Source organism: Mycena indigotica (genome assembly GCF_014461135.1).
Source record: "Mycena indigotica strain 171206Taipei chromosome Unknown Mind.scaff0004, whole genome shotgun sequence".
Classification (NCBI taxonomy): domain Eukaryota; kingdom Fungi; phylum Basidiomycota; class Agaricomycetes; order Agaricales; family Mycenaceae; genus Mycena; species Mycena indigotica.
This window is the reverse complement of record NW_023503003.1, coordinates 1,275,202-1,545,371: the sequence shown is the minus strand read 5'-3', so window position 1 is coordinate 1,545,371 and position 270,170 is coordinate 1,275,202. Positions and strand designations below refer to the sequence as shown.

At 52.2% G+C, this 270,170-nt stretch overlaps 66 protein-coding genes across 66 annotated transcripts; 32 read left to right on the top strand and 34 right to left on the bottom strand.

Annotated features, from left to right (window-relative positions):
• Positions 1-2,578: 2,578 nt before the first annotated feature.
• Positions 2,579-5,278, top strand: MIND_00428100 (uncharacterized protein; the record flags this gene model as incomplete). The annotated part of the gene is made up of 7 exons (XM_037361096.1): positions 2,579-2,741; positions 2,792-2,983; positions 3,028-3,060; positions 3,103-3,433; positions 3,479-3,918; positions 3,969-4,116; positions 4,717-5,278. Exons 1-7 carry the CDS (start codon positions 2,603-2,605, stop codon positions 5,276-5,278), a joined length of 1,845 nt encoding a protein of 614 aa, XP_037221388.1. The 5' UTR covers positions 2,579-2,602.
• A 350-nt stretch (positions 5,279-5,628) lies between these two features.
• Positions 5,629-6,596, top strand: MIND_00428000 (3-oxoacyl-(Acyl-carrier-protein) reductase; the record flags this gene model as incomplete). The annotated part of the gene is made up of 3 exons (XM_037361095.1): positions 5,629-5,980; positions 6,029-6,350; positions 6,404-6,596. 3 exons carry the CDS (start codon positions 5,629-5,631, stop codon positions 6,594-6,596), a joined length of 867 nt encoding a protein of 288 aa, XP_037221387.1.
• A 1,546-nt stretch (positions 6,597-8,142) lies between these two features.
• On the top strand, positions 8,143-9,367 carry MIND_00427900 (SWIM-type domain-containing protein; the record flags this gene model as incomplete). The annotated part of the gene is made up of 2 exons (XM_037361094.1): positions 8,143-9,135; positions 9,188-9,367. 2 exons carry the CDS (start codon positions 8,143-8,145, stop codon positions 9,365-9,367), a joined length of 1,173 nt encoding a protein of 390 aa, XP_037221386.1.
• Positions 9,368-10,504: 1,137 nt separating this feature from the next.
• MIND_00427800 (Dna methyltransferase) lies at positions 10,505-11,766 on the top strand (the record flags this gene model as incomplete). Its single annotated transcript, XM_037361093.1, has 5 exons — positions 10,505-10,535; positions 10,583-10,704; positions 10,754-10,981; positions 11,027-11,443; positions 11,491-11,766. The coding sequence occupies 5 exons, from the start codon at positions 10,505-10,507 to the stop codon at positions 11,764-11,766; spliced, it is 1,074 nt and encodes a 357-aa protein (XP_037221385.1).
• A 1,063-nt stretch (positions 11,767-12,829) lies between these two features.
• On the top strand, positions 12,830-13,410 carry MIND_00427700 (SHSP domain-containing protein; the record flags this gene model as incomplete). The annotated part of the gene is made up of 3 exons (XM_037361092.1): positions 12,830-12,990; positions 13,040-13,259; positions 13,312-13,410. Exons 1-3 carry the CDS (start codon positions 12,848-12,850, stop codon positions 13,408-13,410), a joined length of 462 nt encoding a protein of 153 aa, XP_037221384.1. The 5' UTR covers positions 12,830-12,847.
• Positions 13,411-14,555: 1,145 nt separating this feature from the next.
• On the bottom strand, positions 14,556-15,159 carry MIND_00427600 (uncharacterized protein; the record flags this gene model as incomplete). Its single annotated transcript, XM_037361091.1, has 3 exons — positions 15,059-15,159; positions 14,937-15,007; positions 14,556-14,875 (listed from the first exon to the last, which is right to left on the bottom strand). The coding sequence occupies exons 1-3, from the start codon at positions 15,130-15,132 to the stop codon at positions 14,556-14,558; spliced, it is 465 nt and encodes a 154-aa protein (XP_037221383.1). The 5' UTR covers positions 15,133-15,159.
• Positions 15,160-15,588: 429 nt separating this feature from the next.
• Positions 15,589-17,375, top strand: MIND_00427500 (uncharacterized protein; the record flags this gene model as incomplete). Its single annotated transcript, XM_037361090.1, has 7 exons — positions 15,589-15,698; positions 15,746-15,793; positions 15,841-15,948; positions 15,993-16,171; positions 16,218-16,379; positions 16,633-16,880; positions 16,944-17,375. The coding sequence occupies 7 exons, from the start codon at positions 15,589-15,591 to the stop codon at positions 17,373-17,375; spliced, it is 1,287 nt and encodes a 428-aa protein (XP_037221382.1).
• A 12,589-nt stretch (positions 17,376-29,964) lies between these two features.
• MIND_00427400 (2-methylcitrate dehydratase) lies at positions 29,965-31,305 on the bottom strand (the record flags this gene model as incomplete). The annotated part of the gene is made up of 1 exon (XM_037361089.1): positions 29,965-31,305. One exon carries the CDS (start codon positions 31,303-31,305, stop codon positions 29,965-29,967), a length of 1,341 nt encoding a protein of 446 aa, XP_037221381.1.
• Positions 31,306-31,811: 506 nt separating this feature from the next.
• On the top strand, positions 31,812-34,291 carry MIND_00427300 (MFS sugar transporter; the record flags this gene model as incomplete). Its single annotated transcript, XM_037361088.1, has 5 exons — positions 31,812-32,224; positions 32,279-32,483; positions 33,257-33,588; positions 33,633-34,024; positions 34,071-34,291. 5 exons carry the CDS (start codon positions 31,812-31,814, stop codon positions 34,289-34,291), a joined length of 1,563 nt encoding a protein of 520 aa, XP_037221380.1.
• Positions 34,292-38,001: 3,710 nt separating this feature from the next.
• MIND_00427200 (Dna methyltransferase) lies at positions 38,002-39,452 on the bottom strand (the record flags this gene model as incomplete). The annotated part of the gene is made up of 5 exons (XM_037361087.1): positions 38,002-38,283; positions 38,339-38,758; positions 38,804-39,031; positions 39,081-39,187; positions 39,422-39,452. The coding sequence occupies 5 exons, from the start codon at positions 39,450-39,452 to the stop codon at positions 38,002-38,004; spliced, it is 1,068 nt and encodes a 355-aa protein (XP_037221379.1).
• A 71-nt stretch (positions 39,453-39,523) lies between these two features.
• Positions 39,524-40,947, top strand: MIND_00427100 (uncharacterized protein; the record flags this gene model as incomplete). Its single annotated transcript, XM_037361086.1, has 5 exons — positions 39,524-39,542; positions 39,604-39,648; positions 39,696-39,836; positions 39,881-40,021; positions 40,070-40,947. The coding sequence occupies 5 exons, from the start codon at positions 39,524-39,526 to the stop codon at positions 40,945-40,947; spliced, it is 1,224 nt and encodes a 407-aa protein (XP_037221378.1).
• Positions 40,948-51,064: 10,117 nt separating this feature from the next.
• Positions 51,065-51,991, top strand: MIND_00427000 (ULP-PROTEASE domain-containing protein; the record flags this gene model as incomplete). Its single annotated transcript, XM_037361085.1, has 1 exon — positions 51,065-51,991. One exon carries the CDS (start codon positions 51,065-51,067, stop codon positions 51,989-51,991), a length of 927 nt encoding a protein of 308 aa, XP_037221377.1.
• A 7,150-nt stretch (positions 51,992-59,141) lies between these two features.
• On the bottom strand, positions 59,142-61,114 carry MIND_00426900 (uncharacterized protein; the record flags this gene model as incomplete). The annotated part of the gene is made up of 4 exons (XM_037361084.1): positions 60,304-61,114; positions 59,859-60,252; positions 59,261-59,799; positions 59,142-59,203 (listed from the first exon to the last, which is right to left on the bottom strand). Exons 1-4 carry the CDS (start codon positions 61,082-61,084, stop codon positions 59,142-59,144), a joined length of 1,776 nt encoding a protein of 591 aa, XP_037221376.1. The 5' UTR covers positions 61,085-61,114.
• A 10,800-nt stretch (positions 61,115-71,914) lies between these two features.
• MIND_00426800 (uncharacterized protein) lies at positions 71,915-73,341 on the bottom strand (the record flags this gene model as incomplete). Its single annotated transcript, XM_037361083.1, has 5 exons — positions 71,915-72,792; positions 72,841-72,984; positions 73,029-73,169; positions 73,217-73,262; positions 73,306-73,341. 5 exons carry the CDS (start codon positions 73,339-73,341, stop codon positions 71,915-71,917), a joined length of 1,245 nt encoding a protein of 414 aa, XP_037221375.1.
• Positions 73,342-74,919: 1,578 nt separating this feature from the next.
• Positions 74,920-76,190, top strand: MIND_00426700 (Dna methyltransferase; the record flags this gene model as incomplete). Its single annotated transcript, XM_037361082.1, has 5 exons — positions 74,920-74,959; positions 75,007-75,128; positions 75,178-75,405; positions 75,451-75,867; positions 75,915-76,190. The coding sequence occupies exons 1-5, from the start codon at positions 74,929-74,931 to the stop codon at positions 76,188-76,190; spliced, it is 1,074 nt and encodes a 357-aa protein (XP_037221374.1). The 5' UTR covers positions 74,920-74,928.
• A 739-nt stretch (positions 76,191-76,929) lies between these two features.
• Positions 76,930-77,520, bottom strand: MIND_00426600 (Triacylglycerol lipase; the record flags this gene model as incomplete). Its single annotated transcript, XM_037361081.1, has 1 exon — positions 76,930-77,520. One exon carries the CDS (start codon positions 77,518-77,520, stop codon positions 76,930-76,932), a length of 591 nt encoding a protein of 196 aa, XP_037221373.1.
• Positions 77,521-77,949: 429 nt separating this feature from the next.
• Positions 77,950-82,709, bottom strand: MIND_00426500 (uncharacterized protein; the record flags this gene model as incomplete). Its single annotated transcript, XM_037361080.1, has 21 exons — positions 77,950-78,103; positions 78,151-78,280; positions 78,329-78,418; positions 78,467-78,735; positions 78,784-79,097; positions 79,146-79,308; positions 79,357-79,504; positions 79,552-79,707; positions 79,763-79,973; positions 80,021-80,082; positions 80,129-80,260; positions 80,312-80,384; positions 80,432-80,589; positions 80,638-80,841; positions 80,912-81,269; positions 81,316-81,345; positions 81,395-81,888; positions 81,938-82,063; positions 82,120-82,291; positions 82,337-82,509; positions 82,562-82,709. 21 exons carry the CDS (start codon positions 82,707-82,709, stop codon positions 77,950-77,952), a joined length of 3,765 nt encoding a protein of 1,254 aa, XP_037221372.1.
• Positions 82,708-85,247, top strand: MIND_00426400 (uncharacterized protein; the record flags this gene model as incomplete). Its single annotated transcript, XM_037361079.1, has 9 exons — positions 82,708-83,025; positions 83,068-83,176; positions 83,228-83,817; positions 83,871-84,032; positions 84,084-84,272; positions 84,320-84,467; positions 84,512-84,561; positions 84,605-84,940; positions 84,993-85,247. 9 exons carry the CDS (start codon positions 82,708-82,710, stop codon positions 85,245-85,247), a joined length of 2,157 nt encoding a protein of 718 aa, XP_037221371.1.
• Positions 85,248-85,515: 268 nt separating this feature from the next.
• Positions 85,516-93,474, top strand: MIND_00426300 (UvrD-like helicase ATP-binding domain-containing protein; the record flags this gene model as incomplete). Its single annotated transcript, XM_037361078.1, has 29 exons — positions 85,516-85,702; positions 85,752-86,218; positions 86,270-86,457; positions 86,507-86,641; positions 86,693-86,801; positions 86,848-86,883; positions 86,933-86,945; positions 86,992-87,097; positions 87,146-87,475; positions 87,531-87,933; positions 87,989-88,133; positions 88,180-88,209; positions 88,262-88,445; positions 88,492-88,598; positions 88,646-88,767; positions 88,817-89,088; positions 89,140-89,241; positions 89,293-89,470; positions 89,519-89,602; positions 89,656-89,734; positions 89,788-90,265; positions 90,319-90,664; positions 90,712-91,373; positions 91,425-92,056; positions 92,104-92,176; positions 92,227-92,246; positions 92,290-92,395; positions 92,446-93,159; positions 93,213-93,474. The coding sequence occupies 29 exons, from the start codon at positions 85,516-85,518 to the stop codon at positions 93,472-93,474; spliced, it is 6,570 nt and encodes a 2,189-aa protein (XP_037221370.1).
• A 185-nt stretch (positions 93,475-93,659) lies between these two features.
• Positions 93,660-95,030, bottom strand: MIND_00426200 (Kinase-like protein; the record flags this gene model as incomplete). Its single annotated transcript, XM_037361077.1, has 6 exons — positions 93,660-93,755; positions 93,806-93,885; positions 93,929-94,107; positions 94,151-94,559; positions 94,607-94,668; positions 94,711-95,030. The coding sequence occupies 6 exons, from the start codon at positions 95,028-95,030 to the stop codon at positions 93,660-93,662; spliced, it is 1,146 nt and encodes a 381-aa protein (XP_037221369.1).
• A 286-nt stretch (positions 95,031-95,316) lies between these two features.
• Positions 95,317-97,194, bottom strand: MIND_00426100 (uncharacterized protein; the record flags this gene model as incomplete). Its single annotated transcript, XM_037361076.1, has 3 exons — positions 95,317-96,251; positions 96,299-96,936; positions 96,989-97,194. 3 exons carry the CDS (start codon positions 97,192-97,194, stop codon positions 95,317-95,319), a joined length of 1,779 nt encoding a protein of 592 aa, XP_037221368.1.
• Positions 97,195-99,576: 2,382 nt separating this feature from the next.
• On the bottom strand, positions 99,577-101,035 carry MIND_00426000 (Serine/threonine-protein phosphatase 2A activator; the record flags this gene model as incomplete). The annotated part of the gene is made up of 6 exons (XM_037361075.1): positions 99,577-99,915; positions 99,961-100,061; positions 100,112-100,308; positions 100,515-100,654; positions 100,704-100,832; positions 100,880-101,035. The coding sequence occupies 6 exons, from the start codon at positions 101,033-101,035 to the stop codon at positions 99,577-99,579; spliced, it is 1,062 nt and encodes a 353-aa protein (XP_037221367.1).
• A 151-nt stretch (positions 101,036-101,186) lies between these two features.
• MIND_00425900 (Kinase-like protein) lies at positions 101,187-102,339 on the top strand (the record flags this gene model as incomplete). The annotated part of the gene is made up of 6 exons (XM_037361074.1): positions 101,187-101,263; positions 101,311-101,378; positions 101,426-101,819; positions 101,876-102,048; positions 102,103-102,182; positions 102,238-102,339. 6 exons carry the CDS (start codon positions 101,187-101,189, stop codon positions 102,337-102,339), a joined length of 894 nt encoding a protein of 297 aa, XP_037221366.1.
• Positions 102,340-103,713: 1,374 nt separating this feature from the next.
• Positions 103,714-105,399, top strand: MIND_00425800 (uncharacterized protein; the record flags this gene model as incomplete). Its single annotated transcript, XM_037361073.1, has 10 exons — positions 103,714-103,748; positions 103,796-104,039; positions 104,093-104,364; positions 104,418-104,566; positions 104,617-104,649; positions 104,698-104,829; positions 104,875-104,979; positions 105,024-105,199; positions 105,258-105,290; positions 105,337-105,399. The coding sequence occupies 10 exons, from the start codon at positions 103,714-103,716 to the stop codon at positions 105,397-105,399; spliced, it is 1,242 nt and encodes a 413-aa protein (XP_037221365.1).
• Positions 105,400-107,181: 1,782 nt separating this feature from the next.
• On the bottom strand, positions 107,182-108,520 carry MIND_00425700 (Protein kinase domain-containing protein; the record flags this gene model as incomplete). Its single annotated transcript, XM_037361072.1, has 6 exons — positions 108,453-108,520; positions 108,237-108,405; positions 107,907-108,185; positions 107,824-107,861; positions 107,454-107,772; positions 107,182-107,403 (listed from the first exon to the last, which is right to left on the bottom strand). The coding sequence occupies exons 1-6, from the start codon at positions 108,500-108,502 to the stop codon at positions 107,182-107,184; spliced, it is 1,077 nt and encodes a 358-aa protein (XP_037221364.1). The 5' UTR covers positions 108,503-108,520.
• Positions 108,521-108,784: 264 nt separating this feature from the next.
• Positions 108,785-110,730, bottom strand: MIND_00425600 (uncharacterized protein; the record flags this gene model as incomplete). The annotated part of the gene is made up of 6 exons (XM_037361071.1): positions 110,427-110,730; positions 110,059-110,372; positions 109,658-110,014; positions 109,479-109,604; positions 109,202-109,431; positions 108,785-109,148 (listed from the first exon to the last, which is right to left on the bottom strand). Exons 1-6 carry the CDS (start codon positions 110,677-110,679, stop codon positions 108,785-108,787), a joined length of 1,644 nt encoding a protein of 547 aa, XP_037221363.1. The 5' UTR covers positions 110,680-110,730.
• Positions 110,731-111,407: 677 nt separating this feature from the next.
• Positions 111,408-112,362, bottom strand: MIND_00425500 (uncharacterized protein; the record flags this gene model as incomplete). Its single annotated transcript, XM_037361070.1, has 5 exons — positions 111,408-111,737; positions 111,783-111,954; positions 112,007-112,162; positions 112,213-112,273; positions 112,329-112,362. The coding sequence occupies 5 exons, from the start codon at positions 112,360-112,362 to the stop codon at positions 111,408-111,410; spliced, it is 753 nt and encodes a 250-aa protein (XP_037221362.1).
• Positions 112,363-112,761: 399 nt separating this feature from the next.
• MIND_00425400 (uncharacterized protein) lies at positions 112,762-113,337 on the bottom strand (the record flags this gene model as incomplete). Its single annotated transcript, XM_037361069.1, has 4 exons — positions 112,762-113,073; positions 113,120-113,170; positions 113,228-113,280; positions 113,325-113,337. The coding sequence occupies 4 exons, from the start codon at positions 113,335-113,337 to the stop codon at positions 112,762-112,764; spliced, it is 429 nt and encodes a 142-aa protein (XP_037221361.1).
• A 336-nt stretch (positions 113,338-113,673) lies between these two features.
• On the top strand, positions 113,674-117,112 carry MIND_00425300 (uncharacterized protein; the record flags this gene model as incomplete). The annotated part of the gene is made up of 12 exons (XM_037361068.1): positions 113,674-113,902; positions 113,951-114,105; positions 114,141-114,319; positions 114,385-114,457; positions 114,667-114,792; positions 114,840-115,069; positions 115,123-115,569; positions 115,627-115,803; positions 115,847-116,009; positions 116,061-116,339; positions 116,385-116,792; positions 116,843-117,112. 12 exons carry the CDS (start codon positions 113,674-113,676, stop codon positions 117,110-117,112), a joined length of 2,736 nt encoding a protein of 911 aa, XP_037221360.1.
• A 4,719-nt stretch (positions 117,113-121,831) lies between these two features.
• MIND_00425200 (Protein kinase domain-containing protein) lies at positions 121,832-123,159 on the top strand (the record flags this gene model as incomplete). Its single annotated transcript, XM_037361067.1, has 5 exons — positions 121,832-122,098; positions 122,157-122,435; positions 122,482-122,519; positions 122,566-122,884; positions 122,938-123,159. The coding sequence occupies exons 1-5, from the start codon at positions 122,066-122,068 to the stop codon at positions 123,157-123,159; spliced, it is 891 nt and encodes a 296-aa protein (XP_037221359.1). The 5' UTR covers positions 121,832-122,065.
• Positions 123,160-123,585: 426 nt separating this feature from the next.
• On the bottom strand, positions 123,586-124,943 carry MIND_00425100 (Protein kinase domain-containing protein; the record flags this gene model as incomplete). The annotated part of the gene is made up of 7 exons (XM_037361066.1): positions 124,903-124,943; positions 124,672-124,852; positions 124,562-124,621; positions 124,342-124,509; positions 124,252-124,289; positions 123,886-124,204; positions 123,586-123,825 (listed from the first exon to the last, which is right to left on the bottom strand). Exons 1-7 carry the CDS (start codon positions 124,917-124,919, stop codon positions 123,586-123,588), a joined length of 1,023 nt encoding a protein of 340 aa, XP_037221358.1. The 5' UTR covers positions 124,920-124,943.
• Positions 124,944-125,182: 239 nt separating this feature from the next.
• MIND_00425000 (uncharacterized protein) lies at positions 125,183-126,242 on the bottom strand (the record flags this gene model as incomplete). Its single annotated transcript, XM_037361065.1, has 4 exons — positions 125,183-125,816; positions 125,871-125,908; positions 125,956-126,064; positions 126,124-126,242. 4 exons carry the CDS (start codon positions 126,240-126,242, stop codon positions 125,183-125,185), a joined length of 900 nt encoding a protein of 299 aa, XP_037221357.1.
• Positions 126,243-131,339: 5,097 nt separating this feature from the next.
• Positions 131,340-132,861, bottom strand: MIND_00424900 (uncharacterized protein; the record flags this gene model as incomplete). Its single annotated transcript, XM_037361064.1, has 8 exons — positions 131,340-131,414; positions 131,462-131,536; positions 131,585-131,781; positions 131,835-131,894; positions 132,092-132,108; positions 132,161-132,438; positions 132,485-132,767; positions 132,821-132,861. 8 exons carry the CDS (start codon positions 132,859-132,861, stop codon positions 131,340-131,342), a joined length of 1,026 nt encoding a protein of 341 aa, XP_037221356.1.
• Positions 132,862-133,684: 823 nt separating this feature from the next.
• On the bottom strand, positions 133,685-135,463 carry MIND_00424800 (Amidase signature enzyme; the record flags this gene model as incomplete). Its single annotated transcript, XM_037361063.1, has 4 exons — positions 133,685-134,097; positions 134,142-134,325; positions 134,372-135,386; positions 135,435-135,463. 4 exons carry the CDS (start codon positions 135,461-135,463, stop codon positions 133,685-133,687), a joined length of 1,641 nt encoding a protein of 546 aa, XP_037221355.1.
• A 266-nt stretch (positions 135,464-135,729) lies between these two features.
• Positions 135,730-137,713, bottom strand: MIND_00424700 (uncharacterized protein; the record flags this gene model as incomplete). Its single annotated transcript, XM_037361062.1, has 4 exons — positions 137,600-137,713; positions 137,209-137,547; positions 137,035-137,150; positions 135,730-136,981 (listed from the first exon to the last, which is right to left on the bottom strand). Exons 1-4 carry the CDS (start codon positions 137,621-137,623, stop codon positions 135,730-135,732), a joined length of 1,731 nt encoding a protein of 576 aa, XP_037221354.1. The 5' UTR covers positions 137,624-137,713.
• A 47-nt stretch (positions 137,714-137,760) lies between these two features.
• On the top strand, positions 137,761-138,623 carry MIND_00424600 (uncharacterized protein; the record flags this gene model as incomplete). The annotated part of the gene is made up of 2 exons (XM_037361061.1): positions 137,761-138,049; positions 138,103-138,623. The coding sequence occupies exons 1-2, from the start codon at positions 137,800-137,802 to the stop codon at positions 138,621-138,623; spliced, it is 771 nt and encodes a 256-aa protein (XP_037221353.1). The 5' UTR covers positions 137,761-137,799.
• A 402-nt stretch (positions 138,624-139,025) lies between these two features.
• On the bottom strand, positions 139,026-140,999 carry MIND_00424500 (C3H1-type domain-containing protein; the record flags this gene model as incomplete). The annotated part of the gene is made up of 6 exons (XM_037361060.1): positions 139,026-140,408; positions 140,457-140,504; positions 140,552-140,726; positions 140,773-140,821; positions 140,866-140,950; positions 140,997-140,999. 6 exons carry the CDS (start codon positions 140,997-140,999, stop codon positions 139,026-139,028), a joined length of 1,743 nt encoding a protein of 580 aa, XP_037221352.1.
• A 95-nt stretch (positions 141,000-141,094) lies between these two features.
• On the top strand, positions 141,095-142,709 carry MIND_00424400 (uncharacterized protein; the record flags this gene model as incomplete). The annotated part of the gene is made up of 2 exons (XM_037361059.1): positions 141,095-142,603; positions 142,650-142,709. Exons 1-2 carry the CDS (start codon positions 141,104-141,106, stop codon positions 142,707-142,709), a joined length of 1,560 nt encoding a protein of 519 aa, XP_037221351.1. The 5' UTR covers positions 141,095-141,103.
• Positions 142,710-142,798: 89 nt separating this feature from the next.
• On the bottom strand, positions 142,799-143,574 carry MIND_00424300 (uncharacterized protein; the record flags this gene model as incomplete). The annotated part of the gene is made up of 6 exons (XM_037361058.1): positions 142,799-143,104; positions 143,155-143,188; positions 143,236-143,323; positions 143,369-143,416; positions 143,467-143,533; positions 143,571-143,574. 6 exons carry the CDS (start codon positions 143,572-143,574, stop codon positions 143,031-143,033), a joined length of 315 nt encoding a protein of 104 aa, XP_037221350.1. The 3' UTR covers positions 142,799-143,030.
• On the top strand, positions 143,469-146,499 carry MIND_00424200 (uncharacterized protein; the record flags this gene model as incomplete). Its single annotated transcript, XM_037361057.1, has 4 exons — positions 143,469-143,497; positions 143,545-144,031; positions 144,079-144,194; positions 144,243-146,499. 4 exons carry the CDS (start codon positions 143,469-143,471, stop codon positions 146,497-146,499), a joined length of 2,889 nt encoding a protein of 962 aa, XP_037221349.1.
• Positions 146,500-146,614: 115 nt separating this feature from the next.
• MIND_00424100 (Protein kinase domain-containing protein) lies at positions 146,615-147,953 on the bottom strand (the record flags this gene model as incomplete). Its single annotated transcript, XM_037361056.1, has 6 exons — positions 146,615-146,869; positions 146,921-147,239; positions 147,288-147,325; positions 147,369-147,647; positions 147,698-147,860; positions 147,910-147,953. The coding sequence occupies 6 exons, from the start codon at positions 147,951-147,953 to the stop codon at positions 146,615-146,617; spliced, it is 1,098 nt and encodes a 365-aa protein (XP_037221348.1).
• A 519-nt stretch (positions 147,954-148,472) lies between these two features.
• Positions 148,473-150,488, bottom strand: MIND_00424000 (uncharacterized protein; the record flags this gene model as incomplete). Its single annotated transcript, XM_037361055.1, has 13 exons — positions 148,473-148,677; positions 148,726-148,767; positions 148,837-148,878; positions 148,932-148,964; positions 149,013-149,087; positions 149,135-149,176; positions 149,224-149,262; positions 149,317-149,376; positions 149,429-149,524; positions 149,570-150,034; positions 150,086-150,112; positions 150,149-150,283; positions 150,334-150,488. The coding sequence occupies 13 exons, from the start codon at positions 150,486-150,488 to the stop codon at positions 148,473-148,475; spliced, it is 1,416 nt and encodes a 471-aa protein (XP_037221347.1).
• A 5,455-nt stretch (positions 150,489-155,943) lies between these two features.
• Positions 155,944-157,735, top strand: MIND_00423900 (Amidase signature enzyme; the record flags this gene model as incomplete). Its single annotated transcript, XM_037361054.1, has 4 exons — positions 155,944-155,972; positions 156,022-157,036; positions 157,087-157,270; positions 157,323-157,735. The coding sequence occupies 4 exons, from the start codon at positions 155,944-155,946 to the stop codon at positions 157,733-157,735; spliced, it is 1,641 nt and encodes a 546-aa protein (XP_037221346.1).
• Positions 157,736-157,767: 32 nt separating this feature from the next.
• MIND_00423800 (uncharacterized protein) lies at positions 157,768-159,539 on the top strand (the record flags this gene model as incomplete). Its single annotated transcript, XM_037361053.1, has 12 exons — positions 157,768-157,857; positions 157,904-158,125; positions 158,176-158,238; positions 158,285-158,310; positions 158,354-158,579; positions 158,623-158,664; positions 158,710-158,786; positions 158,837-158,952; positions 158,998-159,130; positions 159,179-159,322; positions 159,381-159,479; positions 159,527-159,539. The coding sequence occupies exons 1-12, from the start codon at positions 157,786-157,788 to the stop codon at positions 159,537-159,539; spliced, it is 1,233 nt and encodes a 410-aa protein (XP_037221345.1). The 5' UTR covers positions 157,768-157,785.
• Positions 159,540-160,304: 765 nt separating this feature from the next.
• On the top strand, positions 160,305-161,668 carry MIND_00423700 (uncharacterized protein; the record flags this gene model as incomplete). The annotated part of the gene is made up of 7 exons (XM_037361052.1): positions 160,305-160,390; positions 160,442-160,700; positions 160,751-161,028; positions 161,081-161,235; positions 161,287-161,331; positions 161,384-161,562; positions 161,615-161,668. The coding sequence occupies 7 exons, from the start codon at positions 160,305-160,307 to the stop codon at positions 161,666-161,668; spliced, it is 1,056 nt and encodes a 351-aa protein (XP_037221344.1).
• A 2,115-nt stretch (positions 161,669-163,783) lies between these two features.
• MIND_00423600 (FAD-binding protein) lies at positions 163,784-165,261 on the top strand (the record flags this gene model as incomplete). The annotated part of the gene is made up of 2 exons (XM_037361051.1): positions 163,784-163,804; positions 163,858-165,261. 2 exons carry the CDS (start codon positions 163,784-163,786, stop codon positions 165,259-165,261), a joined length of 1,425 nt encoding a protein of 474 aa, XP_037221343.1.
• Positions 165,262-165,553: 292 nt separating this feature from the next.
• MIND_00423500 (Prefoldin subunit 3) lies at positions 165,554-166,437 on the bottom strand (the record flags this gene model as incomplete). Its single annotated transcript, XM_037361050.1, has 5 exons — positions 165,554-165,799; positions 165,848-166,006; positions 166,058-166,169; positions 166,218-166,294; positions 166,345-166,437. The coding sequence occupies 5 exons, from the start codon at positions 166,435-166,437 to the stop codon at positions 165,554-165,556; spliced, it is 687 nt and encodes a 228-aa protein (XP_037221342.1).
• Positions 166,438-166,450: 13 nt separating this feature from the next.
• On the top strand, positions 166,451-166,858 carry MIND_00423400 (Dolichol-phosphate mannosyltransferase subunit 3; the record flags this gene model as incomplete). Its single annotated transcript, XM_037361049.1, has 3 exons — positions 166,451-166,597; positions 166,649-166,756; positions 166,805-166,858. Exons 1-3 carry the CDS (start codon positions 166,472-166,474, stop codon positions 166,856-166,858), a joined length of 288 nt encoding a protein of 95 aa, XP_037221341.1. The 5' UTR covers positions 166,451-166,471.
• Positions 166,859-168,581: 1,723 nt separating this feature from the next.
• MIND_00423300 (UvrD-like helicase ATP-binding domain-containing protein) lies at positions 168,582-178,600 on the bottom strand (the record flags this gene model as incomplete). The annotated part of the gene is made up of 41 exons (XM_037361048.1): positions 178,501-178,600; positions 178,207-178,451; positions 177,298-178,162; positions 176,838-176,946; positions 176,706-176,795; positions 176,485-176,654; positions 176,000-176,436; positions 175,769-175,953; positions 175,582-175,716; positions 175,430-175,532; positions 175,347-175,379; positions 175,286-175,298; positions 175,134-175,239; positions 174,956-175,079; positions 174,890-174,906; positions 174,822-174,843; positions 174,717-174,772; positions 174,606-174,671; positions 174,254-174,560; positions 174,070-174,205; positions 173,991-174,020; positions 173,759-173,939; positions 173,649-173,711; positions 173,559-173,602; positions 173,387-173,508; positions 173,065-173,330; positions 172,988-173,019; positions 172,872-172,941; positions 172,780-172,816; positions 172,602-172,730; positions 172,470-172,553; positions 172,338-172,416; positions 171,818-172,289; positions 171,435-171,771; positions 170,732-171,384; positions 170,301-170,684; positions 169,989-170,254; positions 169,840-169,938; positions 169,686-169,788; positions 168,923-169,639; positions 168,582-168,870 (listed from the first exon to the last, which is right to left on the bottom strand). The coding sequence occupies exons 1-41, from the start codon at positions 178,583-178,585 to the stop codon at positions 168,582-168,584; spliced, it is 7,761 nt and encodes a 2,586-aa protein (XP_037221340.1). The 5' UTR covers positions 178,586-178,600.
• Positions 178,601-178,683: 83 nt separating this feature from the next.
• MIND_00423200 (ABC transporter related protein) lies at positions 178,684-181,233 on the top strand (the record flags this gene model as incomplete). Its single annotated transcript, XM_037361047.1, has 9 exons — positions 178,684-178,946; positions 178,995-179,070; positions 179,117-179,693; positions 179,739-180,214; positions 180,262-180,608; positions 180,656-180,802; positions 180,852-180,937; positions 180,982-181,078; positions 181,125-181,233. The coding sequence occupies 9 exons, from the start codon at positions 178,684-178,686 to the stop codon at positions 181,231-181,233; spliced, it is 2,178 nt and encodes a 725-aa protein (XP_037221339.1).
• Positions 181,234-181,352: 119 nt separating this feature from the next.
• MIND_00423100 (uncharacterized protein) lies at positions 181,353-183,817 on the bottom strand (the record flags this gene model as incomplete). The annotated part of the gene is made up of 7 exons (XM_037361046.1): positions 183,698-183,817; positions 183,168-183,638; positions 182,908-183,114; positions 182,408-182,852; positions 182,200-182,366; positions 182,016-182,156; positions 181,353-181,970 (listed from the first exon to the last, which is right to left on the bottom strand). Exons 1-7 carry the CDS (start codon positions 183,749-183,751, stop codon positions 181,353-181,355), a joined length of 2,103 nt encoding a protein of 700 aa, XP_037221338.1. The 5' UTR covers positions 183,752-183,817.
• Positions 183,818-183,960: 143 nt separating this feature from the next.
• Positions 183,961-186,041, bottom strand: MIND_00423000 (uncharacterized protein; the record flags this gene model as incomplete). Its single annotated transcript, XM_037361045.1, has 4 exons — positions 185,985-186,041; positions 185,519-185,938; positions 184,743-185,462; positions 183,961-184,686 (listed from the first exon to the last, which is right to left on the bottom strand). Exons 1-4 carry the CDS (start codon positions 186,030-186,032, stop codon positions 183,961-183,963), a joined length of 1,914 nt encoding a protein of 637 aa, XP_037221337.1. The 5' UTR covers positions 186,033-186,041.
• Positions 186,042-186,599: 558 nt separating this feature from the next.
• MIND_00422900 (WD-REPEATS-REGION domain-containing protein) lies at positions 186,600-187,924 on the bottom strand (the record flags this gene model as incomplete). The annotated part of the gene is made up of 3 exons (XM_037361044.1): positions 186,600-186,674; positions 186,723-187,823; positions 187,871-187,924. The coding sequence occupies 3 exons, from the start codon at positions 187,922-187,924 to the stop codon at positions 186,600-186,602; spliced, it is 1,230 nt and encodes a 409-aa protein (XP_037221336.1).
• A 54-nt stretch (positions 187,925-187,978) lies between these two features.
• MIND_00422800 (uncharacterized protein) lies at positions 187,979-194,278 on the top strand (the record flags this gene model as incomplete). Its single annotated transcript, XM_037361043.1, has 9 exons — positions 187,979-188,065; positions 188,118-188,253; positions 188,312-188,704; positions 188,757-190,868; positions 190,917-191,962; positions 192,008-192,224; positions 192,274-192,407; positions 192,456-192,547; positions 192,595-193,252. The coding sequence occupies 9 exons, from the start codon at positions 187,979-187,981 to the stop codon at positions 193,250-193,252; spliced, it is 4,875 nt and encodes a 1,624-aa protein (XP_037221335.1).
• A 2,017-nt stretch (positions 194,279-196,295) lies between these two features.
• Positions 196,296-197,474, bottom strand: MIND_00422700 (uncharacterized protein; the record flags this gene model as incomplete). Its single annotated transcript, XM_037361042.1, has 6 exons — positions 196,296-196,450; positions 196,506-196,550; positions 196,604-196,770; positions 196,816-197,048; positions 197,094-197,352; positions 197,404-197,474. 6 exons carry the CDS (start codon positions 197,472-197,474, stop codon positions 196,296-196,298), a joined length of 930 nt encoding a protein of 309 aa, XP_037221334.1.
• A 473-nt stretch (positions 197,475-197,947) lies between these two features.
• MIND_00422600 (Vacuolar protein sorting-associated protein 27) lies at positions 197,948-200,352 on the bottom strand (the record flags this gene model as incomplete). Its single annotated transcript, XM_037361041.1, has 5 exons — positions 197,948-198,834; positions 198,884-199,756; positions 199,814-200,033; positions 200,082-200,248; positions 200,298-200,352. 5 exons carry the CDS (start codon positions 200,350-200,352, stop codon positions 197,948-197,950), a joined length of 2,202 nt encoding a protein of 733 aa, XP_037221333.1.
• A 160-nt stretch (positions 200,353-200,512) lies between these two features.
• Positions 200,513-202,125, top strand: MIND_00422500 (PDCD2-C domain-containing protein; the record flags this gene model as incomplete). The annotated part of the gene is made up of 5 exons (XM_037361040.1): positions 200,513-200,550; positions 200,665-200,818; positions 200,868-201,037; positions 201,088-201,636; positions 201,687-202,125. 5 exons carry the CDS (start codon positions 200,513-200,515, stop codon positions 202,123-202,125), a joined length of 1,350 nt encoding a protein of 449 aa, XP_037221332.1.
• A 6,352-nt stretch (positions 202,126-208,477) lies between these two features.
• Positions 208,478-210,133, top strand: MIND_00422300 (Alpha-amylase; the record flags this gene model as incomplete). Its single annotated transcript, XM_037361039.1, has 5 exons — positions 208,478-208,778; positions 208,826-209,064; positions 209,117-209,337; positions 209,382-209,523; positions 209,570-210,133. 5 exons carry the CDS (start codon positions 208,478-208,480, stop codon positions 210,131-210,133), a joined length of 1,467 nt encoding a protein of 488 aa, XP_037221331.1.
• A 418-nt stretch (positions 210,134-210,551) lies between these two features.
• MIND_00422200 (uncharacterized protein) lies at positions 210,552-212,597 on the bottom strand (the record flags this gene model as incomplete). The annotated part of the gene is made up of 9 exons (XM_037361038.1): positions 210,552-210,665; positions 210,718-210,838; positions 210,889-211,026; positions 211,079-211,181; positions 211,228-211,653; positions 211,710-212,069; positions 212,118-212,233; positions 212,287-212,523; positions 212,572-212,597. 9 exons carry the CDS (start codon positions 212,595-212,597, stop codon positions 210,552-210,554), a joined length of 1,641 nt encoding a protein of 546 aa, XP_037221330.1.
• A 1,712-nt stretch (positions 212,598-214,309) lies between these two features.
• MIND_00422100 (UBIQUITIN-CONJUGAT-2 domain-containing protein) lies at positions 214,310-215,013 on the top strand (the record flags this gene model as incomplete). The annotated part of the gene is made up of 6 exons (XM_037361037.1): positions 214,310-214,324; positions 214,379-214,390; positions 214,442-214,556; positions 214,601-214,696; positions 214,750-214,785; positions 214,838-215,013. The coding sequence occupies 6 exons, from the start codon at positions 214,310-214,312 to the stop codon at positions 215,011-215,013; spliced, it is 450 nt and encodes a 149-aa protein (XP_037221329.1).
• A 133-nt stretch (positions 215,014-215,146) lies between these two features.
• MIND_00422000 (Carbohydrate esterase family 16 protein) lies at positions 215,147-216,296 on the bottom strand (the record flags this gene model as incomplete). Its single annotated transcript, XM_037361036.1, has 5 exons — positions 215,147-215,252; positions 215,302-215,476; positions 215,524-215,704; positions 215,750-216,078; positions 216,131-216,296. 5 exons carry the CDS (start codon positions 216,294-216,296, stop codon positions 215,147-215,149), a joined length of 957 nt encoding a protein of 318 aa, XP_037221328.1.
• Positions 216,297-216,700: 404 nt separating this feature from the next.
• Positions 216,701-218,184, bottom strand: MIND_00421900 (uncharacterized protein; the record flags this gene model as incomplete). Its single annotated transcript, XM_037361035.1, has 6 exons — positions 216,701-216,916; positions 216,969-217,247; positions 217,296-217,468; positions 217,538-217,686; positions 217,739-217,940; positions 218,007-218,184. The coding sequence occupies 6 exons, from the start codon at positions 218,182-218,184 to the stop codon at positions 216,701-216,703; spliced, it is 1,197 nt and encodes a 398-aa protein (XP_037221327.1).
• Positions 218,185-218,655: 471 nt separating this feature from the next.
• Positions 218,656-220,939, bottom strand: MIND_00421800 (uncharacterized protein; the record flags this gene model as incomplete). The annotated part of the gene is made up of 3 exons (XM_037361034.1): positions 218,656-220,298; positions 220,348-220,878; positions 220,933-220,939. The coding sequence occupies 3 exons, from the start codon at positions 220,937-220,939 to the stop codon at positions 218,656-218,658; spliced, it is 2,181 nt and encodes a 726-aa protein (XP_037221326.1).
• Positions 220,940-221,721: 782 nt separating this feature from the next.
• Positions 221,722-222,581, top strand: MIND_00421700 (Ribosomal protein L19; the record flags this gene model as incomplete). The annotated part of the gene is made up of 5 exons (XM_037361033.1): positions 221,722-221,790; positions 221,840-221,852; positions 221,899-222,250; positions 222,309-222,453; positions 222,498-222,581. The coding sequence occupies 5 exons, from the start codon at positions 221,722-221,724 to the stop codon at positions 222,579-222,581; spliced, it is 663 nt and encodes a 220-aa protein (XP_037221325.1).
• A 17,810-nt stretch (positions 222,582-240,391) lies between these two features.
• Positions 240,392-244,134, top strand: MIND_00421600 (CxC2 domain-containing protein; the record flags this gene model as incomplete). Its single annotated transcript, XM_037361032.1, has 11 exons — positions 240,392-240,631; positions 240,681-240,899; positions 240,954-241,120; positions 241,162-241,515; positions 241,563-241,725; positions 241,778-241,926; positions 241,980-242,377; positions 242,431-242,604; positions 242,649-242,781; positions 242,829-243,676; positions 243,731-244,134. The coding sequence occupies 11 exons, from the start codon at positions 240,392-240,394 to the stop codon at positions 244,132-244,134; spliced, it is 3,249 nt and encodes a 1,082-aa protein (XP_037221324.1).
• A 4,915-nt stretch (positions 244,135-249,049) lies between these two features.
• MIND_00421500 (uncharacterized protein) lies at positions 249,050-249,759 on the top strand (the record flags this gene model as incomplete). The annotated part of the gene is made up of 4 exons (XM_037361031.1): positions 249,050-249,299; positions 249,353-249,400; positions 249,448-249,480; positions 249,530-249,759. The coding sequence occupies 4 exons, from the start codon at positions 249,050-249,052 to the stop codon at positions 249,757-249,759; spliced, it is 561 nt and encodes a 186-aa protein (XP_037221323.1).
• Positions 249,760-270,170: the final 20,411 nt, after the last annotated feature.

Here is a 270,170-nt window from a genome sequence, read left to right as displayed (position 1 = left end):
ATCTGGTGTAAAGCATGTACCCAACATTGATGGATGCTCTATCGACTTCCAATTTGAGCCCGGATATTCCAGCTTGAAAGAGGAGGTGAGTCTAAAAGTCTTCTCCCCCTCTTCTTCATGTGTGAACTCGGTACCTCAAGATGACGAATGTCTGTAACCGCCTTTTGGCCATCTACACTCAGGCTGACACCCTCGGCCTGAGTCATAACTTGGAAGCGGCGGAAAACTCGAAATCAAAGAGAATTGAAGAATCTGATCATGGAGTACTACAGTCACCCGGGCCGGAGCCTATGTCGGAGGCGGATTGGCCTGCCAGTGACTGGGAGCTCCAGTCTGTAACCAGTCAAAATGAGTCTACAGTCAGCACACCACCTCCAACCCCAGGACACGAAGCCAACATTACTGTTTACCGACATTCTGATCAGCCAACAAGTTCCAATCCGCCAACGAGAGATCAATATACTAAGGCGCCGAGTCACCCAGACCTTCAGGAAGTAGTAGGCTACTTGGACATCCCACCCACTTATTCCGGAACTGTCCCGGTCTATGGTCCTGAGGTGCCAGCGAGAGCCCGTATACCCATGAACAGGGAAAGAGCAGAAGGAGTTGCTGGTGTCCAACTTAGTGATAATGAAATTTATGGACCAGCTGGTACGTGTGATTTTGCAATGACAGTGATCTAAAAAACTGATAAATTTCTACTATAGTGGAGGATCCAATTGTGGAGCTCCCAGAAACGGGAAATTATTCCGATCATTTTTGGCCTGGCACATGACATTTCTCCGGGTTTCCTGCAGCAACTTCCTGCTGCAGGCATCCTGCCATTAGGTCGTCGGTGAGCTGAAAAAAATTATATGCCACTTTATCTTGAATTCAATCCTCAACTAGTTTGGTCTATGACAGCCAGGAAGGAGAGGCAAGTAGATCATTTTATATTAGAAAAGATAGTCTGATCTTAAGATCTGGCAGTCATTTCTTGGTCAACTTGAGAAATATCTGGTCATTACAGCCTTCCTTCTGCAATATAGGACCCATGAGCTGACCATTAGTAACAGAGCAGTCCTGAAATGACATTTTATCTTGCCCAATACTACAGTGACACATGGAAGTGGTACAAAATGTCCCCTGCTTCTTGGATTTCATACTCACCATCTTAACAGTGCTGGATCAATTATATTTGGGCCACGAGTCGGATGGTTTAGCCCGGGGCCAGAAGATCCCGGCTTTGGGCAATGGCACCTTCATATTCCACCGATTCATCCTAAATTTTGGAGTGTTGCAAGTCGTGTTAAAAAGGTGGGCAACGAGGAATACCGTGCTAAGCATCCCGAGAATGGAATTGCATTTGATTCTGGTCCGTCTACACTTTATTGAACCACAAAGGTCCCAAAGAACTATGTTTCTGACATGTCTACCCAGGCTCCCCCTGGACTTATCTTGAAGATGACTTTTTCCATCTGGTATACAAAGATGCCAAGGCCCTAATGGAAGTCGACTCTGAAACAAATATGTGGATAATTGATCTACACGCTGAGAGACTTTTTGACTTGAAGTCAAAGCGAGTGTTACTCAACTTAGGCGATGAAGGTCCACCTTTTCAGTTTCGGAGACTTGTCATCCGGAAATTCCGTTACAAATTGAAAGAGGGTTATGGGATCTGTGCTATCCAGCCACTTTCACAACTCTCGACGGATCCAAAGATGCCGGAGATTTTTGGTCGGGTACGCAATTTTGACTGGCAGTGTTAAACTTGAAAGCTGAATGGTTCACAGTCGGGATTGGTCGACATTGAGCTCAACTTGCAGTTTCCCTTGAACGGAGTTCATCGGGTGTCGTGGCGAACCAAGCCTAGCGGGCACATTGGCACCGAGGACACAATTCTTACGAAGTCAACACACGCGCCGCAGTAGAGGCTAGCATTTACGAACTTGTGTGATTTTTGAAGCTTGGTTTCAAGCAAATATACGTTGATGATGATCCACCAAACTTGAACACACCAGTGGGGCCGAGCCAAAGGTAAGTACTATATTTGGTGGGTCGTACTAGTAATGCTGCTAGCAAAGGTTGCGAGAAGCACGATGGAGATGCGTGGCACAATCCGCACGGCCAGCCAGTGAGCTCGAGTGAGACTAGCACAAGTACGAGGGCAAACACAAGACGAGAGTGTCGACTCACCCGTCGCACATGTGCCACTGAGGTTTAAGAAGTCGATGAGTTCAAGTTGGCGGTGGTCTCAGGCTATCGAATCCAAATCGGGTCGAGGACGAGCAGGGCGGGCTGAAAAATCTCCAGTGGTCATTGTCGGAATGCGTACTGCTTCGGCTTTGGCAGCTGCAGACGCTCGCGAGGCGGAGTTGTGACAATGCCGCGATTCCTGCTGAGAACTTGAAGTGCAGTTACTTATGTAGTGCTGGAGAGCAGCGTGCGCTTGCCGTTGTAGCTTCTGAGCGCCAGCCCAAGACTTCCTCTAGACTTTTGAAGACGTACATGAAGTTCGAGTCGAAGAAAAGGATGTCACATCTAGAAAGGCCGACGAATCCGGCGATCAGCCTCCCGGAAAATTTTCTCCCTTGCCTCTTGCGATCATCCTCGCGCGACAAAGATGACCGTCGACGCCGCCCCTGCCGCGAAGAAGGCCAAGAAGGCGAAGGACAAGGACAAGGCCGTGGCGGATATGCAGCCCGTCGAGGTTAGCGCTGACGAGGGCAAGAGCAAGAAGCGGCGCGCGGAGGAGGGCGACGGTATGTCATTTTGCTTTGGGCTATATTTGCAAGGTGCTGAACTTGGGCAGACAGCGAGCGAAAAAAGAAGAAGAAGCGGAAAGATAAGGAGGAAAAGGAGGAGCAAGCGGATGTGCCGATGGAGGTGGACGGGACGAACGATGCTGAATCTGAGGCTGAGTGGAAGAGACGGAAAAAGGAGAAGAAGGAGAGGAAACGCAAGGAAAAGGAAGAGAAGGAGGCGAACAAAGAAGAAACTCTAGGTGAGTTGTGCTGCATTTCCCGAAAGTGTGCTCACTTAGAATAGAGCCCGCCCTTCCTACAGTAAAACTGGACGCTGGTACGTTTGCTTATACCGATCTTCCCTTCTGATGATTCACAGACTCAGGCAAGAAAGAGAAGAAGAAAAAGGACAAGAAGCACAAAACTGTCGCCAACCAACCCGAAAAAGCCCAAGCCTCGTCTTCCACCTCTGCAGCACCACCACCTACTTCCGAGGCCGCCGCCGCCTTTCTCAAAAAGCACTCGATAACTATAACCACGCCCCCAGTCCACACGGCTCTCCCGCCGGTTACTGCATTCCCACAACTGGCCATCCCCGATGCGCTTCGAACATCATTTGAAGGCTTTAAGGAGCCGACGCCGATCCAGGCGTGCGCGTGGCCTCACGCGCTGCTAGGGAGGGATGTGGTGGGGATTGCTGAGACGGGGAGGTATGTGATTTTATCTTGCTTTTTACCAAGTCTAATGTCTACTAGCGGCAAAACACTTGCATTCGGCATCCCTGCGCTTGCCCGTCTTCTCTCCTCCCCTCCCCCACCCAAAACCGGGGGCACGAGTACAGTTAGCGTGCTCGTCGTTGCCCCCACCCGCGAGCTTGCCTTGCAAACACAAGAAACACTCGCTGCTCTCGGAGCCCCGCTCGGCATTGGGAGCGTCGCTGTCTTTGGCGGGGTGCCCAAGGAGGGCCAGATAAAACAGCTTCGAAACCTGCATAAAGCAGCGACGACAACTCGAGTTATTGTCGGCACGCCGGGCCGCATACTGGACTTGGTGCAGGAGGGCGTGTGCGATTTGAGCGGAGTAAATTATCTGGTTCTGGACGAGGCGGACCGGATGCTTGACAAGGGCTTCGAGAACGACATTCGGAATATCATTGAGAGGACGCGGCAGGGGAGCGAGCGGCAGACCATGATGTGTGCGTGTAGTTTCTTCTTTCCTTTTACAATTCACTAATGTGACGGTTAGTCAGTGCAACATGGCCCGATGCTGTCCGCCGGCTCGCGGCGTCGTTCCAGCGCGACCCCGTGCGAGTCACGGTTGGCAGCGACGATCTTACTGCGAATAGTCGTGTGGCGCAGTCGGTCGAGGTGTTTGATGACGCGCGGTCGAAGGAGTGAGTCTCTCTTTTTCTTCTTCTTCTTCTTTCTTTTCTTTTCTATCCCCTTTCTCGGTCTTTCTTTCCTTCTATTTTCCCCCTTTTTCTTGGACACCCGGCCCAGGGTTGGGGTTTTCCCTCTCAAAGGGAGGGCTTAACCCGCGGTCCAGGCCGTCTCGGCCGGCGCCGGTACCCAAGTTTTGCCCGTTGACTGGGTGGATTTCTCGCCGGTGCACGGCCAACGGCGTGTCGCAATACGCAGCGGCTGCCAACGACACAAAAGTCCGGCTGGTCGGCCCGCTTATTCGGGCGCGTTAGCTAGGGTTGAAATCCCGGAGCCCGAGCACCGGAAAGCGCAATGAGACGCTTGGGTTAAAGAGAGAATTTTGTTACGACTGAGATTTTCACTTGGGGCCACACGGGCAAAACCTGCCGCGAACCGGAGCTGTTCAGGTTTGCTACGCGCTGACCCAGCGCTCGAGTTCGGGGTTACGGAAGCTCTTTTATTTTTGAAACCCTCCTTGGACAGTGGACTTTTTCACTTGTTCCTGCCTCAATCGGGGAGAGCTGTTCAGCAGTTATACCTAAGACGATGATAGTGCTGACCATTATTAACAGTTCCCGTCTACTAAACCACCTCCGCCAACTTGGCCACAAAAAAGGCGCGGGACGAACTGATGCGCGTGTGCTCGTGTTCGCGCTGTACAAAAAGGAAGCCTCACGGGTAGAAAATCGGCTCAGACAAGAAGGCTACAGCGTCGGCGCGCTGCACGGGGACATGTCGCAAACTGCGCGACTGGACGCATTAGAAAAATTCAAGACTGGGACCACGGGCCTGCTTGTCGCGACCGATGTTGCTGCGCGGGGGCTGGATATACCCGATGTTGCGGCGGTGATCAACTACACGTTCCCGCTGACGATCGAGGACTACATCCACCGGATCGGGCGGACGGGCCGCGGGGGCAAAACGGGCAAGTCGATCACGTTCTTCACGGGGGAGAACCATGAGCGGGCGCTGGCGGGGGAGCTCGCGCGGGTGCTGAGGGAGAGCGGGTTCGAGTGCGAGGGCCTGAAGAAGTTCCCGATGACGATCAAGAAGAAGGAGCACAGCGCGTATGGCGCGTTTTTCAGGGACGATATACCGATGCCGGCCGCACCAACGAAGATCGTGTTCGATTAAATGGTACTAGGTATTATTGCCTCTAGTACTGTGTGTTATGGTCTGCTCTCATGTGGAGTTTCCAGCTATATTGATCCATTGATGAAAACTGTATGTCAGAATAAGGAAACTACTAGTGTGTGTGGGACCCACTTACTTACTGACAGAACGGCGCTCAAGGTAATTGTCGCGGAGCCTCGCGGCAGGTGGGCGTCGAAATCTATCTATAGCGATGTGCCCTACGTGTAGGCACTTACTACTCGCTCTCGGAAGCCATCCGACTCGGAAGGCCCCAGCATGCGCGGCTCGGCAGGCGCCAGATATAAAAAGGCAACATTCGCATCCAACTCGCTCAGTCGAAGAACTTGAAAATGGACGCTAACGCAGAGCCCAAGACGGTGTTTATCACGGGGTGCTCCTCCGGGATTGGTCTCGCCGCCGCCCAGCTCTTTTTTGCACGCGGGTGGAACGTTGTCGCGACGATGCGCGAGCCTCAGGCCTCCGAGCTGCCCGCCCTCAACACTCCCGACTTGCGCCACCGGCTGCTTGTCCTGCCGCTTGACGTCACGGATTTCGCGTCCATCGGCACCGCCATCGCCGCGGCGATCAGCGCGTTCGGACGAGTGGACGTGCTTGTGAACAACGCTGGGTACGGCCAGGCCGGGCTGTTCGAGGCGCTCCCTCGGGAAAGCGCGCAAAAGCAGTTTGACGTCAACGTCTTCGGTGCGCCATTCCTTCTCTCAAGTTCTATCTGCTTACTGAGGCCGACAGGCGTGATGGACGTCACGCGCGCGCTCCTCTCGCACCTGCGCGCCAATCCCGCGGGCGGGGCGGTGGTAAACGTGTCCTCGGGCGCAGGTCTCTGGGGCCTGCCGATGACATCCCTCTACAGCGCAAGCAAGTTCGCGCTGGAGGGCTTCACCGAGGCGCTCTCCTACGAGCTCGCGTCGCAGCACGTGCGCGTCAAGTCGGTGATCCCGCACGGCGGCGTGACCGCGACGCAGTTCGGCGCGCGCTTCGTCGCCGGGGCCGGCGCACAGGAGCCGGCTGTGGCAAAAGTGTATGCCGATATCGTGCAGAAGACCCGGGAGAGGTGCGGCCCTTAACCCTGGACTATTTCCCGAGTCCACAGCTAACCTGTGGCAGCTTCGCCAAGATGCAAGCCGGCCCTATGATCTCATCGGCCGATGTCGCCGACACGATCTACGCCGCGGCGACGGACGGCAGCGATCGGCTGCGGTACCTCGTCGGGCACGACGCCCGCGGGTTCCTCGCGGCCCGCTACGGCGCGCGTGACGACGCGGAGTACATGGCGGCCATGCGTGTGCATTTTGCGTAGTCCAGCCTGCCCCCGATAATAACTAAGTAGTTCACGTTCTACATAGATCAAAGCCGTAGAGCTTCAAGTTGTTGCATACTACATTTGCACCGTCAGAAGTGTTTGACTAGATTGATGGCATGCGTTGGATTCAGACTGAGCGAAATTAAGTAACCGACTACATGTGCTGGGCACACAAACCTGAGCGACACATGTTGTGCACTTCTTGGCCACAAACCACGATGGTTGGGCAGCGAAAGTTTCACCCATGGCCGTGGGCCCATCCGAGCGTCCTCCAGCAAGACGCGCCGTTTGTGCCGCGGCCCGTGTCGTGGCTCGACGAGGACCTGGAGCAGGAGGACGACGCAGCGGACAAGACGGCGCGCAACGTCCCGCCCCGTGACGACAGCGACTCGGGAGACGACGATGAGGAAGAAGCACGTGAGCTGGCGGTGGACGTGGCAGCGACGCTGGCGGATCACGCGGCGTTCGAGGCGTACCGCAGCCTGCTCCCCGAGATGTACCCGGACGAGCTCCTTGTTGAGGAGGAGCGCGACGACCTGCCCCGCAAGATCACATATCTGGAAGAGGTGGAAAAAAGGGCGGCGGCGGAATACGACCCCGATGCGGTGGCGCGGATGGTCACGCAGTTCTATGAGCTGATGGCGGACATGGGCCACTGGGAGCCAGAAGACATCCAGCACCCACCACACACCCTCGACACGCAGCTCGCCGCAGAGCTCGGGTACGATGCCGGCGCCATCACGCTGATGGAGAAGCTGCCGTACATCCGCGTCGCGGTCACGCGCGACCCGCGCCGGCGGCTCCTCCCGGACACGTGCTTCGCGAACTACACCGACGCGGCGGACCTGCATGCCAGCGCGGGGCTCGATGGCTGGCTGGTCCCGCTAACGCTGCGCATACCCGCATCCACGCGCGGGTACAGCGTGCTCCTCGACACGCGGGCCGGCGCCGTGCGCACGCTGACGGCGGCCCTCCGCCGCCCGGACCGGGACGCCGAGTGGCTCCGGCACGGCCCGCCCGGCGCGGCCGACACGTCGCAGTTCCCCACGCGGCGCCTCGCGCTCGTACCCGCCGCGCGCTACTTCGCCGAGCTCATCTATGCCTACCGCTCGCTTGCGCGTCTGCCCATCATCCGCCCCGAGTGGAGTGACACGTCCATCCGCGTCCGTGACAGCGGGGCGCGGCAGCTGGGCGAGCGGCGTCTGCTAATGCGGCTGTATCGCCAGTATGGCTGGCCGGATAAGGACAAGTGGCGCCGTGCAGAGTTCCTCGAGAGCTGGCGCGCCGAACATGGGGACTTTCATCTGATGTCGGGGATCGCCAAGCGCATGCGGCGTCGATATGCGTAATTCTGGCATGTCAATCGGGATGAGTAGTAGTAGTATAGCGCAACTGCACAGACATGGGTTTTGAATGGATAATGCCTCAGGCCTCCAGGCATCAGAACTTGCACGTGGAGCTTACTAACCATTGATCATTGCCGTACTTACTTAATTGTGACGCCCACGTGTGGGGCACACAAACCCCTTGACCACGAACCACGATGCACGGGCGGCGGAAGTATTACCCCTGGCCATGGGCGTACCCCAGCGTCGTTGAACAGGACGAGCCGTTCGCGCCGCGGCCCGAGTCATGGCTGGACGAAGACCTCCCCGATGAGCCCGACGACGAGGCCACATTTCCGCGCGGGCGCGACGTCATCCCCCCCGGAGACAGCGATGACAGCGATTATGAGGCGGAGGCACGTGCGCTGACGGAGGCGGTGGCGGACGAGGCAGCGTTCAAGGCATATGTTGACCTGCATTCGGAGTACTGGCCGATAATCCCGCTCTCCGAGGAGGAACGCGACGATTTACCGCGTCGCGTCGCGTATCTGGAAGAGGTTGAGAAGAAGGCAGCGGAGGTGTATGACCCTGACGAAGTGGTGGCACTCATCGCAGAATTCTACCAGCTGATTGTGGAGATGGGGCACTGGGAGCCGGAGGACATCCAATATGCCCCGCATTCCCAACCGGTGGACACACAGCTCGCCAGAGACCTCGGGTACGACGCAGGGGTCATCGCGTTGATGGAGAAGCTGCCGTATGTCCGCGTGACCGTCGCGCGAGACTCAAAAAAGTACCTCCTAACCAACACCGCCTTTGCCAACTACACCGACGAGGCCGATATGCGCGCCGGAAGACAGCCACCGTCAACAGATGATCCAGAGGATCCAGAGCCACCCTTCGACTCGTGGCTGCTCCCGCTGACAGTTCCCGGCGTCGATCCCCGTGGCTGGACGATTCTTCTCGACACCCGCGTCGGGCTCGTGCGCGCGCACGGCCCGGGCCTCGCAGTCGCTTCGGACAACACCGCCGAGTGGCTCCGGCACGGCCCGGTCCCTCAATCCGGCCCGATCGTCCCGCCACAGCGCGTCCCAGGCGTCCCCGCCGCGCGCTACTTTGCCGAACTCATCTTCGCGTACAGGTCACTCGCGTGCCTCCCGCTCACGCGTCCTGAGTGGAGCTTCACGTCGTATGAGCTCCGCTCTACACAGGTGAGTGCTTCTGTGCTGCTCAGTGGTGGTCAGCGGCTGACAGCGACGGCAGGGGCTCCGAGAGAGGCATGTGCTGATGCGGCTGTACCGCGAGTGCGGATGGCCCGATAAGAATAAGTGGCATCGCGCGGAGCTTCTTGAGAAATGGCGAGACATCAAGGCAAAAATCGAGGAGCTAGCAGCGGCGTCAAAGGCGAAGAAGGCGGCCCTCGCGGCACAAGTTCAAGCGTAAATTCAGAGAGACTGGAAAATATCGTGTCTAGAATGCAGATGGTATCGAAAGATGTGATGTGAAAGAGCTTTGGAACAATTGGAGTACGGAAGGACAGAGGTCTGCGGGAATGGATTCGGCTGGCGTCAAGGGGAAGAGGTAGGACAGAAAACGATCCCATAGTGGGATGAAAGATTGGAGTATTGGTGTAAATATTGACGATATCAAAGAGTCAAGCAACTTATTCATCAGAGTGGAGAAGGTCGTCAGTTTACTGATGAGAATAGGAAGGGTCATCGACAACATTTGAGCAGCGAAACGATGAAGCGTTGTGGATTGGGAGGCGACAGTGAAAGTTGTGCTTGTAAGAATCGGCTGGAGGAAGCTGACTATGCCGGACAGGACAAGTTGGGTCGTACGGAGAAGCAGAGATCGTTGAGCCGGAGTAGTTCCGTCGATATTCAAAGAAGTGGTCAGCTGCTGGAACGAGGATAATCTTGACAACAACGATGCTGAACCCGGTATTGTAGCCACTTCTGCCTCTGAAACCGTAATAAACGTATCCTAGTTATTATAGCAAGAGAACGCTCTCACGAATGCTTTCAAGCTTCGGCCGCGGTGAATTTGTCTGGTCGCAAGATTTCTTTTTCGGCTTTTTTCTTGCTAGTGGTTTGACGGGTTGCTGCTTGGTAGCTCTGTTAAAGAGGATTTTGAGACAGTATAACAGCCTGAAAAGGATTGAGCAAGCTTCCAATCTACTCACTGATTCTGTCCGCGTCTACCTCTATTTCAAGTCGACCATCTCTTTCGCCAACGGCAAGGCATGTGTTCTCCACGACCCATTCGATGTCCCGAGGAGCATTTTGGGACGCCGGGAAGACTGTTCGCAGTCGCGGAATGTAAGCTATGGCCCAAGTTAGAAACCGAGGCAGCTTGTCGGTGGCCCATTACAGTAACACGGCGCGCAAGACACGTCTTTCGTTTGTATTTCAAGGCGGCGAGAGCCTGGGAGATGTCAGTATTATTACTCCACAACGAGTAGGAGTCTCACAATTGCGACGCGTAGATGGTCAGCATCGGAGACCATCGTGGGGGAAGAGCAAAAGAAATATTGATGTCACGTTGCCGACAAACTTAGACTGATACCACCATGTTCTCATGAGAGCACTCGAATTTTACAGTGGAATAGGTCGGATATATCTTCTTCTTCCCAGAATAGACGCTCAATCCTCTTAGGTGGACTTCACCTAGCGCTGGAGCGGAGCAAAGTTGACGCGAATGTTGTTCATGCATTCGATTGGGATAGGACTGCTTGCGAGGTGTACTCAGCAAACTTCGGGCCTGGGATCGCCTGCAAGGTGGGTGATTCTATGGAATCATGCCTTGGGCTCATTAGAATCGATACAGACTGACATATCGATTATGACTGCCGACTACCTTGCGTCGCTGAATGCCTTTTTATGGCTTCTTTCTCCCGCATGCCAACCGTATACTGTCCTCAACCCACAAGCAAAGGGGGAGCTCGACCCACGAGCACAGTCGTTCTTGCATCTTGTGAGAAACATTCTTCCGGAACTGGCCACCCGGAACGCTCATCCGACACATTTTTTGGTGGAAAACGTTGCTGGATTCGAGGTGAGAGTCCCTCACCATTCTGTCTACATGCCTGACGAATTACAGACCTCCACGACGCGTCAGGTGCTCGTTTCCACCTTTCAGCAATTGGGCTATACTACAGCGGAATTCCTTCTGACCCCCTTACAATTCGGCATTCCCAACTCCCGTCTGAGATACTATCTCCTGGCCAAACGATCCCCATACGCTTTTCGCCACTCGAGTCAACTTAAATCAGGGCCATTGCACTTCATCCCTGGTCGGGGCCAGGCAGAGCCTCGGGCCGATGTGGGCGAAATTCGAGAGTATTTGGACGAAGAGATTGATGAGAAGTGTGTCATTCCCGACAAGGTCTTACTCAAGTGGGGAAGGCTATTCGACATTGTCCTCCCCTCTTCTCAGCGGACGTGCTGCTTTACTCGGGGCTACACACAACTTGTCGAAAGGGCTGGCTCTATATTACAATTGAACGAAGAACTCGACGTATGCGGCTCTTTTGGTGTCCTGATTCGTTCTGATTTTCATTACAGACAACGACCGTATTCGACGCATTCCTCGCACAAAAGTCTGCCCACAACGAAACCGTTCGAATGCTTGATCCACTTCGATTGAGATACTTTTCTCCCAACGAATTACTCCGTCTCTTTGCGTTCTCTCCTCTTCATACTCCGCCCAAGTTTGTTTGGCCGTCAACGATCTCGCGCAAGACCAAGTATCGCCTGATCGGCAACAGCGTCAATGTTCGTGTGGTTCAAGAGCTCATCAGCTATCTCCTCGACGAATCGGATGCTGATCCCACACGATGAGACATAGGGGTCCTGTCTTAAACCTCCGCGGGTGTGGGGCGAGTGTGGGGTGCCATGGCAATGCTGAGACACAAGCCGCAATGTATCCGCAAGACAGACCTCTTCTGCTATAAAATCCACCCACCTCTTCGACACCCTTTCTCACACAAACCACCATCATCCACGCATAAACCCAAACCACCCAAGTTTAGCCATGCCTACTTACCGCGGTCTCAACGACGACAACCTCATCTACTATAACACCAGAGTCGTTACCTACCCCGCTATGCCCGAACGCGATGAATGCATGACCCACCTCCCCACCTTCGCCGCCCTGTTGTCGCAGTTAGCGCTTGACGTGAAGGTCGAAAACTCGTACATCCCGCTTCGTCGTAAACGTACACCAATACCTCCTCCGATTGCTCGTTGCCATGCTGTGATGCGGGAAGGGCCGTTACCGCTTCGCTCATGCCTCAAACGTCGGTGAAGAGATGTTCTGCAGTTAAATAGGAAGGAAGGAGTTGGGCCCAGGTTTGTGTTCCAATGTCGTTCTGTAAGTCATCATACTAATATTGCGACAGCGTCACTTGCAACGCTCGCAACCTCTCCTATTATAACCCGTCCGAACTTCAAGTTGGATGTCGCAACCATCGGGGTGCTGGTTATTGTGTCGAAACAGAGCACAGGAGAAAACTAGCATCTAAATTAATCACATATATCCATGAATATCCATGTTTCGTGCCGCTGTTGACATTGACTCAGATTTGTGCTCAAAAATTTTCTGTGACTGCGTGACAGCCTGAGGGGTCTTTTCTTCTCTTTCACTTCTCTTTCCTGTTCTTCATGTCCAGTTTGGAACTTCAACGTCAACACCATCCCTGCTGATGGACTAACTGTGTCGGCTGCTCATAGCTGCAGACTCTCCACGAACTCCCTCGTACCTGGTGTATCCATCTAGAATGTTCTGCAAGCTCCGACTTCCCTCAAATCGACACGAAAGTGCTCGCCAGTCTCAGAAGCTTCCAGAAAAACCTTCCGTATGCTATAAAAGCCATCGTCGTCGCTCGCCTCCACCAGAACACAAACAACTACCACTGTCGCAATGTCCGTCTTCTACTACGATCCCTTCGCCCACTTCGAGCGCCTCTTCGACGACGCCTTCCGTTCACGCAACACCACCCAGCAACTTAGCCTCCCCACCTTCAAGTTTGAGGGGAACGAGACTGTGCAGGCGTTCAGACCCAAGTATGTCTCCATTTTTTGCTCCGAAATCCATTGGTTTACCCTTCCCCAGAATGGATCTCCACGAGAACACCGAATCTAACACCGTAACCGCAACCTTCGAGCTGCCAGGCGTCAAGAAAGAGGACGTGCACATCGACACGCTCCCCGGCCGCCTCCGCACCTCCGCCGAATCCAAAATCTCGGAGGAGCACGAAAGGGACGGGTACGCGATCCGTGAGCGCCGCTTTGGCAGGTTTTCGCGCACGCTGCAGCTGCCCAATGGCGTCAAGGTTTGTGCTTCCGCTCGTTGTCGCTGAATTCAGGGCTGACGAGTCGTTTTAGGAAGAGGACATCAAGGCGAGCATGGAGAACGGCGTCTTGACAGTCACGTTCCCCAAGACCTCTTCCGAGCAGACCCCAAAGAAAATCACGGTTGCTTGAATATGGTCGTCTGGCCACACTGTATTGCTAAAACTAAACTGGAAATATGTAGCAACGACTCGGAATAAATATTGGCTTTTCTCCTATTTCAAGCGAGTGATTTGATTGTACACAACAGTCATTTTGAGGTAAGTATTAATTAATTATATCTTGGCTGCCCCGCTTTGCCGACTGTAATCAGTCATCTCCAGTTGCCATTGTGAAGTATACTCGTGCTGTCCGCCGTATACGCGCGCGGGGTAGATCAAGGCTGCGTCCGAACCAGAGGCGTGTGTAACCCTGTCCGAGTCGGCTTCGACTTCGGCTTTGGCAGCACAGCGGCGGCGCACGCGGCCGACGGCAAAGACGATCACGCCGAAGGAGAGGAGGCATACTGTTCGATGCAGCCTGTTCAGCCCAGGCGCTCTCGTCTGGATTTGGAGGGAGAACGCACCGACGCCGACAACGATCCCAATTATCGCCGCCAGCGGGAGGGCTCGAGGGGAGTCGTGTCGGTGGTCGCAGACCCCGCTGAGGGAAAAGGAGTCGTTAGTCAGCATAAGAGGTCTGAGTCGTTGGCTTCTCGTACTTGACGCAGGAAGTTGATTGCGCCGCCGCAACAGCCTGGAGCACCACGGCAAAGAACGCGGCCAGGAACGCCGGAGCCGTCTGTACAAACAAGCCCATGGTCATGGGAGGAAGGAAAAACGAGATGCATAGGTGTTGCGAGTGTGAAAGCTCATGAGGGCCCGGCGACGGGTGGTCGAAACTTGGCAACGACTCCACAAGCGCCACTTCTTGCCAGGCTGTCGGACCCTTATGTTTGAGCGTTGAGTGGTCAAAGACCGTTGGTGCACTTGACTCGATTGTGCTCAAGCTTTTGGGATTGTCCTCCGAAAACAAACGTCACCGGGAGCCGGAGAACATCAAGAATCGATACTCGCGGCTTTGCTAACGGCTAAATTGCTGCAGCAACAAACGTAATTCCGAGTTCGGAGACTGTTTCATCGTTAACCAGTGTGTATCGCATACCAAGACCAAGTGGTTGCACTCACTAGCTTACGGCCCACATCGCCCATCCTGCCAGTCCCACGAGGAACTAATCGCACCGCCATACCAAACACCCTCCACATCCAAGTCCGAACAGTTCGCAGCTGTTAAAGGCTTCATGTACCAGTACTGCCAAGAGATTTAAAGGTGGGTGCAAGCTTAGGTTTCGCCGGCGAAACCGAATCTAGGGCACTCAACGGTGCCTGATTCCCATATCTGCGAGCATGCTGCGTTGTCGCACTGGCGGGGTGTGTCGGGGCGGGCCGCCGTGGCGCTGGCGTGATCGCCGCGACTTGCTGACGGTGGTATTCCGCATAGTCGTATCTTTCGGTGCCACCCGCCTGTTGGGGGTCGGCATACGGCTCTTCTGATGAGCGGCGGCGGCGGCGCCAGCGTGGAAGGAGCATAAACACGACGGCGACGAATATCGCGACCACTGAATGAATGAATGAGTATGGTTTTTCGGCGAGCGAGAAAAATGGAACGGGACAACACACTGATGGCAGCAAAGACACCAGCAAACGCTTTTATAGAGAATCCGGCGTGGCTCTTCTTGTCGCACAACCCGCTGCAGGAGGCTCGTCAGTCTCTGCACGAAAGAGTTGGCACCAACACGCACTGGACACAAGATTGTGCGTGCACATGCGGGAGCAGCAGGAAGTACACAGAGAGCAGCATTAGTGGTCGGGACATCTTCAACTTTGCGGGGGCAGCGCTCAGCCCATCGAGGTGGAAGGAAGACGTGAGATGTTAGCGGCATGATCATGATGCTTGATCGGGTCAAACCTCTTATCTCTCAGTAGCTTGCACGGTTTCTCTGTTTATGCTTATAACGGGCATAAAAAAAACAGATTCGGCTGCTTATAGTTTCTGTTTTCCGTCGGTAAATGTCGACGTTTTTTGTTGCAGAGAGTTGTTGTAACAAATTAGATGAAAAAATGGCCAGTGCCGACTGAGAACATATTTGCCCAAGCACTTACTGTAAGATTGACCAACCTTCTGGCAGTGAATTTCTCTGAAAAGACACTCGGACTCTTCCTCGAAAAAATGTGGCGTCACGAGTGATGAGACCACAGCACAGCCTTGGCAGGATCAGATCATCTCACCTCGTAACTCCTCTGACGCACTCCTTCTTTCCTCCAGACCGCAATGATGGGTCTCTTCAGCCAGGCGGGCGCGACGCTACGGGGGACGGCGAAGCCGCGGGCCGACGAGGACAAGGCGCCAGAGGACACGGAGCCAGATGACACATCGATACTGTGCGTTGCCTCGTGTGGAGAAGAAGGCTGTGGACTGACGACGGCAGCGATGAGGACGAGGGGTCCATCATCCTTTCCCTCATCTCCCAGCTCAGGTGCGTGGCCGGGTAACAGCTCGAAGAGGGGTGCTGATGCAAGGCAGGGTGGGCATGGACCTCTCCCGGGTAACATTCCCGACTTTCGTGCTGGAGCCGCGCAGTATGCTGGAACGCATTACCGACTTCATGTCCCACCCCGAGCTTGTCTTTGGGTGCGTCCTTCACCCCCTTTCCGCTGCTGCAACTCATTCGGTAGAGCTGAAACATGCCCCGATCCGGAGGAGCGATTCATTCGCGTTTTGCAGTATTATCTTGCGGGGTGGCATCTGAAGCCAAAGGGCGTCAAGAAGCCATACAACCCCATCCTCGGCGAGTTTTTCCGCTGCCGCTACGACTATCCCGACGGATCCCAGGGGTTCTACGTTGCTGAGCAAGGTACTGACTCAAGCTATTTGACTGACTCTGACTCTATCCGTGGCAGTCTCGCACCACCCGCCCATCTCCGCATTCTTCTACCTCTCCCCCGCCAACCGCGTCCACATCGTCGGCGAGCTCCGCCCAAAGAGCAAGTTCCTCGGGAACAGCGTGTCCACCACGATGGAGGGCGAGAACCGCGTAACGCTGCTCGGCACCGGCGACGGCGGTGCGTCTACTTACATGCACACCGCCAGCATTCTGTTGCCTCCCGGAAATCCGGGAGGCTACGGGCACCCTAAGCCACCTTGCCAGGCTACCAGGCTCCCCAACAAAGGATTAACAAAGGGCCTTCGTTGGGGAGCCACCCCGTAGCCTGTGTAACTAGCTGGTGGTGCCCGCAGCCTCCCGAGAAACCGGGAGCCTACAGAATGCCGGCAGTGTGTACAAGTGTCCTTCTTTACCTTGCTGACGCGCGACAGAGTACGTGATCACGATGCCGAACATGTACGCCCGGGGCATCCTCTTCGGGAAGATGGTGCTCGAGCTTGGCGAGCAGTGCACCGCGCGGAACGAGACGACCAAGATGGCCGCGGATATCGAGTTCAAGACCAAGGGCTTCTTCTCCGGGACTTACAACGCGATCGCGGGCAAGGTGCGGCATAATGCGGCGGAGGTAGGCGATGTGTCTGGGAGATGGAGTCATACGATGGAGTTCAAGACTGCGAAGGTGTGTGGTCATCTCATAATAATACTTACTCATAAGTTACAATAACACTTTCGTTGGCAACAGACCGGGAAGAAGCGGGTATTGTTCGACGCAGTCAAAGACGGGAGCAAGATCGCGACAAAGCAAGTCGCAGCGGAGGAGGATCAGGAGGCCAATGAGTCGCGGCGGCTATGGGCGGCACTGACACGTGCAATTGCGGCCAAGGACATGGAGGCTGCCACTGACGCGAAGAGCAACGTCGAGAACGCGCAGCGCGAGGCCAGGAAGAAGCTCGAGGAGAGCGGCGCCAAGCACGTGCCGCGGTTCTTCCGGCTGAAAGACGGTCGCTGGGAACCAACATTCGTTGTTGACGTCGCACAGCTCGACAACGCGCCTGCCAAAGTGCAGGAGTGGATATGGGGGACGTCGCCGCTTCCCCCGCCGCCCAGAACACAGACGCAAGCGCAGACACCGCCGCGGAAGTCGGCAGACCAGGCCCCGTTGATCTCGCTCTAACCTAAACAAGTTGTTTTCTTCTTCTCACTTACCATACATCCGCGTAGAACTGATCACGTGTAACGTTTCGATATACTTAAATTCCCTGCTCGCTGGTGTTGTTGTAACCTCTTTGGTTCTGATTCAGACTGGTGCAATTTCCATAGAAATTTAAGGAGAGGAGAGTTGCTGGAGACTGACTTCCCCAGTTGTGAGAGAGTGAAATGAGGGTTATCTACAGTATGACTCATACTGTATCTGTATGAGATGTCAAGTGCTGTGCAGAACAGGGGGGAGTTTCCACTACTACAGTAAACTGGGAAGAGAGACACTCTGCAGGGACAGCCACTATGAGCTCAATCAGAGCTTCCCGCATTTGAGACCTGGAGAACCAGCACAGATTAGGATGAAGGATATATCTGTAGATTATGAGATATTTTGGTCCAAGATTCCCTTAGATATGAATGCTTACTTTCAGTTACCATATTAGGTATGTACTGACAAGCAAGACAAGTGAGATTTATATGCACTATGCTGCACTTGTTGCACAAACGAAAGCCTAGATACCATCTAGCATCCTCTATTCAAGTTCTAGAAAAGTTTCAGCTCAAACTATCAACTGGCTGACATGCAATGGGCCAAACCTTTGGAGCAGTCTGAAATGTGACAAAATGCCCAATTCCTTTATTTCACGGCTTGTGCTGAGTAAAATCCTCTAATTTTCTTTCTGTGTCCTCTCCATCATGATATCTACGGGCCCTTCAAATTTCTTGTGTCTCGCTTCTCAGTACGTCTCTCTTCCCAGTTCGCTGTGGTATAGCTAACAAGCCAGTAGCTGCCTGACATGAATGAACACAAGACCAACCAGACCGGAGCGGAGCCGGAGCAGACAAGGTCTACGAGCGGAGTCCGGTTGAAGGATAAGAGAAGAGAAGAGTTATCAGAGTTGTTCTGCACAGAGGAGGAGTGCAAGTAATGTTCATAATCAAGCTAAATGTCACGGATAAGACCCGGCCCGTCCGCTCCGGGCGCTGGTGTCGGGCCATTGCGGGCCCGCAACACGCAGCACGTGACGACGGGGAACATGCGCCCCAGTAGGAGGAACGCACACGTGGGAAGCACGTGACCGAGAACGACGCGTCGAGCCGTCGCCGAGCCCAACTCGACACCAGGGGAATGGGGAGGAGTGCTAGGAGGTCAGGAGTAGCGCCTGGCCCGCAAGGGATGTGCGATCGTCCCCTCGCGGCCAGGAACGGGAGCGAGGAGGAGGAGGAGAGGCCAGGGTGTCCGATCACCCCCCTTTGCGGGCCAGCGTATATAATGCGCGATAGTGTACCCTGTACTCTATCGCTTAGATCGTCTGAAGAACTACCTTACTCCGTGCGAGGAGACGCTATCGACTCATCGGGCCCGACACGACCCGATTCGAACCTTCGACCACCGACTACGGCAAGGGACCGAGTTCACGGGCCCTTTCGGTTTCGATCTACCCCGCCCGCCATACTTGCGGGCCCGACTATTCGTCTGTTCTGTTCCGGGCGCGCGTTCTTAGGAGAAGTCCTTGCACGGCCCGACCCGCAGTCTGACAGAATCTAAGCGATCCCCTTACGCCCGCACAACAGAACACACGAGAAGGCGACACGGTGCATTGCAAAAGTCCAAAAAACAAAAGTACAAAAATAATAAAATACAAAAAAACCCCCCGACTACGCCCGGCCTTTTCCCTTTCGACCCGACGAAGGACCCGACGAAGGACCAGTGGGAGGTGAACGTCGCGACCCCGACCCAGGCCGAGTACCCCCAGGAACGGGGCTCGAGCGACCGGCCTGGCGATGGTCCGCGGCGGCCCGTTGCTCCCACAAATCCAGCCGAGTCGACCCCGAGTCGTCGACGGCCCCAAAAACGCCCCGCACCCGAGTGTACAACTCCACCATTTGAGCCGCAGAGAACCGATGCCCCAGGTAATCCATCAGCTCGAAGTCGGCCGGCTGCATCAACATGCGAAGTTTCGGACCGGAGTGAACGCAAGACACCGGTGGACAGAGGGTTGTCCTGGGGCCGGGTCAGCAACTGGTGCAGGAGCGTCACCCCCACGGCGGAAAATCGGCACGATTGGGCCACATCCGGATCATCCAACAACCGGTGCGCCTCGGCGGTGGCCCGAGTCGGCGACGGCTCGCCGAACCAAAGCGTCACGTCCGGGTAACCCTCCGGGCGGAAAGACATATCCCCCATCACCGAGGGGCCCGCACGGCCGGAGCTGGTTCCAGCCGGGACGGCCCGCGTCCCCCGGGCCCGGTGGGTGGAGGACGGATCGGGGGTGACAGGTGCGGAACGAGGGGGGCGGGGAGATCGCGCGGGAGGGGGCGCTGGCCGACGAACCGGAGAGGCCGATCGTCGAGGAGGAGGAGAGCGGGAGCGCCGACGCGACGGCCCAGTCCGGGGACCCCGCGACCGAGCCCGGGGGCGTCGCGGAGACGGTTGACGGCCCGCGTGCCGGTTCAGAACGTTGGGACGAGAAGAGTGCCCCTTGTCCTCCGAACGACGCCGATGTTGCGCCCGCAAGGTATTCGAACGGGGCAGAAAACGGAAGCAGAAGCGCCGGTAGAGGAAATTCTCCGACACCGCTTGAAGGTCCGCGAACCGCGAATCCATCTCCAATAGAGCGTACACGCCCTCCTCGTCGGTGCACTCCCAGAATTCGAACCGCCACGGAGACTCGCGCAAGTCCTTGGCCTCGTAAGCGGCCGCAAACGGGCCCCACGAATTGCAACGACGGTGCGAGAGACTGCACCAGTCGCAAAGCACGCCCGAACGTTGGCCGGGAGTTTGGACGCGGGGCCGGGTTGGCCCCAGACGGTGCAAAGTCGCCCCATCTGCGCGCAAAAAGAGCAACGCGGGCGTAATGGTCCGAACCACTTCGCCGAGGCGGCGCAACGGTTCACCCGGGAAACGCTCTGTCGCGCCCGTACGACTCAAGGCCGGGGCTGAGGGCACGTAACCGTCGGTGTCTTCCACGGTTAGCCGCGATACCCGGTTCGACGGGGAGGTGCGGGGGGCGGCGTGGCGACGGGGGATCACGGGGATAGGCGGGGGGTCGTCGTCCGAGATCTCGATCACTGATGCGGCGCGGATCGGAGGAGGGGGGCCGGGCAACACTTCCAAACCCGGCGAGGAGGCGCGCGAAGGTCCCATCGACACATCGTCGGAGTCATCGACGTCGAGCATAATGACGTCGGGCGCCAGGGGCAAGGGACGGGGACGGAAGGAGAGGGTCGGGGCCCAGACGCCGTCCTCCGGCAAACCGACCGGGGCCCGATGTCGGATCACCCCCGGCCCGGGTGGCAGTAGTCCGGCACCAACCACAGACTCCAACTCCTCAACGACTGACGGATCCGGGAAAACCATTTCGGGAACGTCCCGACGAATGACCAGAGGCGGGGAAGGCTCCGTGCCAGGATCCAACCACTCCGCCCAACGCTCCGCCACACCTAGGAAAGAGAAAGTAGTCCCCAGTTCCGCCTCTTGAAGATTACGGGCGCCCACAAACGTCGCCGCATCGCGAGGATCGGGACCTTCCCAGAATCGCACCCCGAACTCCAGTACCGGGTCCCAAGCGAAGTAGTGAGGAACGAGCAAGGGGCGGGGCTGTTGCAAATAATGAAGGAGTGGATCGGGACCGGCGCGGGGCGATGGAGGAAAAACGCGACCCACGCAGTCGAGGGCCAGATTCCAGAGGCCGCGGGACAAGAAGACGGGGAGGCCCGCCAAAGACAACGAGAGAATAAAACGAATGACCTCGCGCTGCCGAAGGATTTAGTGAACACAAAAGGAGAGCGGCGGCCGATTACACGCACGAGGATGGGCCACAGATCCTCGAACGCCTCTCGGTCCGCCCCGTCCTCCTCACACGGCGCCAAGGCAACGACAAGCTGACGAGCGAGGCCGCCCAAGTACTCGCGCAGGTCGGAAGGACCGCCAGACCCGCTACCCGGGTAGTTCCAATGGCAAGACGAGTCGTAAGCATCGAACAGAACGCCGAAGAAACGGTCCCGAGGACCGAACACGGACGGGCGCCAGAGGGCAGCCGCCATGGCTGCGTCAAACGACGCCTGTAGCCAATCCCAGAGGCTGGTACTGGGAGGACGGACGAGGGGAGGGCGATGCAGACGGGAAAATCGGTATGCAGGATCCCGAAAGTACCCACGAGAGAAGCGGGGGGCACGAGAATAGTGGAGACGAGGACGACGCGTGAAGTGAGTTCGGATAAAAACACGCGACAGGTCGATCCCATGCACGGGGAGGCGGATGACCTGACGAGCGGGGAGGTCGGCCAAATCGGCCAGACCCGACTGTTGGACGGGGAACGAAGAATGGTTCGGGTCGCTGGTCGGGGCGAACGGCGGGAAGACGACGGCCGCGGGGGCGCTGCGGGGGGAACTGGGAGAGCGGGAGCTCGATGTGAACGGACTACGGGGGCCAGCAGAGGGAGTAGCTTGGAGGAATAGTCGACGGCTTGAGACGGGGGCAAGTCCTCCAACAGGCGCAGGGGCTCGAACGACTCCCGGTACGACGGGTCTCGCCCTTGCGCGATGGGCCAGGAAGCAGGAAACTCGACGAGGGACATAGAGGCGAAACGGACGAACAGACGACCCGGCTCTGAGGATGGGGGAACCATCTGAGAACTGAGAGGGGGCAATAACCCGGAGCGGTACAAGTTGGGGGACGACATAAAGAGGATTAGAAGGGGAAGCTCCGGCTTATATGGGGGAACGAACGCGTTCTATATCGAACTCGACCGAGGCGCGCAGCACAGCCTACTCGCAAGCAATACGAACAAAGGACGCCGCAACTGAATTGAAAAGGACCTACGCTATACCGCACGTGACCGCGGTGAAACACTTGATGGACAGGAAGAATCGATCTGCGGACCCACGAGGCGTCAGAAGCCGGGGAGATTAAAATGCGCAGCCAAGCTTAGCTTAAGCTTATGGGCTGGATGGAATTTGCGATTGGAAGGACGAGCTAGAGTCAAAATTAAACCCGAGAAACCGGGCGACCGAGCCACGCCGACTCGAGACGAGTCGTTCCTAGGGAGGGGGTGATGTCACGGATAAGACCCGGCCCGTCCGCTCCGGCGCTGGTGTCGGGCCATTGCGGGCCCCGCAACACGCAGCACGTGACGACGGGGAACATGCGCCCCAGTAGGAGGAACGCACACGTGGGAAGCACGTGACCGAGAACGACGCGTCGAGCCGTCGCCGAGCCCAACTCGACACCAGGGGAATGGGGAGGAGTGCTAGGAGGTCAGGAGTAGCGCCTGGCCCGCAAGGGATGTGCGATCGTCCCCTCTGCGGCCAGGAACGGGAGCGAGGAGGAGGAGGAGAGGCCAGGGTGTCCGATCACCCCCTTTGCGGGCCAGCGTATATAATGCGCGATAGTGTACCCCTGTACTCTATCGCTTAGATCGTCTGAAGAACTACCTTACTCCGTGCGAGGAGACGCTATCGACTCATCGGGCCCGACACGACCCGATTCGAACCTTCGACCACCGACTACGGCAAGGGACCGAGTTCACGGGCCCTTTCGGTTTCGATCTACCCCGCCCGCCATACTTGCGGGCCCGACTATTCGTCTGTTCTGTTCCGGGCGCGCGTTCTTAGGAGAAGTCCTTGCACGGCCCGACCCGCAGTCTGACACTAAAGTACTGTAGGTACTTTAGCTGCCAGTGTTTAAATACTAATTGTAAGTAGAAAGGGAAGACCATAAGTAAGTACAAGGTATGGAGTGCATATGGAAAGTAACAAGCATAAAGACATATAGAGATATAAGTAACAAGGCAAAAGACATACAGAGTACAAGGTCGCCGGAGCGACCAGATTGGATTGGGCCAGAGCCCAGCAGGCCATGGCGCTTGACAGATGCACGGATATGACATGAGACCACTGTCAGGGGAACCTCCCTTTCAGCCCCCCAGAGACAATTCCATTTCTGGTCCAACCCCCCTCTCGCCTGCACCATCATGGATCCAGCAACGACCTCTTGACAGTTGCCCTTGGACCTTGCCTGCAACACTGCCCAGGCCTTCTGTGCTATAGTCAGCTCCCTAGCAGGCAGACTCTTAGAGTTTCTTCTCTTTGGATCCTCCCCTGCTAGGACCTTGATCTCAGGCCTCCAGGGTTTGCATGGATTGCCCTTGCAGCGGAAGAGATTCTCTAAGGGATTAACTGGTCAAGATTGCCAGGTTCAGTGCTGACTCAGGCTACTGCCACTTGTCCCTCTCCTCCTCCATAGACCTGCACCCGTCATACCTTCTGGAGCCACTCCTGGCACAGATGCTCAGCTGGACTCAGTCGAGGACAGTGATCAGAAACGCAGCCACGTGTTCCCCTACACAGTCAAAACTTATACTTGCCTCATGTTAGAGGCCTTTTTGGTCAACAGAGAGGCCAGCGAGGAAAAGGCTGTCCTGTAGATATACTAGTCAAGGTGACCAAAGTCTGCCACAGACTGGATCCCTTGATCCACAACAGTATCACATTGTCAAACAACCACCCCAGACCTCTGGGATGTCAGGCTTTGGACTGGGCCATGCAAGGCTCTTCCTAAGGAACATCTGCCTGGAACAGAACAGACGAATAGTTGTGGAGCAGGGTCAAATCAAACCAGAAGGGCCCATTAAAGTGGTCCCTTATTGAAGTTAGTGTCAGGGTCAAATTGGGTCATTAGGACCTGATAAGTCGGTGATGTCTCCTTGCACGGAGAGAAGCGGTACAATAGATGATCTAAGCAATAGAGTACAGTGTATACTATCACAAGATGATAGTATGTCTTTTTGTGGGCCAGGTGCTACTCCTAACCTCCTAGCACTTGTCAGGGGAACCTCCCTTTTGGCCCCTCGGAGACGATTCCGATTCTGGTTCCGACTCTGGTCCGGCCCTCCATCTTGCATGCATAATCACCAATCCGTCAATGCCCTCCCAATGGTTGTCCTGGGACCTTGCCTGTGACGCTGCCCAGGCCTTCTGTGTCCGACAGCGGCAGCTACGGACAAGCAGTATATAGTTAGCTCCCTAGCAGGACCCTTAGAGTTTCTTCTCTTTGGATCCTCCCCTACTAGACTTTAATCTCAGGCCCCCAGGGCTGCCCTTACAGTACTCCTCTTCCCTTGTGTTGTAAGTTGGGCTTGGCAACAGCCCGACACATCATTCTCGGTCATGTGCTTCCCATATGTGTGAAGTTCAGTTCAGTTCGGCCTGTTTTTTGGCAAACACTGAACCTGAACCTTGCATTCAGGTTTACTGCAGTTTGGTTTACATTCAGAACATATTCAAAAACCTTGAACCTGGAGGCAATAAGGAAACTGATCAGGATATACACCTACTTTTACTAGCAAAAACGTGGCTACTGTTGAAGAGTGTTACTCATAAAACTGGGCAAGGGCCCATTCCAGCCAAAACCAGGTATTGTGACAAGAAATATGACATTGAATCAATCATTAATATCTCAATGAGTTTGATAGCTATGACTAAGCTATTACTATATATGGAAAGGCAAATCACTATTTCTTCAGGCTGAAGACCCAGATAAACATCTAGGTGGGCTTATAAGCTAGAGCAAAGATATATATATCTCAATTGGGCTAAAATTGATGTATCTTGACATAGCCATCAAAAGCACTGATGTCAATCAAAAATTGTTCTATACTGATCACTTTATCTTAATATAATCAATTCCATCATCAATACTATGATCTAACACCTAAATATGAATAAAATGATTTTTTAAAAAGTGTGACATTTGTGACCCTTGGCCCATTGCCCAGTTTTTTTTTGAGTAAGGCTCTTCACCAGTAGCCACATTTTTTGCTAGCAATTCTGAGTGAATGAGCTGAACTGATTATTCCTATAAGTTTCATGTATTGTTTTACAGTAGGAGTGGATAGTACATGCCGTCTGCCTCTATTACTCACAAAACGAGGACTTAAAGGCTTGCTAGCAGCGCCCTGGCTGCTACTTAGTAAGGTCCCGGTCTGGTCCAGGGAGTCCTGGCATAGGCATGATCCGCCCTCGCGACACATGGCACCAGCATGATAGGCGGTGACAGTGCAATAACAGTGTGAATTTTATACACCATGTCATATCACGTGCCAGCTGCATCCAAATTGAGTTGATACTGGATTGGCAACGCCAGCCCAGTGTATCTGGCGTTCAGCATTTAAATGTGTTCGAAGCAGGTTCAGAGAAAAGAGCTCAGTACTGAACAGCAAACCAAACTTCAAGTTCAGGTTCAGCCCCAGGCCGGACTTTAAATCGAAACTTGTGTTCGGTTCAGTCCGGTTCGGGTTTGAACCAGAATCCCAAACATGATGCCGCTATCACTAGTCACATTCCACGTGTTGCAGGCCCTTGGTGGCCTAATACCAGCGCTGGAGTGGATGGGCCGGGTCTTATCCATGACAGACCTGTACACCCCCTGTTGAAATAAGCAATGATCTAGAGAGCGATGGGATCAAAAGTGTTAAAGTATCGGGTAGCAAACCCGAGTCTCACTGGCCAGATGACGTTAGTCACCAGACCATCACCGACACAGAGCGTCGGGATCCTTCTCCAATATTCCATTAACTCATTTATCTAGAATTTACTAGAAAGACTAGAGTAGTACAAATACTCTGTATTGCTCTGCAATAAGACATTGGTCCTTCCCTTCTCTCTTCAATAGAAAGAAGTACAGGTTTTGTTGCAATCACAAACTGGTTAGAGTTAGATGTATTGTAAACCCGCTGGTTTATCTGTGTGACACTCACTCATAGTGTCACTCATTGTGTGACCATCAGTAGTCATTCTTGTCCTGTACCTCGTCGTCCTTGGAATCCACAGCCCGGTCCTGTTGACTTGCTGCGTGTCTCCCTCAGTGTTTCCTGTTGGCAGCAGGCTTTCACTTTTTTTTCAACTACCACTGGTGCTTTTTTGCTTCTCAGACACATTTCCTCGTCGCTCTTTGGCTTCTATCTCCACATCTACTGCATCTATTGCCTCCGAACTTGGTACACTGGCTCGCTTATGTCATCCGACCATCTCGCCGTTCCCACGCTCTCCACGTTCCCACGCTGTCGTCTGCAACATCAGTCGCTATCTTGCTTGGCAAGGACGAGTCATTCCTCGGGTTCCTGTGCACGAAATCGCCCCATATTTCGGCAGTCGGCTCCCCCCCACATGAAGAACTCCTCCTTCGAAAAGCGTGGGAATCGCCCAGGCCGTTGTCGAGAACGAGCTCTTGTTGTCTGTGTCTATCTGTCACTCCCTTACTTGTCTCCTGGCGGACACTCCTGTCTCCTGTCAACATCTCCCTGTTTGGAAGTTGACCCTGAACTGGCTGAATGCTGCAACCGCTGATCTCTTCCCCTGCGTTGTAGACTCATACCTGGTCTTTCTGGCTTGCTACTCCTCCTCCTGGTTCAGATGCGCTTAAGCCGTTGTTGAGAAGTCCAACGCAGAAGATCGCTGTCAGGGGAAACCCTGATGCCGTCACTTGATCCCATCAAGCGCCGCGTCTCCGCTCGCGTCTCCACGTCTCCGCTCGCGTCTCCACGTCTCCGCTCGTGTTTCCGTGTCTCCACACCCTGACGCTCTCCCTCCACTGCCCGCACCACATCCCACATCCAGTAATCCCTAGTCTTCGACTTCCCTGGCCACCCCTTTCCGGGAGCCTCTCCGGAGTCACCAGCAGGGATCACTAATGCCATCGGAGACCTCTCCGGATGTGGATGCACCACTTCCCTCTAGACCTTGAGCCTATGGCCTGCCAGCCTCTCTGGGCTGTCACTTATCAAGGTCTCCCTACGATCTCTACCTGCTGGACCTCTTAGGTGTCTCCAACCTATGTCAGCGTTCGGGCTTACGTTCGGATGGCTGAGCCTCGCCATGGCTCCGCTTCCCACTCCGCCACCACGGCCCCTGTCATCGGGTCTCCCTTTGGGTGAGGCCTACTGCCGTTAAGGCTCGTGCCTACCGCAGCGCCCCAGGCTGCACGCCCTCACACCCACCTCTCTGGAGACGTCCGGGGACGTCTCCGAGTGACCCTCCTGTCGCTACCCTCCAGTGGTCATGGCTGGCCGCCATTCCCATTGGTCCTCTCCGACACTCCCCGGCCCTTGGGCTAGACCAGACTCCTTCCCTTTCCGCTCCACGCCTTCCCTCTCCGTTTCCGGCTGTCACGTCACGGTCACACACCCGGAGTCGATTCCGATTCCGGTTCCGATTCCGGTTGTCACGGTCACGGTCACAAGCGGAGACGCTCAGAGGCAGCCTGGACCTCCCGAAGCCCTTCTTAGGCCTTCTAAGGATGCCTGGGCTCCTCCCTTGGCATCACGGTCCCAAACCTGCCTCTCCGGAGCTTCGAGGGCTACTCGACACTCACCTAGGGTCCATTAGCGACACCTGACTTCTCCCATGCGTCGTTCGTCGCTATGCAGTCACTCTATCATTACTCCGGTCACTAGTATATAGTAGTGCACCTGAGCAGAGGGCTCCTTGGCTTGTTCTCTAAGGATTCCCCCTCTGCTCAGGTGAGTCTGTAGCGTCCCTTCCTGTTGTAGTAGTTCACTAAGGATTCCCCCTCTGCTCAGGACTCTGATTTCGAGCCTCGCGAGGTGTGACGGAAGCTGACTAAGGTGCCGCCACACGGATCACAAGGGCGCAAGAACAGGCGTAAAGGTATTTCTCCCCGAAACTCTTAACTACTACAAGCTTTATATACTACAAAAAAGATGACATCATAGTGGAGTGCAAAGATCAGCGGCAGCGCGCTGAATATCACAGGTAAGACATTTATCAGATTGTTATACTGGAGCGGGCGGCGGAGATCCGCTCCGGCCCGCTACACGAGGTTGCCCTTACAATCGCTTTGGTAACCCAAACTGTCTTTCTCCTCTATGTTATGACAGAACTTTAATCATCTTCTTCATTCTCGCCATCTGGATTCCTTCCTGTTGATGCGCTTCTGTGCTGCCGCCTGATACCTGGCCCTCGTTGGACTTGTGTGCCTTGCTGTCCTGGTGTCCTGTCTGGTTTCATCTGGTGTCTGGCCCTCTTTGGACTTATGCGCCTTGCTGTCCTGACATCCTATTGGGCACAGAAATTCATCTACCTGTTGGTTTCACTACCCTGGTTCTTCGTCTTCTGGCCACCCCGTGCAACTCCCCTTTTGCTTGCTCCACCTGTCCCTGGTATTATATCCTCAGCTTTAATCGCCTTCTTCTTTCTGGCCACCCCAGGTCTGTTGTTCTGGCTCGAGTTGTGTGATGCTGTTCCATGCACTGGTGTCTGATTCAGCAACCACTATCTGGTTCTTCATAACTGTCTTGCCAACACCCCTGTCTTTCCTTTGGCTGCCTCCCTGCATCCTGCTCTTGGTACGACCCACATGATGTGTTTCCATGTGTATTGTGGCAATATGCAAGTTGCGAATCTGGTTTGGTTCTCTGGTGTTGGGTTTATTTTAGTTGTCTTCAGGGTTTATGTGCTGGATTGCTTTGGAGGGTGCTCTGTGTTCTGAAGAGGGGAGGGTGTAAACCCGCTGGTTTATCTGTGTGACACTCACTCATAGTGTCACTCATTGTGTGACCATCAGTAGTCATTCTTGTCCTGTAGCTCGTCGTCCTTGGAATCCACAGCCCAGTCCTGTTGACTTGCTGCGTGTCTCCCTCAGTGTTTCCTGTTGGCAGCAGGCTTTCATGTATTAGGGCAAATGATGCTCTTCTGCTGAGATTATATACCAAGTACATTTATAACTAGAATACTATAATATTCATCTACTTTCTAAATTTGGTCCTATTGCCCCTAAAGAATGGATATCAAGCAATGTTCTTAAGCTATGTCCAACACGTTTTGTAAATCATCGCACAGATCGTCATGTATTTGCAACATTATTTTAATTTTATAATTTTAATATATATTATATATATATATATATAATGATAGCATAATTTGACAACTTCACTATAATTACCATTCCTAGCAGATTTTTACCCCTTAATTACCCTAGTTTTACCACTTGTCACCCTCAAATATCTGAAATAACTTGGTTTTACCTTCCCAGGATGGTAAAGCACGGTAAAGTGGAAAAGTAGGTTTTTCCTGATGTATTCTACTTGTTTCTTAATCAGTTAGCAATGAATGGTGCTGGAATATTTGCGGCGAGTCACACATGTGACCATCATACCATTGTGACCATCATATTTTCAACATACCCGTGGGTAAAACCTGCCTACTTGTTTCCGAGGTGTGCAAATCTCAGGCACATCGCATTGTCAGAGAGGACAGCACTTGAAGATGGGGAAAGAACTGAAATGAGGCCAGCCGCCACGCAAGCATAGAAATTTGAAAGCATAATACTTATGCCAGAAACAAATGAACCAGATGTCAATGTTTGAAATTCACAAGCTTGGATCGAACCAAGGGGCTTGGCAAGGGCAAAAGGTCGAAAGTTCTCGATGTATGTGATACCTAAAGCTCACAGCCTGCCGCGGCCCACGGGCTCGGCTTGCATAAGAATTTGGATTCCAAGTCAACAAAATAGTAGGAGACATCTGTTCAACTCCACCCAATATTCACTCCGACAAACCTGCTGCCCACTGCGCGACATCTGTGCTCTCGAGAGCGCCCCACGCCATAGCACTGGCACGCGCAGCAGCAGCAGCTCCAAGCACAGGCGTCACCTGGCCAAGGAACTTTGCCTCGAGCGCGGCAGCGTCCATCGGGACCGCGGTGCTGCCAATCGCGTGCTCGACGAACACACGCCGTTCAGCGCCGTCCGCGAGGGTGAGCACGACCTCCGCGGCGTCAGCGGCCAGCCCAGCATCCGCTGTGGCGGTGACCTTCCCGCGCAGCGCGACGACGTCCGGGCGGACGACAAAGGCGTCGGCGAACTGCGCCGGGCCGGCCGCGCCGGAGCGCAGCGCCGCCGCCGCCGCGTGGAAGACGCTGAACTTGGCCTGCAGCCCGTCCGCGGGCGCGGTCTTGCCCGTGAGCTCGAGCACGAGCGGGTGCACGCGCACGTGCACGGCGGTGATGGCCGCGGCGGAATCATGGAGGCGCAGACACGCGTCGAGCGTCGGGTGCACGACGATCCCGCAGGGAAACGGCTTGAACGCGTTGGCCGTGATCTCCCAGGTGTGGCCGAGCGTGTGGATTTGGGCGGCGATGTTCTGTGGCGCGGCGGGCGTGATGGCGTCGACGACGGCGGCCCACCCACGTGACGCCTCCAGCGCCCCGGGTGCTGCAGTAAAGCCTTTTTGTGCGAGCAATGCGGCCAACAGTCCGTTCTGCGCAGCGCGGCCCACGTGGAACGCCTTCGTGTCCGAACCGAACATCACGCGCAGCCCCGTGACCTGGCTCGCCGCGATCCCGAGTGCATGCTCCATCTGCACAGGAGAGAGGTCCAGGAGACGGCCGACAGCGGCGGCAGCGCCGATAGCGCCGACTGTACCGGTGATGTGCCAGCCGACGTCGTAATGCGCGGGCCACACGCCGAGGGCAAGCTTGCATTCGACCTCGATCCCCGCGACAAGTGCAACGAGGAGACGCTCGCCGGAGATGCCCGGGCCGAGTGCTTCTGCCTGGGCCAGCAATGCACTCGCGACAGGCGCGGTCGGGTGCACGATCGTCGCGAGGTGGGTGTCGTCGTAGTCGTGCACGTGAGCAGCAATCCCGTTGAGCAGCGCCGCGTGTGCTGCGTCAGCTTTGGCGTCTTGTCCGAGGAGGGTGGATGTCGATGCCCCGAAGAGCGGGGCCAGTGCGCTCCGGGCGGCGGCGGTGGTCGGGTGGGACGCGCCCCCGATAGCACACCCGATGTAGTTGTACAGACTCTCCATGGCCGCGCGGACGACGGCGGGCGGGAGCTGCGACATCGTCAGCGAGGCGGCCCAGCTCGCAGCGTGGGCGGTGGCCATGGTGGTGGGGAGCAGCTTTCTAGCTCATGGGAGTTCCGGCAGAAGGGTGCGCCGTCCGGGTCACTCGGTCACATCACCGCCAGCGCGAATCAAAACGTTCTTTCCATTTGACCACGACGACGAACGTCGGATATGCTGTTCCTGGAGGTGATTGGTCCAGCCCGGCCTGGATCGCGTTCGACGTCGCCTCCGCGGTGGGATTCGGACCGGCATGCGCAATCGAACTTCCTGCGATAACATTTCTCCCATGCGTCAACTGGCGGCTATTCGTGGTGGATCCGAGTCTGGTGAGGGAAATGAGGGCGGTACATGTGAGTGGTCGCACTGTGGAGGTCTCATTGGCCATACTGGCGCCGACGCTGACAACCCAGGGCTAGTGACCATGCTCTCTTTTTCGTCCTCCATGTTCCGCGTGGCTTAGCCGGTGTTACAGCACTCGATCACGGACAGTTCTTCTTCGCGAATCCTTATAAATCGCCCGAGCCCTCTCCTCTCCCCTCTTCCCCATGCCTCCCTACTTCGGCTTCCGGGGCCAGTCCCTCAACAACATGCTCGTGGTGAGCGTGGTGATGCCGGCCTACCTGCTCTTCGGGTTCAACAACGGCGTCGCGGGCGGGCTGCTCGACCTCCCCGCCTGGGCCGCGCGCTTCCCCACGCTCGCCTCGCCCGCCTCGGGCACACGCGCCCACGTGCAGGGCACCGTCGTCGCGGCTTACACCCTCGGCGCGCTCTTCGGCGCGCTCGCGTGCGGCTTCCTCGGCGATGTCCTCGGGCGACGGAGGACGATCATGCTCGGGGCTGCGGTCGGCGCGGCGGGCAGCGCGCTCGAGGCGTCTGCGTTCTCACTGGCCCAGCTCGTCGTTGGCCGTGTCGTATGTGGAGTCGGGCTCGGGTTGATCAGCGCGACGGCCCCGAATTGGTCCAACAAGTTCCCCTTTTTTGAACAAATAGAATGCTGACTATTTTGAGGCAGGCAGACCGAGTGCAGCCGCGCGGGCCACCGCGGGTTCATGGTGATGCTCGAGGGGCTGTTCATCTCGGCGGGCCTCGCGCTGCAGGCCTTCCTCAACTTTGGCATCTCCCATGCAAAAGGCGACGTCACATGGCGCTTCTCCCTCGCGTTCTCGTGTTTTCTGGACCTGGTGGTGTTTGTGTCCACGCCGTGCTGGCCGGAGTCGGTGAGTCTTCACATTCCTTACAGTATTTCTTTCTCGCTTCCCCTCTGTTCCTGCTGCTCGGAGGGCTGGGACGCAGACGCGTGCAATTTGCGAGTGGGTACTTTGCGAGTCTGGACCCCAAATGGTTGCCTCATTTGACTGGGTGTTCAGTGGGATTGAACAGTAGGCCCGGGGATGGTGCGGGGTGTACCCACCGATTCCTCGGCTCCGGATTCCTTCTCTCTTATCATTCATTGAACTCTGAGTACCGCGAGGCAAAGGTCTCTCCGAGTCGAGGAAGAGAACTTTGCCACCACGTGGACTTGGAGCTGGTTCGGACATCTTGCCCTTGCCCAGTCCACGCTGCTACTCGCGCCGCGTCTCTGATTTCATGGGTTTTTTTTTCTCCAAAGTTTTCCTACACTGGCACTGGATATGGTCACCAAATGGTCGCAGCTGGGGTGTTTTCTGCGGCGAGGTCTCCGAGGCTAGCTCATGCGGGGGCAGCTCGAAAATAGATCAAGTCCAACGAGCAAGCTTGCATGTTTCGGCCGGCGGGGGGAAACATGCAACGTGCCATTGGCTCATTTTCGCTGGGTCATACCAAGTGAAAAGCCCCATCCATGGCCTGGGCCAATCCTGGGGACGCGTGCCAGTTCTACTGCCTTCTTCTCGTCTAAAACGAGCGGCCACATCTCTTTGTCTGCTTATCGCCTTCTCGGCTCCGAGTTCAAGCTCTCGACTTCCCTTCTCTTCTTGTTTTCATATCTCATGATATTAACTTTTTACGACAGCCACGTTGGCTAGTGAAGCAAGGCCGCCTCACCGAAGCCCGCGCCGTTCTCGCCGCGCTGGACGACACCGCGCCGGATGACGCCCACGTGGACGCCGAGCTGCGCGCAATCGAGGCGTCCCTCGCCGCGACGGGCACCGGCAACTTCCGGGACGTGTTCACGAACGGGCCCGCGCGGATCGCGAACCGCGCGTTCGTTGCCGCGGCCGCGCAGTTCGCGCAGCAGATGTGCGGGATCAACGTGCTGGGGTACTACCAGACGACGATATTCAGGACGTACCTTGGGCTTGACGCGCAGACGGCGCGGATATTGTCCGCGACGGTGTTTACTTGGTAAGCCTCCATCTGATCTTTGATGACTTTCTAATTAAACGCAGGCAAACACTTTGCGCTCCCCTTGGCGCATTCACGATCGACCACGTGGGCCGACGGCCGCTGATGATGCTCGGCGCTGGCGGGATGGGGTTGTGCATGGCGCTCATCGCGGGACTGACGGCGCGGCCCGCGGACACCGCCGCGGTGCACGCGGCCATCGCGTTCGTGTACCTCTTTAGCACCGCCTTCGTGACGGGCTTCCTTGGGCTCGCGTTCCTCTACAGCGCGGAGATCGCCCCGCTCGCGGCGCGCACGCGCGTGACGGCGCTCAGCACGACGGCCACGTGGCTGTTCAACTTTGTCGTCGTGGAGGCGACCCCGACGGGCGTGGCGAAGATTGGCTGGCGCTACTTTCTGGTGTATGCGGTGATCAACTGGTGTGTGATATTGCCAAGTGAGTGCCCGCGTTTCGGCTGAGTGCGCGCTGATGATCCGGCAAGTGGTGTACTTTCTGTTCCCGGAGACGCAGGGCCTGCACCTCGAGAGCGTCGACACGATCTTCCTCGAGAGCAGGAGCGTGCTCGACCCTGTGCGTGTCGCGAAGCGGCTCCGGGCAGAGGCGCGCGTGGATAGGCGCGGGGCAATGGTGCTTGGCCGCGCGGCGGAGGGCGAGAAGGACAGTGTTGAGCATGATGGACATGCGAAGGAGGAGGAGGCGTAGCGTCAAGGTTTTTTTTCTGTTTTTGAATATATGTAGTGTAGCTATAGATCGCTGTGTCTGGATGGGCTCACTGAGGTTCAACTTGAATATGTGAAACAAAATTGACTCTGTCTGTGAAGAAGTGGGTTGGGGAGCGTCTCATCAATTGATCCAATGAACTACTGACCCCGGTCATATGGCCACGGGAAAGCCTGACTGTCGGTCTATATCGATTAGTGGTTAAATCACCTCGTTGTGGTTGGACTTGGCAGTCAATCCCGAGGAGCCGCCTGTTCGATCCAGGCTATGGACATCAGGGCTATGAGTACCTCTTTTTGGTTCTTAATTCCCCCGCGGCCCCGCCCTTCTGGCTCCATCGCCTGTTCAATCCCCATCACTATATTATGCTTTTTCAACCAAACCTTGTTTATCGGATCGGTAGTCCTCCGGATCAATATTCCATTTCCTAGAACCTCATTGTGTGTTGTATTGGCGGTACCATCCATCTTTACCTCAGTCACCAGTGTGGTTGATATAGGGAGATGATCGGGTCGTAGAACACGGCTGACAAGGTGTGGGGAATCGGGGTATGCATCGCGCCATTGTCTTTGTCTTTGCTGTCGACCACCATGACGTCTCTGGCTCAGCCAGAGCAGGCTGCTCAACTGCGCGCGAAGATTACCGCTCTCGACGAGACGATCGCGTCCCTGCTCGCAGAAAAGGCAAAGCTTCAAGAATCGCTTGCGGCTATCTCATTCCCCGCGATGTCCCTGCCTGCCGACGTTGCGCGGCTGATATTCACTCTCGTTATCCACGACTCGGATCCGGGGCACCACCACCAGGAGTCTGTCCTGCAGGCGCTCAACCTTGGCGCGGTCTGCTCAGCATGGCGTGAAATTGTCGTTGCCGCGCCAGAATTATGGACGAAGGTCGCGATGTTTTGCCGCGGCCGCGCCACTGAATTACAGGCGCTCGAAACATGGCTCTCCCGTTCGAACGGGACGCCCATCGAGCTCACACTCACCTTCCCTCCTGACCAGAAGGTAGCCACAATGTTCTGGTCGGTGGCAGCCAAATACGCCACACAATGGCAGACTCTGTGCCTGAAGGGTCCAAACCGTGACCTGCACGCGCTGGCGTTTCCCCTGCCAAAATCTCTGCCTTTGCTGGAGCGGCTTGTCATCCAGGGCGAAATTGCACTGGAATGCGCCGACGGAGCCACCGCCGACGCGCCATGCTTCTCGCGCCTGACGCTCGACACGCCGATTGTGATGTTCCAGCTGGGCCTGCCGCTCGAGCACGTGGCTACGCTGTACCTCCGAGGTGAATCCCACTTCGGGCTCATCCCGATCCTTGCTCAGACCCCAAGGGTCCGTGACCTCACCATCAACATCACGGAGAGCCTCCCGCTCGACGCCATACATCCCGGGCCCGGTCCACCGCTCGTGCTCCCCCGCCTGCACACACTCTCCTATACCCGGCTCCCCGCGCCGATCGCCGCCGCGCTCGTCCTTCCCGCGCTGCACACCCTCCGCTTCCCGCAGGAGCCCCCCGGCGACTTCGCCCACCCGGCGACGGCGCTGCTGTTGCTGATCCCCGGCACCGCGGAGCACCGGGCCCTGCGCGGGCTGGAAATCGGCCGGTCGCGCGGCATGTCGGCCGCGGCGGTGATGGCGTGGCTTGCCGGGCTGCCGACGCTCACGCGGCTGATCATATCACTGGACGGCTTCGGCGCGGTGGAGACGGCGGCGCTCTGCGACAGCATTGCGGGCGGCCATCTCCTTCCCGAGCTTGAGACACTGGTGATCCGGAACATGACCCGCGCGGTCCCGGCGCAGGTGCTGGCGGACATCATTGAGCGCAGGTGGTGCGGGATCCGCGGGGCGTCGCGCATTGTAAAGCTCGAGGTAGAAGTGGCTGGCGAAGATGTGGTGGGATATGTCGGGAAGAGATTCAAGGGATTGCAAAGTAGAGAGATGAAGGAGCTCGAGTACAGAATCTCGCAGGCACCGAAAGTCCGTAGTATCTTCGATTGAAACAGGTCCTGTTTATTCGTTGCCACTACATGTTTCCGGTTCTAGACAATACAGTGTGAGCTCTGGGAAGTGGCGTTTGCGATAAGTCGAGTCAAGCGACCATGATTTTCCTCAAGTTTGATTTCCTCTTCCTAAAACCACTCGTCAGCCTTAAGCTTGAATTCAGCGACAACAAGCGGAACTTAACCTTGACGCCATTGGGAAGCTGCAGGCCCAGTGCAGGGTGGGCGAAAACTTGCCAAAGCGGCGCTCGCGGATCGCGTACCCGTCTTTCTCGTGCTCCGCCGAGATTTTGGACTCGGCGAAGATGCGCAGGCGTCTAGGGAGCGTGTCGATGTGCACGTCCTCTTTTTGGACGCCCGGAAGTTCGAAGATGGCAGTTCAAGTTACGGTACGGTTGGATTCGGTGTTCTTGTGGAAATCCATTCTGCGAGAAGGCCGATGGATTTCGGAACAAAAAAAATGGGGGTATACTTGGGTCTAAACGCCTCCACAGTCTCGTTACTCCCAAAGAGGCTGCTAGGTGTGGTGTTGCGTGAACGGAAGGCGTCGTCGAATCGGAGGCGCTCGAAGCGGGCAAACTTGAAGGGGTCGTAGTAGAAGTAAAGTAGAAGACGGACATGGTGGTAGTGGTAGTTGGTTGTGCTTTTGATGCAAGCAGAGACGAAGGCTTTATAGCATACAGAAAGTCTTTCTGGAACTCAAGTCTCTGAAACCGGCAAGCGCTTTCGTGTCGATTTGGGGAAACTTGAAAGTCGGAGCTTGAAGAACATTCGAGGTGGATACACCAAGTCCGGGGGAGGTGCACGTGGAGAGTCAGAGACTATGAGCAGCCGGGGAGCGGTTAGTTTGTCAGCGGGGTCCAAGCTAGACAGGAAGAAGAGAAAAGAGAAGAGAAGTCACCCGTCACGCATGTGGAGTCACGGAAAAATTTCAGCGCAAATATGAGTCAATGTCAATTGCACGAAACATGTTGGTACAAATGGATATTCATGCATATACTATGTGATAGATTTAGATGCTAGTTTCTCCTCAACTGTGTTTCGACACAATAACCAGCGCTTCAGCAGACCCCACAAGCAAAATGGTTGCGAGATCCGGACGGGTTATAGGAGAGGTCAACGCGAGCGTTAAAAATGACGCTGTCGCAATATTAGTACGATGACTTGAAGAACGACATTGATATACAAACCTGGACCCAACTTCTTCCTTCCTATTTAAACATAGCTTCACCGACGTTTAAGGCACGAGCGGAGCGGCAATGGCCCCTCCCGCATCACAGCATGGCAACGAGCAATAGGAGGAGGTATTGGTGTGCGTTTACGACGGAGCGGGATGTACGAGTTTTCGACCTTCACGTCAAGCGCCAACTGCGACAACAGGGCGGCGAAGGTGGGGAGGTGGGTCATGCATTCATCGCGTTCGGGCATAGCGGGGTAGGTAACGACTCTGGTGTTATAGTAGATGAGGTTGTCGTCGTTGAGACCGCGGTAAGTGGGCATGGCTAAATTTGGGTGGTTTGGGTTTATGCGTGGATGATGGTGGTTTGTGTGAGAAAGGGTGTCGAAGAGGTGGGTGGATTTTATAGCAGAAGAGGTCTGTCTTGCGGATGCATTGCGGCTCGTGTCTCAGCATTGCCATCGCACCCCACGCTCGCCCCACTCCCGTGGAGGTTTGAGACCGGACCCCTATGTCTCATCTTGTCCGTGCAGGATCAGCATCCGATTCGTCGAGGAGATAGCTGATCAGCTCCTGAACCACACGAACATTGACGCTGTTGCCGATCAGACGATACTTGGTCTTGCGTGAGATCGTTGTTGGCCAGATAAACTGGGGTGGAGTATCGAGGGGAGAGAACGCAAAGAGGCGGAGTAATTCGTTGGGGGAAAAGTATCTCAATCGAAGTGGATCAAGTGTTCGAACGGTTTCGTTATGGGTAGACTTTTGTGCGAGGAATGCGTCGAATACGGTCGTTGTCTGCAATGAAAAATTGAAAATCAGAACGAATCAGGACACCAAAAGAGCCGCATACGTCGAGTTCTTCGTTCAATTGTAATATAGAGCCAGCCCTTTCGACAAGTTGTGTGTAGCCACGAGTGAAACAGCAAGTCCGCTGAGAAGAGGGGAGGACAATGTCGAAAAGCCTTCCCCACTTGAGTAAGACCTTGTCGGGAATATCACGGTCCTCATCGATTTCTCGGTCCAAATACTCTCGAATTTCGCCCACATCCGCCCAAGGCTCCTCTTGCCCTCGACCAGGGATGAAGCGCAATGGCTTTGAAACAAATTGATTCGAATGGCTAAAAGCGTATGGTGATCGTCTGGCTAGTAGATAGTATCTGAGACGGGAGTTGGGAATGCCGAATTGTAAGGGGGTCAAAAGGAATTCCGCTGTTGTATCTGAGCCCAGTTGCTCGAGAGTGGAGACGAGCACCTGACGCGTAGTGGAGGTCTGCAATCTGTCAGGTATGTACAGAGAATAGAGAGGGATTCTCACCTCGAACCCAGCAACGTTTTCTACTAGGAAATGTGTCGGATGCGCGTTCCGAGTGGCCAATTCTGGGAGAACGTTTCTCACAAGATGCAAGAACGACTGTGCTCGTGGATCGAGTTCTCCTTTTGCTTGTGGGTTGAGGACAGTATACGGTTGGCATGCGGGAGAAAGAAGCCATAAAGAGGCATTCAACGAAGCAAGGTAGTCCGCAGACAGAGTCGATATGTCTGTCTGCATCGTTTTAAGTGAGCTCAAGATGCCATGCTATAAGATCACTCACCTTGCGGGCAATTCCAAGCCCGAAGTTGGCTGAGTACACCTCGCAGGCAGTCCTATCCCAATCGAATGCATGAACAACATTCGCGTCGACTTTACTCCGCTCCAGCGCTAGGTGAAGTCTGTTGAGCGCAGCAAGCGAGGCGGCGTCGGCGCGAAAGGAAAAGGGCGCGGTGAGGCAAACGCGAAGAGCGGCGAGGTCTCGGTAGAGGGCAAAAGCAAGAATCGATGATCTATGTAAGCATACACGTGTATAGAATGACGCGCGTGAGCTATATACTTCAACAAAGTCCACCTGAAAAGACTGAGTATATTATATGCAGAGGAAAAGAGAGGATAGCCGACCGATTCCACTGTAAAATTCGAGTGCTCTCATGAGAACATGGTGGTATCAGTCCAAGTTTGTCGGCACCGTGACATCAATATTTCTTTTTACTCTCCCCCACGATGGTCTCCGATGCTGACCGTCTGCGCATTGCAATTGTGAGGCTCCCACTCGTTGTGGAGTAATGATTACATCTCCTAAGCTCTCGCCGCTTTGAAATACAAGCCAAACGACGTGTCTTGCGCGTGTAATGGGCCACCGACAAGCTGCCTCGTTTTCTGACTTCGGCTATAGCTTACGTTCTGCAACTGCGAACGGTCTTCCCGGCGTCCCAACCTGCTCCTCCAACATCGGATGGGTCGTGGCGGACACATGCATTGTCGCTGGAGAAAGAGATGGTCGACTTGAAGCAGAAGTATGACGCGGAGCGAATCAGTGAGTGGCACATCGAGATAGAAAGCTTGCTCAATCCATTTCAGAGAGTGCTGGTATACTGTCTCAACCGTCCTCTTCAACAGAGCCACCAAGTAGCAATCCGTCAACGACCACTACCAAGAAAAAGCCGAAAAAGAAATCTTCCGACAAGACGAATTCAGCACGGCCGAAGCTTGAAAGCATTCGTCAGTACTATCATTCTGGTAACTGGGACGCGTTTAATACGGTTTCAGAGGTAGAAATAGCTACAATACCGGGTTCAGCATCGTTGTTCTCGAGCCTTTCCTCCTTCCAGCAGCTAACCACTTCTCTAAACATCGACGAAACTACTCCGGCCCAACGGTCTCTGCTCTTGCGTACGACCCAACTTGTCATCTCCGGCATGGCCGATTTCCTCCAGCCGATTCTTACAAGCGCGACTTCGACTGTCGCCTCCCAATCCACAACGCTCCTTCGTTTCTCTGATCTTATGTCCCAGTTGTTGTCGACTACCCTTCCTATTCTCATCCGTAAACCGACTACCGTCTCCACTCTGATGAACAAGCTGCTTGACTGTATGATATCGTCAATATTTACGCCAATAACCCAATCTTTCATTCCTCTCTGCGATCATTTTCTGTCCGACCTCTTCCCCTTGAGGCCAACTGAGTCCATTCCAGCAGATCTCCGTCCCGCCGTGCTTCAACTCTTCCAAAGCTCTTTCACATCACTTGTTTCGATACCATCTGCATTCCAGCATAACCTTCGCAATTCCCTTGCGCTTACAACAGTGACCCAGCTGCAAACACTCTTTCCTGCCCCCGCTTCCGCCAAAACCCACGTTAGTCGCGTCAGGAGTCTGGCGCGCAAAGACGCGGTCTCCTATCTCTGCACAACGCTACATCTTCTTTTCGCTTCCCCCGCTTGCTTCCCCGTGCCTGTAACAACTCCGGAGGAGGCACCAAACTCGTTTGAGCAGCGGATTACGGACGGTCTAACCAAGATCGTCCGCCAGTGTCGTGTGCCGGCGAATGAGGCGAATTCAGGCGCCGAAATTGTTGACGAAGTCGAGCATGGGATGGTCCTCGGCGTTCTGGAGCAGTATTGGAAGTACTCGTCGACTGTGCAATAACTCTTCCGTCTCTAGTATGCTCTTCAAACACGTTGTGATGAGGAATCGTGTTCCTGGCGACGGCCGCCTGCTTCAAAACAGCAAATTGCGCAATTTCTCTGATTGGGCCTCCCATATCCACGGCAACTCTGACGACGCTGACCTCACTGACAGCGAAGCGCGCCAGTCGTGCGCCTACACGTAAAACGCAAATTCCCAAAATCGTTGCCGGTCTCCCCGATGGGGCCAGGGACCACACGTCGACGATGCTTGACTGACTCAGAAGCTTCTCCCCGAGAATACCGTCGTCAGGAACTCACTAGCGAATCGGACTTGCTTCTCGACAAGTCCTTTGAGCTAGCTTCCAGGTGCCCGAAAGCGCTTGTGCCACCCAAGTTACAGCCTGATCTTCTCCATTGTATAATTCTAGCGCAGTGAAGCTCCATCCGGGGAAGCGCAGTAAGTGGATTAGTTCGCCTCTGGCTTCGCGATGACAAGCCATTCACAGGTTGTCCGACGAGCTTGAATCGACTTTCAGCACATGCGGCATCACGATAGGCTGTGGCGATGACTGACCAGAAGCCACCAGTAACCGGGTTCTACGAAGTGCCTCGCTACTACTCAACATACCGGCACCATTGGACACGGGTGTATGCGCTCCTCTCAGGCGCTGCGACCTCGGCGGCGGCCCGGCGACATCCGCTCAATGCTACTTATCTGAGCTCAGCGCACCTGCCAGTTAACAGTTGTAACGGCAACTTCAAGTTGAACTCAATCGACTCTCAAGCTTCCACTGGCTCTGCTCAGGCCTTCCCTTCTAGCTAGCTTCTCGGGCATCCGACCCGATTCCGACGACTTTTCTTATCCTTTCTATGCGCCAACGTAGGTGCGCCGCCAGACGTGTCCGCTCCAATCGATTAGCCGCCGCCGCCACCCTCGCCTTTTGTGGATCCGCCGGCGCGCGCGATTGCACCAAACTTTCTGTCAAAAGTTCTGACCATGAAGCGCTCATCTTGCGCTCAACCGCAATTGCTGGCGAGTGAAACAGACGGCCGCCGACTGACCGCGTCGTTCAACAACACAAAAAGGATTACGCTCAGCAAGCAACTTGACCTAGGGCGCCGTGGTGTTCAAGTTGCTTTCGTTGCAGTCCTTGCAGACTATCTGTTTAGCAAGGTTAACGTTATGCGCCGCTCCGAATGGTGGCGGCATCCACCTGCCTGGCATCCAACGTACTTGCGGGCCGCCACATACCGTCACGGTCTCCCCGCCGCTATGAGCGCCCTCGACCGTTGCTATGAGCTCAAGTATGACTCTGCCCGTGTCGTCCTCCCTGTGGACGACTTGCTGCTTGGGCGACATCTGTGCCATCTTCCCTCCACCGCTGAAAAATCTCCTAATAATGCCGTAGCGACAGACAGTGAACAACCGCAGATCGGGGGTGCTTCTCCAACACTCTAAATTCGACATCGGGCAACTTCAAGCTTAGAATTGCAGCCGTGCCGTCCGTAAGAAGTAGCTAATTCTTACACTCAGGAGACAGTCCGACAAACGATCGCGACGAACCAAGTACTTACTCCAATGCGGGTACACCGTCCCAGCCACCCCGCAAGCCGAACTTCAGCACGTGCCGGTGCCCACTGCCCGCCGGGCTGGCATCGGAATATCGTCGGTCAGTGCCGGTAACCGTTCGGCCGAGTCGGGGGCCGTAAGCGCGTGAGCGCCGTCGGCACGGCATGTGCGCGATGCGTACCGCGACGTCGGCTAAGTAATCTACACGAAACGCCCACGGGTGATGGTGATGCGGTGATGGCTCCCAAGGCCGCCAGCCCTGCACGCGAATCGGGGCGCGCGGATTGGCTGCGCGGACGGCGAGGTTGGAGGGAAGGAGATGAGGATCCGCGACAGCTGAAACGAGCAGGCTTAGGGCAGGCTCAGCGGAGCCAAACGGTACGTACTTGCAGGTATTGGCCATGGTCAAATACTTAGGTATTGCGGCTGGCCGCCGGGCCGCTCATTGGATGGACAGGTAGGTGCACTCTGGCGAAGTCCTGGAGCATGACGCCAGCCTGCCCGCCTTATCCGCCTTTCGAGCCCTGTATTCGTTTGTGTAGCCCGGCCGAAGCACTTCTTACCCTCAGCCAAGGAGAACTCAACCAGCTTCTAGTTCTTCGGCCGTGGTTCCCACGCGCGGCTAGCGGCTCGCGGGCATCAACCGCTCGACGACGTGACACTGCGCTAAGCCACCATCGCTGTCGCCGTCGACTCCCTGGTCGTCCTCCCTGCACCAGCCCATATCAGGAACGCGGTGATTCGTACTGTATTGGGGCGCATGTGTTACTGTTATGCGGTCAGTGGCGCTCGCGTGGCCATGCATATGGCAGTCTGGTTTCGGCGTTCGTTCGCAGAGTGGTTTCGCGGCCTGAAGTCCGGAGAAATCGCGAGCCAGGGCGGGAAGACGCGCGCGGTGGAGCAGCGCTTGAGCAAGGGCCTGGGGTCAGCTCCGTCCGGGGGCGATCACCAGCAAGCCAGCAATCGCCAGTCGGCCGGAGGAAGACGTGCATACCAGCCGTCGGCCGAACGTCCGAGTGGAGCCGACCCGTTGCGAGTGCCCACGCGTGCGCCACCCGCGGGCTCGGCGCGGAAGGACGGAGGCAGCGTCGACGATCGATACGTATCGGCGGAGGTCGCCTCTTCAAGCCTGTGATTCCTCCAATCCGCTTTTCTCAGTTGCTGCCTCACAGCCTGTTACCGTTACCTAGATTTGTTCTTTCACGGACGCATCATACTTGCCCAGTTGATTCCCTCCGTCGCTTTGCACCCGCGGCCGCAGCACACCGCGACTGAGACTCACGATGGCGATGCAACTCTTGTGCCATGGATACGGCGTCGGCCGACTCGGCCGCGGCGGCGCATCACGGCCCGACGCGTATCCACATCATATCTTGCCGCTCGCCAGGCAGATAATAAATTCCGCGGAGACGATAGCGACGCTCAAAGCAAAGCGTCAAGAGTCAGAGAACGCAGGAAGATCAGGTCTTATTCTGGAGGTTGGACAGACTGCATTCAGGCCCGCCGTTCCTCCCGCGGACGCTGGCCAGGTCGACTGAATTGGAGAGATAAAGTTCGACTGACGCTTGCGCAATTAAACTTTCAACTTCAACTTCGACTTCATCTCTGACGGGCACTGTACTGTATGACATGGGTCCGCGGAGACCTCAGGCTGTCGCTGCTGTCTTACACGTCCATCAGCATCGACAAATGCGCGCTAAACCGCGTCGGGCGGGCGGGACACGCAGCCGCATTCAATGGTGCATCAATTGCTTAATACGTTGGACACTGCTGATCGTGATACGCCGTGTGCAGCCTGAGGCGGGACTAGTCCCAGTCGGGGCGGCTCAGGCGGGCGTCGGCGCCGCGGACCCCGATCGAGGGCGTTCTCCGCCGACCCGTATCGTTCAATTACAAGCTCGCTCGGGGAGCGTGACGAGGCGGCCGATGCCAGTGCGCGCTAGGCCGACTGGGGCAGCTGCAGCGCCCACAAGCGACATTGCGCTCACCAAGAGCTCGCCGCGGCGGCAGGTTCCCGCGGTGCGTCTTTCCGCTCATGACTTACCCTATGGCAGGTCGATCATGCGCGGAACCAGATTGCTATTAAGTATTGCGCGTTCTGCCTAGGATTCGCCGTGCTCCCAACCCCACTCTTCAAGTGGAGGCGGAGCGCTATAGCCCCCGGACGCCTGCGGCGCTTCGCCGCATCCCCGCAGAGCAGTGTCACTAGCAGTGCCAGTGGAGTGGAAATGAATTCCAATTCGAACATCGAACATCGAAAGGTGGAAATAGAGCACGCACCTACTGCATACGGCGCGGGGCACCCACGACAAAATAGCGGCCCGGGCCACCGGATCGCCACCCGCGCACTGTCGCCCGACTGGGTGCCTGCTTGCCCACGCCCCGGGTCAAGTGTGCATCTATTTCGAGGACAATCGTCGGAGGCAGAGGCGCGTCAGGAAATGGGGGGTCGCACGGTTAATTGCCTGCGCCGCTCGCTCGCTCGCTTTAGGCCTGCTTTAGACGCTGCTTCCATGGCCACTTCGCGGATCGGGAAGCGTGCCCGCGCCGGCCTCCGGAAGCTTCCGCGGCCGGCAACGCGATCCGAAGCCGCGACGATTATCCGCGATCGCGCGTGCGCGGCACTTGACCCCATTTCCTGAGAGCGGCGTGCATGCATTTGTGGGGGGGCGAGCCCTGGGCTGCTTCGTACGCTTCTTCCCCCAGGCACCGCAGAAAATAGAATAGCCTGCGATACCAGCGCGCTGGCACTGCTAAGCTCCGGGTGGCCATCGATGCCTCGTTTCGACTAGACGCGCGCTTCTCCTTCTCCAGCCCCGACGATCCCATCCCAATCGATGCAGGGGCAAAGAACCATCGTGTGGCTGATCCTCAACTGATTCTCCTGCGCGCCCGGCGACCCGGGCCCAGGTACCCGGCCAGCATTTCCCGCACGCGAGGCTAAAACACGAACACGACAGCTGTCGATCGCGACAGCGCAACATCTCCGGGGTTTTCAGCAGCCATCAGCGCATTCGTCCCCGGCGGCGGACCGTTGCCCCGCAACCGCAACAACTATCGCGCCGGGGCTGGCCTGGGAGGACTACCGCGCATATGACGGGTGCGCCGCATCGATGGGGGTGGCGCGCCGAAAGCGGTAAAGCGCGCCCTGGGCTGGAGAGTTGCGGTGGCCATGGACGGTTCGCCGGGAGGGGTATATATTGTGTACTGGTCACGCCGGGCGAAGATTAGATTGGCGTTTTCTGGGCTGCTTATGTAGCCCAGCGCACCTTGGTTGTGTGCCCAGGAGGCGCCACCCGGCTCGTGCTTCTGCTCTCCTGGAGTTCAGTTCTCCACTCTGCCTTGACTCCGTCTCCCTCGGCCGTCCCGTGACCGCTGCGCCCTCCGCGTTCGCATTCGCGTCGCCATGCGCCATCCCAACATCGCGCGCGCTTCGCATTTCACTGATCGGGGCTACGCGCCTATCAGCTTCCCCGTTCCCGCAGATGCGGCCGTGGGAAGCGCAAGCGCACCGTCGTCACGGTGTCACGATCGGCGTGGGAGTGCGCTGCGTGATGCCGTGGATAGTGATTGCAAATTTGCAGTAAATTGATTCCTAATACAATCGGCGTTGGCGATGGCGATGGCGTTGGGCGGCCCGGTGGCGTGGGCGCGTGCGGTGCAGCGCTGTTCGCCATCGCGGAGCGGGGAGTCGCGTCGGGTGCCGAGTGGTGGCGGATTGCCGCGATGGACTAGGGACATGCGCGAGATGCGCGTCACGGCGGAGTGCGAAGCGGAAAGGACCCACGGTCGAGCTCCCGCTGGCACGTTCGGTGTCTTTCGATCCCGCGGGGGCTGGTGCACGGTCGCTGCTCGTGTCAATGTCGCGTGGAGCAGCGTCGTCGCGTGACCAGCTCCACCCCCGTGCCAGTGGGGCCGCATGGAGCGCTCGCTGCAACGGTATTGAAGTATCCAGTCGAGTTCGCATCGCCGGGGACTCGAATTGGACTCCACGCCTGAGGCCGCGAAGCAGCGTCACGGTCACGGTGTAGCAGGCCCCCTGCGTATGCGCCTAAGGGTCCGATATTTATGCGGATAGAAATGGCCCCAAAAAGGCCTTTGTGTCCGATAATTGTGCGGTTAGAAGTGGTCCTTTCCTGAGTTGTGTCCGATATCACATGATGGCTAAACTGGGCAGTCAGAGCGAATGTCCGATTCACAAGTCGGCATCTGGTCCGGCATTTTGGCGTGACGAAAACGTCACACCCTGTTTACTCGAACAAGCATTCGCCTTGGCTCTCGCTCGAACCAGCTCACGCGCTCACGGAAATCGGGCGGCGGCTGGATCGCCCCGAACTTGTAGCGGATAGCGTGGAATGTGCTGGGTATAGAATATGAACTCAGCGTCACGGCCTTGTCTCGACTATTGCTTGTTGGCCATCCAAGTTCCCTCTTCCGCTCAAATATCTCTCCGATATCGACTTTTCGACCTCTTTACATCTTTATATCATGCAACTCAAACCTCAAAAACCATTTGATTTACGCTATTCTCTCACGACCTCGAACACGAAAGAGTAAACCTCTCGGCTCTCAAAGTAAGACCCTGTTCTCTTGTCCAGAAGTCGAGATAATCAACTTAGCCCAAAGAGGATACTTGAGTACGCGAGAAATGGCCGGCCGATATATAGTTTCGCGACACACAACAGCACACAACACAACCGCTTTCTCTCCTTCCAGCACTACCATACCACGAACACCTCTCCTCAAGCTAAGCATGCGCAAGAAAGGTGCTGTATTTCATGGTTCTCTCAGCTTGCCATTGACTGTCACTACAGACCGACACATGCATAAACCACTTTCACCGACTTTCCTTCGACCACCTTCACGACATTCCTTTGCCCGGTCATATGAACGACCACTCCTTGTTTTTACGGCCATAATCATTTCCATAACCGCTCTCTTCTCCCAGGAGAGCACTGTATCTACTCTGAAATGCCTGGCGAGGGAGACACAAGTCCAGCCGTCTACAATTGCCGCTGCAGCGAGTATCCTCTGTGCCGAAATCCTCACCGTCGTCTGGACTATTTGTAAGCTTCTTTTGCGGCCCTTTTTTATGGCACATTCTTATATCGTTCTCAGCTTACTACTCTGCACTGTCCAATTATGGGTTGTCGGTGCGCTACAGCCGCACACATATAGTACATCTTCGACGAGACCGAATGCACCAATACGGTATCTATAATCCTCAAGAGCGACTGGTTCTATGCCAGCTCCTTACTTCTCGGCACTACACCCAGTCAATACCACAACAAGTCTTCACGTTGTACGTTCATCAGCTATCTTAAACATCGTTGCTTACTTACTTTATTCACCCAGCTCATGGTCTTCAAACACTGTCCCCTTTTCTTTCGACGCAGCCTACAAATGCACACGCCTCGAGTCCTTTGCAAAACTGACTTCGACACATATTCCATGGTCCGGAATACTTCAGACACCCCGAAATATCCCTCTTGGTCACTCTCGTTGTGCAGGTGGTGGCCCCGAGGCCCCCAACCCACATTCCCCTCACTACTCGGATGCTGGCGTAATTGATGTGAATTCGGACGATGGCGAAGATCTCGCATCTTTTTTGCCCGCTGAATGGATTGGTTTGGGCAAGATATGGAACGAGAAAATGCCAATGGAGGTCCGAAAGGCACGGGACAGTGCTCGCAACGTCCCAAGTCGTATCATCACTTCAATTGTGCCCCCACCATCGACTCCGGCTGCGCAAATAATCGCAATGCCTTGCTCGCCACGACACTATTCCTCATCAGACCGCTTTGCTACATTCACTACCCATCCTCCTACTGCTGAACCGACTCGTGATGTACTTGCTGCCTCACTGGATTTACTGCCGGAATTACGTGCCAAGTTCAATAATGCATGGTTGTCTGGCGCACTTTCCATATCTCTTCCCGACTTTCCTCGTCAGTCATTCCCACTGTGGACCGAGAACCTTCTTGCAGTATACGACAGCTTTGTGACTAAGCATCGCCGTCTGCAAGCCGCAAAAGCATTTCTCGAAGCTGCCCCAACAAATTGTCGTGACCTTGTCCAATCCTGTGAGGATATCTTGGAATTCATGCCGTGGGATGGTCCAGTGCCCGATCTCAGTCGTACCGGGAATTTCACAACACAAGATCTCATTGGGTTCTTGAGCAGTGAATGGCTTGATGATGAAATGATCAATGCCGGTGCTGCGTATATCGATGGTTGCCTACCTCAGCCAAAAAACTGTCTATCTGCAAAACTGTTTATTCCTCCAAATGCTACGTGTCGCACATCGCAATGCACCTTTTTATACTCCCCAACGGCTTTCACTTGTCGACAAAGCTCTTATGGATGGGACTGCAAGCATAGTGTTCCTTCCGCTTCATGTTCGTGACTCGCATTGGTCTCTTCTCAAAATTGACCTTCGGACGTGTACACTCTCTGTTGCGGACTCACTTCCGAATGCTGCTATACCAACCAACGAACTGAATACAGTCCGGTGGTGGTTGACGTCACTCATTCCCAATTGTCCGCCCTTCTCAGTCGTCAAGCCTAACTTCCCATCACCCAAGCAGAATGATAGTCACTCTTGCGGTGTTGTCGTTCTATCACTTCTTGCCCATATACTTCTCAATGAAGATAATTGGTCTGCTGAACATGCGGTCCGGCATCGTTTACTATGGTTTGTCCGACTGGCGGATCGTTTTTCCGACCATGAAGAAATTGAGGTACGGGTACTTACATTCTTATATACTCAACTAACGCATCTCATTAGGAAAATTATGTTGAAATTAGCCATAGCGATTTGAAGCTCGTCTCCACTTCAACCATCAACTCCAGCTGAATCTATCACTTCATGCTCGTGGCCATCCTCACGCCCCCACTACGCCAAACCAATCATCTGATTCATCGTTCAATATCATCGATGCTGCCTCTGAAGACCATTCCTCTCCCCTTCTTACTATTGATGATAGTAACGACGCTTTCTTTGATGTTGGTGTTTCGATACAGTATGACAACAATGATGATGCTCCGGCCCACGAATTTGAGCCATATCGACGCTCTGCTCCTCGTGTTGGATCCTCATGGGAGAAACAGAAACGTCTCAAAGCCCACTCGGACCATTCAGAATTTGTCGCCAATGCAGCCCGTCTTGCCAACTTTCGAGCGGAAATTCAAGCAGATGATTCGACCGCAGAGTTCAAGGATGACGATCTGTGTAGTGTTCGCTGTTCACAGTGTGCTCGATGGATTCAGATGCGAGCTCTATACGATGTGCGACAATGGCGACAACATCGAGCATCAGCTATCTGCCAGAAAAACCAGAGAAGTCAGCTCAAGACCAAGTCTCTTCTGTCGTTTGGCTTTACGGCCAAGCAACGGCAGCCTCTGCATACTGCACCACCATCACTGCCGCTGCGACCCCGACCTTGTCCAGGTCTAACCCGCGAGTCTAATGAGAAGATTGCGCGTTATCTCCTGCGCACCTCTGTTCCTGGTGGTGGTGCCCCATCTCGCCAACGAATTTCCCTTGATTTGTTTGAAGACCGTTGGATTGCGCTTAACAAAGAGCAGCAGCGCATGGTCTTGCGACGTGAAATAATGCTTCAACAATGGAAGAATGTCCACTCACTCGGTGCTGTGTTCTCTGCGGCTTGCTTACGGGATGTCCCAGTGCGAGACGATGATATCCCATTACCATGTAGCGAGTGCCAAAAGCTGTGGAAGCTTCGGTCGTTCCAGGTTGGGATTAACCGACCAATGCCGAAGGAGGAGGCAATGAAACATGTGCCAAAAGCATATCGCAATCTAGAACTTGGCGAGTTATATCTGAAGTATCATGGGCTTCGGGAGCTTATGGAACACGTGAGTTCCTTCGCTTGAAAGATTTCCAGCTTACTGATTTGGCTGTGCAGAAAGATGGCCGTTCCTATTTTTTGAAGTTTGCTCAAGGTTGTCTTGATGGCTCGTATAGTTCGAATGTCCTTCCAGGGATGATCAAAGCTATGGTGGTAAAACAGAACCGAATACATGCCGGGAAATCACTCAAGAACATGAAATATCCACCCGAGTTTGACCAATTCTGTGATTTACTCGCGTCAATGTCGCCCCAATCATATGAGACCTTCCGAAGAACATTTGGTGGCCGCGGGATGCGAAGTATCCGGTATTACTGCATTATTTCACTCTCACTAGTACTGACATTCCTATAGGGATGTCCGTTCTAAACTTCCTCAATTTGCGCCTGGCATTGTTGGCGCCAACATCTGGCGTATTGTTGACATTCTCTTCAAGCTTGGTTATGCTGGTCCGTTGGCTCTATCGTGCGACGATACTGCACTTGAGCCAGCCATCTCCATCTACCAAGAGACGATCGATACTTGTTTAATTCTTGGATCAACCGAGGGGCCTATCCGTGTTGGAGAGAAAGACGACCTAGATGCTGTTATGCGGTCTGCCCAACTCCATAAAGCTGACAAGGCGGGTTCATTCTGATATTTTACCCACCATACCTGACTTTTGGTAGCTTCGTCTCTGGCTCTTGAGCATTCCTATGCCAAAGGTCCCACCAATTGTCGTTGCTGCAGTTGCTCGTGGCTCCTCAGTAACATCCGAGAGATTGGCCGCTATGCACCAAGAGGTCCTTGACCTTCTTCATCAACACGATGTTCATCCCATGTCGCTCTCTGCTGATGGTGCGGACACTGAACGGTCTGTCCAACGGATTATCGCCAACTCTACTTCCGATCATCTATTCTTCTGTATTCCCAACAACGCACCAAACTGCAGTATCGAGTACAAGCTGCCAATCGCCTATGGTTCTCATCCTCTTGTTATTACCCAAGACTCAAAGCATGCAGCAAAAACTGCTCGGAATCAACTTCATACCGGAGCACGAATGCCAACTCTTGGTCACTATACAGCACATTATGCCATGATTCGAGAAGTTGCCGAAAATCCCGCCTCGCCACTGCAATCACGAGACGCCAAGGGTTTAGATAAGCAGGACGATCGTGCAGCCGCTCGACTTTTCAGTGCTCAAACCCTCGAATTTCTCACAACCCACTACAATGGTCGCCATGGTCTTGCGATATATCTCTTTGTTTTAGGCGAACTTGTAGATGCCTGGCAAAACCGGAGTATTTCCCATCGTGAGCGCGTCAAGATGGTATTACGAGCCCGTTTCTTTCTCATGGCCTGGCGCACCCATATACTTGCTCATCCTGACCATTCCCTTGACACCCATTTCATTTCTCGGCAATCCTATGATATCTTCATAACTCTTTCTGACAGTCTTATCATGCTTATCGTGGTTCATCGAAAATTCTTTCCTTTATTTCCATTACTCCCATGGTTCCACTCAACCGAGCCTTGCGAGCACTACTTTGGGCTTCTTCGACAACTCAAGATTGACTTTGCATACATCGATGTGTTGCATCTTGAACGCAAAGCTTCGATCCCTTCAAATGGGCGCTATTGACGGCTTAACCGCCGAGCAGAAATCAAATCTATCTTCGTCCGGTTATCTCCATTCTTACCTCGACACCGATGGTCTCGACTTGACATGCCTGATGTCGTGGCCAACTGACGTTGAAATGCAACTCGATTCACATAATGGATTGTTGGAAGCTATGCAACTACTCAAGCTGCTCGGGATTGATGGACATTCTATGTTGACACGCTATGTTGCCCCAACCACTCCGACACGACCTACCTTTGTTTCACGACCCCCTCAGACATTGGTAGCGTTGTCCTACCTGTATGACTCCCCCAACCCGGTTGGTATGACGGCTGAAAGCCGAGCAAGCTGCAAACACGTTCAAACTTGCGTTGGTTGCAGAATCCATTGACAAAACTCATGCTATGTATGTTTTGCCCTGTCATCATATCGCTATGCTCTTTCTCATTGTTCCAGTGCTGCTCTCCCCGATTCCCCAGAAGAGACCTTAGATCAACTACGTGCCGAAATAGAGGCAACTCTAGAAGCTATCACCCAGAACAGCATCTCAGAAACACGCTCCGAGTCATCACCAGTCTTGTCAATTGACGAGCCGCACAATTTTATTATCCATACAACCCCTAATTATCCAGCTTTGGTCGTAGAGAGACTCCGCCACCAGACTACATTTGCAGCCAAATCTGTTCGCCAACATGGTCGAATATCAACCGTACTTTCAGGTACAGATGCACCAACCGACAAAGCCCCATCATTAAGAGAACGTCTCATTGAGAAACTCGCCGTGTTCGTTCCTAATGCCGGTGTTGTACGCCAGACAACAGGTGCTGGACGACAACTGCGGCATTCTGGTACCGTCGATATAAAGGACGGCGGACGCCGGGCAGCAAACAAGGCAACAGTCAAGAATGTTGCTGCCGCGGTATGCCTATATGATTGGCAGTGCAAAATTCTAACTTTCACACAGAATTACCTGCGAATCCGGACAGAAGCACTCCGCAACCACCAGCACCTTCACGAGAATATGCACAATGCAAATATCACATCGTACAACCCTCTCACCGCTGGCCATTTCATCATCGCATTCCATCCTCATTGTCGGGGGATCATTATCGGGGAAGGTCAGATTTATCGGTTTGTTGCTGACTTGGCCTGATATCTTGCCCCTAGTTCTGACAATGTACGAGAAGACAACATTTCATGAATGGATCAGGAGAGTCGACAGCGTCGGCGAGCCATCTTACATCTACGTCAAGACGTATAAGGCTCTCGGCAACTTTAACTTGTTGACATCAATTACATGCTCGGCACTTGCTTCACCGACCATCCTCCAGATTCCCCGCACTCACATAGTGTTTTCCCTTGCCTCGCATGCGCCAAACATAATTCATCAAAACTGGTTAGATGCAAACGGTTATCCAAGTGCCATTGTATCCTTTTCGGACGAGTTGGCATCGTTCGTGCAGTCGTTTCTTCGTTGAAACAACATCACTTGCCCGCGCATTGGAGACAACAAAGGAGTTGGTGTGGAAGAAGCGGCCTGTCGTGGTGAAAACAGTCATGAATGCTGTTGAGGTGAACTCGGAGAGCGATGAAGAGATGGAGGATCTCTTGGTTGAACCAATTCTTGAGTCTTGACGAGAGTACCGGGGCAGCTGAACAACATATGTTAGCTCCCCCAATCATAGCTGTAGCCTAGTACGATACATAATGCGGATATATCTTGCTGTTCTTGGACCCCGATAACTTTATGCGGATACCTTCAATGTATCCGGAAGTTCGATGCACTATGCGGACAGATTTGGGCGAAAAAGAGGGTACCCGATACTTATGCGGACAGATCTGGGCAAAATCAGTGATGCGTAAAATGGCCAAAATTCGTGATTCTGTATCGGACATCTTAGCGTATACGCAGGGGGCCTGGTGTAGCTTGACAGTGGAGTGTTGGAGCGGTCACGGTCGCTGCATACTTGGAGTTTTTGGAGAATCGAAGAGTGGGCCATGCTGGCCACGCAATTCTTATCCATCCGCCGGCGGGGCCCGCGCCATGTTCACGTCGGCGCCGGAAAACGCGAGGCATACATCGGCGTCAGTGGGGCTGGAGTCGGCGTTGGTGCTGGCGGTACTACGCAGGTCGTGGAGCGGAAGCAAGAGTTGAATTCAAACGTGACGTCGACGTCGACGAGAATAAGTTGGAGAATCAAAATCACTGATCTCGGCGGATGGGATCTATCCGGGTCCGGCGACGCGCGACTGCCAGCGGCGGAGGGGATTATCATGCGCGGTGGCGCCTGCCGCTTTCGTCCAGCTCGCATGGGCTCAAGGGTGGATACTGGTCACCATGACGTATGCGCATGACTCCAAGCCTCGGTCGCATCGGCGACGCCGGGCCCGGGCCGGGCCGCGTCACGGTCGGGCCCAGGCGTTCGCCGAGCCGCGGGTAGGTGTCAGCCCATATCCGGCGGGTGCAGTGCGACTGGTGCTCAGAGGGCGTTAGGAAGCCTGAAGGACAGGGAGGAGCATGCATACATTTTGAACCTTATCAGTGGCCTCCGGTGAACCGTGAACAAGATCTAGCCGCTGAAGTCCAGGGAGGTGGCGAATGAGATTGATTTGTGGTGCCAGTGGCCGGTGGACGTAGTGATGCCTGTGTGCACTCGACTGCATTGATTGACAACAAAAGACAAGTATATTTAAGTAAGAACGGCTATGCACTTGTTCTTGAGAACTATTTCGTCGAGGCTAGCAAGACACTGGCAGATCGGAATAAATTTCAACTTGAAATTCGGTTCGAGCTGCAATACAGAGGCGTCCTCCTCGATAGGCCACATGGAGGCCCTAGTAGAGAAGAATGTCGGCAGAAAAGAGGGCCCGGGAATGAACGATAGCGGCAGATTGCGTCGAGAATAACACAGTTCAAGCCCAAAGCTCAATTTTGACTTCCAGCAGGGATGGCAAGTGACAGGCCCCGGCGGCAGATTCGAACCTTCGAAGCAGATTCGTACTGGTGTGGCGGGACACGGCGAACTTTTCAAGTTGGCATTAAGTGGTGTCGTAGGTTGAATGCCTGATTGTAATTGGGTCCCAGTCGGAAGAGGTTGAGAGGCAGGCTACCCGCGTGCGCAATGACTTAACGCGCATCGTCGGTCTGCAGCGGGTCAGATATAGAGACTAGGCTGTCGATAATTCTCACCTGCAAGCCCAGCAGATTTTTTCGCGAGACCTACTATGTATCGGAGACGCATCTCGTCCCACGACTGGTTCGGGGGTTGGGGGAAGAGTTCCATAAGGTCTAAGAGAGGCTGCGCCGCTTGTGCTGGCGAGTCAAGCATCCCTTTCTGTCCAGCGACTCGGAGCATGAGAATGTCATGAGTTGACCAGTGCGCAGAGTTCGGGCGGGCAAAACAGCCACATGCAGAGGCTCCGAGTCTCCAAGGCGAACCAGCACTCGCCGATCCGAAGCGGGGCAGCACCAAGCCCCACCGTGACCGCACAAGGCGAGCGTTTTCCTGCGACCATGGCGGTATCGATCCAAGCCCGCGATCACGTCATGGCGATTAGTCATCGCTGTCAAAGTTTTCCTCCGCCCCACGATGGGCCCGTTTGCGCGTGGCCCGTTCTGCTCGTCGCCATCCTCTGCTGGCGTACTAGTGCTCTCCCGACTGCAAGGCTTGATTGCCAGACTGTCGACCGAACTCCGCCGCACCGAGTTTTGCGTGTGCACTCTGCCGACTGCGGTCCACTGGTGGCCTGAGTGGGACCGGCGCTACGATAGACGCTTCGGGACTCTGCCCTTGTCTTTCCACGTCTGCCGCGCGGACATGCAATGGTCGCGGTCCGTATGGGTCGTCGTCAGAGAAGGATAAAGCCCGGCTTCATGGAACGAATGCGGTTGACAGTCAGTGACGCTGTTGTCTGCGAAAGCCCGATCCATCACTCGCCACAAGGGGCCCCAGGTATCTCGTCCCGACCGTCCCGTGGCGGATTCTCAGGCTGCCGAATAGCAGTCAATGCATGGCCATGGGCTTTCTGAAGACTGTCAGCTGGCAATGGAAACAGAAACGCTGGAACAAGACTCGGACCGCACTACTCATCTCGGAAAGTGCTAGCTTGATCAGAGGCGGCGGGCTACGGAACGCTGCCGAGCATGTTCGCTTCTCTCGGTATTCCTAGCAGCTAGTTCAAGTTCCAGCAACTCGACCTCAGGCGGCAGCGCCAGCCGACAACTTGGAGATGGACAGTCTCCCGTATCGACAAATCCAAAGTTGCCGACTCAGGGTAAGTAATGCATGATGCGCTGCCGAAGAATTAATTTTTCAATTCTGCCGCGCGACGCGTTCCAAAGACCTTACTAGCAGCGACGTTCCCGCTCCAATCACCAACGATGCCCTCTGCTTTGCTGGATATAGCCTGACAGCGAACCCTGCGCCCACACGTAAAACCGCTTCCCATGTTCGCGTCTTTCGATCGAGTTAGGAACGCTGATGGGGTTCCTGGCCTCTTCTGACGCTGCCATTACCCTTCGCGCACACAACGACAGCCCAGCAACGTCATCAACTGCCAGCCCTCTATAGCTAGCAGGAAATCAAAAGACCCGATCAGCCATGACCGCTTCCATCCGGCCAAACACCGTCCGCCGCGGCGAGCGCACTTCCCGTTCTGACTGGCGTTGCCAGAAGCCAAAGCTGCTTCCCTTCCGAGGACGCGCATGCCCGATTCGGACACCCGCCTGTCTGCCCCACGACGACGTTTTCAGAATTCCATGCATCCGCTCCATCGGGAGGACGCCTGGCCTCCCAACTAGCTGCCGCGGGATGAATGCTCGCTGCCTCAATTACGCACGGTCTAAATATAAATAGCGCGATCGCTACCGGGCGGGCGGGCGCCGGGCTCCGCGGGCTCGAAGAACACGAATTGCCTTATACGGCGCCGGGCGTTGGCCACCTCCAATCGCGCGTGTCACTGTCACTGACGCTGTGGCGCCACGCATACGGTGCGTCACAAAGCTGTTGCCGTGCATCGCGGCTGACTGGCTCTTTGTCTGCACATATAAGGTTCAGCGATGGGCCGGCCGCGCCTGGGAGCGCCGTTTCCCGATTCGGCAAGCCGACTGAAGGGCTGCCAACCGGAGACGAAACACGTCCGTGGCGAATCGCCGCGCGCATAATTGCGTCACGCGCTGCCAGTGTTCGCCGCGTCTCCGCATCTGCCACGGGCCCGCCTCGAGGCAACGCCGTCCGCGTGATTGGCAGGCACAGCCTGCGGGCTCGCGGCGTGCGGGCTGAGGGGGCCCAGCGGGGAAGGGCAGGGGCAGATGAGTGGTCCGGGCACGATCGTGATTCGGATGGATGGATAGATCCACGCTCTAGGCTGTAAGTGGTGCTGTCCCCGCATCCGTCGCACTCGCGGCAGGCTGTCAACCGTCCTGCCTCGCCCGCGATTGGCTTTCAATGGCCTGGGGAGCGCTGGATATGTATGTCGTGTGGCGCGTTTCTGTTCTCTCATTCCCATAGCAGGCTGCATCGATATCAGAATCACGGTGGCGACGGCCACAGCAGCGCCCTTCTCCCGCCATTCAGTCGCGCTAAAACAGCACCGGCAGCGGGGGTGAAACACAGAAGCCGCCCGCGTCCTCGGTCGTCGTGGAAGCCCTTCAAGTTCCCAAGCTGACGCCTGCCCTGCCCCACTGGCACTGACATTGTCATTGAAGTTGGCTGCATCAGAATCAGCATCATCTCGGGTAGATAACGGGCGCATCCGCAACGCCATTACAATCGCAGCGCTAACTCAACTCGCCGCCTCTCCACCACCTCCCATTCCAATTCCATTCAGAGCCAGCAATCAAGCGTCATCCCATTCATCTCCACATACCCGCCCGCGGACGCATCTTATCGGTGCTGTGCCCCCGTGCTTCCTGCACTTTCCTCCCGTCCCAGTGCTTCCCCACCCCCCCACCCGCCGCTCCCGCGCTCCCGATCCGGCCATGCTTATCGGACGCCGGGTGCAGACCCTGTCGAAGATTAGACACTTAATGTCCCGCAGGGTCCGTGCGCAGCGCGGTAATGCATTAATTACCGCCCGTCATGGCCACGGCTGTATGCACGGCCCCCTGTGCTCCGGGCGGGCATGGACTCGCCATCGCCTCAGTCGCACCACTAGCCCCCAAGTCTCTTTTCGCAGCATCCGCCGCTCGCCGTGGCCAGCCCCGGGCCCGGACCGGCGCACCCCACGCCACGAGCAGGCGCGGCGTGCCCCCCCAGCCGGCCGCGTTCGTCGCTTTCTTCTCACATATGCGTGTGTTGTATGTATGTGCATCTGTAATTGTAATCAATGAAATCGGGCGCGGCCCCCCCTCTGCAGGGCCGCCGCTTCCCCATGCGCGCTAGCGCGGGTGGGCCGAGAGCGCCAAGCGGGTTTAGAGTTGCTGTTAGGCGCGTCGCGTCGCGGTGGTGGCGCGGCGGCCGGGGGACCGGGACAACGACAACGACAACGACGCAGACCGTGACAAACGACGAGCACCGCGGACAACTTGACGGCGGCGCGAGGCGAGGTAATTAGCGCTCGGGGATGGTGGCCTGCAGGGACCCGAGAGACAAGACAAAGACAAAGACCTGCGTGACATTAATTATAATGACCGGCCATCGATGAGCTAGTGTGTAGTTACTAGTAATTAATTAATTAACTCATTGATGAAGGGTCCAAACTTAAGCTTAAGCTCGCCGGCCGGCCTCCCACGCCCGACAGAGAACAAGAGACGGAGAAGACGTCTATACACGGACACGGACACGGAGCGGGGCACCGTCTAACGCCACTGCGACTCGCCGCTTCGACGTCGACTTTGCTGCGCGCGGCATCTGCAGTTCACGGGGAAGACAGGACACGCACAATAACAAGACAAGACAGGCCGAGTGCGCTCAGGCTGTCCGCCGTGAGGTGGGTGCTTCCATTCAAGGCCCGCCGCCACTCGCTGTCCCGGGCCAACGCCGGCGCCGGCCGCGGTGCGAGCGAGCTGCCTCTCCCCGGGCCGCCGGGCCCACCGCTGCGCCCAACTAGAATATTAATATACACCGGCAGCATCGGGCGGGCTGGGCATTAGACGAACATGCATTGTAAAAACGAGAAAACGAAACGAGAAAACGACGCAAAAATAAAAATTTCGGCTCCAACACCCCGTCTACGCCTTCATCCCCTCCTCTTCCTTCACGTTCGCCCGTCCATACCGCGGCTGCGGCTCGTCTGCAAAAAAAAAAACCATCAGCTCCCTTTTCTCCTCACAAAAAAAAAACCACTCACGCAGCTTATACCGATACACCGCGCCCACTTGGCTATCCCACACCCCGCGGAACATATGCGCCCCGCCGCCAAAGCCCCGCACGCCATCGCCCAGCCCCCACCGTTTCACGAACGCGCGCACGTCGAAGCGCAGCCGCTCGGCGTCGCGCACGACCGGGATCTCCAGCCGCGCCGACAGCGTCGCGTGCTCCCGCTCCGCCTCCGGCGCCGCGTTCGGGTGCGTCGGGCGCGTCGTCCGGCCCCTTCCGCCGCCGCCCGCCGGGCCGAGCGCCGACGCCGCCTCCGCGACCGCCGCCTCAACTTGCCGCGCGCGCTCCTTCGCCGCCGCGCCCCGCTGCTCGAGCGCGGCCTGCTGCGCGGCCATGGCCGCCTCGCTCGCCCGGTCGTAGCGCGCGCCGGGCCGCGGCGGCTGCGGGAGGAGCAGCGTGACGTAGCGGTGGTACGGCGTGCCGCGCTGCGGGTGCGGGGGGATATACGCCGTGTGGCTGTTCAGGTGCGCGAGCCGCCCCGCGTGCGTCGCCGACAGCGGGATGTTCGGTCTTCCATAAAATAAAAAAATATAATTAGTAATTAAATAAGCTGAGGAGAGGAGGCGCACTTGAGCCAGTGGAGGAACGTGGTGTACGTCCGGTGCTGCGGGTCGGGCACGTCCGCGTCGAGCATGAGCAGCGTGTACAGGCGCACGTCCGTGTGGAACGCGTTCGCGTACACGCGCGGCGGCGCCATCGTCTGCTTCGGCGTGAGGTAGTTGCCCGGCACGACCTCCTTGTACGTGTTCACGCCGCGGCCGGCGCGGTTGCGCCGCATCAGCGCGGCGAAGTGCGCCGGCATGAGCCGCGCGGTGAGGCGCAGGTCGACGGTCGGGTGCAGCGCGGGGAGCACGTCCGGGAGCACGTGCATCTGGTGCAGGCGCTCCATCAGCAGGTCGAGGTCGCCCTCCTTCCGCCAGCGCTGCTCGACGAGGTGGCGGTGCGACGGGATGCGCATGTCCGCTGTTTTTTTCTCTTAGCAGATGCGATGATGAGGAGAGGGAAACGACACACCCATCCCGTTCGCGACGCTCCAGCGCACCTCGGGCAGGTTCACCTCGCTCTGCACGTCCAGCACGTGCAGCCGCTCCCGCATCCCCTCCACCTCCGCCGCCCGCGCCCCTCCCTTCTCCGCCACCCTGAGCTCCGCGCGCAGCGCCTGCGCCTCCCTCCGCACCGCGCCCGCGTCCGCGCGGATGAGCCGCACCGCCTCGTCGTACGCGGGCAGCACCCCCGCGCGCACCGGCGCGTTCCACCGCCGCGGCGCGTCCATCCCGACCCGCGCCCTTCCCGTCCTCTTCCGATTCCGGCGGCTCTCCAACAAGCCCCGCGCCTCCAGCCTCTTCCTTGCCTCCCGCCCCAGCCGCCCGCGCCGCCCTCTTCTGAGCGGCATCGCGTGTCGTACGACGTGGAAGCCCACCCTAAACCGCGGCACCCTTGCGCTCTGCGGGGCCGCGAACGCGCGCGCGAGCCGCGCCCGGCGGCGCGCGGCGCGGGCGAGCGCGTGCGGCGTGGGCTGGGCACGCGGGGCGGGCGGCGTCCACGCGAGCGACGGGCGGGAAGACGCCTTGCGCGTGCGCCGGCCGTGCTTGGGCGGCGCGGGCACGTGGGCGGGGCGCGGCGTTAACGCCGTCTTGCTTTTCGTCGTCGTCGTCGTCGTCGTGGGCGGCGGCGGAGGTGCCCCTGCCGCTGCTCCTGGGGTGGGCACCGCCGTCGTCGTCGCCCGTCGTACGCCCACACGGGCAGGCCCAGGGCGCACCACGCGCAGCGCGAGTCGCAGCATCCGCATCCGCATGTGGGTGGTGTGGTATGGTGCGGTGATGAAAAATTTTCTCGTGTGACCCGTGACACGTCACCATCACGATCACCGTCACCGTCACCCTGGTTGATCCCCGCGCAGACCCGATCGCTGGCGCGTGGCGCGTGCTGGTGGTGATCTCAAACGCGCCCTCAAACGCGAGCGCGAGGGGCGGCCCCTGGCCATGGCCATGGCCATGGCGCGCATGGCGGGCGGGGCCCGGTGGGTGCGGGTGCGGGTGGCGCCATCTGTCGGCCGGTCGGCAGGAAACGCAACGTGTTTTAGCGCGCACTAGCCTAGCCCGCCGGAATCGAATCGAATCGGGCTGCGGTTAAGGCGAGACAGGGGCTTGTCGACGGCGACGGTCGGCGAGGCGACGGGGCGACGGGGCGACGGGCGTCACGGTCGCGCTGGCGACTTAAGGGGAGGATTGGCTCCACGGGACTATTCCCGATTCATAAAATAAAATACAAAGTTACAGTCTGTCGTCGTCGCTGCTCCTAATGCTCATGGCCAAACCACAGTGCAGTGATTTTTTGCCCTGCGACGCGGGCGGTTGTGTAGATACATCTTTTGTGTTTGTTTCCACTTTGTGTCCCCACCCCCGTGGCACGCCCACACCGGCGCCCGTGCACGGGCACGGGCCCATCGATCCTCCACAGCACGGAGCACCGGAGCGCATATCGCGATACCGATAATCGCGACCACCCGTTGCCCTGCCCGCAGTGCCAGTGGAGGGGCTGACAGCGGCGCCCGGCCCGGGCCCGGTGCCCACGACACCACAAAGCACGGCGCCGGCTTCTGTTCTGTGTCAACCGCAGCGCGGGCTTCTCGCGCTGCATCCCCAAAATCGAGGTGCCGATGCGCTGTCTGTCGAGCCTTGGCCCGGGGTGCTGCTTACTGCCCTCTTCTCCGCTCTACACTCTACACTCCGGATTATCGATCCACGTGCTACTCCCACACACGCCGCCGCGCCCGGGGGCGGGTGCACACAGTGCGCATGCCCCTGCCCGGCGTACCCAATAGTATACTGTACAACACAATATACACACGACAACCACCGGCTCCGCGTCCCTCGCTAAAAATACATTACCACCCAGACGACGCGGTGATGCGCACGCACGCCTCCAGTGACACTGCGCAGATGCTCGTCCCACCAGCGATGCGCGACGGCTGCGCTGATCCCGGCAGGGGTGATGCCCACGCCTGATGCCTGATGCGTGATGCGTGATTCGCGAGCACCAGCCACCCACCCACCCCCCGATCGCGGACGCGCAGGCGGACGCGAAACGCGAAACGCGGACGCGCACCTCCGCATACGCGCGCGAGGCGAGGCAAGCAAGCAAGCCCGGGCCCGCGGCGTACGCACACTCGCGGCGCTGGTCGCAGCGATCCCGGAGGGTCCCGTCGCTTCGCTTCCCAAGATGCTCCCGCTCTGACTCGACTCGACGCTCGATCGTGGGCAGACCGACAGAGCCCACCCGAGTCATTCTCGCCGATCGCACTATATAAGTAGGGCACACACTTCCACTGTCGTTTCACTATACGCATTCCTCTCTATATACAACTCTACACTCTACACAACATATCGCGGGGGCAGGGGTAGCGCAAGGGTAGCCAAAAAAAAGCAGAAAGAATATGCATGCAACAGGCACGGTATGTATGTACTAGGCGGGGGATATGGTACGGGGGTGGTGGTACAGTGGCAAGCAGCGCACATCGAGCAACAGCGAATATACAGCAAATAACGATATCTCCCCCGCCCCACGCCTAAAACGTCGCGAGCGGCAGCGGCACGCGCTCCAGCACGACCTCCCGCGGCGCGCGCATCCCCACGCGGTACTGGAAGTCGCCGTGCCTTACCACGGGGCACTCCCGCCGCCGCCGCTCCTCCGCCTCCTCGCGCTCCATCTCGAGCTCGTACGGCGCGCGCCCCCCGATCACCGGCACGCGCGCGCCGGGGTCCTCGGGCGCGTCCGCCGGCGCCCACCGCCCGCCGCCCGCCGCCTTGCACAGCGCGCTCGCGCGCCGCAGCGGGTACGCGTCGAGCTCGCCGTAGCTCGGCTCGGGTGCCGCGGGCGGCGGGGGGGCGGCGGGGTACGGCAGGCTCGCGGTGCGCACGAGGGGCGCGCGGCGCGGGTGCGGGTGCGGGCGGGGGAGGGAGGAGGCGGAGCGGGAGAGGGACGGGCCGAGGTCGGCGGAGGGCGCGGGGGACGCGCTGCGGGGGACGATGGAGGGCGAGGACGGCGCGGACGGCGCGGGGGACGTGAAGAACGCGATGGGGGACGCGAGGAGGGACGCGGGGCGGCGCGGGGGGCGGCCGGCAGGCGGCGGCGGCGGCGGGCGGGGGCGCCCGGAGGCCGTGGATCTGCGCGAAGCAGTCGGAGCAGACGCGCGCGGGGCGCAGCGGGGCGGTGGGCGACGCGAGCTGCTCGAGGGGCACGCCGGGCGGCGGGTGGAAGAAGTCGAGGCGCGACGTGTCGAGGAGGGGCGTCTTCTGCGCGGAGCACGCGCCGCAGAAGACGCCGCCGCACTTGCGGCAGTGGTGCCGCCGGTCGACGAGCGTGAACGCCATCCGGCACGAGAAGTTGTCGCAGTGCGTGGTATCACTATCGGGCTGGGGCGAATATATTAGTCAACAGGAGGGGGGGTGGGTGGCAAGAACGCGTACCTTCCAGCGGACCTTGGGGAGCAGCACAGCGAGGTGCTCGTTCGCGCGGAGCACACTCGCACTCGAGCTCGAGCTGGCCGACGCGAGGCTGCTCTCGTCCGACGCCGTGCTCCGCGAGCTGCACAGGCTCGCACACGACGCGGACGACGACAGCAGCGACGCCGCGGGCGAGGACGGCAGCGACATCGTATACGGTTGCGGTTGCGCCATATCTCTCAACGGAACGGGGGAGGCAGGCAGGGGATGGGTAGGGGGGGCGAGCAATCAACCGACGCTGGTTCCCACCCGCATTTTTATCCCCACCCGCGCCTGCGTGGCATGTGGCTGCCGTCACGCGTCACCTGTGTGACGATCAGGATCGCAGATCCACCCTAGATCGCCCGGGGCCCGTCCCGATATGGACGCCCCCGATGCGGTTGGATGCGACAGGCACGCGCACGCGGCTTCCCTGGGCTAGGCGTCCTGGCGCGGTGTGGTGTGCGTCGCGTGCACCAGCAACAGCAACAGCACCAGCGCCGACGACGACGGGGAGGAGAGGGAGAGGGAGGCGGCGACCCGCACCGTCGCCGTCGCCGTCGCCACGCCCCCAATTGCAGCTGCCCACGGTGACGCTTAGACATGCGCTCGCTTGCGCTTACGGCTGGCCAAGCGAGCCCCGGATGCATATGGCTGAATCCCCGTCGCCGCCTCGGGCGCGGATAATCTGTTTATGTGTGTGCACACGCACGCACGCTGGGTGCTGTTTATCCGCGCTATCCCCGCTGTGTGCAGAGGGCGGGGGGGTGCTGTAAGATAGAGGGAAGGCAGCAGCTTCGCTCCGCGCACGTCGCCCACAGCGCACCGACAACGGCACCGGCAGCTGCTCTCCCTATCCTCTCCCAGCCTGCGCTGCGCTGTTCCGCCCAGCTCTACTCTCCACGCATCCCCGGCCTGCCACCCATTACAAACCCCGAACACCGTGCTGCATACAAATATTCCGCATACATACATTGCGTTGCGCATACGATACGGTATACATTGCGTTCGCTGGCAGGCGTGCGACCCCGCGGCCTCGGTCGCCGCTGCGAACACCAGGCCGCTGCAAGTGGCAAGGGGGGCACGTGCACGCCCGGCCGGCGCCGGCGCCGGGGCCGGGGCCGGCCAGTGATGAGGGGTAGGCCCGCCACTGCGGCGGCGCCTCCGCCGCCGCCACCCTTCCCCCATGGGCATCGTCTTCCGAGTCCAATCCTCTACATACGCAGAACGCCAGAACCCGAACCCGAACCCGGCGCCAGACAAGGTCGCCGGCGCACGCCAAGGCGCTCCCTCGCCCGGGCCCTCGCCTGCCCGCGACGCGAAGCTGCACTGCCCCGCGGCGCCTCCGCGTGCAGACAGATCCGCGCGACGGACTCTATCGCGGAAGCTGGGAGTGTCTCGCCGAGCGCCAGGCAAGCAGGCAGGTCGCCGGCCGTCCAGTCGCGCGGCGCTAGCGCGTTATCGCCGCACGCGAATCAGGACCTCTGGGAGGGGAGGGGGGAGGGCCAAGCGCGATGGCGAAGACGGAGACGGCGCCGCTTACTGGGGCCGGAGGGACAGCTTCGGTGCAGAGGGCGAGGGTGATCTAATCGCATCGCCTCCGAGCCCGGAGCTGGCGGGCCGGGCCGGGCGCACCACACAGCCCGCGTCCGTCTTGTGTCCCGCGCTCACGGCCACGGCCACGGTGGCGGTGGGTGCGGTGCGGTGTCCACTGCCCGCCGTCCGCCCCGACGTTTCCCCGTCCCCCGTCCCCCGTCCCCCGTCCCCCGTCTGCACCCGCCGCGCCCGCTCGAGACCCCGTCTGCCCCGGGCCCGGCGTCGTTGCAGGATCAGTCAGCAAGTGACGGGCGACGGGCGACGGGCCGACAGTTGGAGGTCAATGCAAGGCAGGCTTCGACGCAGCCGCGCTCCCGCATATAATAGCTCGATGCCCACGCACACGCAGACGCTCCTGTCCTCCGTCGTGCACGGCTTCATCCTCGTCGGAATCTAAATTTGGCACTGGCAGCTGGGGGGCGGATCCGGACACGGCACGCCTGCGATTGGCCCGCGCCGCCGCCCGCTGCCAGTGCCAGTGCCAGTGCCAGTGCCCACTGCCCAGTCCTTCTGTTGCCCCGCGGGCATCCTGAACGCTCTCGCCGCCCGCTCTATTATCCCCTGCCTCTTCGCTGCTCTGTTTTTAGGTTTAAATAACTTGATAATATCGATCACACCCGCGCTTCTCCCTCTGTCCTCGTTCCGTTCTCGGGCCAGCGCCAGCACCAGCACCAGCGTTGGCCCCGCCATATCCAACCGGGGCATGCCTGGGCCCGGGCCCGACGCCGGCGGGCCCAGCGCGGCCGGCGTCCGCGACCCGGCCCGGCCCGGCCCCGGGGACGGTGGGCGTCTACCTGCGATGGACGACGTCATCGTGTGCGTCTGTGTGGCTGCCCCAAAGAAGAAAGAGGGAAGCGCCCGCGGAGCCCGGGCCCCACCGCGACCGCGTCGCCAGCCCGGATAGATCCTCTGGCTCGTGGTGCTTCGTGATTCTCCAGCCCGTTGCTGACGCGTCACGCCATGCATTTGCCAGAATGCGCATACAGTGCTTACTTATATATTACTTATTATTTCGACGGCCCCACCGCTGGGTACGACCGTGACCGCGCTCCAACTGCGTGCGCGGAGAGTGAGAGTTCTATCCCGAAGCGTGCGGCACAGCCAGGAATTGAGAGCATGATAAGGAGCGGCCGCTCCAGCTCCACGCTCCACGGTTACTATGCAGGCCAGTCCACCGGCCCTTTTCGGGCAGCTCCAGCTCCAGCCGCGCTGGCTGATCTCCGCGTCGATATCAGTGTGGGTGCCCCACTGGCACACCGGCTGGAGCCGGCGTTGCCATCGTCCACGCGACCCGCGACACGCGACCCCCGTTGAAGCCGCCCGCGGAACCAAAAGCCACCGCGCCCGAGCCCGCCATTGCCGATCCCTCCCTATCTCGTCCGACTCTGCACGCATCACTGACTCACTGACTAATCCATCGCTTGCTGGCTAGCGCTCTTACTAAGTCGCCGCCCCCACACTGCCGCTGCCCTGATCCGATTCTGCACCGACGTCGACGCCAGCCAGCCAGCCGCCAGCTAGCCTCTGCTCTGTAGCCGACGCCCGCCCACTGCGCTAAACGCTGCCGCTGCCACCGCCACCGCCACCCGGCGCGCCCGCCAGCCCCGGCGCCGGACGACTCCTGCGCACGCACGCATCGCCGCTGCTCCGGGGGCCGTAGCGGTGCCCGTGGCGGTGGCGGTGGCCGCACGATCGCGGGCTCCCACGCCGCCGCGACCGCGGCTGCGGGCTGGTGGCGATCGGCTCGATGCGCTGATGTGATGGCTGATGCGCGATGCGTGATGGGCGATGCCCGATCAGTGAAATTCCGAGGCGAGCTGCGCTGCGCTGCGCTGCTGGGATGGTGCGTGGCCATGGGAGTGGGCGTGGGCGTGGGCGGGCGACGGCGACACAGGTTGCAGCGCAGACAGCACACACATTGCACGAGCAGCCCAAGACGTCGACGCGCCTTACCGCTTTCGTCGCCCCGCCCGCATCGATGGCCGATGCCCCGGCCCCGGCGTTCGCCCGGCGCGACAGTTGTTGCGGCCGCGGTCGCCGGTCCGCCGCCGGGGAGCGTCGCACGTGCAGCGCTGCCTGCCTGCCTGCCCTGATGGCGCCTGATTGTCCCGGAGATGCTGCGACGCGACGTGTTTTAGACCCGCGTGCGGGAACGGGAGCGGGAACGGATTTGCCGGCGACCTACCGCGCCCGGGCCGGCGCAGGAGCTTGATCTGCGCAATCTGGCATCGATGGCGATGTCGATGCGATTATCTATCTATCTATCTGTCGTCGGAGGATGGGCCCGGGAGGAGAAGAAGAAATCGAAACGAGGCATCGATGGCCACCCGGAGCTTGCCAGCGCCAGCGCGCTGGTATCGCAGGCTATTCTATTTTCTGCGGTGCGTGCCTGGCACGAAGCAGCGTCTCCCCAGCGCCCCCCACGAAGGAAGAGGCTGAGGGCCAAGTGCGCCGGATAATCGTCGCGGGTTCGGATCGCCGGGGCCCGGAGCCCGGCGCGGGCACGCTTCCCCGCAGCCCCGATCCGCGAAGTGGAAGCAGCTGCAGCGCCTAAAGCAGGCCTAAAAGCGAGCGAGCGATCGCGAGCGGGGAATTGACCGTGCGACCGCTATTTCCTGGTCCCGCCGCGCCTCTGCCTCTGCCTCCGACGAATGCCCTCGAAATAGATGCGCACTTGACCCGGGGCGTGGGCCGTGGGCACGCAGGCACCGAGTCGGGCAGCGATCCGGGCTCCGGGCGATCGCGCTATTTTCTGTGGTGGGGCGCCCCGCCCCGGATGCGGCAGGTGTGTGCTCTATTTCCACCTCTCGATGTTCGAAATTTGAATTCATTTCCACTCCACTGGGCACTGCTAGTGACACTGCTCTGCGGGGATGCGGGGAAGCGGGGGCTATAGCCCTTTGCGCTCCACTCTGCGTCGTCGACGCGAAGCCGCGTCGGGGAATCCTAGGCAGAACGCGCAATTGCAAGCAATCTGGTTCCGCGCATGCCAGTGATCGACCTGCCAGAGGTGATGAACGCAATAAGTAAGCAACAACCGCGGGAACCTGCCGCCGCGGCGAGCTCTTGAGCGCAATGTCGCGTGTGGGCGCTGCAGCTGCCCCAGTCGGCCTAGCGCATCGGGATTCGGCCGCCCCGTCACGCTCCCCGAGTGAACGAACGATAAAATTCGTCGGCGGGTCGGCGGAGAACGCCCTCGATCGGGGTCCGCGGCGCCGACGCCTGCCAGGGAGCCGCCCCGACTGGGACTAGTCCCGCCCCAGGCTGCACACGGCGTATCACGATCAGCAGTGTGTACCATTGAATGCGGCTGAATGTCCCCGCCCGCCCGACGCGGTTTAGCGCGCAGTTGCTGATGGACGTGTGCGGCAGCAGCGACAGCCTGAGGTCTCCGCGGACCCATGTCATAGAGTACAGTGTCCGTCAGAGATGGAGTTGAAGTTGAAAGTTTAATTGCGTACGCGTCAGTCGAACTCTATCTCTCCCATTTAATTCTCTGTATTCGTCCTGGCCGCCCCAGTGTCCGCGGGCCTGAATGTCGTCTGTCCGAGTGCAGTCAAGTTGGCAGGCCGCCAAAATAAGACCTGATCTACCTGTGTTCTCTGACTCTTTGCTGCAGGCGTCGTTATCGCCTCCGCGGAATTATCTGCCTGACGACGACGACCGGCAAGATATGATATGGCTCCGTCGGGCCGTGATGCGCCGCCGCGGCCGCGTCGGCCGACGCCGTATCCATGGCACAGGAGTAGCATCGCCATCGCGAGTCGCAGTCGCGATGTGCTGCGGCCGCGGGTGCAAAGCGACGGAGGGAATCAACGGTCCAAGCGTGATGAGTCCGTGAAAGAACAAATCTAGGGAACAGGCTGTGAGGCAGCAACTGAGAGCGAAGGAATCACAGGCTTGAAGAGGCGACCTCCGCCGATACGTATCGATCCCTGCTCGTCCTCCCTGCGCCAGTCCATATCAGAAACGCGGTGATCTGGAGGCGCGCATGTGTTATGCGGTCAGTGGCGCTCGCGTGGCCATGGCCATGCATATGTATGGCAGTTTGGTTTTGGCGTTCGCAGGGAGAGTTTCGCAAGTCGTTTCGCGGCCTGAAGTCCGGAGAAATCGCGAGCCAGGGCGGGAAGACGCGGTGGAGTGGAGCAGCGCTTGGGCAAGGGCCTGGGGTCAGCTCCGTCCGGGGGCGATCACCAGCAAGCCAGCAATCGCCAGTCGGCCGGAGGAAGACGTGCATACCAGCCGTCGGCCGAACGTCCGAGTGGAGCCGACCCGTTGCGAGTGCCCACGCGTGCGCCACCCGCGGACTCGGGCTCGGCGCGGAAGGACGGAGGCAGCGTCGACGGCGACGGCGACAGCGATGGTGGCTTAGCGCTTAGCGCAGTGTCACGTCGTCGAACGGTTGATGCCCGCGAGCCGCTAGCCGCGCGTGGGAACAACCGCTGGAGAGTTCGCCTTGGCTGAGGGCAAGAAGTGCTTCGGCCGGGCTACACAAACGAACGAACACACCGCTCGAAAGGCTGATAATGCGGTCAGGCTGGCGTCATGCTCCAGGACTTCGCCGAATGCACCTATCCATCCGATGAGCGGCCCGGCGGCCAGCCGCAATACCTGTAAAGTACGTGTAAGTACGTACTTACCTTTTGGCTCCGCTGAGCCTGATTCAGCCTTGCTGTTCGTTTCAGCCCCTCAGCTGCCGTCACCTCCCTCCAACATCGCCGTCCGCGCAGCCAATCCGCGCGCCCCGATTCGCGTGCCGGGCTGGCGGCCTTGGGAGCCATCACCGCATCACCATCACCCATGGGCGTTTCGTGTAGATTACTTAGCCGACGTCGCGGTACGCATCGCGCACATGCCGGGCCGACGGCGTGCGCTTACTTACGGCCGAACGGCGACCGGCACTGAATTGCGCGCGTCCGACGAAAATCCGATGCCAGCCCGGCGGGCAGTGCACGTGCTGAAGTTCGGCTTGCGGGGTGGCTGGGACGGTGTACCCGGATTGGAGTACTTGATTCATCGTTTCTCCTGAGTGTAAGAATTAGCTACTTCTTACGACGGCACGGCTGCAATTCTAAGCTTGAAGTTGCCCGATGTCGAATTTAGAGTGTTGGAGAAGCACCCCCGATCTGCGGTTGTTCACTGTGTGTCGCTACGGCATTCCGAGGAGATTTTCCCAAGAGGGTACAGATGACACCCAAGCGGCAAGTAATCCGCAGAAAGGACAGTGCAATCATGGCACGGGCAAAGTCATACTTCAACTTGAGCTCGTAGCACCCGTCGTGTGGCTGGTAGGGCGCTCATAGCCGCGGGAAACCCGTGGCGTGCGGCGGCCCGCAAGTACGTAGGATGCCGCCACCATTCGGAGCGGCGCATAACGTTAACCTTGCTAAACAGATGGTCTGCAAGGACTGCAATGAAAGCAACTTAAACATCCCTAGTTTAGCTTGCTTGCTGAGTGTAATCCTTGTTGTGTTACTTATTGAACGACGAGGTCAGTCGGCGGCCGTATATTTGACTAGCCAGCAATTGCGCTTGAGCGCAAGATGAGCGCTTCATGGCCAGAACTTTGGACAGAAAGCTTTGTGCAATCGGGGCGCGCCGGCGGATTCACAAAAGGCGAGGGTGGCGGCGGCGGCGGCGGCGAATCGATTGGAGCGGACATGTCTGGCGGCGCACCTCCGTTAGCGCAAGGAAAGGGGAGCATAGTGGTCGGATACCCGAGAAGGTAGCTAGAAGGGAAGGCCCGAGCAGTGGAATTGAGTTGCCGTTACAACTGCTAACTGGCAGGTGCGCCGAGCTCAGATAGCATTGAGCGGATGTCGCCGCCGGCGGGCCGCTGAGGTCGCAGCGCCAGGGGAAGAGCGTACACCCGTGTCCAACGGTGCTGGCATGTTGAGTACTTATGTTAGTAGCGAGGCACTTCGTAGACCCGGTTAGCTTCTGGTCTCATCGCCACAGCCTATCGTGATGCGCTGAAGTCGACTCCATCAAGCGCGTCGACGCGGACAACCTGTGAATGCGCTGGTCATCGCGAAGCCAGAGGCAAACTAATCCACTTACTGCGCTTCCCCGGATGTGAGCTTCACTGACAACGATTGCGCTAGAATTGTACGATGGAGAAAGAAGATCGGGCTGTAACTTGAGTGGCACGAGCGCTTTCGGGCACCTGGAAGCTAGCGCAAAGGGCTTGTCGAGAAGCAAGTCCGATTCGCTAGTGAGTTCCTGACGACGGTATTCTCGGGGAGAAGCTTCCAAGTCAGTTAAGCATGGTCCCTGGTCACGATCAGGGAGAACAGCAACGATTTTGGGAAGATGTGTTTTACGTGTAGGCGCACGACTGGCGCGCTTCGCTGTCAGCGAGGTCAGGGGAAGCAGAGCGTGGTTAGAATTGCCGTGGACTTAGAACGCTCAATCAGGGAAATTGCGCAAGTTGAAGCAAGTGTCGTCATGACTCTATCACAGCGTTGAGGCAGGAGTCGTCTCCAGGAACACGATTCCACGTCACGGCGTGTTTTTTAGCAGACTACTGTAAGCGCCGAGAAAGGTCATTGCACAGTAGAAGAATACTTCCAATACTCCTCCAGAACGCCGAGGACCATCCCATGCTCGACTTCGTCAACAATTTCGGCGCCTGAATTCGCCTCATTCGCCGGCACACGACACTGGCGGACGATCTTGGTTAGACCGTCCGTAATCCGCTGCTCAAACGAGTTTGGTGCCTCCTCCGGAGTTGTTACAGGCACGGGGAAGCAAGCGGGGGAAGCGAAAAGAAGATGTAGCGTTGTGCAGAGATAGGAGACCGCGTCTTTGCGCGCCAGACTCCTGACGCGACTAATGTGGGTTTTGGCGGAAGCGGGGGCAGGAAAGAGTGTTTGCAGCTGGGTCACTGTTGTAAGCGCAAGGGAATTGCGAAGGTTATGCTGGAATGCAGATGGTGTCGAAACAAGTGATGTGAACGAGCTTTGGAAGAGTTGAAGCACGGCGGGACGGAGGTCTGCTGGAATGGACTCGGTTGGCCTCAAGGGGAAGAGGTCGGACAGAAAACGATCGCAGAGAGGAATGAAAGATTGGATTATTGGCGTAAATATTGACGATATCATACAGTCAAGCAGCTTGTTCATTAGAGTGGAGACGGTAGTCGGTCTACGGATGAGAATAGGAAGGGTAGTCGACAACAACTGGGACATGAGATCAGAGAAACGATGGAGCGTTGTGGATTGGGAGGCGACAGTCAAAGTTGAGCTTGTAAGAATCGGCTGGAGAAAGTCGGCCATGCCTGAGATGACAAGTTGGGTCGTACGCAAGAGCAGAGACCGTTGGGCCGGAGTAGTTTCGTCGACGTTTAGAGAAGTGGTTAGCTGCTGGAACGAGGAAAGGCTCGAGAACAACGATGCTGAACCCGGTATTGTAGCTATTTCTACCTCTGAAATCGTATTAAACGCGTCCCAGTTACCAGAATGATAGTACTCACGAATGCTTTCAAGCTTCGGTCTAACTGAATTCATCTTGTCGGACTGAGATTTCTTTTTCGGCCTTTTCTTGGTAGTGGTTGTTAACGGATTGCTACTTGGTGGCTCTGTTGAAGAGGACGGTTGAGACAGTATACCAGCACTCTCTGAAATGGATTGAGCAAGCTTTCTATCTCGATTTGCCACTCACTGATTCGCTCCGCGTCATACTTTTGCTTCAAGTCGACCATCTCTTTCTCCAGCGACAATGCATGTGTCCGCCACGACCCATCCGATGTTGGAGGAGCAGGTTGGGACGCCGGGAAGACCGTTCGCAGTTGCAGAACGTAAGCTATAGCCGAAGTCAGAAAACGAGGCAGCTTGTCGGTGGCCCATTACACGCGCAAGACACGTCTTTTGGTTTGTATTTCAATGCAGTGAGAGCCTAGGATATGTAAGCATTATTCCACAACGAGTGGTAGCCTCACTATCGCGATGCGTAGACGGTCAGCATCGGAGACCATCGTGGGGGACAGCAAAAAATATTGATGTGACGATACTAGTAGTAAGCTGAACCATCGTGTTCGAATTTGCCATGAGCACCTGAATTCTGCTAGTACAGCGTAATCGGTGGGCAATGAGTACTCTCCTCATCTTCGAGAGTGGGGAGTTATCATAGCTTTCTCAGGTGGACTTCACCCAGCGAACTTAAAGCCTATTATTATTATTATTATTATTATGCAACTGTTCTGGTTCAAGTTCCGGGTCATTCAAATTTCAATTTGGCGTCAACTGGGACCGAGGCGTACTTTTGGCCCAGTACTCAACTGTTGCTGTAGTTCATTTGGTCTTATCCTACAAACTGGAAATACACGAAGAAGTTGATGTGAGAAACTCTTCGTGTTGCTTCAATTTCTTGTGAACTTCATTAAAAACAACGACCGTATAAAACTAGTAACTACAGCCGCGTTCTTTTGCTGGTATGGCGGTTGATGACGCCCCGAACGGTGGTCATGGACGGCAAGCGGGTGTGGGTCCGCATTGTCCACGTTACTGCCCCACCCACAACGCGAAAGACGACCACCGGAAGAAGTACCATTGTGACGCATGCCTTGAGGATAATGCTTTTGCCATGGCACTTGGAGAGGTCGGTCAATGAGATATTCAATATGCCCCACTGACAACGGCGACAAATGTTTCATGCAGCTCGGTGATTACATCCACGGGAAAGAGTCTACATGGCGGCCTTGTTTTGGTATACTCCAGAGTAACCCTCGACCTTCAAATTATCAAAAGTTGGTCTCTGCTAAAGCTTAGAAAGGAGAGCGCACCTTCTCCTTCATCTGGTGAAATACAAACTGCGCAAGCTTTGCGTCTTTGAAGAGCGTAATACCGTGCGGGTTTGCGACTTGTAACATCCCGCCTAAAGCAACGTCATCAGGACACCAAGAAACTATCTCCAAACTCGTGAACTCGCCGATAGCTCCCTTGTACCCAGAATCCATGACCCCCGCAGTGACCAGTGCCCCGGACCGGAACAGTGAGCTGCGGACAAAGAGCGAGCCCATCACATCCAACGGCACGTCGATGGTTTCGTTGAACTCGACGAGATATGCACCGGGGACAAGGTGGACGCGCAACTCCGATGAGTCGAGGGCTTGCTCAAACGGAATCTCCCTCGTAATCGCAGTCTTTCGGTGCTTGTTGTCAAAATCGACGACACCAGCGGATGTCCACGCCAGGACGCGTTTCAGCGAGAGGTCTATACCGCACGGCTGGACCTGGTTTTTTGCTGAAAGAAGTCCTTGAACTATTTGACGCTTGAAGACGGCGCGGCCCGGCAGAATCATGGAAAACAGGGCAATAGAGATGAGAGTAGGAGGTCAAGGGAGTATGAATTTCTCATGCCATATTTCGCGACGGATTATAGCAGCAACACATGTCTTCGCGTTTGAGTTGCAAGGTAGCGAGAGCCTGAGCATTGTAAGAATCCCCCCCACGAGAGCTTCACAACTGCGCAAATAGGAAACCATGACAGTTTTGAGCAACTTGAGTCTCGGAAATGTTGATGTGACGACAATCATATCATGAACTGATACCACTATGTTCTCATGAGAGGACTCGAATTTTACAGTGGAATAGGTCGGGTATATCCGCTTCTTCCCAGAATACACACTCAATCTTCTCAGGTGGGCTTCACCTAGCGCTGGAGCGGAGTAAAGTCGACGCGAATGTTGTTCATGCATTCGATTGGGATAGGACTGCCTGCGAGGTGTACTCAGCCAACTTCGGGCTTGGAATTGCCCGCAAGGTGAGTGATCTTATAGCATGGCATCTTGAGCTCACTTAAAACGATGCAGACAGACATATCGACTCTGTCTGCGGACTACCTTGCTTCACTGAATGCCTCTTTATGGCTTCTTTCTCCCGCATGCCAACCGTATACTGTCCTCAACCCACAAGCAAAGGGGGAGCTCGACCCACGAGCGCAGTCGTTCTTGCATCTTGTGAGAAACATTCTTCCGGAACTGGCCACTCGGAACGCGCATCCGACACATTTCCTGGTCGAAAACGTTGCTGGGTTCGAGGTGAGAATCCCTCACCATTCTGTCTACATGCCTGACAGATTACAGACCTCCACTACGCGTCAGGTGCTCGTCTCCACCCTGCAGCAACTGGGCTATACAACAGCCGAATTCCTTTTGACCCCCTTACAATTCGGCATTCCCAACTCCCGTCTCAGATACTATCTACTAGCCAAACGATCACCATACGCTTTTAGCCATTCGAATCAATTTGGATCAAAGCCATTGCGCTTCATCCCTGGTCGAGGGCAAGAGGAGCCTTGGGTGGATGTGGGCGAAATTCGAGAGTATCTGGACGGAGAAATCGATGAGGACTGTGCTATTCCCGACAAGGTCTTACTCAAGTGGGGGAGGCTATTTGACATTGTCCTCCCCTCTTCTCAGCGGACGTGCTGCTTTACTCGGGGCTACACACAACTTGTCGAAAGGGCTGGCTCTATATTACAATTGAACGAAGAACTCGATGTATGCGGCTCTTTTGGTGTCCTGATTCGTTCTGATTTTCATTGCAGACAACGACCGTATTCGACGCATTCCTCGCACAAAAGTCTACCCATAACGAAACTGTTCGAACACTTGATCCACTTCGACTGAGATACTTTTCCCCCAACGAATTACTCCGTCTCTTTGCGTTCTCTCCTCTTCATACTCCGCCCAAGTTTGTTTGGCCGTCAACGATCTCGCGCAAGACCAAGTATCGCCTGATCGGCAACAGCGTCAATGTTCGTGTGGTTCAAGAACTCATCAGCTATCTCCTCGACGAATCGGATGCTGATCCCGCGCGATGAGACATAGGGGTGTCTTAAACCTCCGCGGCTGTGGGGGCAAGTCTGGGGTGTGATGGCAATGCTGAGATACAAGCCGCAATGCATCCGCGAGACATACCTATTCGTCTATAAAATCCACCCACCTCTTGGACACCCTTTCTCACCCAAACCACCATCATCCACACATACAAACCACTCAAATCATCAGTCATGCCTACTTACCGCGGTCTCAACGACGACAACCTCATCTACTATAACACGAGAGTCGTTACCTACCCCGCTATGCCCGAACGCGATGAATGCATGACCCACCTCCCCACCTTCGCCGCCCTGTTGTCGCAGTTAGCGCTTGACGTGAAGGTCGAAAACTCGTACATCCCGCTCCGTCGTAAACGCACACCAATACCTCCTCCGGTGGCTCGTTGCCATGCTGTGATGCGGGAGGGGCCGTTGCCGCTGCGCTCGTGCCTCAAACGTCGGTGAGCGGTCACAGACATGGAGCAGTTGGTCAAGGTTAGTATTCAGGGTCAATGTTAGTGTTCTCGAAATACTGAACCCCAATAGTGTTTCCATAAATGCCATCCGTCTTCTCCTTTAGCCAGCCGCGTCCCGTAAACGTTTGAACTGGATCCCTCAGATCATGCTCAGATGATCATGCAGTTGAAGGAAACAGCGAGAAGTTGACATAGCATTGTCTTGAACCCACTATTTATTGTGTTCAAATAAAAGACTTATTTGCAACATCCAACTTGAAGGCGGATTACAATGTCTTCCTATAAGTTTTATATTCACATTCGCCCCTCAACTGCGCCGCCAGAGCTGGGTAACTCTTTGTGAGGGACTCCGCCCTCACTACCCGGTAGCCTAATCGCAGATACCACTCGTGTAAGCGTTTCTTGAAGGGATGCCCACCCTCGCCAAACCACAGCGGGACCAGCAGCGCTAGTTGCATCTCCTGCATTCCCTTGCGCCGACAGTGCCCTTCTACGAAGGTAACAAGCACCTTGCCGATTCCTGCGCCTCTCATCGATGGGTCGGCCGACAAGTAACCCAGCTCGTATGCGTCGATGTCGCTTTCCGAGACCTTGGGCACGTGCGATAGGCGGATACAGCCAACAGGCAGAGAATTCTCCCCGTACGCAACGATGAGCTCCCCCGCGCGAATAATCTGGCGTACACCCTCCTCGTCGACGCGGCGGTAGCCTTCGATGAATAAGTCTGCTTCCGTTGCGTATGCTGCGTTGATAATTTCGGTTACACGTGTTACTAATGCGGGGTCGGAGTCTGCGGTGGAGGGAGGAACGAAGTTGATGGTTATGGAGATTTTACTAGATGTCGTCGAGTCTGTCATGGTCGTAAGTAGGAGGGTCAAGTTCTAGAGGTAACGACAAGTGCCAGTGACCGTTCCAGCCAGCCAGAATGTACTTGTCGTGATGTGCTCGATAAGCAGGCTTGGTGCAATGCCGAGAGGATGACAGCATGCCCACGGCACACGCCAACAGCGGAGATGCGACACCAACAAGAATGGATCAGGCAATTTGATGGGGAGGGTAATTGCACGTGGTTAGCAACAGATTGACGCGCCTCGCCTTTGAACGCGTTCAAGCGCGTTCGGACAAGTCAAAGGCCTTCCCATGCCATGCTCCATCGCTGTGACATATTTCCCTTGTCAATCCTCCGTATATAAGCTCGCCGCGAGTGCAAAAACATGGTTTGTTTCAAGGAAAAAAAGGCACGTAATAGGTTTCTATTTTGTGTGCCTTGGTTATATAAAGGTGCTTCAGAATCCACCCAGTTTCCTTCGCGGCGTTTGCGTCACGCGTTGTCCAGCGCCGATGCCGGTATGTCTTGGTGTCCCGGGGACGATGATCTGCGAGCGGCTGCTGCTTGCTTGGACAGCTGCCTCAATAGCTTCCGCCTCCTTGCGAGCATTCCTGGAAACTATAAGCAACGAATCACGAAAGCAAGAGCAGGTGCGCACTCTTGCCGCTGCCGCGCCATTTCAGTTTCGAGCTCGGCTCTGCGCGAGAACTCGCGGTCTGCATGACGCCGGTTTCCCCGCTCGTCGAAGTTCTTCTCTTTGACGGAGTAGAATACAGAGCCAAGTTCAGCTGGAGCACATCAGTAAAAAGGCAAGGGACGGTATCAGTCAAACGAACCTAGCCAGTATGGGTCAATCGAGGTTACCTGCGTCATGTACTCCTTTGATGTTAGGATGAGCTCGTGGTATACGACATATGGTGGTGTGTCTAGATTATATTAGCACATCGACAGACAACGAGACGCCCCAAACTTACAACCAAGCCCATACAGCGCGCTTGTAGGATGGAGATGACACGGTAATCCAGACCGGATGTTGACAAACTCGCCAATGCCTTTCGCCCGTGCCGCTTGATGGAAATAGCCAGCCGCAATCGCCTTGCGCAGGACATCAAAATCCGTCCCAGCCGAGATCAACGCCATCTTTTGGAAGTTCATAATGTCCTCCAGCTGGGTCCGGACTTCCCGCGCCTTGCGCAAAAGCTTTGGGTGCAGGAAGTGGCGCATAGACCACTCGTCTCGGTACCTATATCAACTAAATAAGCAGGTCCTCTCAGTATGACAAACAACGCACCCATGGCTCTTCCACTGATTGAACACGTTCAACAAGGTGAGATGATCGCTCTCGGGAACATTGAACTTCTCGCGCGCAGCATCGGCCTCCTCCATTCGCTCCTTAGGTCGATAGAACACACTGGGAACAGACAGCATCGAGACGATGGTCAGCATTTCCGCAGAGCATTGGTACTCCACAGAAGCAATGAGCATCTTGGCCATGGAAGGGTCCATCGGAAAGTCGTTCATCTTCCGGCCCACAGGTGTCAGGTCGCCAACATTGTCGAGGGCGCCGAGTACCCATAGTTGGTACATGGAGTTCAAGATATTGGACTACCAAAACTGCGTCAGTAATCGTGGCAAGCCGATGAAACAGCTTACCTGGGGTGGCGGGTCCATGAAGTCAAACTCTAATAAGTTCTTGACACCAAGGCCTTTGAGAAGGAGTACAGTATTGGCCAAGTTCGTCCGCTGAATCTCGGGAATCGTGCTCTCAAACAGCTCATGCATGAAAGCCATCTCGGTGTATAACCGATAACAATATCTAAAGCTACCATCAACGTCCATCTGAAAAAATGAAAACCATACGAACCCCGGACCCGTCCGCCCTGCACGTCCTTTGCGCTGATTGGCATTGGCCTGGCTAATGGGTGTGATCTGCAGGGCATCCATACCCACTTTCGGGTTGTACACCTTGAGTTTTGAATAACCCGCATCGACGACATAGAGGATACCGTCGACTAAAAGTAAATATGAGAAACTGAAAGTAAGTGGATGTGCTCCATGCCTGTTAACGAAGTCTCGGCAATGTTGGTTGCGACGATAACTTTTCTTCGTCCATCCGGTGTCGGGTCAAAAATCTTGGCTTGAAGATCTGCCGGCATCTGAGAGTAGATGGGCAGGACCGCCAGCGGAATAGGTTCCTTCATTTGCGACAGACGTTCTGCAACCGGAGTCAGTATAATATCCAGGTCCAAAAGGGAGGGGAAGGTGGTTACCGTTCACGACTTGACACGTGATCTCGATATCCTCTTGTCCGGTCATGAACACGAGAATATCGCCTGGGGGATTGGACAGGTGGATTTGGAGAACTTGTTTGACGGCACTGTCGACATAGTCCTCGCAAGGCGACTTAGAATGGAACAACTCCACGGGGAATGTTCGTCCGGGAATTGTAAAACAAGGCGCCTTCCCATAAAAGTCAGAGAACTGCATTTGTTTCAGCGACGAGAAAATGGATGGTTCAGCGAGATGACCTTTTCTGCATTCATCGTAGCAGATGTGACAATGAGTTTGAGATCTCGTCGTCGGGACAGAACTTGAGAGCAAGTTAGAGCGACAAGATTGGGCATGTGATACCGCACTTTTACGAAGCAAGCCCATTAAAACATCTGTGTTCAAGGATCGCTCGTGTGCCTCGTCGAGGATGATGACGCTGTATCGGTCGAGGTCGCCTTCATTGAGAGACTCGCGAAGAAGTACACCATCGGTCATGTCTGCGATCAGAATCATCAGATCAGATGGCACAACACGAAAAATCAACCAACATTTGATCTTCGTCTCTGCTGTTGTGCAGTCTTCGAAACGAATTGCGTAACCCACAGTAGTACCCAATTTGCACTAGCCAGAGTTAGCAACCAAATTAGATAGTCGTATGATGGACATACCTCCATCTCTTCACTCACCCGCTTCGCAACAGACATAGCTGCAACACGTCTAGGTTGAGTGCATCCAACTAAACCGTATTGGCAATATCCGTCCTCGTATAAGAACTGGGATAACTGGGTCGTTTTACCCGAGCCAGTCTCGCCGATGACAACAACCACTGTTGACTCATTAGACCCTATTTTTCTGGAGGACAAAACAGACACACCTTGGTTTTCCCGGATGCATTTCAGTAGCTCCTCGCGACTGGCAAATGCGGGAAGATACTCCCGTTGTTCCTTCAAAGTACGAGTTTTGGCGAAGGAGCTAATGCCGGAAGACGCCTTCAAATGACTGGCGAACTTTGATTCGCCACGGTAGCTGACGCTCTCGCCATTTGCTTTTGCCTCTTGCTCCTTCCGTTCCTCTTCCGCTGAAGGTAAAAAACAAAGAAAACTTCGTGAATGTCCAGACTCCGAAAGATCTGGTAAGGATTGACTCACCAACAGCCTCCGCCTCCTCGTCCTTAACACCCATAATATTTCCCAGTGCTGTCCCACCAATCGCAGCAATTTTGGCGGCCGCCTTTGCTCGTTCGGCTTGTTCCCGCTTTTCTTTGACCAGCGCACTGCCTTTGCGAGAAAAGACAGCTAGATCACTGGTCGGGTCGCGGATAGGGTTAATTGGCGCAAGTTGCTTGGTGTAAACGGTACGGCCATCGAGGAATGGTGGCTTGATGTCGTGTACCATCACATGCACAGTAGATTCAGATTCGTCCTCAAAATCTTCGTCGACACCCTTCCGGGTGGCAATGCCAGAGGTAACCATACGATTGGCCTCCCAAAGGTCGTTGTCCGCATTCTAACGATTGGTGAGATTATTGGTAAATACAATGAGGGGGACCAACATATTGCGCTTGTTTTGCAGATATTCGTTTCTGGAGAAGGGTTAAGCTTGCATGAACCAATCGTGCTATTTAAGCTCACCACTTGTTTGGTGGCAATCTCTGCATTCTTCAACGCACTCAGATCCTCATATTGGGCCAAAGGATTGTGCTCCTCGTCTCCAGCAATCCCACCCTCCTCAGCACCAGAATACCAGTCGCGGTCCAGTCGGATTTGCTCCTCCTCCCATTCGCGTGCATCTAGCCCAATAGCATTGTCGGGACTTCCTTCGCGAACATTTCGCGGTGTTGCATCCCAACGTCGATTGGCTGCACTACCCCAGCCTGACCCATCATCCCCTGAACGACGTGGTGTGGAATCCCAGCCAACATTTGGAACGCGAACACTTGGTGCATCACCATTTCCCCGCACAGAACGAGGTGTGGAGTCCCATCCACGATTTTGTGGTTGTTGTTGCCAATTTTCAGACTGTCGTCGACCCCAGCCTCGATCTCGGTCACGATTTGACCGTCTCTGGAAGTCTCCAAGTCCTTTCTGGGCGTCTTCTCTGCGTTCGTTGGCAGCAGTTATACCCTCTACATTGATGAACTATTAGGTTACTTTTGATTTTAACATTTACCGTACCTCGCTGTTTCTCTCGCCTGTGTTCATTCAGTCGTTTTCGTGCCGTGTCTGATAAGCCTCCAGAATGAGAAGGTGTTTCTGGTCCTCGTTGACGCTGATTATCGTTGCGAATCGGCAGATTGGGAACTATATAACCCATGAGACTAAATTTGTTAAATTGGAACAGTGCTTGCTTGACGCACTTTTGAAAACAGGCTCCGGGCCATTATCGAGACGGGGCCGCTTGCGGCTCCCTTCCGAGTTACCATCAGCTGCAGCTGCACGTTTTTCTTGAGCAAGTCGGTCGAGACCAAGGATAGACGCGCGAGGAGTTGGTGGCTCGAGTGGTTTTGCAGGTTGCTTGAAGGTGTGCCGCTGAATAAAGTTAGAGCAAATATCACTTTGGGACGATGCACGCACTGTATCTGGCCTCATAAGTCCACCTGGTCGAGCTGGAGGTGGCTCAAGAACATCCGAGTCATGCACGGTTATTCCCTCGACGGGTTTGGGGGCGATACCCTTTTCATGCAGGATAATTTCTCCGTGGAGTTCACTAAGAAAGGAATCCTCGAATTTCCCAAAGCTGCGAGCGGCTATGATAAGGTGAGTGAGCTACCTGCCAGGTCGTGGTTCAGAACTGCCCACCTGTAATAAAGTCAGCAACAGAATTGCTCTTTGCAATGTCCGCTACTCTTTGAGCAAGCAAGTCGTTGGGATTTAGTGTGTTGAGGGCTCGGGAAAGCTTTATGGCGACCTGGTGGTTGAAGTCATCCATGTCACGCTGTGACGACATGGACGTCGACTCTGAGCCATTCATTACACGCGTCCCTTCACCCTCACCGCCAACTCTACCTGCTCCTGACTCCTACGACGACTACCGCGATGCACAGACCCCGATAGCCATTGACAATGGCGCGACAACGCTGCGATATGGCTTCTGTACCTCGCCAAACCCTCGCTCAACCCTGAATGTAATAGCAAAATATAAAGAACGTCGAACGAACAAGCCTCTTTTACTCTTTGGAGACGGAGTAGATGTTGAGGGTGGGGCAAAGATTCAGGCAAGGACACCATGGGAGGGTGACATACTGCTCAATTCTGATGCTTTGGTGGGTCGTTATGTTCTCCTGCATATGGTCTAAACGACGCAGGAAAACGCATTAGACTGTGTCTTCATTCAACTCGGCGTTAATACGGCCACAGTGGACCACCCGATTATAATGTCTGAGCGTCTCTGCTCCCCCATACATTCTCGGTCATGTAAGTTAACTCCTCGCGTTATATTTCTCATCGGGGTTAATACGCCCTCAGTAACCTCAGAACTGCTTTTTGAGCAATACCGAGCGCAGTCTGTTACCTACTGTGTTGATGCGGTCATGTCCTTCTACCACAACAACGGGCTCAATCAAGACGGCCTGGTCCTTTCATTCAACAACGCGTCTACGTCGGTCATTCCCGTTCTTGGAGGCAAAGGAATCTTAAGCCACGCCAAACGTATCCCATGGGGCGCGTCTCAGTCCGCAGACTACCTCCTCAAACTGATACAACTGAAATACAACAACTTTCCAACCCGAGTAACTCCCTCGCAATCCCAGTGGATGTTACACACCTTCTGCGAGTTCGCGCCGGATTACCCTGCGTTGATCCGCTCGCTCAATTCCATCACAGCCCTCCAACGGGCAGACCGAATTATTCAGTTCCCTTTCGCCCTACATCTGACCGAAGAAAAGTCGCCGGAAGAGTTGGAGAAAGCCGCAGAGCGGAGGCGAGAGCAAGGGAAAAAGTTGCAGGAGATGGCTGCGAAGATGCGCACGGAGAAGTTGGCGCAGAAGGAGAACGACCTTGAGTATCTTGTGAATCTGCGTGAGGGTAAGGCAGACGATACCAAAAGGGAATGGGCGGTATGATTTTTTTCTCTTTTTTCTTTCAATGCCCGTAAATGATATTTCAACAGTACAAATTACAAACAGAGGGCTTCGATGACGATGCGGCCCTGGACGAAGCAATCAAGAAACTCGAGAACGATGTGAAGAAAGCTCGCAGAAAGGAAGCAGTCGGGGAAGTAGAAGAGATTGAAGAGCCCACGTATCCTCTACTAGACGTTCCAGATGATCAGGTGAGGTTGCCTTATGAGCGTGTTGTCAATTTTATAATGTTCTTTTTTCAGCTGGACGAAGAGGGTCTGAAAGAAAAAAAGAAGCAAAAACTCTTGAAGGCTGGATCGGAAGCTCGAGCTCGAGCCAGAAAGGAGAAGGAAAAGGAGCGCGAAGAACGTGAGCGGGTTGATAGAATGGAGGAGGAGGAGCGACAAGACGATCTGGACAGATGGGTACGCAAAATGCGCACAGAGCAAGAAGTTCGTTACTACCTCATATCCGAAACAGCCATTAACCTTTGGTCTAGAACTTGATGACGAAAATCAAAGATAGAGAGCGCAGAAAAGCGGCTCTCAGTGACAGGAAAAGTGCCGCTGCTCAAGCACGCATGAAAAATATCGCTAGTCTAGCGGCTGATGAGCGGATGCCAAAGAAGAAACGGAAAGCTGGAGGAGGTTAATGTCCAATTACGTTAATCCATGACACTAACCGACTACAGAGGACACCTTCGGAGCAAACGATGCAGACTGGGCCATTTATCGGAAGATCGTACGTTGAACCTGCTAATTTGAATGATACTAATTCCATGCAGAACATAGCTGCTCCTTCGGACGACGAAGAAGAGGATATGTTACAATTACAAATGGTCGAATCGAAACTCCTCACTCATGACCCCACATTCACGCTCCACCACACACATGCGTCAATTACCTCAAAGCGTTCCGAACTCATCTCCACCCTCCGGCCAGTCTACGAGGAAGGCGATGTTCCGGGCTCCTGTAGAGTTCATCTGAACACGGAGCGCTGGCGAGTTTGCGAGACCTACTTTTCCCCAGGTATGGCTGGTGTCGACTCCGCTGGACTGGGAGAAGTCATCCAGAATATCCTTGCTCGATTTAGCGACGAAGAGAAAGGAAAGCTTGTCAAGGTACAATTTTATAACCCTCACCACACACCATCCTGACTGTTCATGGAACTAGAATGTCTTCCTGACTGGTGGGCCAGCACAATTCACTGGTCTTGTGCCTCGGTTGCAAACTGCCTTGCGACCAATTCTACCTCCAGAGATGCCGATTCAAATATTTAGCGCCAAAGATGTTAGTTCTGACGCATGGCGAGGGATGGCCAGGTTTTCCCAGCAGCCGGACTTTTCACAAAGCGCCATAAGCCTGGCGGAATACGAGGAGTTTGGAGGCGAAAGGATAAAACGGTGGTGGGGCGGCAACTGGAACTAGGATTTCAGCGGACTGTTATTGCTTTGATTTCTTGCTTTTGTATCGCTTTCATATATGTACTTGGACTGTACCACTATTGAGTAGGGAGGAAGTGAAGGTTAGATTCGAATATCTTTTGACTGTCTTCAATGTCTTTGATGACTTGTCACATCCGAAACATGGTCTCCTCATAAGTCGTCCCTTCTTACAAGCCTCTTTGTCTGCGCCGCAGGCTGGCCAATATTTATGCTTCCGTGGCGCACACGAGGCCACATCCTCTTTATCTCCCATGTTCTCACCTCAGCGCTACTATCCTGAACAACTCTTTGAGCCGTTGGCCTCTTCGGACTGCGATGTTGACCGCATCTTGCACGATTTCCACGAGATTCTCTTCGCTAAGCCCTCGGCTGCGCTTGACGCTATACGAGCGGTGGTGCTCATTGAACGTCCCCCAGTTGCACGACTAGTTCTGTCCCGTGTGTGGCTTTTTTATATTTGACCATCATTTACCAACGCAGTTCACAGGCGTTGACAAAGCGTGGATCGTGAACGCAGTCGATTTTCCAGTGACTCCAGATGCCTTTGCAGAATCGTGTCCCCGGCTCATCCTATCCACCCTTGCGACCTACTTCCAGTTCACACCAAGTGCAGTGTTGGACCTCCCTGACGGAGAGTGGGTTGTCGGCGAGCGGCGTGACCAATTACGCTTAGAGTACAGACAGCTGGTTCAAGATGCTCCGGCGCTGCTCATGGCATTAAAGAACAAGATGTCGTCGATTTCGCTCAGGAACTCGGAAGAAGAATCATTTGGCACCATGCCAATCAGGCAGAGTCAAAAGCAGATGAAGAGGGCTAGGCAGGCGGCGGCAAAGGCAAGCGTGGTCATTGACCTTTCGCCACTCGATCGACTTGGAGTTGCTTCACCCTCGACGACGGAAGAGGTCTATGTGGCTATTAGGGCGGTTTTGGACTGCCAAAAGAATATCTTGAATGCAAGTATCTGAAGTTGAACCATGCACTCGCCACTGACCACCCTGCTGCAGACTTACTTGACCGCACTTCAGAGTCCGGAACTGTCTCAATCATTGGTCGCTGCTTGCTTGCTCGATCGACCAGTTGATGTAGTCCCATCACTGACACAAAACATGGAGCCAGTCGTGGTAGTGGAAGAAATCGTGGTCGATGTCAAGCCATTGGAGGAGTCGTATCCCGTTGCTCAGCCCATGAAGCTGTGAGTACCTGTCTCTGGCAACTCTTCATTCATACTCAGCGACACGAAGGACCACTTTCTACAACAACAACGCTAAAGGCCTCGGAGAGTGGACTATGAACCTCTCTCCCCGAGCAGAACGCGACCTTCGTGACCACAGAAGACGCGACCATAAAATATTTAAAATCATTCTCAAGAAGATCAAGTTCGTCTTCTCTCGATTCCGAAAACATGCATTCCTAACGGTAACCTGCAGAGAACTTTCAAACGGGCACTTTTCTCCGGACAACCAGAAGCGTCTCAACCACAAACAAGTTGACGTACCTGTTTACGAGGCAAAGATGACTGGTGACTTGAGGCTTGTGGTGAGTGTTGTCTTCCGGTTTATATCTGTACTGTAACTTTTACCAGTATCAAATCGACTGCATCCCGGCTTATGAATCCTCGGTATGCAACGTGTTTTCATATACATAGAATTACTCTGATATTCCTTTAGAGTGAAAGGCAGGGTAAAACGATATTTCCTTCTCTACAACGGCCTCTAATTGTTTGCAGCTATCAAAATCTTCGGCATATATACCCACGCTCAAATTGGCCGTGTAACCTTCTGGGACACGATGGGACGTGAACTAGCCAAGAAGGGAAGGGAATATCGGGAGCGGTAGGTTGGCACACAGCTTTCAAAGGATTCGAACTTATTTGAAGGAAGATGCGCTTTTCGACAGCGACCTTTCCACGCTGGAGACCACGTCTTTGCCCCGGGGATATTTCCTGCTCCAGAAGAAGCTCGGACCGTGTCCACAGGCTGTGCTCCTGACCTTCCTCCCGACGATTTGGAGCAGGTATTGCCCATCAATTTCTATTTGTACTTAATTCACCTTGTCCATTGTATAGATACAAGCACTCCTATTGCGAGTTTATCGCTTGGCGAACGGCCTATCATTGACAATTTTTTTCATAGGAAATCTGTCCACTTCTCTCAGCCACTTCTTGACTCAATTCTCAAGAACCGTGACGCGGCTTTTATCCTTCAAGTATCGTGCGTGTCATGATCGTTTTACCTCCTGTTATCACTTCACTAATCATTCTCTCAGACCAACGGAGCAGGATATCATTGAACATCCCCACTCCTGTTACGTTCTCGGGCGCAGTGGGACTGGTAAAACGACAACGATGCTTTACAAGATGGTGCTTGTCGAGGCAAATTATGAGAGATCCAACGAAGAGCTCAATACCCTAGACGAGCCTGCTCCGACATCTAAACCACGACAACTGTTTGTTACCCAATCTCGCATCCTTGCGGAAAAGGTGGAGGAACATTACAGGAAGTTGTCTGTGGGGTATCAGGTTCTGCCGTCTTCCAAAGGCAGCGATAGCGGCAATCATATCGGAGACCTCATGGATGCCGATGACGATCCCAGTTGGCGCAACGATTTGCCTGATCGTTTCAGTGAATTGAAGGACGAACATTTCCCGCTATTCTTGACCTATGAAAAGGTCTGTTAAAGGTTTCTCCCCGATTCGCAAAAGGGTGGCGCTGATACTATTTCAGCTTTCCTCGATGGTCGAGAATGACATGGACAATAAACCTGATTCCGCCGTCTCAGTCGCATCTCCGCTGGGAAATCGGCTCACCTTCGACCGATTTTTGCAGCGTTACTGGCCTCATTTTACTCAATCTTTGACCAAGGGAATCGGTAAGCACCTGAAGCTATAACATATATCCTTCTTACCCGTTCTAAGACCCGGCGATGGTCTACAGTGAATTTTTAGGTAACAATTTTTCTTCCTCTCTTGGCCATCGCAAGACTCAATCAGTGGGTAGGTGTCATTATGGGCTCGGAGGAAACGCTGTCAGGTGAATCAATGGCTTTAACACGCGAAGCATACCTTGCCTTGAGCGAACGTGCTCAATCAACTTTCGCCGATCAACGAGAGCTAATTTACACTCTCTTCGAATCCTATCGCACCTTGAAAAAGTCCACCGGCGACCTCGATGCAGCGGATCGGTAGGTCGAATTCAAAGAGTCCGGACTTGAGCTCATGAAATCGTAGCACTCATACCATCCTTCGATACCTTGATAAATGTGGTGTTCCGGGAAAGAAGATTGACTACCTATACGTGGACGAGAGTCAAGACAATCTCCTCATCGACACACTCTGTACGTCCATTTGACAGGCTCGAGCTCATGTTTTTACTCCAAAACAGTTTTGCGCTCTATCTGTCATAACCCAAACGGGTTATTCTGGGCTGGAGATACTGCTCAGACGATCTCGGTCGGCAGTTCCTTCCGTTTCAACGAGCTGAAAGCCTTCCTCTTTCGCATTGAGGTAAGCTGCTCCTTTTAGCGATCCTAAGCTTCCACTCATCACATATCAGAAACGACGCCGGAAGACACAAAATAAGCTGGAACAATTCAACCAGCCGGAGCTCCAACCGCGTACATTCCAGCTTACTGTCAACTATCGGTCGCACGCAGGGATCGTCAATTGTGCACATAGCGTCATCGAAATCATGACCATGTTTTGGCCATATGCTATCGATATTCTTGATAGAGAGCGTGGTACTGTTGATGGTCTTCGACCTGTCTTTTTCACAGGCTTTGACTCATCCAATGTCGAGTATGAGCAGTTCTTATTTGGTGATAAAGAGTTGGTCCAAAATCAGACTTCTGCGTGACTTCTCTGCTCACCTGGTTACAGGGGGAGCTACATCGAGTTTGGGGCCCAACAATGCATTCTAGTGCGAGACGAAGCCGCGAGGGAAAGACTCCGGGAGCAGGTTGGCGATATCGGGCTTATTATGTCAGTCATGTGACCAGCTTTGTCATCAAACTTTCTCATCCACAACCACAGGACACTCTACGAAAGCAAGGGCTTGGAGTTTAATGATGTCCTTCTTTACAACTTCTTTGAGGATTCTACTGTCGGAGAAGCCCAATGGCGAGTGGTCCTCAACGCCATTGACGAGGAACAACGTGCCGAGGCTGCCCCAACCTTCGATCAAGCCAAGCATGCTGGTGTTTGCGTAGAGGTTACAACATTACTATCTATTTATGCGTCTTCTGAGCGGATTTTATAGCTCAAATTCCTCTACGTTGCGATCACGCGAGCGCGCAATAATGTTTGGATTGCCGATACCTCAGACAAAGGCGAGCCGATGCGGGTGAGTTTCATTAATTTCGAACTTGTCAAGCAGTGGTCTCAACCAAGTATTAGACCGTATGGTCAAGTCGAGATCAAGTACAGACCCTCCAGCCTGGCCAAGACACTCCTAGATTGGCCATGTCTTCAACGCGTATGTCTATCGGGTGTTTCGTTCATTTCGATGAGCCTCTTATTTTCATGTAGCGGAGGAGTGGGAAGACCAAGGAAGAAAACTATTTGCCAACAAACGGTATCGCCAATCAAAACATTGCTTCGAACGCGCACAAATGCCTCGTCTTGCGGCAATGGCTGGAGCATATTATGCACGACAGGAAGCCAGAAAGCTTCCCGACGGTCCTAATCGTCGTGCTTTAGAGGCCCGCAAGGCGGAATTTCGTCGCGTTGCCGACGCATTTATGGATTGTGCACGGGAAGATGGGAACGTTGGTTATTTTCGGATTGCCGCTCAATGCTTGGAGGAGGCGGGTGATGAATTGGCCGCCGCACAAGTTTATCGTCAAGCCAAGGATTTCACCAGATCAACTGAGCTATATCGCAAACTCGGAAACTTCGACGAAGCTGTCTACAACATCAAAAACTACAAGAGCGACATCAAGTCTGAAGTGCTCACCAGCGTTACCAACGTCGCGAGGTTGTACTATTTCAAAGAGCAAAAGCCAGAGTGAGAACCCTTTACCAAGTCTCTGCAAATGTCTATTGATACTTGTGGTGCAGAAAGGCTCAAGACCTTTTCGAGTCTTTTGAAGAGCAACTAGAGTACCTCGAAGATCGTGGTTTGGACGTTGCCCGAGCCACCTTACTCGAATCTTTGGGTCGATACTCGGACGCAGCGGAAGTTCATCTCGAGGAGGGCAGGTCTTTTGAAGCCATTAAGCTTTTCCTCCGCGATCGCACAAATCCGACGTCTACTCGTCGAGGCATTGAATGTGTTCTTCTAGCCTTGTGGAAACTCACATCGTTCAACGTCATTCCTTCGGAGGACAACCATGAGATGGAAACTTTGCTTGGCTTCGCATCCCAAGCAGACATTGCTCAATTGTCTGAAAGGCACCGCAATGAAGTTTGTTTTGCTCTACTGCTATTTTCATCAACTCATGTCATACGCAGCTGTCTATGTTCAAGGCACTCCATCAGCGCAAGATTGATTTGAATGCACTTGCATCCCTTTCGGAATATTTCGACTCCAACGATCCAGCCGCCGCCCTTCTTTGCGTTGGTCACTACTTCAAGCGTATTCCCCGAATGCAGGTGCTTGATGTGGAATCCATCGCCCAACAGCTCAAATTATTCTATCGATACGTCAAGCTGCTGAATGCGTTCGTCTGGGTGGATCCGTGCTCTCAATCCTTGGCAGTGAGGCTTTTTGGATTAATTCGTCTCGGCGACAACGAGTTCGTTCTCCGAGAAGGGACCTTCCTTCATTCATCCCTGCGCTCTCGAAACAATCCAGTATCTGCATCTGCGCAAGGCGACTTCGTTCTCAATAGCTTCGAGCTGCGGGAATTCTATCACGTGACTTTGAAAACTTATCTTCGAACTCAAGTGCAACAAGAAAACGAGTTGTGTAAACAAACCAAGGCGTTCTCGCCCTGTCTAATGTACACCGTATTCGGAGGCAACTGCAATCGTCCGCAATGTCTCCATGAACATGTCCATTCCGGCAAAATCGATTCTCGTCACTACAACACTCGTGTCCGCATCCATCTACTCCAAATTCTGATCTTGGACAATGTACAGTATATCGACACCGACTTCCTCGAAAAGAGAAAGTAAGCATCGCCAGTCATGCCATGACTTCCTCCCCACTAAACGAACCACAGATACTGGATATCTCGACTATATTCTGTTTTATACCCCCCGTACTACCGGTTGGGATCTGCGGCAGCCCTTGACTTGGGCTCGATTCCAGAAGCCGAGGCGGGGCTTCAAGTAGCCCGACAATGGGTCCGCAGTCTCGTCTACGACTGCGAATTCTTACCGATGCCCATGTTCTTATCCAACCTTGCCCAAATCACGAAACTCAGTTTCCAGTTTGATCGCCGCGATGCCATGTCATTCCTCAAGCAAGGGCCATATATGTTGCTGCAACCTCCGATATATATGCGCTCGAGCGAATCCTACATCGTCGGAGAGTTCCTTCAGTCTCTCGAGGCCAAAACCCCTACGTGCATCTGTGCGGGAGTCTTGTTTGTCCGTCACGTCGTGACGGAAAGGCTCGATATCAATGCAAGCATGATGTGCGATATTGTCGAGCATCTTTGCGCCTGCATGCTCGTTGCTGTTCGGCAGGAAAAACATCTTTCATTCCATGGATTGACTATGCCATTGAGCTGGTTGACGAACTGGAGCAGCGTCGTCGGCGAAGGAGAAAGATTCACGTCCCCTGTCTTCCAGCTATTTTTGCAGGCACTTGAAAAACTTATCGAAAGGCTATACTCTGGAGTCGACGCAGGTACGAGGTACCATCCTCCTCTTATCGATTTCTCATGAGTCTTGTAGGGCACCTCCTTTTCCAAGACTCCAATTTACATCAGCTACCGGGGATGATTCGTGACGTGTTCCTTGTCCGAGTGTAAGTCTTGTAACTCTGGCTGCTGAAGTAGTGCTGATCATGCTTACTAGTTGTCGGTGTATCGCTCTCAGTGTGTCATTTTGATTGTTATTGATGAAGCTTATGGTTTTCAGTGGGTTACAACTCGTCAATGCGCGACATGAATTTGCGTAACAGAATCCATCGTATGATCACGGCACCGCACCGTTCCAGCCCCCATAAAGTTTCTCTGTCTTACCAGTCAGTTCATCCATCTCGATCCCCCCCCATTCTAACTGCGTTCCCGTCAGATTTGTGACTGCTCGACGCTGGTCTGAAATTGTGCCTGCGCTGTGCAAATCTACGCAAGGGTCAGCCATGGATGAGCTTGTTCAGCTTATCCATCCAGAAAGACCACCCATTCGTGGGAGGTCCAATGTGCGGCAAATCGTTTACAGCTCACTCGAAGCCATCCCTCACTTGTTGGGTTCTGCTTCACGTGCGATCATGGAGAATCTGGCCTCGACCGACATCGAGGCTGAACAGGACACCACAGATAGTGTGCCAATTATAACCGAAGAGGAAGATGTCGCAGACTTCGTTGATATTGGCGAAGCTGAAGCTGAGGCCCCGCCAGTCATCGAGTCTGGACCAATCGAAATGCCCCCAGCCCTCGAGGCTGTTGAGCGGACGGACGAAGAAGTCAATGCCGCTATTACAATCCAACGAATCTGGCGGCACGTCTGTTGGCGTGTCGAATGTCGAAAAGAACAGTCCGCCTCCTTTGCGGGCATTGCTGAGCTTTACATTTCTTGCCAGGCTGAAGAACACAAGTGGCCCCCAACGGTGGATGCGAGTGCGAGATTATATCGCCTTCGTTTCCTGGGGCCTCTGCCGCATCTGCTGTTCTGCCTCGGTACGATGCAGCAGGTGACGCAACAGCACAAGATCCAAGCAAAGAAGGATTTGCTTGATGCCAAACATGAAAAGCTGGACGCGGTTGACAAACAGCTGACAGATCTCAGGTGTGCAGCCATTGCCTTTTTCTTTGCGCTCTTTTGTGACATTTTCGCTGTAGCAAAATTTTGAAGCAGCTTATTCAACTGCAGAAGACACTCGCGCCGTCCGCGTCAACGCATCGCGCCCGAGATTTGGGTGCACTGAAACGCCACGTTTCTCAAGCTGCAACTCTGCTCAGTAACTTGCCGTTCAAGATGCCAGATGAGCCGGCAGACCAGCTCAAGTGTGCGTATCGCGGCATAGTCCAACCCAAGACATTTGTGCAAGCAGCGGCAAAGCCTAAGCCGACTTTAAACATTGAGGATCTCGACGGTTTTTGATTTGCCTCATAATCCTTACTAATTCGTGCCTATCTTTTGCATAAATCCCTTACCGCCTATTTTCTGATTTACTTTACTCACTTTCAAGTAAATAATTTGCTTCTCTTATGCTCAAATTCTGATACAATACTTGTTGTTACAATGATGTGTAGCATGCAAAAATTAAGTGTGCGATGATGGAGTTTTTAAGCAGCTTCCGCTTCAGATTTGAACTTGAGAATCCATGGATGTCGACGGACGTTTGCAAGCGGTAATCGGTCGTTGGGATTGTACCTGAGAAGCTGGAAACTCGAGTGAGGAATGCGCATCGGACAGAACAAACGACCCGAACTTTGGCAATCAAGTCGCGTGCGTCCGCTGGGATTGTGGGAGGGAAACGCAGGTCGACTTTGGCGATTCGTCGGTACGTATCTGTAGAGAAGTTATAAAAAAGCTGACCTGGTCGAGAACATACTTTTCACGCTGGCGCGGTCCTCAAACGGAGGTGACCCGTTCAAGAATTCGTACATGAGCACGCCCAATGCCCAGTAGTCGACCTTTTCGTTGTGCTCTTTCCCTTCCACCATTTCGGGGGGAAGGTAGTCGAGAGTCCCGCATAGTGTCATGCGACGGAGGCCGGGAGCATGGACGGACCTGGGAAAAGGTTATTTTGGCAGCAACGAAGGTAGGTACATACCATCCAAAGTCTCCGATCTTCAGTTCACCGTTGATCCCTAGTAGCAGATTTTCCGGCTTTATGTCTCTGTGTATGACATGCTTGCCATGAAGATACCCTAATGCGTCAGCCATCTGGTCAATGTAGCGCGCGCTGCGCCGCTCCGAAAAGCAACCGACTTTGCTGAGCTGCTTGTAAAGCTCGCCCTTGCCGGCGAACTCGAGCATCAGGAATATGCGCTTCTCGTCGTGGAAGTAGCCGTACAAACGGAGGATGTTGGGGTGCCGCAGATTCTGCTGGATCTCGATCTCGCGGCGGGTCTGCTTTTCGACCTTGTTCTGCACGAGCTCCGACTTGTACAGAGTCTTGAGCGCCAGAATATATTGGGGCGGGGCCTTCGTTCGGACCATATAGACCCGCCCGAATTTTCCTTACCCCAGGTCAGCTGCATTGTGAAAGAGTGGAGGTGACACGCACCCTTCCCCAGCGGGCGACCCATGTCAAAGGAATGGAGAGACCATTCCAGCGTCGGATTGAGTCTGCTGGAATGAGAGAACCCCCCAAAAAAGACAATTACTCACCTAGATTGACTCGAGTCCAGCGCCAAGTCCGCCGCTGCTGGCCCGCTTACCGTCGACCCTCGACGTTCATTCTCGATTTCGAGCCCCCCATCATAGCTCCCGATATCCACACTTGGCCCCGGACGAGGCAAGACAGGTTTTTTCACAGCCGCCGACGGGTTCGGCGCTGCCCATTTCGTCAATAACTTCGCGACGTTCGGCTGACTTGGTTGTTTGAGGTGTTGCGGCCGTTTGGGGCCGGAGGGTTGGGATGACTGTGGGCCCTTGGAAGAGATTTCCAATGCAGCAATTTGACGCGTCACTGAGCCTACGGACGCCATGAAATGAGGGGGTGGAGGTGGCTAGGCACCAAGTGGCAATGATCATGTGACCGATTTCCAAACGGGCAGCTAGTGTAGTAGCTTTTTTTTGCAGAAATGCTGTACGTTAGTTGTATTCGTAGAGAGAGTGTGAAAGGGAATATAGTAAACAGCCTACCGTGCTCCGGGGGACATTTTGGGTTACTCTGCAACTCCATTCCATCTTCACCGTAAAAATGAGCTTTCGAGGAAGGAGTGGAGGTGGTTATAAAGTACAGTTCAACACATTGAAGTGGTGGTCGAGAGTCTACTTGTACCCCTCCAATTCCGCTTCATCCATATCGTCAAAGAGCCAGTTCGCGTCAATCGCAGCGGATTCCTCCTCACTTTCAGTGAATTCGAAACTCTTCTGTTTCACTTCCTGGGCTCTCGTCCTGGCCGCCTCGTAGTCAGCAGCGGGGACCCATGTGTCGTCATTGTAGCCAATGTAAGTTCTAAGCAACCGGTCATCCTCCTCAGCCTCTTGTAAACCCTGCATGAGATTGACGGCTTCCTCGATTTCCGTCGCCGTGAATGCAACTGGACAACGTTCATCGCTCGCAGACTCTGCCCAGTCAAGCACACAATTTATCAGTGCAAATCGCAACCCAATAGTCTCGCCCTTCCATGGAGCAGTCGCGTGAATGTAAATTCGACGGCAAGCAGCGTTGTGCGAATAGGCTAAGCCTTTCTGGTGAAGCTTGTTGTAGGTAAGCGTGCTGATGACGTAGTAGTAATAGACAAGACGGCGACGAAGCACCTCTTGTTCTTCTTCCGACAGCTCGTCGAGGTTGTCTGGCACAACGGGTTTCTTCATGCTCCGCGAAAATTCGTCTGCTTGGTTTTGCACGAAGTCGGGCATGCCAGCGTTGAGGAAGAGAGGTAGGACAGCCGTGTGCTGCCAGTCCAGCACACCCACAATCTGTAAATCACCAGAAGCACTTGTGGATATTCTGATGTTATTCTCGGTGAGGTCAGGATGTCGGAGTCGGAAAGTGGTAAGGAGATCGTCCTTTGGTACGAGTGAAGGTGCAAGGAGAAGATAGTGCTGGAGATTTTGAGCGTGATCAGACGGTAGCTGGGGCTTGAAGTAGTAGTAATTTCTTCGAGAACGATCGTATGGCTGCTTTGGCGAGCCAAATTGCTCAAGATAGGCAAGTTCTTTCTTGGCTCCTGCAACTAGCACCGACTCCGCATCCTCATCTGGTGTGATCGTTCATCAACTCGAGGAAACGGAGAGGAAAGCTTACATGGTCCTCGGAAGACGTCTAGTTGTTCTCTTCGCCCGTACCACAGCGCTACCGATACATCGGGCCCCACACAGAACCTTCCTTTGCCATCGTTGACTTGCTCCTGCTCCTCGATAGTAATTCCCTCCTTCCCACATAACTTCTTGAGATCTTCCGCGTAGTAGATACTGCCGCCAGCGGGGAAAGAGGTGGCCATCATAGCGGACTCAATCTTCACTAGCTGGTTCATGAGGGAGATAATCTCGTTCTTCTTCAAATAAAACCAAACCTCCCTCAAATCCCTCCCTTCGATGTATTCCATGAGAACGTACTCGGTCTGGGCTTCGTTGTCCGGCGTAAACGAATATGCGTAGACTTTCGGAGTAGGAACCCCTTTGGAGCGGAGGTAATCCATGGTGGCAACTTCGCTGGCGACGGCGTATGCTTTGGGGACAAGGAGTGGATACGGGATGCGTGCGACGAGTTTTAAGTTGGTGTCCAGAGTGACGAGAAAGACGCGATTGAGACCACCTTCTGCGAGCCTTCGAAAATCTGTGATCTGCTCCACCTTGCAGTTCATTGCGTTGGCGACAATATTGAAGAGCCCTGGCATGTCGAAGATTCGCTGACGCTCTCTGAGGCGGTACGCATCGTTGGCACTGGGTAGTTTGACTCATCGTCAGAAAACATGAGAAGTGGTAGAAGACGCACAGGAAACGCCCAGTCGTGTAGTTAAAGAGGTCACTCTTCAAGTCCATCATGAGAGACTTCGGGTCCACCGTGCTGGAGAGACGACGCCATTGCTTCGGATTGTTCACGGAACGGCGACAACGTAGACAACGAGGATATATCGGAGAGGAAGCGTTAAATTTCGAGAGCCGGAGGGAGAGGGTTGACGAGCTCCAAAGGCGAAACATACTGAATGAAGTGCAACTTGTAGCTGCGGCGCCAGGGGGCCACTTTTGTCAGACTAAATCATGACAATTCGCGGCAGAGAGTGTTTTGGGAAGATGAGCTCGTTGAAGTGCTAGTAATGCACGGTGACGGACGTAAGAACAATTTTTTCCCTAGGCCTTTTCTTCCTCTACCAGCCTCTAACGACGGTCACGATAGGTCACCAGGTGGACCAGCTTGGATATTCATGCCCAAGTTGACGGAAAGACTTTCTCAGTGTATTTGCTCATGGTTCCGTTCGGGACATCTGACATAAGCGACCTCGATGAAAAAGACCATCCCCGACTCTGTGTAAGCAGAGAGGGTTTGGCAACATCGGATGTGCAATCCGTACGCCAACAGTCGTAGCTATTTTGATCCGGAATTTGAATGGAGATCGGAATTGAGTTTTTCGGGTCACTCCATGTCACATCACACTTTGTCACAACCCTGATTGAAACATCCGAGCGCTTTCTCCTCCTGCAACCACTTGCATGGTATGTTGATTCTCATACTGATGAAGCACAGTTGCTATTTACAAATCGGCGCGCGTGCGTACCGTTCGACATAGTGGGGTACTGGAAGCTCCCCATTTATGTCGGTGGCGAAATACTGGCTGAAACTGTGGTTGTGGTAATTTTCATGCTAAATCGGTGGGGGAAGATTAACCTCTTGTTCAATCTCAACGAGTTGGTGGTTCTTTCGGATCCCGACTCCGATCGTCCATCTGGAGACTTATCATTACTCGGCTCTGAATCCTGTGCGCGAGAGTCGAGCGTGGTAGTGGAGAGCAGTTTGTGTATTACTTGTATTTGTATCCTTTCTTGTGCTTCAAATCATTCAAATATCTCTTGTTCTTTTCTTTATCAGAGAGTCGGGGACCACCGCTTGCCGGCGCTAACGATAATAATAGGAGCGGTCAAAGATGGCATTCTGACGCGATTCGACACACACTGATCTTCGAGCGATTCTGGGTGATGAATCGGGCCAGAATCGAGGGCTCAACTTTGACCAGCCAAAAATTTAGTCTAGCATTTTCTCTCTTGTTAGTGTAGTAAATAAATTATCACGTCTGTCCACAAAGTCACGTTCTTGCCTCTTCCCTCCATGCCTGTCAAAGTGCGTCGCAGGCGACGCGCCAACCAACTCCTCCGGGCCTACACGCGGCTCGTCCGGGGTCGAAAGCAACGCGAGCTGAAGCACCGGCAGCGTTAAATATAGCTCTCAGAGTGTAAAATTTTAATTGTTTTTGAAGACTGACTTAAGCAGGGGATCTCGGCCACCTGCTTCCATAGACTGTGGTCAGTGTCAGGCCAAGACCCTCGTCAATTATTTGCTGCAGATCCGCTCTGGTTTGAACGTCCGGGAAAAAGCGCTCTTTGCCTCTGATAGAGGGCCAGGAGAAACCGTCCTGTTGTATATCCAGATGGAAACGCTCCAGACGAGCGATTTGTTGTGACCCTTGATACCGCCCTTGGAGGCGGAGGGCTTCGAGGACCGGCATCAGTACAGCGATCGTCTCTGGCACGACGTTGGTGCGGATGTCGAGGCTCCTGAGACGAGGAACGATGTCGCTTGTGAGGAAAACTGCAATGACAGGCCCGCGCGGACGATCTTGGCGCGGAAAGAATGTACCCACAGTCCTTTCATCGCGTTCGATCAGGTGGAGAGATGTGATAGACGGCAACGATCGCAACAACGAGATAAGCCAAAGGTTGGGCCCGCTCCTGCAACTTATGTTGACGACCAGAGTGGCCAGGGAAGAACTTGAGTGCGAAGTGATGCGCAGGCGGGAGAGCAATAAGTCGGTCTTGGCTCAGTAAGAGTTAAGCGTCGTAGGTTGGGGAGGACGATCCACCCCCGGACGCACGCACTCTTAGGACAGAGTGTCAGGGTATGCAGATTGGAAAGCACCAAAGCAGCGTCGGTAGTGAGTTAGGAAGGGCGGTGATGTATCGGAGGGTGAGGCGGGAGATGTTTTTGAAGGTGTAGAGAATTAACAATAGCACAGAAAGGGGGAACCCAGTCACGGTCAAGGAGATAGACCGCCCGCGAGCACGCTTCAACCACAGAATTATGAGTGGCAAGTTGAACGGCAGCCATTTTGGACTGCGTATCTCTGTGGATTACCACATGTACAGGCCAAACCGCCCATTACTCAGCGAACTCCACAGTGCGGAAGTATTTATCGCAGCATCTCTCCAATGTCGACAGATTTGTGTGAGCAGCAAAGGTGTATCGTGATGAGCGGGATTTATATCACAGTCAGTAGGGATGGTAGACATGAAGATCTCACTGACGAGTTCAGGCGGCAAGGTAAGGATGTCGGGCATGATCAAGAGTCGCTTTCCTTTTTCGCGACTGCATCAATCGAATGGGACTCTTCGAATTCCTTCGCCTACTATCCGCGGGCCCTCCTTTCTCTCCTGATTCGCCGCCGCAAACACACTAGGCACCGGAATTCCGCAACAGTCGCCCCATCCTTCATGTTTATGGCCCGTATGACCATCATCGGCACCGACAGGGGCTGCCGGTCCACCGTATTTGAGAAGAGAGCCAAATAAAAAGTGTTGTATAACAGGAAGCTTGCCGAGGACTTCGGCCGTGTACATCTTTACCATGCCGGAGTTGACCTTGTCCCAGGTCTTGACAGCGGAGATGTCGTCTAGCATGGGCGAGTGCCAGCGTAAGGAGGCGGATTTAATCTGGATTTCGGGTCAGACTGAAGAACAAGGAGCTAAACCACATACCGAGTTGATGAACTGAATGCAGGCAAAATAAATGTACTCTTTTGAGTACTCTTCCACCACCTCTGCGTCGTGAATTGCTTTTGGCCGAATATACTTGTGCCCTGGTAGCCGGTTAAGAAGAGTTGGAGGAGATGAACAGAGAAGAAGATACCCCGAAGTTGAGCCGATCCAAATAAAAACGGGAGGAAATGGTAGTCGTCCAGTCCCCAAACACCATGCGACCCGGCAGGCTCTAGCCAGTAGGTCGACTGGAGTTTACGCATGATGCGAAGATAACGCCAGAAGACACGGATGACAAGTGCAGTATGGTCGCTTTCTTGAAGAGCACCAAGCCGTTCAAGACACATTCTGAGTCGGTATATGAGAAAGCTTTACAGGCATAACACCAGGTGCAAACCCAATGGCAGCCTGTAGATGGGGGGGGTCTAAGGGCAGCCTTGGTGCAAACAAAGGATTTTTTCTTTGCAACAAAGGGGAAAAAATCCTTTCAAGCCGCCGTTGCCCCCCATTGCCAACTGCCATTGGCATTGCCACTAGTGTAAGGTATAACTCACAGCCAGCAGAGAAAGTTAAGCTCCATCCCACTTCCGTAGTCGATTCGTGTGCGATTGCCCCAGGACTCCATGAGATACGCTCCGACTTCTTCATGAGCCTCTGCGGGAATCGAGAGAGTGGCGTGAAGGGAAGGCGACAGCTGGGGAATTACAATTAGAAGATTGAAGAGTAAATCCAGAGCTGGATACCTCAACTACACGATCGTAAAATGTCCGAAAGGCGGGGTTGCCGAATCGCGAGGCAGCATTATCGACAGGTGGGATCGCATCCGCTGTAGACTCGATTTTGTTCAACACGTCGAGTACGGCACGTACGCCCTATGTGGCTTGAGAACGGAGACGACTGCGTGGCCTAGAAAACACACATCGGATTCGGAGCACTCGCTGCTGAGTTTCACGCCAACTACCGCTTCGTTTAAAACGCTGATGTAGGCAAGGACATCGTTATGTGTTGTTGAGGTCTGGAAGTACTCAAGTTGGGCAGGGGTGACGATTGCTTTCGAAGGCACTTGGAAGAACATGATGGGGAGGGTTTGTGCCACGTGATGTCTGATCTGTCTCTTGCTTTCCTTCATGACCCAAGCAAACCGCACTTCTCGAGAGGTCATCTAGAACGATAACTTCTTCTTTTCGTCACTCAAATTACTCTTTCGTTTCTTGAGCCGCACTGTGATGGAGCCACCAGCCGACATGGATATTGGAAGCAGCGACGCAGAGCTTGACCTCCATGCTGGGTCTTCTACTATGCAGTCAGTCTTCAGGCAAAAATGGCAAATTTGAGTCGATCCCAATGCAGCCATCATCAACTTCAAGGGTTGGAGTTGTCTCTGGCCTCGTTTGAAGTTGGACTTCTCGTTGGCAAAGGTGCGTACACCGGCCTAGTTCTCCTCCTCCTCCAACTCTACCGGCAGGCAAATTCTCCCGCATCTACCTCGTCCGGTTGAAGCAGCCTCGAAAAATCTTAGCCTTGAAGGTGATCTCCAAGTCGTGGGGAATACCAGAGGACCAGCAACGCGAAATCGAGATCCACCAGCAGCTCAGACATCCGCATATTCTGCGCATGTTTACCGCCTTCCACAACGCGCAGCATATTTTCGCCGTGCTCGAGTTCGCCGGAAAGGGAGATATTTACCAGATCCTCTCCAAAGAAGGCAACTTCAGCGAAAAGAAGAGTGCCAGCTACGTTGAGCAACTCACCAGCGCGCTGATGTATCTCCACGGAAAGAACATCATGCATCGCGACATTAAACCCGAAAACCTTCTCCTCGGCGCAAATGGGGAGCTTAAACTGTGTGATTTTGGGTGGTAAGTGTACATCGATTCACTGACATGTAAATTCGGACTTGAATGACTTGACCCAGGTGTATCCATTCATTTGGGACAATCAAAACGCTGTGCGGCACTTTAGACTACCTGTCACCGGAAATGGTAGAGGGGAGGGAATACGACGAGCGAGTTGATGTCTGGGGTCTGGGTGTTCTCCTCTACGAGTTTCTAGTCGGCTCTCCTCCCTTCAATGACACCGGAACTGTTGGTCAGTTTTTTCCTCACTTTCCCATCTTCACATTTTCCTACATCTCCCCGACAGCTGTTTATAACCGCATCAAACGCGTGGATATCAGGTTTCCCTCACAGATCAGTGTCATTGCGCAAGACCTTATCAGTCAGGTTGGTGCAGCAACAGTGTTATTGTTGGCTCACTCTAAGTCTCTAACTTGTTCAGCTTTTGCGGCGGGACCCTCAAGAACGTCTTGCGCTTGCGCTCGTTCAGCGGCATCCTTGGATCATCAATTCTCGAGCTTCCGGTGCCAATGACTCGGACTGATGTACTGACGTCTTGGTTTACTTCGAGTTCTCCTTTCGGATCGACCTCACGAATGTCATTGCTACCTCGGTATACACTCTAAAGTGAGCATAAGGGTATAGCAGCACCCAATACTGACAACTTCAAACACTATGATCAATCGTCTCCTCAAAATGTTTACCCGTGTTACGCTCCTCTAAACCAGCACCGTTCTTGTTTGGGCATGCCAGATGTTCGAATGTTCGTATATGGGGAGCTGCGTGGAGCAAGACGATTTCGTGTGCGTGCTAACGGTGTGGTCGGACCGTCGTCTAGGAATGTTTGGCGCCTGACCTCAAACCATCCAGAATTGCAGGGTGCGAAGTTCAAATTGGATCCGACAAGGCATCTCCGAACCGGCCTTGCGAGGGCAAAATCCGGTCCGACCGTCTATTCATGACGCTCAACTTGCCCGAAAGCTGGCGCATTGGTGATTCAGAAATGTTTGAAAAAGCGCAGCCGCCCAGCGATCACGGTCTCTTTACTCTGATATTCTCCAGCCGCTTTTGTCCAATATACCTACCCTGGCTTAGCTAACAAAGCTGACAATTCAATCTTTCGTCCAAACTACTTCATACCTAAGTACGAGGCCGTCATAAAAGACCATCATCTGGTGGTTATCTTCTCCTGCCCGATCCCAAACTATATTTTCCACCTGTCGGACAGTGTGGGCGACAAGATGGGGAAAGAGACTAGCATTCAAAGGGCTGTGTTGGTCTTCAAAAAGGCCTTCAACTGGCGCTGAGGCATTATGTACTTGAATAAACTTCGCAGATTCTTATCGATATCATCACATCATCATCACACGTCATCACGGTCATGCATTTTGCTTTTGACCACGGACCACTATAACCTTGACCAATCACTCAAGCGCGAACAAAACCGAGAGGGCCATTATCACCGTGGCTATGTGGGACGCGGATCTCGAGTTCAATGTCGACGGCGTATTTGGGAAGCAAGAGGAAGATTCTCTGTGACTTACTTGCGAGGCCGTTTGCACAAAGTTCTCAAGAATGCCATGGCTTGCGCTCCGGGCGGAAAGGGCCACTGAGGTCTAAGGCGCGATCTTTCCATACTAACACCATTGAACGATTTCAGCGCGGATGTAACATAGTCACGCACACGGTGGAGGGTCAAGACATCGCAAGTTGGTGCTGACCGCCATCTTGTCTGGTTTGTCGCTTCTCATATATTACACACTCGCTGATATTGCCTTTACAGCCGTTCCTTTCTTTTCCGTGTACTTGCCCAGCTCTGGCAATTACCATCACCTTCATTTTTGTCCTCGCTCTTGTGCGTGCCATCGCCATCTCGCCCAGTCATCTGATTCTTGTTCTAGTACGACACGCCCAACAGATGAACGACGACCTCTTCGCCGATACCGATGTCCAGTATGTCCCCTTCTCACCAATGGCTTTTGATATTCACTCCGTCTAAGCGAGTTTTATGTCCGTAAAATCACCGACACCTTCCTCGCTACCATAACCAACAAAGCCCATGTCCTCGCTCGTCGACGCATCACTCCAATACTTTGGTACCAATGGTGCCGTTCTCTCGGTCTCTTCGATCATCGCGCCAACGAAGAAAATATTGTCAGACGTGGTCGACAAGCCCTTGCTCAAATCGCCAGAGACACCCTTGCTAAAGTACATATCAACACATTCACAGACGATGAAGTCACCGTGAGTAAAATTATTTGTCGTTGCTGCATCTACATGGCTCATTGTAATTCTAGATCTTAGTAGACGCCTTCATCTCCGCTGAAGTCACCGCCAAATTATTTGCGACCATCGGAAGGGGATCGAGTGTACCCCAGTTCATCTCTCAAAGTGGACTATGGCCGCCTCGATCTGCTGCCCCGACAACACTGTCCGCGTATCTCCCTGCTTTTGCGAGTCTTGCGTTCGATCCCTTGACCGAGGCATGGAAGAGGGAGCAGGCGTTGAACGAATTGTCTCGAATTCTTCTGGCTCTACTTCCGACTGCCATTCCCCTCCTTGTCCCTGAGTTTGTAATTTCCTCGGGTTGATGACTCTTGCAACTCAACCACTGTATGACAGCAAAGAACTTGTGCAGCGTGAAGTCAACTTCACGTTCGGCCAGTTGGAAGAGGAACACCGGAAGGAGGCGCAGCAAGAAGCCGAAGAAGAGGCCTTCCAGGCAGATTTGCACTTGTGCATTCGGACCATCAAATGGGAAGGCCGTAGCAGTAAGCAACTATCTCTTTATGAGTCAATGTGTGTTAATCGCTCCCTACAGACGTCCATTGGTTCAATTTCGACGACGGTGGAGGTTAGCCTACTTCTCATCAACTATGGCGTTTCACTCATTCAGTGATAGGTATTACTATGGTGGAGCCAGTTACGACTGTTCCTGTGGTTGAGGAGAGTGAGTTTTGCTCGGACGACTCTAGTGGCTCGCAAACAGAGGAACATGGGGTCAACAATGATGATGTGCGTGTCGGAGTAACTGGTATGTTTTGGGGAACTATTATTGATCAATGCTGACAAATATTAGCAGCAGCTTTCGATACCTTTCCTCCGATTCCTCCTTCGATTCCTCCTCCGGTAATAGGCACCATTGATTTATCCAATCTCAACGACGGTGAAAGCGATGGTCGTGGTGAGCCTAGTTCTAATCAGCTGTGGCATATCATTCATTCCTAGACATGAATATGGTGCAACGTCCTCAGGACGGCCAGCTGGCAATCGCTATGCCTGAGGATGACGATCTTAGCTTGGACTCTGATGACTCGGTGTTTACAAACGAGGAAATGCCGCTCATTCAATCCCACCCCTCTATCGCGACGGTTTTGAACCCACCCACAACATCCACAAGCAAGGTTAGCACACATCACACCGCTGAATAAATTTCGGACCGTATACTGACCTGTCTTGCAGGGCAATGCCTTCGTCACACCCTCGAGCAACAAGGTATTCGATCTTATGAATTCCGAAACAACTGATCAGTGTTCCATAGGAAAACAAAGCTCCAGTTCGTTCATGGCAGCCATTGCATGGCAGTGGAGGTACTTCCTTCTGATACGTGTAGTATTACATTTAGACTGGTATCATACTGTAATGACCGCTATGGATTTGAAGCTGCGCCAGATTACCGCCACTGGTGGTGGATCCGTAAGAGCACAATGCCGCACCCTACGCCGTTGCCAGGGATTAAACTTGCATTACGGGAAGCCAAACAATGAACGAAGAACAGGCCTTCGTCCATCCGCGTCATAGGCACAGCCTCAGCGTCGAGCACAATGGAAGAAGACGTGAGGGCGCATTGGACGATCAAGCCAGAGAGCATATACCGAGAATGCTACCCGCAGTTCCAGATTGCTATATTGCTCGAGATGGAGCCGAACGCACAAAAGGTCGGTGGGGCTGGGGTTGCGACGGGCTGCTGTACTTCACCAAAATGTGAACGATCGATGAATCATGGCGCAACAGGAACTATCGAGAATGTCAGAAATAATTCACGATTATTGAAGCGCTTTTTACAGAAAGAGGTTGAATGGCTGGTGTTTAGAACGGTAAAAGGTTTGAAGTCCGCACAGCCGCCAGTGCTAATCATGGAGTCGTCCGTCTACGAGAAAACGAAGATTGAAACCGGGAGTCTGAGGAGCAAGATGGGCTTGTCGCAAGCATATCATCTGAGAGAAGAGTTACACGAACAACATCGACATAATCGATGAAGAACCACTGCGCCCAGCGCCGTAAACGATGAGCAGGTGACGACGCTAACAATGCATTAATTTTATCCTTCTCCAAGACTTGAAGAAGGAAGAGAAACTTACTAGGCAAAAGATAGATAGGTGGTGGTGAAAAGGGAAGAGGAAGCGGGTGTGACTTGCGACTCAGATTGAGTGGCTGAGCGCCGGATGTTTGGATCCTCGACTGAGATCGAGCGTCTGAATCTTGACTGTGAGGACTACTTAGCCCCCCGAAATGTGAAAGCAGAATAGGTAAGGAGTCAGGACAGTTGAAGTCCGAGTCGGTCAATGAGAGTTAGACACTGGCACTGCAACCACTGGCTTGTGAGGCTGCCTGCCAGTGCCTGGGGCTGAATAATAATAATATCAAGCTTAAGGCCAGCGTTCAAACTATAGAAGACTCAGACGACTTGAGAATAAGCTACCTGTAGAAGACAACTGTGAGTGGGTATCGAGTGAATACATCGATAGTAAGTCACATAAGCTCCGAGTCCCACACCCTCCCTGACGCCTTCCAAAAAAGGCAATTTGATCCTAGTCACATACGTCGATGCCGAAAGACGCTTGCCAGTTTGCCTTCCGCCACTCGATACAGAACGGTTCCTCCGCTCGAATGTGCGCCCACTACGAGCAACCTGAAAACAATACGAAGGAGTTCAACCGGGCGTATACTGCCTCAACAAACTCAGAAGAAGACAACTTCAAGCCCCTTCAACAGAAGGCTACATAGTGCGGGGCGGCGCCGTGCGGGGCGTGAGGGGGCGTGCGTGCAACCGTGACCATGATTACTTCGTTGCGACGAGGCTTGCGGCCATACTTACCATAGCTGTTGGCGCAGGAGGAGAGGCCTAGCCCGAATATAATGCGTGCCGTCTGAACCCACCATATTTCGTCTACTATTTCCGAGTCAGTCAAACTGTTGCATTACGCGTAAGATTTACGCTCTATTCCCTTCGCAGAAAGTATGGCAACTTGTCTGCGACCAGATATAAATGTCATGAAATTACGCGTCTATCCTAGCCCTGGGAATCCGCGTCTGTTCAAGTCTGGATTCCTCTATCAACGCCCCCAATCGCTGAGTCCGCCGCAGCGACATCGTGTTCATCTTCTCAAGTTATCTCGTGGTACAAATCCTCCTCTTCCGTGTCTGGCGAGTCATAATCTCGTTCGTATTCCATGGATTTGACGAGTTCGGGTTCGGGTTCGGGGATATGCTCACCCAGCGCCTCTAATTCTGTTAACGCTTCCAGCGCGGTGGGCCGTGCATTTGGGTCGTTTGCTGTCATTGTGCGCAACAAGGGCAGCAGATATTCGCGGTTTTCGGGAAAGCGCTGGGTAGTTCAAGTTCAAGTGGATGTGGGCCACAAAAGTAGACACTTACAGCGAGGACCCTGAGGAAGGTGTTGCCCAATTGATAAATGTCCACTTTGAACGGATTGTGGGGCACCTCCCATTTGAATTCTGGAACGGTGCGGTCCTGCCCGTACCTACCAAAGTTAAATGCAGTTTCCACGCCACCTGGGAAATAGCGAGAAAGCCCGAAGTCAATGAAATAATAGGCAATCGGTTCAACAGAACATCGGTCTCTCCAGCAAAATCGAAGACTGAGATTGCTCTCTTGGGTGCTAGGATCGTCGAAATGGCTGCCGCCGGGCACTACCTTGGATGCGTCCATCATCAGGTTCGTCCGACAAACATCGCTTTCAGAGTAGATGAGTAAAGCACTACTTCAGAGCTTGGAGAAGCCGTACCGGTGGGCTATAAAGTGAGAATGCATGAATGCCAGTCCCTAAGGAGGGTTAACATGTAGATATAACATGAAATGAGCTCACACCTGCAAAAATTGACGCAGAGCTTCGATGACCTCTTGTAAATGGCGAAAAATAGGAGAGTTGAACACTCTGAGGAACGGCATGACAATCAATATAGTGTTGTCATCGTCAGGTATCGGAATGGTATCCAAAAGCAGCGCCGTTCTGTTGTGAGCGTGGTGTCGGACATTCGGAGAGTTGAGGTATTGGACAACGGACAATTCGACATCACGCGTGTCTACGCGCTTGAGGACAACCTTAGTACCATCCGCTATCCGTATAGCGTCCAAGACCAACGAGTTCTATGGGCAGTTGAGCGTCGACTCATTTCGGAAAATGGCATAGGAACAAACCAATCCGTGTACCGAGTCCTCAGAGTGCTCCTTGGACACGGTAGCTCCGGGAAGCCGCCAGGAAGGGATCCAATCTGCATGATAACGTCGACGAAGCTGGTAGCCTATCGACAATAGGAACGGTTGGTGATTGATCCACCACTGGCATTGTTCAGTTGGGACGCGAGTACTGTCCAAAATTGAAGTGAAGCAGCGTGGAAATTGATGCGCACATACGACCAGTAATCCCTGTGCTCATTGGGCACCCCTGTTGTAGGCTTTTCCATGAGATGAAGTTTAGATGTTGAAGACGAAGCGTGTGTGTACGTAAGCAAATGTCAGATTCAAGTTCAGAGCCAAGTGATGGGAGTTCCAAATCTTCACTCTCTCCTCTCCCCTTTAGATTCACAAAGCTACAGCGTCTCAGAAATATTGGCACTCAGCTCGACGACACTTAGGCGGTCTTTTGCGGTGCCCTATGTGCATTACAAAAGTACAGAAACATTGTATTCTACAGGTCAAGGAACTTGAAAGTGAAGAAGATAACAGAATTCTAGTGTGTAATTGTATCAAAATATCGTCGCAAGTGCCCCATCGTCTCCACCACCACCCCCAAGCCCCACCATCCCCCGCGAATTAAGCCCAGGCCCGTTCTTCCCGAACGTGAAACCAACCCAGACGCCCCGTCCGAACGTATCGTCCTTCTCCTTTACCGCATCTACGTTCCGTTGCTTCTCCTTCACTTCTGCGTACTTGGCCATGTCCTCTAAGCTTGTAAAGTCGTCGTAGTAGCCAGTGTCGATTTCCGAGTCAAGCGCTGGAACGAAAGGCGCTTCTACTCCGCGCAAGTCATCCCATTGCACACCATCAAAGAAAGGGTGTACACGTATTTGTTCGAGTGAAGTAAGTCGGGAGGAGGAATGGGCAATAAGGCTGGTGGTTAGACGTCAGCCCAGGAGCTATAACGACTCGAAACGGGCACGAACCAAGTAACAGCGTCCCAAGCAACGTCCGTAAGGTTGAAAATAAGGTCTTCTGGCTTGTCGTACTCCGGGCGGCGTAAAACTGTCTGCCAGTTCTTGAGATTGGTCCACGTTTCGTCCGCAGTGCTGCCGCTAAATGGCGGGAAGCCTGCGAGGAACTCGAACAAGATGCACCCTAGAGACCAGTAGTCGACGGAGAGATTATATGGTTTGCCGCGGAGAACCTCAGGCGCCTTGATGAAGACTTTAAGCACGAATCAACTGCCTTGGTACCACCAACCATGTAATCAGGTGATCCAACGATGGAGTCTGCATAGCGCGCGTCTTCGTTGCGAATCGAGCGATATATGGACCGACGTTCGATAGTCGATCGGTGCACAATCTGATTATCTTTGACCTTGTCGAGCTGTCAAGCGACGCATAAATAACTCGAATGTGGATATGACGGGATAAACTGACTTTGAGCTTGAGTGATTCTATAAGTTTAGGATTCAATGCGCCAGTGGCAAGTCCAAAGTCCGTAAGCTTGACATGGCCTGTCCCATCCACAAGGAAATTCTCGGGTTTGAGGTCGCGATGGATATAGCCTAGCTTATGGAGCTCGTTCACAGCAGCAAACATCTCGCTGATGTAGAAGCGTGCATGCTCTTCTTTCAGGACGCCAGAATTGTTGAGAAGGGTACGGAAGTCGCCACCGGGCACGTATTCCATCGCAAGATAGACGAATTGGGGATCTTGGAAAGCATAGAGGAGACGGACAAGCCAGGGAGTTTTGGTTGCAGTGAGAATATCACGCTCGATGAGCACATGGCGAATCTAACAGTCGTTAGCTCGAGCCAAACGCGTCGGGAATCCCACACCTCGTCCATTTTATGCAGTGTTCGCTTGCGCATTTTCTTGAGAGCGCAGACCTCGCCAGTCTCTTGTTTCCGCGCAAGAAAAACCTCGCCATAGCCACCTTGGCCAACCTGAGCAATAATGTGGAACTGGTCGACTCGTAGCTTGGTCCGACGACGACGAAGCAAAACTCGCTCCCTCCCACAGTACGATTTGAACTCTTTCGCGTATTCCGTGGGCTTGAGATCGCGCGCCGCAGTGTCCTTGTCGAATTTCGCACGTCGTTCTTTGCGAGAATGGATGTAGCCGAGCGTTTGGAAGTAGTAATCGAGGAAATCTGGGGAAATTCACTTGTCAGGTCAAACATCGAAGAAGCACGGTTAAAACGCACAGAGTTGGGCCACAGTAGCCTTCCGCTTGACCTCTGGGTTTGACAGAACCTCGCGCTCCCAGACTTTCAGCCCGCCCGCTTTCATCGTCGTCTTATCTTTCGCAGTCTCCATCAAGATGTCGGTTGGGAACGCTTTGGCTGTCGCCATTCGCACATCTGGTAGCCCGCCGAGCGATTCAATGCCTTTGGCGGTTTCCATATGCACGTCACGGTAGGTGGGCAACCCAGAGACGGCCGACGATTTGCCCAACATGGTCGTCGCTTGAAAAGGGAAAACACCTTCTAAATTTGGATGTTGGCCCGCTTCCACGCTTCCGAGACAGAAATACAGGATTTCGGCTACATGAACGCATGATCTTACCAAAATTATGCTGTTCCCAAGGCCGCATGTTTTACACCATTCTTGAGCTTATATAATGGCGGACCCACAGCTTTCCGCACTATGTTCGCAGCAGCGTGCTTGACTCTAGCCTCCACTCTTCCTGCTTGAATCACTATGGACATCACCATCCGCATTCTACAGCCAACAAAGCCAACTCTGGTCAACCCGACGACTCCTAACCTTTGCCCCATCTCTGTATCTGTGCATGAATGGCCAGCCTCAGCGTGTAGCCAGTTGGGCGCTTCAACTTTACGTCGGAGCCGCCCTGTGGTGAAGAGGCATTTTCAGTCGGAAGCCGAGGGAAAGAGAGCTCTTCTGACACGATCGCATGCAGTTCGGCGTGCAGGGAGAAAGAGGACAGAGTAGAATTCAGTGCGTCTTTTGAGACCATTGTTTCAAGTGTCTGACAACTTTTGCAGTTTCGTGGACCACTTATTTCTCATTGATTAGTGCAGCAAAGACACAAGTAGTATGTATCAACACATCACCATTTAATGAGCAACCCAGGCCTCATCCCACCCGATCCCACTGACATCCCAAAACTGTCCTTTTCTCCCCGAGTAACCCAGCCCAACGCATCCATTAACACATGCGCGACTCTAAGAAACACGGTCCCATCGACGTATGAGAGTCAAATCGAATGACCATTGCGAATAGATAGAACGGAGTGCTGCGTCGCGTTTGGGGTCCATCGACATCCACTCGACAAAACGATCGGCATCAGTGCTGGGTCCTTCATATGGAAGCGGTACGAGAGAGGGCGAGTCGTATACATCCCGAAGGAGAGACAACAGCGAACATTCAGGACCAGATATAATGGCGGGCGTATTGTGCGGCTTGTCCATCATGTTAGAAGCGTCAGGGAAGCATACGGCTGCTTGGGCGATTCCCTGTGCAACCATAAAATCTTGACCAAATTCAATGCCAAACTGTGCAAGGATCAGACAAAACTCGACAAAGGGTCCTGAATTTACGCCAGCCTGGATAAGCGGATGCAATAATCGACTCGTGAACCTCGCTAACGTCAAGGTTTCGCCCTCATTCGCTTCTCGAGAGAAAATATAATGTTCAAGGGTCGCAGTCGCTCCATGCGCGGCCACTTGGTTAGAGAAGAAAGTTAGTAGATAGTCGGGATACCGCTGGGCACTATTAATCGAAGATCAACAGCAGGACATTGCCAGCAGGGGAGGACTCATACTGGTTGTTTCCCAAACTTTGCTTCCAATCCCATTCCATTATCTCTTTGGGTGACGACATGCTGTTGAGATGGATCGGTCGCTGAATCGACGCTTCCTTGTCGTTCATCGCTCGAATCACTGCTTCAGGCCCCCCAAAGTCATGGAGCGACAAAACGCTGGTATATATATCAGTTTCCTAAGGGTCAAAACAAACAATAGACCTTACTGGTGCGAGAGGTGGTTGATGAAGTACTGTTCGTTTCGAAAGCAATGGTGCTCCTTTGCATCTTTGAGCAAAAGCTGTTGCAGAAGACGGTGTTGCGCCGGGAAAGTTGACTAGACCTCGTCGGAGTGGTTGCACCACAAGGAAGTCCATGTCAACGTTTGAAACATCGATTCTCACTGCTTTTATACGTAGTCCTTTCCCTCGCCGCCAGGAAGCACGTCGGTTAAATTGGTAGTCGCTGCGTAAACAAGATAGTGTCCGAGGACAGGTAGACTGACATGAGAAAGTGGTTTCTGTGCATGGTGGTTGGCTATGACCTGCGAAGAACGGTTAAATGGACTAGTGTCTGGGAAGATAACGATGCGTACGATATTAATGTATGCGTTGGGAGATTAGAGGGAGTCGATTGATTCCACGCTCGCTGATTACTAGGGAGAAAGCGAAAAATAAGTAGAAGCACTTGCCACCATGCATAGCAACAAGTGAGAAATGCATCGGATAAGTCATTCAGAAAGATTGAATCACGCGGAGTCTTGCGCAAAGAAAGTTCTATTTCGAGGAGGAAGAGTCCAATGCCGCCAGTTGGTCTACCAAATCCTCCATCACAGACTTCGGAGGTTGTGAAGGTAAAGATGTTGGGGAAGGCGCGATAATAGATGTTCTCTTGGTTGGCACAAGCAAATGGCCCTCAGGTTCAAAACCCGGTGCAATACGTCGTAAAGCCTCGCGTTTCCTGCGCTCCTTCTCTTCTTGCCTTGAGCGGAGGTAGGCTTCTCGTTGTGCTTGGTGTGCTGCAAGAGTAGATCGTCGAGATGATTCCAGAGTGATGATATGGGGCTCAATTGTGTAAGGATAGACAAACTGGAACGGTGTGAATTAGACGTGAAGGTCATTTAACGAGACTGACATATGCATTCACAGATTCGGGAAGCGGGTGAATGTCCGGGGGTAGCACAACCTATAGAGTGTGAGATTTAGGTGGAACTGTAGAGTCGATTTCAACCGGTCGAGGAACGCGAAGACTAGGAGACTTGATTAAGGGGACCTGTGCAGCAGGCGCATACTGGGCTTGAAGCTGTTAGTTAGAGTAACTAACCAAAGTGTTACCCCACTGTGTTCTGGCATTCGACAAGGTGGAAAGAACAGTGAAAGAACGAGAGAACGAGAGATCGCGTGACAAAGCGGGTAATAAGCTTCTTTTCTCCCTTCATGGCCACAAGCCGACTCATCGCGTGCTCGACACTCATCTCTCAGGGCGCAGAAGCCGCAAGTGCAACTTCCCCACCGCTATTTCTCGTCTGATTCGGCCATCAAGAAAGTCTACAAAGCTCGTTTATCTTCGGACGACAGCGAGCCGCCAATCTTGCTAAAGCATCGATTCCAAAAGGGATATCGCCATCCATCGCTCGACAGCTCACTCACCCGCTCCAGAGTGACAGGGGAGGCGAGAGCGCTGTTGAAATGTCTTCGGTAGGCAGGCAATCGAGTGCTTCAACCATTTCAACGAGAACAAGCGCAGGAGTAAATGTGCCTGGTCTGCGAATGGTCGATGCGGCAGAAGGTGCTTTGGGAATTGAGTGGATTGACGGGCTGAGTGTACGGAAACTTCTCCCGGGAGGCACGCCAGAAGAAGACGACGAAGACACACCTGACATAAATTCGGCCCTGGAGGAGTATGGAATCTCTGTAGGTCTGTCGGCTCTCTCTTTCTATATCACAAGAGTTCAACTTTCTGTAGACACGCTCATGGGCATGATAGGGCGCGAGCTCGCCAAACTTCATCTTGCCGACGTGATTCACGGCGATTTGACGACTTCCAACATGATGCTTCGCCATCCTCACTCCTACAGTTCATACGACTCCACATTCCCGACACAGCTCGCGAGTAACTTCGTGCCAGCGCCAATGTGATCTAATTTTTATCGCAGGTGCTAATCGATTTCGGTTTATCCTACCATTCAGCACTCGTCGAAGACAAGGCAGTCGACCTATACGTCCTCGAACGCGCATTTGCCTCGACACACCCCGAATCAGAACCACTTTTTGCATCGGTGCTAAAAGCATATGAGCAAGGCATGGGAAAGGAGTGGATGGCGGTCAGCAAGCGGTTAGATGACGGTGAGCTTCGCAGTCGATCGTTCCCCCACGTTTTTTATTTATTCCATTCAATAGTCCGGCTAAGGGGACGGAAACGCAGCATGGTGGGCTGATACTGCATGCATTGGAACTGTCGTTCGACAGCACAGTACGAGTTCGACGTTTGCACGTCTCTTGGTCAAGACAGTATTGCGTAAAACCTCGTCAATATTATGCATGCTTTTTTGCGAGGCGCAACTCCGCGATACTTCCTGATTTAGGACCGGTAATCCGACTGTTTCTGCTCTATATGTAACATATCTGTCGTTCCACATTTCGTCATATCCACATTCGAGTTATTTACACGTCGTTTGACAGCTCGACAAGGTCAAAGATAATCAGATTGTGCACCGATCGACTATCGAACGTCGGTCCATATATCGCTCGATTCGCAATGAAGACGCGCGCTATGCAGACTCCATCGTTGGATCACCTGATTACATGGTTGGTGGTACTAAGGCAGTTGATTCGTGCTTAAAGTCTTCATCAAGGCGCCTGAGGTTCTTCGCGGCAAACCATATAACCTCTCGGTCGACTACTGGTCTCTAGGGTGCATCTTGTTCGAGTTCCTCGCAGGCTTCCCGCCATTTAGCGGCAGCACTGCGGACGAAACGTGGACCAATCTCAAGAACTGGCAGACAGTTTTACGCCGCCCGGAGTACGACAAGCCAGAAGACCTTATTTTCAATCTTACGGACGTTGCTTGGGACGCTGTTACTTGGTTTGTGCCCGTTTAGAGTTGTTGTAGCTCCTGGTCTAACGTCTAACTACCAGCCTTATTGCCCATTCCTCCTCCCGACTTACTTCACTCGAGCAAATTCGTGTCCACCCTTTCTTTGATGGTGTGCAATGGGATGACTTGCGCGGAGTAGAGGCGCCTTTTGTTCCAGCGCTCGACTCGGAAATCGACACCGGTTACTACGACGACTTTACAAGCTTAGAGGACATGGCCAAGTACGCGGAGGTGAAGGAGAAGCAACGGAACGTAGATGCGGTCAAGGAGAAGGATGATACGTTTGGACGGGGCGTCTGGGTTGGTTTCACGTTCGGGAAGAACGGGCCTGGGCTTAATTCGCGGGGGGTGGTGGGGCTTGGGGTGGTGGTGGTGGAGACGATGGGGCACTTGCGACGATATTTTGATACGATTACACACCGGAATTCTCTTTCTTTGACCTGTAGAAATACGATGTTTCTGTACTTCTGTAATGCGCATAAGACAATGTGAATGACTACCCAAATGTCGTCGAGCTGAGTGCTAGTATTTCCGAGACGCTGTAGCTTTGAGCTTAAAGGGGATAGGAGAGAGCGCAGTGGAACTCCATCACTGCGAAGGACCACACAGACAGTTGCTTACGTACGCACACACACTTCGATTCGTCTTCAATATCTCAACTTCATCTCATGGAAAAGCCTACAACAGGGGTGCCCAATCAGCACAGGGACTACTGGTCGTATGTGCTCATCGATTTCCACGCTGCTTCACTTCGATTTTGGACAGTACTCGCGTCCCAAGTGAACAATGGTGGATCAATCACCAACCGTTCCTATTATCGATAGGCTACCAACTTCGTCGACGTTATTATGCAGATTGGATCCCTTCCTGGCAGCTTCCCGGAGCTACCGTGTCCAAGGTGCACTCTGAGGACTCGGTACACGGATTGGTTTGTTCCCATGCCATTTTCCGAAATGAGTCGACGCTCAACTGCCCACAGAACTCGTTGGTCTTGGACGCTATACGGATAGCGGATGGTACCAAGGTTGTGCTCAAGCGCGTAGACACGCGTGATGAAGAATTGTCCGTTGTCCAGTACCTCAACTCTCCGAATGTTCGACACCACGCTCACAACAGAACGGCGCTGCTTTTGGATACCATTCCGATACCTGACGATGATAACACCATATTGATTGTCATGCCGTTCCTCAGAGTGTTCAACTCTCCTATTTTTCGCCATTTACAAGAGGTCATCGAAGCTCTGCGTCAATTTTTGCAGGTGTGAGCTCATTTCATGTTATATCTACATGTTAACACTCCTCAGGGACTGGTATTCATGCATTCTCACTTTATAGCCCACCGGTATGGCTTCTCCAAGCTCGGAAGGAGTACATTACTCATCTACTTTGAAAGCGATGTTTGTCGGACGAACTTGATGATGGACGCATCCAAGGTAGTGCCCGGCGGCAGCCATTTCGACGATCCTAGCACCCAAGAGAGCAATCTCAGTCTTCGATTTCGCTGGAGAGACCGATGTTCTGTTGCACCGATTGCCTATTATTTCATTGACTTCGGGCTTTCTCGCTATTTTCCAGGTGGCGTGGAAACTGCGTTCAACTTTGGTAGGTACGGGCAGGACCGCACCGTTCCGGAATTCAAATGGGAGGTACCCCACAATCCGTTTAAAGTGGACATTTATCAATTGGGCAATACCTTCCTCAAAGTGCTCACTGTAAGTGTCTACTTTGGTGTACTGCATCTGCTTGAACTTTATCTACTTAGCGCTTTCCCGAAAACCGCGAACATTTGCTGCCCTTGTTGCGCACAATGACAGCGAACGACCCAAATGCACGGCCCACCGCGCTGGAAGCGTTAACGGAGTTAGAGGCACTGAGTGAGCATATCCCCGAACCCGAACTCGTCAAATCCATGGAATACGAACGAGATTATGACTCGCCAGACACGGAAGAGGAGGATTTGTACCACGAGATAACGTCTGACGACGACCACGATCTCGCTACTAGGCTGGGAGGGCAGCTGTTGTTGACCTGACTCGGTAGAATCAAGACCATGTTGAAGATGTATATTTCCGGGGCTTCAATAGATCTGATTATAGCGGGGCAATGCGGCTCTTTAATACATGGCCATAGATAACATTCCTATGTATTATTTTACTACAGTATGTACTATTAAGCATTTCTGTGAAAAACCCTATGAGATGGAGGCTCTCTCGAATACTTATTGCTCGAATAAGTGTTCACGTTGGAACGTGACCAATGTGTGACCATTCGCAGTGCTTGAACCTGCTTGAACTAGGACCCCTGATTATGCCCCAAGAGGTAGGATACCAAAATCCGGACAGATTTTGGAAAATTTCAACCTAGGTTTGACCAGAATCCGGACAAAAATCGGGTTGGAGCCAAAAAAGTTAGAACCAAAGTCCGGACAAGAGATTTTACCCTTAGACAGGTCGGAACCAAGTCCGGACAAATTTTCCTCAGTTGGGTCAGTTTGGTGGGCAATTCACATTGAAATAGACCACATTTAAGAAAAAATCAGGTGGCACATAACGGCTATCAGAGCCTGAAAAACTGTTCTTTAGCTATAATTCCACCTTTTCTCGGCTAACTTTCACTAATTTAGCGCTTTTTGTCAAGGTCGGATGCGAATCCGGACAAATTTTTCACCTTCGGGGTAGGTCGGATCAAAATCCGGACAAAACGATATGCGTTTGGCGTCCAAAAAACGCGGACAAATTTTTCATTTCACCGATTTCAGAATCCTACCTCTTGGGGGATAATCAGGGGTCCTCTTGAACTTGAACCACACTTGCGACTCACTACCGCCGCGTCCCCCAACGTGGTTATCTTTCCGCACACGCACACACACACACAGCACGAACACGCGCATGCTCAATGCTCTCACGCACCAACAGTAGAAGGCGCCTCGTGCTGGTCCCGGGATTCCTGCCGCGTATCGTCCCAGTGTCTCAGTCTGTATGAATTTGGTATGGATGACTCTGAAAGCACTACTAGTACGGAAAATTCCGGGCTTTTAATCAAATATCTCACCGATTCTTCAACCTTGACTCAGGCCTTACGAAAAACTCTCAAGATATCCTGTGTGACGGACTTCTTTTTGACGCTCTGTACAGCACACTCATGGCCTCCTGGCTGTTCTGGTTTTTGGTGTGTGGCCACCACGACTCCTTGCCACAATAAACTGATTGGTTGCGGAGGCTTGTGTTGTTCTTCGTGTGTAGCGTCACCTTTTCAGTCATGGTCAACTTGGACAAAACTCTTCATATATTTAGCTGCCCAGCGATTCCATCTCTTTCTGCAACAAGCAATAGTCTCGTGTTTATGGCTGGAGCTCGAACACGCTGGCGATTGAATTACTCCTCAACAAAGCGGCCTAAGATTGACAGATTTCTGGATCCCCGCTGGAGAACTTCCATTGTGCTGTTGATTCGTGCAAGATATCCGAAAGATAGACATTCCATTCCTGGAAGCCCTCTCCATTGATTTCTTCAGCCGTTCTATGGCCGTCGTTCTTCGTCAGTCATTACGAGTCTGGGCATTCTCGTCAACTTGGGGTGCCTGCCTTACTTTTTGATAGACGCACACGCCGGTCAGAATGCATTGCGGATATCATGCCTTGTTTGCAATTCGAATCACGCAAAGGTGAGAGATCTTGACACCAAATTCAGAATCAGTCCTCAACCGATATGGCATTCCTGTTTCGCAGAAATAAATGCTTCCTGTTCCTGTGTCCAAATGGAGATCACCCCAGCATATAAGTAAATGGACCGTTGCCAACTACTCCAACAGCACTTTCATCGCGGAATCCCTCGTCATGGCTAACACATTCCTCAGGGCTATAGGATTGCCAATGAAATTTGACCTTGATCACGAAAAGAATAAACTGGATCTTCTTTGGCAGCACGGACTTATCGGCCAGTCTGGCCAACACAACGTGGACGACTACTATGAGTATATCTCTTGGTCCTCAACTTCTGCCCAAGAAATAACCCTTTTTCCAGTTTGTGCTCGAACTTCCAGCAGAAGGACACCTTGAGTGATATCGAGAAGCAAATACTTGCGAAGAAAATGTACAAGCTCCGGCATCGTATCAAGGCAAGTTATCTGGCCCCTGTATGCTCAAAGTGCCGCTCTAATAAGACGTGCTGTAGTCGGATTCAAGCTCTCAGAAAGAAGGCGGTACTCGGTGCGTTTTTGGTTGTCTACTTATACGAACTAAGTTACTGACACTTAGATAGTTCTAGCAAACAAACCGTGTCTGGACAACCCGCTCACGTTGCGTCAAACACTATGGGAGGCGGCCCGGGATCGGGTCATCACAGTCGCGCGCCTCAGAGAAGCAACACCGCGCCATTGTCGGTTTTAGCAGGTTACAATGCCCCATTCGGTTTCGATTCCAGTTTCTGGAAAGATAGTCACAGCTCACTTTTGCCTTTAGGTACCCAGCACACGGCACACGATCAGTATGCTCCCCCATCTGGGTCCTGGATGCAAATGCCGTCGCCTCCAAATGCTCTTCGTCAACGATCTTCTCATTCGGCCATGTCTGCGCAGCCAGGGGAACGCGGACCACCTCACTCTTCGCATCGCGATCAAGCGCCTTCCCAAGTCTATGCTGCACCCCGTCACAGTTTCTCCACCCCACAACTGTCTATCCCCTCAAATCCGAGTCAAATGCCGAATCCAACACAACTCCGATCCAATCCGTCAATACCGGTTATGCATGGGGACAATGGCACTGGCAGTGTATACATGCTGCCGCCTCCTTCGGTGATGCCCGCGCAAACCGGTACCTACCGCCTTGTTCGATACCCAACGCATTGTTCCCCGTGGCAGTCGTGGCAGTTCGACTGACTTGTCTCTATATCCCCCTCCAGGTCGAACTCCGACTTCTGCTGCAATTCCCCCAGCACTGGTTCCCATTCGCGAGGAAGCAATTAGACAGTGAATATATTTTGGAAATCTTTCATGTCACTCACCAGTTCTCTAGCTACCAGTCCATGGACCCTTCCAGGAGCCTGCCACCGCCACTACGGCAAGATCAATCGTCAGGATCAGAGTCCAGGTACGTACTTATTTTGGCAATCTTTCATGTCACTCACCAGTTCTCTAGCTATCAGTCCATGGACCCTTACAGGGTGATGGGCAGCCTGCCACCGCCACTACGGCAAGATCAATCGTCAGGATCAGGGTCCAGGTACGTACTAGCACAGCGATTGTCATGGCCTTACTTATCTCAAACATCCTAGACACAGTACTGAAGCACAGACTGGACAGTAAGTTCCTACAGTGCTCATAAGTATTTCCCACCATTTATTTCAATTTTAGTGTCGATGCTTCAAGCTCATCCAGAGGAACGCATGCTCGCCAGTGAGCATTTATGTACCGCTCTTAAACTTAGCTCTCATCGCCATCTTTAGGGCGTCCGTTCAATCTACGGGACCATCACATCACCAACGGACAAAGTCGCAGGCTGATTCTCAGTATACTTTCGGCGGGTCAGTCCTTGATTTACCTCCTGTTTCCGATACTTACTGACGAGCATCGCAGGCCGCGTCAAGAATTGTATAGCAGAAGCAGCAACCAGTTCGTCTGGCTTTGGTGTGGGCTCAATGTATCCTGATGATGTTCAGTTCTGGGTCATCTTCCACTAGAAACAGTCACAGCGACGATCAAAGCTCTCGGTAAGTCCTGCAATCCCGTACTGAGTAAGTATGCGGAGCATAGCTCACCTAGTGTTTAGGCGCTCGCGGCGATCTTCCCGAAGATCCGGTTCGACCTCTGCGCACCACGATGTTAGCTTGAACGAGGACCCGGAAGAAGATGATGAGGGAGGACTTGAATACCGTGACATATAGGGTAAAGGAAAGCCAAGGGGAAAGGATGTGCTACGGCGTTGCTCACGACATTTCGATGATCTGGCCTGTTCGGCCTTGTACTTGTATCTCTCAGTATTGTTGTGGATTGTCCTTTGAAAATACAAATCGTGCTTACGATAACAATTGATTACGAGTAAAAAGGATTTTCTGTTTTTTCCAAGCGATTTGTTGACACTGTCACACTGTTCTTTCTTCCTTCTACTACAGTGCACCAAGTCACCTCTCTTAGGCTGACTTGTAGGGCCAAGGAAATTTTTGTAGATTTTCTGGCTATTTTTGTCAAACTCAGAGCCCCAGAATATGACGATTTACGTCTTTTCTAAAGATTTTCCCACGGTGTTTCACTTTTTCAAGGGTTTTCCAAGAAAAAAAAGTATATTTAAGAGAATTTGAGCCATTTATTAGCCTGCTGTAGTCTAAGGTGTAGCTAAAGTCTAAAATTAGATGCCAGATAGAAGATCTGGGGCACCAGGATGCAAACTCTGGTGGAAATGCAGTGACATGTCACACGATGTGACACTTCCTTCCCTTATTGGAACAGTGATTTTTGCCATCTTACCGCCCAGAACAATATCAGTAAGCCTTGAAAAGTCAATCCTGATGATCTCTGAGGTGATCTGTCATGATTTGACCCTGCCATCAGTGAAATTCCCACAATGTTTCACTTTTCTGGGGGTCATAAAGCTTAATCCTTGTCCGTTCGCTTAGATATTTTATCAGTAGATGGCTAGAGACTCCAGAAACTCATTACACATGTTTCTGAGACCATCCAAGAAAAGGAAAAAATGAAAATGGCAAAATATTTTGGGGGGTGAATTTACATCAGGCTGTCAAGTGAGAAGTGACTTGGTGCACTGTATGGTGGATCAAGCTCTGCAACCATTTGGACCATACGAAAAGTATTTTGCGTATGCGCTTGCCTCTTCGCATTCCGCAGTATCCCCATTCTCTGCAGTGTGCGCGCTGAATACGAGCAATGGTGGATTGATCACCAACCATTTCTTCAATCAAGAGGCTATCAACTCCGTCGTCGATATCATGCGGATTGGACTCCGTCATGGAGACTCCCAGGGGCCACAGTACGGATGGAGCACAGCGAGGACGGTAGACATGGACTAGTGCGTGTATTCGATGACCATGACTCATTAACCCCAGACTCCAACTTACTTGTCGCAGAACGACTTGGTGCTGGATGCCATACGAGTAGAGGATGGTGCCAAGGTCGTCCTCAAGCGCGTAGATACGCGCCGCATAGAACTGTCGCTTATTCAGTATCTCAACTCTCCAAATTGTCGACACCACGCTCACAACAGGACGGCACTACTTTTGGATACTATTCCAGTACCCGATGACGACAACACTGCACTGATTGTCATCCCATTTCTCAGAGTTTTCAACTCTCCAATTTTCCGCCATTTACAAGAGGTCGTCGAAGCTCTGCGTCAATTCCTCCAGGTGTGAGCTCATCTCATCCGGGGTTCATTGTTGTAACACTTTGTAGGGGCTAGTATTCATGCATTACCACTCCATAGCTCATCGGTATGGTTTCCTCAAGTCTCAGAATTGTAATGATGTGCTGTTCAAGCGATGTTTGTCGGACGAACTTGATGATGGACGCATCCAGGGTGGTGCCAGGTGGGAACAGTTTCGCCAGACCACAATCCGAGGAACACGACTTCAGCCTCCATTTTCGCTGGAAAGACCGATGCTCTGTTGCACCAGTTGCTTACTATTTTATTGATTTTGGTCTTTCACGCTTTTTCCCTCAAGGCGTGGAAGCTGCAGCAAGCTTCGGCAGGTATGGACAGGATCGCACAGTCCCAGAATTCAAGTGGGACGTTCCTCACAATCCGTTCAAAGTAGACATTTATCAACTAGGAAACACATTCCTCAAAGTTCTCGCCGTAAGTTTCGATATTGTTGCGCGCCGTGTTTGCTTCAAATTGATATCACTCAGCGCTATCCCGAGAATCGGCAACATCTTCTACCCTTGTTGCGTTCGATGACCGCTGATAGCCCAACCGCCCGACCGACCGCGTTCGAAGCATTGACGGAACTCGAGGCATTGAGCGGGCACATCCCAGCCGACGAACTCATGAAACCCATGACATATGAAGCGGACGAAGACTCGCCGGATTCTGAAGAGGAGGACCTGGACTATGAGATCACGTCTGAATGATCACGAGCTTGTTGATTTTGGGAGAGCGGCTGTCGTTCTGCCCAATAAATAGTCTTTTTGTACGTCGACACATCAAATAGTAGCTTTCAATGCTGAGTCAGACATGAAGCGTCGGTCGACTGAACTAGAATGAGTCTGCTGCAAACACGACTCAGTTGCATTCGCCGGCGGAGTCCGACTCGGGACTGCGCCATCATCTAAATATTTGCTCAATGGTTATTGGAGTCATAAACACCACACACACACGTCGACCACCTCTGGCGCGCTCTCGTTCGCGGACTCGATTCCAACTCGATTTGGACCACTACCTAGGGATTTCCATGCAACCAGCGGCGAGATACCCAAGAATTAGATTGACAAGCGACTGATTTGTAGCTGAATCTGAATAAACATATACAGTCCTCGATTTCAAACAGGATTCAGAGGTTAAAGTTCCGACTTGGAATCTTCCACGAGCTCGTATTCGGGGTCGGACTCCGAGTCGTCTGTGTACAACGGGGATTCGCATATGTGTGTGAGTTTCTCCGTCAAAACGGCAGGTGGTATCCGGGCACATGCTTGGTCGAACAAGACCACTACGTGTGCGGCGGATGGTCGTTCGTCAGGGTTTGATCGAGTCATCGATTCAAGCAGAGGGCAGAAAAAGCGCCAGATCGCCGGGTGTTTCTATGATGCGATTATTAGCACGAGTGACGATATACTAGTAGGCGGAAACAAGTGTAAAACCTTGGACAGCTTGACGAAGACATTGCCCAGTTGATATATGTCGACTTTGAAGGGATTGTACGGCACGGTATCAGATAGTTCAGGGACAGTTTTGTCTTGTCCGAATATGCCCACATCCCGTGCAGCTTCTTCGCCTTCAGGAAAGAATGAGGACAAGCCGAAGTCGATGAAGTAGTATTGCACCGGGGCAACAGCGCATCTGTCCCGCCACCTTATACGATGGTGATAATTTCCGTCTTCTGATGAGTTATAACTGAAATGATAACCACCAGGTATAACATTCGTGGCATCCATTAGCATATTTCCGGCGCATGCATCGCTACTTGAGTGTTCAGTCGCGAAGGCTGGAGTAAAGCTTGAGCTGACCGGTGTGCAACGTCGTGCTCGTGTAAGAACGACAGACCCTGTCAACAAGAGTGATTTATTCCAAAAACGGGGATTTTACAGGACACGCACACGAAAGTATTGACCCATAGCCTCAGTGACCTCCCGAAGATGTCGGAATATGGGACTCTTGAAGCTCCTCAAGAACGGGATGACTATAAGAACGATTGAGTCATCATCTGGTAGCGGAACAATATCCAGTAATCGAACGGAGGTGGTTGTTTGCATTTTGCAAACACTCTGGCTCATTGAGACGTTGAACAATGCCCAACTCTGGGGTCCAGGTGTGTACCTGGCGCAACACAACCTTGACGCCGTCTGAGATTCGTATAGCATCGAGAACATTTGCTCGCTGAAGGAGTCACATCATTGAATTCCACGAGAGGATGACGATGACCTTACCAGCAGTGGATGATAGTCTTCGAAGTCGGAGTAGTTTCCTTCAAGAGGATCGAAATTTGAGTCTGGTTTGGTCCAAGATGGGACCCAGCCTGGTTGGAAACGTTGACGGAGTTGATATCCTCTTGATGCGAGGAAAGGTTGATACTTAATCCACCATATTTCGGGCTCAGTGAGAGTTGCCCTAGTCATTTCAGTGGTCGTCCTTTGTGTTTCAGGGGGGAAAAGACAGACCATAATTCCTCGTACATTATACCTGCAAGTCGAACGTAAGTGTGTGGCCACTGTGACTTCCGTATCAAGGCTGCATGTATGGCTTCTGAATCATCGTCCACTATGTACTTTGTCTCGACTCTCCACTTCAATTCAACTAGTATTCATATTTCAACGTGAAGAACAGTACAACTGTATGTGAATAACGGCTGCGCGTTACTAAGTATACGTCGTAAAATGGATCATTACTCATAGTATGTAGATGGAAATCTGGAGCGCGTTCAAATTTCTCGAGTGGGATTCACTGGTCCTCATAAGTGTCTTCCGCATCCCCTTGCACAGTCCAAGTAGCACTGTCTGCACTGCTTCCACTGAATCGAGGATGATACCCCCCCGGTTGCTGCGAAGGACCAGCTTGACTCGAAGGTGCGGGGGGTGGGTAATACTGGGCTGGAGGGTAGCCCTGCTGGGTGTAGGGACTTGTTGCGGTATTTGGGTAGTACCCAGCATGGACCTGAGAGTTGTAATAGCCTGCCTGGGTGGCAGGATAAGGGTTGGAACTTGATGGCTGGCCCGAGCCTGCCCGTGGTGCTGCTTGCCCTGAGTAATAAGAATTATAAGAATCCATTGCTCCCTCATTCTGAAGCAAGCGGCTATTGACAAACTCTTCTTCTGAGTACTTATGAGCAGGACGGCGGCGACCGCCGTGTGATTGAGACATAGAGGACTTGTTTGTGTGTGCAGGGTTTCGGGGGTCATAGTAATGTTGGGGGTTGTACGTGACCTGACCAATCATCGAATCCCGCGTAATGCTGAGGACCTGGTCTGCATCTAGGGTGTTGGTCTTGTTGTGCCAGGAACGTTCTTTATGAACGGGATGCAGCTCATTGGGCTGAGTGTTGGCACTGGATTTGTCCTTTGGAGCTTTCCAAGGACTGGGGGTGTTGATAAGGATTATCCGAGAGAAATTCAGGAGGAATGTAGCTTACTTCAATTCATACGCTTTACGCTTCTCGTTAGAGCTGGACTGAGATCGGTTATGAGCACAGGGGTGTATGTAGTGGGGAATCCAACCTTTGCTCCTTGTTTTATCGTCTTCGCAGTTGTAATGAGCTCTTCAAAAACACGCTCTGTGGCGGAGGCCCCGTAGTCGTTTATCAGCAAATTGAACCGCGCTTCAAGCCTGTTCATTATGTTTTCAAGTGTCAAACAGCGAAGGAGAGCAGGACTCAGAATACCTACGCAAGGAGCCGATCCTCCACAGCAGCCCTCTCACTGCCTAAGACGTGTTTGTTCTCGTTATAGGTGACTCGCGCGGAATTGACGGCCTTGCGTGCTCTCCGTCGAATGGATTCACTCATGGTGGTCTTTGAGCAGAAATCGAATATTGCATAATCCTTTTATATGTCGACCAGTCCCATATGTGACGGTTCCTAGACAATATCGACCGCCAACAACCCATTTCTGGAATGCAACTCAAACTTATCAGTAGATAAATTTTCGGGCTTGAATAGATCAATTGGACCGCATCTGAGTACGATAGAAAGGAATACCAACTACAAACTGCCAGCCTCCAGTGGGATAAACATCAGATAAACCGCGTGGAAGTTATCGTCCCCAGAATAATCAGCCGTGAACGATCTAGATAGAACCAGTATTTCCGACTGAGAAGTCCAAATCTAGCACTGAGGAATGGAAGAGCATTAATGTGTGGGTGATACACGAGGCTTCCAGCTGGTCAATACGATAATCAATTGTCGGCGACGGGGTTGGACAGCTCCAGGGTTTGTGGGTGTGGAAGATCATCAAGTCCGGGGAGGAAGTGTCTAGGACAATTGAGGCAATTTGAAGCGCTCCAAACGGGTTGACAGTGAGTCAGGTGTGATGATACAGACAACAGTCCTGCTTGTTCGTCGAAGGTTTGATTGAGGCAGGTGCCTTGTTTCTTTTCGTTGCATATGGTAAGGTGAATGACAGCAGGCTAGCCTATCCAAAAGCAGCCGTGAGACACCGAATAAACAGCGTTTGCAACAATTGACTGGATTTTGTGGGAAAGCTTGTGCGACCGCGATACTGTTGGTGCGTGGGGATAGAATGACATAGCATGAAAACGGCTGTAGACGGTGGGAGAGCGGCGACATTCATGGAACCGCCGCAATTAAGTCGATTGGGACCAGGATACCGGAGTGTCTAAGTCGAAAAAGTCTTGGAAAAAAGAGAGTATCATTAGTTATCGACCGATGGCACGTGATTTCCAGCGACACATACCAGTCAGAGTCGGAGCGAATAGGGTTAAGTGGCCGACTCATTCTGTTCTCATGCAATTAGCGCCTCAGGCTCTGGTATCGTGCGACGACTACTGGGCGTATGCATTCTGTGGTCAGTCTTTCCCTCTGCCTGTTGTCGTCGTTTGCCGACTCTCTGTTTAGTTCGTCAACATTAACAACGAGTTCGTTGTGATGGTGGACTTGCATTGGTTGTTATTAGCCAAAACTGACCTATTCCCTCTAGACTGCTCCTGGTTTGATTTCCTTTGCGTTGGAGTGAGTCGCAAGTGTGTCGACAAGTGCGTGTTTTTTGATCTTCCGAGTTGGTACTGACTTTGGATCGAAGGCTCTTCCGCGCTTTCATTCGGTCGGTGTCTCGTAAAGCCTGCGCCAAGGTATGTATTCGTGTACTTGCCATGTGTAACATCAAACTTGCGCAGGTACTTACTTGCGATGCGGTTGGAGTTGAAGCGTGAGGGTCTTCAGGCTGATTCCACGACTTCCACTCTGATTGTCATTAGCAGCATCCCCTTGCGAGCTTGTTGTCGGTATCGATCTGGTTGGCATCTTTGGGTCGGTGGGTACCATTCGATACCGGAGCTTTACTCGTACTTGACGCGCGGCCAGATGGTTATTGACCGAGTTGTGTAAGCCTTGGAATATGTTAGTCTAGCAGCCATTAAATGATCCAGAGGCACTGACCGGGAGAGCAGACTGTTGTCGGCGAGTTCTGCGAAGGGGCCGTCTTGCCGCTGCCCGCGCAACCCTACCACGCCGCGACCAAATCAGCCCTGCGCCGCCAATATCGCTATAACACTGTCAGCCTCGCAGAACAGATGCAAGAGGACTTACCTCGACGAAAAGAACCCCAACTCCAAACTTTAACTCGACCTAATGAACACTCTTCTTGGCCGTCAACCCACCGCAAACGGCGCCAAGCCAACGTCAAGAACCACTTGTATGATACTTACATAAATCCGGCCGTCGCTGTCCCGCAAGCTGACGCCAAAGGCAAACAGTAGCCCATAATGTCTAGCCGCGGATTCCGAGACGTCTGACCACTAATCTACTGAAATCGTCAAGCTCGCAGGTGCTGGGTCAAACACCACTCACCTGCTTTTGCCGCAACAACGCGAACAGCCCCAACCCGCGCGAATCCAATGACACCCGTCGGGTGGGCTTTCAAGGCGCGAGTGACTTGACGCTGGCGGGATGGGGATAGGCGAGGTCCCGAGTAGTACTTTAGCCAGTAGCAAGGCCCTTTGTGTGCCATTGATGGCGGCGCGAAGAGCCCGCCTTGAGTTTTAAGCGCGGCTATGGCCGTCTCGAGCATGAGCTCGATGCGGCTGGTGGGGGCAAAAGCCCGCTGTCAACGGGCACGTGTCAGCGATGCCGCATGAGGCTGTGCTCACCATCTTTTCTTCCAACACAAAACATGGACGGTCAAGCTAACGCAGCTGGTGGCCTGTCGTTGGCCCTAATAAGCAAGAACAAACGCGTGGACTCGGGTCGGCATCGTGTTCCCAACCGCCTTGATTTCTGGCGCGACGCGGGCCGCGCAGCTCCGCTTCTGAGTGATGCCGACGTCTCGTCCAGACGCGTTCTCTGAACCGCTTGCGCTACGCCTAATGAGCAAGAGTGGGTACAGTTGCAGTGAGTGTATCCATGCCGAGGTTGTTATTTCGCCAACTGACTGCCGTTCGCTGTGATAGTTTGCCTTCCGGCCCCACATTTTGGGTGCCGTTCAGGCCGCCATTTTTTTGAGCGGCGTGCTGTGCTGCTCCGCGCTGACATGAGTACGTGGTGAGTGCCAGCTTTGAACACAGGCTAACCTGTTCTGCAGATGCGTCAGCAAACAGAGAGCACGTCCAGCCGGTGCTTTTCTCGCTCGTGTGCCCTTGTACCTAGTACCTCTCGTCTCGAAGACATACTTCTTCATACCATGACTCCGACCGCTCGAGCATCTGAGTCTAACGACGACGACTGAATATCGTCCCAAGTCTGTAAATGGGTGACTTTCGCATCCTCTGCCGACTGCCCGGCCCATCGAAGTTCCAAGGCCACGGCCACAGGCACTGGTATTCCTTCCGACCTCTCACCTCTGACGATTCTTTTCTACGACTGACTCGATCACACTCGATTTCAGTTCAAGTCAAACATCCGCTCCTTATCCCGCTTCTGTCTTGTTAGTTGACCCCACCGCCACTAGAGTCACAACGGGTGCTTCTTTCATCTTGACCACCACCTACCTCAGCTTGCGTTCAGCATGGTATGCCCGTTCTCATCCTCTTCGAACACAAAACCCATACTGACACCGAACCATAGTCTATAGCCTCGATCCCCCCGTCAATGGTATTTGTGTTGAGGATCCCCGAACGCCCCTTCGATTCTGCCAACCATAAAATCCTTTCTTTCACCTGTCCTCATCCACCGACTGCCGATACCTTGTTTCTTCTTCACGACTAAGACTTCGTAGATTCGTCCTGTACCGCTAACGCTGGTACTTCGGCAACTACATGGGTCTTGTTTTTGGACTCAAAACTTTCACTAATTGACTGTTTATTTGTCATTCCCGTCGCCTCCACTAATCGATTCTCAGTTACCTTGTCTGTTGTGGTTCCAGACCCTTGTTGGTGAGAAGCAGCGATCGCGACCTCGAAGTCGCTTTTTTAGCCTATCAATATGTGGACGGACTAGCGACATAGTTCGAGGTTGCGACTTCGTCTGTCTTCACATCCTTCACCCTCCCTGGACTCGTATTGTTGTGAGAAGAAGTGCAACGCATCTCAGCTTAGGCTCGTCATCACCGATAATAGTTCACACAAGGTTCTGACTCATTGCAGCTCCGGACTATAACACCGATTCAATGCGCTTTCTCCAACTCTGCCTGAATCTGGTATGTCCTTCGATGAACAATCGTCTATATCTGACGCACGACCTCGACAGGTGTTGTGGTCTACTGTAACCCCCGTTGATGGCAAGATCGACTCGTGCCCCTTGGACCTCGGCGCATCTGATACCAACTCGAGCAGCAACAGCAAATTGGGGACATGCAGGGGTGTCGTCTGCCGTTACCTCGTTTGACCACCGATTCCATCTTTGCCATGCATCCTCCATTTGCGCTCGGCTCTGAGGCTTGACCCATGACGAAGACGAACCACTACTGTTCAGTGGCAGTTCACTGTTTGGTTTTTTGTGATGTGGCACTAATCCTTGGCAACACTCGAGGCGTCATCTTCGTTGTCTTCGTGGTAGCATAGGGACATGCGAGGTCGTTGCGCCATGGAATAGTTTTTTCTATATCTGTATGAATTCCTCATCAATTATCTCTTTGGCTCACATTCTCGATAGCTTGTATGATAGTCAATCGATTTTGGTGAAGTTGAGCACGTCGCAACTCCAGCCCCACCGACCTTTGGTGTGTTCGGCGCCATCTCGAGCAACAGAGCAATGTGGGACCGCGGGTAGTGTCCTCGCGTCGGGTCTCATGGCCTGGTCCGTCCGGTGCACCCTCACCATTCCTATATTGTGCTCGGCGCTGAGGCCCAATCACCCATGACGCGGATGGACAAAGGCCTGTCCTTTGTTCATGGTTTGGCTTCCCGTAACGCAAGTTTAATCTCTGGCAACGCCGTGGGTTGCGACAATGTACTCTTCGGATCCTACACTTGTGGTCGATTCATAATTACATTTACAATTGATAACTTTTGAACGAAAAGAAAAACTGTGCAATTACAAAAAGGCAGCAAAGCATCGAAACTTTCGCTGACTCGTTTTTGGGAGGCGTCATGTAACATGAATTTTGCCTTAGGCACATAGTCTTAGCACCAGGCAATGGCCAAGGACTAAGCTCACATTCGGGAACCAGATGCACTTAATAATAAAAAGGGACTTGGGTCTCACCCTGCTGGGCCTGCTCGAGCAACTTTGAACTCCGCGAGTCAAGAACTGCAAGGGGTGTTCGTCTTGATTCGTGTTGTCCTCCTCCGGTTACTGTCGACTTTTGCCTCCGAGGCTTGCCTATCATGGGAATGGACACTTCGCACACGTTGTTCATTGTTTGGTTTGCCATGATGTGGCAGAGTGGGACTAATATTTGGCAACGTCCACCAGCAAGATATAACATTCATAATCGCTGCTCTGGTTGTACACTTGAATGGAGTACAGGTTTGGATAGTGTGTCTACAAAAACTACTTGAACATCGTATCTGACTTTATTACCGAACCAATGACAAGTCGTAGGCCACGATTGCTATCACGACCGTTCTGAGGAATGGTTGGTCAAAGGTCAACGATGGCCACAAGACACAAACCTTGTTCTGGGTAAACGACGATGCTGTTTCTCCCTCATCGCATGTATTGACGTTGCTGACAGGTCGTAGATTTTCCTGCAAGAACAATGGTTATTCCATGTTGTCTTGACGGTTGCATCATACCTTCTTCATCTTGCCTTTACTCCCAGTCAACGATCGTGAAGGTGTGATTGCTTCAACACCACTCGGCCGGAGTCCCTGCAGCGGCGCCAATATCGCGGATATTTCCATGCTAGCAACACCTTCGTCTTCACCACGTATGTTGGGGGTAGCGGGAGAGGGATGAGTAAGAAGACTAGGGCGCAGATTGGGGGTCGGAGCTAGGACCATTTGTCAGCATCATCATCAAGCAGAGGCGTTGTTGAGGTCGTACTCGGCATGGTCGGAACAAGTACATGATTCTCTTCAGCCTCGCCACCACTAACGACATCTGCTGATTAAAGAACTTAGGACATATGAACAACGGGAAGGAATTGTGGTACTTGCCTCTGTATCCCTCCCATCGTGCTCTAGCTCCGGTTTCTCGGGCTTCATCTTGAAGTTGTCTCTCTTCCGCCACCCACCGTTGTTGACGAAATCGCGCCCATGCGCGCCGAGAGTCTCTAGAGGTGAACTCGTAATGTACCTCACGTTCCACTAGGTCCCCCCTACGATCTTGTTAGTTATTGGATAACTGCATAGAATTTTGTTGTTACGCACGCGTCAACAACCTCATCAACAGCCCACTGGACGACAGATCGGAAGAGCTTAACAAGTTGACGGCGAAGAAGGTTCTGTCGAGTAAGAGGGACATTGTCATTTGTCGTCATACTTGCGTAGCAAGCCAAGGCGTCGTGCAAAGGAGCACCATTTGGGACATCGCCCTGGGGAGGCCAAAACCCATATATGTGTGCGAGGAGAGGGGTTGGTTCTTGTGGGTTCACCAGATGCAATAGCGCACTGATGACTTTATCGCTGGTGAGGGCAAGAACCACAATCTAAGATAAGGTTGAGCCAAGCTCTGAAATTAATGGTTCCCCGCACCTTGACTTCATCGTCAGTCAGCGTGTGGATGCCCGACTTCTTTAGGGATAATTGGATGATGTCGCCCAATGCCCATCCACCTGTCTGAATCAGACGGTGAACGGGAAACTTGGCCTGAAATATCGTCGGCGGCAACGAGTCATACCACTGTCGAGTGGTTAGGCGGTGCAGCCGAACATTGGCGAGAGGGCTGGTAAGAGGGTCCATAAGGCGAGAAATGACTGCGGTTACAATGTCATCAATGGCGGGGTATTCAACAAAGAGGCATGCGTCGCGGTAGTCGCTGGGGCTCAATCAGTAATGAATGCATGATTAGGGTAAAGATTATGAACAAACCGTTCATAAACGTCCCAAATACTTTGGGTTGTATGCGACATGGCGGCGAGGAGCTGTCTGTAGCGAGTGAGAAAGAGAAAATGAGATAACATTTCACACAACGTACATTGTGGTGAAAGAGGGTGGTTGCCGGAAAGGCGCGTTGGAGGGAATGAACGACTACAAGAGCGAGCCTTAGCAAAAGAACAGGAGGGAGAGGAGTGACAAACCAAGCAAGTGGTAGGTTGGCGCCAACTTGCGATGACTTTTCGTGACCGTTACATCCGCACTTTTGTTGCCCTTGCAAATGAGCAGGAACTATTGCTGTGCGCTTATGCTGAACGTGAACCTGATTCAGAGAACATGGCTAGATATACTCACTCAACTTCGATGAGAATTGCGATCTGAAATTCCACATCGGCCACACTTCAAGCTAGATAGAGGGGAGAGACAGTTAACATACGCGTGAGATAAAAGGATATGTTACGCACGACTCTCCATTCGAATCCAATCACTGTTACATGAAGGTGGCTGCTGGCCGGAAAAAAACGACAATGGTGTGAGAACAGGGTCCAGGAAATTCGAAGAGATGAAGTAAAAGAAAATTCTAGATTGTCTTTGCTTGCATATCAATGGTCATAAGTTAACGGACCCAGTGCTTCACCATCGATCCACACACACCTCGGAGAAAGATAATGCCCCTAGATGCTGCCGAACCTCCGATTGTCGAAGCACGGGTCTGTTACGGACACGAGAGCTGCAAACACTCCAAGAACGTCGACAGTAGTATGAGTGGTGGTGGGAGTTGGAAGCAAAATGTGATGCGTGATGCAGTGATAACAATGATTGATTCCAATAGGGCGCGGAGCAACTACTCGAATACTTTTAGAGTATGCGCCAGTCAAAGGACTTTTCAAAAGCCAACGCAGTCCTATAAATTCTATTCTCTTGCCAAAATCCAGCCATGATCTGCATTCCCACAGGCAAACGGATTCCCGTGTCCACCTCTCGTCCAGGCTCAATGACAGGAAGAGTTCCAATCGGAATGCTGATTGCTGGATGACCAGACACATTCAGCGGGCACGTATTGAGTGTGATCCCCACAGCCTTCCCCATTTTGTCGCCCACACTGTCTGACAGGTCAAAAGTGTAGTTCGCGATCGTTGGTGTACAGGGCAGGAGGATGACATCGAGATGATGGTCCTTTATAACGGCCTCGTATGTGTCGCGTAGTTTGCGGGATAGGTTGATAGCTTTGTCGGCTGCGCCAGGGTATGCGTATTTGACAAACTGCCCACCTGGAAGATATCAGAGACCGAAGACGATATGAACAATAACGAACCGAGTAGCGAGACCGTAATTGCTGGATTATGCAGCTGCGCTTTTTCAAACATTTCGGTGTTCCAATGCGCCAACTTCTGGGTAAGTTTGACATCATGAACACCCAATCGGACCGGATTCTGCCCTCGCAAAGCCTGTTCGGAGATGCCTTGTCGATTGGCGATCGTCCAAAGCGCAGGGCCGAGCTGAGGAAACGATGATCAGCATTGGAAAGGTTGGGTTCTTCCATACCGTATGCATAGGGATGGAAACATCAACCACTTCCGCACCAAGACTGCGAAACAGCTCCGCAGCGACCCTGACCTTTTCCCGTACCCGAGGGTCGAGCCCAGGAACCTCCAGAGATTCAACAAGAACTCCGATCCGCATGCCTTTGACCGCAGCTTTCGGGTCATTCGCATAAGCAAGAAGGGGTGTATAATAATCGAGTCCAAACTCTGGTGCACCCATCTGGCGGTCGTCCAACCCGTCTTTACCTGCGATGGCACTCAGAAGCCTTGCGTTGTCGAGAACATTCGTCGTCATTGGCCCGGTATGGTCAACGATCGAAGACAGAGGCGCGATTCCAGTATACGGCACCAGCCCATAGGTAGGCTTCAGACCAACAATACCGCAATAAGAAGCAGGTAAACGAATCGAGCCACCTTGATCGCCACCAATGGCCATATTGACGATGGGACTCGGACCCGCAAGTAAGGCTGCCGACCCAGACGAAGAGCCGCCGGCAGAATACCCAGGAGCGAGCGGATTCATGACCTTGGCTTGCGCATTCGTAAACGAGTTGGGGGAAAGCGAGAAGTTCTCGCAGGCGGCCTTCCCGACTATGGTTCCCCCCGCCCGCAAAATTCGTGTGACAATTGTTGCATCGTATTCCGGAATGTAGGGATCCTCGAAAACATCGGTTCCTAGCAGAGAAGGCACGGTCGCAATGTTAACATTGTCCTTGATTGCGACAGTAAAGCCTGCCAGTGGACCAGCTTTGTCTTCTGTGTTTGTTGAGGCAATGTGGACTTTATATGCCCAGGAATTGAACTGCTTTGCGTTATCTTCAGGCGATGGGCGGTGAACATTCGAGCGAGGGAATCGTTCTGCGTCGAGCAACGGAAGGTAGTCGTCTTCAGCCTCGATTTGGTCAATGCAGGAGTCTAGCCCGCTGAGGAATACTCGATATGCGTCTAAATCTCTCTCGGGGACTTGCACGCCGATTTGTGCAGCCGTTTGGCGAATTTGCTCAGCCGCAACAGTGCTAACGTACAGGGTTAGTTCTTCATTTAATATATAGAGAGAGGCCTACACCGTCTCTGGGAGCCTGACCACAGACATCGTGAGCGTCGAAGATAAGAACTCGGACTCGGAATAGGCACATCTGGCGCGTTAATGATGTGCAGTGACAAGTTATGATGGTCATGTGATCTATCATACATCAACCTCAAAAACAACTCAAAAAATTGAAAATTGATTCAAGTGAATTCGTTACTAGCAGCGACAACATACAGATATACAAACTACATACTATGCCTACAAGCGCATCAATGACGCAGAACAAGAAAACGATACGGATACAATCAAGATACAATCAACTCTCGTCGTCAATTAGGACGAGCTTGGGGCTTTGATGATGGAAAATAGTCTGTAATTTTGCCACTTCCTTCCGCTGCCGTTGCCAGCGCCCTTTGCTTTCCTGCCAACTTGGCGCTGGATTTCGTCGCTGGTTGTGAGCAGGAAGACTTTGAATTCGGAAGTGCCTCTTGTCTAGCTTTGCCCTTCTTCGCCTTCTGGGAGTTAGAACCTCGAGGATTGTCACTGGGCTCGACGGTGGGCGGCGAAATTTTTGCGACTTTCTCCTGGATTAAATCTGAAACCAGACTAGGTATAACCAGCTGGGTTAGGACAGCGGGAATCCGGAGTCGCAATTCCTTCTGCTCGTCTGCTGGACTTCCAATGCGACCAGGCTCTTGTTGAGTTTCCTCGAGCTCTGAATCATTTATCACATTGTCGTCGCGCAATTTATCGGGTGGTTGTCTCGTTCCAAGAAGCCCGGCCTCTGCTAATCTGATGAGGATCAAAGGTTTGATTCCGACCCGATGAGCAGGAGTGTTATTGGTAGGTTTCGCCTGCGAGATGTGTACGAAGAATGGAGAATGATTGTTAATTGGGTTCTCGCGACACGAAGAGAATTTCTGCGTAATGAACGACGACTGGCTTGTGGTTGGATCATCAAGTGGAGGAGATGTCTTTCGGTCAAGCTCTACGGCTGCGCATAGAAAGATGCGCAAGACTATGCCGGGCCAAAGTAAACTGCGAAAACGCTTGATGAGAAGATCGCGATAACCCCACTCGAAGTATCGTTCGCAAACGGCAGCGATGGTTCCCAGATTGGGCTCGGCAGCGAGGGGACCTTTGACCACAGTGACATTAGGTGAAGAAGATGTGAGCGGATCAACGCAGGAGATGAGCAGGTCAATGTTGGGGAATGACTTCCCCAAGTTTCCTATTTTGTTGGCCAAGCTCCGAGAATTAACATTGGACTGGCGGTGGAGAAAGGATATCAGTTCCTTTCGCCAGTCCACCAATAAAGATTCGATTGTTTCGCGCGACTGCCCTCGGACAGCATCACACAAGCGAACGCCCAAGCCCGAGTCAACGAGGGCTTCCCGTAGCCTCTCAGTACCAACGAAGACAGATAGTCCAGCCTCTTCGGTGCACAACGCAAAAGAAATGGCACCGTTCGTGCCAAACGAGAACTTATTGACGTGAACGATCCGAACATACAAGTGGTTTTTGTCGTCCTTTCCCTTACGAAGTGGATCGCCCGTGTTGATCGGCAAGTTGTGGCCCCAACTAAAGCTGAAAATGAAGGCGTGTTTCGGCGAGGGAAGAGTAGGAAAGCTCACTTGTTACTTATCGTGAGGGCTCCGAAAAGACAAGCATGAGGGCTGTCGGTAAGAACTACGTCAATGGCTCCGGTCTCATTCAGATGTGCTAGTTCTGCATCAGCCGCGCCTGGCGCCTACAAGAGATACAAGGGCGTTTAGCGTATGTTCGACTGAAAAGGATGTCATACGCACTTCCCTCCATTCGAATCCTAGCGCTTCGACGATTTCCTTGATACCCGGTTTCAGTCGCTCAACCCAAGCATCTACCTTTGCCTCACACATCCAATTAGGCTTCTGAGGCCCGTCAAAAACGACCACGACGTGAAAGCAGGATTCAAGCAACGTGAGGAGACGGAAGAAAATCAAACGAATTTCTGGATTATCCCCATTCTTGCTCGACTGAGCATGCATAACCCAGTGCGTTATATTAACGCCGAGGTTACATTTACGCGTCTTATGAGGGTTCTTTGTGAAGCCCTCTTCAAGAGAGAACGAGAGCAGAGATTGGAGTTCGCACACGGGCTTTAATTGCTGAGGAATATATGAGATTATGGCGTTAGAATGGACAGTGTATTCCGCTCACCTCCCAGAGTTCCTCCAAGCGCATTATACGATGACTATTTGGCACGAGTAGTCTGTCTCCGCGTCGACGACGCCACTGCAGCAAGTCTACAGTATGTGGAAGGAATTCAAGCTGAGGTCCACAGCCGTCACGGTCACATTGATGTGACACTCATTTCGGAAGTATTTTCCGCGGCACAACGCGTCTTTCGTATTGCGCTCATGCTACGGCTATCCATTCGCTCGCATTTTCTGTCCCTGATTCCATCCGGAATCTTGGGGCCACGAGTTACTCTCCGGCCCCCACTCCCCGGCCGTATTCGCCAGCTTTCGAGTGAAGCACTAGCCCCGAAAACTTCCAAGCATCAACCATCCCAACGCCTCTATATCGGAAACTTGCCCTTCGAAACAACAGAAACGGAAGTAAGAGAAGTACTAGAACAGCATGGCTCCGTGGAGGACATATATATCTGTGCGTTCCCCTATTATTCCATTCCCCAAACTTCCCTCGAACCACAAGTCCAGTAAAAGATGAAGACGGCCAAAGTCGGGGATATGGCTTCGCGCTCTTTAGCAGTCTCAAAGACGCGTCTTCTGCCTTTGAGTCCTCCAACAAAATTGGACACCGTCTCATGCGGATTGACTACGCCGCCGCTGGGAAGTTGAAGCCCCAGTCGATGGTCTCTTCCAGCACAATCTTTGTCGGCAACCTCCCCAGCCAGGCAACCGCAGAAGACCTCCGCTCGTTGTTTGCGCCGTATGGTAGCCTCCGTGGTATTCGTGTTCCGCTCGATCAAGACGGCCGCTCTCGACGATTTGCACACGTCGAATACGACCTTGAATCTGACGCGGTAACCGCAATGGAGATGTTTAAAGAAGATCCCCTCAACCTCGGCGGTCGAAGGCTCAGACTTGACTTTGCTCTTCCATATGTGCCCAAGGTGATGGTCAACGATGGGGATCCTGGGGTCCCAGGTCAACAACAGAAAAATGTTCGCGGTCAACCCCGTTCTTGGAAAGAAAGAGCGGGATTACCTCGCTTGTGACTTACCTATTCGACTGAATCAATGCATTTGTACCAAATAAGAAACAACTTGAAGACTGGCTACGGTGAGCGCGACATTTTGCACGAACGCGAAGTCGACCAGGTCGCGATCACGTGGTGTCGCAGACTTGCTGATCAAGCTTGTCGAGTATTGTGCAAGTTGTTCTGTTTTCTAATTCCCCTTGTGCGTTGACCTCGAACTCAATTTCTGTCGAAACAACATGGCAAAGTTTTTTATTTTTTATTGTCTGGAGGAACAATTGACTGTTGTTGAGCACGTCAGGACTACCTTCACGAGCAAGATTCAACTTTCTGTTTGTACTAACAGAGACAAGCACCCGGACGAGGAGGAAAGGAGCGATAATTCTACATAGGTTCAGTCTACATAGTCGATATCTACTTTTCACCGTAGCTCAATTGGGGGTACCCATTCAGGGACCTTTCCCCACTCAAACTTGACTGCCTTGAACGCAGACAAAACGTGCTCCGGCATCTTCCCCATATAGTCTGGCGGCAGAACAGAATCGTACATCGTTGACCCAGGCACATAGCGCGTCGGCTCAGACTTGATTTTCTCGAAATCAGGAGGGGGCGGGGGTCCCGAGGGTAGTCCTGGCGTCGAAGCGAAGGTGGCCCTAGCCCCGCCGCCAAAAGCGTTAGATGGTTGTTGCTGGCTCAGGTTACCAAATGCAGACTGGACCGGTGCCGCGGAAGTGTTGAAAGCAGAGGATGGCGCCGAGTTGAACGCCGAGCTCGGGGTCGTATTAAATGCAGACGCGATGGGCTGCCCGAAGGCAGCGGGTTTCGTAGTTGCAAAAGCCGAGAAAGCCGATGCGGGGGTAGTGCCAAATGCGCTCCCCGAGTTGTTATCACTGCTAGCTCCAAACGAAGATTGACCGAAAGCCGATGCAGTTGCAGGGGGCGTGTTCCCAAATACTGAGTTACTTGTGCCACCGAAAGCAGATTTGACAGCTGGAGCTCCAAACGCAGAGGTCGAAGCTGGAGTACCGAATGCTGAAGTCGAAGTTGTCGCAGGAGTAGCTGCTTGAGTGTTAAAAGCAGCAAAAGCAGATTTGGTTTCGGGAGCTCCAAACGCAGATGTTGAAGCTGGAGCACCGAATACAGAAGTCGTAGTTGTCGTAGTTGTCGTAGGTGTACCCCCTTGGTTGCTAAACGCAGCAAAAGCAGATTTGGTCTCGGGAGCTCCAAACGCGGAGGTAGTTGAAGGCGCGCCGAAAACCGATGTCGTCGGCTTCGCACCAAACACTGAGTTGGTCGAACTCGTATTACCAAAGCTGGATTGACCGAAAACAGACCCTCCGGTATTCGTCGCTGCTGGAGATGATCCAAACACAGACGGTTTCGCGGTCGAAGCAGTAGCTCCGAATGCGGAGGTGCCGCTGCCAGCAAAAGAGGAGAATCCTGTAGTGCTAGTGGATGACGGGGTAGGGTTGTTGGAAGCTGTAGCGCCAAAGGCCGAAGTTCCATTACCCGCGAAGGCAGAAAAAGCCCCTCCTCCCGATGTTGAGGGTTGGCCAAATGCTGAAGGTTTGGTACCAAAAGCTGATGTCGTCGCAGCAGCCCCAAACCCTGACTGCCCAAAGGCTGGTTGACTAAAAGCTGGTTTGCTAAACGCCGATGTAGTAGCTGGGGCACCAAATGCAGACGTAGTTGTGTTGAATGCAGATGTCGCTCCGAAAGCAGAAGTTGTATTTCCGGGCAACGCAGAACTGCTATCATTCTTTGTTGCTTGTTCGTAGACTTGGTTAGAGTTGCTGGCCCCATTCTGTTGAACGTAATTAGTGGTGGTCTAGGATGGGAGGACAAAGCGCACCGAAATGACTTGTTCAGCATTAGCGATCTTCGACGACTCATAGTTTATCTGCGATAGTTAATAAGACTGGTTCGTTGGAGGTCAAGATTACGCACGTATTCGTTCATGTTGCCACCTTTGATTGCAGCCACTGCTTTGACTCGCAATTCCTCTGGAGACTCATCCAGGCCAGAAAATATGGTTGGTTCGTATTTAGCGGGTCCATAAGAAGACAGTGGCCACATAGGACGCTCCTTCCCTGTCGACAGGTCATTCTTGATGGACTCTGCTCTGAAGGAAATGAGATTTGGAAGTATTGGTGGGGTAGTCAACGTACGAGTAGATATTGACTTTCAAGTCAGCTCCAGGGCGGGTATACGTTTGATCTGACTTGCATTAGAGGCAGAAGGGGGTTGATTATTGTGCTTACTTGTGCCTCCACTCGCCATGGTATGCTCAAACTTACAAGCGGTGCCGTATCGACATTGACCACGTTGATAGAATTGGCATATAGTCTAACATGGATGTCAACACAATAAAAACGCGTAGAATTGAGACAACCATTGTGGCCTACGGGACCAGCATGAGGAAGAAAGACGTGCAACTGACTAAGCGGTAGCTGGGAATGATTTGCAGTAACCAAGGATGTCCTCACCTTCTTTTCGACCATGATGGCTGCAGCACCCCAGCAATCCTTCCAGTTCCCTCATTCATCTCCACTCGATACCCTCGTTCGGAAAACTTCGGCCCGGAGAGCTCCATCGTCTCGAGAAGACTTCAATGCCGCACGTGAAGAACGGAGACACCCTCCGCCGATTTCCACTGAACGCCAACCATACCAATCCCACCATACCGCCCCGTCCTCTCCCTTACTCCACAGCCAATTTAACAGACAGTCTACCGCCACCTGGGGAGACGGGCTATCCAATTTTGACAATAATTCGTCGTATCTCGATCTCTCCAAAGACTCCGATCCGCCAGAAATAGACTATGGCAGCTATGACACCCCCGACACACACCTCTACCAACCAGAGTCCCATCTCTTCCAACCTCCCGCCCTCCGTGACTCGTGGCAGTCTTCTAGCACCGGTCAACGAGCGTTAGACGAGTCGGACTGGCCCGCGGTGCCCATCGTGACGGTCTCTGCGCCAGTATCTGGCTATGCTGCAGGCAAAACTGCGATCATAAACCCGACTTCTTCCAACTATTCGCGTCCCGCTCGGCCTGCGGTCGAATTACCCGAGGCTTACGAAGACGAGCAAAAGAAACGGGTCTTGGAACGAAATGGGCGAAAGGCGGCCCCGAACACGCCTGATAACCAGGGTTTTCAGCGTTCACCGCTGTCACGAGCAGCCAGCACCTCCTCTTCTGTGTACAGCAGGGAATCTGTAGCCACAATTCGTCAAGAGCCTGAGCCACCTCGACCACCCATAACTCCTGGCGGGTCAGGCCCCATCGCACTCCCAAGACGGCCGCCTTCGCCAAGAAACAGCTCTCCCGTTAGTTTGTATTCGGATTACTCTTTCTACCAGCTCGACAGTGCCACCCCGTCTCCGACCGACAAACAATTCAAACCTCGATCTCCTTCAGCACTCCAACAACAGCATCGAGAACCTTCGCAAGAGCCCCCAAGCCGCCACGTAGCGTTTGCTACATCTGCCCCCCAACCCTCATCATCCCCGACGATGCGGACAGCCCAAGAGTTTCTTCAGCTTGGCATAACACATCACGAGAACGATCGGCTTGCCGAGAGCGCAGTTTGCTTTGAGCGTGCTGCGACACTCGATGGAGGCTGTGGTGTAGGCATGCTTATGTGGGGACTGGCGTTGCGCCACGGCTGGGGGTGCACCAAGAACGAGAAGCATGGATTCAAATGGCTACGCCGGGCAGCAGAACATGCCGTCAGCGACCTCGAAGCTGCCCGTCAAGGCGGCGCAATTGACGAAAGCGCCATCCAGACAGAGCTCATCCTCGCTATCTACGAGGTGGGGCAGTGCTTCTTCCACGGCTGGGGAATTCCAAAGGATGCCAAGATGGGTGTGAGCTATTACACGGTCGCCGCGCGGATGGGCGATGCAGATGCGCAAATGGACCTCGGGTTCTGTTTGGCCAATGGCAAAGGCACCAAGAAGGACAGGAAGGAGGCTGCGAAGTGGTACCGTGCTGCTGTATGTGTTCTTTCGTTGTCTTTTTCTGTTCTGACCCCAAATTTAGGTTAAGCAGGGCCAAAGCGACATTGGTCTCGCTTGGATATATAAGGAGAAATTTCAATAATCAACGCTCTTTCTTGGACTAGACTACTTATGCGCTACTAACGAACCGGCAATGTACTTTTCTAGCACACTCAACACCAGATACCTTGACTGCCATTGCACAACACGACCACAAATAACAAACAACCCTCCAATTGCAATTGAAGGTGACTTTACATTGTGTGAAGTACAGTAAAACCACGCCAGATTACCGCCACCGGTGTTGGATTCGTAAGAGCCATTGCCACAACCCACACCGTTGCCAAGGATTAAACTTGCATTGCGGGAAGCCAAACAACGAACGAAGAACTGGCCTTCGTCCATCCGCGTCATGGGCTCGGCCTCAGCGTCGAGCACAATGGAAGAACACGTGTAGGCGCATCGGACGATCAAGCCAGAGAGCATATACCGAGAATGCTGCCCGCAGTTCCAGATTGCTATATTGCTCGAGATGGAGCCGAACGCACAAAAGGTCGATGGGGCTGGGGTTGCGACGGGCTGCTGTACTTCATCAAATGTGAACGATTGGTGAGTCATGGCGGGGCGACAGATGAGATTTTGGAAACTTGGCAAGCTTCAACGCAGAGCAGCCAGTTTGAGGGAGCATGAGAACAATGCTCTCCGTTCTCATAAACGCTGGACAGTAAGAAAGACTACCCAGTTAACATGTAGGACACAAACCAGGTTGCGCAACGATGAACGACTGGATTCAAGCAAGTGCTAGTGACACTGAAAACGCATTAGTTTTGAACTGCGAAGACTGGATAAGAGGGGAATACAGATGGTGGTCAAAGGGAAAGAAACAGCAAGGTGTGACCCAAGTGGCAGAGCGCGGGATGTTTGAACCTTCGATCGAGATCGGTTGGATATACGACAACGTCACACATCGACGGTCACGTTACTTCCATCAAACTTGAAGTCAACCGCGACGATGGGCGTGCCCGGCCTCTGGAAGGCGCGTTTTCCTCTCGAAACCTTACTCACCTAGGAACAACACCTCCACAGGAACTAGAGCCCGCGTCCACCGTCCGCTCACTGACACATCTCGCGGTCCAAGAAGGTTTCGTGGCCAACCCTGATGGGAAACGCGGGTTCCGTGTTGGGATTGACGCAAGCATCTGGTTCTTCCATGCAGAATACGGGAAGGAGGGCGAGAACCCAGAGCTGCGGACGATGTTTTTCCGCTGTGCCACCCTCATGCACGCGCCGTTCCTGCCACTTTTCGTGTTTGACGGGAAACACCGACCCACCTGGAAGCGCGGCAAGAGGATCAACCCTACCACCCACAAGCTCACCAATGGGATGAAGGAGATTGTCGAGTCGTTCGGGTTTGAGTGGCGCACGGTATGTGTTTTGTTATCTCAATTGTCCTTCTAGCTCACACAAGCCAGGCTCCGGGCGAGGCAGAGGCTGAACTAGCTTATCTTAATCGAATTGGGGTCATTGACGGTATTCTTTCGGACGATGTGGACAATTTCTTGTTTGGGGCCAGGACAGTCATCCGCAAGTGAGTAAACAGACACATGAATTCTTGCCAAACGACAATGATAAACAGTTCGAGCAATAATCTCTCTGGAAACCGCTCAAACCCTTCCCTCAACGCGAATGGAAAGGACGACAAGAACCATTCGCGCGTTTTTCGGATGCAAGACATTGAAACCCACCCCGACATTGAATTAACACGCGGGGACATGATCTTAATTGGTCTATGCAGCGGTGGCGACTACGACACCAGTGGAATGACCGGGTGCGGTCCCAAGATTGCTCGTGGACTAATTCGTTATGGCTTAGGTCGGTCCCTTTATGATGCAGCGAAAAACCTCTCGCGCGAGCGGCTCCAGACTTTCTTGCACGACTGGCGGAACCAGATGCGCCACGAGCTGCGCACAGACTCCAGGGGGTTCATAGGCCGCAAGCAGGTCTCTCTATCCAACAAAATTCCTGACGCGTTTCCTGATGTCGACATTTTGCTTTCCTACGTCAACCCGCTCACTTCCGAGTCACTGGGCCGCTCATCGGATAACCTCAAACTCACCTGGGGGAAGGAACCTGATCTAGGCAAGCTGGCGAAGACTTGCGAGTTTTATTTCGAGTGGGGGTACCGCAACATGATCATCAAGCGCTTCAAGACCGTTGTTTGGCATGGTGCTGTACTTAGGATATTGCGACGGGGAGTTTTGGAGCTGGATGGTCGACGTGGCATGCTGCCGATGACACCCCGCAAGACCAAAAGCGGACTACCTGCTGCCGAAGGGACACCGTCCAAAATGATCGCGAAACATTTCTCGTCCTTAACCGTCAACGACAACTCTGACGACGAGGAAGAAGATAGCCCGTTAATTGCGAAGATTACGCGCTCCAGAGAGCATGCTTCGACGGATGCTATTTTGGAATATCGGCTCGAGATCCACCCACAACAGCTCGTCCGTCTTGCTGAGAGCGGTATCCAAAATATTCGGCGGCCAGAAGATGCTGACGAGTACCCCGAACTGGCTGAGGCTGGCTTTTCGGACAACGACGACGACGGCCCCAGCAAGGGCAAGAAGAAGTCGAAATGGCAGGAGCTGTCGGAGGAAGAACAACGCGAATTGGAATCGAAGCCTTTGATGGTGTGGATGCCGGCCTGTATGGTCCGTATCGCAGAACCGAGACTGGTTCGAGAATGGGAGGAACGCGAGGAGACGAAGCAACTGAAGAAAGCCGGGAAAGGACGAGCGAAGAAAGTCAAGGAAAAGTCGGATGATGAGGAAAAGTCCCCGAAAGTAGCAACCAAACCGAGGGCGAGGCCGAAGGGCACCGCCGCTGCCCCCAAAAGAACATCGACCAAATCGCAACCAAAACTGAAGGCGCCATTGTTTGCTGAAGAAGAGGAAGAATCCTCTGACCCTGTTTCCCCGCCTCCCCAAGTCGCTCATCCAAAACCGAAGAAGGGATTTTACGTTGATGTCCTAACGGATGAAGAGAATGAGGGCGATGTGTTACCGGCATTTCCTAGCATTTCGAAACCAAGGCCGCCTCCAGGCGTTGTTCGTGATCTTACTCTCCCTCGAGCTTCTGGCAGTTCGAAAGTGCCCAAAGACAACATCAAATCGGTAGAGGATCCTTTCTCCCAACCAGCGGTCCGGGATTTGACACGACCACAAACAATGTCCAAGCCTGCGGTCAGAGCATCGACGACCAAGCCCAAAAAAGTAACTTCGGGCTCGGGCTTGAACACTGCCCAACTGCAAGCCAACATGAATGATTTCTTTCCGCTTGCAAAGGCGATGGCAAGGAAAACCCAAAGTAAAGCCACTCAGTCGGCTCCGGTCCCATTACGACCTGCTGCTGGGTCTCAACCAAGTAGCGGACTCTCCGCGCCCATACAATCAGAAGATCCTCCCAAGCCACTTCTGGGGCGAGTGATCGAAAACGAGAACACACCTGTCTTGGAGCTCACACCCTCCAAACTGTCGCTTCGCCCGTTTCCTCTTTCATTCGATGATGATGATCAGCTCCTTCTTTCGAGAACGACAACGACGACGACAAGACGCAGGGACTCGGACCCACCGGATGTGCCAACGAGTGCAATCAATAAATCGCCTCGCAAATCCCAGAAGCATACCTCTCCGCGAAGTCGTCTCACTTCCAGAGCGGGGTCGCGGTCGCCGAGTCCGACACCCAGGTATAGGAGGCTGATACCGAAGCAGAAAATGCAAGGCAACGTTATCGAGATCATGTCCAGTGATGAGGAACCCGTGCGACCACGGCGGCCAGTGGCACGAGTGGTGAAAGTCATATCGGATGATGACATCATCGACGTGAGCGATTAGATTATCATCATTTTCGCTGATCTATCTTATCTGTTTGTGGATCTATTGTACCAACGTGAATGTCAATGCCATTTCGAGGAAGCATGTCAAGATCAGTATATATTCCGCACAACAACTACTCTCCCAATTCAACCAGCTCGTGGTCATCCTCAGACGTTATCTCATGGTCGAGATCCTCCTCTTCGGAGCATGAGGAGTCGTCGCCGTCCGCTTCATAGACCATGGGTATCGTAAGCTCGTCCCCCGGGATGTGCACGCTCAGTGCCTCGAGTTCCATCAAGGCTTCGAGTGCGGTCGGTCGTGCATTTGGATCATCAGCGGTCATCGAACGCAATAAGGGTAGAAGATGTCCTCGATTCTCGGGGAAGCGCTAAACAGAAAGGTTCAAACAGACCGTCGCAGCCCAATATGCAGAACTTACGGCGAGAACGTTAAGGAAAGTGTTCCCTAGTTGATAAATGTCCACTTTAAACGGATTGTGCGGCACCTCCCACTTGAATTCTGGGACTGTGCGGTCCTGCCCGTACCTGCCGAAGCTTGCTGCGGCTTCGACGCCCTCAGGAAAATAGCGCGAAAGGCCAAAATCAATAAGATAATAAGCAACTGGCTCGACAGAGCATCGGTCTTTCCAGCTATAGTGGAGGCTGAGGTCGTTTTCCTCAGCCCTTGGTATGTTGAAATTGTTTCCACCCGGGACTACCTTGGATGCGTCCATCATCAGGTTTAGGCGACAAACATCGCTGGGACAACACAGTTTAGTACGACCTCAGAACTCGAAGAAGCCATACCGGTGAGCTATGGAGTGGTAATGCATAAATACTAATCCCTAAGAACCGTTAAAACAACAATACAAGTTAAAATGAGCTTACCTGGAGAAATTGACCAAGCGCATCAATGACCTCTCGGAGATGGCGGAATATCGGGGAGTTGAAAAGTCTAAGAAAAGGCATGACAATCAAAACAGTGTTGTCGTCATCAGGTATTGGGATAGTATCCAATAATGGAGCCGCTCTGTTGTCAGCGTGGTGTCGACGGTCCGGTGAGTTGAGGTACTGGATAATCGGCAACTCCACATGGCGCGTATCTACGCGCTTGAGAACAACCTTGGAACCATCCTCTATTCGTATGGCATCTAACACAAGGCGATTCTGTAGCTCGAGTGAGACTCTCAAGTCATCGACTAAGGAAAGACACGAACTAGTCCATGTCGACTATCCTCACAGTCATACATTGGTAATGCGGCTCCTGGAAGTCTCCATGACGGAGTCCAGTCGGCATGGTATCGACGACGCAGTTGGTAGCCTCTTGACTGGAGAAAGGGTTGATGATCAATCCACCAGTGTTCCGATTCCCTGCGAGCGCTGTGCAAGATGAGAGTATAACACTATGTCAAAACAGACAAATGCATACGCCCAGTAGTCGTCGTACGATCCCGGTGCTGGAGTCGATTTCATGAGTGAGGACAAGCAGTACCGTCACAGTCACTGGCACCGTCACTGTGACGGTACTGGCATAGTGATCGGGATCATGATGCTGCCAGTGCCTGATGCTCATGATCGACGCTCGATGGGCATCCCACGAAAGCCGTCCCAGCCACCACCATCAAGTCAGTCTACAGCACACGTCGCCGGTCGGGAATCGTCACTCGATGATCATGCAAGTAGTGACGATGGATGAACCGGAGTCCCGGTCCATCTTCCTGCAATTCCACTCGATTATGCAGTAAGTACAACGAGACACAACACTAGTACTGAAGCTGTTGACAAGAAGATGTATGTAATCGGAACTTGAAGTAACAAGATACAATACTAGGGGGGGATAGAATAGGGGATAGGTACGGCGTATTTGTCACATGTTGTGAACAGTAAGGCATCCTAGTACTACGACTGGTAGTTCTGTAGAGGCATGCAGTATCCAAGCAAGCAAACAAACAAGCATTTAAACTTGGGCATGCTGTCTTTCCAAGTTTGGGTTCACTGCCTCTCTTTTCCCTTGCCCTTCCCTTTTCCCTTGTCTGAGCGCGTGCTCCGAGTCTCAGCCTTTCCTTTACCCCGGACCTTGGCTTTGCCCTTCCCCTTCCCCTCGTATTCTTCGTCTTCTGATGGCTCCTCGCTCGGGTCCGTGTCGTAGTGTGATTCATAGGTCAAATCAGCTATCTGAGAAGATCGCTGCGGGTTACTGGACACACACGGTGAGCTACGCACGCTACTAGACTGCAAGACTCACAAGTTTTGATCGTGAAACGACTCCGAACTTGGGGCAGATCTACTAGAAGAATGTTGTGAGGAATTAAACACACAAAGCGAGCTGCGCGCGCTGCTGAAATGCAACACTTACGAGTTTCGCTCGTGAAGCGACTGGTCAGATTGTGAGAGAGAACTTGGTAGCAAAATGGTTAGAACAGATCGTGTCTGCATTAGAGCCAAACAAACTGTCTGCTTCCGCTGTAGGGTTCACGACGTCGACTGAGCCGCTGATCAGGAAGAGTAATGATCGAAATTCATTCAGCTCACCCGCCAAAGGTATATTGGGAGCCCGTTTCGGAAAAGATGCGTTGGTGTTGCAGAATGGTGGATTGGACGGGGGGCCTGAAGAGCAATGAGCAATAACTTGGTGCTGTAGAGGATACCCTGACTGGTGAACATGCTTGACTCCAGATGGAGCACCGGCAGAAGCCCTGGAAATTGAAATGAGAGCAAGGATAGTTATATATCAATGACCAACTCTTTTGGGCCCTCAGGCTCGGGCCGGGGCTTCCTATTCCTATGTCAATATATTCGATGAGTTCGGATAGCCATGGTAGTTGACGTTACTTACTTGGGTTCTGGAAATGGATTCCCAAACTGAAATCCGCCCATTAACTCATCTGACTGCCGACTAGGTACAGTTGTGAATATGAAAATTGTGGCCATCAATCAGATAAACACACCGATTTCTCTGCGGAATACTGGAACGAGGCACCCCCGCGTCTGTTGCAGTAAACGGTCGACGGGCAAGCTCTTCTTGACGAAGACGACGATGAACGCTAGAGGACTCGTGAGTTGTACGCAGAAAAATCGTCACTACTTACGCATGATCGTCTTCGCGGATGATATGCATCGACGGGTTCGATTGTAGCTGTGCTGCGGTAGGAACCATAGGACGTGTGCGGGAATACTGGGGTAGATGGGGAGTCGAAAAACTTGGCTGGTAATCAGACTGTTGACGGGGGGACAAGAAGCCAGGTTGTCTCGCTGGTTGTGTATGCGTCCCACTGGCGACAGGGAGGGGATATGGGGCTCGTTGAGCAGGAGCTTGAGATGGTGAGCTAGCAATAGGAGGCAGCTCATATAAGAACTGACCACTATGTGAATATCCAGCTCCTGGAGACAAAAACGGGTTCGGGTTCCCTTCCTGAGAACTGGGACTAGGAACTGAATAATGAATGGGAGCGCCCGAACCCAGCATGGGTCGATTGTCATTTCTATGAAATGTAAAGCGGCTGTAATGGCTCGGTCCTGCTCCCGTGTTTGGCGCGACAGGGCGTACTTGCTGTCTGTAGACAGTTTGAAAAGATTGAGATGATGTAGACGACCAAAATACTCACTCTTGGTTTTGGGACTCGGAGTTTGCACTACTACTTGTCGTGGTCGAGTGCCCCGCCGACTACATATCTAGGTCAAAGAATTCATGTGTTTGAAGGAGAAAACTTGCCTGAATACGGTGTCGTAGTTCGGCTGCACGGTAAGCAAGGCTATGTATCTCGCTATCCGTGTTATCCATGTTCGAAAATTGCGATGTCAGCCTAATGAGAATGATTCAGTTTACATCGAGCGGAGAAGATTATTGGCCTACTCGGCGTAGTCATGAGCTATCAAGTTATTACGATCCTCGACGATCTGTTGGTTCGTCGGGTCGGTGTAGGCGGCGGTCAGCTTCTCCATTTCTTTCTCTGGGTCGCGCCGTTTGAGCCTCAACTTTCTGAGGGTCTTATCGATAATGGACGGCATGATGAAGGCGGCTGAATGACTGGTCTGAGAGACGTTCACGGCTTATATGGAAGGACGCAATCTCCTTTGGGTACAGAAATCAGTCCTTGATCGTTTGTAGAAGTTTTTGGTTGGAAGATGCTGGTCGAGATCTACACGTAGCACGCAACTGAGTCCCAATCAGGGTCCCCAGAGTTAAATTTGGCATATGATGACTTGTAGGTTTCTGGCGGGCTGGTCCGAAGCGGAGAGCTGTCTTGGACCGGCAAGAGGAATACAGATCTGGATGGATGTGTAGGAAGCAAGAAGTCGAGGTTCAAGTTTTGCGCAAACGCCTTACCGCATCGGCGACGATCAAGAAGACGAAGAATCCGTGGGCCTTGTGTGGGGATGATACAGTTCCGAAAAAGTGTAGGAAGTGAGTAGTAATGCCGCCGCAGCCGTTCTTGGAGACATTATATGCTATGTGACAGTCGAGATCAGGAGTAAAGGATAGGCTTGAGTCGAATGACGAAGCAAGATAATTATTTCTCCGCCCCTACTTTGGAGGCTGTTGAAGAGAATTATGGTGACCCCACTGACACGTTCCATCATTGGTCACATTCCATGTCCAGAGTTCGAAGGCGTGGCGCAAGCCTGAGGCCCTGAGGCCTCATGGTAATAAGTGGTGGCAAACTTGGAGTCAGCACTAAGATAACTGACGGACGCTTGGGACCGGCTCGTGAACGTCAGAATGCCTAGTCTTTGACTCACAGCTAGTCTAAGTGTGTGAGTATACCTGGTTTTTTCGTTAGCTGAATGTGTGTGAGTGTAGGGGACGCGGCAAGAAACTTACACTCGAACGTGGCAGGAAGATGATCCTTTGACAGGTCACATGTTTCTGTTTTTTTTTTTTTTTTTTTTTTGAATCACATTTATATACCGCGTACAAGTATGCGTGTGCTACTAAGGCGCGGTGCTCGGAGAGCAAGGGCCGGGTTGGGTTGAGTGTCATTTGTTGCCCTGCAGGGGTTGATGTATTGGTTTCCGTGTACGAATTTGAGCAGCGTCTGATTCGCTGACGTCCCGTGAGTTATTTGGCGAGCGTAGAGCATGAAGGTCATAGGGGGGGCCATAATTGGGTGGGTTGGCAGTGAGGTTTGTGTGTAAGAGGGCTATCCCGCCGCTCTTGAACATCTTCAGGTCGTCCTTCCATCCATCTAACCATGGTCCTCGATGCCGCCCGCATCGTCTTCATCATCAGACAATTCCGCCTCCGGCTCGTCTTCCAGCGTGGGAAGGGTTGTTTCTTCGCGTGGTCTTCCGGTCTTCGTGAATGCCCCGGATTCCTCGAGGAATTTGGACAGCGCTGCTATCCCCGACGGTGTGCCGAGGATTTCCGTCATTGCTATATCTCTTGACACCTTCTTTAGATGGTATCGATGTTGGCTGTAGCGCGTGCATTCGCGCAAGATATGTGTACGTGTCTGCAACTCTGCCCCGCAGGGGCAGTGAACGCTCTCGTCCGGGACAAATCGACTGTAGTACTCGCCTGTATATCCGTGTCCCGTACGGCATTGCACTAGTCTTCCAAAAATCTCTCGTTTGCTCTCTAATGCCTTGAAGTGTTTCGTAGGCTTGAGCGTTGGCCTGATTTTGTCAGCTAGCGCAAAGCCGCCCTCTGCTTTTCTGTTCTGTTTCCACTCACCGCGCCAGTCCCTCTGCAGCTTGGCTTTTGACCGTCGGATGGTGTTGGCCCTGGTGCCTCGCAGTTCCGTACCACGTTCCGTGCCTTCTTTTGCAAGTTCGTCCGCCCTCTCGTTGCCCCGTATGTCTTCATGTCCAGGGGCCCACACACACATGTTTCTGGTTTTTTTTTTTTTTTTTTTTTTTTTTGAATTAGATTTATATTCCGCGGCCAAGTACGCTACAGCTACTAAGCCGCAGTGCTTGTTCAAGCAGCCAGCGTTGGGTGTCTATCCATTTGGCAGAGCTGGTCTGCTTTGGGGAGTGATGTGGTTATGTGTCGTGGGAAGTTCTGTGCGCCAGCTAGTGTTGGCCGTGACGTTGATTTGTTGTCGGCCATAATCATAATCACCCTGAGGAATCAGAACAAAACTGGAGGATTTTTTTACATTTTAATTAAGGTAATAATGACCCCAAAAAGGGACACCTTTATTTGTTGGGAAAAATAGATGTAAAAAGACACAATAAGTAGAACAGCAATCTTATTAGAAAAAATAGAATCAATATTGTCATACAAAAAAGCTTCTTATGCCCAGATACCTTCCATTTTTCCCACAGATGCACCCTTTTTCTCCTACAATCTGAGAAACATTTTTCTGGTTAGATTTCTTTCCTATCTAGTTGACATTCTTTAAACCTTTTTTTCTGATGAATAAAGGTCACCATTTTTTCAACCATTATTACCTTCATTAAAATTTAAAAAAATCCTCCAGTTTTCTTCTGAGTTGTCGGGGTGAATACATAAGGACCATACACCCCGAATTAGGCAAAATATATCTTGTTGATGAAACGGTCGCTGAAACAGTCGGGGAAAACCGGAAGCGACCGGTTTCATCAACGAGATATATTTGGCCTAATCCGGTGTGATAGTAGCATGTTTTCGGGGTTGGAGTGTGTCGTTTCTCTGGGGGGGATCTCCTCTCTGCCATGTACCAATCTACCTGTAATCATTGTCGCCTACGACTTCCTCGTCGTCCAAAAGCTCCGGCTCTTCTTCCCAAGTGGAGAGGGCTTCCTCTTTTCAACATGTTTCTTGTTTTTGTGCATTTTGTATCAACAAGTATAACGTCTGTGCCTACGGCATGGAGCACATGAGAGAATTTTTGCAGCACCCACACGGCCGCTCGCCTGCCTGCGGCTCGCAGCTGGCGGGTGGCACGTGAAAATCACGTGTTTCACGTGCATCCGCATGACTTTCTGTCATTACGGAATTTCCAGCTGTTTTAATATATAAGATTTTATGAAAACAGGCTGACGGACGGTGGAGTAAACAGAACCCTGGTCTGTTCTCTGGAAGAGGGGGTTAACCTGCCACATAAGATGAAGGTCATTGAAGGATTTGAAGGACCATGTTAACCAGCTCTTAATAGTATGTCTGAGATCATGCATAAACTGTATTCAGCATTAGTGTAGCCATCCGGTTAATGGCATAGGTTCAAGGCTCAAGCCGAACCAATTGTAAACTGCTGCAGTCCCTCGGGAACCTCGGCCAGAAGCAACTGGGGGCGTCGGCAGAGAAAAGTAAGTATCGGGCCGAGGGTTTGGAGTCTGGGACAGGCTATTGATGGTGCATATCATGATGAGTCTCACTGGCATTTCTGGACATAAATGAACTGCGTCACGGTTCTGTTTGTGAATGTATAATAATTTTATATAACTTAATAATATAAGTATTGCTACAAGCACACTAACTGCTAAGGCGCGGTGGTCAACAGATCATTCAAGTCTACTGGCCGCTCGACATTGAATGTCTGAGGTCAATATCTTCGAAGCAAGGTAAGGTATGGCAAAGGGCAGGGAAGGTGGGGTCAAATGAGTCTAAACTGGATTCCAGTCTATAGTCCAAACAGGAATGGTTGTCCATTTGAAGAAGTATGTATGTATGAATGAGCTGCCAGTGGATGTTTCCATCTGGTCCTTGGTCTGTAAGTGGACACTCGGTAATGCAACTTAAAAAGGAAGATCCTGCACACTCACGTACTACATCCTCATTCTCCAAGGCGAGCATGATGGAAGACGTGTTATATTATTGAAACAGTTTACAGCTATTTCGGAAAACCTTGAGAATCATCAAAAATTTTGGATGCAACTTTTATTTTTGAGTTTGGCAATAAATTTGCATATTTGACCTTGGCAACACCAACCGATTATGAAGGCCCGTTTGTAAAAAAAAAAATCCATATTGTAAGGGCAACCCTGGAGTGCCAGCGTCAGGAGTAGCTTCGGAAGGCATGGCAGGTGCGGGGATGACAGGAGTGATAGAGGAGGAGGGGACAAGTGGCAGGGGCAGTGACGAGGGCGGAGTGGACTTGGACTCCGAGCCTGAGTCAGCGCCAAACCTGCGGCGATGCACCGGATGGAGGCGGTGATGTGATCACCGGAGTCGAAAGCGGAGTCGGCACCAGAGTCGGGGTGACTCCAACAGAAGTGAAACGGAGCAGAGGGCGTAAGAGGGAGGTATTTATGCGGAGGGTCACAAACGGGTGAGTCTGAAGCCACTAGGCTCTTGCTTTCGTTGCTGACAACATTTTTGTGGTCGAAAAGAAGCTTGCGGCAACCAAACCCTGGTGCTGCTGCACGATATCTGAGCCCTTGGTTGTGGCATAACTCGTCATGCTCTCCTGGAAATGCAGGCAACGATCAAGGTCTCGTCAACAGAGACAGGTATCACTTTTGGGTTGATTCTATTGGAGGGCGCTAACATGTTGGTGACCCGAATGCCATTCATATCGACATCATGGACTACATTAAGCACGCGTACTGCACGAAGCACAGGTGCATTTCTATGCTGAAATATGAGCTTTTTTTACTAACTAGCCCAGTTCTGGAGCATGTGGACTGAGTTCGAGTGGGAGAACTGTGTTAACGTTGACCACCCTATGTCGGATCCGCGAGAATACCTCAAACACCTTATGAAAGCAACCAACATGTCATGTTTGGCTCCGCAAGGTGCTACCTCTAGCGACTGCGACCTTTTGTCTGCCAACATGTATGATGCACACACCAAGATTGAAAGCATTGGCGTCCAAGTGCGGCACCGGCTGACAATGTATGGATTCACAAAGAATACCACCAACAAGCGTGGTTTCACTAGGTAGTTGTATGTGGCAGATGTCAGCACTGGGTTCATGGAGGGCGTAAAGGGGGGAAGCAGTGGATATTTATGCGGAAATCCCCGCCAAGTTTAAGTCTTTACTTTGACTTTCGACCGATGGTACCCTAAGAGGAGGGCAAGCGCCGAGATCAGAGCCTGGTGGCGGAAGAAACTCCTATGTCTCACAAAATACAGCGTGGGCAACATGCTGAGACCCAATTTTGAGCATTTGGTAGCAGTGGAATGTCTGGTTTATGTATTCTGAACGAGTAATTTAAGCTAAATGTGGCCAGAAAGGGAAGTCTGCCAAGTTCCGAGCACCACCTAGGCGGCCCGGCCTTAGCCGTGGTCACGTGCGGTCACGTGCAGACCCTTCTCAACTGCTCACACATATTTCACAATGGACAAAAACATTTCATGGTAGCCCCTCAACTCCTTGAGATCGGAGTTGACTTATTTCAAGGTGAGATTTCCATTTATATTTTGAGATTTATTTATTTTACAAACGAACCGCCATAGAAGTCAGCGTCCATCCTTCCGAATCGGCTCAAGCAGGACTTAGCTGACAAGGGAAAGTGGTCACCTGACTATTTATGACTTTGTCATGACCACCATGTCTTTCCCAAGGTCTTATCGCGTCTATCTTCAACGCCCACGATGTCTGTAGTCAGACTCCCAGAGACCGTGTAGGCCTCTCTATCTATTGAATGAACAACTGGCTGAGATCCACGTTAGCACTGTTACGGCTGCGCAAATCCGCGAAACTGCTTCTCGAATCGGGGTCGAAGTGCCTGAGGAAGATCTCGATGCGTATCGCGTATTCCTCAGCGGGCTGGACTCCTGCATTGACCAGATTGAGGCCGAAGATGACTACCTTCCGTTCCTCGACGCGGAACGATTTCCTCGCTCGAATGTGCATCGACCAACACCTGAAGACAACGCGAAGGAGTTCAATGCCTGGGCGTATAAAATCCACATTGCCTCAACAAACACAGAAGACAAAGCTGGGCCGCTTGCAGGGCTGACCGTCGCAATCAAGGACAATGTCAACATTGCGACGGTGCCTTCTTTACTGGGGACCGATGTTCTCCAAGAGCCTTACGTTCCAGAATATGATGCAACAATCGTTACGCGGATTCTACGGGCGGGAGGTACCATAGTCGGAAAGGCCGCCTGCGAGAACTTTTGTCTCGCCGGAAGTTCATTTACCAACGCGCACGCCAAGGTCATGAATCCTCTCGCTCCTGGCTACTCTGCTGGTGGCTCTTCTTCTGGCTCGGCAGCCCTCCTCGCAGGCGCGACTCCCGTGGTCGACATAGCTATCGGCGGTGACCAGGGTGGCTCAATTCGCTTGCCTGCTTCATATTGTGGCATTGTTGGCCTGAAGCCTACTTATGGGTTGGTCCCGTATACGGGCATCGTTTCGCTATCATCTATTATTGACCATACGGGGCCGATGACAACCAATGTGCTCGACAACGCGAAGCTTTTGAGTGCTATTGCTGGGAAAGATGGGTTGGACGACCGCCAAATCGAAGCACCGGAGTTTGGACTCGACTATCATACACCCCTTCTTGCTTATGCAAATGACCCGAAAGCTGCAGTGAAGGGCATGCGGATTGGCGTTCTAGTTGAGTCTTTGGAGGTTCCGGGATTAGACGCTCGAGTGCGAGACAAGGTCAAAGCCGCCGCTGAGCTGTTTCGCGGTCTGGGCGCGGAAGTGGTGGATGTTTCCATTCCTATGCATACCGTATGGGCGAAGACTATCTTATCTCTCCACTGCTGATTATGTTCATGCAGCTTGGACGTATCATTTGGACCGTGGCCAACACACAAGGCATCTCTGAGCAAGCATTACGAGGCCAGAATCCGGTCAGATCAGGTGTTCACGACGCAAAACTGACGAAGGCTCTGGCGCACTGGGACACGGAGATGTTTAAAAAGGCACAGTTGCATAATCCAGCTGTCAATGTCTGCTTGCTTGGTGTGTGTTTTGTCTCTTTCTGTTGACAATGTTTCCTGATGCATCATTGTAGGCGGAGAGTTTTTCAAGACCACTTACCCCGGCGTCACTGACAAGGCAATCAATCTCTCCCGAAAACTGCGCGACACGTATGAAGCGGTGATCAAGCAGCAACAACTCGATGTCCTTCTCCTGCCTTGCACCCCCACCATTGCCAACTACACCTCCCAGGTGTCAGATAGCATCATAGAGAAGATGGGAAAGGCGACGGGGATAGGTCTGAATACCTCTCCCTTGAATGTTTCGGGCCATCCAGCAATCAGCATTCCGATCGGGATGCTGCCTGTAGTCGAGCCTGGGCGTGAGGCAGACAAGGATCTCAAATTACCCGTGGGGATGCAGATTATGGCTGGCCTGTGGCAGGAAAACAAGATCTATAGGGCAGCATTAGCTTTTGAGAAGAGTTTCGATTGGCGTGTACTTTAGTCAGTCTGGTTTCCGTGACAAACGCGTTACGCGCATTCTTTTGGACCGTCATGCAAGTCGCGACACCTCCCCCCGATTCTTTCTTGGTATTTAACAGGCTACCGCTTGAAATCGGCATCATTGTGCGTGGCGCTTTGATAGTAGGGTGTTCTCTGATAGCCTAGCCAGATTCTGGAGAAATGCAGTCCATATGACCTTTCCCAGCTTTCGCTGACCTCCAAGCGAATCCGAGCTCTCATATCGCGACATCCCCGGATCTGGCAGAACGCCTACGACAATATTTCTCGCGGTGACTGCCCGCCACCTCCAGCGTGTCCTCAAGTCGAGGCGAGTGGTTTCTATGGGAAAGACGCGTATGCGATTTGGCTGTTTGGCGGAGGGCCGTGCACTGTGTGTAGCCCCTTTTCTTTCTATTCCCTTTGAGAATTAAATCCTTGAAGTACTGCACCAAATCAACGACAGGTCTTCCTTGCGACTTCATCTTCCGCAATAGAGCTTGTTCGGTGTGTTAGTCCACTTCGCCAGGCTTGAATCCAACTCGCTGTACAGCCTAAGTGCTACGGGATTCTGCGCTCGTAAGCAACGGTATAATAAGTTGATATGCTAATGAATTTACAGACGGTCAACCAATATCATCGACACCCCGAAGAAATATACCAACCATGTGTTCACGAAATGGCTCGCGCAGCGGATGCTTCCGTCTAAATCTACTCCAGGCGACCTGGACCTAGCGTTCTCGCGGGTCTTGTTCAAGAAGGCGGGACGCGAGCTTGAGCAAGCAGTCAATCCCAAGAGCCAGTTCACGGGCGAGTTCCGTCGCCGGACGTGGACAGAGCTGAAGGAGGTATGTTCCTCCCTGTTAACTTATTGCCTTAATTGGAGCAAAGGAATACTCCAAACGCGAGACTTCTCGTCCGATTCTGCACCAGGTTTGGGCGTTGTTTAGTCGTCATATGCTGTTCAAATTGTGATAGAATGCGACGGATCTCACGGCGTGGGCTGAGCTCTACCAGAAAGAGAAGGTCAAGGTTGAAAAGGCAAATCGTGAATTGTACGTTTGTCTCATATCAAGACGCGGTCCTGGAATGACTTTTTCTACAGCATGTCCAGCGTTAGTCGGGCAGAATCGATAAGGTTGCAGCAAGTGCTTCGCTGCTCAACCATGAAGCGACTTGTGTCGGTTTTTGGGCGAGATCTGTCGTTGATCACCTTTACTGGTTCGTGTCGGATTGTGTCGTTGATATAAACTTGACACTGGATAGTCTGGATGGAGTACCGTCGCGTCATCCTTGCAGAACTAGAGGTTCTGCTGGCATCCCAGAAAGGAAAGGCTCCATGTCCTTATTGCGATCGGTTTGTCAAGGTGCTCGGCATTAGGGATCACATGATCTTATCGTACGCCTTGGATTCTCTGAAGTGGGTTCAACTCAGTCATTTCTCTAGACACCAACACGAGGATCCGAATGCGACACCGTATATCCGCGAGCTTGGTCGCGATAACGAGAAGAGAAGCTGCATGGAGTGTCCATTCTCTAAACGACCACGCTTATTCACGCCCGACGCGCTGGAGTTGCACAGACTACACTGGTACGGGTTGCAATTGAGGTTGAGACTTCCTGGGCTTACTTTCTTTGTCAATGGCAAGCCATGATGATACCGTTCTGCGCACTACTTGTCGGCTCTGTCCTCCGGGTTCAGATCGTCAATTTACGACGACGGCACTGGAAAAACATGTTAAAGCCAAGTAAGTTTTGTGCGTTGTGGCCTGCTTCCAGGCTGATCTCATTGCAGACATTACGAGTAGATGACGACGTTCTGGTATCTATTGCCTCGATTTGTGTCTTTCATATCCTATCACTTGACTCCCAACCTTCCACGCACACCGTTCCCCCCCTCTCCAGCGTCAATCCAGTCCCTCCTAGCGTTATGTAGCCCCCACATCCACACTACCTGACACTGAAACCCTCCACACCGTTTGTTCCCCTCCTCCAGCGTCGATCCAGTCCCTTCCAGCGTTGAAGTCTTCTGTAGCCTATGCAATGTACGGACCGCGCCGGAGTAACCCTGAAACTCTTTGAGCCGTTCAATTTCGAGGGAAAGAGGCAGCGCCATTGATTGAGCTGTAGTTGCACGTATTTACTTCTGTTTCTTTGTTTGCTCTTGCCTTGCAAGTGTTTAGAACTGTAATCCAGGCGGATGATTACCATCATGCTTAGATTAGATTCGATGAGGATTGATGGCATCAGCTTCAAGTGTCAACCTGAGTTTGCTTTCAACGTTCACCTCTTACCACCGTCTTGCCTCTGCCCCAAAATTCAATCCCGCCATCCCATGCATGAAGGACATGTAACGAGCTGGCTTTGCTTCTAGGACCTCGCCGGCGCCGACTCTGCATTGACGAAGACTTGCAGTAACTGATGGCAAACTTGAAGTGCGGATATCGTTTTTCTGACGCCGATCGTAACAGCGGCATAAAATGCGACTCGCCTGTACTATTAGAGGGTTGCTTTTGCCCCACTCAGACCACAGTTAGACCTACACCCTCCACCAGGCTCGCCCGCCTCGCAGAATGTCGGCCTCCCTTTCCACTTCCAAAACCTCAATCGTGGCTCGTACAGTGGACGACCCCTTCTCGCCGGCTGCATCTGACGAAGCGTGCGTCCAATTCTGTCTCGCCCGCTCCAATTCCTTCAATTGGTCTTATAGCTTCTCGCGGCTCTTGGGGTCGAGAGACTATCTTCTGCTCGTTGACGCCGCTGTAAGCCACTTTGACAGTCAGCCTCCCCGGCCCAAGAAAACTCGCCTTTCTTCCGTCACCGATAGTGACTGGATGTCCACCCGCGCCTACGAGGACAAATGGCCTGCAAATGTTCTTGTCGAACAAGGGACGCGAAAGTTTTGCAGTGTTGTTTGTCGCGCGCTGCGTGCAGCTGGTTTCCACACGACAGGACGCGGAGAGCATGAGGTAACTGGCGAGCCCTTTGTGAATACATACTGCGACGCTGACGACTGTAGATGCTATTGGCAGTTCTCCACGATCAAAGAGTACTCTCCTCGCTACTATCGTTTGCTGGTGGAGGCAAAGACGCGCTAGAAGTTGTTTCTGCCAGCAAAATGTGGCCACCGTGGCTGACGAGACCCGATGCCGAAGACATTTTCGACTGCGTTGCCGCGCTTCTCTTCCTTGCTCAGGACCCAGCCGTGCGCCAGACGTGCAAGAACCATATCAAGTCGGGCCTGTCGGATCTGTTGAGCGAGTTGGCTATCTACATTACCAGTTTACTGGTCCCAAAGTCGAGTGCTCTTCTTGTTTCCGGACAAGACTCGGACTGAACATTGATTTAGAGCAACAGCAACAAGGCGCGAAGAGAACTGGCGAGCAAAGCAACTTGCCTTGAAAGAAGCTCGGGTAGCGCGAGCGTGCCGGAGAACTGAGTTGGATGAGCTTCAGATCTCCATTGAAGCGGCCTTGTTAGCACAACAGGCCCGAGATGAGGGAGGTAAATGTTTTGCATTCTACTTCGTGGCGCTCTCTAACCATTATACGTTAGTTCGTCCACTGGTATCGCCACCGCCGCCTCTGCCATCCAATCAAGGTGTGATACTCGCCGTCTGAGTTATTTGTCACTGACCGACATGCTTATCCAGTGCTCGAAGAAGATGAGCAGGACTGTGAATCGGACCCGTTGTGGGTAGAGTTGTTTGGACCGCTCGAATCCACCAGAATCGCGACTCTTGGCCCAGACAATAGTAGCCGGCTATCATTGTGTTCCATTCCGCAATCGCAAATCCTGCCGATAGCAATGGCTGGAGACGCCGCAGACAAGGTATGATGATGCAAAACTTGAGTTGTTGTGAAATCTGTCTAAAATATTGCAGGAAAACAGTCAGCAAGGTTTGGGGGCGACGAGGAGATACAAGCAAGTTGACTGAAACTCTTGAATTTCCCAAGTTATTACAATTGTAGCGTACAATCTATTCCCTGATAGCTTCTACAATACTATGGTGGATGTTCGAGTAACAACACGATATTACGACTCGCCGGGTTTGCCCAAAGTAGTTCTTGCAACAGAAGAACCAAACAACAACCCGAAGTATACCCAATACTGAAGGGGCCGTTCGCGTCATCGGCAAAGCCTCTTTGCGCAGGGAAAAACAACGAAGTGAGGGTTCATGAGACAGACATTCTCCATAGAAGCATGACACGACGGACGAAGGTGTCTATCGCATTCCCCAAATCGCTCACGGCCCTGGATGGGAACCATTGCACCAAATGCTCGGGATTTGGAGCGCAAAATGCTGTCTCGAACAGCGGCAGAATGCGAAAGGGAGCTGCAAAGGGATCGGTAGCTATAGAGGCACAAGAAAGCTGAGAAACACACTGGAAGCAGCTTGACATGCGCGTCCTCGACTTGTTCATTTGCTCAGACTGGTTGTTGGATGGCCACAAGGCTGAGTAGATAGGGCTGAAGAACGGTGAGCAAGACAATAGAAGCAATCGACCGGGAGACGTGACCATTCCGCTGCGCCTGGAGGGTCCAACAAAACTTGAGCAGTTGTCATGTACATAGAACCAAACAATAGACTGGAGGAAATGATCCCTTCAGTCCACCTGCGTTGACGGCGGACCTGAACGCAAAGCACACATGCGAAGGTTGTGTGAGAGTAGTGCTCTTTAGAAACAAAAGAGCACCGCCCGCACGCCCCATAGTTGTTTCATTTGGCTCCATGCAACACAGACATGCAACAAGTTCTCGGGATTTCGAGTCTAACTGGCATGCTAAAGCAATGTTCACGAGCATGCCCGATGTCGGGCCATTGTCGGCTGGGTTGGAAACGACAGCATTGGCACGACGAGTTGCACAAAGCCGTTGTTGGTTGGGGCGCAAGAGTCGATTCTTCAAAGGAAGTAATACGGCACGTCGTAGGTGGTGGTTGAGAGGAAAGAGATACCGAACGTGACAATCGTAGTCACCTCTCGGAAGTTTGACTCGTTAAGTTGGAGTGCTGCACTGCCAGCCGCAGGACGATCACTGTGAAACTGTGTCGACCATGACGCAGCCGAAGAATCAGAGCGCCCATCTGTGTTCGGCCTTCCTGAAAAATCGTCAGGGAGCTCGATGACTCGGAAACATCATGCCATCGATATCTCTGTCAGAGTCTGTGAGTCTGACTGCCTCCGCCATACGAGTGGCTGTGGTGCAAGCGGATGAGTATTGTCATTTATTGAGTCAACTTTTTGTGGGCAATTAGTATACTTAGACATGAGCCACAGACTTGTAGTGGGTCGAGGTGGAGCCTGGTGGAGCGTTGTGCTGTGACATCAACTGTCACCATTCACGTGATCGCGACTTGGTCCGTGCGCTGGACAACACCGACAAAATGTTGCGCTCTCCGCTAATATTCCTCATACTTACCTTGATGGCACAGTTCCCTTCACCTACCTGGAGCTGTGGGCTGCGGAAACTCTCCATTGCACGGCGACCCTGTCCACACAGAGAGCGTTCGTGGTTTGTATGGGCTTCGGCTCATGCACCGTCCCAATATTTTCCAGTCCTGCCACGGCCACTCGGCTAGGCGGGCCTCTTTTTTATCTCTCCAAGGTCCTAACCCTAACCCTAGTAGTACTACCTCATATGGACCTTCAATCACAACATAAAGTACCACACATATTGTTACACTCCCATACTATAGGCTGATTTTTGCAGTCTGACTCGGGCGACAACATATCACTAGAACCTTGAACTTCATTCCCACATTTTCTGTATGTGCAGCACTGGAGAACTTCCAAGTTCCAAGTTCGAACGACCGTCACGGTGACATTGCTTGTTGTTTCTTTTCAGCCTCCACATGGAAACCTCACGTTTGCTCTCGTCTGAGTCGTCCATGACACCACGCAAACCGAATAGTCCAGCTGACTCCGGCAGCAGCGCTTAGTTGCGGCTGTTGCCATTGGATAGGATCTGCAAGAGCTCTGAGTGGGGCTGATTCCAATACCTGCAAGCTATAAATAATCTCAGGTGCCTTTTTTCCTGGACATACACGTCGATGGCGGCTGTCAGCCAATGCGTATGTGAATTCCTACTTATGTAGCACTGTTTCAAGGTTGACGCGGTTTTCAGTGTGCCCTCTTGCTTGCGTCTTGGACGCTGTCTCCTCTTGTTTCCCTTCCTTCGAGCAGCGGTCCCTACCATGACACCCTCGCCTCCTTCTGGTCTGCACAAGAAGCCTCACTCCAGCCAGCCTGCGTGTTCTCTCCCACCGACGCGTCGCACGTTTCTACCGCTCTCGCAATCCTTTCCAGTCACACCGACTGCCAATTCGCAATCAAAAGCCACGGTCATGCACCTGCCGCTGGCTTCGCCAACGTCGCCGACGGTGTCACCATCGACCTCTCTAGTCTTAACTCCGTCCAAGTCAATGTGGACGCATCGATTGTTCGTGTTGGAGCAGGTGCTTCATGGCTCGAAGTCTACCAAGAGTTAGACACCCATCGGGTTGCTGTTGCAGGAGGGCGGAACGGGGGAGTTGGTGTTGGCGGACTTCTCCTGGGTGGCGGCATATCCTACTTCGGACCACGAGTCGGGTGGGCATGCGATGCTGTCGACAGCTTCCAGGTTGTTCTTGCCGGCGGGCAGACCGTAACTGCAAGTCAAAGACAACATCCTGACCTGTTTCGCGCACTCAAAGGCGGCGGAAATAACTTGGGCGTGGTCACAAGCGCCGACTTGCGCTCGTTCCCGCAGGGCGACATACTTGCGGGCACTCTTGCCCATAACATCTCTGATCGGGAAGCCGTGTTCAAGGCAATTGCTGACCTAGCATCTGCGAAAGACTACGACGAGTACGCAAGCATCGTTCTCTCCGTCAACTTCAGCCCATCGAGTAGAACATGGACTCTGAGTGAAGTCCCGGTCTACACAAAGCCAGAATTGCGTCCTCAGGTTTACGCGCCGCTCTTTGCAGTCCCAAACACGACCGATTCGCTGCACATCACCAACCTCAGCACATACGCAAACGAGTCGCCAATACCCCAACTCGGATTTGTTTTTTACACCGGCACCTACGCGGCAACACAAGAGACACTCAGCACCGTTTTCGACGTCGCAAATAAAACGCTGATGGGCTTCGAGCAGCCCGAAGGCATGCTGCTGTGGTCCGTTGCTTTCGAACCACTCCCAACCAAGTTCACACAACGAGCACACAATACTGGGGGCAATGTCCTCGGTACCCAGCCCAGCGATGGGAACGCATTCATCGTCCTCATGTCTGCAACATTCGCCAATCCAGACGCGAACAATGAGGTCGAGGGTCTGTCGAAAGAGCTGATGAAGAACATCAACGAAGAAACTCGCAAGCGCGGTCTCTTGCATCAATTCCAGTATTCCAATTATGCGGATCCGAGCCAGGACCCCATTGGAAGCTACGGCGCAGAGAATGTCGACAGCATACGCCGCGCAAGCAAGAAATACGATCCAAATAACGTCTTCCAAAAGCAAGTGCCGGGTGGATTCAAACTAGTTTAAAAATTTACCTATCTTGTAATCCAACTTGCTTGTGCTTAGGGCAGCAAATAATCATGTCGACTTTGGATTTCCCCACGGTATATGAAACACCTTGTAACGAAAGTGAAGTGGAATACGAGCTTGTTAGAAAATTAATCGAGTGTGAGGCAAGTGTGAGGAGTCCTTGCCCATCAACAGAGCGGATGATCAGTAATGAAACACTCAGGCTACACAAAGCTCAAGTACATAAGAGTGGATCTTCCAACGTTCTGGGCGCGTTCAAATACAAGAAAAAAGGACCAAATTCGCCATCTCAACCCTCAGCAGTCTTCGTTTTGGTCAACGACGATCCCGACGACTGTTCGCGTTCTCTTCTCTCTCTTCTTCGTTTGACATCCCAGTTGTACATGCGGGCAGTGTTGACCTCCATGACCGTGATCTGCTCTCGGATGAACTCGAGGTCTTCGATCGTGTTCTTCAGCGTCCCTTCCGCTGCAGCAAGCTTGGATTTCAGCAGTTCTACCGCTTCTGGGATTTTGTAGGACAGCATCACGTTGGCCTAAATGTGCTTTCAGTGGAGGCAGAAAGAAGAGAAAGGTTGACGCACCCCGAGCCATAGATAGACCGTATCGGTGTCCTCCAGCTCTGCCTCTGCGTATAACGTGTCGTTGAGCTCGAACGTTGTAGTTAGCGGCTTGTCGCTGTCGTCGAGATCGTCCAAATCGTCGTCGTCGTCGTCCAGGTCAACCGCCTTCCCTTTTCCTTCCTGGTTTACACCGTCAATTACGCACAACGACCTTTATAATGTCAGACGCACCCTTCGCTCTTGCAGAAACTCGACCATCTTCAGAGTTTTCTTGATATCGGGAATCTTCTCCTCCAAACTCGCGCGTCGCTGCCCAAGGTTGCCGTCCATGAATCGGTACTTTCTGTCAGTAAGATAGGAGGATAATGAGGCTAGCTAGGCGGCAGCGTACGCGAGCGCATCTTGGAACGCCTTTAACGGGCCTTCCACTTGTCCATCGGGGCCGCCGATATGTGCCTCAACATCAGCCTGATTTCGGGGTCTGAGCAGACTACCCCATGCGTGTTTCTTCCACTCACGATGAACGGGGCTTTGGGTATCCCCCGCTGGTTGCGCTCTTGCACGGCAGTCGTCATTTTTTTCGGTCGCACGAGAGAATCAGCGTCACACATCGTCACACCGCGATTTCACCCAAATTCCACGTCGATGACCAGAGCAGCACGCGTCGCATTCATATCTACGCTCTTCGCGGCCGTCTGGTCGCTTGTATTCTTCCAATTTCTTGCGGTGCCTGGCATAAGCAAGACGGTCGTTGAGGACGTTTGGCCGCTGGTGCGCTTCATCTCGTTGAGGTATTTACACCACAAAGAGCTTCATGTGTAGATTCCCTGGTGGCTGTTGGTCTCGTTTGGCTCGTACTCGCTGTGGTCGCTTGGCTGGGGGCTGTTCACGTTCCGCGATTGTCCAGAAGCATACGAGGAGCTGTTGAAGGTCCGTGTTCATCCCGCTTCCCCGAATCGTACCAACTCCCCAACGTAGGAAATATCCCAGGCGAAAGACGACCTAAGATCGAAGGGCCTTTCCTTCGAATAGCTGCCTCATCGTTGTTTTGTCGCTCCTTGTATCCTTCGCGTCTTTCTCTATTCAAGCACCAAATAATCAGACAAATTCTCCGTGGACTATGGTGTTCTTTCTCTCATCCCATGGGGGGCCGGGTGATTGGGCAAATCTCCGTATCACCGCCAAACATTACTGGAATGTAATGGGCTACATCCTTCCTCGCTTGCAGGTCCCGCGCTTGCAAGTTGACCTGCAAGACGGAAGAGGAGTCAATTGTCTGAACGTCTCTTTGGCCACACCGGAGGAATGTTTCATGGCAACGAAATTCTCGATTTCTGAACATCTTCTTGAAATCCCGCTTCTGGCTTTGTCTCGATGTCCAAGCTGAAGCTAAGGGCATCTGACCTTCAACTTGATGGATTTTGAAGAGTGGGACGCGTTATTCAAGGTAAGTGCATACAAAGCTAGGTGCAGGCTCGGAGCGGGGGGTGGGGGATGGTACCAGCAAACGCGCCTTGTCGCGCCGCCAGCTCGAGAACCACAGCTCAAATGTCGAGCAGAGAAGAGAGCGCATGACTTGAAGGAGGAGGGTGCATAACGACATTGTGCACTGTTCGTCTGTCCACGGACCCAAATTCGTATTTCTTAGAGCAATGGGTGAAATCGAGGAGTTGGGCTCTATTGCTCGGTGCGGGTGCGTAGAGCTGCAAAGTCGTCAAACCCATGCCGGTTTCAAGTTCCTTTGTGTCAATCTTTACTTTAAGGAAGAAAAACCGCTCACAGTATCTGCTTTTTCCGTTCACCGAGGAATGAGGCAAGAGGCACGTAAAGAAAAAGCCGTTTCCTGGTATATAAATGTGTAAGTACATACTTAAAGTATAAATCTCTGTCACATGCTTCATGCCTGCATCCTTAACCACCACAAGTATAACGCCCGTGCATATGGCATGGGCAAAAACTAAAAAAGAATGTTCAGCGCCCACCTCCGAGGGATGATCACGTGAAATTCACGTGCGTCCGCATGGCCAAAACGTGACTTTCTGTTTTCCTTAACCACCATGTCATTACCAGAAGAGAACGAAACATCACAAGCACAAGAGGCACAACCCCCTAGTAGGAAGTATAAACTTCGACGCGACGTTCGTCTCTTCGCTGTCGGATTTGTCATGGACTTGGATGAAATGGTCGAGCTCGGCAAACGCGCGTTATCTCCCGAGTATATCAAAGGCTATCGCGTCGACCGGGCATTCCAATTTGACCTCGACCAACACTCCTTCGAGGCCCTCCCCATCACCATCGACGGTTCTCGCCCCGGGTATGTTGTGGCACTCCATTTCTATCCCTGGGTCCTCCCCAGCACCGGCATACCCGCCCCAAACCAATTGGCCGACATTCCACAAAAGCAGTTGGACGCATGGCAAGAACATTATGGCAAATATGCACCCGACGGCCGCACGTATCCGCTCAAAACGATTCCATACCCGCCTAACATGGGCATGACACACTTCTTGGGCGCATACGTCAACGACCTTGTCCACAAGTATCAGCTTTTGGAGTTCTTCGTGCCCGTTGATCAGCATCGCATGTCTTCCTCTTGTTCCAAAACTTGGACTCATGTTTTTATTAGCTTAACAGGTGTTCACCCAGTGCGGATGCTTTAAAGTAGTCAAAACCCTTAGTCGACCTCGAAAATCTCAGTACATTACACTTTGGTTCTTACTCTTATTCTACCAATTGTATAATGTCTTGCGACTACCTAGAAATCATCGATATCCGCTTCATCGCCCATGTTCAACCTTGGGCGTTTCACTCTCTTCGCGGTGGGTTTCCTAAGTTCACTTTCCGGCCAATTTTCCATCCAATGAACCACCACCCCGAAATGGGCCTTCCCATGGGGCGGCCAAGCAAATGGCAAAGCGCTGAATATCACAATCGCCTCCTTGACGCGCTGCTTCAATCCTGCTAGGTTTCGATCGCGGTGGATTCCTTCTTTGTCCGTCGAGCCCAAAACCTTCTGAAACTTGGTCGTGGTCTCCAGTGTGCACCTAAAATATAGAATCAGTTGTCTGGACAGTGAATCGCAAAGTAGCAACATACTGGACGGCAGTCAGCTTTTCGTCAAGCGCTTCCAACGCTTCGTGGTCCAAGTTCTTGAAATCCTGCTGGAACTGCTGGGCCTTCTCCTGCGCCACATGATGCACAAGGCGGAGACAATGCAAAAGATGTTGTAGCGGTCCCCAGACGGTTCTCGCGTACACGCGCTCCGTCAGCGTCGACTCGGGAGTGATTCTGACCAGTTGTCGGTAGACCAAAAACGATTCGACAATTGCTGGCAGAACGCGCTGCGACTTGATCGACCCGTCGGTTTGGCGTTGCTTGCCACGTTCCAGAGCTTGGGTCAGGACTCGATGTAGTTTCTCCGCGGCAGCGATCTCCTTTTGAGGACGAGACGCGGGCTCGACGTAGGTAGGGAGCGTTACATTTTCTTCAACCAATCCTTCGTCGTCGTCGCCAGGCTGATCCGCGTCTTTGGTCGCAGCGACAACAACCTGTTGATTGGTCATGGTCTCCGGCGCAATCTGTGTCGTTTGTTTCAGAACACTAGGGCTTGGGCCGGCGCTTGGGGCTGGAGCCAGGCCCAATAGCTGCGGCAGCTCGTCTAGGTGGCGATGTACAATCTGGCGAACATTGGGCATTGCTGGGGGTCGATGGTTGGACACATGGAGTAACTGGACCATCTCATCGAGTGCTGAATCTCCGGTCGATCCACGCACTGCGCGAGCCATCTCCGGCCAGTCGTTGGCTTGAATAAAGCTACGCACAAGTTTATATGGATATGCTTTTCGAGGGGAATGCATACCTCATGGTCATCTGGGAGAAAATGCGCGGCGGATAGCTTCCCAGAGAGGTAATGGACTGGAAGACAAACATCCTCAGAGAAGCACTGCCGAAATTGTACACAACTATGCTTGCAACTCAGATCTGCCTCCATGCAAATTACTATGTGCACTTACGCAATCCAAGACAACGACACAATCTTGCGAGAAAGATGTTTCGAATCCGAAAGCCAATGACGGCGTTTGCAAGGTCCTTGTTGTCGAAAAGTAGGTGACCTAGTAGTGAACGTCAGTTCAAGTTTCATCTTTATTCCGGCCTCAGGTACCTGCACCAACACCGGTTAAGACGGGCTCCAATAGTGCCACCAATGTTCGAGCAAAAATCCAACAAGTATTGGAAGCCCTTGGGCTTACAAAGCCGTTCCTACCCGATGTCACTTGCCGTACGAGCCAGCTGAGGGGGAGGGTGATGTTGTGGAACACTCCACCGCGCCGCTGCCGGTCCGCAATAATCAATCGCCCGCATATGTTGTCCGCGAGGTCACAGATGAGACGGATCTGAATCGGAAGCGCGTTCTCAACCGCAATGTGTCTGCTCAATTGATGAACGAACAGAATCAGCATTAAACATCACTAACCGCAGAAAAATGACTCCAGCTGAGAGCGACCATTCCTCAGCATCTTGGATAGCCTTCAAGAACTCAAATAGAACATATCCGCCTGGCCCCCGTTGATAAATGAGCGGTTTGTTCGTGTTCATGAACGGCGCTTTAGTCAGGTAGTCCATGGCATACTGGCGATCAAATTGGAAAGCGAGTTGGACTATTTCGACAAAGTGTGTCAACTTGAAGAAAGGGAATCCAGGCTCGAATCCAAGGCCGTATGCGCCATCGCGGAGCCAGTCTCCTAAGACGCGCAGTCCCAAAGCCGCTTCCGGTATATTTCGCAGACGGAAATGGCCAGGGGAACCCAAACGATAAGACGACGGATTGAGGATGGAGTACAAACGAGACATCCAAAATCTGCATTGACTTCAGTTGAGAAGATAGATGAATAAGGGTCAACAGACCCTCGTTCAGCAATGCTCATACGCTGGAACTGTAGACTCTGATAAATCAGTATTTGGAGCAAGTGAGCCCGGACACGGAGTGTATAGCTTTCTGGAGTAAGAGTCGCGGGATCGACGTGTTCCTGTTGACATTCATGGCGATTGCAATGGCGATTGAAGAGGGTGAAAGTCAGACACGGCCCTCGGAATACTTTGTTCGTACGGCAGGACGCATTTTCCTTCCAAACATGATCATAGAGACGTCGTCGAAGAGCCGTTTGGTATGCATTCCGCAGTTGAAAGGCTGATACCACGCAAGACCCAACGTCCTGGGGTCGTTTGCTGTCGTTCAGGAATTGTTGCAGAAACCATGTCGGAGGAATCGTGAATCGGTCTTCGCTGTCTTTCGAAAAACCCATCAACCTGGCTGCTCCAGAAGTCGTAGCCGGATCAATGCCAAAGGCAGCGTGGTATAAGTGCTTTACGAAGAGCAAAAAGAGGCTAAGATGATCAACCAGCGCGTCAACCTCTAAATCTTGCACACTGGATCTATGAGTGAAATAGTGGTCGAGACACAGGAGGACGGCTGGTGTATTATTCGCAGTTTGGAAAGATTGACCGACAATTCGTAGTTTGTCGATGTCCTGGTTAATGATGGCTTCGAACATATTTATCTGCATATGTGGCATCAGCACAAGTTGGGATCCGGTTGTGATCACTATACCTCATCGCGCCGTGTGGATGCTAAGCAGGTCAAGTCCAACCGAGCCGCGAACTTGAGCAGCCTAGAGACGCTTGGGTCGCTTGCCACAGCTGTTGTAGCAAATGGAAGTGATGCCCAGAACCCTTGAGCGATACAGGCTGCCGCCCTTTCGCTGTTGCCGTCGCGGACAAAGAGCTCGATGGCTGCGAATAATTTGCCTGCTTGAAGCTGAACTTCTGCCGCCTGAGAAAGTTCTTCTTTCACGTCTTGCAAAAACCGGGCTCGTTCCACTTGCAAACCGCGACTTGACAAATACTCCAAAGGATCTTCCGTGCTGCTGAACAGGGCTGCGGCTTTCCTGAGACACACGTCAGCATCAGGCAAAGACGCCATATGTTGCTTACTTGGGATGGCCGCTTTTGAAATAGAAAAGCCGGGCGACATTGATGAGAGCTTTCGATGTTGTCGTGTCAATTTCGGGATGCTGTTGTATTGTTTGCACCATCTCGTCAAACATACCAAGTTTGCGATAGAATGTGGCAACCTTGTCGAATTTTCTGGCGAGAGTGAAAGCCTCGACGCCACAAAGCAGGCTGTCGCCGCGCTCAAAACAATCACCTGCAATTGCGGCATACTCCCAGGACGTCTCAGTGTCAGTTGTGCTTTTGGCACAGCTGAGGAAGGCATTTCCGGCTTCGACGAACTTGAGCTTGGTTTCTCGCGGCTTGGCGAACATTTCTTCGGCTTCTTCGCGGAGCGCGTATGCATTGCTGATAGCAGCTTCGTGCGGCATGAACGCGCGCTGAAAGCACAGTCGAGCATTCGAGAACAACCCCTTATCGAAGAGTTCCTCGCCCTGAGCCTTCCAATCTTCCGCTAGGATATCGATGAGGTGGATCAATGGACTCGCTGCAGGTGACTTACGGCGCGAAGCTATCGCAAACTGTCGAGTGTCTTTGCCAAAAGAACAATTCTGCACTTGATGCCTTCGCGCCCACAGAGCCTATTGTATCCAGCATTAACCATAAATTTACTAATGATGATATCAACACTGACCCGCATGGGCTCGCCTTTGCTGGAACGGTCGACAATCCACAAATTGCTTCGTGCACGTGTTACAGCCACGTAGAGCGACTTGAGCTGGATTTGAAATAAATGGCTTTGCTTCAACGATCAGAAGATATCTACCTCCATGCAGACGCTTGAATGTCGTATGCTGTCAAAAGCAGGAGCGATTTCCTCCTCGAGCATATTGAGTATGACTCGCCATTGGGCCTCTTCGACATCGGAATCGGCAAAGAAGTCGTAGAGTAAAATCTGAAGTCATTTCAATTTGTATTCAGCTTCAAAGAGGGATACACTGTACGTCGTTGAACTCGAGACCCTTTGCGTCATAGATCGGCCTAATCACACAAAATTGTTAGATGTCCCTACCCAGTTGGTGTTCGGAGGATTCACATGATGATCGCGAGTTCGCCAACTTCTCGCAGAAATCGTTCTTTCGCAGATTTGTCGCGTACCAGAATACCTGTCAGTCCGAATGAGTGTGGAACCAAAACATCGGGCATGCGCACATTGATAAGCACCGAAGTCGATCCTCCCACCACTGAGGCTGGTTAGCACAGCCGAAGAGAGAGGCGCATACACATACGATGTTTCGGGACCAAACAGGAACCGATTAGCATCCACCGTGTTATCCCGGTTGTCGAAAAACAACGGTGTCAGTCCATCAACAGTTGCCCTCTCTGGTTGAAGCTTGTCGATAGAGTCTGGCCAAAAATGCATGATCGTTTCAATGATCGTCCGAGCACAGTTGACAATTCCGGTGTGCGAGCGGTAATTTGTGGTCAACTGAAAGATCTGGGGTTGCGATACCGGCATGAACGAGGCGCCAGGCTGCTTGCACTTTCGCCGTTGCTTGAAAAAAGTCATCCTCAATAAATCAGTGCTACGAGATCAGCGATGTAGCGCACCTCAACACGATACAAAAATGCCTTCAGCTCCTTGAAGCGAAATGCGCTCCCAGCTGAAATTGTTTGAGCGGTATCCCCAGCCCAGAAGAGTCCGTTGGGGTTATGGCAGAGGGATCGAAGAACTCCGTTTTATTAGCAGCAGTCAACATCATTTAGTTAACGAAAAACTCACGCAACATGTCGATGAGAAGATTGTCTTGAACCTCGTCAACGTATCTAACGGAGCATTCAGTTTAGGAGGACAAAATGGGTTGATACTAACAAGTAGTCGATCTTCTGTCCTGGGACTCCGTTCTTTCTGAACTCCTGTAGGACCAATCGAGTTCTTGGCATGTCAATTCTTGTTACAACCTAGGTGGAATTCATTTTCACCTATCTGCTAAATCTAAATCGCCTCGACAGCGCTTTTCTGAATGGTACTTGAGGAAGAGGTCGTATATCCTCGTTTTCAAGCTCGCTGGAATATTCCGCCGTGGCTGGCTTGCGACATATGCCTCGCGTCCAAGATACGATGATGTGCTAGCAAGAGCGGCTTCTGATCCCATGATCACGCCTGTTTGATAATATTCGGTTATTGCCAAGTCGATGTCAAGAAAAAGCATACCCATGAACTCAGAGAAGATAGATGCGGCATCTAACAAGTAACATAAACAGCAGAAAATGAGTTACGACGAGGGACCTACCCAGACCTCTGGTTAAAGCCTGGGGGAAATGGAGCCAATATTGAGTTTTAAACTTGTCAAAGGTCAAATAGGTGGGCGTCTTCTTCGATGTGCCTTCTGATTGAGCTACAACATCATTTTCCAAGAGAACACACAGCTAGCAATAATGTCAATAGTCCCTGAGGGAAAGTTCTTGGATGCTTGCCTGTTCAAACGAAATAAAAAGAGGGAAGTGATGATCTTGTAGTTCGCTATAGCGAGAAGGCAGATCATCTCGTAGCTTGTCGCGTTCTTCTCGTTTGACAAGGGCCCTGCCAGCTATTTTACTGGCAATCAAGTTGCGTGCCACAGCGGTGGGACGATAACCACTGATCAAATGACGAAAATGCTCCCCAACCTTGTCGGCAAGGGTTCGCGATTGAGTAACAAAAAGTTGTCGGACAGGGCGAGCCGATAGTTGCAAACAGCTTGTTTCAATGAGGAGCATCTTGTAGAGCATGGTCGTCGTTTTGCTATTCAAGGTTGAGAAGGAAATAGGGTAAAGTGAGCACAAGTACCCTGTTCCACTACGACCAAAAACATAACACGACTCGTCATGTTCAACAATCCTTCGCTCCTCAGGGCTATCGAATATCAGAACGTGTTCGATCACAATAGGCAAAGCTCACGAGATCACAAGAACGAAGGTAGCCTCAATATCTTCTATGATTGAACGCATGACGTCCTACATCTGATTTCAAAATGGAAATTAGAGAGAAAGCATTGGGTAAAACCTGGGAGAAATGGATCGTTTTCCTTTGAACCATCATTAAAGGAAACGGGAATTGACTGTCAAACCTACAATAGCAACGAAAGAATCTTGGGCATGTTCTATCAACAAGACCAAGAATGAGTACGAATCACATACTCGTTCGGTGTCGTCCGTCGGCAATTGTGTCGGTCCGTCCCAGTCGACGGCAGTAATTCTCGCTGTGAAGACCATTGGCGTGAATACACCAGATTGGGTCAAGTCAGGTTGACGGTGATTACATCTGTCAGAATATAGAGTTCAACCATGGAATTACCATACGAGGAGACTTGTCCACCTTGCAATATAAACTGTTCCTCTCTTCGACAGCTCACGACTCATCGAGTCCCAGAATGTCCCTCCTGAGACTTCCGAGGCTGGATATAGTCCGAAAACTTTGAGGACTATGGAGGCATGAGAAAGGCTCTCAGTGATTATCTGAGCATCGACCTTGCTGATCATTCTGCAAGGAATGTCAACAAATGAGATGAAGATAATGGCAAGGGTTTACCTGATCGTCAGTTGCAACGCAGTCGACATAATACTATATAGATATCGTCATGTTGAACTAAGACAAATGCTGAATCAGCATACCACCAGAAATTCTTCGCCAACAGCAACTTTGAAAATGGGCAACTCGCTTTCGACCGTATTGATCTGCTGTGTTGCATCCGCCAGTCTACCCCGCGAAAGCATTCTGAAACCATCATCAGGGGGGGATTTCCTGGTTTTCCTCGAATATGCACCGAAGAGTTTTCCACAGGACGTTGAACAATGCTTTGTCTTGTTTGTTGAGAGTGCGAAATTGCTGCTCGGCTTGGGGTGCGAGATTGATATCCCAATCTCCGAATCCCGCAATGCGTTTGCGGTAAATTGCGGAGCTACGATAGATAGAAACATCAGCACACGAATAGGCGCAGCCATGGAATTTACAATTTGATCGTCTGGATTACGTGAAAGGGCGTGTCATTATCGACATGGATGTCTACGGCGGGGCCGTCTTCGCGATCATTGACCTCAGCGTCGATCTCTGGTTCAGACTCTGGCATTTCGGTCTGGAGGCAGGCGCTCTTGAGTGACTCCCAAACATGAGGGAGACGTAGCGATTCAAGATAAGCCTAGCTTGATTATTAGTCATTATCACGCTCTCGAAGGATGCCTTGCCTCCAAGATGGACTTCTGGGTGGAGATGATGAGCGCTTCCGCTTGTTCAAATTCTTCAAGGCTCTTGGGAAGGCCTATGCCAAGTCGTTCAAATGGCGCAATGTCCAGCAGGACTTCGGGCCCAGCATTGCGTGGGGTTCGTTGGTGTCGCACACGGGACTTGTGGTTCAGACCGTTCAGTGACATCACGACCTTACCATGCTTCGAAGTCGTGGCATGGCTGGACTTGGTCTTGAGGTTCATAATTTGTTGCGCGATGGTCTGAAGAACAATCAACGCCTCTTTAACGAGGATGTGATGATTGTCGTTGATATTGGTGATTTTGTGGGCCAACAGGAAGAAGACACTTAGGTCCGAAAGTACGCGGGCCACAAGCGATCCGTTGAAGTCTTGTGGCTTTGTGGGAAAGTGGCTGAGGACTAAATCCTTGCCGAGACCTAACATGATGTGAGATTGGGGTACACCACAAGCACCCAAAAACATACTAGCAATGGCCAACCTAGCGATGGTGGGCGACTCGTGTTCAAGAACATCTTGAAGGATGCGATCGACATTAGAAACAGTCACCATAGTTGCAAACTCCATGGCTGCATTCTCCACATCTTCCGGAGTTGCGACGACGAACAGTTCAGCGCGGTAGCTGAGTTTGCGAAAACTGGCCATTGTGGGTGAACAAGGGAGAAGCGGTAAAGTGACTCCAACGGACCTATTCTTGTATTCGCAACGTGCCCTTTGTTGCAGCCCTGACGAGGTTAAAGAACACCCGTGGAAAGAAGTATATAGAACAACTTCATTCCTGGAATGTCAGAATGGTTGCATCGCAACGAAACAAAGATACCTAGAGTGGATCCAAATGCCGTACTCCGTGAGGCGCCAGGAAAGCTTCGGAAACTGCTCAACGAAAGAGAAAAAGTGAGGGGCTTGTGGCCACCAAAACTCCGTCAGCGCTTAAAGAACCTTGTTAAGTGACCAATTGGAATGAGTCCAGCCCTGCGGTTAAGAAGACAGCGCAGAGAACGAGAGTAAAGTAAGAAATTTATACATTCAAGGTGATGGTTGTGGATCGCAAGGTCGTGATCACGTGGATCATCGATACATTTTCCTAGGACCGATACGGTATGAGTCGGATACGTCCATGTTGTACACATTAAACTACAAACTAGGTATCCAAATGGGTCCATCCTTTGTAATGGATAAAATCTAATGCCCAGACTCTCCTTATCGTTGTGGGTCGTACGCTGAACACCCAACGATCTTCAGCCACTCAGCTCGTTGCTGCTCTTTGTGACACAACACACTCTTGCCTCCAGCACCGGCACAGCGACCCCCAGCACACCCACTACTGCTGCCAGTAGAAGGCATTATTGCAGGGTCGAGAACACACATCGAGGTGCCTTTGATAGGAAATCCTGGCAGGCTCAGTGTTATGCGGGGGAGAGTCGCTGATGAAGACGCATATGTGTATATTCTGATTCTTTGTGCTGGGGAAAGGGACGGCGCGAAGAAGGACATAATGTAGAGCTGGAGCTCAGTAGGAAGAGAACGGAAAGCAAAGCCAGATGGTGAAGGTTCTGTTGGAGGCACAGCATCTGGCATTTGACGCGGTAATAAGAGTGGACGCGAATATCGCAGAAGGCAAAGCGCATCCTTTTCCGTCACTCGTTTCAGATGCGAGTTTCGAAGCAAGACACGACGGATGGACGCGTCATTTGCTTTCCAGGCGTCGAGTCCGACGGAGCTGGGGCCGGCGCCGTCATCTTGGTCCTCTTCATCGTCCTCCGTGTTGTCGCTATTCACAGGCTCGGTGGTGGCCTGATTGGAATACATCTCCAAGGTTACAATGGTGAAGTTGTGTCGTTCCACAGCACGAACGATAGCTTTGATAGCCCTGAAGCCTAGTGAGTTGCCATTACACTTGAGGACATGCAGATGACAGCGAGGGGAAGAGACGTATTCAATGAGCGACGGAGAGGCATTGGGTGTAAGTCCGGTAGCGGAGAGGTGAAGTTCTTGCAGCTCAGGCGAGTCGAGAAGGGGTAGGAATTCGCATACAAATGGGTCGGAGAGATCGTGGTTGCCTGTCAAAGACAAAAGTTGAAGACGAGACGAGTTCAAGGCGCTTGTGAATCTGGTCAGCACCTCTGCGTCATAGGTGAAGGTGTTCTGCAACGAATTAATGAAGGAGCCCTTGGCTGACACTGGCTTACATATGGAAGGAGGAGCTGCCTCAAAGACTGGTTGTCTTGTAAATATTCTGCGATAGCAAGCAGGCCCCGATTGCCCAAACGGTTGGTGTTGAGGCTGATTTCCGCTATTTGATGTTTCCGTCCCACAGCAGAGGCAAGGAACTTGAAAAGGACTATACATCCATCGTCTCCGAGATTATTTGAACCCAATATAAGCTTGGTGACTGAACGACGCGACGAAATCATGGATATTATGTGTTGAGCGCCTGGGGTTTCTTGAGAACGAATGACATTGTGCTCAAACTGGTCCCGCACCAGAAACGCCACTAAGACCAGCATCCATAAGGTCGATATAGCCTCGACTGGACAGAGGGACTCGAGCTGCCGCCTTGCCGAGCATGGTTGGAGAGCGGTTGGAGCGGGAAAGTCTCGTCACCGGCGTGACACGCGAAATTGCTGCGTCCGCAGGAACGTCTATGTTGTTTTCCTCACGCGATAATGTTTCGAAGAAGAGGATTCCGACAGTCCAAAGCAGCCGATGACCCAGGAGTATTCAACCCTGACGATGCAACGCAGGTCCGACACACCAAAATCGGTGTTTGGGACTTATACGAACAAATAGAGCCCAAAGCTCGTTTCGTACCCAGCAGCCTTCTGCCAACTCTCGAGTCTTACAACTCCATGCGTGGGAGCATGCCATATGTCTGGCAAATGTTGAAAGAGATAGCTTCCATCCCTTCTTGTCTGTGGCTGCTTACTTGGTGCATATGTTACACTTCGTTGGCGTTTCAAGACTCACGTTTCTGCAGCTATCTCTTGATAACATTCATATTAGCCTTTATCCCTGCCATAGAACTATGGTATTCCGGCCTCTTACTTGAAATCGTAGGTTGTTATTGTGAGTCTGAATCATGTCATGACCATCCACAAGGTCCAAAACGCTGTCGAACATCGCACTATCGATCACAACGTGCTATTCAAGGTCGCCTTGAGCCGGCTTAGCTGCAGCATGGCCACGCGATTCCTAAACTACACTGCTTCTCGCTTCAATCGCCCTTTAAACGAACGCATCAAACAATACTACTCCGTCCAGTCGTTTGCTGCCCGCGCCCGTTTAGATGTGCCCACGTATTCAGACTCCTCGATTCTGAGACAACTTGACAATAGTCAGCCCAGTGCGCGAACTAGCCTTGCTTGGAATAGCGTCGAGGAAATCCTTCTTATCTCCTCGACCACCATCGAATTGATTTCACAGTTCTCTGTGCTCATCACGATGCTACGCAAACAACGCGACGGGATTCTTTTAGCTTCTTTAAGCTTTGCACAAGTTTTGTTCCAGCGACAAATGCGCAATACGATGGGGGCATGGGGAGGGCCACCTGGAGTCTGGGCTGCAACGACTCGAAACGAGGACTATCTAAGGGCTATGGGAGTGGCCAAACTGGTGCATCAGCAGCATCACAGACAAGAAATCGTTGCAGGTGGACTAGCTGATTCTCTCATTTCCAGTTAGGGATTTATCACCAGCTATTGCGTCGTTTGACATATTCTAGTTTACCGCGCTATCTCCCAGCGCCTCGGGGAAGATGCAACAAACTTTTCCGACGCGTTTCGGCTGCTTCGTCTCCACAAAGGCATGAGCTGGGCCCAGTTCTTATCTGACCCCCTTGAAGAGCTTCCCCGCATCATTTTCACCCTCCGCGCAGTCCAATACCCCACTGACATTCCGCTTTCGCTCGCTTCTCTCAATTTGATCACTCAAACGACGAATCGCTTTTCTCGTACTCTCTTTGATCTCTTGAGGGAGACAGGCTCCATCGCACAGCATCTCGCCAACATCCGAAAATTGTACGAGACGTTCAACATCCCCAATATTGTTGAAGACGGTCCGAAGCCATTTCCAGAGGACCAGCGAAGCCTTGAAAACGGAATTTCCGTGGAATTCCGTCAAGTGTGTTTCCGCTATCCAGGTGGTACACGAGATGTCCTCCGGAACGTCTCATTCAAGATTCGCCAAGGCCAACTTTGTGTGCGTGGACATACTTCCTTGTTTTCATTTTTGCCCAACCAAAGTAGGTTATTGTTGGCGCCAACGGCTCCGGGAAAAGCACGATTCTCAAGCTGATTTCACGGCTGTATGACCCAGCTTCGGGCGAGATCCTGCTCAACGGTCAAGATATCAGAACCTTCAGGCTCGCTGATCTGCGAAAAGCAACATCAGTCTTGTTCCAGGACTACACCCACTTCCCGCTTTCAATCAAGGACAACATCGCGCTGGGTGACCCTGCTGCCTTTGCCGAATTGTCCACTCCTGGCCCCAAGACCGACCATCTCAAGTCGAGAATCCATGAAGCGGCCCAATTAGGCGGTGCCGATGGGTTCATCGAGAAGATGGACGAGAAATACGACACCTTTCTCGAACGGTAAATATACCCAGAGCGTAATCCCAATACTCACATATGTATTCCAGGCCCATCGAAGACCTCTACTCCACCCTTCCGTCGGGAACTAAAACCTTGTTCGGAAGATCAGTCGAATACCGCGGTCTGCGGTCGGCTGGAAACATGAATACTCATGCGATGGGTTTGTCCGGCGGTCAGATGCAGAGGATCGCACTGTGGGTTATGGACGGTCCCCGTTCTTCGCCGCTGATCAGTCGCAAATAGGTCGAGGACGTTTATGCGTGATGACGGGGTCGGACTGTTGTGTTTTGACGAGCCTTCGGCGAGCTTGGACCCGACAGCTGAGCATGGTATGCTGACAATTGCAATTGGCCCATAACTAACAACCCCATAGATCTGTTCGAACGCCTCCGTCGCCTTCGCGGCAACAAGACGATGATTTTTTCGAGTCATCGGTTCGGGAACCTCACAAGACACGCGGATTTGATATTGTAGGGGTGAATTGTGAATTCTGGCGCTCACTTTTAACGTATACAGGTACATGGACGATGCTAGCATCTTAGAGGAAGGTACTCACGATGAGCTTATCAAGAGGGACGGTGGATATGCGAAGATTTGGATGCTTCAAGCACAGGCGTTCTTATAGACACTTTGTTGTATCGGCATGCAAGCTCCTTCACGGTCACCACACCCATCGCCTTCAGAGCAGACGACCACCTTTGGTACGGGTGATCTAGCAAGGAGGCGTCGTTCCAACGGATAACACTAGTCCACCGGACTCAACGGTAATCCAGTGTAGCTTACGTCAGCATTTGCAACACAACTTGAACTGCCAGTGTTCACACCGAGACGCCATTGCTCCAACCGCTCCGCACCATCCTCATGTTCTTGATGAATTTGGGCAGCTACTTCAGGATGACTGCCCATCCAGAGCCTGAAGACGATGTTTTCCGCTTCTTCAATCCTCGCAGCCCAGGCATTACGTTTGTCAATCGCAGCTTGGTGTTGAGGACTGGTTCGTCGGCTGCGTTGCGGACCAAGTGGGGCAGGGGAAGGAGAAATAGGCCGAGAAGGGAGACCGAGAGCACCACGCTGGTTAGGACTGTTCACGTTCAGCAGATGCGTGTCCTCTTTCACCAACCAGCGCGCCAAAGCAGCGACTCCATAATTGTAGTCAAGGAGAATTTGGGAAGGTTTGTCCAGCGTGGAAGTGGCATTGAACATAGCATCCATAGCTTTGGGCAGTTCATTATTTGAATCTGGGTCATAAACAAGCCATTGGGCGGTATAGCGCTCGTGGGACGGATATTCTATCCCGTCACGCGGCCGGGAGTGGGGCGGAGAAATGGGAATGTCTTCAACACCAAGGACGAGGTTGGGTGTCTGCAGCGCAACTCAGATTTTCAAACAAGTTGAGACGATACATACCTTCATCACAGCTAAAGCTTTGTTGTCGAAGCTCCGATGATACGAGGCGGACACCATGAAAGCATTGCGAACGTCGTCGATGGCCATGCCCGCTAAGCTTTCGGTGCTAGAGAGACGGGTGCGTATGATGCAATCAAGGAACTAGAAGGATGAAACTGGACTTGGGCAATAAACAAGAACCAACCAGTGCTTTTGAGAAAGGGATGATGTGAGCCGTTTCACATGTATATAGTCCACTGCCACTGAAGATGCAAAATGGGTCTCGGTTTTCAATGCTCCCACAAACGCTGGAGGAAGATGCAGAGCTGGGCCTTTTGAGCAATATGAGGTCAATAATTGCCCCAAGATGAACTGCTAGACATTAGATAAGAAATTTGAAGCACCAAACGTACATTTTCCTCTGGGTCTCCTGAAGTAATAAGTTGCTCCCGCCTCAAGCTCAGCATCGTCATCTAACGGAGGCCCGTGGAGAGAAGATTTGACTACGCCGAGGAGGCCAAGAATGCAGTAGCCAAGGAAGCGGAGAAATTTGGCTGGCTTCAAGCAAAGATTTCGGATTATGTCTAGGGGAATGTGTAGTCTCAATGAAAAGTTGTCATCATCGTCATCGCGAGTGTCTTCGGGGTCAAAGGGACATGGATCACCATCTGGCTGCCAGTGGCTCGCAACTTGAGCGGTATGTCCGGAGATTATGAATTGTATAGGCGGTGATGGTTGGGAGGTCTCGGTCTCTTGCTGAGGCTGAGAGTCAGACATAGTACGCATCACCAAATTGGTCCAAACGAGATCTGGCCAGGTGACAAATGGATCACTTTCTAAAATATGTGTATGGTCATGCTTTTGGTTTTAGCTGCTCCCGTTTGTCTATCTCGGCCTTGGCTTCCTCCTCTACCTCTTGAACAAATGCCGTGGCCCATGCGGAGACACCGCCCTTGTCAAATGCGTCGGATAGGCGGTCCTGCGATTCGTCGTAAGACCACGGCTTGGGTTCCGTCTTGCTTTCGTTTGTTGAGAGATTTAGTGCGTTCCGCATACGCGCCGCGAGGAAGGGCATTCTGTCCATGACCTCGAGGCGCATTTTATGGCCGAAATCGTGCATCTTAAGGAACTTGATTATTTCCTCTTTTGAACGGAAGAGAAAAGACAGCGCACGTTGTCCACCTCCAAATACCGCACCAAGCCCCAGACTCCGCCGATACCTAGCGCTGTTACGATGAGTGTCGCTGCGCCGAATGCTTGGAGCGTGTATAAGGTGCCATTGAAGTTGTCGTTCGGGTCGACGGGCCCTGGTCGGACCCCCCAGTCATCGTCATCATCGTCTTTCCACGCAGAAGAGACGGAGTACGAGGACGAGTATCTGGGAGGCTGACTGCCGGAGGGTATTGTGGCGTTGTCGGACCAGGGAGAAACCACAGCGAAACGCGAAAGAAGGGTGTCCTTGTCAGTTGTCTGTGGTATAGTGCTTGCGGAACCGGACGATGGTGCTCTGGATGGGAGAGCGTTGGCAAGAGAGCCGAGTCGTCGCGGGGGTGGAGCAGCCGTGTTCAAACTGACGGCTTTTGTTCGTTTGGCTCGCCAAAGGTATATCAGTGGGGCTACTGTGAGCAGGGTGCCGGTCGCGAGCTTGAACAACGTTAATTGAGTATACGAAGAGCTAGAATCTGACTAGAATAGAGGCGCACCAATGTCGCCGGGATCCATCGAGGACGAGATGACGGTTCAGATTCATCTTCCATACATGCCGGCCGGTGTTTGGTTGTCTCCTCTGATCCAAACTCGTCCAGATTCCACGGATGGAAATTTTCTAGACATGCATAAGCACGGTGGGTAGAAGCACAGAAAGTTTTATCGCTGATGCAATGCCAGAATATTCGAGGAATGTGCTTGCAACAAAGTTGAACAAGACGAACATTACAGATGTAAATGACAGAGTGGTAATCTTAGACTACATGTCCTCTTGATCAGGACCGGGTCTGGGATATTCTCTGTATCTCTCTACAATCTCGTAGAATCTTTCCATAACAGGGTCCGGCAATGATGCAGGATATTCGGGATCTAACTGGACCGTTGCAGGAGGACAACGGCATAGAATACGAGCACCACCAACAGCAACCAGCTTTATGTGTTCTGGATCGGCGCACGGGCTCATCAACTCCTTGACAGTCACCACCTCCGTCGCTTTCAGAGCAGAGGACCATTTCTGGTACGCGCGATCTAGTAAAGAAGCGTCATTCTCGTTCAGTATTTGGACATGCAGATCTTCCAGTTCCTCCCTCGTCGGATGGCGACCAGGATATTTGCCATACCAGAGGCCGGTGAGGGTTAAAGTGATGAGCTCCAGTGTCAGCTTTCCTTTTACGTCGGGGAATTTGGGTATGTCAAGCACGACTGATTCGTCGAAGCCCGAGAGTGGGATGAAAGGCAATCGACGATGTTCGTGCTCAACATTGCCGGTAATACAGCCGTTTCTGAAAGTGAGTTCCAAAATGCCGAGAAGATTCGGTTCCTGGCCCATCTTGAGGCAATTCCGCACCCGATCTCGGAAAACGGACTCGAGGATTTCTACCATGTCCGCCGGATGAAGGATGCTGAATTTGACCCAGGCATTATAAAAACATCGCTGTTTCAACTGGTAACGATCAGCGACCGTCTTATCAATCCTATCATGAAGCTACGAAGAGATGACTCAGATGAGGGTCTAACCAAGGGGGAATATGTACCACTCACAATCGACAACAAAACGGGATTGTTTGACAATCTAAAAGTTCCAGAACGATTATCGCTGCGTACCAGCAAACCAAGATGGTACAACGAATTCAAGCTGTGACGGCTGAGATCGTTGTCGACAAAAGCACCCATTTCTAGGTCAACGTAAGCCTCGCAAGTGGCGATGAGATCAATGAGTCGGTCAACCCATAAATTTGAGGGCGAGGATCCCTGAGATTCGTCACGGTCGGGCACATGGTATATAATTGTTTTGAGCAGTTCAACTGACTTGTCGTCGGTTGTCCCCCAGACTTCGAGTTGACTTTTGATCCAAGTTAATGTCCGTTGTGGATGGAGAACAGGAACACTGGAGAAAAAATATTCTCCTGAGTGTTCTTTGACTTGGTCACAGTTGATATTTGTTCCTAGCACCTCGAGAGCCAGCTTCGACACGTCCTGTTCCGTGAACCCACAAACGAGGTTGAACTGTGCTGGAGCAGATAGACCAAGATCGCGAAGGAGAGCAGGATCGGGGAGAAGCGCACAAGAAACAATCAGCTTGGGTATGATCGTGGGATCAGCGCTGAAGAGAGGAGTCCATAGATTCTCTTTCATAGTATCAGCGACATCCTTGAATGAAGTGGGTGTATTCTCAGTGGAGGAACGAGTAGGAAGCCGGAACGGTCCGTCAAAGTCATCCACCGACACGAATAATGAATGTTTGCGTTGGCTAACGAGCGTCTAATTACCGGTTAGTAAGTACGCCACGTACGCCACGGGAGTCAAGAGTGACTCACTATGACTTGGGTCAGCATTTGTGCCGCGACTGAAGAAAACCCGTTAGGTGGAAGCGGATCAAGTTCCTTTGCATATTTCCGGACAAAGAACTTTAGCCCTGACCGAACGCGGTCCGATATGCGACTAAGTGTGCCGCCCAAGCCAACAAAAGTGAATGCGAGGCAAAGATGCTGATTGTGTTTCGTAGTCACATTGACTCCATTGAACAGCTGCGCAAACTCATCTACGGTTGATGTATCATAGAGTGCTTGCAGTGTGCTGATAAAAGTTGTTTTTCCGAAACGCGGCGGGCGAGCTAAGATATATCGAAACTCGTCGGGTAATTGCGCGACAAAGGGTCTCTTGTCGACGAACGCCGGAGGAGACTTGGATTGGAAGAAGTGCAAGAATTGGTGCCGATAGTGAGGCAGAGGAAGAGTCTGGTGACTGGTCATGCAATTTTTATGTAATAATCAGGAGGTTGACCTGGATTGTGGACGGTTCGGGATTCTTTCCATCTTTGTGAACCTCCATCGACTCCGAGTCACCTCTCGACGATGGTGTTGAAAACCAGTGAAAACCGTGACAATGTCTCTTTTATCTGCCGCTGGCGGTGGGCGTAGCGCAACGCGGGTCAATCCAAAAAAAGGGAGAATCAACGAGTCATAATGATAAAGCGCAAGGGGAAACGAGGAGTTATGTACCTTGTTGCCTTCCTCCTGTGCAACATTATCTCGATGGTTTTGGTTATTCAACTTATTGAAGTCAGACAAGCCGCTACAACCGATCCGATGAAGGAGACATACTACAGGAGGGGTAGGCGAACCCAGGCCGTTGAGTTGCACGCCGGGCGGCCTACCCATAGTAGCATGTTCCTTTATAGCCTGAGATCCGTTTGGCTTGGGGTTATTATGTTGGCACTCCAGGTTTGGTTATGTTAGATGCTATAGACAAGTGGAAGTCACTGAAGACGTCGGACACCAAACATTGTCCTTTATGTAAGGCCAAGTATCTAGAAGATCATGACTGACACTCAAATAATGGTTTGGGTCACTATAGGACAGTACATAAACACAGGCTGTGCATTGGTTCCATACCGACTCAGATGGCGCGTTTCTTATATAGATTCTGCGCAATTTCATCGGCCTCCCCTGCCATATCCGGCAGCCAGAACGCCTAGACAAGATGTAGAAGACCCATAGAAAGGAGTCGGACACAACGCACCAGTTCAGCCCCAGCAGAACACATCATCGCAAGACGAGGGTTAAATCGAACACATCTGGACGGTCCAGGATGTCCATCAAGGGCGACGGTAGGCTGAATTCTTAACGGAGGAACCTTTAAGTCGACGTCACCCGCTTTTGAAGGTAGATTTTGAGTGTCCCATATCAGAATTTTCCCGTTTAGGCTTCCGCTAATGACAAATTTACTGTCTGGGGTCCAACCGACTTCTTCCCCACTACAACCTTTGGCTGGCTCAATAGTCGTAGGAGCGGACAATGTGCGACGCTCTAAACCAACATGCCCTTCCAGTTTTGCCAGCAAGTGGCCCTCGAAGGCATCTAGGATGTAATGCGCATCGCCGGAGCAACCAACAAGCAGATATTTGCCATTGGACGAGAAGGCAAGCGAAGTCATGTATATTGGTCGTGGGGGGAAGGAAACAAGACCAAGGGTGGGGTCCTCGAGGGTGATGACAAGAAATGGCGCTTTATCGTAATTGGCATGGTCGTAGAGCAGTATACGGGAGTAGTGGTTCACCGCGACGGCAAATACGACACCAGTAGAATCGTAAGCGACGAGGGGCGTGGCGGGAAGTGTTAAGAGACCGCGACAAGTCGGAGCGCGGAGATCCCAAAGACGGACAGTGCGGTCCTCCGAGCCAGACATGAAGCCATCGTCAACGGGAGACATCTCTAGTGACACCACGCGACCCTTGTGGCCTTTGAAGTATTGTAGATATTTGTTGTCGTGCAAGGAGTGATATCGAACGGTGTCATCCTCCTTGGTCGACGCGTGTAGAATAGCAGTATTTTTATGTGTGAATCGAGGCAAATCGACACCGTATTTCTTGGAATGGAGGATCTTGGTTTGTCTGCACAAGCAGCAGTTCAGCACAACGGGTGATTGTAAATGAGAGGAAACTCGCTTGCCAGATTTGCAGCTATATAAGCGAAAGGTCTCGTCGTCAGACGCCGTAATAACTTGGTCTCCCCGATCATCGAAAGCAATGCCGGTTATGTGTCGCGGCCCAACATGGGGTGGGCGAGGTTGTGGTAGAGGTTCCACGGCTCCCTTCATTATTTTTGCTGGCTTTAATCTGGACTTGAATGCGTCAATTAGCTATGGTGGGCGCATGACATAGTATATACCATGGTCGTTACACTCAGCTGCAGCGTTTGAGGTTGGGTCGATTGAGGTGCCATGGTGGGCAGAGTCACGCTCAGGTTGTCGTGACTCACGCGACTTTGTGCTTGACCATGGCTTTCGCGCCATTGCGTCCCCCAGACCAGTCGCCGGTCAAACTAGATCCAAATTTCACTCTACCACAAGCAGATGGCTTTACCGTGCGTGTCACAATATCCTCCCAGTCCCTCGCTTCATTTGACACTTGTCCAGTACCCCACCTTCCGCCTTCTCAATAAACAGTCTCGTGTCACTCTTTCTCCCGAACCCCTGGCTCCCTCGAGTGCTAGGAGGACCTTTGCAACTACCAACGCGAATGGAGGCTGGTTCGCAGCCTCAACCTCCAATGGTTTGTGGACGAATCTAGTCGTTCGAATTCTAATTCCCATTCCCATTTTTCTTTCCAGGTCTTATCGTCTCTCCATCGAGAAAGCTCAGGGAAGCATTCAAGACAGGTGGCGGTGGAATTTTCCAACCCGATATCATTTTACCCTGGAATCCCGTCACAATCGCTTTTGCTTGTAATGCTACGCGCCTTCTGGCCGGACTTGAAGACGGCCAGGTTGTCATCTATGACACTGGGGCTTTGTTCTCGTCCTCGTCACCATCAAGCCCACTTCAAGTGTATCAGGCTTCCTCGGGTCTACCTTTACAGATATTACCCAATCCCAGCAATGACGGCGATCTTGCTCAACTCGTGGCTATCGTGAGGATGGACGGCACAGTCGAAATGTTGGATGCCCAAATGCAAACTAAGGGAGCATGGCGCGCAACAGATGCTGATAACTTACCCGTCGCTGGTATGTTCTATGTGCTTTTTTGTTACCTTCGTCAAATTCTCATGACCATCAGCATCTTGGTCTCCAAAGGGTAAACAACTCGCAGTTGGCCTGCGATCCGGCGATATTCTTACATTTGGATTCAATAACGCGGCGCCCCTCAAACACATCCCTCCTACAGCAAGCCCGCCTCTTGTTTCTCTCGATTGGCTTGGTCCCGCATTCACATTTCGCACTAGCTATTTTTCCGACCAGCCTGCCCATCACATCGTATCCTTGAACCACCAGTCAAACATCACAACCGTCGTGCAACTCGCTCACCCATTCCCCTCGCCTGAACGAACTCCCAATTCCCGAGTCTTAATTTTACCCCGTTGGAATTCTGATGCTTCTGGTGGTCTCGAGACTACACTGATGGTAGTCGGCGATAATTCGTCGACCGATCTTGAAGTTCACGGCTCTGCGGGGTCTGCGTGGTACCAGCAGTCGCAGGAAAATCCGCTCACAGTGCCTCTGGACAAGAACGACGAAGATACTTACCTTCTATCCCTCGAGTCGGACTTGACCGATGAAATGCCCATCATGTTGGCATATCTCAATGATGGCACAGTCCAGGCATGGTATATCACCCATCCCGACTCTAAGCCATACAGTGGACTGATTCAATCTACATCCACCATTCCTCAACCCACGGCGCCGAGTCCCTTCTCACAAACAACATCCGTTTTTGGGCAGTCATCTTTCGGGCAAAATTCCGCTCCCTCGCCATTTGGACAGAATTCGGTTTTTTCCAGCAATCCGTCGCCTTTCGGAGGAAGCTCCTCCTCAAGTACCGTTGCTTCGCAACCTGTAGCACCACCCATGTCCGCCACCCCCTCAATTTCGATGGGAGATGATACGGGCCCTTCTTTTGGTGGTTTGTCTCTGGGTGCAGCGAGCTTAGACAGCAAACCAAAATCCACCACGGGCGGATTATTTGGAGGTTTTAATTCTTCGCCTAGTCCCCTTCCACTGCCCCCAAATCATCCAGCCAACCAACCAGCGAATCCAGCCACTTCAAAATTCTCAGATCCGAGTTTGGTCAAGCCTGCCGCCGGGTTTGGTGCATTCGGTGCTGCATCCACCGGTGCCTTCAGCAATCCACAACTTCCATCCTCGAACGCATTCACTGGGGGTGCCTTTGGCGGGAATACGACCACAAAAGATTCAATGCCAGCATCATCCGCATTTGGCAAATCTGGCTTTGGACAACCTGCTTTTGGGCAACCTGCCTTTGGGCAACCCGCCTTTGGGCAACCGGCCTTTGGACAGCCCGCCTTTGGAAAACCTGCCTTCGGACAAACGAGTTTTGCCTCTAAACCGGCCTCAACTCAAATTACTTCTGGGGCACCTGCCTCTGGTGGGTTTGGTGCTTTTGCTGCGACAGGCCCGTCTGGTTTCACATCTACTCCGACACCATCTTCGCCGTCTCCAAATGTCGAGCCATCCCCCTCTCCAGCCCAATCTAGCTTTGGTGCTCCTGCGTCAGTAAACAGTGCCTTTGGTGGGGCGCCAACGACAAGCGTATTTGGTAAACCCTCCAACTCGTCTCCCTCTCCAGCTCAATCTGCCTTTGGTGGGACGCCAAGCACAAGTGTGTTTGGTACAGCCTCCGCCCCTTCGACCCCGGCCTCCGCATTTTCTGCATTGACGACCAGTTCAGCCTCCGGACCATCTTCGCCGTCACCAACCCCAGCTTCAACTAATGATAGTCCTTCGCCGTTGAAATTTACCAATAGCACCCCTTCGCCGCCAACCACTGGGGCATTCAGTAACCTGAAAACCGCAACCACGGGATTCAAACCTGCCGAAGGCTTCGGCGCTTTTGGTAATAGCACGCCAACGCCAGCGTCGTCGCCTTTCTTCAAACCAGCTTCTCCTGTGGTATCTGCGTTCGGCCCGACAACAACCAGTTTATCGCCTAATCCTTCGACCCCAGTCTCAGAAAAACCGGCTTTCGGAGCCACATCTGCGTTGGGTACTCCGAAATCCGCTTTCGGACCAATATCAGCGTCGTCACCCTCTCCTGTCAGTGCATTCAGCGCATTTGCGACATCGGGTGGTAGTTTTACCCCGGCCGGAACACCAACAAAGTCGTTTTCAGATCTGCTAAAAGCCGCCGACGAACAGAGCATTGACTCGCCCTGTAAGATCTCAGTAGCTGACTTGTCCTCTTTACTCATCCAGATTACAGCTCCAGCCACTACCGTCCAACAACGAGCACCTGTTTTCACGCCGCCTCCCAAAAAAGACGAAACCGTCCCATCAGAATCGTCATTTGGTTCATTGTCACTGGGCTCAGAAGGGGGCTCCTTTGTTGAAGTGGAAGCAGAAACGGACGGCGTGGATGATGCAGAAGATAGTCAAGACGAGCCACCGGATGATGATGGCTTTTTGTCGGAGAGCTTTGGCTCGGGTTCGGAAGATGATGATGCTTATTCGCGATCGCCTTCACCAACTACTGTGCCATTACCGCCTTCCCGCTCCCCTTCGTCGACTCCCAACGCTGACGCGCTCAAGCCACATTCTTCATCATCGACGCAGTCGGACGGTGATGAATCAGATTCTTCAGAAGAATCTCGTCTCTCTACTATCCGAGAAGAAAGCGAAACGCCGCCAGGAAGTCCCGAAAAGAAACCAACACCACCATCTGCCCCACTTGCTGCACCAGTTCCTATCACACCGTCTCTTGGAATTGGTTTGGGTAGGCCGAGCACAAGACCTGCCAAGAGCTCACCTCTCGCCGCTGCACCTATGTCCAGGGATGAAGCCGAAAAACTTACTCCCAAGGCGCGGCCCGCTTCTCCCAAACTACCGTTCGGTGTTCTTCCTCCAGCCAAGACACCGGATACGACGCCCAAGCCTTCACGCCCAAAGACACCTCCACTTTCAGCACTATCCTTTGCCTCAACCCCAGCTCCAACATTGCAGGAAACCGCAAAATCCCCTTCAGAAGGTCTGCCGCTTCCTACCTTCCCCAAACTCAGTAGCCCGATACTATCTACTCCAAGCCCATCACCAGCCGGCCCCAGTAGTTTCTTCGTAGGCCTTGGAATTGCAAAAACTCCCGAACCATCGGCAATGTCAGCACCAACTAAAGGAACTCCGTCTATGCCCTTCATTCCAGTACCACCGCCAACAACAGTCGTTCCATCTCGAGCTGAGCTTTCGACAATGGAGGAAGGAATGCAGAAGGAATGTGCATTGCTGTTCGCGGCAATGGCTAGAGGACTCGAGGATGTAAGTGATTTTAACTGAGTTGGTTAATCTGCTCATTTTTTGCAGTTCAAAACACTTGCGCAGACCGCTAGTCAGAAGCGAGTGGAGTTGGGTAGGTCAGCACGACCTTCTGATACAGGTGAACAGTCTAAATGGTCACTTCGGGATGCAACCCAGTTTGGCCGCACGATGAAGTCATATGAGCAAGAATTACAGAATCTCAAGGAGACGGAGGCTCAATGGGAGAAACGCATTCGAGATTTGGAAAACAACCTGTTGAAAGGTATGTGATCTATGAAAAAATGTATCTAGTCTTCTGATCTATATCGCAGCGGGGACACGACGAGAGGAGGTTGGGAGGTTCCTGAAAGCCCAGCATGACAAGGACTTTGCCAAAATGTTAAAAGCACGCTCTTTGGGACCCGAACATCTCGAAACCCAGACTCATTTGCGGAGAACTGTGCGGGTTAGTTGCTTCTTTAGGTCCGTAAAAGCCTTAGTGATGCATTGTCAGGCTGTCCAAGATCGGGTTCAAAAGCTCGAATCACATTTGCACGAGCACAAGAAACGATTGAGCAGGGCTGATAGCGGAAAGCCTGGGCTACGGTGTGTACTATGACTTGCTGGCTTGTTTGTACACTGAACTTCTAAAGTGCTCCGACCTTAGACACTTTGAATCGCACATTCCGAAACATGGATATGGCTCTCGATAAGCAATCACATGACGTAGAGAAACTACATACCCGAATTAGCAAGCTCAACCTGGTCAATTCACACACCAATGGTTCCAGTGGCCGCGACAAGAGATTACCGGATCCTGTTGGTCGGCAACGACCGCTGAATGTCACGCCCGATGTCGCAATAACGACTGCTGCTGCCCTCAATGCGGAACGCTCGGCTCACAATTTGAAACGAGCATTGTTGGGCATCAGGAAAGAACCACTCCTTAACACGCAAGCTGCATCCGCAACCCCACCGCCACTCAGTTTCCAAACACCACAACGAGGTTTCCCGATCCAATTTGGACTTGACCCAGTCACGCCTATGATGGGCTTTGATTTCCCGGAGGACAACTTCAATCCATCGTCACCACCTCCCTCCACGCGCCGCGGAGCCGGTACTCGCAGTCGTGTTTCGGGGTCTGTCCAGCTGAAAAGGAGCCCTGGCCAGTCGCCTGCGACACCATCGCCGCCTACGTTTGACTGGGGACCGTTACCGACATTCGATAAACCTAAGCTACACTCTCCGGAGAACTCGCTGAGTGGTTCGTGGATATCGGAGGGCTTCAAGGGGTTTGGCAATGCCAAGTGATACCAACTCCGATGTACATAAGTAGTCTCTTGCTAAATACTACTCATGATAGTCGATGACAGCTCCCCACGCGATTCGGGGTCTAAAAAATCTGACTGGTAAATGGCCTTCCAGAGAGCAGTTGTATTCCGGTTAATCCAAGCTACATAAATTGAATAGTGACGAGTTCAAGTTGGACCAAGAGAAATGTTTGTTACCTGTGACCATTGAGATCCGCATCCATAGGCATCCATGGAAGAGATCGCCACCTCCCTCGCAATCGAGCTTGTGCAGAGACTGCGTCAGTATGTCCTTGTGGCGCCATCTTCTCATTCCAACACAAAGCAAACAGAACTCCACCGACTGACCGACTCGTTGTTGGCATCGCTGGTTCCCCAGCTGCTGGCAAATCCTCCTTCGCCCACCGTTTGGTCCACAACATCCACACGCTACTAGAAGAAGAAACTGTTCTGCTCATCGGCCTAGACGGCTGGCATCTCACTCGTGCTGCCCTCGACGGCTTTCCCGACCCATCGCTAGCCCACGAACGGCGCGGCGCTCACTGGACATTTGATGTCGCCGGATATGTCGCATTCGTCAAGGCCCTGCGACAGCCTTTCACCCCAGAAGCTGTCATAACAGCCCCGACTTTCTCGCACGCGCTGAAGGACCCGACGTTCGACGCCATTCGGGTTGAAGCCCATCATCGGCTAGTCCTCATCGAGGGCCTCTACACCTACCTCTCGGTTGACCCGTGGGTTGAGGCTGCCAAGTTGTTGGACGAACGATGGTTTCTCCGTGTTGATGAGGCAGAAGCGTTTCGGAGACTTGTGAAGCGCCATGTCGAAACTGGGATATGTCGCGATGCAACAGAAGCAAAACAAAGAGCAGAAGGAAACGATTTGCCAAGTGAGTGGTATCGTGTTTGCTAACCGCGTTGTTGATGCAGAATTAGATGGTCGCTTCATCGTCAAGAATATGCTCGAGCCGACAAAATATATCGACAGCGTTCAAGACTCTGTCATGGCGCGAGAGCTGGAAGCGTAATGAGTAGTGAGGAAACAAGCTTAAGATTGTATGGTAACACAACTCCTTCCGATTCGATATGAAAAATGAGAGTTCAACGAGAAGCTATGTAACAGATGCATTTCCGAGCACTGGTACACAACGCGCTGTGGTAACGAGTAGTTAAGGTTAGGGTTAGGACTTGGGAACGTCATAAAAAAAAGAGGCCCGCCTAGCCGAGTGGCCGTGGCAGGACTGGAAAATATTGGGACGGTGCATGAGCCGAAGCCCTGGACCATACAAACCACGAACGCTCTCTGTGTGGACAGGGTCGCCGTGCAATGGAGAGTTTCCGCAGCCCACAGCTCCAGGTAGGTGAAGGGAACTGTGCCATCAAGGTAAGTATGAGGAACACAGTGGAGAGCGCAACGTTTTGTCGCTGTCGTCCAGCGCACGGACCAAGTCGCGATCACGTGAATGGTGACTGTTGGTGTCACAGCACAGGTTTTGCGTCAACCCACTTCAGGTCTGAGTCGTCTGACAGACACAGACTGGCGGAGGCATGATGTTCCCGAGTCATCGAGCTCTCCGAAAGGCTGAACACAGCTGGGCGCTCTGATTCTTCGGCCGCAACGCAGTTTCACAGTGATCGCCCTGCGGCTGGCAGTGCAGCACTCCAACTTAACGAGTCAAACTTCCGAGAGGTGACTACGATTGTCACGTTTGGTATCTCTTTCCTCTCAACCACTACCTACGAAGTACCGTTCTACTTCTTTCGAAGAATCGACTCTTGCGCCCCAACGAAAAACGGCTTTGTGCAACTCGTCGTGCCAGTGCTATCATTTCCAACCCAGCCGACATCGAGCATGCTCGTGAACATTGCTTTAGCATGCCAGTCGGACTCGGAATCCTGAGAACTTGTTGCATGTCAGTGTTGCATGGAGCCAAATGAAACAACTATGGGGCGTGCGGGCGGTGCTCTTTTGTTTCTAAAGAGCGCTACTCTCACACAACCTTCGCATGTGTGCTTTGCGTTCAGGTCCGCCGTCAACGCAAGTGGACTGAAGGGATCATTGCCTTCAGTCTATTGTTTGGTTCTATGTGCATGACAACTGCTCAAGCGCTCAAGTTTTATGGGGAGCGAGCGGTGTAAAGTTGGTCAGCTTACTTTATTGTGCCTCTATTCATCCCTTCACAGTTCCTTCATGCATTCTGCCGTGGAAACACTACACCTGCCACTGCATTTTACGCTCCAAATCCCAAGAATTTGGTGCAATGGATTCCATCCAGAGCCGTGAGCGAATTGGGGACTGCGATAAACCCTCTTGTCCGTCGCGTCATGCTTCTATCCAGAGAGTCCGTCTCATGAACCCTCAATCCGCTGTTTTGCTCTGCGCAACGGTTTTACCGATAACGCAAACGGCCCTTTCAGTCTTCACTTCAGACGGACGCCGTTCGCCAAGTTCGTTACCCCCCACGTTACTTGGTGTTTACTGATTTGCTTCTAGTTCCTTTTTGTATAGGAAAGCAAGCCGCCGACTACTTGTTGAAGCAGCATTTCACGCTCCAAATCCCGAGAAGCTGGTGCAACTGGTCCCATCCAGAGTCGTGAATGAATCGGGGAATGCGATAGACGTTCTTGTCCGTCGCGCTATGCTTCTATGGAGAAGAGCGTCCATCTCACAATTCCTCGATTCATCTGTCTAAATGTCTCCGATGTTTGCTCTGCGCGAAGAGGTTTGCCAATGACCGCGAACGACCCCTACGACATTGCGCCTCGGGTCGTTGTTTGGTTCTCCAGTTGCAAGAACTAGCTCGGGAAAACCCAGCGAGTCGTGACATTATGTTGCTCTTCAAAACATTCACTATAGTACGGTTGTGGAAGCCATCCAATGATAAATGTACAGTTGTCTTATAACAAATCGATTGTCCCTTTCAAAAATCCTGCTTATGCGTTCCAAAAGCCTAACAACCACTCTCATCGCTTTCCTATAAAAATATCAGACCAACCTTGCAGCTGATTAACATCATCATACCTTGTCGACACCTCCAGAGGCCACTATCGTGTATTGATGGGACGTAGTGGAGCGCGATCACACTCGTCTGTGCCAAGCCCCGGGTTGGTCTTTGTTGAGTACTCCAGTGGTCCGAACAGCTCCACCCATAATAAGTTTGGTTCCTGCTCTTGGAGCGGTGGTGGCACTGAGGTTGGCGCTAGATGACCAAGAGTGTATGTCAGCCATGAATAGAAGCACGTTGAGTGTCGCACCTTGACCAAGTTGGTTGAGAAGAATCGGCGGCGGCGGCAAACCAGCTATGCAATTGCAAGCGTCAGATAGGACATCAAGCAAAACAAAACAAAACAACCTGAAGACCTCGCTCCCTCATTTCGGGCTTGCTGGGCAATTAAAGCGACCTCGATCGAGAGTTCAAGGGCCTTGAACTCTGCTGTTCGACGCGCCTTTTCTTCCCGACGCCCTTTCGCCGACACTTGCGCTGCTTTCCACGCTGCTTCGCGCCTTGTCGCCGTCTCGCTAGAACATCAATCAGTTTTATCCGGATCGAAAAGAAAGACTAACTTCGATATCAACGAGTTGGCGATATAGACAGCCAATTTCCCCAACACATCCGAGAGGCCCAATTTGATCTTATTCAGACAACTCCGACGCACGGCTGTGTCCTTTGCCATACAAAGTACTGCGGCAACGTGGTCGAAATCGCAGAGACAACTTGCAGCGCGTCTTGACCTCCCCCCAATGAGCGACAGGAAGGCGCACAGGACACTCTCGTCATGGAGAACCGCCAAGATGAGCTACAATCGTCAGTACCGCGACATCCATAAAAACTCGTCAGTTACTTCGTCCTCTCCGGGTCCCGCTAGGTGATAGCCCGCCGCTCGCAGTGCGCGACATACGATACTACAAAACTTCCTTATTCCTTTTCGGACGATGACTTCTGTAGGCCACTTCTTCTTGTAGGCACGACTGGCCTGCCAGTCGCTGCTGGTGATGGAGGTTAAGCGAGTCGCTGTAGACTGAGGAGAACGATCTTGGAGGTAAATCACAGCCGAGTTCACAAGCCGCCGGTAACAAGTGGATCCCAAAAGTTTGGCAAACCTGAGCGGCTAATTCAAGAAATTGGAGTAGGCGAGACAAGAATGGACGCACCCTTCATCGGAGGTGATGGTGGTGGTGGCGACAGCCGACATAGAGGCAGAGGAGCAGGAGATTGCCGACATCGTATGAGGCAGGTGGTGGGCGATAGATGGAGAAAGAGAGCGCAGCGAGGTGGGATGACGATAGTTTGAATGAGGAGAAGCAACCCTCCAATGGGCGAGTCGCGTTTTATGCCTCTGTTACGATCGGCGTCAAAAAAAAAACGATATCCGCACTTCAAGCTTCAAGTTTGCCATCAGTCACTGAACTTGAAAGTCTAAGGCTTCGTCAATGCAGACTGGAAGTCCACCTCGGCGAGTCGTAGAAACAAAGCCAGCCAGCTACGTGTCCTTCAAGCATGAGATAGCGGGATTGAGCCTTCAGGCAGAGGCGAGACGGTGGCAAGAGGTGAACGTTGAAAACAACTCGATTTGACAGGCTGATGTCATCAACCCCCATCTAATCTAATCTGTTGCTGTGAGCCCTCGCTGGAGTACAATTTCAAAGTCGAAAGGTTGTTGAAAGCAAACAAACAAATAAAGGTAACTACGTGTAACTACAGCTCGATCAACGGCGCCGCCTCTTTCTGTGTCGGGATCGTGGTCGGCGCGATCATATTCGGCGCGTACATTGAATATGTCTGGGGCGTCGATGTGGGGGCTACCGGAAATGCAGGCAGAGTTTGGATTGGTGCTGGAGGAGGGGAAGAAACGGTCGGGTATTGTTGCGTTGGCTGTTGGTAGACATGCTGAACAGACGGCTGCCGTTGCATTACCGGATGGTGGGTCCCAGCCGCAACCGTGTTGCTCCTGGAAAGATAGGTTGCAGCTGTCGCTGACGGTGATGACGATGCAGCAACAGTGTTATGTCTGGACAGCGTAGGCGAGTGACTATGTGGGGGAGCTGAGTATTGGGGTTGAGCTGGAACCGGCGATTGCGGTAATGAATAAGCGGTTGGTTGGGCCGATGGCGATGAGTGTTGCAACGTTTGCGGTGGTGGTGGAGGGGATTGTGTATAAGTAGCCAGCGACGGTCCTGATGATTGAGCCACCTGTGGTTGAGGGGCAAATGTCATCGACTGGCTGGGACCTGCTTGTTGGTATTGTTGCTGTTGGACGGGAGGTAGAGCGGGAGTAGCAGAGTATGGTTGAACGGGGGGCGAAGGGGCATATTGTGGCTGCTGGACAGCATATTGTGCCTGATACTGTGTTTGTGACCCCGTAAACTGGGGCTGTTGAGGTTGCGCATAGTAGTGCGATTGTTCCGTCTGTTGTGGCGGCGCACTTTGAGGCCATTGTTGCTGCTGGGGAGCATATGGCGCGTATTGCCCATTGACGGCTGGTTGTGGAGATTGCCAACGGGGCTGAACGACATGTTCTGTCAACAGCTTATCGTAGAGTTTGACTGCTTGTGAAAGCTTGTCGTGCATCTCCGAAAGCACCTCTGAGTTTGAATTAACGATCGAAAAAAGCACGCTAAGGGAAACACCTACGCTCTTTCCGCCCAGCGTCATCTAAGCTCAAAGCCAACTTGGGCCTCAGACTATTTGCTTTGTCATACAGTTGATTTACTGCCGGATACCTCGACATGTCCCTCACGCCTTGCTGTTGGACTTGCTCCACAGTCTGGCTGAACGTCAGGATTGCATCGGACTCTAACGGGGCCAGATCATGGGAAGGCACACGAGCAACTGGTTGAGGTGGGTTGACGGCAGGCGGATATGATTGCGAGTAATTTTTATAGGCAAAAGTGGGTTCCTCCGTTCGGGGAGTTTCGATAGCCATCGGTGCACTCGGCCGTGGCGCAGCCGATTCACGAAGACTGGCTTCTATTGCCGCCTTGAGATCAGGATCGTCATCTTCGGCTTGGCTCTTTGGATGAGTTGAGCGGTCGACGATGGGCGGTTCTGAGTACTGCCAAGAAGACGGGTCCGGCTGATATGGGGTATATCCAGCCCGGTTACGCCCGTTGACAGCACCGACTTCCTGCAAAGAAAGTTGGATTGCACGTTGAAGATCCGCATCCGATGCATCACGAGCAGCACGACTCCTCGTCCCATGTAAACTTGCAGAGTGTCTATGGCCTTTGGTGTCGTTCCGCTCATTCTTCTTGGTCAACTTGGGGTAACAACTATCGCAAACACGGACATCCTGCGTGATTCCGAAATGGGGTAGTGGAAGAACTTTGGATGAACATTGTTGGTCGAACACCTGGCCGCAGTTACGACAATGATGCTTTCTGTTGGTGAACGAGAAAGGTGTCCGACACCGCAAACAGACATCTGAGTTAATCCATTCTGGTGCTTGTTGGGTGTCGACCATGGCAGAATTGGCAAGGGAAAGGTCTTTCGGTGGAAACTTGAAGCCTATGCGGTAACACTAATGAACAAGGAGGGTCAACGGGAGTTGCAGTGACACCGCACCTTCACTAGTTAACGTCTTGTATACTGTGCTAACATAGCTCAGGCTTGGCTTGCCCTCAAACGCAATACTCCAATTCTGGACGAGTCGCAGGATGTTATTCTTGACCTCCAGATTGAGAATCGGGATCTTGAGAATGGAGACTAGATTGTCCATAAACTCCCGCGAAGCAATTTCGACAAGAAACAAGTCCCCTCCGTTCTTGACGCATACGTCGGTCAGCTGTAAATGCAAGTAAGCAACAGAGTAATACAGACAGCAGTTGCCTACCCCCAGCGCCAGATTCCGCACGTTTGGATTCGTGTGGTTTAGCCTCCGTTTCAGGGCGCGCATGGCGTCTTTAGCTGACACAGACTTGGACCGAATTTGGTCGCAAATCTCGAGGTTGAGCGCAATGTCCTCCATACCAGCTGGTAGCAACTCCGAGGTCGCTTTGTCTGAAAAGCTGTCAAATCTTAGTGGATTTGAGGGAAGAAATCGGCTCACCAACAGCCTCATCGAGTTGAGACACGCCCCAGAGCCAGTTACTGAGCGTTGACATCGTGATGGTGGGACAGAGAAAGCAGGAAGGTGACTGCGAGCCGCAGGTGAATGTTCTAGTCTAGGTCGAGTCTACTTACGTCACACACTTTCTGTTTTCCTTCCTCCACCACCTCTATGTAAGTTCTGGTTCCTCTCTCGTTTCAAGATGAGCTCTTTAGATGACGAGTCCGAATGCTTGTCTACACCAGTCCTTGGTGTAGGACGCTTCATTGACGACACTCTGAAAAATACCATTCATGCTTTTCTGATTTTTTTCTCTCCGTTTTCTATTCTCCTTTTGTGTTGCTGCGATTCTGATTACCCTCTACAGGTCTCGCCAACAAGACGATGATGACTGGTCAGACGAGGACGAGGACGGGTCGGCGGAAATCGAGACATCCACTCTGCTGGGCATTGCTGGCGACGACATCTCTACCGCGTCGGACTTGACGGATGCGGTCGTCTCACGAATAGGCGGCTATCCCGTACGGTTTATGGCTGACGTGTACTGTCGTGTAGAATTGACTTGTCAAGGCCTTCCTTCCCATCGATGAGCCCCCGTTCGCATCATCGACTTGCAAAGTCTGTGGCTTCCCCATGGAGCTCCTCGTCCAAATGTGGTGTCCATTCGAAGATAGCCCAAGAGACAGAGCGCTCTATATCTGGGGCTGCAGCGCCCCAGCATGCCAAAACAAGGAAGGAAGGTATAAGTGTAACCACCACAACTTTTTACCCTGGCTCATCTCAGCTCCAGCGTCCGAGCTTGGAGAGGTCTTCGTTTTAACGACGAATTTGCTGCACAGCTGAAGGAGAAGAATGAGAAAAAGAAGGCCAAGATCGAAAAGCCCAAACCACAAGCAAATCCATTCTCAGTTGGTGCCGTCATTCCTGGTCCTAACCCATTCTCTTTGGGTACGCAGATATTCGGTGGCGCTACATCACCAGCGCCTGGTGATACCGCGCCTGAGGAACCCCGGGAGGATGAACAAGAGGAGGAAAGCGATGAAACAGACGACGAGCTGCTTCCAGTTCTAGCCTCTGTTACTTTGGAAGATTCGCCCTGGCGTTCAGCCCCGTGCTTCAAGCCCGTTTACCTCAACACTGAATCGGAATTCATCCGTCCTTCTGCACAATCCAAACTCCCGCCGGGAGTCCAAGTCGTTGACTCTCTAGACGACAACGAATCAAAAAAGGGCAAAGACGTTTCATGGATGTCTGAGGCTTACGAAAACTCCCTCGACGTTGACCAAGTCTTCGACCGATTTACTAAACGCGTAGCGCACAACAGCTCACAATGCGTCCGGTAAATCAGCATATCTCAATTTTTTTTGCAAGTTCGTCTAACAAATCTAGATATGAACTTGATGGCACCCCACTCCCTTACGCCTCAGACAAGATTTTCAACTCTCTCTTCCCACTGCCACCCTCACCACCTACCCCGGTCACTAAAGCTGCTTTTACAGTAGTCCCGCCCGCCAAACGTGTCTACGATCCTGCTTCGCTCCCCGTGTGTCCCGTTTGCCAGTCCAAACGCGTCTTCGAATGCCAGCTCATGCCGAATCTCATCAATCTACTTGCATCCACATCCAGTGATGTTGAGAATAAAAGGATGACCGATGATGAGCGTAGAAAGCTGGTAGAACAAGAACTGAAGGGCGGAAATTCTCGGGGAATGGATTGGGGAACCTGCCTTGTTTTTTCTTGTTCGAACGATTGCTCCCTAGATGCTGATGGTAAAGAAACGAGGGATTCTTGGAGGGAAGAAGTGGTCTTGGTTCAGTGGGGTGTATGACTTGGGGGATGTTTACAACAAATATCTGATGACGTGGTAGCTACTGATACAAATGCAAGAAGTGACACAGTGGTACAGTTCCATGAGTAAGTTAAAATGCAGTCGTGAAGTCCCGATACGCTTGTTGCCTCAAGGCATCGTCCATTTTGAGTTCCTCCTGCTCTTGTGGCGGCATACGTGACTGGAACTGCCGAATGTGATCCAACCGTGAATGCCAGTTGGTCTTGATCTCGACACGTTCTGTGTCTTCTTGCGTGTTGGAGTATACTGCCGCAAACCAGTCGGCGAGCAAGCTGAGTTGACGCACGAGCAACGGAAGGTTTTTTGCGGAAATGAGCTTGAAGGCACCAACAGGCGCAAAGTCAGGCATGTTGGGGGCCCTTTGCACAGTCAATTTGAAGTACTCGTTTTCGTGTAGGTTATTAGAGAAGGCGGCAATCGCACCAACGGAGTGTGGTTCAATGACGATGTTGACGAACTGGAATTGAGTTCCGAGGGTATCGAAGCGGTACGGCTTGCCCGAGTCGTTCCATACGATTCGGACAAAGTCATTCCCTATATGCTTCTTTTTGTTTGTGAAATGAGTGTCGTGAGCATGATTAGGCATCATCGTAGCAGTGTGGTATAAGATTTGGCCGATGTCGTCCCACCAGGCGTAAGAGTATTCTCCATCTTCATCTGGCTCTAACCCACCAGCATAGACGTCGACTTGACCGCGAAGATTGATTAACCGTCCAATGCCCTCCAGGAATCGCGTGTAAGCAGGCGATCCATGGGTGTTACTCAGAATTTCGCGTTCTGTACATTGCCCAGGAGCAACATACATAATTCCCACCTTATGCGTGTCTATGACAGGAATGCGATCCAGCATAGCAAGAGCTCGAGTCAACTGAGGGGAGTTTTCGACAAGCCGGTGTCGCGTAAAACTGGGATTTTGGCGATCTGAAAGTTGCAGAGCGATAAAAGCAGGATCAATCTCCACCTGCTTTCTTCGCTGAGATGGTGCCGTCCCGCTCCAAACATATCCAGTCAATGGATCTGGCGGAGGGAGTGTCGAGTCCACAGCTTCTGTCATTGTTAGAGCTGAGCGAGCGTCATTCGACTTGCAAAAGAGAAAAGGGAAAATCAGTATGTCTCGGAATCACATGAGTAGTAATAGTTTTACCGGATCGGCATGGCCGTTTGGATGGGCCATATTATCGTCTGGAGGTGGATTTTCGACACGGGAGGGCTCGTGATCCATGAGCATCGCGGCTGGGACCGAAACAATATCAGGGTCGACATCACCAGGTTCAACCAATGGTAAATTCTCCAGTCGGCATAAGAGCTTCGTGTACCCAGAGGGCCGCCTGGATAAGACTTCGAACCAGCCCCGACGACGAAGTGTTCGCAGCGTCAAAAACGAGTGACCCATCATCCACGTTTTCTCAGAGACAGCATCATCCTCCGCTTCCGATGGATTCATAACAATATCACCTAGAAGAGATGAAGCTGGCCGCGGGTCTGCACTCGCAAATGTGTATCGCTCTAACCAATCGAAGCAAACTTCGGTTGGACCATCAAGTTCGCTGTTTCCCTCGTTGGCAATGAACAACTGGCGCGAGATGTATGGGACATGGGCACGACGGTCCGGAAGTTTGAGCGCGAGAAACCAAACATAGACGATATAGTATGACAATATGCGCACGTGCTCCGAAAGCGCCCAGGAGCCTGTTGTCGGCTCGTCGCGAGTCTGGTTTTGGTGTTGGAGGTAGCGCAGGGCCACGCCGAACACCATCTTGAAGTCAGCTTCCGTGAAGTTCGCATACAGCGGTCGCAAAGATCCCACGATGGAGAGTAGACCCAGGATGTGGACGGCGACATCAGCACTCGTCATGATTTGGGAAAGCTTTTCCAAAATGCGACTGAGATACTTGGTCATCGAGGTCGTTAACTCAAACGCAGCCAACGTTAAAGCATGAAGACAGCATTTAATTGTTGCTGGTTGCCCGTCTAGTCCATGAAGAAAAACCTCCACAAGCATATGCTGTTGGTTCATATCGAAGCAGGGTTGATAACCCACGAGGACCGATAGGGTGTGAAAGGCTAGGCCTTGCGCGTCTCGCATTTTGATACCAGTCGGCCACCTTTCGATCAACGACCCGAATGAATTTTCAAGAATTCCTCGACATAACGTCTTGAGCAGTTTAGAGCACATTAATCTGGATTTAGGCCCGCAGAACATGTGCTTATTGGCAAGTTGGTTGGGGAGATGTACCAACACATATGACAGCACCTCCCAGTTGGTCTCCTTGTCCAAGATATCATTAATGGTCATAAGATACTTGGAGATTGGGAGTAACGCGCTGTTTTCGGCGCTAGTAGGGTCATAGAGCATCAGACCCTCACTGGGTGTGTCTGCATCCGCTATAATGAACGGAAAAGATTCTGGGATACCCCAGACAGGGGGGATCGCTTTCGCTGGTGGCGGTCGAGAGGCACTACCAATACGCGAGCGACTCCGACTTGTGCCCGATCCAGATGCTGCACCACCTCGTCCCCGTGTTCGTCGTTCATGAGGTATACGTGGACGAGCAACCCGTGATTCCGCAATTACATCAGACGAAGAATGCGGCTCGAGGGGTCGCAAAACTCGTTGTATGAGGCCGCCAAGCTGTGCCGCAAGGCCATGGAAGTCACCATCTGTCCACATAAAGTACAGCCGATGGTCGCGGTCTGCACGTAGACGCATCAGAAACTGCAGAATGGTAATCCGAATCTTTGTTGAACGTGCGTCCTGGAGCAGTTGAAGCAAGTATTCGAACACGTCAACGGCAACCTTCAAGTTGGACGGGTTGAGAGCATGAGGCGTAAAAACCAGCTGGCTGAATATGAGTATAAGGGCGCAGACAGCGCTAAGATCGCAAGTCACGTGAGTGGCCTCTCGAGGAGGGGATGAGGTTCTGCCCGAGTCGTAGACATCCGGTGTCGATGGTTGGAATGATTGCGTCCGCGAAACACTCGCAGAGGTCAAGGAAGAAAAGAAAGATGAGACAAAAGGCAGCCCATCTCGGACAGGACTGTTAGTATGGGCTTCGCTCTGCATACGTGAGAGGACGGGCGATGCGGCAGTTGCAGGGGTGATAAGTCCAGCATGCGGAGGAGGCGCAGGTGAGTGGGTTCCTGCTGTTACGATGGACGCAGTCTCGAAATCATCCTCTTCTGAATCGATGTTTCCTGAGGCGGTTGTAACAAGAAGCTGGAACGCTTCGGTCACAAATGTTTCCACTGCAACTGCATTCTTTTCTTCGTGGTCTTCGACAATCTTGAAGACAACCTCTTGTGCTAGGATGTTCCACAACTCATCACAGTCATCTCCATCACCGGAAGCCGCATTTTCGGAAATACGCTTGCATGTTTCCACAACTAAATCCGCAAGTGGTCGTCGATAGGAAGGCATATCAACGATACTCTCATGCACATCTTTCAACGTCTTCATGATGGATTTTCTGGTTTGCGGTCGTTGAGAACTAACAAGCGCAGGGTGTCGCAGTAGTGTTCCCCAATTCTCGATCCATTCAGGCGAAATGGGTGTGAGATCGTTTTGTTCCGTCATGATGTTAGGAAGTTTGGCAGTTTCTGCGTCGGATAGATTATCTGCAATATGGAGGAGAGTACGAGACAACAGAGGCTGTAGCTCCATCGTGTGTTCCCGAGTGAGCAGAGCGGTGAGTGTGCGAAGGAATGGAGTTGTGGCTTCACCGGGTCGCGAGAGTGGTATGATATACGTACTACCGCCTTCCGTTCTACGGCATCAAGTTAGCGTTTGACACCTTTGTAGGATGGACAACCTACTTGAGAGGTCGCAGGTATTCAACAAGTTGAAATAATGTATTTCCTACAGCGGCAGCCTCTTCTCGCGACATTGATGGAATATCTTCATCGCGGGCCTCGACTTCGGATAAGACGTCCTTCAATGTGCCGGCAATTTCGTCCAAAATTCGATCCACAGATTCGCGTAAAGGCTCGTTTTGGGCCACAAATGAAACCCAGGCTTTTGCCCCTGCAATTAGCGGACGACCGAACCGTTCCGGATCCCAACCAGTCTGTGTGGCTCCTGAAGCAGGCCAAGCATGTTCTATGAGTGACCCCGCAATGTCCATATGCGAAGGAGCACCTGAATGAGAATAACCACTTCGCGACTCGCGTTCGATGACAGCCCGAGCCATCCGCACATATAATGCTTTTCGAATGTAATTCCGGAGCGTCCGAAGGCCACCCAACGCAGTCGAGACAGAATGTTGTGGAGCAGAAGCGATGCCTTCTGGGTCGACTTCAGAGGGAAGAACATGCCTTCGAAGCAAAAGCGCGCATTTCGACCTATACGGTCCAGTGAGCAGAGAGTAAAGAAGGTCATTCAGGCTCTTCTCAGAGGGGCTTCCAAGATAGGGTTTCTCAACGCTCAGTCGAGGAAGCGGATTTGCGCAATAAGCAAGAGCGCGAAAAAGGAACGGGATAATTTGATCAAGATATTGCGAGGAAAGGAACTTGAGCTGGTCGGAAAGATGAGTCAAATAGAGGTTGAGAGCCAGATCGAAGGGCTGTTTGTCACTGGCTGTTGGGGTCAGATGGGTTGTTTGAGAGGGAGTCATGGATGTCGATGACGGGTGACGCCGATGCCCGTAGAGAGGTCGAGAAGGGCTTGAAGGCATCTCTTGGGCCGGGGACGAGATAGAAGACCGTGCCACCGACATCGCCTTCTCCACCAAGCTAGCATAGAAATAAAGGACGCCGACACGGGCTTCATCGGAGATCCTGGCGTTGAAGTCCTCATTCTTCACCAAGAGAGTGAGGAAGTCAGACATGATTTCCACGCTTTTCCCTCTCTCTCCTCTGTCTGACCGTTCCAGAACAGGATCATGTAAAATGGAATCGAATGCGTCGGTTATCCAAGTCTTAAGAGCATTGAGAAGGAGTAGTTCAATGCCAACAGTGTCATTTCCGGTCTTGGTCAGCGCGCGGAGGGCTTTGAAACGCGGTTCCCATATTTCTGCCACGGATTGACCTTGGAATAACGAGAAGTAGGAGACCCGATCCGAGGATGACGACTTCCATTCTGGGTTCTCGCAGTAAGCGGAGAGAATGTCGAATCCAGCGCACCTAAGCGACGCTGGTTCTGCGGAACAAAGGGAAGCGAGGATTGGGTTCAGCTCGCTGGGAGCGGGGAGTGGAGACAATGTCTGCAAGACTGACGCAAACGAGCGGGCGTATGCAAGTCTCGGGACTTGTGGAGGCGTTAGAGCTTGTATAAGCTCTGGTCCCGTAGTTGGAGTGTGGACTGGCACTACTGGGCTCGTCGTTGCTGGTTGCGATTTTCGCCATCCGAAAGAGAATGCGCCAGTATTGGCTCGGGGACGCGAACGAAGCAAGTCAGAGTCATTGGGCAGCATAAAACCTGCAAGTCTCGTTAGATATTGACTGCTCAGGCCGATCACATTTACCTGCAGCCGTCGTCGTCGTCGCAAGAGCCCAAATTTGGCCTGTCAATGTCACGTGAGAAACGATTCACTGCCACTTTCGACCATCGCCCATCGCCCGTAAGTTACATTACAGCCGGCCAGCTAAGTTTGCGATAAATTCAGCTGCATCTTTCAATGCGATATTGACTTATCCGAGGCAAACAGACATTTCATCTTGCAAACTCATCCATGGATGATCCTGGAGATAAAATGTATGCCTTCGTTTGAGTACTTATACATTGCTCTGATAACTGCGAGTGGAAGCAGTTTTTGGTGGGCCGTGCGCCAGTTCGAGTGAATTGCAATCAGCCCAACCATCATTCTTTTTGATACAGTAACTAACACTAGGCACCTAGTGCTGCAGGATTGCATTTTTGCATGTATAGCATGACATAGCATATATACCGGTAACAGCGAGCTCACCCACGAAAGCGGGACTAATGCGCTGAATCGCTCCATTGGCAAGTCAGCTTCCAGTGCCTTCCACAAAACAGCGTCCATGTTTGAATTGTACCAGCCTGGCGGGCAGCACTGTTCGTGAACGCGTGAACCCTGGTATTTATATCATAGGCAACTAACTCTCCTCGATTTGGAAATATACTTGCCCGATTTGGATGCTCTAAACAACTCTCCTAGAACCATATTTCGAGCTACAGCTGTTTGATCTAAATAGACAAAATGATTATACCTCCGAGCTCTACTAGTACTACTAGTACTTTTACTTGTCTTTGACGAATAAGATACTTTGAGCCGAGGATAGTGAGTTTCTAACAGCGGCGTTCTGCAGATGCGGCCATCACTGATCAGGCCGCAAGGGGGCGGCAGAACACATTGCCGTCCTCGACTTGCAGCTGATGCGCACACTCCTTGCACTCGTTCTCGTTTTCACGACACATTTCTACTCTTCTCTCGCTGCCACTGCTTCAGAATGGCGAAATCACTCCATCTACCAATTGATGACCGACCGCTTCGCCCGTCCCGATGGCTCGCTAACAGCTCCCTGCGACCCGAATGAACGAGTGTTTTGTGGAGGTACTTGGAAGGGGATCATAAGCCGCCTGGACTACATCTCTCGAATGGGGTTTACCGCAATCTGGGTGAGCCCTATTGTCGAGCAGTCAGATGGACGAACTGGTGTTGGCGAGGCATATCACGGTGTGTCGTCTTCGAAAAATCGTGTTCCATTCACTCATAACATTCAGGTTACTGGACGCGCAATCTCTACGCATTCAACCTCAAATTCGGCACTGAGCGGGACTTTATCGACCTTGTCGGTGCAGCACATGAACGCGGCATGCTCGTCATGCTCGACGTCGTCCTCAATCATTTTGCCAATCCCGGCGAGACAATACAATACCAAAACCTCATTCCGTTCAACCACGAGCGATACTATCACCCCAAGCGCGAAATCGACTGGGGCAGCCAACCCTCGATAGAAAATGTGTGCTAATTTTGTCGCCTTCGTCTTCAACTCGACTGAAAATACTGCACAGGGTTGGATGGGAAATGGCTACCTTTGGCTACCTGATCTCAATACAGAGGACAAAGAAGTCGCCGACATCTTGGTCGCGTGGACGAAGAACGTCGTGAGCAAATATAAGATCGACGGACTTCGCTTGGATGCAACACGAAACATTCCGATGTCTTTCTGGAAGAGGATCTGCGGGGAAGTCGGTGTGTATTGTCAAGGAGAGGTCTGGGCCAGCGATGTCAAGTTTGTGCTAATTCTGACGTTGTTGTTTGCGCTGACTGTTGTAGCATTGTCTGTCCCTATCAAGACTCGATGGATGGTTTGCACAACTACCCCTTCAAAGTTGCCGCGACCGAGGCATTCACCTCCCCCAACGGTAATCTCTCCGCATTCGTTCAAGTGGCTCAACACATGCGATCTCAATGCAAGGTGATGGTACTTGTCTTCTCCCTTCCCTCTCACTGATATTATTCAGGATGTCTCTCTCTTTGGCACCTTTATGGAGAACCACGATAATCCGCGTCTAGGCAGCATCACAACAGACCCTGGTCGACTCCGCACATTGGCTGTCCTCAACATACTCTCTGACGGAATTCCCATCGTATACTATGGTCAAGAACAGATGCTCACCGGCGCTAATGATCCACTCAATCGTGAAGCACTCTGGCATACGCACTACTCGACAGCGAATAATCTTGTCCCAACATTCACAAGACTCAACGCATTTCGACGCCTCTTGATCTCGGCTGCAAGCCCCACGCCTTTCACATATGCCGTCTCAACATACCATCTTCTGGGAACCCAAGTCCTGAATATACGCAAGGGCGATGTGTCTCTCGTTCTAACTAACCTGGGTGTGGCGACGGACATTGTGGTACCTATGTTTGCTGCTGGGGAGGAGTTATTGGAGGTGCTCTCGTGTCGCCTTTTGCGTGCAGACTCGATGGGACAAATCAAGCTCACGTTGACTGGAGAGCCCCTGGTGATATATCCTAGGACTCGTATCGCGGATTCGGAGACAACGATTTGTGGGGCGTGATATCTATTATTTGAATCTTAATATTGTAATCGTGATTTCAATAAGCAGCTGCTATCAAAACATCGAACATGAACGCGCGCGTACGTTCATGCATGATGATGCAGCATAACCTCGTTCAAACCACAATCGCGGTCACGTGGAAGATTCGAGATTTTGGATTTCTCTTCGATCTAAGTATAGTGCTCAGCGCTCAGACTTGATCGAATACCTCCCAATTTCACTTTTATTAGTACCATCGGCATTGTTTTGCGACCTAAAATAGAGACTATGACTTGCGATAAATCATAACGGTATTTATTGAAACTGACACATTGCGTCGGAAATGCAAGTCAATTGCAGGTCACAAATCAATCTTCAACTAGAAACCCCGAGAAAAGTTAATAACGCTAATCTACCGGTGCGTCCAGCGCAACAAGACTCAGAACATCGACGGCGTTAACAATACTTTCCATAATATCGTTGGCGCGAGCAGGGTCTTCTCAGACGCAAGCATCTGACGGACGTGCCACAGAGCCGAAGCAACTTCGTCATCCTAAGAGCTCGATCAGCCTCGCAGAAAGAGAGCAGAGATAAACGGAACGCACTCGGGTTGAGGACGAGATTAATTTTTCGCCCAGCCAGCGACTAACCCAGCCAGTCTCCTTCGTCTCACCAGGCATAGGCACACAATTAGTGGAACCGTAATCATGTAGTCGTGTTGCATCCCTAGTGGACAGGTGAATGAATCAAGCGAGGATCGAGGGTTGACAAAATACCATAATGCGTTCATGGGATCCGCCGAGTCATTGAAGTATTGCGTCGAAAAGTTGGCTGGAAGTTGAGATGAGTGCGGAAGGGAATGAAGTAATGCGTTCAGAGTAATTCCGTTGAGCATGGCCTTTGCAAATCCTTGGCTATCAAACAAGATTAACCTGCACGACGACAAGACGACTGGTTGAAGCGTACCCATGAACAGGATTCAAGAACAGAAAGGCATCACCGATAGCAACGAAATTGCTAGGAAGAGTTCGGGGACGGAGCAGGTGGTACTGCATAAACGTCAACATATCTAGGGGAATTGAATGCCACAATGAGATAAGGAAACTTGATCATACTGAGGTTTATTGGATAGAATTCAGGCTCCACCTCGTCAACGAGCATCTGGACCGTGTCCGTGAGCCAAGGAGGAAGTGGCTTTTTTTGCCCGCGAAAACGCTCTATGAAGGGGAGAAGCTCGTTGGATGCCTGGGGCAAATACCCCATGCCAGTGTCACCAAACAGGATCTGGATGACATTTCCGTCATTCATTGATAGCCCCAAGAAACAAGACTGCGTGTCGTCATGTGGAACATACACATACGCAATCGGAGTCGATCGTTGAGCTGCGGGGATAGGCAGACGGGCCTCCAGCTCGGGAGAAACGCTGAAAGCGCAGGTCATGTACCGCAGATTCGGGTCATATGAGCATTTGATCTTGTCGTCAATATTGTAGCCAGCGGATTTGAGCCACTTGAAACCGCCTTGGAGTCTACCGGTGCAGTCTGTAATCGAGATGGTAAGTCAAAGTTTTATCTAAGATCTAATAGTCTGAACCCACCAACAACGAGAGCTACATCATTCAAATTTTCCTTCGACCCGTCGCTTTTGCGAACGGTTACGGATTCGACCACAGACCGGTCGCTGCTTGGCTGGAAGCTCCGAACTGTTCCCGGTAGCACGGAAACATTGGGTGAGCCACGAAGGAGTGAATAGAGGGCTTTTTGAAGAGAAGGACGTCGCAGGAGAAGCGTATCAGGTAAATCACCGGCGGCGTAGTCTTTGTGAGGCGTTGGTAATTCAACCCCAGAATAGTGGATCTGGAGGTCGGCCGGAAGAATCCGGCCACCAACGTTTTTGACGACATCGTCAAAGGTTTTCCACAGACGACGAGCCCCAGTAACGAACAGACAGAGATAAACTAGAGGGAAAGTCAGAATAGCGCGACTGCAAGAAAAGGGAGATGAACGGTGCGCTGCATTCCACTGGAGTATCCTGTTTCCAGGATTTTCGATGTCGGGGTCGACAACGAGGACGTTTTCGAAATGATCAGCGCATATTCGCGCTGCTACAATGCCGGCCACACTAAAGCCACAAGAATGATTGGCAGAGCTATAAATGCCACTTTGTGGGCGTACCTTCCTCCGCAGACTACCACTGTGCCAGGGAGCAACTTATCTCTTGGCTGACCCAATTGATCTAGCTGGCTGACCCAGATCGGGGGCTTTTTACAGGCCTTCTGCCATAGAAAGCCGGCGCCGGCAAGGACGACTCCACCCGCACAAGCCGCGAGCGTGAGGGTTTCTACACCTGGAGCCATGGTTGGATTGTCTCTTTTACAGACCCGAATGTTTCGTGGACCGGTCGTAAACTCCCTGCGTAATGGTTGGATGAAAGAAAAACAAACAAACAACAGGACCCACCATATACCCAGACGGCGCGTCCACATATCAGTTGTTACCGCGGCAAACCGCCCGAAATTATTGATAGTCGAGGCATGTGTGAATGTCCACTCCCATCCGAAGTTTGCTGTGGGAGGTGGTGTAATCCAGCCTCAAGTCTTCGGCGTGTGTTGTTGGGGAAGAGAAAAGAAAGCACTTGACAGCGGAGCGGACGGCGGGCGGCAAGGAATTTTCCCAGGAACACCATTATTTTAAGGTTTGGACCATTTGTTGGCCACAACCTGGACCAGAAAGGAAGATCATTATTGGCAACGGTTTCGCAAGTATCGACGGCGGCATAACTCGTCAGCAAAGAACATCGGGGCTAATATAAACGTTTCTGTCACCATATCTGCCGGTGTCTGCGCCGCCCTTATCCATCCACGTGTAGGGTGAATACAGACACCCACAGTGAACGCATTCGAATGGTAGCTAAATCAGCTTCCCTTTCATCCGGCCAGCAATCGGTCAAGTTTTTGGAATCCAACCATAATCTGCTCGTGGTTAGCATAGGGTCCACTCCATTGAAGTGCCATGCATCCCTGCCCATTGACAATGTCAAGAAAAAAATGACATGAAGACAGCCTGTGCAGCGGCACTATTAATATTATGTATCGAAAGGTGTCAATGAAGGGGAAATCCTGCGGAATACGACGCACTTACATAAAGGTCTTGTGGTGATCTAGCAATTTGGAAAGCCAGCTTCCACAAAACACGTTCGGGTATGTATGAGGCCTACATATATGAGGATCTTTCTGCAGCGGATTAAGTACTGCGTGCCAGAACATTGATGGGACATCCCGCATCACTTCCGGCATTGTCAAACAATCTGGACCCAAAGATTACAGAGAATAATTCATTCCCAGCATGCATGCATATGCCCATTATATTCACCGTATCCGCCAGATTTCGGAGAACGTGGCCATCTATGTAAGTCAAGGGGGCACTTAAGGATCAGAGAAACTTGAGAGAAACGCCATCGCTGCTTTATGTTTGACCAAACATACAATGTGAGGGACGCCGCTACTCCAGACCCTTTGTCAAATTGCGCAGAGAGCAACGTTCTAACGCGAACCTTTGATAATTTGCACTTATTCTGAATGCATCCAAGAGCAACTAACTTGGTATCTTTAAAATGATTCCAGGCTGCTAGTTGGTCTAGACTGATAGATGGGAAGAAGAGAAAAGACAAGCCACGAAGTCGGCGATCGCAGTGGAAAACGATGGAGAGACACCAGAGGTCCGTTGACCGTCTTGTAATTCCGACCGAGTTACCAGACGAAACAAATCTGCGCTCATCCCAGCCAGCAAGCTGATTCTTACTGACAGGTCTTGTGGAATCTATGGTGGCAAATGCACCAACATATCATATGGGCGACAAAACTGCCATTTGGCCTACCTGTTTGGAACGTGCTTCTTGTTTTACAGAGTTGCGACACAAGTTATGAGTCATTTGAGTGCGTTTTGTCCAGTTTTTTTTTATAGCGTTCCCGGGCCTTTTGCGCGACGGGAGTGAGCCAAGCCCAGCTTTGGCACTAAGCAGAGGTAGAGCTTGAATGGCGTTGAAGATAGATCGTTGCTGGACACACCATGACCAATTTCAACCAAACCTAATACCCAAAGCGAACTGGACTCGCCAAAGGTCAAGGTATTGGTGAAGCCAAGTCACATGCGTTACACATCCACCTTTCTGGTCTTCCTCCGCCTTCTTCCTCTTTCCATGGCCCTCCCGAAGGTATACAGCTCAACGACGACAGAAGTGTAACTTATATCATCCTTATCCGAGTAGCGCATTATCAAAGTATGTCTTGCATTGCTCGATTGTCTGCATCTCCGATCTGTACATTCGTAGGAAACCGAGCGCTTGGTGGCCGACCCCGCGCCAGGAATCACTGCTGTCCCACACGATGACAACCTGCGGTACTTTGACGTGACGATCCAAGGTCCCGATGGTAGCCCGTTCCAACGTATGCCCTTTCAAGCCTCCTACCACTTTGTCAATTCGATGCAGAGGGCATATTCAAACTCGAACTATTCCTCCCAGAGGAGTACCCGATGGCACCACCAAAAGTGCGCTTTCTGACGAAGATATATCATCCCAACATTGGTGTGTCGCGTTCACCTTATCTTCCTTCACCCTCAGCCCAAGGCCATATTCAGATAAACTGGGCCGAATTTGTCTGGACATTCTGAAAGGTCCGTCAGATACGCTAGTGGATATCTTCTGAGGTAATTCCAATCACTCAAGACAAATGGTCTCCGGCACTGCAAATCCGCACCGTCCTTTTATCAGTTCAAGCGCTCCTGAGTGCGCCGAACCCGGACGACCCGCTCGCAACAGACGTGGCGAAACACTACAAGGAGAATGAGAAGGATGCTCAACGAGTGTCGCGCGAATGGACACAGCTCTATGCTTCCGAGTAGGGTTGTGCAGTAGAGGAACGATGTAAGTTCTCTAGTTTCCTGAACGATCATGTTCTTGACTCATCAACTCTGAAGAAAGAAACCATATCCACCGTTGTTGTTGTACTTGAACAAGTATTTTTAATTGATCATTTCAACTCAACCATGTCGCCCAACGACTCTGCTTTCCTTCAAGTACGAGCGCGATCTCCCGCGCAACAATACGATCTGCCTGCTCACTTGGGTGCAGTTCATCCTCCCTTGGAGTGGGTCAATCATCTGCTGAAGCATTGTTCCGTCTCAACATACCACAGGAAACTGTCACGGTCTGTGCCTTGAGCGGTTGTGCAGGTGAGTGGTCCGCCTCCCAGCGGAGACACACATGCATTCCAAGCACCCGTGACGTTGAGAGGAGCCGTTCCATTGAAATAATTGGCTGGATGATCGAACATATCTTGGAAAAGTGAGTGCGAGTCGAAGAGTGCTGATGTCTTGGTTAAAAACGTTAATCTTTGTTGTAGACACACACACCGATGTGTGCACCATGAAGGGTCGGCACCAGCGCTTGCAGCATAAGCTCTGTTAGCTTGTTTCCCGTCAGCGTCAGCTCAGTCATAAATACGCTCCATTCTGTGGTGTTGCGCTCGAAAGCCCAGTAGCGATTCGGGTACGAATTTACATTATAGAGGATAGTGAGCTGAAGTGGGATCATCTGACAAATCGTTTTAGTTAATTACCATCCTTCCATGGACCCTACGTTTTGGAAGATAAAGTTGCGAGCTCCGTGTTCGTAAAGCGTTTTGACCCAGTTGAGCTGGCATTCGGTCACATCAACCAACGAGACTTTTGGCGCAGCACCGCCCGTTAACAGAGCGCTGACTCCGAGATCGTTCGTGCCATCCCACAACGTATAGATCGTATTGTCCGGGGGGAGTTTCAAACTGCCGTTTGCGACCTCGGAGAAGAACAACGGCAATTGACTTTCGAAGATTGAGGGGAATGGCCGAAATGTCAGGTTGTTGGAGCAGGTCGCACCTGCGCGAGCGAAGGGGTGTAACTGGACATGCGCATACCCAGCAGCGTAAACTGGTGTTGTTTGTTAGTCCAATTCCTCCAACCTAAAATCACGGTCGCTCACCAGGCCAAGCAGTCGCCGCGTCGCCGGTATTCACAACATCCGTATAACTGTCGCCGAATGTAACGAGATTTTTTATCTGGCCCTTGCGAACACCGACACCAAACCCTGCCGCGACTAACCCTGCGAGTGAGAAAAGGGCGAGGAACATTAACAAACCTGGAGCCATCCCACATCCTTAAGAACTCCTTCGATTTGGTCACAAGTCCAACCCGAAGTTTCCGCGCCCCACAAGGAGAATTATAGCTCTAGTCATGTGGCAGTCTTCAGGGCCGACTACTATTAGAAGCTCAAGTGGGAGAAGAAGTCGATCGTCTCAAAAGGGCAACGAGCGTGAATTTTATTCTGTGTTGAATAAAAGTTTGTCATCATGTCAAGGGAGAGAGACGTAGGTAAAAAAAATAAAGACTATGATATAAACAACAATCCGACGGCGCCGCTCGATAGTCGCAACGGCAGGAGCACCATATCCACAAGAAAGAAAAAGAAATCCAGATGTACGTATGGTGGTATGTAATGCGCGTTGTAGGGTGTCGAGCAAGATTAATGGGGGGGGACTAGTACGTAATCCACCTATAGCAGACCGCACTCACGTAGGTGGAGTTGCAACAGAATGTCCTGAATGGCGCTCAGGACGAATTTTATCTGTTGCGTATCCGTGGCGCAAGTATAGTGGGCGTAGATCTGCTTCGTTGCTGCACTTTGATTCAACGACACGAAACGATGCAGCAGGTAGTCGCATGCCGCGTCGTAGTTGTCACCGCCATTGTAATCAGGGAAATAATCGCCCTAAAGGGTATTTGGTCAGCTCGAAGAAGAGGAAATTCACAAATGACAGTACCAAAGGACTCCTAGGTAACTTCTCTGCGAACAAGTCGATCTTGTTCAAGAACAGGATGATGCTTGTCTTGACAAACCACCGCGAGTTGCAAATGGAATCAAACAAGGTGAGCGCTTCTTGCATACGGTTCACGCTCTCATCCTCGTACAGCATCTGGTCATACTCGCTGAGGGAAACAAGGAAGACGAGCGCCGTGACGTTTTCGAAGCAGTGAATCCATTTCTTGCGTTCCGAACGTTGCCCGCCAACATCGAAAAGCTTGTACGTCAGTTCCCCGACCTAAGCAATGTCAGCATTTTCCCACGCACAACTGACAGAGCGACATACTTTGAAAGTTGTCTCAGTGATACCGGTCGTCTTGACACGGGAACGCAGGATATCCTGGTCGGTTGGCAGATAGTCGGGCGAGGACATACGGTCGATGGAATTGAAATAATAGACCGCACTGTCATTGAGCTGGAATTCGCGAGAGCGACGAACTGCCTCTTTTACACCAGGGTCTGTGGAAATTTGTCAACGATCAGGGATTGATGCAAGGCGCCACTAGATGTGGCTCAAGAGACACTGACCTCTCCAAAGACCACGTACTGCGTCAGCAACATCGCGGGGTAGCACGTCGGCTTCAATTTGTGGCGGAAGCGACAGAATTGTAGACCGGCGAGCGTCGTTCTGGGGACTAAGAGAAATGTCGAGCTGGGGCATTGCTTCAAGAATGGCACTAGGGTCTTGGTCAGCAACTCCAATAACGAGAAAGTGAGGGGCTAACGCACCGCATGCTCTGGATAGTGTTGGAAAAAATGATTTCCTTGTAGGCATCCCTTTCTTGAGCGTTGTATCCGTCGAGATGGATGAGTTTCATCTGCTTGAGCACCGTCGACTTGCCGGACTCTCCAGCACCAAGGAGCAACATCTTAATCTCGTTCTTAGCCATCATTCTGTCCCTTTTCAGCTGGTTCTCAATCTCATCGTTGCCTAAACCAGGAGTGAGTGCGAAAGACGTGAAAAGGGCCAATGGTAGTTAGGGAGAATGCCACTCACGGGCCTTAGCCTCCTCGTCAACACCGGCACTCTGCACGCAGCCCATTTTGCTTTTTGTCGGGAGGGTGGTGGTAGGGTCAAACGAGCGGGGGTGGAGGGGCTCGAGGAGGAGCTCGGCGAGAAGGTGATGGAGATGGGAAAAGCAGGGAAGGCAGTCAGTCACAGAGGTCACAGTCAAGTCTTTATGTCAAAACTGTGCCGATCGTAAGCGCAAAGGGGAGATGCCCCTTGGTCATTCACCTGTCCTTGACCTGTCCACGGGGGCCAGCTGTAATTCAGTATATTGGCTCCCCGCCAGTAGCACGAACTGAACACACAAATAAACGTATTCTCACGTATAACCCGAGTCGGCCATTGCCGCACATAGACATGGTTGCTTTCCTTTCGTATGTTTCAACACTGACAACGCAAAATGGAGGCTTGGAACATGTTACAATTCCCCGCTAATGTTCCATGTACAATCTCCGCCGCCCAAACCGACCCGCTCCAAGCCTTCACACCAGAATCAATCTGTCCGCACTGTTTCATATGGTGTCGCTGAGTCAAGTGCGCATCAAAATGCGTAATGCCAAATGCCAAATCTAATCACAAAGCAGCCCCAAGTAGTCTTCGCATCTGCTGATGGCAGTGATTAGTAAATTAGTATGTATTACCTGCCTGTCCGATGGTCATGGTCGGCTTCGAAGCACCGATACCTCCGTCTTGTTACAAGCGGCGCATCCGCACCGATACCAAGTTCCCCCACGTTGCCCATCCCCCCACTTGCATCCCCAATCCAGCCTGGAGTCTCGTCAAGAACCTTCAATTCTGATATATCCTTTACAACCACCAATGGGAAACGATCGGCGAGTGAAGCGCCAATGCGTATCATGGCGAACGAGTCCAACCGGGATGTCCAATGAGGAGATAACGCGCCATAGGTAGCTAAGGCAAGAAGGCTGATAAGGTAGACCCCCAGCAACACTGACAAGAAGAGGATAGCTTTGTCTGAAATAACAGGCACCCGTGTCTCTGCGCCTAGATCGTAAGATACCCATAGAGTTCCGTCGATTATGGATGACATCCAAGCTTGGTTCGCAAGGAAGGCCGCTGAGGTGAAGGCGTTCTGAACTCTTTCACCTGCATAACCATCATTCCCATTGTAGAGAAACGCCCACAGATAATATACAACATAGACCGCCATAAACGAAGGATTGTCACGGTATGGAAGGCATGGGTCTAGACTGTTTCCGACATTTTCTTGGTTGAGCCAGTCATGAAGCAACGGCATGAATGGAACTGCATCGAGACAGAAGCCTGTGGCGTTGTTGTTCTTCGCAGCACTGAAGTAAGACTGGTAGCTTTGGGCTTTGTCGATGAAAGAGCCCATCCCAAAGAGGGCAAGAGTGATGATGAGAAGCGGGCCTTTGTTTCGTGTTCGGGAAAGTTGTTGGGCAGTATCAGTCGGTGAGCCGGTCAGGGGAGCGCGGCGGGTAATATTGTGGTCGTAGATGGGGTCTTGGCCCTTTGAGCCCCATGGTCCTTGGATCGTGCAACTGATGTCGCAATAATTACTCGGGTTGTCGTTGATCAACGGCCCGTTCACACCCCCATTCATATAGTTGGGTAGCTCAAAGTACCCTGCCGTGGTATCGAGAGTGATTTTGGTGTAGTACGAGCCGTTTGCACGACCGAACGACAGCCATTCAAAACCAGAAAACGTGATGTTGAGATACAACTCTTCTCGGAAATCCTGTCGCGAACGCGTGGATTTCCAAGGGGTGGCGGTCATATTCCCAGGCATACAAACTTCAAGAGCATAGGCGCCTGACGACGATGTATTTGCATAACGAAGCCATAGAGCGTCGGGTATCTGGTTGCAGTTGGAGGGGAAATCGGCAGCCGTGATATTCTCGCGATGAGCTGTTGAGTTGATTCGCGGGGCAAATTGTTTTATGAGACCAGTTGAAAAACCAGTTGGTAGCTGCGAAAAGAATGGGTCGTTGAGCAACGACATATTACCGAGGATATATTGATTGCCATTCAATAGACACAATAAAGAATTTTTGGATTGTGTGAGTGTGTTGCAGTCCGGAGCGCGCGACCACAGATTGATTTGAGGTTGGGAGTTTGTTGTGGAAGCAAGTCGAGATCGTGTCAGGGCAGTAACGTAGCCGTAGTCGGTATCGCTCCTCCTGAGAGAGTCAAACTGGTCGGGAATATCAACTAAATTCCTCATCATTTGAGGATACGTCGGTGTGCGGATGGTTTTCGTTGTCAGATATACTTCCTGTAGTGGCGATATAGCAATGCCTGGCTAATATTAGGACCTAACAAACTAGTTTGACATTAGATTAATCACCTAGCGCATGTAGGAACATAGCCGAAAGCAAGAGAGAAGACCCATAGCGCTTCCAGCCGCCAAGTAATAAACGAGCGATAACTGCAAGGTCGGTCCATGATTCATCTGCGAGAGTGATAGCTTGACGCATTGTGACATGGCTAGCCCTTCCTGACTGCAAGAAAACTACTGCAGCACGCACGCAGACAGCAGATGTCAAGGGGATGGTCAAAACGGAGACAATGGTCTGAATAAGGCGGGCAGTTCTGAAATGTTTCTCGCTGTTGACATAGAGAGCATGATAGGCCTTTGCCCCTCTCCACCCCCAGCCACTATTGTCCTTGTTGACAATATTGACACCGTATTGTTTGACGCCAATCGGTTTGTGTGCCAGAATACAAGTCACGACCCATGCGTACAGCGCCAGCGCGATGTAGAAGAGAGTCGAAAAAATGATGGAAGGGGAGCGACGCAGGAAAGTGGAGTGAGATAAGTCGTTTGCTTCTTTGTCTGCCAACAGACTTCCGCGTTCCCCGCTTTCTGTTGTTTCATCTTCATTTAAAGTGTGTTCAGAAGGCAATCGTGGTCGGTCGCTCAACGACACACCAGGCATGCTTCAATGATGCTTGACGCGTCGGGGAGAGGCCAGAGCTGGACAAAACCAAAGAACCAGATTGTATTTAAGTAAGTCGTAAGGACCAGGTGGACTGATGGCCTCCCGCTGGTTGTCAAGCTGTGTCAAGCGGATCGACGTTGAGTTGGACGACATGAGTACCCTGAGCCTTCTGTACTGCTCCCAATTACTCCTCAAAGGGCGTAAAATGCCTTCCTAGTGAGCGTCGGGACGATAGAGCAAGTCGGGAGGAAGAGCAAGGAAAGATAAGCAGATTGTTGAAATGTCTTGGTGTGCGACGATCCTCTTGGCACAAATCAAAGAAGCAAAGATTCCTGGCCTCAACAAGGCTTTTCAAGGAGGAGCGCGACGAGGCAAAACGAGGACACCCATCTTTCGATACATGCATTGCTTACCCCCACTCGAGTGTCAATTAGATGTTAGGTTGTGGGGAGAGCTGGTGCTAACTTCCGCGTCAACCAACATCTTCCAAGAACGGACATCAAATTTGAGCTGAGGGCGAGGGCGACAGCCAAAAAAACCTTTGGAGCAGAGAGTTTGTAGTAGAGAGTTTGTATGTGTCGGAGAGCAGAAGGAAGGGGATGAAAGATAGACAAGAATAGTGGACAATGATTGGAGGTCATTGGGACTTGATATACACAGGAGGAGCAAGTATGTTCAACAACATATGTATGATTCTCGCAATCGGTATGTACGTACTGGGTATATTCATACTGGGTACATTTATTAGGTGTCCATCGCACAAAGTCCTTCGTTGTATCATGTTGTGGCACGTGGTTCTGGGTATGATTAGTAATCGACGTGACCGTCACTTCGTTATCACTTTCAAGGTGCGACGACCTGCGCCAGGTTTTGCCGAACGACTGACCCCCTCTACAGACACCCTCGATGGGTACGTGAGACATCTGAGCTCTTCAATCCTCCTTAACACTCTTCAGTCAATTTGCGATCCCAAAAACGACTCGCCGCGTCCGTGAAGGGCGTTGGTCAACGCAAAATCTGGCTCAACCCCGCTGAGCAAGCAGAAATCGGAAATGCGAACTCTAGGACGCATATCAAGAAGCTTTTGAAAGATGGAGATATCATCGTCAAGCCCACGACCGTCCATTCTCGCGCAAGGACTCGGGCATTGTTGGCAGCGAAGAGAAAAGGTCGTCACACGGGACCGGGTAAACGCAAGGGTACTGCAGAGGCTCGTATGCCGACAAAGGTTCTGTGGATGAGGCGGCAGCGGGTTCTGCGTCGGTTGTTGCGGAAATACCGGGAGGCCGGCAAGATCGACAAGCACCTGTGCGTGCTTTCCTTCCTTGCTCGTTACTTGGTTAGACTCACATTCCTCTCCTTTCAGCTATCACTCCCTCTACCAAAAGTCCAAAGGAAATGTCTTCAAAAATAAGCGCGTATTGATGGAGTACATTCACAAGGCGAAGGCGGAGAAGAGTCGTACCAAGGTCCTCAGCGACCAGGCCGATGCTCGTCGTGTCAAAACCAAGGTTTGGTTTCATCCGATTACATCATATATACTGAGTGTCTCAAGGCTGCGCGTGAACGTCGTGCTGCTCGCATTCAAGAAAAACGGGCCGCATTCATCGCTGTCGAGGAGGGTGAAGTCAAAGCATAGGTCGCTCATTTTTCTTTTTGTATGCCCGTCTCGTCGAATGCCATGTCTACTGTATGCTGCATTAAACCCACACCCTAGCACAGACGCCGTGTTTGTGCCGATATATGTGTACGGGGATGGCGACTAGAGTCACCTTGCTTTGGCAAGGTCCCCCACAGTTTTAATTCACCCCATCACCTTGCTTTGCAAGGTCCCACCCGGTCTAAATTCCCATAATTCCCATCAATGTGCTTTTTCCAAATAATTGTCAACAAATGATGTCATAGTCTCAAATTACTGATTTACCATCATATCCACTACCCGCTCCTGAGTGCTAAGTGAAACACAGTATCTAGTATACTTTATTATTGTCTATGGTCTTCCACCATTCAGATACATATTTGCTCTGAACTGTACCATCCAACAGCACTGTCCCTTTTCAATAAGCACCAGACTACTAGTAGTAACATCTGTCCCCACTCACTCTTCAAGTTGCAGCTGCCAATTTACCATCTTATCTCCACTACTCTTGAAGAGCCCTTCCAGTGCACCTCCAAGTCAGTGTTAGCCATATCAATTGTAACACAGTGTATACACTAGCGTAGTCATTAATAAATACAACCTATCAGCCTTTCATTTCTACTAGTATACATACACACTGTCTCACCTCTTCTAATATTGTCAATAGATTGAACTTCATAATAATCTCTTTTATCATATCAATATGAGATCTTGTATTGCAGCATTCAATCCTTTTTCACTTCATTTAGTAAGTATCAATATTTCCAGGTATATGCCCACTTACATTCTTGGTTTTGGATTAGTACCACATTTTCTCCCCATACTTGTCACAGACACCTAAGATCAAAGTCTATTACAAATGATTCCTGTATTTTCAAGGTCCATCTCTTGGGTATCTGCATACCATGAAATTGTTAAATATGTACTGCTTACACTTTTTATTGTGTTGATACACTATGCTGCCATGCAATTTTATTTTAAGCAAAGCAAGGTTCACGGCCGCTGCGCAGCTAGCGACCCCTTGTTAAGTAGTTTTGTACGAATCATTTGATCTCATCAGTCTTTTAGTGATCGCATTCCCAAATGCATCAAACTGCCAATTATACATAACTGTAAACACATCGTCACCGCCACTTCTTGTACATGAATTATGATAAATATATCTTCAGCTCCCGCTTCCACTGGCTATATTTTGTCCCTGTTAGCGCGCCCGTTCCTGTCTGTAGCATGTCAGATATCATTTCCCCACTTCGGTCTATAACCTACCTTTTCCTTAGCTCGCGTGCCCGAGTTACTTTGGTCAATCGATCTAACCTTTCGTCCTTCACCCGTAGCTTTTCGGATGGGTGCCTCGTGAACAACTCTGTGTTGAAACCGCGCAGTAATCGAATGTTTTGCCTTCCTCGGCTACGAGAGAGTGCCACATACGCACTGAAAGGTGTAAGCTTCCTGCTGGGTGGATCTCCTAGGTCAATGATGACATATTCCAAAGTCTGGCCTTGAGATTTGTAGTCGTCGTAGTGGTACAAAGCCCCAGTAGGATCTGCAGGCGGAGGGAACTGGTGTGGGTCCCCACATAAAATGACATCGACTTCACCAAAGGCCACGCCACTGTCCGCCTCGCCAGAGAAACCTTTGACTTGGCCCATTACGAAGCACAATTCCCGAAGGAGACGTTTGGTGAGCATGCTGGATTCGTCAATGATGAGGTATTTGGTGGCCAATATGTTTCTCTTGCGTTTGGCCTTTGTTTCAGCCCCTGGGGTGCCCGACGCTTTTTGGATCGACAGACCTGCCCAACTGTGGACAGTTTGCCCCCCAATTAAACTTGCGGCTACTCCGGTCGTCGCTGTCTTCGCCAACAGCTCTGCTGCGTTTCGGCTCTCAAACATCATTGAGATTGTGTTTATCAGCACCGTCTTCCCTGTCAGCTCATATAGCTCCATCTATGCAAAAGATGATGGCCACTGCCTACCAGGCTAATGCAAAAGATGATGGCAAGGGCCTAGAATATATTATTTAAAGAAATATTACTGTGTTTTTAGCACCTGGGGGATGATATCATTGATGGGATTGATGGCAATAAGGTATTGTGACTAATGTGGAACGATTTTTGATTGCCATCACTGCTTTTGATAGCTGAATTCTGTTAGATCAATCTTACCTAAGCCATTATTTATTTCCTTGTTTCTGTCCTATCAAGTCTCCAATATTATATACCGAGTCATCGGCCTGAAGAAAAGGTGATTTATCTGACATAATATGTCAAAACATTAGTCATATGCATCAGTTCCATTGAGAAAATCAGCAAATACAAGGGGCCTGACATCTTTTGCATTAGCCTGGTAAGTAATTGCTAGCATCTTTTGCATAGAATCAGCAATAGGTAGTGTCCCTGTTCCTCCTTCCCCTCTGATTATCATCAACAACTGCTTCAGTCGACGTCCTTGCAGTGTGTCGGACAAGTGCTCACACTACGGACATTAATGTATTTTCTGCCCCAGAAAATGCACAGAAAATTTGGAATTTTCTGAAGATCTTCTGAAGATTTTCCGAGGATTTTCTGTCACGGAAAATTTGGAATTTTCCATCAATCTTCTGAGAATCTTCTGGAAATTTTCTGGGTCAGAAGATTCCCAATCTTCTGCCACGGAAAAATTTCAGAAAATGTAGCACTCGGATCTGTGATCCGGCTGATAACATTTTCCTGGCATACGAGTTAGCTATCAAGGCAATCAGTCGGCATACTTAATCAACTCCAATCCTCCATTTGCCACAATTACATTAATATATTTGTATATTAGCAGTCTACATACACCCAGCATATGACTAAAGAACTAAAGAAAAGCAGGACTAAGCACCGCAACCACCGGAATCCACACCCACCATTCATCACCCAGCCATCCGTGCTCGCGGACCCTCCCTCCCTTCACATTGCAGCCCGGCCGGCCGGGCGCGGCCATTCTTCCACCGTCGTCAGTCTGTTGTCGGTGGGTCTGGGACATTCTCGGCGAAGCGCGGAAGGTGTTTGCATGCGGGGGGTTTGGAGCGGAGTGTGGTGGTAGGTCTTGAGGCGGGCTGAGGACAAGTCAGGGTGTATTCCCTTCAGTAGTCAGTGACGCACCTATCATCTGTCCAAACCCGCACTGCTATTCCCATCTCGCCGCAGCATCGTCACCGAGGAGCGCAGAAACTACGCCGAAGGGGGGGCCCAGATGTTGAGGCGGGAATGGTTGAGAGGCGAGAAAGGGGCATGGTGGTCGGTATTTGGCGTGGAGATGTGTCAGCGCTGCCGCGTACAAGCAACTGGGACACACCTGGGAAGCCCCATCGATTAGGTTGGGCAACCGTTGCCTGAATCACATGGCGCGAGATAACTGCGGCACCTGGCAACGAACAGTGGCCCCAGAGTTTGTCGAGGTAGCGGGAGCTTGGTCAGTACTCTGCGATTCCAAGGTCTGGTAAGGGCAGGCGGAAAAAGACCCGACCACACCCACAAAGACATGAGACACGTCAATATGGACGCTCAGGCCACGCACCGAAGCCACCCAGACGCGTTTGACGCGTGTATTTCCCCTCCCCAAACAATGACGCGTCGCCTTCCCCAGCATTTTAACGCGTTTTCTAGACCTCTACAAGGACTGGAATGCGTCGAAGTGCATTGCAGGCCACTGAATGAGCGTCTTGAAGAGTCAGGAGAGAGTTTCGGGGCATTCGGCGGGTCGGGAAAAAGAGGGCCATGGTGGGCGGAGCAAAGCTGTGACGTGACGTGACGCGATCGTTACACGCATTTGTGAGCGCTGCATGGCGTCGCATAGGGCAATTGGATCCAATGTCATGCGTAAATAACAACCATTAGAGTCTACTCGGGGTGTGTGTAAAGTTACAGTTCTTAATTATATATCCTAACAGGATAAACTTCAATTTTGTCTCAAGCCAGGATCGCCCATTGGCAGGCATATCACACAGGGCTAATTTTTTTATTACTGATTCATTACATGTCGTAGCAGCTTTACTCCTTGACTTCACTTCTTCTTACTCTTGGCTCAGGTAATACCATATACATGTGCTCCGGGTGTCGGTGGGTTTGCAGGGGGAGGCTTGCGGCACGACTGAGCTCTCTTCGCTGTTTTGACTCGGATTGGCGGCTGGGGAGATAACAAGATAGGAAACCGCAAAAACAAGGACGAAATATCACTCACTGGTGGGAAATCTTCCAACGAGAGCGGTATGATAGCCCCCTTGTTCTTCTTGCGAGCCTTCTTCTTTGGTGGCTCTTCCTCGTCGGGCTTTGCGTCATCGACATCCTGTCGCAACGTGAGAATGATAGAAAATAGGTGATATTTCGCACTGATTGACTCGCTTCAAGCGCTCGGCGCCGCTTCGATGGACCTGGCTCCTGGGAGTCTTCAGACAGCTGCTTCGACTCGGGAAACTATCTTGGGTTAACACCGTTGGATTCAGAGCCGAATCAGAAGCTTGGTGTGGCTTGATTGCGGCACGACCAACGTCTCTGTAATCGACATCTTCACCGAGGCGATGATAACTCTTGCCATATTCTCGCACATCATCCAAGTCTTCGAGGATGGAGTGAATATTGGTGTTGAGATCTTGAGACATTAGTGTGAGTGCGACATATGGTGTCAGAAAGAGGTGTCGGAATGTGTTTGCAGCAAGGAAAGTTGTATCGTTGTCAGTGTTCCATTCGCTATGTCACTGAGCGAGAATCCAAAGAACGTCCGCAGGGTTGGGATTGCCAAACAAGTTGCGTTCGAGACTATCGGACTATCGAGAGCGCCAAGAATATGGAAAAAGCCGGTCTGTCCGTAGCTGGGGGACAAGTTCCATAAGCAATGTCAATGGTGGCTATGAGAAAGTCACTCACTATGCCGCATGTCAGAGCCGCCCAGTAGTCGCATGTAGTGCATTGCTCTGGTCATCTGATTGGTAAACACGGTTACAGCGGGCCAGGTCGAAGTCGATTTCGGTAAGTACATGCTGGAAGACAACATTTACTTCAAGAATTTCGGGTTCATGGAACAGTGCATTGATTTCGTGTCGCAGATCGACAACGTGTTGATGGCAAGCGGCCAGCACTTCTGTATTGCTATGCGAAGAAGGCGTTCATGGGGTGGTTCGGGCCGTAAGTAGTTGCAGAGCGCAGTCTGAATTGCGGGGAAGAGTGGTGATGTCGGAGAGAGGGTGTTAAGTTGGTACAACAGGCCTTGTAGCTCGGCGGAATGTATTGACGGGATGGGGTCATCGCACAGAGGGCATTGGTTGATTTCTTTCTGTTTACCTTGGCGCTTTTCATAGCTTGCTTTGCTTTCGTCGATAATCTAGACATATTCCAGCGGCTGGGCAATGATGACCTAAAGGCAAGACTCACACGTTGAATTTCAGGGTGCCATTCCTCGTCTACTGGTGGTTTCCATGGTTCGGTATCGTCCTCAAGCTCGTCATCGGTCAAGACAAGCTTGAAGGTTGAGACAAGAGCAAACAAGTGAATCATACACACCTTACACATTGCCTTTCTCTTGGGCTAAAATCCAGTTAGACGATGATAATGGAGGTTTGAAAACCGCACCAGTGGTCGGCGAGGAGAGTACACCATCTCTTGCTGCTCTTCAGACTCCCCATCGTATTCCTCATCACTCGTTTTGCCTACAGCAGGCATCTCAACACGCTTCCGCCGTCAAGACACAGCTGTATTCTGGCCGCGGGCATCGGAAAGGTCGTTAGTGTCATCCAGTTCAGTATTTTCAGCGGTGTTTATAGGTTTTTTGGTTGCCTTGTCCTTTCGACGGTGCCCAGCACGCCTCCGGGGCCGTTCACTCCCTTCCTCATGACATTTCTGGTTTAGGAGTGCTGTACGCAAGCGTGTGTCTTGGTTCTGCAGGAATTGCTGCGCTATGTGTCGTATGGGCCACAGGCCATCGAATTTCATGAAGAGAGGCACCTCCTTCCGCAATCGCGAGCTTCTACCAGCAGAATGGCGTCATTTTGGCGAGAGAGGGCGGCTGCAGTCGTTGACAAAGTTATTCCGGCCCCAAAAGTGCAAGTTCTTGCTCTGCAGTTGATATTTGTCCTTGCTGACCTTGCTCAGGCTTGCAGCTTGCTTGTGACTTGTCACCCTGTAAAGCTCGCAGTCGCGCGAGACAGCGCCGGCGATTGGGCCGGAGGGTGACCGGGCGGATAGAGCCGCTTGCGTGAGGTCAATTCGGCCACTTGCTGCCGGGGCAAGCGGCTTCGTTTTGCGAGAAATGGCGGCAGGACTTGGTTCTGGTTGCCGTTTGACACGCTGTTGCCGTTATTGACCGGGAGGGCAAGTTGGGAGGTTGCGCGGGCCAGCGGGACCTTTCTTCCGTCCAGCACGAATCCCGCGGCATCGAAAGCATCTTTGCATGCTGGTAGTTTCAGAAATAGTGAGCTTCTCGTTCCCAACTCAATGCTTGACTTACTTATGTCGCAGTTGTTCACTCGCGCTGTCCATCCTGAGATGTCGTGCTAACATTCGCCAGGGCCAATCTGTGGAATCTACACAATAGTCAGCAAATGCATTGTTTCCCTGTTTCCCGCAATTCGACTAACCGGCCAGCGTTGCTGTTTGCGAAGCGACTGGTCTTGCCGCTTCGGGCTGGTTTTCCCCCCAGCCTGGGCCAGTTCCGCGTCGATCAAGCGGACCTTCGCCAAATGGCGCAGAAGCTACGGCCTAAAGTAAGTTTGTGCGGGTAAACTGACAGGAATTTCAGACTTACCTGCTCGTTTCAGGCTGCGACGGCCGAGCCAAAGTGGCCCGTTTGAACATTCGGCTCGTCCCGTAGCAGACTCAGTACTTGTCGCGCCAGAGCTTGCTGGCCCGCGCGGGCGAAGATGACGGCTACCCAACGCGCGAGTCAGAGTTCGGCGCTGCCGGGGTCCCGGGCCGCAGACTCGGGAGTCTGGGGTCTGGGGTTGCTGCTAGTTGTTAAGCTCCAACGAGTTGTAGACGGAGAACGGCTTGTTTGCGGGCCGTGGGCGGCAATGGCTGCTGGTGGGATGTGGCGGAAGTGGAAGGGAGCCACTACAAGCACAATCAAATAGTACCCATTTTTTTAACAGCAGCATCAAAGGCCGGTTAACGGGCACGTGTGATCGGCGGGCCCAGTCCGGCCGGTTCCCCCATTTTCTTCAAACGCGTTTCCTTGCCCTGGCCGCGAACCCTGGGCCTAACGAGCCCAGAAACTTTGCGCAGTCAGAACCTGTTTGCGGGTCAAGCTCGGTGTCTGGTTGGCCAACCCGGTGGTGAGTGCTGGCTTGTGGGTATGGAGTTTACTGACCAATCTTGCAGCGGCGATGGTCGTGCTCGTCCCTGACCGTTAACCAGCTTTGGAGGGTGGCTGCAGTCGTCGCCAAAGATGTTCCCGCCCCAAAGGTGCGTGTTTTTGCTATCCAGCCGCTATTTGTCCATGTTGACCTCGCTTGCAGCTTGTTTGCGACTTGTCGCCCCGTAAAGCTCGTAGCGCCAGCGATTGGGCCGGAGAGCGGCCGGGCGGATGGAGCCGCTCGCGTTGGGTCGATTCGGCCACTTCAAGCAGCTTCGTTTGGCGGGCAATGGCGGTGGGACTTGCCGTTTGACGCGCTGTTGCCGTTATTGAAGAGGAGGGCGAGTTGGGACTTGGCGCGGGCGAGCGGGACCGTTAAACGGCTGCATTTGACGGTGGACTTCAGCTCCAACCCCTAGTGCAACGCACAAGATATGGGTTATAGCCCAGCGGGGCAATGCACAATATCTGGGCTCTAACCCAACCACCTACAGGGCATCGCCAGGCCATCACTAGGCCATCATTATTGATGGGCTAAGTCGTCGATGTCATCACTGATGATATAAGTGCTGCCGTCAATTCAATACTTTTTGGTAAACAACTTAAGCAAGAAACATTATCTACTTATCCTCCTTCTTACCTGCGATGATGGCGGCCTGAGCTCGCGGTCTTAGCGCTGCTTCGCGCGCCTGACTGCTGCTTCTTGCCTGCTTTCTGCCCCCCCCGCCCCACTGTCCCTCCTCCTCCTTTCCGTTCCTCCGCCGCTGCCCCCGCTGACCGTAGTCCTTCTTTTCGCGACTCTGCCGGTTCCATCCTTTCCCGCGGCTCCTCCTGCACCGCTGCCACTGGTAGTTCTTCCTGCCTCTCTTCTGACTGGGAAGTGGTTGGAGCCCGCTTGCGTTTCCAGCTGACATACAGTAAGTGTCGTTGAATCCCCGTTGTCAGGGCACTGACCTTATCATCTCCATCAAAGCCCATGACACGTCCTCCACCGCCTGTCTCCACTCCCCTCGTTACACCATCACCCTCCTTTTCTCGCTCTCCCCACCAAACCAAGCATTTCAACACATTCAGCATACCATTCCTGCCTGGGACGTCCATGCAGGACCAATCACCATCAGCAGTTCTTCCCAAAGCTTCTCCTCGCCACTCGGGGCAAATCCCCACCCACCAAACTCGCCATTTCTTTCCAAACTCGGTTGCATCCGGAATAGATGGCTTCCAGTTCAGACGACGGCCACGTGCGACCCAATCGTGGATCTGGTTAGGTCGGTTTTCCGCTGGTAGCGAATCAGTCTGGAAATTTGTAAGTCTTGAGTTCTTTTGCTTATTAGCACTAACCGATATTACGAAGCCATTCAGCTCCTCCCATTGCAGCCAGCACTGAACCATCGACGGCCAGTCCGGCTCCTCAAATGACAACATGAGGTGATCCTTCAGCGCCGCCACTGCCCATGTCCCATCGCTCGTTACCATTTCCTTGGACGTTTTCGCCTTCTTCGCGGGACGTGGATTCCTTGTACCCATGCTTCGGGCTCCACCGGTGTCCACTTCATCCGAGCTGTCGCGCTCCCCAGCCGAGTTCTCCGACTCCGAATCAGAGTCAGAGTCATTTCCTCCAGTCTTCTTGCGTTTCCGTTGCGCAGATTTTTTGCGCTTGCCTGTTCCCATAGGTGGCCCCCTTGTCAGCCCCCGCCCAGCTCGTTTCTCCCAATTTCAGGCCATTCATCCACGCACGATTGCGCAATAGGTTCTCCTCACGCTCATTTTCCTCCACAGAGTTGTACCAAAGACGCTCGATTCTCGCGCGTCTTTCGGTAGCCGACATCGCCAGCAGATGTGCCTGTAACAGCGGCCCTGGTGGGTTGCGGAATCGAGCAAATATACCAGATTTTGCGACTGCTGTGTCTGCTGTATCTGCCCCGGCTGGCGAAGACTCGACAGATGGCGCGCGTGGCTGGGGCTCTGGTTCTTCGTCCCCCGCCGTCGTGGTTTTGCGCTTCTTCTTGGTTTGCTTTTCTCCTTCAACGACGTTGGCTCCTTGGCGTTTCTTCTTGGACTTCGTCTTGGAAGTTGGGGAGGAATCGGAGTCCTGTACTTCTGGACTCGGATCATCGCCCTCGACAGGCCTCTGGGATGACGACGACGACTGGTCGGTTGTAGCTCCTTGGCGTTTCTTCTTGGACTTCGTCTTGGAAGTTGGGGAGGAATCAGAGTCCTGTACTTCTGGACTCGGATCATCGCCCTCGACAGGCCTCTGGGATGACGACGACGACTGGTCGGTTGTAGACTGCGGCTCCATTTGCCTCTGGGAAGGCTGCAGCGATGATGGCGACGACGACTGCGACTCCCTTTGGTCCTTGGCTGGAGAAGGCGCGGTAGAGGTAGAGGCAGCTTTGGGATCCGCCGCCCCATCTTGTGTTTTGACATCTGACCAACAATAAATTCACGTCCACTCCCTTCACGATGCACTCACACTTCTTGGCCACAAATCTGGAGAACAAACGAATGCACTCGGCGTAGGAAGCTGGGTCGAGTCGAGCGAAATCCCCTTCGTTGTCTTCATTGCGCGAATGTAAACTGCGAATCACGATCAATTTAGGCCAAGACTCGGATAAGACAATCCATTTACCTTTCGACAACAACACTCATTCCTTCGTCGGACTCTTCAACCGTGCCGTAGTACAACGCGACCTGGCAATCCGAGTATTGCGCAATAAGGTCGATCAACGGCTGAACTACCTGAGGTAGATGCTGCCTCGCTCTTTCCAGCACAATCAATAACCAGACATTATAGAGCAGCTAAACTCACAATCCAGTATCATCCGCAGCACCCAAACGAAGATTCTCGTTGTCGTTCTGCGCTTTTTCGTAGGCGATCTTGGCTTCCGTCGCGATTCTCTCCTGGACTTCGCTGCTCTCTTCCTGCAGTAACTGTACGGCTATCGCGCCGCGCCGCTTCAGCCATTCGCTGACAGGTGCTTTGTCGTGTCCAGCTGCGACGAAGGCATTCTGAATCTTCTCCTTGAACTTGTCCTGTCCCATATAGAACTGTGCCTCAGTGGGTCGTCGAAGAGCTGGTACCTCGGGGTTGCGAAGCTTTTTGAGAACACTATGCCAAGGATTCTTCGTTTTCTTGAGCGCGGGCTGACGCCCAAACCACCACTTTATTTGCTGAAAAACATCTGATCAGCTGAAGCGTGTCTAACGGTGCATGCAAGTACCTTCTCGACATTTGCTATCGTTTCCTTCTCGAGCTTTTTCTCCTCTGCATCAACGGGCGGTTTCGCCAATGCCTCCAACTCAGCCGGATCCGTCGGCACCTCCTTCGTCAGGTCGGCTCGCCAAGGAGATATTTTCCAGAAACCAGGCATTACGACGTCCCAAATGCTGTCTCCGGATCCTCGACGATACTTTCGCCCACTCTGGCTGCGCTCGACATACTCGCCGACAAATTCTTTGAGGAAATCTTTACGAGCCCCAAAGAAATTCCCCTGGTTACCAGGTTTCTTCTTGAAGTCTTCGTCAAGAGTGCGATTTTTGGCGGGCATTGGTTAAGAGGAGGACGGGCGACGATTTGACCAACTACTGGGTGAAGGGGGGAGTCAACGAAGGAAGTAGGGGGAGTCAACAAAGGAAGTATGAGGCGACCGCGCTACCTACGCATCCTCGCAACCCTTACTCATACCGCTTCATCCGCCCTTCTGTCCTTCTTTTTTACTTCATACGATACTTTTTCGCCACAAGCCGCTTGCCACCCGCATTATTCGATAAGCACTTTTATAATACATTTTATTCATTGAAGCGAGCCACTGACAAAAAACAAGAAAAAGACTGGAATATTACAAAAACAGCTCGACGAGCGAGTCGCGAGGGTGCGTGAAAGGAGGAGCTGCATCTTTTGTCCCAAAATCTCCAGGCATTGTGGAGACGAAAGGCAGGCTATAAGCCCAAGCGACAACCTGACGCTTGTCCTCTGAGCCGCGCAATCGAGTATGACGGCCCCACGTATTGGACATGTCCAAACACCCCAACAGCTCCATCCTGAAATACGATAAGGACCAGTCATCAACGCGTCGCGACTGAAAGCATACCATGAACCCATCAACAAGCCGCTATGCTCGATAGTCCAGAATTGTGCAGGGTGGCGGGGTCGGTCAAGTGGCTGGGGTCGGTCAAGTGGCTGGCGGGGGACCACTAAACCGGGAACCGACAACGGAGCAGGAGAGGGTGCTGGTGCTGGTGATGATTGACGAGAGGTCAACTCGCAAATCGCCCTCGCATTCGAATTCGCTCTGGCATTCGCTCTCGCTCTCGCTCTCGTTGTTTCTTTGGGCGGCCAATTCCTCGAGACGTTGGATCAATCGCGCTGTGCGAGTGCGACGAGTAGGCAGAGGATACGATGGCATAGGCATCTGGAGTTCGTCGAGCGAGGAGATCACAGACGAGTGCGGGAATAGAGGAGCGTGATCGTGGTCGGCCGGTGGTGGAAGTGACCCAATGCTGAACATGATACTGGGATCATCTGGCGAATGAACAGGATGCTCCTGTCCGCACCACGATGCCCAAAGCTGTAAAGCCTCGACCCATGTTTCACGAATACGCCAAGCTCCCATTGAGCCAGCATTTGCAGCTCGTGCCGTTTTCCTAGTCAATAACAAGTTAGTGCCAGAGCTTACAATGCCAATCGTCAACTCACGCGCTCATGTAAACGCCAGGCTTCTGCCCCTGCAACACCACAATGAAGAAACCTTTCGACAACGGTTCATCGCGTGGGTCTTGCTCGTCGGTCGAGTCAGGGTGGAAAGGAGGTTGGCAGAGCAGCAAGACCACGGAAGGCTTGGTCGTCGCAGTGGCAGCAGGCCGGCTCATGGAGGGGAGAAGAAAGAGATAAGCACGAGGTAGAATTCCGAAGCAAAGAAGCATTTTACGTTTGCGTTGGTCAAGAAATACTATTTGCGCACTGATTCCGACTACCAAAAAAACGTCTACGAAGATACCCGCTCCATCCGCGTTACGTCCCACGAGAGTGTGTCCAGAGTCGGCGGGTCAGCTGAGGCAAACCATGCCGCGAGAACTTCCTCGGTCGGACGGAAGTACAACCTCCCCTCCTTGGACTCCGCCAATTTTTTAAGCAGACTATAGAGGCTATCAGTCCCACGAATACCATTTGAGCGAAAATACTGACCCAACAACGATGGCCTGGATGACGGGAAGGTCCGCCCTCTCTACGTCGACTACAGGCAAGTCGGCATTGGACACATCGCTATTCTCCACAAGACGGTGCTTGAAAACAACAACATCACCACGGCATGGCGGAAGCACGGTGTTGGTATGCTCCAGAAGAAGCTCAATGGACTTGTTTTGTCGACGTTTGGCGTCTGTGGTGGAATGGGGACAATCGAAAAGGACCGTAAAGGCGTGGTTTGGCGCGGAAGGGTGTCGCTGAGCTGACTTGTCGCAGTGACGACACGGGACCGGATTAACTTCGAAGTATTCCAAGGACAGAGCCGAAGCTCGAAGAGTGGGCGAGAGAGGGTCGAGACAGAAGGTGGGGAAAACGGCGAAGCCACAGTGACACGAATACAGAGCAATCTGAGTAGTTATCGGTGGAGGAAGGGCAGTCGGAGAGAGATTATCGAGTCGCTGGAAGATAAACAGTTAGCTCAGCGCAGAAAGCTATTGAAGAGAGGAATCTGCGCACCCGACGCGAAATTGGCTCGACAGAGACCGCGGAGCTAGAGCTCGAGCCAGACGAGCCAGAAGTGGACTCTGACGTCGAGGACAGAGAGGAGGAGGACGACGCAATTGCATTGAGAGACATGAAGGCGAAGAGGAAGGAACGAGTGAGGCCACGATTACTACATCGCGACCACCAGGAAAAAGCTAGAAGCCAGTGACAGGTGCGTCACACTTGTCACTCGACCCCAGCAAAAACTCTGTATCTCGCCCGCGCCGCCCTATGGGCACTACCATAACTACGTATCTGACTTCAAACCACCCGAAGCCTCGCCTCGTGGGCCCTTCTTCGTCGCCGAACGGTCAGTCTAACTCTTTCCCTTCCCTTCTTTTTCGCTCCCTCCTCACGCCTCGCTATGCAGTCGCTGCCAGAGCCTTCTACACCCAAAAAACCAGTCTCCTCTGTGGCTGGTGTCATCCCAAGCAAGCCTCACAAGCCCGCTTCACGTGGCGCGGCACGTAAGCTTTATCGTGGCTGCCGTCTCCAGCACTTGACCCATTCTCAAGAGAGCTTACTTTCGCCTACGAAACCACCTTCAAAAACCAAACCCAAGCCTTATCAGCGACCTAAGCCACGACCTCTTACCTACGAAGGTGCGTTACACATCCTAACGACAATAGAAATGGGCTGTATGAACCCTTTCTGCAGAAAAAACAGCGCAACCGAGAGGCCGCACTCAAAAGAATCGAACTCGCCGAACTCAACCTACAGTCGCTCGGGAAGCCAGGTTCGTCGCTCAGCTTATATCGTTGAAATGGAAACTGAAGCACACGAAGATCCAGAAAAGTCTCTCATTCGCGTCCCTATCGACGCTATGAATTCGCGTCAGACCATGGAAATGGAACTTCAAGAGCTCAAGGATAGCATCGACCAGATTCGTTATCTCGCGGATGCCTTTGGAAACGAGCAACTCGAACAACTTCGATTCAGCCAGTACAGCCAAGTGTTCGCGCGTGCTTTCCAGGCTGCGAAGATGAATTCAATCGGTCTTGGACTCGACAAGGACATGCCGGAGCTCCAGTTGAAGGCTAGAGAGCATTACAAAGTTAGCCAGGAGGCGTTTATCTCCTCGCATCGGGCTAGTCGTGCTTGGTGGGGCATTGTGGCACGTAGAGATGCGCTTTCGTTGCCTGTCTGGACGGCTCCAGCAGCAAATTTCTGTATTGCCATCGTAGATGCTAGATACCGCTCATGCTCACAATACGACTTTCTTGGTTTTTCTTGGTTTTTTCTTCCAAATACTGTGTTTTTTAAGAAAGAAATACGAAGCCAGACATCTATGGATGAGAAACCAATAGAATGCGGTCTACGGAGATTTGGCTAGGAAGCAAATTCGTGTCATCCGTTGTTTTTGAGGTGTGCCAAAGCCGATAGCACGATCAGCTGTCACTGCTGAAAATCTGGGATCACGAAGAAAAAATATTTCGACGACTTCAACACACCTCTGGGGCTAGGAAAAATGTGCATTTGAAAGACTAAGCCAGCCCCAGTATTCTTGGAAAAAATCAGGGGGTACCAGTCAAAACTCGTTTGGAGGGAGCAATCCAGATTTTTCAGTTGTGAGAGGGGGAACACTGCCGAATCGTTCTTAACCTCGACTTAAATGAATGTCTACTGGTCAGAATTCCAGTTCGGCGGACTATCAAGATATATACTGTCCGAAAGGGGCTGCTCGTACGAATCTAATGGTACTCTGTTTTGTGTCGAAACACGCGGGGTTGCCTCAAAACTTCAAAATATGTTAATCCCAGATCTATTCTCCGCCTATCTGGCCCTTGACACGCTTGTCAGGTGATCGCATCTTTCTTCCACCACGCGCTTATCCTGACCATCCATCGACCCCCATCCGTTCGAATGCCCCGGCCAGTCAAGTACAGCACGGAGGAAGAGAAACGGGAGGCAGCAAGGGCTTATAGCCACAAGTATGAGCGGACCTCCAAGTGCGTAACCGCTCAATCCTGTTTTGCGATGGCTACTGACAAGGAATGTAGGCGGCCTCGCTGTCCGAGCAGCGTATCGAAAAAAGAAACGTGGTAGAAAACAAATCCCGCTTAGCTTGGAGTATACACCTCCCTTGCCCACGGCCCTTCTCGAACAGGCTTGCTTCTTCTGGCCACAACAGCACCCACTTTTCGGTCGCGCGCTTGCAGGCAAAGTCAAGGGCCTCTATCCTTACGACTTGCCTCCTCCTTACTTCAGCTCTGATTTCGAAGACCCACCTCAGCGCGAATTCCAAGACGTCCGCGAGCTCCAAATTGCAGTCCATGGTCTCAAGCTTAAGCAGGAGCGGGAGCTGGACGACGAATATCGGGACTGGGTGAATACCTGGTCGAGGAAGGATGCGCTCAAGCAATTGGAGGGCGAGCTGGTGAAAGCCACACAGGATTGGGCAAAACTCAAGGAGTTTCACGATAGTTTGGATGACAGGGATGGGTGGGACAGGCGAATCTACCATCGCGAGATGGCACTCTTGCATATGACATGGCAAGCACGACACTGCGCACGGCTTCGAGGGCTTGCCTTCCTTACCTAACATAATGCCATCACGATTCGATTCCTCGCCTTGCTTGCTCTGTTACCGCCGTTATCGTTACAACCACCCTTACGCCGTTACAACCACCCTTACGCCGTTACAACCACCCTTACGCGTTATAACCCACCACCCTTACGCCCAAAAATTCTACCTTGGTTTCATCTCAATGTCCCAGTCAATGACCGACGCGTCGTCTGCGCACGCTATTGTCGACGACCTTTCCAAGGGAGAAATCTACGAAAACGCGTGAGAGAATGTCTTGGACTGCATATTTTGGTTAATAATGATAGCGACAGTGACTATGCAGCGCAGATCCACGTCCTCGTTTTTGCATCTTGACGGCCGTGTAGAGCGCATCGCCATAGCCCGGATGATAGCCGCCAATCCTGCAACGGTCGCGGCCCTCCTCCAAGCTGATTCAATTGAGAGACTCTGGAAAACAGGGGATAGTCAATGGGATGAATGGCTCGACGTCAAAGCCATGTTTAGCGAAGAGCGCTGCGCCTGGTCGATTCTCGAAGCAGGACGCAGTCCCATCGAGGAAGCATCGCTCGATGACGACTGGCTCGAAGTTCAGCACAACGCGGCAGTGGCGGCCTTGGACTACCAGGAGTCATCGTCGTTCAGTCCTGCCTTTGGCAATGTTATTGTCCTTAAACACACACTCCCCGAATCCGCGCACCCCGATTCCGAAATGCTTACAGATGACATCTACCTAACTCTCCCACGTTGCTGCCCTTGCAACTTGGACGAAAGCGAAGTGGCTGAAGCTAAAAGGCTTGTTCAACGGTGAGTCGGAGTCGCTCGTTGTGGACTGGCTGAATAATCTCATACTCAGCTACTATTACGGCGAGCCACCATCGGACTTGGCGTTGTGAAATAGGCGGATTTCTTCTCAGCGTCTAACTAGTCTAGCACGTAAAATAGGCGCCATGGACTCTTCTCTCAGCGTCTAACTAGTATAGCACGTAATAAAATTCTTGGAGCTTCTAGAAATCACAGCGCGAGCAATAGTACAGTACAGTCCTAGTAAGCAAACCAAACAAGCGACGGAGAGAAATGGATGGTAGCTAGACATAGCGAAAGCAAAACAGCAAAACAGTGACAATAGTGTGGACAGATAGGTGATCAGCAAGATGAGCGAGAAAAGCGAGCAAAACAAGAAGAGTAAGCGAGCGGACGGAATGAGCGCTGGTCAATTCAGTGCTCTCCGATCTGGACAAGCTGGTCTTGACAATATCTGTCCCAAGCAGGTTAGAAGTGTGGCCTGGAACGTGAAAAGAAAAAACGCACTGTCGCAGAAGGGTACGAATAACCGGTATATCCATCGGAAGCATATCCACAATGCGCAAGTCGAGTAAATGGTCACTGGGGATCCCGCCAATGTCGACAGTCTTGTGTTTGATTACAACTACTGAGCCCTGGAATGGAGTCAGGCCGTCGCATAGCTCTTGAATGCTATGATTGGGATGGTCATCCTGGTCGTTAGGATTCAGGGTGCGGTCGGCTTCATCATTTCCCTCCTCGTCTCCTTCGGCCTCGCAAAGCCCTGACTCGTGGCTGTCCGTTGACTTGTCGTCGGTTTCCTGGCCGTTCTCGGAAGACGGGACGCTTTTGTGTGGGCAGCTGGTCACCACCGTGAATGCTTCGCCGGGATAGTCTTCAGGTCGAAAGCGCTTCCACCCTTTGCGAACGCAGTCCATGCATTCCAAGGGAGAGTTTTTCCAGACTTCTCCAATTGCGTTCGCAAGAGTGTCGACACATATATCATCGGGGGTGGGAGGAAGATCGTCGTACGCCACAGCTTTGAGAAGTGGCAGCATAACAAGCCGGGGTTGGTTCTTTGTCGGGTAGAAAACGAGATAGCGAAAATAGATGGGCTGACGATTGATGAGATTTGACATCGGCAAAGACTGAGAATACTTTACCCAACGGTGATTGCTCCCCTGGCAGAAGGTGATGAGACGAAGGAACTCGTCAACGTCGTTGTAGTAGGTGGCTGCAGGCATCATGAGTGGCTAAGAGCGAAATATGAGAAGTGGGTGACACGTCACGCTATACAGCTATTTTTTTTGCGAGCTCCCAATCGCGCCGTCACCCTTGTGACTGTTTGGTCACAACATCATCTTACCCGTATGGCACCACCCTCTCACAAACGGGCGGGCCACAGCAGCTGCACCCTTTGTACGCCATCACACGACACCAATCGAAGATCTCGTCGGTGCACCTCCAAATGCTCCCCTTCCCACCACTATCCATCGCGTCACCAACGACAATAGACGTGTCCATACTGAAACCATTCTCGTTTCCCCTGCCTCTCCTGTCAAACGCGCCCCGTCTCAGTTATCTTGAGCGCCAACAACCCGTAGTTCCCCTCCCTGGAGAAGAACCCGAGAGATATGAAATGGCCCAGGATCCTCACACCCCAACAAACGACGCGCCTTCAGCTTCCGCTCGCGCTTCTCAGCCTGCCGTGAGTAAAGTTTCGGACTGCATTTCTGTCGCAGGCTGACAAGCGCCAGGATAAGGCTATGCACGACTGGGCCCATAATTTTCGAGACAAGTTTATCCAAGGGATGTTGTGGCGAGATGGACGAGGTAGACTGTCTAGCTCGTGCGGCTTGTGTGGTGGGAACTCTGAAGACGCGATCTATCGCTGTGAAGTCTGCTATGGCGACTGCATGCTCTGCCAAGAGTGTTGCGTCAAAACCCATGCTACCAATCCCACCCATTTCATTCAAGTGAGACGACTCTTCAGTTCCTGTTGGCGATAAAACTGAACACTTTTGTAACAGAAATGGACTGGCGTCTATTTTATTCGGACTAGTCTTCGTGACTTGGGGCTCCAAATCCATTTCGGCCACCCACTCGGGCAGTTGTGTCCTCTCCCCAGAATAGGTCCCGCTGACTTCGTCATTATCGCCGACAACGGCATCCACGAAGTCGCCATTGACTTCTGTGGGTGTGCGGGGAAGTGACCCGAATTACATGCAACTATTAAAGGCTGGCTATTATCCTGCGACGACAACATCCCCTCGAACGTGCGCTACTTTTGCTTGCCTTGATAGGTTTCATTACTTGTCATTGCGTGCCAAAAACGACTCCCTACGATTTTTACTCGACACTGGAGTCATTGACGGACGGCACGGGGATCAAGCCCCCAGACCGTTATTCAGTCTTCATGCGAATATCTCGTCAATATCGACACCTCTTATTGCTGAAGCGCATGGGACGCGGTCATGATACCTATGGGGTCATGGGAACGGGGTCTGGAGAGCTTGCGCTCCGTTGTCCCGCTTGTCCGCGGCCTGGGGTCAACTTACCGGAAGGATGGGAGAATGCTCCCCCAGAAGACCAGTAATTGCTTTTGTTTTCGCAATTCTAGCTTCTGATGTACTCTTCAGATGCTTATATATAATGTTCATTGCTATAGACGCCTGTTTTCGCCTGAAGCGGCGGGCTATTTCCAACGAGCTGCGAGACCCAGGTCTTGGGACTGGCTGGGCATACATGCTAGAATGGCAACCTTATCGTGAATATCTATCGACAGTGACGGACCAACAGGAGGTAATATATTATTTTACCCTCAGAATGCATTAGACTGACTGACTGTATTCAGATGAGCACCTGTAGCGGGCTTGCGGCCCTTGACCACGCGAATTCCAAATTTTCGCGAGGTTATAGTGTGACCGGTGTCGGCATGGGTGTCTGTGCGCGGCATGAGTTCGTGCTGCCCAATGGAGTGGGTGATTTGCAAGCGGGTGAGCGGTAAGTTGTATTACTTCTACCTTCATTCGAGCTCTCTAACTGTATCTCAACAGTTACAGCAACATGGACTATATCTTTGCCTCTTTTATGCGCCACTTGGATTCCCGACTGCGCAAGCTGATTTCGTATGACATCGTTTGTCAGTGGATGAAATATCTACTCGAACGCTTGGCCAAATTGCCCTCCATGGTCCGATTGTCGCTCGCACTGATGATGGTGCGCTTCGCCATTCCGAAGATGCACATCAAAGGGCACTTGCTGTTGTGCCAGATCTTTTTCTCTTTGCTCTTGATCTTGGGTTCGGGTATGACGGATGGGGAGGGTATCGAGCGTCCGTGGAGTATGATTGGTGGAATCGCAGCAAGCACTCGAGTTTGTGGACCAGGGTCTCGATGGGATCAACTCGATGACCATTGGTCGTTTTGGAACTGGCTCAAGACCTTGGGACTAGGTAGGCAACGCTTTAATTGTCAATTGTCGCCCCCAGGCTTATGGCCATTCTAGCATTACTCTTGCGACGCCGAATGGATCGAGCAATAGAGGAGTGCGAGAAGCAAGAACAGGACTTCGAGACCCTGACTTTGGGTCATGCAGATCGGGCTCTTCAGTGGAAGCAACAGGTTGACGAGTTCGAGGCCGATAACTCCAAGCCCAATCCCTACGAATCAAAGTCCGAGGGTATGGTTTTTCTAATCGGAGCGCTAATGCCTTATATTCAACAGGTATGACTGAAAACGCTGTCCGCAAGATGTTTGAAGAAGAAGAAGCGGAACAAGAGAAAGCTGGGCTAATTCCCATTCATGATGTTTCGCCCACGGAGTTTATTGTCGCCTTATTGGACGCTGAGGCCGACCAGTTTGTGCTCTTCTTCAATTCCTGAATTCACTACTGATGCGTATTAGGCGCCGCATTCGAGGATTAGTCGATTTGAAAAAGACGCGAGGAACATCTGGAGGAATCAGCCTTCGCCGACAGCGTCGGAAGCTTAACCGAGCCATTAAGCGCTTGCGAACGCTACAATCGACATACACCCCCGCCGCCTTGCGAGCCTTGGAAGCACTCAAGCTTCCTCAAGACACTTTTGCCGAACGCGTCCCACTTCTTCCTCCTTCCGCGATTTCACGACTGGAACGCGGTAACGGCGGTTGTCGCGATGGACTAATCGACATTGAACGCGCGTTGCGAGAGGCTCAGTGCCGTTCTGCTTTGACAAGTCTTCAGCTTCAGCTACATGTCAAAGCTCGACTCCTCACCTACAAGAGAAACAACTCGCGGGCCCAGGCGATGAACACTCGTTCGCGAACACTTGTAGACCAGAATGAGCGCAAAATTCTACTCCATTCAGAGAAGTATCAAAATGCTTGGCGCGCTTTGGTGGCACTGGAAGGAGACGAAAAGAGTGTGTCTTGGCGGAAGCTGGAGAAGGGTGATATCCGATGTATGGAGGAACCCGAGGAGGTGCAGCGGGATTACCAGAAGCGTCAAAAGGCCGAGCGTGCCCAGAAAGCCCGCGACGCTGAACTGCTGCGAGCTGGTTTGCCAGTCTTGCCAACCAGCATTTTTCCAATGGACAACGAGGATATGGAGGCTGACGAGGACGAGGACGAGATAGAGGGAATATCCATCGACCGGTCGAATCGTCAGGATGTCGCAAGAGAAGCAAATGCGTTCTTCAAGCACGGGGAGAGCCGTCGGCATATTTCCTGGATATGGAGCAACACAGCTGACACCTCCGAGGCTGTCGAAGAAGGTGCATTACATGCTGCCGTGTGTAATGTTTACTGATGTTTTCTTCCTTGTGTAGCGCTGCGAATTGAGTGGGCCAAGTCGTATGCTCGAATGCGCAGGTGGAAAGAAGAAGTTCGCATTCTTGCTGCCGAGGCAGGACGAATACCTCTGTCGTTTGCTGCGGAAGAAAATGCATGGATCGAGCGAGCAAAGAAGATCAATGTCAGCGAACTGGGGGGCGAACAAGCGGAAGGCGCGATCGCTTACGCTACCAAGCACGCCGACCTGTATCGCAACTTGGCACGACGAGCGGAGGCCACGATGACAAGACCGAAGGTGGCCCGGGGCAAGAAGGGTCAGCGGGAGGTCTTTGAGATCTATACAGCTGTCGGTGCCGATGTTATGCTGGATGAGCGGGTTGATACGGATGACGAAGATGAGCATGGGAATGCTAGCGACGAAGACGAGGACTATGCTTAGTATTATATTATTGTATTTCTTGGACTTTTTAGAAATATATTTTTGTGTATTTTTTGAACTTTTTCCATTGTATTTTCTGAAAATTGCTAGTAAATGGACAATATTGATACCGTGGGACAATTGGGCGCCTTGCCGGGCTGAGCCGCCATTAGCCGCCATCAGCCGCCATCAGCCGCTAGCCTGGTGAGTTGATTAATTGATTGCCCACATGTTGTGCATTGCCCCTCTGGGCTATAACCCAGATGTTGCGCATTGCCCCAGCTGCAAGGGGTGCAGCTGGACTTGCCGGTGGGAGGCGCCAGACTTGCGAGATAGACCGAGAGGAGTGCCGAGTTAGCCGGAGTAGTGCCAAGTTAGATAGATGCTGAGTGCGGCTCTTGTGCCCGCCGTTCGCGGCAGCGCAGCGACTCCGCCTTGAGTTTGCGAGCGCGAGAGATGGTCGTTTCGAGCCTGGGCTTGATACGGCGGGCGGGAGATGGCTGTTGAGTAAAAGGCCGCTGTCAACGGGCACATGCTCGCTTGAGGCTGTACCTTCTTCTCCTCCAAACAACTGCCAACACCGCTCGCGTTGACGCGTTTCCCCGAGCTGGCCCGGACCCGGTGAGGAAGGAGAACTTGGGCCAAACTTGCTGTGGACTTGCTGACCGCCGCAACCTCCTTTTCCCGGCCGTCGGCACGTCTGCTGCCCTCACGTTGACGCGTTTCGCCGAGCTGGCCTGGACCCGATGCGCAAAGAAAACTCGGGCCGAACTTGGTAGCGGTACTGCCACGACCTGCTTTCTGGCACGCTGTGTGACTTGCCGACTGCCGCGACCTGCCTTCTGGCACGCCTCCATGTTTACGGCTGCTGTTGAGGCTGCTGCCTCACCCAGCCGCTTCCCTCGACGACCTAACGACTAGTCCGGCCCGAACAAGGTAAGCCCCATCTCTTTCTCCATCATATTTGCACTCTCTTACCTTGTGTCAAGCGGTGCCCGACTTCTTTGCCTTGAACGCGCTCGACATCGCCGCCCTGACGCGCTTCCCAAGCTGGCAGTTGGCCCTGTGGCCAATCGCCAACAACTAGTGCGAGTATCACCGTGTAAAAGTGACTGCTATCCCTTTGGTTGATCACTAACTGTAATCCAGTAAGCACTAAATCCTTGCCGCCCGCACCCACTCACCTGCCCTGTTAGTCTTCCTCCTCAGGGAGTGTCGCTTGAAGTTGAGCTAAGCAAGTACGGCCTGCTAAGTATCTGTAAGTGCTGTAAATTTTCCAAGTTAAGTCGCGCTAATCATTCAGTGAAGACTCGCCAACATGGGCTTCTCTGCAACAGGACCGCTCGCAACGCGTACCAGTGCCCGTAGGTTGTTTGAATGCAATGGTAAGTTTGATATTGGCGCTGTGGTGTTGTGCTAAATTTCTGGTTAGTGCGAGCTCTTGTAGGGTACTGAGGTACTTGGTCGTCGTTCGCGTTCCAATCAGTCGCGAACGTGTCGAAAGGTGCATGGTTATTTGATTCTCCGAGTTGGTGCTCACTTCTGGTAGCTCCCGTTCTTCACCTATTCGCTTTCTTCGTTGTCAACAAGGCAGACTTAGGTTGGTGCATCTTTGAGTTCAAGGGAGCATGTCGACAGGTGCGTCACGCGTGTTTATCTGATTCTGTGAGTTTCTGACTGACTTGTGTTGTTTCAAGATTTGCGTGCGCGTGTGCACGTGCGCGTTCTCGTTCGCGACATTGCCAGCTGCTATATTGTCGCCCTCGAAGGCTGTTCGCGGATGGGAAAGTTGACGCGTCGGTCCGGCGATGTGGGTTTAGGCGAGAGGCGGGTCGCAGGAAAGTCGAGTTTACGTGTCGCCAGTTTCTCCGGAAAATAACCAGTGCTGTTGGGGGTAAGATTGTAGAGAGAAAATGCTTTGCGACGGCGGGTCTTGATGATGGCGAGCCAGGAAGGATTGGATTGGATTGGATTTTTACACGGCACGGTCCGACTTGCGAACGCCGGTTTCCAGGGATTATCCTGGTGTACAAAGGCTGCGTAGATAGAAATACACCATCGTCCCTGGGCCCTCGGTGGGAAAACGTGGAGCGAAAATGCGGGGCGAGCTGATCGCCTGGGGCTTGGTCAATGGTCTCGTACGGACACGACCGCGTTCTCTATTGAAGATGATGGGTTGGAACACGGAGGGCAGCTGAAATGGAGGAAAGTGTGAGTTTTAAGTTTGGGAGCAGCATTGAGAAACTGACTTAATTCAAGGCAAATTCAAGGCCGGAATGTGTCAGGTCACTTGATGGGGCCGATTAAGTAATCAGTGTTTCAAAACAGTGTAACACTGTGACATGCTGCTTACAGCTCACTGCGGGAGTACAATATTGTCTGCAAAGGTACTAGTATGTAAGCAGCTGGATTTGTGAATGAAGAGCCCCTCACCACCTGCCAGTCCTCGAAGACACCATACCCGCACACAGCTCCGTTGACTCTCCGCCTTCCGTCAGAGTTGGTGAAGAAAAAGTGGGTCATGGGCCGGGCTCCCGATTTGGCTCCGTTGGCCGATCCACAGCCACACGGACAACTTGTCAGAAACAACGATGGCGGCCGCTGCCCGCAAGCTCTTGTACTTCAACTCAAGCGCCGCGGCACAGGGTGCTCACAGTCAATGCCAACTGATACTGCCGCAGTGCCGCAGTGCCAACTAGCTCCGCTAACTCCGACAAATGGCATTGCCGACAAACCGCGGCCAACGACAACAACAAGTCAACTCATCGCCCGGCACGCGCTGGCTCTGGAAGCAACAACAACCGGCAGCTCTTACCCATGAACAAGCGGCACTTTTGGCAAAGTAAGCGTGAGCGGCACGCAGCTTACTTTGCCTCAGTAACGAGTCGGCCCCGTCCTGCCGACAAGACAGCTCCAGCTCGCTATGCCAGACGGGCTCGGTGAACAGCAACAAGTCTAATAGTAACTGCCGTCGCTCTCCCCATCAACCGCAACCAGCGGGATATCGACCGCCAAACCGCACCAAGTCTCAGAACAGGAACAACGATGCCTTCGCTCTCTCCAATCAACTGCACCAGCAGAGCATCGGCACCATTTCCCGCCAAACCACCGCGCCTAAGGGCAGTCTCAGATGCCGTCCTGCCGCGCAATGCAAACCAGCGTAGAACCCGCGGATGGCCTGCAAGAAAACCTCGGCGAACAGCATCCCCCTTTCTGTAAATTAACGTAAGCACTGATTCTAGCACGGGCGCAAAGCTTACTTGTCGCTTTCTGCCCAGCCAGCACAAACCCCGGTCCCCAACGCGCGCTAGCACGACAAGTCGCCAAAACGGCAAGCAACTCCAGCCCTCCAATTCCCTCGCGCCGCGCCATGAAAACGAGCCTGACAATTGCTGTCTACAGCAAGTGAGCGGTCACACTGACAGTTTGTCTGGATTTTTAACACCTCAGTAAGGTGCAGCTTGGTGAGGCGTTTGAACAGAACCATTTGCTGAGGTGTTGGCCAAACAACTCAGCAATTCAACATCCCACTAAGCTGTTTGTGATTAAACTGTGGTCCACAAACACCTTAGGAAGCTGTCGAAAAGTATCTCACCTAGTGAACAGTTTAATAGGGTGTTGGCACTGTACTGTTGTGATTATATCGGAAAATTACACTGGGGGTAAATGAAGTGGAGTTAGAGGCATTCAATACATCTGTTAGAGGTGGTTAAGGCACTCAAAGGAGCTTACAAGTCCATGCAGCCAAATAGAACCTCTGAAATCCTCCAATTTCTAAATTCTATCCTCTTGGGCTGTTTATTAAACAATAAAACTTGCTGTATCAAGCAGGCCATGTTTAGCAGAGTGAACATTCACCTCCATAGTAGACCTACAACTGACTGTTATCTTTTTTTTTATGCCACTACACTTCTCCAAAAAAAGGCAATCACCAATAAATACTACACAAATCCAAGGATGCAGTTTTTTTAACTGAAAATATTATATAAAGGTAGCATAGATAATCATGTACTAATCCGGTCAGTTACAGCCAAATCCACTGAGAAATGCAGTATAAATGTCAACAAAGAATATATACACATGTATCAGCCATCACTGTCATATGCACAGCCTGATCTTGCTCTTGCTCTTGACGCCCATGTCATGATTCTTACCCAGTGCTTCCTCAGTGTCTACTACAGCTCTCTATTCTGCTAGATGACACGACACAAACGAAAACCAACTGCCCGGAAGTCCCATGTAAACCAACGTGCTATACGCCGTTCACACGCGAAACATGGCAAAAGCACTACAAAACCATTGCTACATCCCTCAGACCGCAAATACCGCCGTCCCTCACCTACTCCTCCGCAAGCCCGAGCTCCGCATCAAGCAAGTGATGTTGGTGGCTCAAACATGGCTCAGCTGCTGGTGGAGTCTCAACACATAGTATGACCTCATATCTATCTCATTCAAGCATAAAATTGGATCCAACATGTTTCGTTATCGAGCGAAAAGCCATGCTGATCGGAATGGCATAAATGGTGACCAGATATTTATTCAACCAGTTCTTACGTCGAATCTGCGTGCTATGCACTCCATATGCACTCCAAATACCACAGGATTTTTTTTAGAATTTATTGTGAGTGCTGACACGAAAAACAATGGTGCATGACGCGTCATTTGATGGCACATGACCGCACTCGTCACGTCACGTCACTCCCTCTTCCCCCGCCCTCTGGCGCGGATTGGCTCACCCGCTCTGCCTCTTTCCTCAACTCGTATGCCAGTCGCTTACCACACCCTATGGGCCCTTCCAACCCCGTTTTCAGCTAGATTGAACGGTGTTGTCGCCGTCGTCAGCGCGTTGTTGTCTCCAGCAAGAAGGACGTGTCGCATGGTATCAGAGCGTGTTGGAGCTTAGTGGAACGACTCTGGAATATGGTAAGTGGTTCATATGTTCAATGGAACTCATTCAACTCCCTCATTTGCTCCCGGAATCTGTCCTGTATCTTCGGTATCGACTTCTAGCTGCTCCAAGAACACAATAACTGTCCTCCAGCCATCGACAGCCCTTATCATGGTCTGGCAAGCGGCCACATTGGCTATCCCTCGAATCTTCGCCGCCTCATCGTGGACTCGATCTCGGAGATGTAGCAGCATTCGATGGAGCAAATGGGACCTCGGTTGGGAGTGCTTGGACCTCGGTGCGTCATCTTTCGGCTTTGTTCCATAATTTTGACATGTTCTTTCTCCGTAGCCAGCGTTCTCAAACTTATAGAGGCACCATTCTTCCCTTTCATCCCTGGTATGTAGCTCTGTCCGTCGGCCCAAGTAGGCACTGACCTCTTTTAGTGCCCGCACAAGTCTCGAATACAGATCGTGCTGGTACGTCTTATATTCACATCGACTTGCTTCATCTCACTCCATCCTTTAGATATTCTGGCTGCGACCTTCAAGGTACGTTTTAACTTCCTGTGCAGACCTGCGTCTAACGTCTCCGATTCGATGGTTTACGCTCACTCTCTTACACGCCTCCCGCCATCGACTTGCTTCTCCTCTCGTCATAAGCCCTCGCCGTTCAAGGACTTTTCGTGCGGCGGACTTCATAGATGGGTGGGCGCTTGGTTCGTTGGTCGGCTGGAAGGGCGAGGTGGACCTGGCTAGACTTGAGTTTGGCGTGGCGCGTTGGACGACGTTATTGTATATAGCAACGACTATCTATGTTATGAACCCTTTAGTAAACTGTCTGCCCGCCTGCGATGCCAAACGAGTCGGGCCCGTCGCACAATGCTGAACGAGTCAGAAAACGGGTCTTTTGCGGGGGAGGTAGTCAGTGGTCGTGAATGGACATTGGGAATCAACCTCACCCAGATCTAGAACGACTTGGTTCATAAGTTGTTCCGGCCTCCCTGCCTGCGTTGGAGACGTGTTGTTGGAACGGACTCACAAACACCTGTTAATCCCAATTATCTCTTCTAATTAGAATGGACCACCCATGCGGGTGACCATTCTAATTAGAAGAGATAATATAAAAAGCCCTATGCTGCAATAAAGGGGGCTATAAAACTGCAATATCTCTGGGACCCCAGGCTCTAAGTCAATTCATATGTTATCGCACAAGGTCAGTGTGACATTTTGTGACATTTGTGACTGGCATGATACTATTGATGGTGATCTTATATTAGTAATAATAACACCTGTGTAGCCTGGTACCCACTATGAACTGCCAGGTTTACTGAGACAATAAGATGTGACACTGGTATGTCACATTACAAAGAAGCTATCATATAAGTGTATTCTGATGAATAATAATAAGTGACCTTGTGTGACGAATTTCCCAAAAGGGAAATTTTCGCTGTTTGACTATATGATCATCTGAGGATGTCACAGATCGTCACAAAATCAAAGTTGTATATTTTGACTATACAAACAACTTTCATAAAATGACCTATAGTTGCAGCGGAATAATTGTGGTGGGATTGGCCAGTGATTGGCTGATCTATAACAAATACAGTGATATATCACTAAGTGGATAATCTATCAAGGTGATTAGAGCACTACCAAGGGTGCATAAATGATAAGATCGATATCCTGGACAATCAAATGTTATTAGTATAGCTATATCATCTCATGATGATTCATCACCTACATTGATGCTGCAATATCTCCACCAATCCTGCATCAAGTCAGATGATCCTTGTACTGGTAGGTAGCTCATAACCTAGTGCTCATATGTTCTGATGTAATCATGGTCCTATATCTTGAGACTATGATATTACACTGTTTTTCTCTAGTTTTCATGTTTCAAATTTGATCAGACTCAATGATCACTTGATATCTCACTGGAAAATCCATGGATAAGCCTAATGCAAGCTGTGCTCTGTTGTAATAGATGGCCATCATAGATCTGGGAGCTCCCTATAATTTTAGATATCATATTTACCTCCATATATGACATATATCCTAACACACCAATCTCCCAATAACTGAGTTAGAAGTGAGGGATCCCCTATGGAATAAGGGTAGCAAGCATGAGAAGGAGTCCCCCTATAAGATTGCAGTTTTGACACCACATTATATGCATGAAAAATCTTGTTATTCCCCATTCTAATAATGAATAGTACTGCACATCATATTAGCAATACAACTGTAATCTGCTAGTTGATTATAGATCAAATATGTGAAAGTTGGCAAATGATGTGTATAAATCTATCTACATACTCCGATTGATCTCTATATAGTCTCAGAGGATGCATTGGGATAAACATTCCAAGATGAGTTGAGTGCAGAACTAGTTTACATGAATGGTGGGGTCTATAGACTAAGTACTGGACAGTGAGATGCATGTATGAGGATATTTGGATGTCTAGTAGGACCCCATACTATAATCTATTATGGTTCTGGCAAGTGTTACAGAGGGTAGCTGAAGAGAGGGTAGGTACCCACAGAGCAAAAGAGAGTGTGTTCGCTATTACAACTGGTCAGAAATTAATCTCAAGTATGATCTAGGACATGAATGTAGGATTGTATGGACCCCTAAATGAGCCTGTTCAGCACTTGAATTAACCTCATAGCTATTGTGGATCTCTCACAGTACCATTATCAGTGTTATCTATCCCAAAAATGATGAGTTCACCATAGTATAGCCTTTGTGAATCTCATTGATTTGAGTACATCTACAGGTAGGGGTATTATGCACCTCCCAGAAAATGGTGCCCTCACCCTGTTAGCTTATCTCTATCCTAGAATATATGGCACCCAAGGTCTCAGGGAATTGACTGACCCTCACAGTTGCTGTGTGGTCACAAATAAGTAAAAATGTGGTAGACCATCCTATAGCTCCAGATCAACTTGGATCATGAGATTCCATGCATGTAGTCCCAGGATATCAGCAAAACACTGCTCTACTGAGTATTTAGGCATTCTTGGCAGTGAATAAATGAAGGCAATGATAACAACAAAATTGCTGATAGGGCTCAAGGATAGTAGGATGATATACCTTTCAAATGAACCCTCTCCCAACTTTATCCACTAAGGCTAGCTGGAGATATGGGCTTATCTTTCAGAGGTGATGGAGATCAAAGGCCACTGATGAGTGAATGCATTGCATTCTTGGTGCCACATTCAGTGGTACTTAGGAGGATACATACCAGAGCCTTATGTTGGAGTAGCCAAACTCACACATTGGCCACCTTACATTTTTAAAGTACCAAACATGCTCTTTTCAATAACTGAATAGTCAATATGGGAATCCTATCATATGATGGTAATCAAAATACCTGATCAATCGATGGTCCTTTTGAGACCCTTCCTGCTAGTTCTCAATTTATGCTTTTAGCTTAAGCAGCTATGAAGATAGAGGTCCATCAGTTATATATGAATTAGTGATGGGTCAGTGCTAACACATTTATTGAGCTGCCACTATATGTTACTTAATGAAAGTTGTTTATATAGTCACAATACACAACTTTGATTTTGTGACGATATGTGACATTCTCTGATGATTCCACTGTTGAACTGCAAAAAATTCCTTTTTCGGAGACATGTCATGCCTGTGACCTCATATGATACAGCAGAAGTATACGGAGTTGAAACCAGCTATTGATCATCAATATGTATAGTATAATATAGACATATATGAGAAACCTGGGATGTCACGTCACATACCACTGTCACATACCAGTATCACATCTTCTTATTGTTAGGGTAAACCTGTATAACACGCAGGACAGGGGTTATAGTGCTCAATATAAGATTATTGTTAAGTTACCATACCTTAGTATCTACCAGTCACAAAATGTCACACTGACCTTGTGCGATAACATATGAATTGACTTAGAGCCTGGGGTCCCAGAGATATTGCAGTTTTATAGCCCCCTTTATTGCAGCATAGGGCTTTTTATATTATCTCTTCTAATTAGAATGGTCACCCGCATGGGTGGTCCATTCTAATTAGAAGAGATAATTGGGATTAACAGGTGCTCACAAAGATTGGAGTTACTTAAGTATGCCAACTGATTGCCTTGATAGCTAATTTGCATGCCGGAAAAAAATGTTATCGGCCAGATCACAGATCCGAGTGCTACATTTTCTGAAAATTTTCTATAGCAGAAGATTAGAAATCTTCTGACCCAGAAAATTTCCAGAAGATTCTCAGAAGATTGATGGAAAATTCCAAATTTTCCGTGACAGAAAAATTCTCGGAAAATCTTCAGAAGATCTTCAGAAAATCTCAAATTTTCTGTGCATTTTCTGGGCCGGAAAATACATTAATGTCCGTAGTGTCAGCTACAATATCGTGCGCGAGACATTGCTCTTCGTTGAGCACTTCGAGTAGGCCCTCGTACTTCGTCTGTGGCGTTACCGTTGGGTCCCCCATGTCCACCACGTCTGCTTTCGTGGCCCTCCTGCCGCATCAACATCCATGATTACGTCACCGAGATCGGGTTCCACCAAGCTGCTGTTATCGACTCAGCCGTTCTTTTTCCACGTAATTGCAGCCACTTGTTGCGACCACTGCTCGAACATCTGACAATCCTCCGAGCTCGCCCTTTCCACCTCCCCTTTGTGCGACGTCGCTGCGCAGAGTAACTTGTTTGTCGAAAATCCCCGTTCGGTATGCAATGTCCATAGCTTGCTGGCCGAACAACCCTTCTCGCAACGTGTAGCAGTTCTGCCTGGCTACTTCTATGTCCACCTCCATGAGAGGCCGCAAGGGATCGTCCGTCTCATCGTCGTACGCGTCGACCAGACTTTCGCTTTGCCCCTCGTGGCGGGTTGTTCCGTCTGAGACTTGCGCGGCCTCACATCGCTAATTTGCTGCATCGATGCCACCAGGTATACCCTGTTCTTTCCAAAAGATGTTGGCTACTTGTTATATCCCGTGCATCTTCCGGACGCTCCGAGGGTTATCCTTGGAGCGCAACAGGGTTTTTACGCGATGAAGGTATCTGAGCGTTTCCCTTCAAACAGTTAATCTGCACGCAGACTCTCTCGGACCTGTTCGGACTCTCCGCCCATCAACTCGGATCTTTACCCATTTGGACTTTGGTTTGTTTACTTATATCCGTTAGGCATTCGCCTTGTTCCCTTTGCCTCGTGTATGTCTTCTTGTTCCCCTTACTTACTATGCTTTTGTACTTAACCCGCAGGGAGATCCTGCGGACCACATCGGATCTCCCTGCGAGGTCATATGCCTTATGTTTACCACTTAGTATAAATACTCGTACACTACGATCCTGTACTTCAGTTTCGTTATTAACGTTTCTTGCCTCGCTCTCCGCTCTCGTCCGACTCCTCCCCGCGTTCTAAGCCTTATCGCCTTCGGCTTCTCCGAACGTATCCGCAGGAGTTCACGTATTTGTTCAGACTTGCTTTCGGCCTGCAAGACGTGTAGTCGCTCACTCCGATATAGTGTTGTGATAGCCACTCGGTTCTGCTTCGGACTTTCCGTTACTTCCTTTCGGTTCTTGCACGGCACTTAACACTACTGCCACACCCTGTAATGCAAAAGATGTTGGAAACAGCTAGGCTGTAAAATAAAAATTGATTTTTATAGGGTTAAATAGATAGATATGACTAATATAACACCATATATAGTAAGCTAATCACCTTTTCTTTAGGCCGATGATGCGGATAAACATTAGGACAAGGCTGTAATACAGAATAATGAAATTGATGGAATGATATATCACATCTGATGTAACACCATAGATCCATCAAAACTATTGATCTTCATCAAAAATGCTTCCACATGGAAAGACATATCTAGATACCATCAATCCCATCATGATCCAAGACCTAGAAAGCTCAAAATAAATTAAAAAGTTGAAAAATATTAGAATAAACCTGAATTTCTAGCCCTTGCCAACATCTTTTGCATTATACTGTGTGGCAGTAGCCAACATCTTTTGCATAGAACTAGCTATATCAGCTGTCGATACAGTCATGGTAGTACTGCAAATTGGTGATGATGTCCAGTACACGTCCACTTGCACCATCGCAAAAGCGTGTGAAGGCATCGGACCACGTCTGGTCCTCACTGAGGAGATCTTCAAGCCGCCTCCATGGTTTTAGTAAGGCCATCACTTGAGCAGCGTAGTAGTCCTGGTTTGGATCATCGTTCTTCGGTATCCACCGGCTGTAAGGGCAAACCCGGAGGCCTGAGATCAAGGTCTAGCAGGGGAGGATCCAAAGCGTGAACATTGGTAAGCGAATACAAATGAAGCTGACCTAGCAGGGGAGGATCCAAAGAGAAGAAACTCTAAGGGTCCGCCTGCTAGGGAGCTGACTATATACTGCTTGTCTGTAGCTGCCGCTGTTGGGCACAGAAGGCTTGGGCGGCGTTGTAGGCGAGGTCCCAGGGCGACCGTCGGGAGGGCGTTGATGGATCGGTGATTGTGCGGGCGAGATGGAGGGCCGGACCGGAGTCGGAACCGGAATCAGACCAGAATCGGACCGGAATCGGACACGTCTCCGGGCCGAAAGGGAGGTTCCCCTGACATCACCCCCCCCTTTGAATGTGGCGTCCCGACGCATAGACCAGAACAGAATCAAGTCGAAGGTCGCAGAGGTGATGTGTCGTGGCTTGCCAGGGTACTTACGATAGAACTTTTCTCCAGGGCGAAGACGCGGTCGAAGCGGACCCACTGGTCGTGCGATGCGTCGTAGCCTTTCCATCTGACGAAGTAGTTCAGCCGTTTATACCTCACCCTTGCGTCCAAGATTTCCTCTACTTCCCACTCCGGGACTCCGTCCTCGAGGTCCGGAGGGGGCTGGTCGTACCCGGGGCGTCCATCGAAGGGGTCGTCTTGGGCGAGCTCGAGCTTGACGACGGGGAAGACCGGGTGGAGCTTTGAGTAGCGCGGAGGGAGGTCGAGCTTGTAGGCACCTTTGCTGATCTCCGCGACTATCTTGAACGGTCCGAGGCGGCGGTGGGAGAACTTTTGCGAGGGGCGAGTTGTCCTAATGTCAGAGGCATCCAGCCAAACACAGTCGCCAACCTTAAACTCCGGAGACAGAGTGCGTCTCCGGTTGTAGTAGCGCTTGTACTCCTCCTTGACCTTAGTGAGCGCGGCCTTGGCTTCAGCGACCCCAGTGGCGATTCGGTCGCGGAACTCGTTCACCGACTCCATGGCGGAACGAACTCCGGGTTCGAAGCCCATGCGCTGTGGAAGTGCCATATGGCTTCCACGTCGCCAACGCGATCACGTACTTATCACGCGTCAAGCTCTTACGGGCGTTAACAGCCATCCCCTTCTCATCTCCCTCTCCAATTTCCATATCTTCATATTCCACAATATCCAAAACCGAACTCACAGCGGCGTACAACAGCTCGGCGGGACTTGGGTGTGCAATAACACAGGTCTGGTCAACCTGTTGTTAGCGCTGACGGCGGCAGCGTCGCCATCCACTCGACTTGTCCTCAACCCGGCTGTTGTGTGTGGTTGGGAACCAGGTGGAGGATCTCGGCCACTGTATGTACTCACATTGCTTATTTCATCTCACTACCCCTTTCGATCGTGTAGTTACCGTTTCATGTATCGAATAGGAGAGCCATCTCATCTTACCTTACACTCCCACCTCTGAGTTTGAGCAGCGCGAGCGAAAGCGCAAAGTCGAGCCCGAGCTCTCCATTTGATTCACAAGCTGAGTACATCTTATCCTATCTCGCCTCACCCTCTACTCCACCTCTAGCGCATATCTCGATACGACCTCGGCCCCATCGCTGTCCTCGCTTGGACAGCATCGCCCTTCTTCAGTGGAGCCCACCGCGAGGGGGCTGGTATTCCGATATCGAGAGCTATAAATGCTGCGTTAACTATTTTTGACCCCTAACTTTTTCACTCACCTCTGCCGCTAGCGAATATGGCGACCCCAGTAGCCACCGCTACTCTCCATACCCCCATGCCGATCCCTCGTTCGCAGAACGCCCCCAAGTTCAATGGGCAATACGCAAAGGACTTCCTCACTCAAATCGCGGAGTGCGGAATCCAAGCCGGAATCGTCGACAAAGACCAGCTCGTGGATCACATCTACAAGTATTCCAGCGACCGCGTTAAGGACATAATTCGATACATACCTGAACTGGACGTCGAAGCGGCTGGCAAGACTTGGGCCGCGGCGTCAAAAGCTTTACTTGCAGTTTATCCTGACGAGGAGTCAGTACAGAACTACACTGAACAGCAGTTGAAAGACTTCTGCCAATCTAACGCCGCTAAGTCTCCATTTGCTAGCAAGATTGCCGTTGACACTTATTATCGCGAATTCCTACGGATGTCAGGTAATCTCGTCAAGAAGAAAAGGATTACCCAAGAAACGGCGAACTACCTGTTCGTTAGCGGTATTCCCACCTCCATGAAAGATTGGTTTTACCAGAGGACACCGACAACCAATCGCACGCGCGATACCGCTCCAACATTGGCAGCCACAGTCGAGATCTTGAAGAAGAGATTTGATCCCGACTCGTTGATCTTCGAGCCGTGGAGCGAAAAGACCTATAATCCAAACCAAGTTAAGTTTGATGAATTTGGAAATCATGTCGAGACTGCGCCAACCTTAGAGTTCCAAGCGCAACAAGCCGCACAACCGCGACCGGTCCAAATCCAGCAGCGACCCCCACAAGACCATGCGCCCGAGGCGCCGACAACCTCGACAGACACCCAGATCGCCGACTTGACGCGCCAGCTGGAGCAAATGCGGCTCCACCTAGCCGAAAGACAATTGGCTGCAAATACGGGTAAGAGATGCTTCGTCTGTGGAAAGATTGGCACTCACCAACTCCACCCGTGTTACTGCCCGGACATGCGCGAGCTCATCGAGCGCGCACTCGTGAAGATCGACCCCAACACTCAGCGTTACGTCCAGATGGATGGCTCCGACTTGCCTAAGACTCCACAAGGATGGCGCGGAGGCGTCTCGTCATACATGCGCGCACGCGCGCAGATGGAGTACAGGCCGCCGCGACACATTCGGGCTGGTCTCGCATTCGGCAACTTCGCAAGTATTGGACAGCGAATACTTCGCTGTCTCTTCACTCAGCTATGACGATTTGTTAGCAAACCCCGTTACAAGGAGCGGCAAGGACACCAACCGCTTCAACCCAGTCGGTCAACGACCGAATGCGCCACCAGCACCCAAACCCGCAAATCGAGCGCCGCAGCAACAACAAGCTCCTCCAGTCGTGCCAAACGCCCCCACCGTTGAAGCCCCAGTGCCACCGACAAACATTAACAAGATACCAACTCCTCCCAACCCGATAAACCGAAAGGACGGGTGGAAGAACGCGAGAGCGCCGCGAGCAGGCGGACAGGGAGAGGATGTCGTCATGAGAGATGTGAATAAGCCTGCGCAAGATAAGTACCACATAACTTCCGCCATACAAGAGCGCGCTAATCCTGCCGGGGTCCTCGAGACCATAATGAAGACGAACGTCTCGCTACCCATCTTCAAGATAATAGGCGCAAGTCCAGCCTTGCAGAAGCTCATGAGCGAGCAGACGCGTGCCAAACGCGAATACGCAAGCAAGCCAGCTGAGTACTCGTTACAAGATGCTGACGAGATGATCCACTTGTCGTCTCAGATTCAGGCCAGCGAGCCGCGCGAAATGTTGGGCGAACCATCTTTCGAGCTTGAAGACCTCCTTGTGCGCTACACCAACGCGGTAGCAAAGGCTCCACCAACCAGTAGATTCTTCGCGATGACGACTGGGAACTTGACAGTCACAGTGGGAGGCGTTGAGCTTAAGGCAATGATAGATTCCGGGTCGGAATTGAATCTGGCGAGTCTTTCAGTTCCTACTCGCTGTTCACTCGCTGTCGATTATCAAGGTACACAATGGGCCTTGAAGGGCATCCATGGCGACCCTGAGCAGCTGCGAGGATGCGCGACCGACGTACCTCTCCGAATTGGCCAACACGACTTCACCCACCACCTATTCATTTCCCACCAGGAACTCGGCCCGCACGACCTGATTCTGGGCCAACCATTCTTGCAATGGTTCTGCGCACGGCTCGACTACGAGCGAGGAGGCGCCGTCAGCCTCTACCTCTGGAAGGATGGTGAGCGTCGTGGCCAACCCACGATAGGCATCGCCATCACGAATCCCGCCGACCCGCGGAACGCTGTCGCAATGACACGTGGCCACGGCCACTCCCACCTCTCCGCTTACGTCGAAGACATCCCCGAAGGGGAGGATTTTTGACGCGGGGGAGAGCACCGAGCGCCTTCCCGACCTCCTGCGCAAATACACTGGGAAGATCCTTAGAAGCATTAATGGGCCAAGCTGAGTTTTCCGATTTTGATTCACTCTATCATCTTTCACCTTCTACAGAATATGATTCTCTTCTAATTGACTACGCCATATCCACCGGGGTCGAACTCGCCTCGGTTGTATCAACACCTTGGACTAACCGTGCCTTTTCAGCGGAACGAGTCTATACAACCAGCGCCGGCGCCAAGGCGCCGATCGTCGCCAAGCGGAAATATAAACCCGTCGCGCGCAAAAATACGCCCAGTACCGACCTATCAACCTGACCCGCGGAAACACATTTTTCGCGAAATCCCCCGCGCCAAGCTCACAAATCTTCCGACAAACCCACCAGACTTCAAGAACTTGACATTTGGTCAACGTGTAACCCAAGAACGACTTGAAGGCATGTTAGCAAATATACAAGAGGGGATATTAACGGAGGAAGAGAGAAACCTCCTCGCGTTTATTGCAGTAACCCGTGAGTCAGCCTTTGCCTGGAATTTTGCAGAAAAGGGCTTTTTCTCTAGGAACTACTACCCCGACTATGAATTCCCGACAATCGAGCACACACCTTGGCAAGCCGCGCCGATCCGGATACCCCGAGCCCTCGAACCAGCTGTCCGAAAGGTCATCGCAGATGGCGAACGCGACGGACGATTCGAGCCAAGCGTGTCTAGCTACAGATGTGCCATGTTTCCTGTCGCAAAGAAGCCGGGCTCCGACCCACCTGTCCGCGTTATCTTAAACCTCGAGCCGCTCAACGCCGTCACCATATTGGACGCTGCGATGGTCCCCAACATCAACGAATTCGCTGAGTCTTTTGTTGGATACGCTATTTATGGTATTGCCGACCTCTTTTCAGGTTTTGATGCAGTCTGGATTCACGAGAACTCTCGTGCCATGCAATCATTCCATTCACCTCTCGGCCCGAAGCAGCAAGTCACCATGGCTCACGGCTATGCAAACGCGCCAAACGAGTTCAATCGACGCTTCGACCACGCCCTCAAACCGATAACCCCGCACAAATCACGCGCCTTCTTCGACGACGCGGGTATTAAAGGCCCCATGTCCCGATACGACAACGAGACTATTCCAGGCAACTCGAACATACGGCGCTTCGTCTGGGAATACGCCCAGAACCTCGACGATTTTCTTGGTACGTTAATCGCTGCCGGTATAACAGCATCTGGCGCAAAGACAGTTCTGGCCGCGCTGGACCTCCATATCGTCAGCACCGTCGTCTCGCTTGAAGGCTGGAAAATTGCGCCTAAACTCGTACAGCGCGTGCTCGATTGGCCGCTACCGACCTCCATTTCCGAGTTGAGAAGTTTCCTCGGCCTCGCCGGAGGCAGCCGCCGATGGATTCGCGGTTTCTCCCTCCTAGCTAAGCCGCTTACTGCTCTCCTCCGAAATCCGACTGCCGAAGTTTCAGCTTACCGATGATGCACGCGACGCAATCGAGACCCTCAAGCACCGCATTACCACCACCCCCCGTTCTAATCAGGCTTGATTACGATGCCGCGCGCAACGTTTCACGCAAACCTCGCGACAGCGACGAGGGACTCCTCGTATTTGGATGCGACTCATCGTGGATGGGAGCGGGCTGGGTACTATATCAGGTCCGCGATGGCGAAAAGCACCCCGCGATTTACGGCTCCTGCACGTTTGGCCCCGCGCAAGCAAACTACGGTCAGCCAAAGACGGAAGTCTATGGTCTGTTCCGCGCGCTCAAAGAAATGAGGCATTACCTCTGGGGAGTCCATTTCCGATTAGAATATGATGCATCTTCGCTCGCTAAAATGATTTCAGCGCCTGACGATGTCCCAAACGCGCCGATGTTACGATGGGTCGCCTATATTCGACTCTTCGACTTCGAATGGCACCATGTTCGTGCCGAATCCTTCAAACTCGAAGACGCGCTCTCGCGACGTCCTCCGTCGGATCAAGACCGTCTCTACGATCAACCAGATGACTCAGAAGAAGTGTTAGAGACTATGCTTAGCGAAACGCGGGTGCAATGGGGACATAAAGCTAAGTCGAACCTTGAGCTGCTGTACACGCGACTGCATATCCAGGTAGACACCTACTGGCGAGCCCTGGACGAATTACTGCCCATCTACCGCCAGTCGTTGTCGACCGCGGTACCGCGGCTCCCCGACACGCCCGATGATAGGCACGGCCTTCGATCCGACAGCCCGGGGATCATTCTTGATCGCCGTGCTATTACGCAAACCGGATGACCTCATGCGACCCCTGCCGGAGTTTCTGCGAAGGAGCGAGCCTGTAGAAGCTGAGTCGCAGTACCTGCTCGGAGATGAAACTCTACTGCTTGCATATACAGCCCGCGAACATTATTCGCAAAGTATCCCCCTGCACGAGCTGTCAGTGGCCCCAGAACAGCGGGAGGCAGATTCGAAAGCCGGCCACAAGCACGGCGTCCGCGACGAGGACTCTCCAGAGTTCTGGATCGAGTTAAGGCGATTTCTGCGGGACGGAGAGTACCCCCAGCGTTGTTCAAACAACAAAGCTAAGTCGCAATTCCTTAAACGCGCGCGGCGCTTCCTCTTTCACCAGGATCGTCTCTGGCTGGCGCCGAAGAAAAACTCGGACCGATTACCGCGCTTAGTAATTGACACAGAATCGAAGCGAGGAGAGCTTATGGCCCAAGCCCATAATGAATGCGGCCACAGAGGACGTGACGCGGTCTACACCCAGCTGAGAGACCGCTTCTATTGGCCCAACATGTACACTGACATCTCGTTTTTTGTCAGATCGTGTATCGAATGTCAGAAGTCCATCAAACGCATTCCCCACTTGCCATTCAACGAGTCTTGGCAGTCCCCACTCCTACGGCATTTCGAGCTCGACTGTATTCATATGCGGGAGGGATTAAACGGTCTCAAGTATTTGATCCACGCGATCGAGTCGACCATCGGATGGCCAGAAGCACGCCCTGTTAAGTCGCTCACCTCTCACTATGTGGCAAAATTTATCTACGAGGTTCTCATTTGCAGATTTGGCGGTATCCCCATTATCTCGTTTGACGGCGGTCCCGAATTTAAAGGCGAGGTTCAAGAGTTACTGCGAACACAATACAACTGCCGCGTCATCTTCTCGACGGCTTATCATCCGGAAGGCAACGGGCGAGTTGAACGCTCGCATCAGCCACTCGTTAGTGCCCTCTACAAGCTGTGCGGCGACAAGAAGGGAAATTGGCCCCGCTACGTCTACCCGGTTTTACTCGCGATCCGAGTGACCGTCTCGCGCGCTACGGGCTTCACGCCCTACTTCCTCCTCTACGGTGTCCACCCGCTTTTTTCTTACGATCTTGCTGAAATCACTTGGCAGACTTTGGACTGGGACGCAGTCTTCACGCACGACGACCTCATCGCCATGCGTGCAAGACAACTCGAGCGCCGCGACCCGAAGATGGCCGAGGCCAACGCCAAACTCCGCGAGTCAAGAAGACGCGCCATCGACGACCTACACAAGCGCAACCACTATCACTTCGACTTCAAGGACTATGAAGTCGGAATGTATGTGTGGCTGCGCGAGTCGGCGTTAGACGAGACCAAGGGCGACAAAGATAAGTGGACTTATGCTGGTCCATATATCATACACGAGAAGCGTGCTAACGATTCATTCATTCTGCGTGAGCTTAGTGGTGCAATCCTCCGCAGCCACGTTAACATTCGGCGACTCCGACTCTTCTATTTCCGGCCCGACAACCAAACTCTCAAGACAAAACTGGCTGCGCCCGATCCGCCAAGCCGAAAATCCGGACCTTCGGTACGACGTGGCTATGTCGCGGATCGCGGAAATTAAAGCTGAGTTTTCAAATTGATTCTCGATCGCTCACAGCCTCGATTCAGTCAATCGGAGCATTTATACCCGACTCCTTTTCCCCTTTTTCTTCCTTTCCTTTCCTTCCCCCTCGTCTTCTCTACCCATCACCCGGCCTCATGGAGCGCGAGCCGTGTAACCGCACCCATCGAGGGTTCCACCCAACCGAAGACCGCTGGCTTGGAGCTCCCCACTTGCCGCGTCCCCTACGACAATGCAGCGCGCGACCGGACTGTCTTCAACGAGTTTGTCGACAACCATCCGTACACGTCATACGAACGGAGCGACTTGGCTTTGCAGTATTGTCATATCCGTGCATCCGTCATGTGCCGCGGCCCGCGGACCGGTCACGGTCCGCCGGGCTCCGGCCCGATCCGATCCGGTCGCTCCGGCGACCTTGTACTCTGTATGTCTTTCGCCTTGTTACTTATATCTCCGTATGTCCTTATGCTTGTTACTTTCCATATGCACTCCGTACCTTGTACTTACTTATGGTCTTCCCTTTCTACTTACTTGTAGTATTTAAGCAGCTAAAGTAGCTACGGTACTTTAGCTTGATTATAAACGTTACTTGCACTCCTCCTCTGTGCGGAACGACTCCGATAACTCTTCTCTCTTCTCTTGTCCTTCAACCGGACTTCACTCCGCTCGCGGACCTTGCTCCGCTCCGACTCCGCTCCGGTCCGGTTGGTCTTGTGTTCATTCGTGTCAGGCAGCTACTGGCTTGTTAGCTATAGTAGAAACCCCCTCTGTTCTGCACGGCACTTGACAAGTATTGTTACGAGGATTCCCAAGAGTACAATTTAGGAGGTGAGTTCGTCAACCTTCCCATTTGTGTTTATGTCTATCGTCGGGACTACCGCCTCACATGGATCGAAATCAACGCCGCGGTTTGCTGGGGCGAAATTCCCTCTCGATACCCGCCTCGCTTGCGAGTGGACGGAGGCGAAAATCATCCTATGAATGCGGAGAAGTTCATGCAACAGGTGAGTCGATTCATTCACGAGGATCGTCGCCGCGAAACTGCTTACCTCGAACCACCCCTTCGCGAACGTGGTTCTGGGCATTTCGTACAGACTCGACACGACGACTGGGAGCAGGCCATCAAGATTTGCCTGTGCTACGACCCGATGAACATGTCGGTTGTCATCCATCAAGTTGCGCCAACCGAACTCGCTCGTATCGTCCAAGCGATGCACGAGACGTGGTATCTCGACGCCTCGAAGAGGGCAGAAGTTTATCAAGACGCCGTTCGCTCGCTCGCATCTGAATCTATCCAGCAGTTCCGATACCCCATTCCACCCTATTGCCTCCATCCATCGAATTAATACGGCGATGACGGGGGCGTCATCCAAAGTATCCCCCTCTGTGGAAGTGCCATATGGCTTCCACGTCGCCAACGCGATCACGTACTTATCACGTGTCAAGCTCTTACGGGCGTTAACAGCCATCCCCTTCTCATCTCCCTCTCCAATTTCCATATCTTCATATTCCACAATATCCAAAACCGAACTCACAGCGGCGTACAACAGCTCGGCGGGACTTGGGTGTGCAATAACACAGGTCTGGTCAACCTGTTGTTAGCGCTGACGGCGGCAGCGTCGCCATCCAATTCGACTTGTCCTCAACCCGGCTGTTGTGTGTGGTTGGGAACCAGGTGGAGGATCTCGGCCACTGTATGTACTCACATTGCTTATTTCATCTCACTACCCCTTTCGATCGTGTAGTTACCGTTTCATGTATCGAATAGGAGAGCCATCTCATCTTACCTTACACTCCCACCTCTGAGTTTGAGCAGCGCGAGCGAAAGCGCAAAGTCGAGCCCGAGCTCTCCATTTGATTCACAAGCTGAGTACATCTTATCCTATCTCGCCTCACCCTCTACTCCACCTCTAGCGCATATCTCGATACGACCTCGGCCCCATCGCTGTCCTCGCTTGGACAGCATCGCCCTTCTTCAGCGCGGGAGCCGTCCCGTGTCCGTCATGAAGGGGACCTGCTGCGTGGAGGAGTGAACATGGTTGTTGTAGGCAAACTCCGCCGCTGGAATCAGCTCATCCCAGTCGTCCTGCTGATAGTTGGTGAAGATCCGCAAGTACTGCTCCAACTCCTGGTTGACGCGCTCTGTCTGAACGTCTGTCTGCGGGTGGTACGCAGTGGACGTGGCAGGCTTGATGCCGATTAGGCGCCAGAGTTCTTGGGTGAAGTCCGCGATGAACTGCGAGCCACGGTCGGAGACGTACTTCTCCGGAGTCCCATGGTGCCGCCAGACGTTCCGGTAGTAGAGGCGGGCTGCCCCTACTGCGTCGACCGTCGTATGACACTCCAAGAAGTGGGCGCACTTTCCGAGGGTGTCAACGACGACCATGATCGTGTCGTACCCATGGGCTTCGGGAAGCTCTACGATGAAGTCGACGGAGACGGTATGCCAGCGTTCCGGGGGCGTTTCCGTGGGGTGCAGCTCTCCGTGGGGCAGTCTCCGGAGTGCCTTGGTGCGACAGCACAAGTCACAGGTTGCAACATACCGGCCGATATGGCGAGACATCTGAGGCCACCAGTAGTTCCGGGAGACCAACTCCAAGGTCTTGAAACGACCTGCATGTCCGGCGACTCGGGTGTCATGGCAGAGCTCGATGATGCGTCTCCGGAGGTCCCTGTCCTTTGGTACAACGATCTTCCCTCGGAAATGGAGGAGACCGCCGGAGACGGCCCACTCGTCAGACCGCGAGGAGCGGGGGCCTCGAGCTTGACCTTGGACCTTAAGAAGTTGCCGGGCTGCTAGTGCGATGGGCTCCTCCAGGTCAGGCTTCAGCCGGAACCCCTAGTGCAATGTGCAACATCTGGGTTATAGCCCAAAGGGGCAATGCACAACATATGGGATATAACCCAGTTTTCTCTGTCGCAAGTATTTCTTTATTAACTTTTATCTCTTTTGACTATTTTAGTGTCTTATGTCAGGTGAATGGTGATAGGATCAGTGTTCCTAATATAATATATTGATTGTGGAACCATTTTCCTAAGAGATCACTGATTTTAATGCCTGTGTGATCTTACATCACTCCCACTTGATTTAATATTGATTCTCTTTTTATGCTACACTAAGCCCATAATATTACATACCGAGTCTTCGGCCTGAAGAAAAGGTGATTTACCCTCCTATATATGATCTTATATTAGTCATATCATGTTCCCTTAATATAATATATCAAAATATATGTATAGCCCATATGTTGTGCATTGCCCCTCTGGGCTATAACCCAAATGTTGCTCATTGCCCTAGCTGCAAGGGGTGCAGGCTTACCGGAGAGGGCATTACGGATGTCGCGGAGGAGTTCAGAGCCAGGACCGGAAACGGAAACACCCTCGAGTGAGCCGTAGTGGTAACCATTTGACAAATGTACCCTGCGGGAGCAGGGCGGCCAAATGTGTAATTTCCCTGCAGGCCACAGCCTGTGCCTTGCAGGGACATTTGACAAATGGATGCCTATCGGACCTCGGCTGGACCGCCCCCCCCGGCGCTCCATTTTGGGGGTACCTACCGGTGTGATACCATCAGGCCTTCCTTTTTGGGACAGGTCCGACCCCGAAAATGATCGTTGCCCCACATGTGAATATTTTTACGCCGGCAACCTACGGCATTGCTCTCCTGGGTTGATTCGCTTGATACCTGATGCGATCACTCCATCCCGGTACCTCCCCGCCATACCCGGTAGCTCCCCGGTGACCGGTCTTTGCCCTACCCTAATCCATTCTTTTTCTACTGAACTCAGTGTCATTCCCATTTCTTTTTTTATCTTAACCTCTATTCTATCCACAATGCAAACGAACCCCTCCCACACAAGGCTATTTACGCACGTGACTGACGCCATAATTTCACAAGTCCGCACCACTCACGAAATGAAGCACAAATGTCAAGTCTATGTTGCTCAGATGTAAATACAAGACATGCAATATTGTATATAACATAGCTAAGAGGACTCGCCACGCTTCGCGTTCGCAACCTGCGTCAGACACTCCATAACCCAAAGTACGTCGTCTGCTGCTTTCCACCAGCTCTTCATCATGCGGTTGTTGACGCGCTTCTGGTCGCAGGCCCACCAGTACAGCGTAGCCACGACGCTCAACATGCCGTTTTGTCCTGGGACCAAGAGCACGTCCCATTGTTGTCCTTCTGCCGGCTCCGCCTTTGCCCAATTTTTCGTGTCTCTCCATTCGGGCTGCAGGTTGGACCACCACGCCCACCACTGTTTTGAAAATAGTATCGCGTTACCGATGGGAAGTGGCCCTGGCGCGTTTCGGGCACTCTGAATCCATGTCGCAACCTGTTTTGGTCGCTGAGACGCCGATAAAGCCTCTTTACGCGATCCGTCCCAGTTGAGCACGTTCTCCAGTCGAGCCAAGGCCAGCAGAATCGAATTGTATTTCGAATTCAACGGTTTTGCAGTAAGTTGCGACCAGAATGCTCTTAGCCATTGGGGGGTTTCGTCAGGGCAAGGTGGTGGGGGCACTTCGGCGTCTTCGGGGAGGGTCTTGGCACTGTCGGAGTCCAGGCAGGCTCGTCTGCCTCCACCGGCTTCGCTGTCGCTACCCCGTCTTTTTCCACCACCGTCTCTAATGGTTTCTCCACCACCACTGCTTTTTCCACTGCCATCTCTGATGGTTTCTCCACCACCGTTTCTTCCTCCACTGCCACACGTTCCGTTAACGCGTCGTTCTCCTGCGGCTCCTTTTGCTTCCCCTTCCCCTTCTTCGCTTTCTTGCTTTGCCCCGGCGACTTTGCGGGACTAGATGCAGTACCAGCACCTGTCTTCGCACCCGTCTTGGACGCGACAACGCCTTTGCCGGTGGCCTTTTTCTTTAAGGCACTGCCAATGCCCTGACCATCGTTGTCCGTTGTTTTGCGTTTTTGCTTCTGCGCCCCGCCTCCTCCCCCCCTTGTCTCCGTTGCTCCCGTCGTCCAGTTCCATTTGCTCCTCTGTCAATGAGCTGGCAGCAATTGGAAAGCGAATCAGAGAGGGGTCATCGAGCGGGTGGTCCGCAATATCATCTTCATACTCGTTCGGTGCGTTAACACACATATCTTCGGGCAGCGAAGCTGAGACACATTGTTCTTGCGCCGCAACACGGGTCAGATTATTGAGGCATTCAATACCGTTTTTGTTACTCACTGAACGCTGTTCGCAGAAAGCTCTTCATTTTCCCCAGCGTATGGCGATTGAAATGTGCAGGGTCCCATTCAGGGAACGAGACAGGTGCAGGAGCCCGGTTTTCCCCCCACCGAGAAGCTGTGAGATATATCAGTTTGCCGTTTCCGTATGGTGAAAAGAGACCTACTGTATCGTATGCAATGAGCCATGCATCTTCGGAATCGGCCCTCCCATCACGAGAACGATTTGCTCCATTCCCGTCAAATCCGACAGGCCATTCAGGAGCCTGGACATTGTTGGCGCGAGATTATCCAATGCACTGGCCCGTTTTCGTCAGAGGAAGCGCATGTAGCAGTCAATAAACCTACGCTTGTCGTGAAATTGGATCTTTTGGTGGCCAGGCCTCCATCGCCTTCTCGAATTTGGCCTTCCTCTTCTCTGCGTCGAGGGCAGCTCGAACGCTATAAGGAGCTTTCTCCTTCTCTGTCTTCTCCGCAAACAGAGCTCGCGCCACCTTGTTGCGATACCCTCCCCCCGGCTTGATGTCGTTTTTCCCCCTCTTTCCTTCTGATTTCGCAGTCGCAATCGCTTGGGCCCGTTCCGTAGACGTTGGCCACCGTTTCTGCACCTCGACTTCGACAGTCGTCTGCGCTTCCTCGTGCCAGAACTGCTGAAAGCCTTGGAGGGGCCGAATGACGGGATCGCAGTCTGCAATTTTGAAGAGCATAAGGTTGATGGGGTCGTGAACATCCAGTTTGCTGGCCGTGCCGCCGCTCTGGCCGCCGCCCACGCCACCGGGCCAGCCCTTGCGGAAGCGGTAGTCCACCCAACGCCTGATTCGCTGTCCAAGGGAATTCAGCTCACATAATAAAGCGTGAGAGGCCACACGCACCACTTTTGTTGCGTTCACCCACTTGTCCTTCTTCACCTTCTCCTCTGGAGATAGCAGTGAGTCGTCGTCTGGTATCGTAGTCTTTGTCCACTGCCTCGGGTTTTCCGGCTCTTGCCAATCATCCAGGCGGTAGTCGACGACATATATGAACTCGTTGAAAAGTTGCTGGAGAACTTCGCCGGCATCCTCCTTGCTGACCAGCTTTGCTTCGCAATAAGCCTTCAAATACTTCGTCATGATGTCGGCCCGGATACCAGAAGCCCAGCCCTTGTTATTGAGGAGTTCCTCCTTGGGCTTTTTCCGCGACTTCCGACAACCTATGACACTGTCAGCACAACTCTTCTTGAGCGTCAAACGCCGTTCTCGCCTTTCTGACGCGTGTCATTTTCATCGTCCTCGTCTTCGCTCTCGTCGCTCTCCCCGCCAGCGTCTGGCAAATCTGTTTCGCTTTGATCTGTCGGCGCTGGAGGCTGCAGTGGAGACTCGTTGTTGGATGCAGATAAGCCCCGCGAAGTAGACGCAGCCATCGTTGGTTGCTGCTACTTAGCGCGTCACCGAAAGAGAATGACAGCTCAGTAACGTGACATTACGGGAGGCTCCGGCAAACCCCGCCGGGCCTAGGCTTTCCAAGCCTTTTTCAAGCCTTGCCAACAAGTAAGCACGCACCTTTCTCTTATCTTATCCCATGTCGACCAGCCCTCCCCTCACAGGCGACGCTCCCCTGCCCAGCGACGTCCCCGTTCCGCCTGCGCAACCCGTCCCAGCGCTGATTGGGCCAGTAAGTCGCGCACCAATAACTCAACCACACAACTCACACACTTAGTCCCGCCCTGGCTCCTGTGTCGCTCTTCTCTATCAGGAGGCGAGTTTCATACCCGGGCGGGGCTACTGGCGGCAAAATACTGGTCCGTTTCCCGTACAACTCGCTGCGTGCCATCGCAGA